The sequence below is a fragment of the Alligator mississippiensis genome, chromosome 1 (genome assembly GCF_030867095.1).
Source record: "Alligator mississippiensis isolate rAllMis1 chromosome 1, rAllMis1, whole genome shotgun sequence".
Classification (NCBI taxonomy): domain Eukaryota; kingdom Metazoa; phylum Chordata; order Crocodylia; family Alligatoridae; genus Alligator; species Alligator mississippiensis.
This window is the reverse complement of record NC_081824.1, coordinates 122843533-123131890: the sequence shown is the minus strand read 5'-3', so window position 1 is coordinate 123131890 and position 288358 is coordinate 122843533. Positions and strand designations below refer to the sequence as shown.

General features: G+C 43.3%; 1 protein-coding gene, 1 long non-coding RNA gene and 1 other non-coding gene across 7 annotated transcripts; 1 reads left to right on the top strand and 2 right to left on the bottom strand.

The window, feature by feature from the left end:
- Positions 1–54981: 54981 nt before the first annotated feature.
- Positions 54982–225638, bottom strand: ADGRG6 (adhesion G protein-coupled receptor G6). Of its 5 annotated transcripts, XM_014605564.3 has the most exons (26): positions 224579–225180; positions 218392–218489; positions 161499–161840; positions 147562–148188; positions 141107–141175; positions 133708–133791; positions 127661–127746; positions 121691–121743; positions 121519–121578; positions 109780–109922; positions 109189–109303; positions 106213–106274; positions 105652–105859; positions 104559–104724; positions 88445–88585; positions 85384–85500; positions 83655–83700; positions 80965–81068; positions 78546–78673; positions 77450–77718; positions 74484–74598; positions 73605–73888; positions 69170–69271; positions 66067–66219; positions 61112–61158; positions 58327–58415 (listed from the first exon to the last, which is right to left on the bottom strand). In XM_014605564.3, exons 2-25 carry the CDS (start codon positions 218486–218488, stop codon positions 61145–61147), a joined length of 3585 nt encoding a protein of 1194 aa, XP_014461050.1. In that variant the 5' UTR covers position 218489; positions 224579–225180; the 3' UTR covers positions 58327–58415; positions 61112–61144. The 5 variants fall into 5 exon arrangements, with proteins under 5 accessions (XP_019343935.1, XP_014461049.1, XP_019343934.1 ...); XM_019488390.2 differs by lacking the exons at positions 61112–61158; positions 224579–225180 and adding an exon at positions 225568–225638 and having other exon boundaries at positions 54982–58415; XM_014605563.3 differs by lacking the exons at positions 61112–61158; positions 224579–225180 and adding an exon at positions 225268–225561 and having other exon boundaries at positions 54982–58415.
- Positions 225639–264647: 39009 nt separating this feature from the next.
- LOC132247921 (U2 spliceosomal RNA) lies at positions 264648–264832 on the bottom strand. Its single transcript, XR_009459317.1, has one exon. It is a non-coding gene; the product is annotated as a U2 spliceosomal RNA (small nuclear RNA).
- A 255-nt stretch (positions 264833–265087) lies between these two features.
- On the top strand, positions 265088–268131 carry LOC109283409 (uncharacterized). The gene is made up of 3 exons (XR_002090571.2): positions 265088–265204; positions 267389–267477; positions 268021–268131. It is a non-coding gene; the product is annotated as an uncharacterized LOC109283409 (long non-coding RNA).
- Positions 268132–288358: the final 20227 nt, after the last annotated feature.

The window sequence follows — 288358 nt, the reverse complement described above, 5'->3', positions numbered from 1 at the left end:
TTCTCAGATCAGAACAGTTTTCAAGATCAGGAGTAGAAAGGCTCAGTGGAAGGAATAACCTTGGTTTCCTGTACGTGCAATGACACCAAGCATAAATATGAGACAGATGATCAATGTGGGCAGAACAATCTTGTCTACAAACAGCCTTTCATGCTAAGTGATTTGCCAACTGCTACCATCCACATCTTAAAAAGTGCTGCTATTCACCCAGATTGCTTAATTTTAATTATGGTTGAAATACATAAATATTTTAGCCTAGGGTGCATTCATTACCAGGCCTAGATCATTTTCCCCATGCCCATTAAGATCTGTACCTTCAGAAGATCTTTCACAATTGGACTTCCCTACTGAGGTGGTACAGGAGCCTCCCTGCACCTCCTACAGCTGTCTACAAGACACTATAGCACCATTCAGGTATGCAAAGGAAAGAGACGGAGTGTAGTGTTAATGCACATTGTCTGGACTTCTAGCCCTGAAAAACTTAGGCTGAAAATATCATACAAGCTGGGACTGAAGTCCCTCCTCTGCCCAGAGCTTCCTCTAAGGTCTTGGTGGAATAAGAAAATCTGTAAGATTTTTTGGATTTTTTGTCCTTAGAGTATCCTTCAGTAGGACAAAGATGTCATCTTTCTCAACCAGAGCCACAAGGCCAGATTCCAAATTCTCTCACCAACAGTTCACAGAAGTGATCACATAAGACTGTCTATCACATAATTCTATTTTATCTGTGAATTTTTGCTCTCCCTCTTTTGAGAAAAGGAGAAAAGGAACTTGGATACCAGATCAGCATCAATGGTATAGTTTTCACAATATCTAGAATCTTATGCACTTGGAATAATGTATAACCCAGTTCTTGAAATTATAAATTTAAAAAAAATCCACTTGAGAAATAAGCATTTTTTTCTAACCAAGATTTTTTTTTTACTTTAAAAAAATGTCTTGCAAATAATAATTATTTTGCAACTTCTGAGACCACAGATGAACCATGCATACTTAAGGGAAATGAATATGGACATAAATCTTCATTCAGATTTGTCGTGCCATTATTTTAGGGAAAATGCAGTCATTTGCCATTCGTTTTGCCAGCCCATTAATTTACCTTTAATTTACACATGTTCATTTTGATGATACCATCTACATAGGACTGAAAATCTAATGACATGCTATTTCAGCCCCTACGATGAATAACCTCTTTCATATACTGATTAAGCTCCACCCTAAAAGTAATTGCTTTTTGCCACCACTGCACTCATTTGAAGATTGTTTCAGATACAGTTTAGAAATATACTTCTAACACACATTTGTTCTTGTGTTGACATAGTCTTTTGCTTAAATACCATATTTTCTTGTATGCAGCACATCCCTGAATAAGACCTTGTTTTTCAAAGGCAGAATGAAGAAAAAAGATCCTTGCTTGAAAATATTGGTAAGTATAGTATTTTACCAGGAAAACACAGGTATTTGCAGAGGGGGAAGAGAAGCAAAGCATTGTGACTGCTCTGTTAACCCCTGCAGGTTGCAGGATGGTGCAGGTGCTACAGGCTGAGCCAAACTGCCTGACCCCTCTTCTCTTCTTGAGCAGAGCTAGGTGGGCTGCCAAGGTTAGTCAATGGCCTGATCCTAGCCAGCAGCAGCTGCTGAGTCAGTTGAGCATCTACCTGGATGATTCAGCCTGTTCCTTAGCACCCAGGCCTCAGCTCCACTTAAAAAAAACCCAGCTTATACAGCATGAGTCTTGGCCAGGGGAAGAAGAAAGTGTTCATAACCAGGAACTTAGGGCTAGGGACAGACATTCAAAAAGCCTGAGCCTGAATTGATTCAATCTTTGCAGGTTAGTCTAACTTGGCTAGGCTAAATCAGTTTTGTAACTGGACAGACATCCCAGAAATGCAGGCATATGCCTGCAGTGGCTCAGGCTAGAAGCCAGGGGTGCTAGAGTAGCCATCTCTTTCTTCCACAGCACTGAGCTGAGTGGGGGATGGCCAGATTCTGGCAGGGTCTCTGATTAGCCCAGCAGGGACTTGATAACAGCATTTATCACCCAATTAAGAAAACAAGAGAGGGACATTACTAGCTGCTGGTTGATGCTGCCTGTTGATTTTACCTGTTGATTCAGCATGGACTGTAGCCAGCATGTGGTCTGCTAGCTAATACATAGACACCTCCTCAGGAAGGCACAGGGGAGGGGGGAATTCCTGCTTGGCAGGGAGTGGTGAGGAGAGGAGGGAGCAGCCTGCAGTCTGTGCTGGAGCTCTGGCCAGGGAACAGAGGGGAGGGGCTAGCCCTGCTGTGGAGCAGAAAGCCCTGCCCAGCCCAGAGGGCATGCTGGGTTGCTGAGGGTGTCTGGTTTAGCTTAAACCAGCAAGGGGTCTGGGACAGACATTGCATAAACCTGTTTGAGCCAAATCAGTTAAGTCTGATACTACATTCAACCAGGTTTACCTCAAACCAGTTTCAGCCATTCTCAAACTGGTTTATGTACACTGAACATCTGTTCTGTTACAGGTTTTAGCCAGTTACAGGTACTCCTCACTTAACGACCTGCCTGTTTAACGACCTCATGGACTTACGTCCAGCTCTCCGAGCAGTCGGTACTCCGAGCAGGTAGGTCGTTAAGTGAGGAGTACAGTACCTGTATTGTGGAAATGGCACGCCGCAGGTTCAGCACGGCGGGGCGGACAGCTCCCGCGCTCGTGGCCCGGGCGGGGCGCACGGAGCGGGTTTTCCTCGCCGGGGCTAGGGCAGCTCCGCCGGCTCCCACCTGCCTGCAGGCGCGATGCCCCCGGCCCCACGCGACAACAGCCGGCAGGGCGCAGAGCGGGTCTGGAGGGTGGGTTTAAGGGCGGTGGTTAGTTCTGCCTGCCGGGGCCAAGCTTCCCTCCTGCTCCCTGGTGCCAGCTCCTTCCCTCTCTCAGCATCCTCTTCCCACCAGCCCTGGCTTCAGGGCCAAATGCTGCCGTGGTGCTGGCAAGAGGGGGGGAGGGAGCAGCTCGGTCCCCCACCCCAGGGACGCGGCTGCCAGCACACGGTCCTGCGGGGAGCACTTTGCTGCTCAGAGCGGCTCCTCGCTTATCGACCAATTCGCTTAATGACCGAGTCGCAGGAATGGAGCTCGGTCATTAAGTGAGGAGTACCTGTACTGATCACTTAAACCAGTTTATGTGTAATGTCTTTCCCTAGTCTAGGAGTCTGGCATGCTTATTCTGCTGCTCTCTGTGCACCACATGCAGCGTAACTTTCTTTCCCTCCCTGCCCCTTCCCCCCACAGAGGCACAAGATACAGAAGCTTCTATTACCATATTTCCTCACTTAAAGTGCATACTCACATTTCCAGCAGTTAATTTTTGTAAAAAGGGTGCATGTCTTATGTGAGAAAAAACAACAGTGCTTTTCTTCTGCTGGTGTCTAATTCCTTTATAAATTTATGCACAGGAGTTTTAACCAGGGGTGGATTCCCAGGGGCACCACAGCACAGGTGGACATCCTGGCTGCAGGCATCTTTGGGCAGGGGCACCATGTACCTCCTCCCCTCCAGCCAGGCCAGGGCCAGGGGTAGGGGCAGGTGTGGGGCTCCCTGCAGGTGGCGGCAGCTTCCTGGGGCCATCTGCTGCCAGGGGTACCCATGGGCAGCCCTGCTTCTGCTTCTGCTCCTGCTCCCTACTGTCTGCGGGCAACTGCTGGCACCACAGCACTGTCCCACACTGCCCAGTCCAGCAGAGGGGTGGGCAGCTAGAAGTGGGGCTCATGCCCCCCCTGGCCCGTGCTATCCTGCTGCGCTGGGGGACCGTAGCCCCAGCTGCAGGATAGCCACTGGGCAGTTAGGCCAGGGCCACCTTCACCTCAGCGGTGCTCACACCCCCTGGCTCACCCTGGACATGACAAGGAGGCTGCAAGGAGCTTGCCCTGACCTGGTAGGGGCCTCCAATTTTCTGTTTGACCAGAGCCCCAATAAATCTTAATCCATGACTGATTTAACCCCTCTCAGCCTTTGTTTTGCTAGGCTAAGCAAGCCAGTCTTCTCTTCTAGTCATCTCTCATATAATAAGTTTTCCATTCATTTGATATTCTAGTACAGATTTTCAACCTTTTTTAAGGAGTGTACCCCTTCTGGTGGGTACCCCTTCTGGAGTGCGTGCCCTTCCAGAGGGGGAAGGGTGCAGATGGCTGGCTGGACACAAAGCCAGCAGCGTGGGGAAGCAGTGCATGGTGGCGGCGTGGAGTGGTGAATGGCAGGGAGCAGGAAAGCAGCGTGCAGTGGTGGCACAGAGTGGTGCAAGGCGGCAGCAGGGGGTGAAGGGCAGGGGGCTCGCATGCAGCGACCACTGCTGCCATTCACCACTCCATGCCGTTGCTGCATGCTGCTTCCCTGTGCCACCACATGTACCCCCTGGGACCATCCCACGTATCCCCAGGGGTACACATACCACCAGTTGACAACCCCTGTTCTAGTAGTACTTCTTCGCACCAGTTCTAGTTTCAGTTAATCTTTCTTGAACATGGGTACCCAGAATTGTATGCTGTATTCCATATGAAATCTCACCAGCACCTCATACAATGGCATTACCACCTCTCTGTTTCTACTGGAAATACATCTCTGAATGCATCCTAAGATTGCATTTGCCTTTTTAACAGCTACCTTGCATTGTCAGTTGATCACATGCCTTTTTTTCTCCATGTGTAAGGTGCTCTTTTAATCAGAAGGTATTCAGTATTTTCATCTATCTCCACTGTTTAATGTGTACCCCCACTTTATTTACTGAATACTATTCATACCATGATGAGAATGCAGAATTGTTAACGGAAGCCTAACAGCCAGGGTCCGTACCCCGGGCAACAGCAGTAGCAGGAACAGCTGCAAAGACTGGATCAGCTGTAGCGACTGTGGTTGTTGAGTTGACAGCCATGGAGCTTGTTCATGGACCCCTTCTAAATAGGAACTGGAGGCTGGTGCCCTGGTCACCACTGTTTGTTGCATTACCTATTGTGGACTTCTCTAGGATGCTTAGCATTTTGGCATCTATAGAAAGTAATGGATCCTAAAAATGGTGACTGTGATGTGAACTGGTATAACTTTTCCCATAGGAGACTGGTAGGGAGCACACAGGGGTGCACATGCCCCCCGTCCTGACAGGGCTGGTGCCCCCCAATGGTGAACACTGATGCTGTCAGTAGAGCTGGTTCCTCCCTTTACATGGTCGATGGCTTCTGTGGGTGCCCCCACAGATTCAGGAGGCACCAGTCACTCATGACTTTTCCTCTCCTGTTTTTGAGGAAAAATCTTGCTCAGCCCTTGCATCTTTGGAATGAAATCTTTCCAGTGGCTCAGTGATGGTGCCTCACATGCAGACCAGTTGGCACACATGAGCTGAGATATTCAGAAGCTCAGAACTTGGCCAAATTTGCAAAAACTTGCACAGATTTCACAGGGCAAATCTCTGCTAAAATATGGAGGTTCTAGAACTATTCAGCAAAGCAATAAATGAGTTGTAGTTTCACGTGGTTCTGAAATACTGTTCATTTGCTTTTGCTTTAAGTGTCCCCCCAAAATTTCCTGCCAAACACCCATCCTAGAAAAATTCAGTCTGAATCTGTGAAGTTTGGCAAAGTTATAGGCAGCTGAAAGCAGGATTTTAAAATGGAAAGTTTTTGGGCCACCTGACTTGCTCCTTTTACTTAGAAAATAGCTTCAGCATCAGGATATCTGAGTACTGCAGTGAAGATGGTGGTAAAACAACAGTGTTGATGGAGGAAGGAAGTGTGTTATAGCAATAATAATATGCTTGGCAGCTCAGCCATCCAGACTGGTGGAGCAAACACTTTTCTTTAAAAAATGCAAGTAAAACAAACAAATGAATGCTTCGACTGGTATCCAAGCACTAAGCAACAGTTCCTAACAATGCCCTTGGGAGGTAAATAGCTAGGTATTATTATCCGCGTACAAAAATGGAGAAAAGCAGGCACCAAGGTGAACTAATATGACAAAAGCTACACACTGAATCAAGGCTGAGTGGGAATTAGTACTCAGAAATTCTCATCTCTGGCTCTGCACTCATTTTTCTTGACCATGCTGCTTCTCCATGTCAGCAGAAGGCACATTAAGCAGGATTTCTCCTCAGCACTCCTCAGCTTTGAAGAGCTGGAGAGGCACTTTGCAGTCACTTGAAGTCAGATAGTCACAAATAATTGTACAGTCTCTGACATCTCTTTGTTCTGTGCCATCAAATTCCAATGTTGTGACTTAAAGCTACCATATAGTGATGCAACAGTATGGCTAGCATTTCACAATGTAATATCAAAATGCTCTACCTGCAGTTCTGTTTGACAACACACATTTCTTACTAACAACCAAGAGATTCAGAAATTCGTTTGCAGAGGCTAAAGATCCAAACAGGCATCCAAGAGTGTTTTGCCTTTAATGCTATAGGAGGAATTAAGTGTTATAGATTTGCCCCAGACACCAAACAGTGGCATAAACAATAACTGATCAGTGGAAGTGTTAGTATCTGTGCAAGGGTAAAACTCTAACCACCTTGAAGTCGATGGCAAAGCTGACTTCAGTGGACCCTGGATTTCACTCGTAGTATCTACCATTATGTGATGAAAACAAATGATAGAATTTTTTTTTATCAATATTGTTTGGAGTCATAGAAAAATACTGGGCTGGAAGGATCCTCAGGTGGTCATTTAGTCCAATCCCCTGTTTAAAGCAAGATCATGCCTGTCTAAACTATCCCAGACAAATGTTTCTCTAACCATTGACAAACTTTCCACACCATGTCTCAGTCATTTTTTTTCAGTGCTTAACCACTATGGTTACCTTGACTGTGGGAAGGGAAACTGTATCCAGTTAACTAGAGAAATTGCCTGGGAATAGGTTATTATTCCAGAGGATACTGTCTGCACTGTTTTGCAGCTACCTACCTGGATTTGTCGTCATCTTATGCATTTGCTACCCAATGGCTCTTGTCTTATGATTTTCATTTTTCACTTGGAAACATAAACATCTTACATGTTCTTCTCAGAGAAAAACACCCTACTAATTGCTGATAAGTATTGGTGAATAATAATCCCATGAAATGACTCAGGAGATTAGACTAGTGAGTGATGTATTTCCCCTTGGGATAAGAAGCTTGAGAAAACATGGGAATGTTTCTCTGAGGGTACGGGTACAGTAACAAGTGCATCCATGAAGTAAATGAGGATGGGGCTTTGGAGTATAACAGGTACTCAATGGCATCTACTTGCTTGCATGCTCTTACTTTGCAGTGCCTAAAATCTAACCCAAGATACCCTAACCCTCTTTCATTTATTGTGCAGTAAGAGTCTGTACACAGGCAGTTACTCTAGGGTAGTTCATTTGCTTTAGATGCCCAGTCCTATTTACCATGCAGTAACTTATTTATATGCCCAGAAGTAATTCCAGTACAGTCACTGAAGTTATATGGGGGTCAGTGAAAGAAGAATGAGGCCTACTGAATGACATAGTAAGAAGCCACAGCAGCTGAGAGTTCAGTGCCAAGAATCAGGGTAAATTAGCACATTTTGAACTCTGTGCTGCCTGGGCTTGACTGCTTCCATCTGACACTGCCATGTCCAGTAGACATACCATCAGTTTAATACAAATTTTAATCATCCCACATCTAGATTCTTTGGAGAGGTCTGTCTGAAATCTCAACCTATTGAATCAGTTTACATGTGGGTGACAATCCTAATTTAATTTTCCTGTCATAAAGAAGCCTTTTTCTCTTCATCTTACTGTCAGTTGTGTAAAACATAATGGAAAGTAGGCAGAAGAGACAAAACAGCATTGGCCACCAAGTACGGTTTCATCCATTACATTTAGACTGATGTAAAATGCTGTATTGTATCTGATTACATGGGATTTTAGTAGCCAATGGCTTTTAAGTTCTATAAATGGAAAGAATATTTATACTATCAAAAATTATTTCCATTCAGCTATCTGTCATTAAAATTACATCAGAATTAAAATGTAAACCTAAAAGGATGCAAAATAGTCATACAATTTTAAGCTTTGGCATCTCGCATTCAGTGAATTTGGAAGTGAATATTTCTGTCATCAGAAACCTGGCCTGATAGGATTTCCAGGGATGCAAAGCATTCACACATAGTCTTGGTGACTGGCCTGATTTTGGCTCTTGATGGTCACTGATTTCTTTGGTGTCTCCTAATTTTTTCAGTGGATAATTCAGGACTGAATAAATAAGGTGCAGATCTTAACCAAAGTAATTACCCCTGCAGTGTCAGTCCTTTCCTAGTGCTTGGCTGAAGTTGGGTACTTAATGTTGTTGAACAAATTGAATCTGAATTCAGACAAGACAGAGGTGATTCAGACCTTTCCTCAACTTCATCTGCCAAGAAGGCTGAGGCACTTTCTTTCAGATGCAAATCTAGCCACCATCATCCAAGTCTTCATAACCTCCAGGCTAAACTACTTCAGTACACTCAATGTGTGCTGCCAATACAGGACACTGGGCACATCTACACCAGACACTTTACTGTGCAGTAGACTAATCTATTGCGCAGTAAAGCATCACAGTCTATATATATGCGCAGCATTTACTGTGCAGTAAATTAGTCTACTGTGCAGTTGACTACTACCTATAGATACAGGAGGTAGTAGACTAATCACACAGTAGCTACTGTGCAGTAGCACACGTGTAGATAGCTGACCAGGAGCAAATTGCTTCCAGTCATCCCAGGCAGCAGGGAGTGGGAGAACTGTCCCCTCCCCCAGCTGCTGTTTCCCAGGCGTGTACCTAATTGGAGTGCAGGGCTAGCAGGCAGCTGCCCTAGAGGCAGGACAGCTCCCCTACCCCCTGGAGCCCAGACCTGACCCTGGTGCCCCCTGCCAGCTTGGGGCTGGCACCTGGGGGAGCCTGGAGCTCCCCCTGGCTGCTGTAGAGGGGCAGAACAGGACAGGAGTAGCTCTGCAATGAATTGCTCCTGTTGGAAGCAGCATAAATAGCATGTGTAGATGTGCCCACCATGGCATGCCTTCTGACAGGAGAGGCTCACCAGAAGTATGTACTCCGGAGTCTGCACTGGCTTCCAGTAGCTCCCTTGGACAAATGCAAAGTGCTGGTTTTGATCTATATGGCTCTAAACAGTGTGGACCCTATATACCTATGGGACCATCTTCTCTCTTATGCCCTATGGTGATTCTTAAGGTCCACAAAGAGTAACTTTGAGCAAGAACCATAGATGCGTCAAGTTTACTTCATGTAAACATGTAAGAGCAGCTGCCACAGACAGGGGCAGTAGCAACTTCTGGTTGCTACTGCCGCAATCATGACTGTGCAGCTGCAACAAAAGCATTGTTTTTCCCAGCAGTTTGAACTGGGGCAGAACAGCCCTGGGCTAGCAATTTGAGCTGGGAGGCTCAGCTCTGGGCAGTGGGTGGCAGCCTACTATCCTTAGATTATCTATCTGGGCAGCATCAGGGTGGGCTGGGGCACAAGGGTGCTAAAGTACAGGGCTAGACAGCAGGTAGCTCCCACACTTTAGCACCCTCATGCCCCAGCCAGGCCCTGTCACCATCTAGATATGTGTTTCAGTGCACATAATTACTCTGCTATAGGATAGTATTGTTTCTGACAGTACTATCCTATGGCTGAATTAGTTAATTTACTGCACTCTAATACTGGTGCACATGTAGACAGTGATGCTTTATTGAGGAGCTAGTTAGTCAGTTCTGCAGTAAAGTGCACATGTAGATGCACCCAGTGTAACCACATTTATTTTTGTCTTGATGTTGAACTATAGTCCAATGGATTTCAGTCTTTTGATAACCCTGGGCAACATGAGTTATTCTAACATGACTATCCAATAATGATGTGAACTTTTTGCAAAATTTAATTCCCTTTAAAAATGTACATATAGTTTATGCACAAAAATTGTCATTGTGGTCTCATAAATGAACTGAAATGAACTGTGTGTGATACTGGGGGAGTTAATCACATTTTATAACCCAGGTAGCATATGTAAGTGCTGGTTAAACCTACGCTGTGAAAGCAGTGATGTAACATCAGTGTGAATGACAACATGTCATGGAAACGGAAACAAGAATAGAGAAAGTGATTTCTCTTCTTCTTTTGAAATTGCATCAAAAGTCCATTGGAAATTTGTCTTCATTTGTGTGTTTTTCAATGATGGCAACAGAAAAGAAGATGGTTTTAGTGTGGAGAAAACCAAGTCAAACCATGTTTTAAAAATACTATTTAAATTCAAAAGTTCTTTCCCATATTCTGTGAATTCTAGTGTTCAATATCCTTAGATTATCTTTTTCATGTTTGGGTTATTTTCTATGCCATGTAGTTTCCCTAACTCCTTCAGAGGTCAGTTCTTCTGTTCAAACGTTAGCAAATATTTCATCCCTATTATACAGTATAAAGTCAAAGGAACAGCCTCCATTCCAAGTTATACCTTTTTCCCTGTGTCTCTTATGTGGCATGTAATTCAGCACACCACACACACGCAAGTGTATATGCTCAATAACTATATTGTCAGTTATAAAAGATCTCAGAGGTTACTTGACAGAACCAAACAAGGGATTAACAAACACCTTCAAGAGAGTAACATAAAATGCTGTGGCACAGCTCCAAAAGTCTGTCTAACATGAGAACAGACACCATGAGCTCGAAGAAATGGGCATACAAACAATATGTTCTGTCAGGTTTTTGGATTATACCATTCCCAGAAACGATCATCATGCCAGCCTTTTAAATTTACACTAAGGACAAGAAGGAAGACTACAGAAGGAAGCTGTGCCATGCAAGATATCTCCGTGTTGACTCTTTCCTTATATGCAACTTTTGAATGTAGAAATATTTATCTGCTTAACCATCAGTTTTAACGTAGAAGCAAATGCATTATTAAAGTTGCCATCACCTTTTCAGAAGTTTTTGTGTCAGGTGTTTGGGTTTCATTGGCAGTTCATATGAATGATGTCAGAAAATCCCACATTAGGAGCACCTGTTTGGTGTCTTGGTTCCTTTTTTGTAAGATCTTTGATGAGTTTCCCTCTCTGTAGCTATTGCTCAGTTTCAAAATATTTTACATATGCAGATGTAAAATCCCATTCTCTCCCTGTCTTCTACAACTTACTAAACATCAGTGCAAAAGATGAGAGAGAAGCAAACATAAACAGAATTCAAACTACTTCTACCCCAACCTGGATGCAGTGCAAAAAGGCAGTATTTAGCCCTTCAAAAACCTCTCAACAGTCAGAATACAGAATCTTTCAAATCACATTAAATACTTAATCTTTCAAATCTGGTATCCTAACACCACTCCTGATAAGTACTTCATGCTTCAGAGGAAGGTGAAGAGCCCACAAAGTACCTACCTAGTTTTGTACATTTATATTGATATCAAAAGGTTTCAAATAACTATATGATAACATGAATAATGCCTTATAAATGTGTCTGATGATAAGCAGCTGAAACTTGCATCAACATCTACTTTTATAAAGCAGCTTGGTCTTAGCCTTGATGACTAGTTAAGTTTCATCTGGAGTGCCATGTGCAGTTTTGGGTTTCACATTTTAAAAAGGACACGGAGAAATTAGAGAGGGTCCAGAAGTGGGCAACAAAGATGATCAAGAGCTTGGAAGGCAAGTCATGGGGAGAGGCTGAAGGAACTAGGTATGTTCAGCTTGCAGAAAAGGTGCTTAAGAGGGGCCATGATAGCACTCATTAACTACTTGAAGGGCTGCCATAAAGAGAAGGGAAAGCCCCTTTTTTTTCTTGCTGCATAGAGGAGGATATGGATCAAAGGCTTGAAGTTGCAGCAAAGTAAGTCTAGACTGGATAATTGGAAAAAACTTCTTCGTTGTGAGGCAGTGGAAGAGATTGCTTAGAGAAGCTGAGGACTCTCTATCACTGGTGGTGTTCAAGAAGAGGCTGGGCAGCCACTGGTTGGGGTGATTTAAGTCTAGCTATTCCTACATTCATGGATATTTCTCATGCTTTTGGGCTTTGCTGGTTGCCCTCCCCCTACTTTCTGCTACTTGTCAGGGTGTTCTTAAGCCTTCCTCAAAAGCACTGGGGGCTACAGCCAAGGCTGCAGACTTTGACTGGGATGTATCAGTGCTCCTGCTGGAACCAAAGCTGGAGGTTCCTGACTATGTGTGTGTGCGGGGGGGGGAAGGGGTTGCCTTCCTCTGTAGCAGAGTGGGAGAGGGTGGCTCTCTACCCAGGATCTCTTGATCATATATTGACTACATTTCATAGGAACAGGAAGTTGGCTGCCATGGTTTCCCTGCTTTACTTGTGTCAGGTTAGGGTGTTAGGTCTGTGTTGTGGCAGGACTGATGGTAGGTTTATGTAGATTATAGTTTTTATGGGATAGTTTCTATAGGGATGATCTTGCCTCAGGTTAGAGGTTGGACTAGGTGACCTCTGGAGGCCATTCCAGCCCTACTTCTCTATGCTTGTCATGATGAGGATCCATCCACCTTTTATTAGTAGTGATTAGGGCATGCTCCCAGTAAGTAGGAGACCTGTGTTTGAGACTGAATGTAGACATCTGGGGATGTCTTGCCTACTCACGCCTCCACCACTCACACCTCCACCTCTAGCTTCCTCTTCTCTCACCTGTCACATCTTGATTTTTTGATAGTAAAAAAGAAAAAGGGAGGTGAGATGTTACTCAGGAATTAGCAGTGTAGCTGAATGGCAGGGTCTTTTCATAGGGCTCCTGCTTCCCTCTACCCTGCTCTGGACTACACCCATTTAGGCTTATGGTCTTATCACACAATCCTTAGTCTCTACAACCACGTGCACCTCTGGTTCTCAGTCAATTTCTGACAACCTTCTGCCTCTAATTTATGTGCAATGTTACCATGGGGGGGGGGGGGCTAGGGTTGGGGGGGGTCCCTTTTTATCCCGGTCACCAAGAGTGAATGGTTAATTACTAAGGCAACATTATAATATTGGTGTATTATCTCCCCATTCATCAACTCCATCAGTCATCATTGCAATTAATTCATTGATAATTCATTATTTGCTGGCTTCCCAACTCAACCAAGTACCTCCATGATTCATCAATTAATAATTCATTATCTGCTGGCTTATCAGCTCAATCAATTGTCTTCAAAATTCATCAATTAATAATCCATTATTTGCTGGCCTATCTACTTCATCAGTTATCCTCATAAAGATGGCTTATCATCTCCACCAATCACCTCCATAATTCATCGATCAGTAGACCATCATTCACTGGCCCATCAAGTCAATCACTTATCTTTATAATTCATCAATTAACCATCTACTATTCTTCAGCCTATCGACCTGATAAATTATCTTCATGGGGAGGATTACCCCCATCTTCTCATGGTTTGGTTCCCCTTTGAGTGCCCTGTTCCCTTCAGGATACTCAGATCGCCTCTGCTTCACTCACCAGCTCTATTTCCCACATGTCCGACCGATCCCTCTGTCTCTAACTAGGTGGCTGGACTCTCTGACTCTGGCTCTGACTGGCTTTGGCACAAGCTCCAGCTCTGTCTCTGTCTCTGTCTCTGTCTCTGGCTCCAGCTCCAGCTCCAGCTCCACATCTCCAGATGACTTGCACAACGTTCTACCTTGCCATGCTTTCCCCTCTCTGAGGGTAAGTAACTGTGTCAACAGCCCCTTTTAATGTCTGCTAAAATTCCCAGAGGTCAATGGGATCCAGCTCCCACAATATGTGATCCCATGCCAATTGGGTTGGCCCCTCCAGGCCCAGCCAGCAGTTGGATGTCTGCCAGCATTTGCCTATTCCCCAGGTAAGTTACTGAGTGGGTTCCAGTCTGTCTGGCACACACACGCATCATAACAGGGTTCAGGGCTGGTGCCCTTTTAAAGAGACCATATTCAGCCTGAGGTAGTTTGAATCCACGTCTCACTTCCTGGGAAATGCACGCCCCCTGGGTCTGCCCCTGGATGCTACCAATATGAACTCTGCCAGCAATGAGCTAGACAGGACTGGGGGCATTTTCCTTCCATTCTACTAAAGTAGGGCCACTGGACAGAAAGGAGGGCAAGAATAATGAAACATGACACTATAGCTCAGTGTGATGAGAAAGAAGGAATCCCCAGTTTTGTTCCCAATGTTATTTATGCATTTTGCATTAAGTACTCATTTGGATAACTTCTATAACTTCATCAGGGGAGGGCAGCAGGGAATAGAAGATGCTCTATTTACTAGGGCACCCCCTGGAGTAACCAGGAACAATGGCCACAAATTGACAGGGAGCAGATTTAGGTTGGACATTAGAAAGAAATTCACAGTAAGGGTTGCCAGAGTCTGGAACAGGTCTAAGGGAGGTGGGGCTCTCCCCTACCCTGGGGGTCTTCAAGAGGAGACTGGGCAAGCAACTATCTGGGGTCATCTGACCCCAGCCCTCTGCCCTGCCCAGGGCAAGGGTTTGGACTCAATGACTTACTGAAGTCCCTTCTGATCCTAACATCTATGAATCTATGAATCTACAAATAGCATCAGGCTCAGGAGCCTTATTCCCATCTAAAGCTTGACCATATACAGGATGATAGCCTACAACTGCTACATTCACTCTGTTACCTCAAATGGCAGAGGTCTGTGTTAAAAGTTCTAACCCTAGTGATGATCCATGTGGAGATCAGTACACAGCCACACAATGTAATTTCAATTTATACCATTTGTTAATTTTTAAGACCAGAAATTACCCACAAAAAAACTACCATAAAAGAATATTAGAGCTGCATTGTTAAATAACCAGACATTGGGGAATGTCAGAATTCTGATTGCTTTTGCAACCTTAGTTTGGTTCTCTAGCATCATATTATAATTTTTTCTGAATGGTTCCTTGTTCATCCAGGGAACCAGACTATTTTTCTTCTAATCTCACCAAAAACATTTAGAGGAAGGGTCTAGAGAATGGCAGAGACCATAGGGAAGAAAATAAGAAAATGGGAATGAAAGTGAAGGTTTCAAATTTAAAATGAGGATGCTATAAGGGCACATCAAGCAGAGCACCTTTCAATGTTTGATAGAGTCAAAAGGAATGAATCAATGATACCATGGGCAGATCTAGGATTTTAAAGAGGGGTTCAGATGGTGTGGTGCATCACTGCATACAACAAAGCATATATTTTTCTCCAGGTAAAAAAGCAATTAGGAGCTTTACTATTATGTAAGGGACCTGGTGCTATATTATTCAGTTAGAAGATGGAAGTAAAAGCAAATATCACTTTATTGGAATGTACATTCATTTTCTGTCATATTTTATGTATTAAAAAACACAACAGGTTAGGCAAAAATAATCAAAAGATGTTATTTCTTTAGTCTTGTAGTCATTAGAATTAAATATACATGTCTTTCAGATATGTAAAATAAAATTGATACTTCTTGAGCATCTTGGCAGTCCATCCAATTCACAGACAGTTAATTCCATACCTGAGCTAATGTTTTTTAGGTAGAGTTAAAAATACTGCAGGGCAGTGAAATAGGAAATGCATTACCTGGAGCTACTAGCAGACAGCAAAATTGCAGAAAAAGAATAGCATCATTAGTGGAATATTACGACAATTATAAAAGGAAAGAGGATCATTAACACCTGTGGAATGAAGAGTTTAGAAGGAATCAGGCAGATTATAATGATTCAAGAAACCAAATTACTCTCTCACTGCTGCTTGAATAGAGATGCTGCTGCCACTGCTAGGAAGTCAGTTTTAAACTTTGGGTGGACCAAAATTCAAAGGAAAGAGGGTTCAAAAGAGATGCAACTACACCACTGCAGCCCCCTCGATCTGCCTCTGGATAGGAATAGGAACTGCCCAGCACTTCCAATGAATGAGGTAGTGTAAGTGTCAGTGTAAGTGTAAGTGTAGAGCACAGTCATGTAGAACTGTTCTCATAAGACTGTTCAGGTGTGGACCAATTTGGTACACTGGGAGATCTCAAGGAAGGGTCCAATATCAAACTTTAGAGAGCCCATGGATACTAGCAGGTAAATCTACAGGAGGACCTGCTCAAGGTAAATAAAAAAGAGAAGAAAAGTAGGAGACAGATAGATGGTAGGAATACTCAAGGCAGACATTGTGCACTGCTATGGGGCTTATACAATCCTGCTGACCATAGTTAAGGAAATCTTCAGTTTTGGAGACATTAGATAAGATCAACTTCTGATATACAGGGTGAAGTTCCCTCAGTAAGTAGTAAGAAAAAGATCAAGTATTCCCTTGAAGGGACATTGGACAAATTCCATCCACTCCCACAAGTAGTTAGACTGCATGGCCTCCAAATAGGTCCAAGTGATGAGTGGAATAGCACACCCACACACCTTTGGATGGGATTTAGCATGGTTGATATAAGCATAATCTCACACATCTACAACCATCAGGCCGGAACTTTTGATGTTTTTGGCTCAGATGGAAAAGTCTACTCAACAGATGGCATAGCAGGCATACAGTCAAGCCAGGTCTGGAGCTCTGAGGAATGCAAACAACTCACTTAACACAAACCTCAGCATCCTCTTGGTAAAGGAGAGCTTGATAGCAATGACATAACTAGTTGGACAAGTGACTTGATGCATCAAGAGAAAAGTACTGGCTCCCCAGTACAAATTTCAGGTGCAGTGAGATGGCCATTGCTACAATTTAGTAGTTCATTTTCCTATGAAAGGGGAAGTGGCTGCCTCCGAGGTAGTAAGGCAGATGGAAAATCTGAATATGGATTTGCATTGGGTCTCCACTGGCCATGCCAATATGAAGGTGTACCACCACTTATGGAACTAGGAAAGGGGGGCCACCACAATGGATTCAGCTTCAGGTGGTGGTGGTATGGCTAGGTTAGGATTCCTGGGCTCCTGCAGAAATCACCACCCCCTGCAGACTGAAACCCAGCTACTTGAATGAGCAGCAAGTTGGAAAGGGGGAAGAGAAGGAGAAGTTGCCATGATGAGAACCCAGAGTGCAGCTCTTTGGAAGAAAGTTATCCTCCTAGGGTCTGACTCTCCTCAAAGACAATTGTGAAGGCTCCTGATGATGAGAAAGAATCCTCTCTGCTAGCAAGTGAAGTGGATTCAGACTCCACATCAGTGTTGGGAAAGGTACGAGACACCTGACATGACAGAGGGTATGACTGATTTGTTTGAACAGTTTCACAGCAGCATAGGCCTTATCTGTTTCAATTTGTTTTTCAGATATTGCTCCAAATTTCTGCCTGGGGAACTCAGTGATCTACAGCGGTCCTGATTTTCTGTTTAAAAATTCTAAATTATCTGATTTAAAAAAAATCCAAAATTCTCTGATTAAAAGCTCCCAAATCCACATTTTTCTGTGATTAAAATGAAACCCCACTATATATATAGGTATCAGTTGAACACAATGTTTCATTGATATTTTTACAATTTTAAAGCAATTTGGAAGCCTGCCAGTGCCTCAGTCATTATAATAAAATAAATTCTAAATACCTATAAGTTTTGGTGTTTGATTTTGGGGTTTTTTTATTGTGGAAAATCAGAGCTCCCCCTGTCCTCTTCACTTACTAGGAAGCAGGTTGAGCTGCAGCTGTGCCCCCCACTACTTTGTGGTGCTGAGCAGCGCTGATATGGCAGTGCCCTGCCCATGCCATGACCCCTCACTCCCCCCCCACAACCCTCTGGCCCTGCCGGTGCCTCTTACTCTTGACCCACAGCCTCCTGGCCCTGCTGGTGCCCCTCACTCCTCACCCATATGTGCCCTACCCCCAAGCCTGCTGGAGGGGGCCTCCAGCTGGCAGGTTTACAGGGCTAGGGATCTAGGTCCTCAGTCCCCTGTGCCCTCCCCCCCCCCCCCCACAGCAGCATCCAAGGCCCAGCTGCTGCCTGTGAAAGGCAGTGGGTGGTGCAACCAGCTTGGATCATGGAGCCCAGTTCCAGGTGGCATGGCTGGAGTGGAGCCTGGGGGAGTGGGGGTGGGGAGCAGATGCAGGCTGCCTGCTGTGGGCTCAGGGCTCCCTGCCCTGCTGCCCTCACCCCAGGGGCCTCTGCAGCTCAGCAGGTGGGACCCAGCACAACAAGGAGAAACAGGGTGAGGAGGTAGTGCCTTTTCACCACTTTTTTACATCTATACTGCATAACCCCCTGTGACAGGTCAGCCCCAGGAAGCAGAACAAATTTGCATGTGCAAAACATTCTTTAGCAAAGCTCAAAGTTCCTGGACAAGGTCAACTAGTACAGCTGGAGAAGGCTGTGCATTTAGGAGTATTCCCCTAAGTGCTGTAGTTGGGAGTGGTTAACAGGACCTGGGAGCACCTGCAGGCAGCGTGAGGGCTTAAAGAAGGTCCAGGTAGAAAAACGTACTGGGCCTTCTCAGGGACTGATTAGGGGGTTGTGAGAGGTATTTCCTATAAGGCAATCTACAAGAAGCCAACTTGCCAAAAATCAACTTGCAAAAGCTGCAGCCAGAGCAGCTGAGACTCCAGAGCAGCAACTTGCAAGACAAACAAACAGAGCAGCAATGGCTGCAGCCAGGAACCGGCCCTGGAGGGAAAAAGAAAACTCTGCATTCTTCTACAATCCAGCCTTGGATTATGGTTCTGATCTGTTAGTTGCAATTGGCTCAATGGCGACTTCTTGCAGCCACTGCCTTGCAATGAGATAGAAAGAAGAAGTTCCAGGGATATGCTGCAACAGTGGCAAGGTTCAACTGCCCCAAATGAATGAGCTCCTGAGCCCCCTCATACATTGTTGGCAGGCAACATTCCAGATGCATGCCATTTCCAAAGCAACATTAGAAGATACAACTCATGCTTCCAAATGACATCTTTTGGCACCACAAAAGACATCAGAGAATCTGGCTACATGCCCACATTTAAAGTGCAGGGCCAGGTTTATCATCGGATTGTCAGTCTGATGCCACTCCCAAATGAAGAGCCCAAATTCCTGCAGATCTACTTCATGGGTGACAGTACAAAACAGGCGGAACAGCATTGCAACAATATGATTCAAACCAACCTGCTGGTGGTGTTGCAGTTGCAAGACATGCTCCACAAGGAAAACTACTATGTTCACAGTTTCAAGCGTGCTATGGAGAAGATGACTCCAGGGTATAAAGTTGTCATTCATGCAGACAAAACTGCAGCTGGTGAGCATGAGCGGCACTTCAATGCACCCACAACATCAGAAGTGGCTGTCGTTCTGGCTGGTGAACAACAGGGCAATCAAGACATTGTGTTGCAACTCAGGAACAACTCCCTCCAGAGAATTGCTGACACACCGATCATATGATGTACTTCAGTATCCACTAATTTTCTGGCAGGGTGATGATGGCTACCATTTTGAACTGCGACAAACAAACCCAGCAACAGGTGATGCATCTGCTGGAGAGTTTGCTGCAAGCCTTCTCAAACTGGGAAATGGGGCCATGGTATCTGAGAATCAAGACGGAACTGTCTCAATGAACAACATTGGAAAAACAGTTACAACACTTCAAGAACTGAAAGAGGCAGTTTTTCCAAATGTTGCACATCACTTTCATGACCATAAGTGGCTATGCCAAAGAGCCATCCTGGCACCAAATAATGATGCGGTCAATACTATAATCAAAGACCTTCTTTCTCAATTGCCTGGCACTGTGCAAAAATACAAGTCAGTGGACACTGTCCCAGACACCAATGAGGCAGTCAACTACCCAACAGAATTTCTCAATTCTCTCAAACCACCAGGTGTGCCTTTATGCAATCTGGAGCTCAAGATTGGTGCACCCATCATTCTTCCCAGGAATCTGGACCCACCAGCACTCTGCAATGGAACACGATTGGCTGTCAAGAAGCTTATGCCACATGTCATTGAAACCACCATCATAACTGGCTATGCAGCAGGACAGGATGTCTTCATTCCACTCATTCCAATCATTCCCTCTGACCTGCCATTTCAATTTAAATGGCTCCGGTTCCCAATCCACCTCAATTTTGCCATGAGCATCAACAAGGCACAGAGACAATCACTCAAACTTGTTGGCCTCAACCTGAGAAGCCCATGCTTTTCTCATGGCCAACTCTATGTTGGTTGTTCCAGAGTTGGCAATGGCAAAAACCTTTTCATCTTGGCACCAGATGGCAAAACATGCAACATTGTCTATCCTGAAGCTATACACGGATAAAAAAGTGTCAAACACTATCATAAACTGGGATAGAAAAATGTGATGTGAAATCCTCAGTGCTATGCTAAAGTCTTACAAAGTAAATAAATAATTCTACCTCACAATTCAGTTGTTTAATACATTTAAGTGTTCAACTTTTATAGGTTTTTGGTATGACCAAAAGCTCACAGTGTCAAGCTGTATCACATGAGTAAAATAGGGTACAAAACTAAACACATACACACAGCTTATTAGTAGAGGGAAATCAGATAGAATGAAAATATTTTATTTATAAAACATTAAAATTTGATTACTGCAACCTGTGCGAAGCCAGGTACTTTGGCTAGTATTCAATAAGGGTTAGGGGTGATGCATATTACAACCTTTTCTCTTCAATGTTTCAGGGGGATGGGTGTGGGGGGAGCAGAATCCTTTGTGAATCCATGCAATGGTAGTACTGAGCTGCTAGGCACTACTAAGACTAAATGCTTCTGAGTATTCCCAGTGGCCTAAAATTTGAGTGCCTAGAGAAGGCAGAGGTCCCCAGAATTCACTGGCAATTTTGAGGATATAATGTTTGGATGTAGGTGCCTGAAGTGGAAGTCAGACACTTAAATCATTTCTTGTGATTTAGTTGTCAATGCTTCCTCCTCATTTCAAAGATATTATATCCTTTTTCACAGAAGAGGCAACTGAAAATAAACTCTCATTGTTCCATAGATTTCATAGATTTTTAGGGTTGGAAGGAACCTCAGTAGATCATCAAGTTTGACCCCCTGCCCTGGGCAGGAAAGAGTGCTGGGGTCAGATGACCCCAGGCAGGTGTTTCTTGAGTCTCCTCTTAAAGATCTCCAAGATAAGGGAGAGCACCTCCTCCCTTAGAAGCCCATTCCAGATTCTGGCACCCCTTACTGTAAGAAGTTCTTCCTAATGTCCAGTCTAAATTGGCTCTCTCTCGGTTTGTGGCCATTGTTTCTACTAAATCCATGGGGTGCCTTGGTAAACAGAGTATCTTTTATACCTTGCTGCCCTCCCCTCCCTGTGACAAATTTGTAGATGGCCACCAGATCCCTTTTCAGCCTTCTCTTACAGAGGCTGAAGAGATCCAGGTCCCGCAATCTCTCCTCATATGACCTTTCTTGCAGGCCCTTAACCATATGAGTGGCCCTCCTCTGGACCCTTTCAAGGTAATCCACATCCCTCTTGAAGTGCAGCGCCCAAAACTGGACACAGTACTGTTTGTTTAGTGTTTTGCCTAAGCAAAGGCAGGGATGAAGGGTTTAGGGCATCTCTCTGTCTACATAGTTTTGAAAATGTATTTTTACTTTTAACTGTTATAGCTAAACATACACAAATTCAGTTAGGTTAGTCCAGTATGTGATATATGAACACAAGACCAGTAGAAGTCTATAGGGATTGCACATCTAAGTCAAATAGTTGTAATTATCCCACAATATGTATGTAAGTATTCATTATACTTTTTATGAGAGCAGATGTATTTGTCCTCTTTATGTATTTTCTCTCCATCTGTTGGATGTTACCATATGCTGAGGCTCTGATCCTTCAGCAAACTGCACAGAGCCAGGGGTCCATATCTATTTGTTCTCCTTACAGTATTTTTTTGCAAGCCTCTTCAGGGACAGAACAGCCAGCACAATAATAGCCTCAGTTTAGATATTCAGGGACTACTGAAACTAGTAGTAATAAGAAGAGACCTAATAGTAAGAAGAGAGGTAAAATTAGATTAGTCCATAAATTGGACAGGGGAGTGGGAGGGGAAGGAAGGCAGGCTTTATGCAAACATTGACTAAGCTCTTGTTCTTTATGCTAGCAGAAATTTTGTATTTTTAAGGGGGAGGAGGAGGGGGGGAATCACTGGAAACCAGTATTTAAGCTGTCCCAATATGAACTAGATTAATTTGGAAATATGATTGGCTTTCATCAAATAATCTTTATTTTGCCAACCTCCTTTTTCTCAGGGGAAAAAAAGTCAACACAAACCACTCTGATTGATGAGATGTTTAGGGAGTATTTCCAATTCTAATTTGTTATGCCCTTGATGATGAAAGGGCTATGGAAAGCTTATTTAACTTACATAGTGGTTGGCCTCCTCAAGGCTAGGTCTTAGCCAAAAAAGCTTCTTTTATTACTGTTGACATATGGATATTTTTAAAATTTAATTTGATTTTTGAAAAGCAGAATTTGGATCTGCACAGAGCTCTGCCAGCCTGATGTTGTGAAGGTGATTATACTTTTGGTAGCTTGTCCATGATTTTAGTGTTTTTTGGGTGTTTTTTGGGTTAGTCTATGTAGCCCATAGCCCTTGTCTACAGAGTCTATAGTGAGGGAAAGAATCCAGTGGATATGGAAATCAAACTTTTTTTATATGTATTTTTTATAGAATTAAAAAATCTCTACTAACATTTACATTGTGCTTGGCAGGTTGCCTATACAGACCCCATTGATAGTGTAGTTGTTATGTTATAGAAGCATGAGAAATTCCAACTTTTTACACTGTTCTTTACCTACAGTTTCAGCTAACTGTAACGGGATTTGACTTTGATTTCTTTTAGAATAGAGTGTTTTGTACTTGAGCATGAGTTGTATTAACCTGAGTGTCACTTGGAAATCCACCTGATTCTCTGACTATATTCAGCACTACTGAGGCTTCTCCTGGAGTAGCTTTGGGCCCCACACTTTACGAAAGATGTGGATAGATTGAAAAAAGTCTAGCAGAGAGTGAAAAAATGGAGGCCTGGGAAGCAGGACTCACAAGGAAAAGCTGAAAGACCTAGGGTTATTTCATCTGGAGAAAAGAAGGCTGACTCCATAAGTCTACAAATACCTGGAAGGGGGTTATAGAGAGGATAGGCTTTTCTCTGTGGCTGTAGGGGACAGGACTAGGAGCAGTGGCCTTATCAGCAGAGGGAGAAAAAATTATTTGGGGGGGAGGGCATATGTGCACATGTGCATGCACTCAGCCCCCCCAAAAGGGGGATGGGAAGGAGCCACAAGTGACTTGCCCGGCATGGGGAGGATGTGGCGGCTTCCACCACTGCACGCACCCTGGGAGGCATGGGGTGTATGTGCCTCTGGATCTACGTGGGGGGATGTGGGCTGTCATTGGAGGCTGGGGCAAGGGCTGTGCCTGAGCTCCTCCTGGTGGGGGCTAGGGTGTGCTGCACTCGGGGCGGGTGGCAGTGGTGCTGGGAGTGGAAGTCATGGGGACTATGGTGAATTTTGGGGGTGGCTGCAGCCCCCCCCCCATAGCCCCCTTCCAGCTCCACCACCACCCACCCCAAGTGCAGCCCAGCTCAGCCCACACCAGGAAGAGCCTGGTGCAGTCCGGGCCCCAGCTCCCAGTGGCAGCCCGCCTTCCCCCATGCAAAATCCAGGGGTACATGCCACCCATGCCCTCCTGGGGTGCGCATAACAGCAGGAGCCATGCCCCGTACATGCCTCCTGGATAAGCTGCTCGTGGCTCCATCCTGTGCAGTGCCTGCCCCAGCCCTACACCCACTCCCACTCCCTCCCCACCTCTGTTGCAGCCACTGGAAGCCTGTGGCTGGGCTACATTGTGGCCCTAGCACTGCCCCACATTTCAGGGAGCTAAACACCGTTAGCCCCCCCCCCCCTTTCTGCTGCCTATGAATGGCCTCAAACTGCAGCAGAGGACTTTCATGGTGGAGATCAGAAAGAATTTTCTGACTATGAGAGTGGCTAAGTATTAGAACAGGCTACCTAGAGAAGTTTTGGAATCATCATTCCTGGAAAATGTCAAGAGCAGGTTAAACAAAGACTTGACAGGGATTATCCTGCCTGTAGCAGGGGGTTGTATTAGGTGACCTCCTGAGGTTCCTTCCAGCCCTACTTTCCTATAATCCTAATGCACCTTTTTCCTTACAAAGCGCTAACAAATTCTGTTTACAACTCATCTCATAGATGTTAGGGTCAGAAGGGACCTCAAGAGATCATCGAGTCCAACCCCCTGCATAGGCAGGAAAGAGTGCTGGGTTTAGATGACCCCAGCTAGATGCCTATCTAACCTCCTCTTGAAGACCCCCAGGCTAGGGGAGAGCACCACCTCCCTTGGGAGCCCGTTCCAGACCTTGGCCACTCTAACTGTGAAGAAGTTCTTCCTAATGTCTAGTCTAAATCTGCTCTCTGCTAGCTTGTGGCCATTATTTCTTGTAACTCCTGGGGGCACCTTGGTGAATAAAACCTCACCAATTCCCTTCTGTGCCCCTGTGATGAACTTATAGGCAGCCACAAGGTCGCTTCTTAACCTTCTCTTGCGGAGGCTGAAGAGGTCCAGGTGCCCCAATCTCTCCTTGTAGGGCTTGGCCTGCAAGCCCTTAACCATACGTGTGGCCCTTCTCTGGACCCTCTCCAGGTTATCCACATCCCTCTTGAAGTGCGGCGCCCAGAATTGCACGCAGTACTCCAACTGTGGTCTGACCAGCGCCCGATAGAGGGGAAGTATCACCTCCTTGGATCTGTTCCTCATGCATCTGCTGATGCACGATAAAGTGCCATTAGCTTTCCTGATGGCTTCATCACACTGACGACTCATGTTCATCTTGGAGTCCACTAGGACTCCAAGATCCCTTTCCGCTTCCGTTCCACCAAGCAGGTCATTTTCTAGGCAGTAGGTATGCTGGACATTTTTCCTCCCTAGGTGCAGCACTTTGCATTTCTCCTTGTTGAACTGCATCCTGTTGTTTTCTGCCCATTTGTCCAACCTGTCCAGGTCTGCTTGTATCTCAGCCACATGTAAGATAATTGAAGAGGGTTTTAGAGCTAGATTTGGTTGAGAATTTTCTGACAAAATGCTTTTTCGTCAGAAAATGGTGATTTTTAAAAATTGCAAGCATTCAACACTCTTGATGAAGTTTTCCCACTTCCAGCATGGAATTTCCAGTTAAAACCTGAGGAAGAAAGACAGTAGCCTGATTCAGTAAAAGGGACTTGAATCTAGTCATCCTACAGTACAGGTGCAGTTATTCCTGAGAGGGATTCTCTCAGTTTTTATTATGGAAGATATTCACTTTGTAAAGTTATAGTTAACTATTCATTGGAGTAGAGTAACCAATATTTCAGGTACAAGGCTCAGGCTGTTAACCAATCTGGGATGTGGTAGTGTAAGAATGTTTGTGAGTGTCCCCACTTTTCATAAAAAAAATTGGCAAGGGTCATAGCTTTATCCCAGAGCAGAAAAGATTTTTTTAAAACTTTGCAAGTGTTTGAAAGATGGTTAAACCATTCCTTTTCTCAGCTCTATTTAGTACTACATTGAAAGTCTTACAATGAGCAGTCACATACATATAAGGTGGCAAATAAAGCTTACCATGAGGACCATAACTGAACTTCTTCTCCTCTAAAGTTTAAGTTTTCAATTTAAAATTAATGTAATTTAATTATTCTACATTGTTATATATATTAGATGTACTTCTCTCTTGGTATCTGTCTGTCATTCCTTAATCCAGCTTTCCCTATTTTTAACTCATTTATTCCACACCCCACTTCATTTCAGGGTGCTGTTGCATAGACTCATAGAAACATAGAACTGGAAGAGACCTGTAAGATCATCAAGTCTGGTCCCCTGTTGTGGGCAGGAAGTTATTGGGCTCAGATGAACTCAACAAGTTGTCCAGCCACATCTTGAACACCTTCCTAGGAGGGTGACTGCACCACCTGTGCTGGGACTGTGTTCCATATTCTGGTGACCTTTACAGAGAAGTTTTTCCTTATATGCAACCCATTTGTCCTCACCCTCCCTTGAGGTGCCCTCCTGAATAGTTGCTCTCCTAGTTCTTGATGTTCCCTCCTGATATACTTGTAAGCAGCTATCGAGTCACCTCTCATCCTTCTTTTCCTCAGGCTGAACAGGCCCAGCTCCTGGAGTCTCTCCTCATAGGGCCTACCCTCTATGCCCTTAACCAAATGGGTGGCCCTTCTTTGTACCCTCTTGAGCTTATCCACATCCTTCTTGAAGTGTGGTGCCCAGAACTCCAGCTGAGGCCTTACCAATGCCGAATAGAGACAGAGGAGTACCTCCCTGGATCTACACATTGGCCACTCATTGGCTGATGCATGCCAGAGTTTTATTTTTTGCCCTTTTGGCAGCCTCACCACACTGTTGGATCATATTCATCTTCCAGTTGATTGCGACCCCCAACTCTCATTCAGATTCTGTGCCAACCAGTGGACCACGGCCCATTTTGTGGTAGGGGTTCTTCCTACCCAATAAAGGACCTTCACTTCTCCCTGTTAAACCTCATCTGATTTAATTCTGCCCATCAATCCAGTCTGTCAAAATCATCCTGGATCTTTGCCCCATCCTTTGGTGTGCCTGTGTTTCCCCACAACTTGGTATCACCCACGGACTTAATCACTGTGCTTTCCATCCCCTCATCCAAATCATTAATGAATATATTGAATAGCATGGGTCCAAGCACCGATCCCTGGGTGGACACCACTGGAGATGGCCCTCCAAGATGAGGCCATTCCATTGATCACCACTCTCTGGGAGCGGCCTCTAAGCCAGATGTCCACCCACCTCACTTTTAGACTGGTCCAGCCCAGTACTCTCCAGTTTGTTAGAGAGAATCTGGTGGAAGATAGAGTCAAAGGCTTTACTAAAGTCCAAGTAGATGACATCAACTGCGTGTCCCTTGTCCAGATGGTTAGTTACCTGATTGTAGAAGGACACAAGGTTTGTCAGGCATGATCTACCCTCAACAAAGCCATGCTGGTTGCTTTTACCATCCCATTCGTTACCGGCTTGTAGTGATGCCCTTATTAACCAACTTTTCAAAGATTTTACCCAGAACCAAGGTCCGACTGACTGGTTTGTAGTTTGTGGGGTCATCCCTCTTCCCTTTCTTAAAGATGGGCAGCACATTGGCCATATTCCAGTTGTTTGGGACCACTTCTGAATTCCTCAACTGTTCAAACAGCTTGCCCAGTGGTGCTGCTATAGGTTCGGCCAGTTCTTTCAGGAATCTAGGGTGCAGGTCATCAGGCCCAGCAGACTTGAAAATGCATGTTCAATTTAATACTTTCTAAGTGAGGTTAAAATGAGAGCAGATGCATGTTCAAATAACTTTCCTTAAGTGCCCTTATGGCATTGCCAAGTTGTTTCCTTTCAGGTGATGGTTATTTCTTAGTGCCATGATTTTCAAGCTTTTTTCATTTGCGGACCCCTAAAAAATTTCAAATGGAGATGTGGATCTCTTTGAATTATAAGTGTAGGTATTTTCATACTTTTGATTGATCAGAGTCATCTTTCCCAGACCCCTTAGACCAGGGTTGGGCAATTATTTTGGGTGGAGGGCTGCTGAATGAGTTTTGGTGAGCTGTCAAGGGCCGTGTGGGTAGCACCACTCCTTAGCAGTTGCCCTGCCCCCTTGTCGCTATCTTGGGACTGGAAGTCCCACCCATTAACCCTTGACCTTTGCCACCAGAAGCCTCTCCCCACCCTCCCTGAAATACCCCGGGGGGGGGGGAGGGGAGGACTGCCATCTTATAACCAGAAAAAAATCGAAGCATACACTAGAAGTCAAACACTTAGTAGAACATATTTTAATTTTATTACAAAAATATTTTTATTGTGATTTGTGTTTGTGTATTGTCTATAGAGGGGATTGCATAATAACTCAAAAATAAATTCTTAGTCTTGTTTATTGTGTGTGTGTGTGTGTGTGTGTGTATGGTAGGGTGTGGCAGGTGTGGGGGCAATTGTGAGGGGGGTGTGGCTGTGTTTGGTGGGGCATAAGGTATGTTAGGGGGTTGTGTATATGTGGGGGATTGTAGGGGCAGGATGTGGGTGTGTGGGTTTTGTGGGGTGTGTGGGAATGTGTGGGGTTTGGGGACCCCCACACTCCCCCCATGGTGCAGCAGGAGCAGGTAGGGGTGCTCAGAGCTCTGGTGCCCAGATGGGTGCAGCTCCAGCTAGTGCTACACATTGCAGTGAGAAGCACAGCCCCCTGCCAGACAATCTGTACTGCTGGTGCTCCCCGCACTTGCGCGGAATGGGAGAGAACCCCCTCATGGAGCAGCATGGGAAGGAAGTCCCAGGTGCTGGAGCTGGCTTCCTTCTCTGTCCCCCAGGGGAAGGTGCCTGGGGCTTTCCTCCCATGCCAGGCAGCCCTGGCAGGGAAGGCAGCCAGTTCCAGTGTGCAGGGTTTCTCTCATAGATGCTAGGTGCTAGGACTGGAGGGGACCACAACAGATCATCGAGTCCGACCCCCTGCCTAGGTAGGAAAGAGTGCTGGGGTCAGATGATGCCTACCCAGCCTTCTCTTAAAGACCTCCAAGGTAGGGCTTCTTGGAAGCCCATTCCAAATTTTGGCCACCGTTACCGTGAAGAAGTTTTTCCTGGTATCTAGCTTAAATCTGCTCTCTGTCAGTTTGTGACCATTGTTCCTTGTTACCCCAAGAGGCGCCCTGGTGAACAGAGCATCTCCGGTCCCTTGCTGTGTTCCCCTAATGAATTTGTAGGCGGCCGCAAGATCAACACTCAGCCTTCTCTTGTGAAGGCTGAAGAGGCCTAGGTCCCTCAGTCTGTCCTCATAGGGCTTGTCCTGTAAGCCCCTATCCATGTGAGTAGCCCTCCTCTGGACCCTCTCAATTCTATCAACATCGTTCTTGAAGTATGGTGCCCCAAACTGGGTGCAGTACTCCAACTGTGGTCTGAACAATGCCGCATAGAGGGGAATATCACCTCCTTGGATCTAATTGTCATGCATCTGCTGTTGCATGATAAAGTGCAGTTGGCTTTAATGATGATTTCATCACAGTGACAACTCATGTTCATCTTGGAGTCCACTATGACTCTGAGATCCCTTTCCACCTCTGTGCTGCTGAGAGGGTCACTTCCTAGCCAGTAGATGTGCTGGATATTTTTGCCCCCTAGGTGCAGCACTCTGCATTTGTCCTTGTTGTATTGCATCCTATTGTGTACTGCCCACTTTGCTAACCTGTCCAGGTCTGCTGCAATCATTCCCTACCCTCCGGAGTGTGCGCTTCACCCACAATTTAGTATCATCCACAGACTTGGACAGAGTACACTTCACACCCACATCCAAGTCACAGATGAAGATATTGAAGAGTACAGGTCCAAGGACCAAACTGTACGGGACCCTACTACCCACATCCTTCTAGGTCGATACCAACCCATCTACTACCACTCTCTGGGTGTGACTGCTAAGCCAATTTGCCACACACCGGACTGTGTAAACATCTATGTCACAGCTTCTTACTTTTGTCATAACCCAATGATTTTTAGTGCCTTGGCACATTGGAATTTTCCCGCCACATGGAGCTTTCTTTGCATGGTGGATTTCTCAGCTGCAGAGAGAAAACCCCAGTGCAAAAGAGTTCCCGCCACACGTATACAAATTTGTGTCCCACTATTGGTCAATTCTAAATGATTTCTACCTGGCGGCTAGCGATTGGTTTGCTAGCCGTATAAAAGGCTAGAGCAGCTTCCGCCCAAGTTGGAGGAGGACCCCTCAACCATCTTGTGGGGAACTCTAAGTGTGCTGTGGAGCCTAGCAAACTCCGCGTGTGTTTTGGAGGAGGACTTAGGGACCTGATCAGACTCTAACCACTCCCCATCATCGTGGAAATATTGACATACCCCCGTGTGAAGCGCTCGTGGAGTCGTACATCGACGACTCATCTCGGTTCGGTTTGAAGAGAGATCTCACCCCTGTGTGTTTGTGTGCAACTGCAATTCAAGCAAGTTTTCTTCCTGCACTGTGACCATTGGCAGTGTAAGTAAAGCTTTCTTTATACAACCAATACGCTTCTGTGCCTAACTCTATTCCATCATGGAAAAACCCCACCTGACGGTCCGGGCTACTGGCCATAGCCTTAGACCGCCCTCAGTCCCGACAACTTTATTTATGACACTAGGATGAGATACTGTATCAAATGCCTTGCTAAAATCCAAGAAAATGACATTTACCTCTACTCCTGCATACAAGCATTTTGTGACCCTGTCATAAAATGAAACCAGATTGGTCAGGCATGATCTGCCTGCTACGAATCCATGCTGGTTGCCCTGCTGCATTATTTTTCCCACTGGACTCCCACAGATATGATCCTTCATGATCTTTTCAAAGACCTTTCTAAGGATGGAGGTAAAACTGACTGGCCTATAATTACTCAGAATCTCCTTCCTCCTCTTCTTGAAAATAGGGACCACATTGGCCCTTTTCCACTCCTCCGAGACCTGACCTGAGTGCCATGAGCACTCAAGAAGCCGTGCCAGTGGTTTTGCTATGACACCAACCAATTCCTTCAGTACCCTAAGATGCAGCTCATCCGGGTCTGCTGACTTAAACACATCCAGTCCATCCAAGTGACTCTGCACCAAGTCAGCCCCTGTCTGTCACTTATTGCTCCTTCTTGTTCAGTAGGGGTCCTATGCTGCCCTGCACCTTCCTTTTACTCCCTACATACCTAGAAAAAGATTGTTTGTTGTCTTTATTTTGTGTTGGCAGCCTCAGCTCTGTAGTTGCTTTGGCCTTTCTAGCTGCCTCCCTGCAAGTGTGGGCCAAGTAAGTATACTTTTCCTTGGTAGCTTTTCCCTGCTTCCACTGCCTGTCTGCCTTCTTTTTTGCCCTTAGGCTCCCCTGAATTTCCCTGTTTAGCCAAGGAAGTTTTTTGGCTGCTTTCCTCCTTTTCATTTGTACTGGGATCGTCTCACTTTGTGCCCGAAGGATTGCTTCCTTTAGGAATGACCACCCTTCCTGGACTCCCATCTTGCCAATATTCTTTTCCTGCAGTGCATCATTGACTAGACTCCTGAGCACACTGAAGTTAGCCTTCCTAAAGTCAAGCACTTTCACCCTGCTAGTTATCTTACCCACCCTATGCCATATGTTGAGTTTAATTGATTGGTGGTCACTAACCTCAAGGAGCACCCGTGCTGCACCAGTGAGGGGAGCATTGGTTATGCAGACTGCCCAGTGGGGGGCTGTAGTCCTTGATGAGATGTGCAGTGCTGGCCAGAGCCATGCCCCGCTGGGCACCTGTGCTGGGCATGAGCACCCTGAGTGTCCCCACCTGCTGCTGCTGCTATTGCCTGCCACGGCTGCGCGCCATGTGGAGGAGTGTGGGGGTCCCTGCACTGCCCATCCTCCCTTGCACCCATATGCTGCCCACCTGAGGTCTGCACTACCACTGCCCCCTGGGCATGGGCTCCACACTACCACTAGTTCTAGCTCCACACTGTGCACTCCTGCCCAGCTGCAGCTCCACCCCCTCTGCTTCCCTACCTGCTGCCCAGAGCAAGCGGGAGGCCAGGGAAGCAGAACAGGTCCCTGGGATCTGCAGCAGCCCCACCTAGAAGCTGCCTGTTGGCTGGCTGGGCTCTTCTGCATGTGAGGGTGGGAGCAAGGCACAATAACCCTATTTGTTTGGGGGGGATGTACATGTGGGTGCCTCATTCCCACCTTCATAGGCAAAAAGGCAGGGTGGGGTGCAAGTATTTGTGGGGTGCTGCGGGCCAGAGGAAAGTGCTTGGTGGGCCGGGTGTGGCCCATGGGCTGTATTTTGCCCGTTCCTGCCTTAGGCATAGTTTGCAAACCCCCAGGGGTTCATGGATAAAAGGTTAAAAACCACTGTCTTAGTGTGCACTAACTTGAATACATCGAAACATCCCAAAGATTTGCAACTGTTACAAGTGAACCTGCAACAAGGCCACCAGTTGCTCTTTTACTTTCCCCACACCCTATTCAAATCTAATCATCAGTGAAGTTGCAGTGAGGTGTCCCCATTGCAACTGAGCTTCCTCTTGAGTCAAAAAGTAAGTAATTTCCTTAACTGTCATATATTTATTGCATTTTCAAGAAATTACATTTTTTGTTCTTGACACTGCAGTTTGGAGTTTGAAGGCATGTTTTTACTTTTCCTGTCTGCTACTAGACGGTATATCTTCTTGCTCATGGACAGAGGTGTTCAAGAAAATGCTCAAGTAAACTGAGAGTCAATAATCAGCATGCATGCCATTAGTCAGTCTCCTTGTTCAAGAATAACTCCCACTAGACACTTATCTAGCCAAACATTTAACTATTCAAATAAATATTTAATGAACCAACAGTTTTCTTCTGCATTGGTGTAAGTTTTACTTTACAAGCCAAAGGACCCGTTAAAGGAGCCAAGTAGCCTGAATCAGAATAACCACTTTGCCAGTAAATGGCACACTGTTTGTTTGGATTGGCAGAAGCACTAAGGAGCACACCAGCTGTGAGTCACTGCTTTGCTCTAAGCAGCGGGTTTGCAGGACAATTAAAGAAAAATAAAGGCAGATAACTTGGGTTGGGAGTAATAAGAAAAGGGGGGAAATACTGAAGAAATCTGAGAAAAGTCCAAATGAGCTCCCCTATGTAGTTTTAAACTATGTAAACTTGGCACCTCAATGTAAGCAAATAACAGACTGCTCCAGAGTCTACTCAACAGAAGGGGTATGTGAACCTGAATGAGGACAAAGACTCAAGACAACCTGTTACTGTCAGTCATCTCATGTTAGATTTTAATTCTACATTATCTACAGAAGGAAAAGCAACAGCTTGCCAGTCCAAGACTATTGGTAGCTTAGTGAAAAAATAAGGTTTAGATGGAAACTGCAATTACATTAGTACCCAGCTGCTGCTGGAAATGCAAGGAGTCAAGAAAATTGAGAAGTTGGAGATGGAAAGGTCTGTTGGCTCATCTAATCCATCCTGTGGCCAGGCCAAGCCAGATCATTCCTTGTTAAGCATTTTCTAGTGATGGATCTAGCCTAGGTTTAAATCCTTTCTTAGGGTGAAATCTTAGCTGCAAGCTGTCACCTATGAAGACTTATGCCTTTCTAAACAGTTAGTCTGAGGTGACACCCTGTCCTACCTTCTTTTTAGAAAGTGACAGTTGTGGAGGGACAACTTTTTAAAAACATTTTAATTAACTGCATTTGGGATTCCAGGGCCAGGTCTTACCTATTGAAAGCAACAGGAAGAAACAGGGATAGATCTGCAATCACAGCAACTGTAGGATGGACCTGTAAGACAGTCGTATCTCATAAGGCAACTACTCATTATGGAACAAGTGGTAGAGGCATGAGGTTGCTGAAAGCATGGAAGAGGTATGTCTCCTTCCTCTGCTCAAGCAATGGTTCACAGCGATGTAGCTGAGAAGTCACCTACAACGCATAAGATTATCCTTTGAAAGGTATATCACTATAATGGAAGCAGAAGCATAGTAGCAACGGCAGCAGGAAGAGGCAACTTTTCTCTAATTGCATCTCATTACTCCTAATTACTTACCTATGTATCACCTTAATTAATTATTGTGCTTAAACCATCTAAAAATAGTTGTCTGATCATTGCAAAATCAAAGTATTCAGAGTTGGCTCTTTTAATCTTTCCTCTTTGTGTAAATTGTTCCCTTAAGACCTCGTATATTTATTATAATTGCCTGAGCTTCCTTTAGTTTTGTTATACCCTTCTGGTGTGGAAGTACTTCAAAATGAATGCAATAATCCAAATGCACTTACAACAAACTGATGCCAGATCTGTGTTATAATTAATGTGCACCATCAGCTGATGGGTTGCAGACATTTATTTCATCTGGACTTCGAAGGGATCTAGGTGGTTTGAGGTGTAGCTTGTTGTATGGGTGTGTTAGTATTTGGATTTGTATCTATGTTTGGTGCCAAGGCTGAGCTGATTGCATTAGCTCTTGGTTTTTATAATTTTAAATAATTGGCTAAATGCTCAGAGCCTTCATGTAGGAGTTTTTAATTTATTTTGGACCAAAATAAGATAAATTAATGTGGGGGAATTTCCATGAAGAGATCTACAGAGATTTTTCCTCTCCTAGACTCCCTCCCCTGTATTTTCCTGAGGGATGATTCCATCTGTGGTATGTCTGTGTTTTATCCTGTTGCAAAGTATTAGCAAAAATAATTTTAAAAAATTAGACATTTTTCACCATTCCCTAAATGCCTTTGTACTGTAATTATCTTACTATTTAGCATTGGCCAAAAGACTTTGCTGAATAGCAATTTGCGTTATATTGCCCTTGTGCCCTCTTTATCAAGCTACCAGACATGAATTCACACATTATCCTGGCCATAGAGAGGGGAAATACATAAATAATAAAAAAAGATACACAGGATGTGGTCTAATATTTAGTTGAAACATTCCCCAGAAATGTATCATACAGTGTGGGTCGTCATTCTTTTTATTGTTTCTACCTACTTGAGCATGTTGCCATCTTCCTTTCTCCTTCCAACTTAGTTAAGCCCTGGGATCTTCTTGTATGCAGAAGGGTCTATTGATTAGGACTAAGTACAGGTGTTTAATTTAAAATGTTCAGCTGCCAAACTTTCCATGTGCATAATAAAGGAAATCTGTGGCATGTTGTCTGCTCTGAAACTTGGACCTAAGCCTAGGGGCTGCCTATCCTTGCAGTTCCCCTGCAGTGGGACCTGGACCTGAGGTGGCCTAACCTGGTGGGCTGGTGGACCATCTCTTCCCCACCCCCTCTGCCTTCTGAGTGCGCCTGTGCTCCTCTGGGACTGGCCTGGAACCTTTTTGGGGCCCTGCATCTATGCTGGTGACCACCAGTGGCTAGGCCAGCAAGTTGGCCCTGGAAGGTAGGAGTCAATGCTAGCCCTGGTAGCAGGTCTCGGGCAGCCTGGTTCCCCTCCCTTCCCATATTGCTGCTTTCCAGAGTGGGCCCCACTGGATATGTTCCTGGCTCTTGGACCATTGGTTAGCAGCTCCCATGTGCCAGATGTCCTGTTCAGGGCCCCCTCACCCTGCAGCATTTCCCCATCAATGCATGGTGTGGTGTTCCCCCACAGCTGCCACCCAGGACCTTCCCTGAGGGACTCCTAGGCATGTTGCCCCAGGGAGAAGTCCATAGAGCAGGGCTCTTCATGTTGTGGGAGGGTTGGTGGCAGCCTGCTCCACCACTCCTGCCTAGAAGGGCAATGGCATTCAGGGGTGTCTGGCTAGATCCCAAGAAGTCTTTAACACTGTGCAGCTCTGTAGCTCCATAGCAGCAAGGGGGGCCTCCCTCAAACAGCAGGTGTCTATCTGGGGACCCCATTCTTGGACCTTTGCAGTGCCTGAATGGCTCATTCAAGTGCCACATGGCATGGGTAAAAGCAGTTGTCAGCCATTCCATTCCAACTGTCCACACCGAGGTCCTCTTTGTTCCTCATTTCACCAGCGCCATCTACACACGTGCTTCTAGCTGACCATCTTGGATCCAGCATCTTGGGCTCCACAACCAGGCCTCCTGCACCCAGTAGTGGAGTCTGCATTCAAAGGAGACACCCAGGGACCTGTCACAACCCAAAGTTGTGATTTTTTGTTTGTGTGTGCTTCGGCACTGCTAAATTATTTTTCCTGCTAAATTGCAGCTTCCTTGCACTGTGGAGTTTTCTGCTGCAGAAGAGAACCCCGGTGCAACGGAGGATTTCCCGCCAATTTGAAGCTTTCTTTGCATGGTGCATTTCTTTTGCATCCAAGAAATGCATGGTGCAAGGAGTTCCCGCCATTTGTATGAAGATTCGTGCCACATTATTGGCCAATTCTAATACATGCACACGTGGCAGCTAGCAATTGGCTTGCTAGCCGTATAAAGGGCTTGGGTGGTTTCCGCCCAAGTCGGAGAGAGAGCAATTGGAGTTCGAGGGGGAGAGCGTGAAGATCTCTAAGCGCTACGGATCCTTTCGGACCCAACGCTTTTCTTAAAAGGCAATAGAGGTCTGATAACCGAACCCGTGGAGCTTCAACAACTCTGGGGAAAAGAACGAACAGCCTCTAGCCTCTCCCCATCGCCGATAAATTCCTAGATGTATCCCTTCCTGCATCTTAAAGATACGAACCCACGGAGCTTTAACAACTCCGTGGGAGAGAACCGAACCGAACCCACGGAGCTTCAGCAACTCCAGGGGAGAAAAACTACCGAACCCGCGGAGTTTCAACCACTCCGGGGCTAGAACGAATTTGTCGTAGTCCTCTAACGAGGATTTAAGTGCAGCTGAACCTGGAAACTGTCCAGCCTACACCACGACCATCTTTGGTGTAAGTAAATAATCTTTAAATCAACCACTACACGTCCGTGACTAATTCTAGCTCGCCCCTGGTCTTCTGTGGCCCCGCGTGCCCGGGCTGCTGGCCACAGCCTGCATGCGCAAAGATGGGCCCGGCTCGCCCCCGGCCCACTCAGGACCTATGGTGAATCCCCTGTTCAGATCCTCTCTCCTGCCCAAGGCTGGAAGCCTGCAGCAGCTCACAACCCGGCACTGACTGGCATAAAATGCCTGCATTCCACCTCCCAGCTGGGAAAACCCGGACACCTGGGTTCGATCTCCCTGGTGTGGGAACTGGGAGGGCTGGGAACTGAAGCATCTGAACCCGGAGGGATCAGCCTTTTCTGGTTCTCTTGGCGGAGGGGGAGGGAGGGATCAGGTAGGTGGAGGGCGGGTTGCTAGGGAGAATTCCTATTTTCTACTGCACCTTACCTGCAGTGCAGAGTTCATAAGTAGAAACTCTTCCACTCAGCGCTGGGAGATGCACCAGCAAAAATCCCCAGTTGTGCCTGTTGGTTATATCTTCACTGTGGGGCTCAACAAAAGCTTTCAGTGTCTTTCGGAGTCTGTTTGGGTGCCATTTTGCATAAAGTGGTTCCACATCAACATGCTGACTTCTCTCCAAAAAGCAATGCAACCTTGAGGGATAGGGGGGTCAGTTAAAAATTACCCAGATTTATGGCCCCACTCAATGTAACACAGATAAGCCCCCAACAACAGTAGGGGGAACCAGTCTTGGCTCCTCTCCTTCATTCCAGGCCAGTGGCACAAGGGATGAGCGTGGGTGTTTGAGAGCACAAAGTCAGTGGGGAGTATCAATAAATGAGAATCATCACGCGTGTACATAGGCAATTGTCAAGCGAAAACCATGCTGAATATCAGACTAGGCAATTATATCCTTCTGTATGAGTATACCCAAGCTACCAAGGAGTCACATTAGACCATTCCCTCACCTATAAACACCACATTCAGAAGGTCAGCAGTAAAGTCCTGCATGGGTGGCTGCCTTAAGATGTTTAGCCAGCACAACATGGTGTGCCAACTTCAAAGTGCTCAGAATCACTGTACATGCAATGATGTATGCCTCAGCAGCTTATTGTGCTCCTGTATGGTCCAGAAGTTGTTGCACTAAAAAGCTTGACAGCGCAGAGACTCATAACAGGCTGTACAACTTACACACAAAGAGATGTATTCCATGCATTCATTAGACCAGGAGACATAAGAAAACAGACCCTATCCATTCCCCTGCTGCCAGGTTTCTGGGCAAGTGGACAACCCAGCAAGCCAGGTACTGTGGCCTTGTGTGTTGTGCTAAATTTAGATGGGGGTGGGGCATGAATGGAAATGAAATGATCATTCATACTAAACCAGTCTGAAATCTGTTCTTACAGCATTTTATACCAACACCAAACGAGTCCCCCATTAGGTCGACCTTACAGAGAAGCATGGGTCAAGCTGAACAGACTAGGATCTGGATACAAATGGTTCAAAACAACACTGTACAAGATTAACATCGTAGACAGCTGGGTTGCACCAGTTTAAGTCCAATCTGTTTTACCAGCTTCCCAAGGGGCTTCCTACTAAGAACATTTTCAACTATGGTTTATTCGAGAGCATGAAATGAGTCTGCGTACTGGACATCTGCCACTTTACTGTTGTGACATTTTGTACATCATCTCCTTAGCTACCAACCTAGCCCCTAACCTGCCTGGAGGGAAAAGTGGGGGAGGGAGGGAAGCTCTAACCCACTTAGGCCATTCTGTTGGAAAGAAAATACTTCTTGCTACTGCCAAAGAACTGGTGATTAGCACAAGTGTTGTTTGGAAAATTATAACACCAAATTAGAGAACCATTGCTGATCACTGGAGAGTGAAGTCCTGACTGAAAGGAACAGGGTATAAATACTGCTCCCCCAAACTTGATGTCCATAGGTGAAGTGCTTCCTGTGCCACTTGCTAAACCATTCCCTTTCCCTTAACCATTAACTTGTAGCTAAACCATTCCATTTCCCTTATCCTTCTCTCTCCTTCTGCCTCCAGAACGTTTTAAAGTCTCCAAGAGAGATCTTGTTCATATAGTCCAACTTTCTGAATAACACTGTTATAGAATTTCATGCAATAATTCCTACATCAAGTCCATGACTTCTGGTGAGTTAGGGCATATATGTTCAATTTTGATTTAAAGACTTTAAGAGATGAAAAATTCACTGTGTATAGAATTTCACCTAGTTCCTATGCCAAGTCCATAATTCGTGGGTGAGATATAACATGCCTGTTAGGAATACATCCATTTTCAATTTAAAGACTTTAGTAGATCACACATTTTGCATTATTTCTAATCTGCATTTGTCTAGCACAGTAGTTCTCAGCCTCATTGGATGTGAGGCACCCCTCCATAACTTTTATGAATTGAGTTTCACCCAATTTCAAGAACGAAGTTATCTACTGTAGTGCTTACCTTTTTGCAGAGGAGTGGGGCAGTAGAGGTAAGGGATTGGCCAGTAGGGAAAAGCCTAAGCCTGCACTTACCTGTTAATCATGTCACACCTTGTAGCACCCTTCAAAGGATCTCCCCTCCCAGGGTCCTGTGGCACCCTTGTTGGGACTCACTGATCTAACATCAGCTCCAAGATATGTGATCTTGGATGTGTCTACATAGTGCCCTATGATGACGTTGTTACTGTGCCGTGCTTTAGTACTTCTAAAAGGAAGTACTAAAGCATGGTGCAGTAATCTCCCATACAACACCATGCTCATGGCACATGGTTAGTTTTAGCCACTACTTCACTGTAACGGTGCACTAAAATGGGAGAGTGCACTGCTATGGAGAAGTAGCTGCCAATCACATATAGACTTACGTGATCATTACATCACCGTAGTGTGTTGTATGGCGACATAGTGTGTCGCTATGGTGGCATAGGGTGACGTGTAGATGTACCCCTTGTTATGCTTTTAGAGAGTCTGTTGCTTTTTTTCTAATTATCAGGTAAATTCATATATTGCTTGTATTCCCTTCAGCCACTAATTTTGCATTGAGTATTGTTGACAATATTTGTAAAAAGAACTTGCTTCTTTTCTTCAGTTTTATCCAAGACTATCACACAAGTGTTCCACGCAGTTGCTAAATAACAGTGAACGCTGGTTCTGTTTCACTGGTGAGTTTTGCCATAATTTGCTTTAATAATTCCTTTGCCATAATTTGTAGAGGATTAATTGAGAAAAATACTAAATGCAAAGTCTTATCTTAATGATTTGTTCAGTATTTTTCAGTCACAGGCTGGCAAAATATTAAACAGAGAAATAATATGTATAATGGTATTTTCTGGTCTACTAATTCTAGCAATGCAGAAGAACTCTGGAATGGATTAACTAGACACATGAAGATTCCCCCTGTGTAATGGAAAACCTGAAGAGGCCTAACCATTGTTCCACCCCTTCCTTGCTAGATTGGAAAATAGTGTGTGGCTGAGGTGTGATTCCCAACTCCCACAATGGCTTCAGAACTGCCTCTTCTTCCCTAATCCAGCTCAGTTTGTTAAGAGACATAAGGGAACAGACATTGTTTACTGCAGCATGCTTTGTTAGCTGTTCAATACTATGGGGAGACATATTATTCTCTTCAATTTGCAGTTGTTATTTTTCCCCACATGCATTCTTAATCCCTGCTTTATACAAAGGTGCAATACACATGCTTTACAAAAGGTTATTTTGCATAAATTGCAAGTTCAAAAGCTGTGATCATTTTGCAATCCTCACATGGTAAAGAGTGGAATTAGCCCCAAGACTGAAACATAATCTTGGGAAAGAGAGGAATAATAGATGGGAATATTATTTTTTGTCTGGCAAGCAAAAGCAAAGATCTTATGGCAAAAAATCCTACTTATAAGCTATACATTGTTCTTAGAGTTTATTGATGCCAGAACAAAGATAGGATATCTACCTTCCTTGCTGTAATAGTTCATGAAAGAAAGAAAAAAAAGAAAGAAAGAAATAGAAAAGATCCAATAAGCCAGCAAATAAAGTAGTTATGGACTCCTCTGCACTATATTGGGAACTTTTAAACCTGCAGGAATGGTTGATGATTGAGCAAATTTGAAATAAAATACTTTAAACATAAAAGTAAAAGGAAAATAAATGCCAGAAATATGGGATAGGAAATTACAAATCAAATAATTCAGTTTAACAGGAATTAATGCTAACATGAAATGTGCCTTTTATTTAACACTGCCATGCTGCCTTGGCAACTAACTTGGAGAAATCATTGAACAGTTGCATTATTTGTGGCAGTAAAATGTTATGAGCAAATTCAACTTATAGCTTTCCATATGCTGAGAAAATTAGTTTAGCATTTCCATATGGAAGGGGCTCTTTCACTGCAGCATAAGGTTGTTCCCTGTATAGTCCTTTCCACAGATTGTTAGGAAGAGAGTGCAGGAGTAGGATTGATATGAAGTGTATTCATTTAACAAGACACAGGTTCAAAATGGTTACCTGAAGCTAATACATGATTGTTCCAGTGTCCAAACATCAACTACACTTCATCAAATGGTCATTTTTCTAAGAGAAATAGTCAACATGGTTTCTAGTAAGAAAGCAATGTACTATACAAATGTTTGGAAGTCCTGTTAGGACTAGAGGCCCATCAAATGGAGATACCACATGAAGTAGGTTTTACTAGTTAGCTGTATGTCAACATTGGATATAGTTCTCTTTGTCTTAGACTTATAGGAGGAACCTCAAGGGTTATTTAATCTAACTTCTGGCACAAATGTTTCTACACTATCTATCGTGGCTACCTATATAGTCTCTACTTGAAAACCTCCAAGGAAGGAAGTTTCACAACATCTTTCAAGAGCTTGTTCCATTGTCTTATTGCTTCTACAGTTAAAAGGTTTCTCCTGAGACTTCCTCTAGGTTTGCTTTTCTAAAATTTATATCCACGGCCACTTAATTGCCCTTGTCTTATTAATGAGACACAAGAGGAAACAGTAGGAGAAAAAGGAAAACAGTGATCAATGCAGACCTAAATTAGGCCAAAAATGGAATTCCATTTTAAATAATTTTGGGTGGGAACCAACTTTTTCCTCTTGTGGGCAAATTTTGGAATTTCATTTTCTTCTATTCTGAATGAGAGCAAAAGCAAGAAATTGGAATTTCCAAGTGGAGTTCTGAAAAAAAGTTGTTCTCAATAAAATTAATAAATGCATAAAAGCCAAACATGCTCTTTAAACTTAGACACGTTTAAAGTGTTATATTGCATAATATAAGATAAAAAATTGAAAGTAATCTTGAAGTGGAAATTTAAAACACTTCTGTTTGTGTGGATACCAGGGTGTTGATCTGCAGAATCTGAGCTTGTATTCTGAGGATAGAATTTTTGAAGCCTCCCATGGGAAGAAGGCACCCAAATCCCTGAGATAAATGTGCAAATGTCAATTCAAATGTCTTTTTAGACTGGTTTCATAAGGAAACATGAGAAGAAAATACACATCCCTGGCTCTTATTATGTCTAACAGAAAATAATGTGTTTTTAACAAGCTCTATTAAGCACCATCGACTTAGAAGTCACACCTCTGTGTGCAATATTTGCCATTAATATTACTGAATAGTAATGCCTAGGAGGAAACACCAGAAAAAATAATTTCCATGCTTTTCAGTTTAATTTATGCACTTAGCAGCTATAAAGTTAGTTTCCTTCTCAGCTCCTCAGTTTTTGCGGGTTCTTCATATAGAAAAAAAGGAGAAGAAAATAACATTTTCAGATAGGGAAATATTATTTTAAAACTGGACAGTAATTGTAAGATACTCATAAAAATAATTAAAGCTACTTTTAAGTCTTCCTAAATTAAATTTCAAATTGAAAGAATCTTTTAAATATTCTGTCCTTCATAAGGCAGTCTAGAAAATAATTTGGACTGGGATTCCTCTGGAATTTCCAAATATCATTCCTAGAGCTTTATGCAAAATAATCTAACCCTCTGTCTCCTCTGACTAAATAATTAGAGAGAATTGAGGTCAAATCAAGTCCCCACTGAAGTGAATTAAAATCTTTTCATTCACTTAATTGAAGAATCTTTCTCAAGTGAATTTAGTGCTTGTAACAATTGCCAACCTGAATGTATCAGAAACCAAATGGTCTCTCTATGGACTAAAAGCCATAGAGAAAACAAATAACCTGTTCCCCCACCCAATATGACTAAGCAGGTGTGAGTTGCAGCATGTTAATATGCAACTGATCATTCAGCTTCCTGATTGCATGTCTTTGTGGAGGTAGAGAGGGGCACTTATACTCCCAGCCATGTGGTTTGAAAACATTATCATCTTTCCACCCATTCATTCACTTGCCCCTGAATAGTGTCATGGGAAAAGTGTTACAACTTCACCAGAATTTTTGCTTTCCTTTTGTTTAACTGGTTTGAAGGTAAGATGGAAATTGAATTAGTGCATTTTCAGAAAGGGAGCTCCTGAAATGCCAGATAGTGACCATAAATCAAACAAACCATACAAATATTTTCCTGTCAAAGGGTGGATGCTGTATAGCTCTGTTATGCCAATTCCTGGGAGATGAAATGTTTCTTGTCCTATGATGTGTCTGAAAAAGTTCACCGGACAAAATGAATTTATTCCTTATTATTGCCATACAGCTCTACCTGTACTTGGACCCATTTATCACTAAGGCCTGGTTTAAAATGCTATTTTGTATTTTTCATGAAAATAATAAAATTAAGCAATTTTCATGAAAAATGTGATTTGCAATGAAATGCCATGATATGGCCGCTTGCTGGGGAACTCTTCCTGCTGGCTGCCTTAGGCAGAAAGCCCTGGTGCTCAGTAGAGGAGGGGCTGTCTGTTTCTCCTCGTGTATGTTGTGTTCTCTCCCCTCCACCCCTAACCCCTGGCACCCCAGTTTTCCTGCCCAGAGGAATAAACAGCCCTTCCCCCACGTGGTGCCATGTCCATCTTCCAAGGCAGCCCCCATTCACCCCCAAATCTCCATGCCCCAGTTTTCTCACCTAGAGAACCAAACAGCCCTTCTCCTACCCATCCCCAAGCTTTCTCCTCCGCCTGTCTCTTTTGCCACCCCTTCTCCCCTCCTCTGGGCTGCTAGGCTTTTGCCACTGAATGGGGAATCCTTTCCCCAGCTGGCAGTAGCCAACTAATTGCACTGAAATACCATGATATGACTGCTTGCTGGAGAACTCCCTAGCAAGTGGCCATATCATGGCATTTTGTAGGAAATCACTTTTTTTTTTTTGAAAATCACTTACTTTCATGATTTCCCCCCAAAATGCTCAATTGTGACATAAATGGGCTCCTGCTTATAGATAAGAACTCCTAAATGTTTTTGCTTTCTACATCCAAATGTTAACAGTACGATTGCCAAGTGACACAACTGAAAGCTAGTTTTAGCCAAGATCAGAGCTTAGCCAAGATCAGGGATTGGCAATTTATAGCCGGCGGACCAGATCTGGCCCACCAAGCAATTTCATCCAGCTCCAAAAGTCTGGATATCAGCAGTATTTCAGGGGTGGGATAATTCAGTTGCATTACTGTGGCAGGTCACATGTGGCAGCAGAGAGAGGTAGCAGCAGCCAGATCAGAAGTGTCGACCTGTCTCGGACTGCGCTGCATTATTTTGGTCTGCTGCTCAAAAAAGGTTGCCAAGCCCTGGCCTAGATGATAAGATTTAACGTTTAATATCCTTGGTCTTGGCATTAAACAGTAATGCTTAGGTTTTTTGAAAATGTAACAATTTCTTGAACAAACAGATATAAACCAATTCCTGCTTTAAGAAGTTCATTTGTGACTGATTATTTGTTAAATCAGTCATCACACTGCAAGATGTTTTGTTTGATTCACTGTCATACGGTAATTGCATATTTGTAATTGGCCAGCTGGGATTCAACTTTACTCAGGAATCAAACAAAGCTAGTGCAAAAAAACATGTACTGATGATGCACTTCAAAATCTGTTTTCACCTAAAGATGTAATGCCATGAAAACAGGAGCCAAGGTTTGCATTTCATTTTTCTATAAAATATGACAAATAAGATGGAGATTGTATTTCTCTATCTTTGTTTGCATATTACAGGGGCGGATTATTAAAAGAAAAGTTTTATGAAATTTAAGAAGAGCTACATATATGCATTAGTGAAATTTCCTTTTTTCCATGCAGTGAACTTATCCTTTCTTTTATACCCACATATTGCAGTTATGAGTTTCAAGTGTCAAAAGTTGGCTTATTTAATTGGTCCAAATTGTTTTGTTTGGAGGGCAAAAATCATTACAAAATTAAGGATAGGTGATAATTCTTCATTCTAATAACTTTTGTTCTAGTGTTGTTCTGAAATGGTAGGGAAGCCCTTCCAAAAATCAAAATATCAAATAAAATCACCAAGATGCAGGGATAGCAATCGTAGTTTGTAGAATTTTAATGATCTTGAAAAACTGCCTCTGCAGCAATTTTTTAATTTGTAGTAAAATAACAAGCCATTGATATTAGGTATGGGCAAGTCTCAATTCATGGCTTTTAGCTTTTGCTAACTACTGTGGGTAGGGGTGCACCAATAACAATTTTCTTGGCTGATACCGATAGCCGATTATTAACCAGCCATATCGGCTGATACCGATCGGATAATTGATATTTAGTAATATAGCTTGCTGAACGAACTTTAGTTTATGCACCCCCTCTGCCATGTCTAAGCATGGGGATGCAAATACAGGAGACACAGCAGCACTTCAATGAGAGCAGCTCACAGAACAGCTCCAATTAAAGTGCTGCCCCTCCCCCACTCCCAGAGCACATGCAAAAGTGGCCCATGCCACTTGCAGCCCCTGGCCTTCAACCCCAGCCTGGGGGCAGCTGCCTGAGCCTGAGGCTCCCCAGGGCTGGGTGGTCCCTGGGCACTTGAAGTAGAGTGGCTCTTGGAGTCACTCTTCTTAAAGTGCTACCTGCCACTCCCAGAGCCTTCCTTCCCACTGGGGGAAGGACCCTGCTGCATGAAGCAGGGGGGATTGGCTGCCCTGGCCCCTGCCAGGCTCTGCCCTCAGCCCCTGGGGCACAAACCCTGAAGTACTGCAGGTTGAGTCATGCTGGGCTGGGTCAGGCCGGGCAACTCAGCTCTGCCCACCGTTTCCCTCTCCCATCACATCTCCAGCATTCAGCGCCTTTTACAGTGCCCGCCCTGGCCTTAGCCCACAGTCTGCTGCACCACATCAGCACTCAGGACACCGCAACAACTGCTCCCCTTCAGCCCAGCCTAGCCCACCAGTGAGGGGAGGGGGATTAATCCAGGGTCACCCTGGCTCATAGGAGGGAACCCAGGTGTTCAGGGGCCCGGCCATAATTCAATTATTGGAAAACATAATGGGCCAAATAAGATTATAGCTGATAACATTAATTTTCCTTTTACTGTTGCTGATCCGATACACAACTAATATATTGGTGCACCACTAACTGTGGGTTTTCAGGACATAAGACTGTCTAAGTTAAATATCATCTCTGAGCAAAGTTGTTGGAGCTTTGGTGAAGTGGAAACTAAAAAATAACACAAGATGCCCAGACCCTTTCTAAGATCTTCACAAGACCCATTATGTTATGTTACTGAATTTATGTTGTAGATCTACCATTGTTTGCTCCAGCTCTTCATTCCAGCCACTGTAACCTTTCAGCTGTCTACCTTTACTCATTCAAGTGGCCTTGCTGAAGTCAAGTGAGCTAGGGGTAGAGAATGAGACCTAGAATATGATAATCCCCAAGGAAAATAAGGATGTGGCAAACACTTAAATTGCAATGTCCTAAAAGAGAAGAGGGTCATACTGCAGAGCAGCTGATACAAAATAAATGTCTATATATCTGCTCTTTCTTGCTGGCAACTGAAAGCTAAAACAGGCCATCTTACTCCTGAGTGAAACAGGGTTAAGTAGCTCTTGTTTAACTTTTACCAGTATTTACCACAAGTCAAGAGCTAGAGGGGAAACAGTTACTCCATCAGCTGCACTACACTAAGCATGCATTCTACATTCACTCTCTCCTTATGCATGACAGAAAGTGAAAGAGATGTGAGGTTATAAGAAAAGCCAAACATGAACTGAGCTTCCAATTTTGGGAAAGTTCATGGAACAGAAGAATGAGTGGGGAACATTTTACATGGGACCTGATTTAAAGCCCACTGAAGTCAATGAGAATTCTCCATTGATTTCAGCAAGCTTTGTTTCAGATCTACAAACAGTACTGCTTCATAAATTACAAATATATTACATTGGAAAGAACAGCAGGCCCCATCTTGCTGGTATTATGTATAAAAGAGAAAAGTTTGTGTTGGAATTGGAACCATCTCTTCTGCACTTTTATATAAGAGCAGGGGCCCCCATACTCAGCAAGTAGGAGATGAAATTACAGCCCCTAACTGTGCTAGTCCAGTTTTTGTTTTCTGAATCTTAGGATTCATCATCACTAACTACAAATACAGCAAGGAGCTGTGACACTTTGTAATGCAATGATGCTGTTTGTTCCTAAGCTACACATCTGCTGCTTTGTTTTGCACCTCCATTATTACTGAATTGTTCTTGCTAGTGATATACCAGCCATAGGTGAATCAGGCTTGCTGAAAATATCTATATACCACTCAGGAATCATAGAAAAGTAGGGTTGAAAGGGACATCTGGGGATCGTCTAGCCCTGCTCAAGATTGGATTTTCCCTGCCTAAATCATCCTAGACAAATATTTGGCTAATGCAGGGGTGTCATCTCTGTCCTGCAGAGCCCTATCATCCAGCCAATGGTGTCTGCTAATGGGTTTGCATGCTGTATGTGACATGCTCAGATCAGCCTGTATGCCACGTGCCGCATATACCAGCCCCACATCTGTGCCCTGCAAGCAGCGTGTGGGACCAGTCCAGGACATGTGCTATATATGGCACCTGCAGTGGCCTGGCCCCATGTGCACAGGGCCAGTGCGTGGGCCCAGTCAGGTCTATGGATTTGCTCCACACCACTCATCTGGCCCATGGAGGCTATTGAGTTTGATACCCCTGCTCAAACCCATTCTTAAAACCTTTAGAAACAGGCCCTCACACCAACTGCCATGCATAAAGCCCAGAAATACCCTTTAATTTGCCACACGTAAAGCAGAGGGATGAGGGCATTGTCCATGTCCTGCCATTGTAAAGAGTATGCAATCACACCAAAATGTCAGGGGTGTGCACAAGTCATTGAAAATCCTAGTAATAGACAAAAAACAGCTATAGATACTTGAATACCCAAAGATACTGTGAGAACAGCATATGTTCACCATGTTGTAAGCTGCATGCCCCCAAATGTTTATATAGGTCTTGCTGGCTTATAGTCCACTGGCAGATTTAAACAATTTGAGTCTAAAGCTCTTACTTCTAAAGTGACGGCATAGGAAATAGTGATGGTCTGTTGGTACACACGCTCATCTACAAATACACACTTTTTTCTTGCTTTAGCCCCATTTCATTGAAATACAAACACTTTTGCTTCCAATTCTTCAGTGATGGATGTAATTTAACTGGCAGTTTTAAAACAGGGCCAGTCTACCATGTGCAGGGAAGAAGTCAGCAGGAGCAGACTCTTTATGAAAGACAGCTGAAAGCAGTTAACATAAATTTATTATATAGACAAAAGAGTGAGACAAGTATAAGCATGGAGAATGAAGAGGTGAAGCCTCCTCCGTCTCATGAAAGGGACGGCCAGAAGCAGGGGTATGGTAGTACTATTGCACTCCTACTTTTCATGGGGTGTTTGGCTGGAGCCCCTGCTTTCATGTGACTTTGGAGCCCAGGAAGCGAGTGCTGCCATGGCTGCTCATCCCCTCCTCTTCTCTGCTGCTGAATTCAGAGGGAGAGGGTGAGGGTGGGGAAGGGGGAACTGCAGCAGTGTTTACTTCCTGGGCTCCTGATCCATGTGAAAGTAGAGCCTTTGGCCAGACTCTGTCCCAATCAACTAATGAACTTAGAGCTCAGTGCTCAGGCGGTGAGCTCAGAGCTCACTGTGCATGTGCTTTACAGACAAAATCAGGAGCTGGGTGGTGGTGGGACAGAGGGGGACGGGACTGCACATTCCTTGCCCCATTCTAGACCAGGGCAGAAGCAGGATTTGTAGTAAATAGCCTGATCCCTCAAAATGGAAACACTTTACAAATATTTCCATCTGAACAACAACAATAACAACCAAATAAATGCATTTCCTTTGCCTGTGTTCAGAAGCCAGTTCAAGGAATATTCTTATTTTCCATGGAAATCAAGATTGCTGAGTCCAGATGTTCAGAACATCAAACAGAGGAATCCCCTGTCCACCCCCACAGTAAATTTCACATCCAGGAAATGTTTCATCATCAGCAGAAGTTTCTTTCAAAACAAACATCATTCACAGACATTCAGGCAAACAGCAGTCATAATAACAAAGGGGAAGTGATTGCTCATTCACTGCCACTGGAGGTCACCTAAAAGTTCGGGAGAAAAGTAAACGTATTTCCTTTGCCCTTGTTCAGGAACCAGCATAAGGAACATTCCCATTATTTTGCATGGAAACCAAGATCTTCAATTAGTGTCCAGGCTGTTTAAATTCCAAATATCAAACAGAGGAATTCCTTGTCCTTAAATACAGTAAATGTTTCAGGACCATTGGAGATTTCTTTCAAAACAAACATCCTCACTGACATAAAGGCAAATGTTGGCCAGAAGAACAATGGGTGAGCGATCAATCCTTTGCAAGATTTTTGAGTGAAAAATCATAATCTGAACACAGAACTCACAATTTTAAAGAGGCTTTGAAAAACAAAACAAGTAATAAATTAAGCAACAAAACCTTATTCAACAATGACATTCAAACTGACTTCAATGAGTATTTGCCAGGGTAAGGACTGTAGTGTTCATCTTTATGCAGTAACAGACAAATAATAATAATTAAACATAATAATAACCTGGCTTCTTTACTCATGCTATTGTTTGCACTGCCTTTGGGAAATAAGTATTCTGTTTTCCCCGTCATAATTTTAATCTGGCTACAAGAAACAGCAGGACATGCATTTGTTCTACCACTTCTGTGTTTCTATAAGGATAAAACATGTTTCTCCAATATGAATTGTGTTGCTGTACTTCAGTTCCTCTGCCAAAAACAGTCTTGCCGAAGCAGATCAGGTGATCTAATCTTCCAATCAAGAAAAAAAAAATCTTTCCATTACAGGGTGAAGTCCAAACAAAACAGAACAGACTTTCTGTCATCGTTGAGTCATAGTTCTCTGCCTAATGTCTGTTCAATCATTAAGGACTAGATTGCCTGCAAAGAACCTGGGGACTCACAAGCCAGCATCAAAATCCCTCCAGGAAGATAATACAAACCCCAGAGTGAGATGTTTAGGCTTCTTATGCAGCACATGAAAACAATTAGGAGTCTCAGAAAGGTGTTAAAAACATGTACTTGCTGGGTTGGGGAGCTGCCTAGAGCCAGCCAATAGGAGAATACTAAGCAATGTGCCTGACATGCTGCTGCACTCCAGAATGTAGGGTCCTAAATCCTTGGGGTCACTCCTTTCTTTTAAACACAGCCAGAAAAGATGGTAGTACTGGTGCACACCTTGTGTGTAGTAGCCTAGTGGAGAAAGTGCTTTGCTCATTCCATCCAGGAAGAGCACACACCAACTGCAGATGCTTCCTCAGCCTGATGAAAGGTTTTTAAACCCAAAAGCTTGCTAAGAAAAAAATCGTCCAAATATTTACTTGGTCTAATAAAAGCTATCAGATTTACCCAAAGAACCTTGTCTGCCTATGTCCTTAGACCAGCAGTTTCCAACTCTGTGTCACGACCCTAATCCTGGGGGCGATGCCAGCGGTGCCGCACAGAAAAGACAAGCCGCGCCGCATGGTTGGAGCTCTCCCGCCCCTGGCTGCTGCCACCACTGCACTCTGCTCCCAGCAGCGGGGCGCAGAAAAAAAAGTTGGGAACCACTGCCTTAGACCAACACGGCTACAATCTACACCGTTGCTTGTGGACTGGAGACAACTGCATTGAAAGCTGTCCTCAGCCTTAGGGGATTCAAACCCACAAGTCCCACTCCATAGGACAGTGCTATGGGGTAGACCAAGGGTCAGGATACCTTTCTGCTGAAACTATGCTAATGTACACAAAGTTTCTGGGGCCCTGAGGAATGAGGGAAAGATTAAATATGGGTTTGCTACTTACTGCATTGAGTTCTCTTTTGGGAGATGGAATTTGATCCCTGCTTCCAATATGGTTTCTTGATTTTTATCCAGGGCCTTTAATATAAAATGCATAAGCAGACCTGATAGCAGGCAACAGAAGCCGAGACTTCCTTTTTGAGCAGAGTAAGTTCTCTCTCACTCTCCCTCCCTCACTTTGCTTCTGCTCCCCTCAAACCTTCCCTTCTTTTTGCACAGGGGCCCAGCTGCTACATGACTCACGGAGAGTTCCCTTCTCCCACCTTGTCTCACTTCTAGCCTGCTAGATAGGTTTTCCTCCTGGTAGGTGGGAAATATGGGTTTGAACCCCTTTTGGTCAGAAGAGATCTGACTTTGAGCCTCTCTGTTCCTAGGTTAGCTCTAATCACCAAACTATAATCTAAGGTACGTTGTGTTACCTCCAGTTGTGTTTTAAAGTGAAAGCTACCACAACTGACTTTTGTGAGGGGCCTGATTCTGTCAGTATGGCAGAGGCACACACTAGCCACATTTACCAGTTGCCACTTGCTTTTGAGACAGTTCACTGCTAAGGTCTATAGCTGCTCTGTTATGAAAACTGCAACTTTGGTCACAAAATGCCTGCAAAAATGCTTTAATTTGGACACAACAGCATTTTCCAATGGAAAACTGTTTCACTGGAAGTTTTCTGGCCCTGCCAAGGACAAAGCAGATATGGAGGATGGTTTCAGAGCTGGAGTGCATAAATGAACAGCAATGGACTGTGGCTACTGGCTCTCTCAATAGAGTATGGAAGGAAAAAAGCAGGAAAACCTGGTTAAATGAAGCCTTGTCCCTGATTTCTTCAAGAAAAATGGTAAAAATGGTAGTTATAATCCTGCATGACACTGTCAATACAAGGCTGTTGTGCTTTCTGCCTGAATAATGAGTAGTTAATTTCTGAATCACAGCATGCGCCCACTCCCCAGGTAATCATCTGGCCAATACTGGAACAAACTAATGAGCCAGCTGATGGGTGATCTGATTCTGTTTGCTTAGATGAAAGCAAAGTAACAGAGGCTAGTCAATAATCAAATGTTAAGCAGTTTCTTCCTATTGCATCTTATCCTTGCAAAGGAGAAAATGCAGCAACCAGTGAGAGAAAGTGCTCTGTGTTCCTCTGTTTCCAGACACACACACACAGCCTTGTGTCCTACTTATTCATTCATATAGCATTGTTTTATTTTGTAATACTGTATAAGGGTTTACCAAATAAAAAGAGAGGCCTTCACACCTGATTTGAACCCAGCTGATAGTTGCACCCGTGCAAATCAAATGTTTTTTTTTTCTTTTTCTGGGTTTACAAATAGCAATATGACACTGCCCTCTCCTGGAAAGTTTTATCATTAGACCTAGGCCAGTGGTTTTCAACCTTTTTTCATTTCTGGACCTCTTTGGAAATTTTGAATGGAGGTGTGGAACCTTTGGATTGTAAGTGTGGGTATTCACATACTTTTGATTGATCATAGTCATCTTTCATGAACCCCTTAGATGTAGTCTGCAGACCCCCAGGGGTCCACAGACCACAGGTAGAAAACGACTGACCTAGACAAATGAAAAAAAGAAACCACCCTGGATTTTTGTTGTTGTTTTTTAACATTATTCTTACAGTGCTTGAAAATGGAAGGCTGTAACACAAAATATCGTAGGGAGTGAAAGAGCTAGCTAAACAGCAGTAGAGAACCCCAGGGTCCTGTTTCCTTTTCTGCTTCTCTCCAGTCTAATACTGAATCAGAAAAGAGTTCCTGAGAGGTCCAAGGTAAAGTAAGAAGCCAAAACTGAAATCAATTTTGGGGGAGGGAAGGCGTAGACTGTTAGTGATGGGGTGCCTCCCTGTGGAGATGCAGAGCTATTATCAGAAGCACCAACAGTTTCAAGCTCCTGTGTGAAGCGTCTGGTTTAAGACTGGGCAAGAACTTTGAGACTGCAGGCACAGCTGGAAAGGAAATTTCTGACTCTGTTTGTCAACCATATTTACTCTAAGTTTGAAGTGCTCTTTGGCTACATTTCTGGTAAAATTCGCTCACACATTTGAGATACTGAGTGCCCAGTTTAGCAGTTAAGCCAGGTTCATGCCTGATTTGTGATGCTCAAATATCCTTATGGTCCACTGCTACTGTCCTTCCTATTTGCTTTGTGAAGTAAATGATCACAACTCTCATCATTAGTCCTACTGCCTGTGTGCCAGACAAATACTGCTTCATATCCATGGACAAATAGTAAATCTTACCATACAGTACAGAAAACACATTAGTGCAGTACCTTAAAGGTGTATTGGAATTCAGCTGCCAGAAGTGGATGTATGTGCATGTGGGTGTGTGACACTTACGTTTTTTCTGTTTATATAATCAGTTCTAATTTATCAGTTCTAGCTATTTTCCTGCCTTTATTATTGTGGTGTCTAAGCTTATTCAACTGATTTCTCATCACAGGAGATATTGTATCTCCTTGAACAACCAGGATATTTTAGACTACCATTGTGGAAGGTATGGAAGCTCCTTCTCAAACTAATAAATTTCAGCCTTGACTGAAATCCAAGACTGAATGAAAGTAATGGTAGTAGTTTACAAACCCATGCAAATATACATTTCACCATAAACCAGTCCTCCATGTAATTCATTATCTGGATTCTCAGGGAGGATGCTTGAGAAGAAGATTCAAGAAATCTAGGAGTTAAAAAAAAAATCCTAACTAAGGGAATACTGAGAAGGGAAGGCCTTAATCCTGCAAAATATTCCAAAATGATCAGCAGTTGCATTTGTGTAAGGCACACTGGCCATGTCTACACAAGCCGCTGACTGTGCAGTAGCTCATTACTACTGAAAAGTAGCATTACATGGCAGGAAGTGTGATGTGATGTTACTGCGCAATAGTAATGAGCTACTGCACAGTCAGGATCACCTAACTTGTTCAGCAATGCTACTGCGCAGTAACTTTGATTACTGCACATTCAGTGTCTCGTGTAGACACAGCCACTGAAAACAGATGCAGGATCTACCCATAGATCAGTGCAGAAAGCCTAAGGGAGGAGTTGACTAGGGGTGGGTGAAACAGGATATATTTGATTTGGATTCAGCCTGAACTGGGGACAGTGATTTGATTCATTGAATCGGATTGCTGCCCCTGACTCAGTTCAGCCGAATCCGAAGATTCGATGCTGATTTGGAGAATCAGCAATTGGGCCATAGACACAGCTTTAAATGTCTTTTCTACATACCTTGAGGTACCAGGCATGGCTTGTGAACACTGTGATGGTGGGGCAGATGGAGTGTCCCACAGTAGTGCAGGGGGCCCCCCATGTGCTTGGTGGTGAACCCAGAAGTGGACTGGAAGTACTTTCGTTCCAATTCTGGGTCCATTGCTGAGCACTCTGGGGGCCCCCTGCATTCCCAGCTCGGCAATCAGCCATGGGGGGGACCCTGGGTGCCCCCCCAGACCCAGGAGGCACCAGTCGCTGAGCTAGGGGGCTGTGGGGAGGCCCCTCTGTGCACTCTCCAGTGGACCTGAAAGTGGATTGAAAGTGCTTCTGGTCCACTTCCGGGTCTGCTGCCGAGTGCCCTGGAGACCCTCCCGCGCTCCTGTGGGATGCTCCATCCACCCCACTACTGCAGTGTTGATGAGCTGCCTGGTACCTTGAGGTATGTAGAAACAACATTTAAAGTTGTGTCTATGTCCGAATCTCCAAATCCGAATCGATTTAGGGTTCCAATTCGATTTGGACAGATTAAAGGGTCTCCTGATTCGATTCGGATTTGGAGATTTGGCCACCGAATTGGGCTGAATCTCTGCCAAATTGAATCAGGGACCAAAGCTTCGCACAGCCCTAGAGTTGACCAAATTCACATGCATACATATACATGCTTCTCTACCTCTTGGTGACAAATACATTTTCTCCCCTGCTTTCTATCTACTGCATACAACTTGTTTGATGGTTTCCTAAAATAAAACCCCACAAAAAATCCAACAATTGTTAGAGCGTCATCAGAAAGAGAAATGCAGATACATTATATTCAAAAGGAGAATCTTGAATATAATGTAGGGCCACCATGTGTGTATTTTCATAACATGCTTTAGTTAAGAGTTGGCAAAATATTTAGCAGCACTTAGAGTATGGTTCATTGTAATGTTCCATTGATACCCTGTTAAAATGTTGTTGTTACAGCTAATGGCATTTTCTGCCTGCTGAAACAAATGGGAATAACTACCTTTGTATAAATCAGTTTTAAATGATCTAATTGTATTCCTGTTAAAGCATTGTGCCAACAGACAGTATATGTCTTTGTTCCCCTTTCGATATGCTGAGATAACTGTTAACACTAAATGAATGAACTACATATCTTTTAGATCATTCATTGGATCTGGCATTGAATTAATGACAACAAGAAAAACTGAATCCTGCAAAATACATTCTCCTCATGGTCTGGATAGAGTCTTGCATGTTTATTCCCCGAGTTTTGGCTAGGCATATTCCTGTCTCACATACTTAATAAACACAAGATTATTTTCCAGCATTCCACCAAATAAGTTTTCCAATTGAATTTTAACAAAGAAAAACCACTATTACAAGATTTTAATTATTTGGAACTCTAACAAAATGAAGGTTTATTCAAAAAATATTTCTTTCCACTTCAGGCAAACTGTTACATTAACTTCCACTGACTAGTATTTCAAAGTATGCTGTCATTTCCCCTCATATTAGTAAAAGATACAATTGCAGTAAATTGTTTCACAAGGTGTTTGGAAAAAAATATATACAAAATTATTCTTTATCTCTCCTCTTATGATGAAGCAGAAGTACACATTTTTGGAGCTAAAATATATATTGACATACTTAACCTCACAAATAAATAAATATGTACAAGGGAGGTTATTCTGTCAACAACAAAGAAAAAGGTTTACATTGCAAAAGTGAGAGTATTCAAGAACCTCAGACTGACATAGACAGTTTAAGACTACTACATGGTAGTAAAAAAAAAATAAAAAAAAATCTTAATTTAGCAAAAATATAGGTAACTGTACATTAATCTGATGGTTAGGTTACAGCTAGGCTTCTGCCAGGATACTTCTTTTACACTTTTCTTAACATTTACTGTACTATTGTGTTTAATTCCTCAGCTTTTCAGGAGCATATGCTTTTCCTTCTTTTCACTAGTGAACACCTTAATCAGGTAAAAATCTCACAGTAAGCGGCTATCTGAACACTATTATCTACAGTAGTTAGGCAGGTGGAATAATAAAATATAAGTTCTGTAAATGTTCATACATAAGCTTTGCCTAAATTCTTTTCCTTAATAAATGTATTTGACAGAATTAATCCCTGATATAACTACATCTGAAATCAATAGGTCTGAATTTAGTTTATACCATTACATGAATTATAATTGAGGTTTGCTCAGGTTATTTGTAGGGATGTTACAAACAGTGTTGCTGGACCCAATGTAATTAAAACACACTTCTCCTCTGCGATGATCAAGGTATTTGTGGCTCAGGTCGATATTATATTCGTGCAGTCACAGCATAAAATAATCTTTCCAAACAGAAACAGATGCAAAGTACACACACTATTATGAATCAAAGCCCCCAGTTACTGAGTGCCCCGCTGCTTATCACCAGATGTATATCACAGCAGAGGTTTGTAGAAATGTTTTGGTAAATATAATTGAATGAAAAGTGGTCAATTTTTTTGAAACTGAAAATTCTCATTTTCTGTTAAAAGAATATATATATTTTATTTCCTTTGAATACATGGGAAATGTCCTCTATTTTCTGACCACAGAGGCAACGCATAGGGCACCCTCCCCCCACCCAGTCGGCCATGGGGGAACCCCCCTCCGCTCACTGACTGACATGCCCCCTCTGACCAAGGTGGCAGCAGTTGCCCATGTCTGACCAAATTAGTTATTGCCATTTTAAAAGAAGTGTACAGTGACAGGTGTCACAGACGCTATGCAATAACTATGCAATTTCAATAACAGATATGGTATATTGATAGACATAAATGGTAACATAGAGCCAGGTGATAGGTTTATATAGCTCAGAAAAGTAGAGCCTTTTATGATCTTTGTCTTCTGTACCCATTCAGAATTAAATGCAGTTTTGCAAACAGTGCAATGACGTTGAATTCAGGTTATGTTGATTGATCATTGCATCTCAGATGATCTGTATCCGTATAACATTTAACCAACTGCTGCCAGAAGGAAGTGTGATAATACAGACTACACAAGTGCAATTGTGGAGCTCAATTTTGTAGTGTAACATACTGTAGCCTTTAGATGCTTTATACATTGCAATGTCATGTAACAACAGGTCTCTATGCACAACATGACTAAAATATAGGAAACACACAAGCTAACGTGTGGTTGAACATTTTTTTGATGTATTTTAACTGATATCCTTATAGCATCACTCATTTCACTTAGATTGTCTTTGTACATGCTGTTGTGTCTTTTGTTATACCTACCATGTACAAATATCTGGATTAGACCCATTTTAATTGGTGAAAATGGGTGTTCAGTGTAAGATTACACCAGCACAGTGGTAGAAAGGGGGCACATCTACACAAGACGCTACTGCACAGTGGTTACTTTTATTAGTGAGTGCTAAATAAATGTGCAGTAACTGGAGTTACTGCACAGTAGTGCCAGTGAACATCTTTTAAGTGACACTACTTCACAGTAGCTTAATAGTACTGTGCAGTAGCATATTGGCACTATTAGTGCTGTGATGCGTTACTACACAGTATTATTCTGCTACTGCACAGTCAGTGTCTCATGGAGACATGCCCAGTGAGATGTTGCCTTTTCACATGGAATGATGCATGTATGAATATCAAGGCATTTGACATTGTGTAAGCATGGGAATACCTCATTTAACAATTTTTTATCATTTCAAACCTCATTTGCATGTAGGCGGACTTAAATGTGGGGAGTTATCACCAACTTGCATACCCATATCAACAAGAAAATACTGCTACCCATTAATGTGATTGGTGTTTTTCTATACAGAAGGATGCAATTTGGTCCAGAAGGTCCAGAGTTTTCAGATTAGTATTCATATGCAAATCTGAATAATGTTTCCTTTGTATTATTAGGCCTGGAGGTTTATTTGGTAAGAGTAACTCTTTGAGACTGGAGTTAGGGTTTTCTTCACCTGTGAAAAGACACTGCAGCAGTGGATAGCCAAGCAGCAAGAGTTTAAGAAATACAGCGAGGAAAAATCCATGCTATTCATAGAGAAGAGATCATCAATTAAGAAAGCTGCACAGAAGAGCCTGTATGTTTTCCAGATTACTTCTTCTCTTCCTTCCAAAGGACTCAAGTCTTGCTTCAATTCAGTCTAAATTACTTGGAGTTGGATTTGTAACTCTTCTTTAGTCTTCTATATTCAAGTGTGATCTATCTATCTATCTATCTATCTATCTATCTATCTATCTATCTATCTATCTATCTATGTGTGTATATACATACATACATACATACACACACATAGAAGAGGGTGTGGAGGGGGAAGGGGAAGAATTCTTACTTTGTATAGGATCACACTTAAAATCTGCTGTCCTGGTAAAAGCTGCTGTCACGTTGGCTGGTACAGACTGGAAAACAGTTTTTATTTCATGCTGGAAAATGGTCAATGCTGAAACCATATTAGCAAAGACAACTAAGTCTTAATGGGGGAAGTCTTCTTGTATGGAATTGCTTAACAGAATGGCAGTGTAAGTAAGAAAAATAACTACATCTTCTTGCTCAGTCTCTAATTCCTCCATTGTTATGAATCTCCAGTCTCCTTTTTTCCCTCTTTCTTTGGTTCAGAAGTTCAGAAACCAGTTAGAACTTTGTGCTGTGGCTGAAGGTATCTGACATGATAATGTTTTTATAGAAGTTGTCAGAGTGAGCATTGCAGTACCCCTTGACCTTGTCAATAACCTGATGGACAGGGATGATTGATGTCTGTTCTCCATCCATTGGGGAAAATTTTGATGAGGGCTTCTCAATGAAAATATTATCTAGGGAGGGAAAAGAAAGGAAATTAATGCTTTTCAAACAGGCTTGTTATTTAGCAGATTAGGCACCTGCTAGCAATTCCCATCTGTACATTGATGTAATTCACTTTTTAGGTCAGTCACCCTGATGGGTTTTTTTTTCATGAAAGCCATTCAATTGCTTGTTATTACCTGTCTATGTGCTTTTCAATTATATATGCTATACACCAAATTCACATGTTCTAACCCACAGAAATTTGGCCCATCTCTCCAATCCTTTTCCAAATCCTCCTGCCTCTCTCTCATCCTATATTCTTCCAAATTCAGACACTGAATCTTATTGTGCCATGCTATATCAGTTTAGCTACTCATGCTCTAGAATTGGCATCAGTATTACTGTATTATAATAGAAGGGATGATTTGAATATTATTTTACAATCATTTGGGAAATGAACGAGTCAAACTATAAAACAGTAGGAACATGCTAGTGAGGAGAATGTAATAGGGTGAATAATAGAAATTAAAAAGTTATTAAATAATAACAAAATTAATAATAGTATGTAGGAAAATATAATTTACAAGTAAAACTCAAAGAGCAGGGTTTAAAACTGCCCTTAAATTTGCACCCACGTGACTTCCCAACATGTGAAGAATACAAACTAAGGAAACATTGGACTAGTGTGCAGTACTAAAAGGAGGAGGAAAACATGTTCATATTTCATGTGCTTTAAGCCAAGTATGAAATATAGAGGGAAAAAAGGAAATAAAATATCTTTGTCTTAATTTCTTCTTCAGGTTTCTAAAGTTCAGAACTCCTGAAGTTCCTGATGATGTTGGTAAAAATCTGATGACCAGATTGCATGTTATCATCATGAGATCCTTACCTGGTTTACCAGGGCAGTCAAAGAAGAGACGGCATGAAGTTCTAGCTAGTCTTTTATCTCCATTTTACATGAGGGAGCCAGCTAAACTTACTACTTAGCTATAAGGAAAAAATATTTTGCTTTTGCTAGGTGGATTTTCTTTTTCTACTTTCACCCACTAAAACTGGCTGCAAGAGACTCCTGAATTTCTTCACAACAGTCATCTTTATCTCACTAAACTTTCCTCATATAGCCTTCAGCTGAAAACTCTTTTTCAGATAGAAAAAGGAAATACCCACTTTGAAGGCTAACAGAATCACTGTTCTGAGTTTGGCCAGTAGGGAGAGCTCATGTAGTGAGCAATCATCTTTTCCCTTTTTCTCCAAATACATTGTTTTGATGAATTCCCTTTTCTCTTCCATTCTCATGAATAAGACTGGAAGTCATTCTTTTAACACAAATTGGATAGGACCCAACAAGAAGTGAGATAGCAAGATGAATAGTTTCATGAAGGAAAGCACCCTGAGCCATCTGTTTGATACATCTTTAAGTGAAAATGTGTAACAACTTTCAAATATTTACTTTGCAAAATGTATTTATTATTCTTAAACCTAGTATATTTTATCATTTTAAATGATGTATTTGCTATAAAATTATTTCTAGGAGAAATATATTGATTACCAAAGAAAACAAAATGGAAATGCAATTTTCAAAAAAAAATGTTTCATGATACCAGGGCATAGTGCTCATAAAAATTTGCTATATGAAATTCTGCTGTCATTGCACATAAAGAGAAATGGATTATAGAGAGGAAAATCAACAGCTTCAGTCATGGAAAAAAGAGCCAGGCTCAGGCATATCAGAATAATATTTCTTGAAAAGCAGGTGAAAATGTCCAATGAATTACAGCAAATAATTCTGCACCCTTCTGCAAACTGCTGGATACTGCACAGTCTCTCAGTTGTTTTACTCGCTAGCCAATGGTTTTAGAATTTGGAATGTTTCTCTTTATTTTATTTAAAATTTTAAAATGGAGTCTTGTTTCTTAGGGAAGGTTGTTTCCACAGTCCTCAAATCATTACACTTAGATTAAATGAGGCTCCATTAACAAGTCACATTTCCCAAATAAATGATTTTCTACCATGTTCCCATGACAAATAGGACTCTTTTTCTTGAGTTCAGTGGACTTTGGACTACATCTCATGGATGAAATCTTGGTCCTATTGAAGTTAATGAGAATTTTGCAGTTGACCTTAGTGCAACCAGGATTTTACCCCTTGTTTGCAACACCAGTGTAAAAGGTATTTCAGCCCTGAAAGTGACCAGTTATGGCCAGTCCCATGTCACAGCTGTGCCAGAAGACTCTGAAAATTCACAAGAATGATTTGTTTTGTGCATGTTATCAAACATTTACCTTGTGAACCTTACAACAAGGTTTCCAGGGGTATCTGAAAAACATTGTCCATCATACGGATGTAATTTATCTTTAATTGAAAGATATTTAAAACTAATGGCTAGGAGATTGCATTCTGCCAGGGTCACAGACTGTACTGAGAAACAGTATCTTACAGCTCCCAAAAATGGGGTAAGCATTAAGGCTGTGGCATGGTGCATTTTTCTAGAAGAGTTATCTTTCAAACACCCCATGCCCCAGGCAGAGCACAGACAGTCAGAGTTTGAAGAACACTTGCCCTCTGAATCACAGCAAGGCAGCATTGATGACCAAGATGTGTATAGTGAAAAACAAGCAGCGTTTCTGATCAGCAATAATCCTTTGTGCCAAGTAGGACTTCATGCAAGTGATACCCCTCCACCCTGTGCAGATCATGCATCCAACAGAAGCAATGCACACTTTACCTGGAGTTCTCCACCTCTGATGAGGAAATGCTCTTAGAAGACATTATCTATACCATAAACACATGAATGTCTGGGTCAATTCCAGAAAGCAACAACTATATTAACAACAGCTACCAACACATACATCTATTACACACACACACACACACACACGGACATATAGGTCACCCAAGATATCAAACTGAGCAGGACAGCCATGGTGGACGTTGGACCTTGAATCAAATAGGTCAGGGGTTTTCAACCTTTTTTAACAAGTGTACCTCTTCTGTCCCAAAGTTTCAGCTCATGTACCCCTTTATATTAAAATGATTTGGTGGAGCTGAGCATGTGTGCACACCCCTCCCCCAGCAGGTAAGTCTGTAGGGGAAGGGAAAAGGCCATGGGGTGGGGGAAGATTGAGGCCCCCTGTGGTGAGGGAGGGTGTGGGACACAGACAGGGACTGGGATGGATGGGGCCCCAGCTGGGCCAGGGTGTGAGACAATCAGATGGCTTATCCAGGAGGCTGGGGGGCTCCTGCTGCTGTGTGCACCCTGACAGAGGCCTGGGAGGCACGTACCCCCATCTGTGTGTGGGTTGGAGGTGGCTGCTGCTGCGTGCTGGGCTTTGCATGCCTCTGTAGCTGCCCTGGGAACAGTGTAACGCCACGTGCGTCCTGCTGCAGGGAGGGCAGGGGGTGTGGCAAAGCCCAGTGGTGGCAGGCATGTGGCGTTGTACTGCTCCTGGGGCAGTTGCAGTGGTGTGCAAAGGCCAGCATGCAAAAGCAGCTGCTTCCACCCCACGCACGTATGGGAGGTATGTGTCCCCCGGGCCTCCACCGGGGTGTGCATAGTAACAGGAACCTCCCCACCACCGTAATCCCTATGACTTTAAGTACCCCTAGGTGTATGCGTACCCCTGGTTGACAACCACTGAAATAGATCAAAGCTAACTTGTAACTTGAAGGTACTCCAGTTATATACTGAAGTTATATACTTGTAACTTGCCAACTTAGTGCCATAAAAGTTGGCTTCAAGGAGAAAATAGATATTGAAAAACTGCATCTACCCATAATCACTTTTGATTGTTGCTACTGAAAAGAAAGCATAATAGAATGTATATTTTAAAAAGGCACATGCAATTCAAAGAAAACAAATGAACAATAGCACTGAAAAATAAAAAAAAGGCATAGAATACTTTGATGTCCCCTGATGGATTACATCACCAGCTAGGATCCATTTTAGGAAATACCTTAAGCCTGTGCTTCAACTAATCCCTGTTTAGGTAAGCACTTAGCTTTTATTATAGGCTTAAGTATTTTTCCTGAATGAAGGTGCAAACCTGTGTCCAAGCTGCAGCTATGCCTTTGAAGTGTTTCAGTCTGATGAATTTAAACTCACAGAACTTCTACTCTGCTCTAGGGGTGCCTGGACACGTGATTAAATGAGTCTGCTGAAGTGTTCAGATTAGAATGCTCCAGGGTGTTGCAGCGTCGTGTATTCAGCGTCCCAAGATTCAAAATGGTGGCAGGGCCCTTTAACTAAAACTTGTCAAACATTCTCTAGTTAAAACACAGCACCCCTGCATCCATTTTGAAATGAGGAATGCTGAATATATGTGACACTGAGGCATTTTAATTAGAGTGGCTGTCCAGGAGCTGCTCTAATTAAAATGCCTCTTCTTCCCACCCTGGAGCACCTGTATAGACATAGAGTTTCAATTAAGAGATGGGTGGTTTTAAGTTACAGCTCTCCCAATTTCCAGTGGAACTGCCCCAAAATATGCAGTGTTATCATCTCATCTCTTGGGTTTCTGGCCACACTTCTTTCACAGATGGTCCCTTTAAATGGTGACAGTGGCAAATTTGCAGTGCTGTGATTCCACTTTAGCTTGAATTTCTACTAACAAGTGTTACAGCTCTGATTCAACTGGCAAAGTATATTAGACCTTATTAATTTTTTCAGTAGTAGTTTATATACTAGTTTTAAATTGTGAGTTGGCACTTGGGAATAATAAACTTGTTTGAATAATAATATTTTTATTTTTTCCTTTCTCTGGGCAAGACCCTTATGTCAGAACTGTTCATTTTCCTAATTATAAAGAGCTCCAATTATTAATAATGAGAGTTAAGCAAACAGTAGAATCTTGAATCCTGATCTGCAGCTAAGGCTCTAAGAAGAGAATTAAGCTTTAAGGTGAAAAAATGTATTAACTTCCTGGTTTAACAAGAGGATAATCTTTGACATGGTTTAGAGATATGAAGTTTTTCTTTACTTGTTTTGGGCTTTTGTTTGTTTGTTTTTTTTTGTTTCACATTTTTCTTCTTATTTTTTCTACCTGAATTTGATTATTGGGAACACTTCCCCCTCTTTTTAGTACATTCTATTTATTTTATTTTTAAGATTGCACTGCAGACATATTCAGGGGAGTGAAAATGTTTGGTCTCGACTGTGGGCTCTACACAAAGAGCTTAATTCACTGAAACATTTAAAAGTGTTTAACTTTGAGCATGCTTTTATCTTTAGGCATAAGTAACAAAGCAAAAATACTGGTGTAAAATTGCTGTACTGGGCACTCACTGCTCAGCTTCCTTAGCCTGAGCAGGACTTGTGAAGCAACAGTATGGCATACTGAATTGAGACTATGTTGTGGATGAATCAGAGAGAGGTGTACATGAGTGTCTCACACCTAAAATTTGGCAACTTTATAACATGATCTTCAGAGACCATGTGACCAGTCTGCTGAATTAACACTACAATAACAGTAAACTTACTGAAATAAATCAGAAGCTATGAAGCTTGATGGTTATTCTGGAACCTCTGTTTCCATAATAAAGATACTTGGAAACAAAAGTCACCTCATGACATTGTCCCAGGCTCATGGCATTATCACAGCTAACTGAAGGCAAGATATCATAGCTAAATTTGAAGTGCTAGGAGTCTGGTTGCCCACATGAGGATGATAAGGACACTGAAGGCCTGGAGAAACAGTTATGAATTGGACCCTAAGAATAAGTTTGTGGCCACAGAACTTCTTGGAGTGGCGCACTGAAGAATTCCTGAGCAGTGAAATTGCCTATTGTTGCTTGTTTCCACTGTGTTTAAGGAGAGAGGATTTTATAGGGTCTTTGTAAATGAAGTTTACACCAAGGAAACACATGAGTCATATAACCAATTTTTCCTCCTAATGGAAACAGTTCTGGAAGGCCCTGAATGTTGCTTAATTGCTTAGATTTAATTAAATGGGGCAACACCTATTTGTAACACTGGGAATCAGCCACAAAATTATATTCCACTTGAGTGAACCAAGTGCTAAGGCAGTATAAAAATATGAAGGTAAATCCTAGAACTATGCCACATCAAAATAACCAGAATTGAAGATTGGAGTATCAGAAAAGAAACCTGTCTTGCAAAAATGGGACAGCATTTTGGGTAGAATCCTATTTCGTATTACACTCCCAAATGGCCATTACCCTGTTGTGTATTTCTGCCAGTTATCCACAGTTTATGACCCTACTTTATGGCGGTCTGAAGTATAACAGTTTTCAAACCACTTGTACCGTTAAAATGTTCTAGTATCATTAAAATATTCTTAAAATAAACATATTTTTATGTCAGATGAATGGAATATAGAATGTACTTGTCATTGCACAATTTATATCTGATTAGCTGTGGAATAAATGTATGATATCTGTAAAAGGGTAAATAATTGTGTATATTTTGGGAAATCAGTATTAATATGCACATAGCTTTCATTTGTCTCATTATAAGTAAATATGTTATAGCTTAGTAGGTGACAGGTTGACCTGGGGACAGGCTAGGAAGTCTTCGTTTCTATTACTAATTCTGCCATTAGCAACTTGTGGGTGTGTCTACATGAAACACTTTACTGAGCAGTAGACTAACTGACTGTTCAGTAAAGCATCACCATCTACATGCGCACACCACTTACTGTGCTGTAAATGAGTCTACTACTCAGTTAGCTAATACTGATAAATACAGATAGTAAACTAACAGCGCAGTAGATAATGCACAGTAGCACACGTGGAAAGACTGACCAGGAGCAAATTTGCTCCCAGTCAGCCCCAGTACCAGTGGGCCACAGGGGACAGGGAACTCCCCTGGTCCTAGTGCTACTCAGCTCCCGGTCCCCTCCAGGATCTGGAAGCCAGGCAACACTGGCACAGGATAGCTCTCTGTCCCCCCAGTGTCCTGGCACTGCTCAGCTCCTGGCTCCCCACTTGCATAACCAAGTACTAAATGACTGCACAGTAACTGGCATTACTAAGCAATAGTATTCCTGCATGGCTTCTGGGTGATGCTAACTACGCAGTAGCTCCTAACTACTGCACAGTAGTGTCGCTTCACAGTTCATGCAACATGACACTACTGCACAGTACTAACAAGCTACTGCACACTATTAACATGCTACTGTGAAGTAAGTAGCTCATACAGACATGGTCAGCAAGTCTTTATAGAATTAACAGCATGTGTAGACATACCCTGTGTCATCTGGGGAATCTCTCACTTCTTTGTGCTTTGGTTTACGCAAGCCAGGACCAGCCTGGCATCAGAGGCACCCCAACTTAGGCATCCCAACATCTAAAATCCAGGGGTTGAAGTTCAGGTCAGTGATCTGATCTGACCAGGTTAGGGAACCCTATACTCTTTATGGGAATGCTTATTGCTTCTGAAGAAGCAGGTTCAGTTGACTGGACACCCTATACGGAGAGATGCATGATTCAGTTTGACTGGACACTCTATACAGGGAATGGATAAAAAGTCCTTAGTAAATGAATGCAGTCATAGTAAACAATAACACAAATTTAAAATGCTCAGTTCACCTCAGATAAGTAACATCTTTATGTATTACTTTCATATGGAAGTCACTGGCTTACCTAGGATGCCAAAAATAAATGTTCATTATTTGAAGCACCACATCTAAATAGGAACTTTGTGACATATCAGAAATAACTCACCTGTATGGCTGTTTCTTTTGAAGTATGTGTTCGAGGTGGATTTAGATTTGGATGTCAAGTAAGTTGAGTTGGAGGCAATAGAACTAGAGGATAAGGATTTCCCCAAATTGTCCGAACTTTTCTTTATAATATTTGTTGCTGTCTTGCTCCAGTCTGAAAATGAATAGACAGTTTTAAAACAATTCATTTCAGTTGGAACCAAGCTCCTATTTTTATCGGCTATTTAAATTTCAAGCATCAGATGCACTTTTTATATTACTTAAAACAGTTGCCTGCTTTGTTTCTTCTCTCATGGATTTGCTTTAGAAATAAGAGAAATATTTATATTTAAGAATGCTATATCCATAGTTGCTTTCTCTATTTTATAAGTCAGAGAGGTGTAGAGAGAGGTGGTTAGCTGTCTTAGTAGATTTGCACCTTATAGATTAGCAAAACCAGAGATGTATAGCATGAGCTTTTGTGAGCTCAAGCTCACTTCATCACCATCTGTTGAAGTGAGCTTGAGCTAACAAGCTCATATTTTGCTCATGTTGAGTAGATTTGGGTAGACTCAGGGTAGGTCCAAATCTGTCCTGAGTTCTTTATAGGTAAAGTTAAAACTGGTTCCAAAGGGTAGTAAAAATAATATTTTATATATTTATATGGTGGTTACACCAATGGTCTATAATCAGGATTTGAGGTCACATTATTGTAAGCATTGACTGTACATGCAAAAAATGAGATGTATTCTACTGTACAGGACTTACAATTTGTGAGAGACATCAGGTGGGTACAACAAATACATGCAGGACTACTGAGTTACTCTAGTTTACCTGGTTGGTTCAAGGTCCTGATCTGCATTTCTTAGCTTACAAAACTCCACTTACAATCACACCCTTGTTTTTTATAACTACAACACAACAGTGCAACAGTGCACATATGTTTATAAACATATATGGTGATAGATCCTCATCCCTCAATAATTTTGTGTCTTCTACTGGGAGATCTATGCTATCAGGGCCAGGTTCTTCAATCATGGTAAAAATGGGGATGGAAAAGCAGAAAGGTGCTTTTAACTGCACCTGTACATAAGAAGTAATGATGCCACACAAAGTGACAGCAAGAATATCCTCAAAACCTTCAAACTTCTTTTCCATCATCAAAAGAAGCATAAGAACCTGGAAATAATGCCATCCATCTTCATTTTCCAGTTCATGAGTTAGAGCATGAACACTGCAAACTGAATGCATAAAATAATCTAGATGTCTGATCAGAATGAGTGCTTCTTTCCTAGTCTGTGGGTGCACATACACAAGATGATTTACTGTGCAGTAGTGTAGTTTACTGTGCAGTAGGCGTGTGTCTACATGTGCGCACACTTACTATGCAGTAAATAATGCTACTCGTGAGTAACTTTGCTACCTGCAAATGCAAGTAGCAAATTTAATTGAGAGTAGTTACTGTGCAGTAATGTACATGTAGATGCCAACCAGGAGCAAATTTGCTCCCCATCAGCCCTGCCACTAGGGGACCAGCCTGAGGCTAGCCCCAGGGCTCCAGGCTGGGAGCCTCTCCTGCACCCAGGGCTGGGCCAACTCTATGCCTGCCCTAGCCTCAGGACCTTAAAAGCCTGCAGGCATTTTGAGTCCTGGGGTACCTGCAGATAGCCTGAAGGTACTCCAGGCCCCTGTGTCCCTCAGGGCAGGCTAGCCATACCAGCCTGCCTGTACCCTGGTGCCACTGCCTGGCACCACAGTGCTGCATGGCTGCCAGGCCCATGCTGTCCAGACCTGCAGGGTGTTCCAGGCTCCTGCTAGGCCTGTCAGTACCCAGGCCCAACTGCAGGAAGCTCCTGGGCACTGGGTCCAGCTCCAGCTGCCTGCAGCCCAGCCCCAGAAGCCTGTCTGGAACCTGCAGGTGCTGTGGGGCATTGCCTTGCTGCGTGGCTGCCCTGGGCCCAGAGGCAGCAGGGCTGGATGCCCAGGAGGGTGAGGGCAGCCCTGCTGATGGCATCCAGCAGCCTGTCACTGGAGTCCCTGCTGGGGTCTGGCCAGCTGGATGGGATCCAGGGGGCAGCTGCATGGCAGCAGCTCTGGGACAACACACTGCAGCACTGTTGCTGTATGTGAGGGAGCAAGGAGGGCCCAAACAGCCATAGGCCAGCTGGTGGTCAGCACAGTGGGCCAGCAGGGCCAGCATGATGGCCAGCAGGAGCCTGGGTGCTGGTCATTTTTGCCAGGGGCAGGGGCTGGATCAGCCATGGTGTGTATAGGCAGAGGTAGTGAGGAGAGAGCTGTTGCCTGCTGCCCCTGTGCCGTGCATACTGCTTCTGGCCAGGGAAATGGCTGGCCAGGGAGCGCAGAGCAGGGCTGGCTTTTCAAAATGACTGATTGCACGGCCACAGAAAGTTGCACCAGTTTGCTTCTAAGAGCAGCAAATCTGAAGCCATGTCCCTGCACGTGTAGATGCCTTCCCAGGAGCATTTACTCTCAGATAATTTACTTGCAAATAAACTGTTTTCAGATCAAATGTATGTGTAGATGCACCCTGTGTTAACCTGTTCACGGTATGATTCGTTTTCTCATTATAAATTGACATGGTAAGGTGGATCACAATTTACAGTGGTAATTTCCTGCAGGCATTAAAGTCATTAGGAAAAAAATGTCAGAAGCTAAACTGCCTATGGCAGTCACTTAAAACCTAAGTGACCAAATACTCTCAAGTCAATGATGCTAAATCAAATATTCATATTATCTGGGGGTGAGATTAATACCCAGTATAAAACTGCCATAATCAATAAGGTGAAATCAGTTTACACTAGCTAAGTATTTTACCCATTTTAAAATACTGAAAGACTTGTAGGAAAACGAAAGGGATTTCAATAACCATGATTACAGAATTACAAAACTTACCAGCTGGCAAACTTAAAGCAAGGTCTCAAGACTTTTTTTATTAAGTTTTATCTAAAGACCCCCCAGCAACTGCTGTTATTGAAACAATACACTATTAATCATCATACTCCTTGCTCTTTCCACATCTGTGGCCTGAATTGTGTAGCTGTGTAAGCTGCCCATCGGCCTTTTCCAGCTTACTCCTGGGTCTAAGGAATGGAGCCTGTTTTTACCTGAGTTGTCTGCTAGCCGGAATCTGCCACAGCAGAGATGTCTCCTCCATTGTTTCTGCACATTTTCTTTCATAGCACAGTGGAATATAAATATAAATAAACCTGCAAGCAATGCAAAAAATGAGTGGCAGAGTATAAAAAGGTTAAAAAAATATTAAGAAGTATTGTTCTTTAAAGGGAGAAAAATGTATATTTTTTTCAGAAACATATTAAGAAAACCAGTATCCCCTGTTCCTAATGGAATCAGCCAGAACCACTGAGGTGTGTAATGTAAAATATGGTCAAGCCAATGAAAGCTTACTTGTCCTCTAATTCTTACAGCCTCAGAACTTGCTTTGAATTGAATGAACCATGGAAAAGTTCAAAATCAAGACCGGAAGCCAAGTACTGGGATATATTTTCCTATTAGGGAGTTTTTAGTCTGTTTAACTCTTCAGGTACCAGACTTACAGGGCCAGTATTATTACAACCTGGAGGCTGGAGGTCTTTGTACCAAAAAAGTACACAAAAAACAGCACCTGTATTTTCATGTGCATTTCCTGAAAATAAGCCTAAACCTGGAGAAAATATATTTGTAGACTACAACATGGGCACACGACTAGTATTTTCTAAAAGCAATTACCTGGTTTGCTCATATTGTTGTAGTAAAGGTGTCCACAAACGCATGTGTGTTCTGTAGCAACAATGATTTTTTTGCATTTTTTTTTATAGCCTTCACATTTAAGAATGCCCTGAGTTGCTAGGATTGCTAAACATTCATCAACTCAGGTTGGTGGCATAACTGCAATCATTCCCCAAAGATACTTCAGTGCTAATTTTGATACTAGAAGTAGTTTCTTGGCTCTTCATAGGCAGTCATTAGCTGTGGAATCTTCCATTTCTCTTTGCCTTGGCTGGTCCCTGCTTCATTCTCATTTACTGAGATACTGCCAACCCAATGCTGAACACCTGAGGCAATTGCTACTGCCAGATCCATATATGATAACATCTGCAAAGTGATTTAAGTGTGTCTTATTGCAGGCCAAAACACTTAACTGGGGAACCTTGAGATTCTTCCTTTATCCTCATCATGAGTAATACTATGGGCTAATGCCCACAGACTTTTGGATAGAAGAACAAAAGGACAATGTGTAATTTGGAAAGCATTTTTCCCATCCATAAAATAATCTGCTCTGTATCCACTGAAACCCTGGGTAATGAAGCCCCTTTGCACGCACACTGGTCATGAACCTGAGCTTCTATAACCTTAAACCAGTGCCCATACTGGAGGTAATGAGGTCAGAGTGGATGCAGCCTGGTTGCTTGTGGTAAAGATAGTTGAGTAATGAATAATGCTATTTTCAAATGAATTGATGGTTGATAAAAAGAATGAGAGGATATAATCTAGAAAGGGAAAAAGCCCATTAACCTCTTTTTCACACACATTAGTCCCTTGTCAGATATACTTTATATATTCAGAAAGACTGAATTTGTACTTGGGCCCTCATGCAGCGAAGCACTAATGTATGTGCTTTACGTATGTTAAAAGTTCACATTCTCACATGCTTAAGTATATGCTTTAAAGCCTCAGTCTAGTTCTTACTGTGCCCCTTCACTTTTTGCACTGTTGCAATCATAATTATAAAACTTAATGCAGAATTAAAATATTGTGAAAATTAGGAACAATATGCCAAGGTAAACAAGGAAAATACATAAATGTATGGTAAGAAAAATGGATGCAATCCCTTTGCCTTTGCCATGTTTGGGCTTAGTCCTTAAGATATACTTTTCAGTATTTTATCATTCATGAAGTTAACAGTGTGTGTCAATGACACAACTTGTCTCTGAGAGCCAAATTCAGACCCCAGGGGTGGCTCTAGCTTGGCTCTCACTTACAAAGTATTTGGCTTGTGCAGGCATATGTAAAATTAGTAGCCAAAAAAGAGATGTTTCTAGCGTTTTACTCTGAGTATCAAAGAAAGAAAACCATCCAGAAGATCATTTCCTATGCAGATGAAAAGATGAAAAACAGTAATACCAGTAGTTACTACCATCCACCAGATGCCAAGGCATAAATGAGTCTAGAGATATAACTTATGACCAATACAGTTTCATATAAGTCAGAGGTGAGAAAGACTTATTTATCAAGGGTCTGATCCAAAGGCCATTAGAGTTAAAGGATGTCCCTAATCCATCAGCCTGCCAAAGCAGGAAGTATTTCCAGTGAATACTACAGTATTGCTCACTGTTCTTACAAATTATTCCAACAACAGGGCTTAACCTTATTCCTGTGGGAGAACTAGAGTTTGCTGTTCTAAATATTTCCTGATACAACTCCCAAATTTTCCTTTAGTCGGTTTTACCTCATTACTTCCTGGTGGTCTCCAGCCTCCGTGATTTTGCTACTCTTCTATGAATTTTCTCAGCTTCAGCAAATCTTTCTGGCACTGAGATACTATATCTCATAGCAAGCTAATAATTGATTTTCAGTTTTTCCCCCGTGTTCACTCATTAGGTATTTGCAATGGTGATTGTGGGGTTTGGTTAATTTTTGACAATACGGTTGTTTTCATGTGTATTCAATGCAAGTGTATCACTTTCCCACTGAAAATAGTTATTTTCCCACTGAGACTCATTGTTTGAGCCTGTATATATAAAACGTCTAATGAAGGCAATAGAAGTTAGGCTAAGAGAACATTTGCTGAATTTTAGCTTGTTCTCTTTAGCTGTTGAAGGTAGGACAAGAAGGAAGGTTCATGTTAAACCCCAGAATAATGTTCCTCTATGTAGAGCAGCTAAGTATTGGAACAAGCTGCTTAGATAAACTGTAGAATTCCTTCTGTGGCATTAAGAGGCTGGATAGGGATGTATCAGGGATAATTTTGGTAGGATTAAAAGCTGTGTTCATGTGGGAGGTAGACTAGATGACTCCTGAATTCCCTTCCAGTCCTATGTTTCTATGAGTCTAGTCTGTAATTATTCTCAGGGGGGCACATCTACATGTGCAATTTGATTTACAGCTATAAAATCCAGCATATAACACACCAGAGTTTAGTGCTCCCAGGTGCCATGTTTACACATGCAACCAGGACCACTGCACACTCAGCCGGGGTGCAGCAGCCCCAGCTGGCAGGGGACCCAGGGGATAAGCCTGCCAGTCTGGGGCTGTTCCAGCCCAGCTCAATGTGCTGCAGAGGGGCTGGCTGGGGCACGCGGATGCTCCAGTGTGGGGTTAGCCAGCAGGTGGGCCTCACACTGAAGCATCCTCATGTCCCAGCCAGCCCCAGCAGTGTCTACACATGCATTTCCATGGAGTAAAATATTCTGCAGCAGGGTAGTACTTGTAAATACTGCTGTGGAGTTTATTAGTTTTCAGAGGCCTGATTGGGCTGCACGTGTAGATACCACCTTTTAGCCATTTTCTTTAGCATCTCAATTTGAAACCAAACCAAACCAAAAAAACCACCACATTATGCTCTTTCCATGAAAGCCCAATAAATTTTAGTGGTAAATTTGTCTCATCTATAGCAGATAGAAAGTAATCCACATAGTGCAAATATTAAGTGAGTTTTCTTTTTTCCGTGAAGGGAAGCTATTTTGCTGACCTCTGGCAAGCTGTAGTTTCATTTCTGCGTTTATTTGTTTGTGGGATAATAAGCTTTCCATAAATTACACTCTTATTGATTTTTTTGGGAGATGGAGGCTCTTGCTTTGTATGGCACATACACAAATCAGCTTTGAACTTAAATCATTTTAAATGTCAGTTGCATAGTTCTATAATGTACTAGGACTTGATTACAATTTACAGCATTTTCCACAACTGAAGGATGAACAAGGCTGGAAAAATAAAATACCCTAACCTTCAATAAAGAAACTGATATAAACGGATTGCTGTAGTCACTGGAGTTTCCTTAAACTGTTGGGAATTTAATAGAGCCAAAGCCATGCTGGTCTCATATATCATTCTACTGTCTATTCACCGTAAATCAATGCAGAACTGAGATTTGTTTTAATGATCTGGCAATAGTTTCTAACAAGTATTTATAAGCTTTGCAGTTTCCCTAAGGGAAAACACTGAGTAAAGGGATTTCCTACGTTTGTAATTCTGCACTAAAGGAAATCTCAATCTTTCTTGCCATGTATTCTGGATATTCTTGGTATATTTCAAACTGTATTGGAAAGGGGTAGTGGTAACCATGGAGTGCATGTTATTGGAAGGACTTGGAACTATACATGATCACGACTAAACTGAGCCTTATAGTGTGCACGGGTTTAACTGTTTTATAGACGGGAAAGTGAGAAACAGAGAGAATTAAAGCGACTCAGCACATTAGAGCAAGTATTTATCTTTAAAAAAACTTGGCTTTAAGTCACTTTCTCAAGATGCTGGGGCAGCTCTTCCCATAACATCAGCAGCTTTATTTTGCATTGCTTACTGAACTGGAATTCACCTTACCTTGCAAGGAATTGAAAATTGAGAAGAGGTACATGAAAGGGAGAGTTAAGGGGCCCCAAGCAAAAAAGGCAAAGCCCCACGTCATGCCCAACAGGAAAGTCAGGCTGATCACACTACGGAGATTCCTCAGGATCTCTTCCCGCAAGGTCCGATTTGTTCTCTTCCCATTCCTTCCACAGATCTGCACCATCACCACAATAAACATGGCAATGTTCATGAGAAACATGATTCCGAAGTAGCCAGCACAAGTCACATAAAAGACAGTGCCATCTTTGATCCAGCAGCTGTAAAAATAACAAAATGCCATCATCTTAGACATTGGAAACTATGCTCCTCTTTGGTTATTTTGATCAAGATAAGCAAGGTTATTCTATATCTATCTTCATTACTGCACAAAATGTCTCCTGTGTAACAACTCAAATTTTGTTTCTGTAACCAGAGTAATACTCTGGAGCCTCTAAATGTCACTATGGGATACACTGGTATCTTGCCAGGAGCATAAAGGTTACACCTACTTTTTTATAAGACTCATCAAAAAAATTACTGACTTTTAACATATAGATGCAGCCTGAGGGAAATGTGGTCCACTCTTGCAATGCTTTTTCTTTATTTGAAATATATGATATATATGAAATAGGAATGTTAAGATTTATTTGCTTTCAGCAGTATAAGTGATATTTTTTACACTGGTTTGGTTCACAGGGAAATTCTTTTCAACACTTTTAAAAAGATTCAATTATAAATAACTTAGGAGATAATGACCTGGTTTTCTGCGTGCTTTGATTTTGCACTTACGAGCTTTATGAAAGCAGTTTGGCTACTCCCAAATTATTTGCCAAATGCATACACCGACTTTTAATGCTTTTAAAAATTACTTACAAATCATCTCCTCCTTGCCCGTTAGCATCTCTGCCATATAATTCTTTCCCATAGATGCGACCTGCATTTGTATTTGTGCTGGCCAAAACAATTGCCACCACTAGAGCAGGCAAACCTGTAATACAAGACAACACTATGGTGATTTTCTTTTCAAAAACTCTACAAATGTGAGACCTCTATGCAAATCAGAATGACATCAAGAGCTGCAACCTATTGCATCAGAATAGAATATCTTGATGTAGCTATATAATTCCAGATCTCTCTGTGTCATCCCACAGAATAGAGAAAGGACACAAAATAAATAATTACTCAGCAAGCCCTTACAAGTCTCACTGCAGTCAATGGAAGCTGCAGGTACACAACACTGCGTACATGTCATACATTGTGTATCTGACTTAACCTTGGATTCACCAAGGGAGTCATGCCTGACCAACCTGATTGCCTTCTACGATGAGATGACTGGCTCTGTGGATGTGGGGAGAGCAGCAGACATGATATACCCCACCTTCAGCAAGGCTTTTAATACAATCTCCCACAATATTCTTGCAAGCAAGCTAGGGATGTAAATATAATTTAAAAATATTTGTTTAACCTCCTTTAATTATATTCGTCAAACAATTAACTGATAATACAGCAGCTTGGACACAGCTGCAGCTGGGAGCCACCCAGAGCCCTCTGACTGGGTAAGAACTGGAGAGAAGGCAAGCCCAGCAGGGCAACACAGCCCATGTGAAACTCTTGTGCTGGAAGGGAGAAAGCACCTGTGAACCAGCAGCTAATTGTTTAATTGATGAGTCATTAAGCTGCTCTCTGTTTTTCTTTTAGGCTAGGAGTACTACACCCCTTTCACCCCTCTCTCTCCCCCTCCTCTACTCCTCACTCTTCTCTCCTTCCTGCATGCCCTGCTAACTTCTGATTCCCACTAGGACACCACAGGGCTTCCCTTCCCTGCTTCTGTGACTGCATCTGGCCCAAGCTAAAGATAATCAGTAAGCTAACCCGTTATCACTACACTCATTGGTTAAACAGTTAATCATTTAACCTTTCACATCTCTAAAGCAAGATAAGGAAGTATCGGTTGGATGAATAAACTGTAATTACTCTTCAGTCATAGAGGGGCATTTGTGTGCAGGGCAGAGGTGGGCTTTCTGCTATGGGCTGGGGCTCCGTGCCCTCCCGCCTTTGCCCTGGGAGCTGTATGCTGGCTGCACCATGTGTCTCCTGCCTGCCTGGTGGTGAGAGGCACAACATAGGATCGCATGGCTCCTGGGGCAAAGGAAGCAGGAGGCAGAGCCCCAGCTGGCTGCAGGCAGCCCGCCTCCACCCTTGCACACAAATCTTGGGGGCATGTGCCCTCCAGGCCTCCCCTGGGGGTGTGCGCAGCAGTGGGGAGCTGTGACCCCCGCACTCCTGGACAAGCCTCCTGTGACTCCGTCCCATGATCTGCCCTGGCCCCAGGTCCCATTCATGCTTGCCCTAGGCCCTCCTTCACCATAGGGGCTTCAATCTGCCCACCCACCCCTTCCCTCTACAGACTTACCTTCAGGAAGCCGTGTGTGTGTGTGTGTGTGTGTGTGCGTGTGCGTGCACCTCACTCCCAAACCCTGCTGCTGCCCCTCACTCCTGACCTACAGTACCCCGCATCCTGCCAGGGAGTGTGGGGATCCCCCTGTCTTGGTTCTAAACTGCCCCCCCCCCATAGGCCCCACACCTTCACAAATTCCCCTCCACACCCCCACACCCTCCAACCATACAAAGTACCTGCCTAGTTTTTCATAATTTTGAGTTTTTCTGCGTATAATTTTGTGTTTTTAGTTGTGTGATTGTATGACTAATGTTTTTAATCGTGCAACTAATCACGATCAATTTTTTTTAATCGTTTGACAGCCCTAGACTAATTTTGATTAAATTGGACTGTGATTGCCACTTTAGTCAGGAGGCTAACTGTTCTGTGTGCTTTGCAGTATTTTAAACACAAAAGACAGAGCCAAATATATCCAATACAGAAAAAATAAAGAGCTGTCTTGCTTCATGAATCCTACAGTGATTTTTCCAGCAATACTTTTATATGTTAAAATATCTTAAGACTGGAAAGATTACTTGTGGTTAAACCACTGTACCAACACTGAGAAATTTTGGTTCAGTTCCTAATTCTGCCACAGAATGTATTCTTTGGCAAGAAACCTTGGATTTGATTCAAAGTCCACTGAAAGTCAATACAAAGGAGAGACTGGATTGGGTCTTTAACTTCTTTGTCTTTAATGCTCTACTGATGGAAAGGTAATACTTCACCTTCTGTCTCTCATCTCTTGAGGTTTTAGGCTCTTCATGACAATGGCTGCCACTTACATATTTACTCTGCACTTACCATATATGGCAGCATCCACATGAGCATGGACATTTGGTTCTCCAGGGACACCTAGCAGCAGGATACCTTGTGCTGCTGCTGCTAGTTGTCCTCGGGGAATGCCTATGCTATGTGACCTCTGGCATGCAGCAGGTTACCATGAGTGGTAGAAGAGGCTAAGGCCAGCACTGGGCTGGCCCTAGCAGCCTTACCTGGGGTTCTGGGGGCCTCCTGGGGCTGCAGGAGTGGTAATCCTGCTGCTTGGAGCATGGGCGGCAGCCAGAGCATGGCTCCAGCTGGCCAAGCTCCGGTTTTGAGCAGCGTGTGCTGCCCCCAAATGTGCCACTCTACTCTTTTTTCTTTTTTTGCATGGGTTTGTTTGACCTCTGGATATCCAAAGGTCAAAAAAAACCTCCCATGCTGCTATCTTGCAGCACACTAAACAGCTGAATGTGCAGTATGTGGCACTGCAGATGTGTCTACAGTGCTACATACCACACAACTATGCTCATCTGGATGCAGCCTATGAGTCTAATCACTGCAGTTCTGATGGCACAAATAATACACAATAATAATTTAGTACCTATATATTATACAAAATATATCCTTTTGAACTTACCCCAGCCAATGATGCAAAATTTCAGTATGTATCGCCGAATGTAGGTGTTGAATACTTTTACTAGAGCAATGTACATGTGAACAGCTTCCAGTCCCATCCATGTAAAGGTGGCCAGAAGGAAAAAATGCAGGAGGGCAGCGATGGCAATGCACAGACCATCTATGTTGAATGATGCAATCCAACCATCAAGCAAGAAGGACAGATTAAGAAAGAGCAGGGCTGTGCTCAAATTCATTAAGATTTTAGAGGGATAATCTCTTCGTAGCTTCCTAGAGAGACAAACACAGACATATCATTTGCAACAGATATGCTTAGTAATTTATAAAAGAAATAAGGATAAGGAACAAAGGTCTCTTATTGGCAACAAGCTGATATGGCAATACAGCATGGCGGCATGTACGTTAACAGACTATTGTTGAAGTCTTCTATTAATTTGTTAGGGGACAATCCACATCCATTCCTGAGTTGCAGCAGGCGGTCATTAACAAATAATCTTACTGCACTTATTCTAGGCATGTAATTAATTACTAAAACCTTTTTGAATAAATTTAAGAACAAGAGGTTAGCATTTCATTGAATATCGGATACAAATTAAAGGAAACAACGTAGTACCAAACAAGAACTTACTTCTGTTTATTTTTAAAAAAAATTTAATTAGTTTAGTAGGACATAGCATCATCCTCTGTTGTTTGAAAATGTCTGAGAAAGCTTCAAAATCAAATATATTTCCTTCCAACTAGTGCATAATACACTGTGTATATTGAGGACCTCGCCAGCAAATTATAGTCTCTTTTGACCATGATGTTATACTATAGACACCTTGCAGTAATTGGAGTACTTCTGTGTAAAATCTATTCTTTGGCGAGCCTTCCTGTCCTGTTACCATTACTGTGTGGCTGGCAGCTAAAACAACGTCATTGTAATTCCTCTTTTCACTTTCCTAAAAATTATACCAAAATCTCCTAAACATCCTGTCATTTCAGTGGGATTGTTCTTGAAACTGCTGCATAGTTCACAAATCTTCATTTCATTTCCCCTTCTATTTCTTTCAGAATAGTTCTAGCATGCACAAATTCTTGAAAGCATAAATACTTACTCAAAAGCAATGTATGTCAGAAGAGTTGCAGCTGAAAATATGGCAGATATTCCACAACCAATGTAGGTGATAAAGGTGAGGACTTTGGTATTTTGTGAATCTATTTTTGAAGCTGTTCCCTGGAGGTCCTACATGAGAGAAGAGGAAAAAACACAGATTTCATAAAACTCCATTTAATGAACTTGATACAGTTTCTTGGTAGTAAGTCAAGTAAAAACTCAAAAAAACCCCACTTTGGCAGTATCTATATATCCCTAACATTAAGGTCATGTTTACTGGGTATATTTAGTCTACAGTCACACCTTTGACTTCCTTCCCACAACCCTAGAAAACAGTGCACTGTGAGTATTGTAGTAGATGGGATAATCAGATGCACATAGATCTCTCTTACTCATATTGTTTCTATGCCCAGATTTCAAATAGCCTTTTTGTGAGAAAAATCTACTGTTTGCAATTCCTCATTTTCTTGACACCTTTATTTTCAGGAGGCTCCTCTTTCTTTTACAAATGTTCAAACTGAATGTACTACTGATAATTGCACTTAATATGTGATTGTGCTGGAGAATGGTTATGGTTCTTCTAGCAATAGCTCCATTCAACACCAATTGCTAAGGATGTGGTAGGATCTAAGGATCTATGAAACAAATATTTCACTCACACCTTTGCTACCCTGTTGACTTCTAACTGTGTTGTGTGGGTGAAACCAAGGGCAAAATGTTGCTCTGTGGCTTAGTAGTCTGTTTTGACCTATAAAATAAGAGTTATAAATAATGCTGGTAAGAAAATTGTGACAAAGACAACAATTCAACAGAAAAATTGGAAGTGAAATGGGAACATTTGGGGGATATTTTTCCTGTTTTTAGTCCAGCCCTAACTGCCACATAGTACTGTCTCAGAATAACTGCCAATGTCATTTCCTTTTCTAAGTACAAGAAAACACTGCAACTTTTCTGGATCTGTATTACTGTGCAATAAATGTTAGCAAAAAATACCATTTAATGGTGACTGTCACATGGTCACTGCTGTTATTTGATGGGTATTTTTGCAAAAATATCCAGCAAAAGGATACTATTTAAACTTTAAAAATACTGTATTCTTCATTGTCAAATGTAGGAATGTCTTATAGCCAATTTCCATATGTATATGTTATATACTTGTGAAGCACGTTGCTTAAATCAAGAGATTATTCTCCGAAGTTAGGCAAATATCTCTATGGAAATTCAAATAGGAATAGCAAAAATGAAAAATTAATTAGAAAGGTTAAAAGTATGTAAAAATGTCCCTTTGGCACATGGCCAAATTTCAGAAAACTTCCTTCTCACTTCCTAATGTCACAGAGGCATTCAGAGTAAGAGAAGGGGCTTATTGAGCATATCCCAAAGAAAGCTCCTTTTTTCCCTTTAAGCATGAGAAATGAAACTTGAATATAATTAGCTTAGAAAAGGACAAAAAAGGCTTATGACTTTTTTTTATATTTAAATTCAAGCATGATGTGAAGAAAGCAACTGTATAACAGGACTTATGGAAGCCGAAGTTGAAACTGTATGACTCCCTTGCACTATAAGTTATCCTGCAAGGAAAAGATTTTCCTGTTTCCCTCACTTCATCTCTTGGTATTTGAAATATTTATAGCTTTCTTTTATTATATTTTTAAAACCCATTTAAACTAGTTAAATCAAAACACATGTACCTGTCTTCATAGCAAACATTCTGCCTGGAAAAATGTTTCTGACGCCAAATAATATTAATGTTAAAGTGAAAGCCAGGGTACAGTGTATGCTGAAGGTTTGGGAACCCAGAAAAGGTTGTTGTTTTTGAAAAAAACACTAGTCTTCAAGAAAAGACTGCAATTTCATATTTTTCCTTTTCATATTTTTTTGTTCAGTAACATTTGGCTTGATTTACACAGCAGTACACAGTTACAATAGATTTATTCCAATCTCTCTTTTTTTTTTGCTGGAGCATTGGCAGGACTCTACTTGATATATGGTTTGCTTCCACCCAATGCTAGGCTTCTCCTGGCTTCACCCACAGCTGCCAATATTGTGCTCAGCAGTATTGCAGCCTTACATTTTACATTATTTATATTGTGGCAAACCAGGTCCAACCAGAATCAAGACTGCTATTGTACTACAAGTTTTTCAATATCTGGGTACCTTTGTGGACGGATTTTACTTATATACCTTTTGTCTGGAGAATACAATACAAAATTATCTTGCTTGCTTGATTTTATTCGATCACTTTGATTTATCATTTTATTTTACCCTTAGCCCTTCCTTACTACTAGACAATATTTAGGTACCAAAAGAATGATATATTAGTAAAAAAAAATCTCACTTGAATGGGAAGAAACTCAAATATATAGAAACCCTTCTCTTGCCCCCCAAGACCTATAACAGAATAGTGAAGGCTCACGTACCATGAGTACCCCAAAATGTGTAAGATGATTGCATAAGCAAACTGTCTCATTCTCATTTGATTCTTGTGCAATGCAGCCTGTAGCATTCCAACCGCCTTGACCATCTACAGGAATCAAACAATAGAAACCACAACTTCAGGCAAAATCAAAAAAGACATAGCACAATGTCTTTTCCAGATATCCAGGGTCCCTACATGTATTATAGTATTATTTCAAGTGGAAAAAGCCTTGAAATAAAGCAAATCCAATAATACAAAATATATCAACCTAGGATTGTGTTAATCAAGTGCTCTGCAGAGTGGATGGAGTAGAAGCTATTACATCAAATTCTGTGGTCTGTGTTATATGGCAGGCCAGGCTGGATGAACATAACAATTCTTTTAGCTTTAAAACTTAAGAACGTGTGAAAGAAATGGTGCCAACTCAGATCTAACCCAAATCCACTAAAATTTCTACTAGATTTCCCACTCCTGCCACATCAAAATTGAGAATCTTCAAAGGAACTGGAAGAAATCCTGGGTCTGCTTAGACTCTCTTCCTTTTGTCTCAGTCCATCCCCTGGAATAGACTGCACCTTCTTCATCTCTTTTTCTCAATTCTGCATCCCAGTTCTCCATATATTTTCCTCAAAGATGTTTCCATTTACTTCTTCAAGTTTCCCAAATATCAAAGGTCTCACGTGAGCGTAGAAAGTGGGTTAGTCTGGTTTCAGAAGGGTTTGATGTACAGTATACTGTACTATGTTCATTATAGCCAGAATTGAGGTGCTTTGAAGCAGTCCAAAACTTGTATTCTTATTATCATGAACCTCCCCAAGCTGAATATTTAGAGGATGAAGAGCTGGCTGAACAAGAGACAGAAGTAAGGTATGGAAATTACTGAAATGTAGCAGTGTAAGTATTTGCGGGGGGGGCGGGGCATGGCAACAGTCCTGAGTGCTGACTTGGAGGTGGCACCTACATAACATAACTCCCTCCCCTCCCAAATATTTTGCCAGAGCAGATGTTTGGTCATAGGAACTGAGCTGGAGAAGCCCCATATTACCTGGTCATAGGACCCAGGGTAGGAAGATGGCAGGAGTAGTCCTGCATCACTTGGGGCAGGATCAGCAGGGGTCTTTGAATCCCTAAATCTGGTAAGACAAGTTCCTTCACCCTCCTCTCTCTTTTCTGCTCTCTGGCACTCAATACCCCACCTCCCTGGGAAGAGTAGCTGAGTACCAGACATTATTGATAATGATGCCTCTGCTGAAGTGTCCCAGCAAGAAGATGAAGAATCAAATTTACTGAATTAACAGAATTCTTTAATTTTCAGGACAGTAAGGTAACAGCCTGCATGTTCAACTCTCAGCACACTCCAGTGACCATACTATGGATGGCCTGACCTGCTGCCATACTGCTGTGCATTCCATGATGGAAACTCATCACCCAGGTAGGGGTCACTTTTGAAATGGATGTCCAAATCCTTTGCATATTAAATTACCATGAATGGCTTCCTTTCCTGCTATATGACCAAAAGGAGCTCATGACTCATGATAGGAGGAATAAGTTTACAGGTAGCTAGCTTTCGCAACTCCAAAGTGAAGGGAGTGTGTGGGCAAATGTATACTTGGAGCAGTTTCAAAAGGAGAGAGGGAGCTGCTGCTGAGGAGTGTGCAGCTGCTGTGATGTTCCACTAGTTAAATGTGCACAGGCTGGGAGGGATAAAAATATAGCACAACTGCTTCTGCTCTAACCCTGGATGAAGCGGTGTTAAAATTGGAGCTGTTTTGCTATGTGGTATCACATCCTGTTTGTGCACAGATTATTGCAGCACTGTCCCACTTTTAAGTGGCCAGGGACTGAATGTCCTTTGGACCATACTAGTGGGGGGCTGCATACCTGCAGGCCACACCAGGGCAGGCTACAGGGTCCCGGGGCTGCATACTGTGCAGACACCCCACCACCACTGCACCACACACTTGCAATCCCACCCTCACTGCTGCACTGCATGCCAGCACCCCCCTGCAACCATTGTACCATGTATCTACATGGCCTGAGGCTCACCCTCAGCTCCCTTGCCATGCTGTGCCACACTGAACTGCCCTGCCCCTTGGGCAGGTAGCAAAAGGTGGAGGATAGCCACCAGCCAGACAGCCCTGTGTTAGACCATAGCAGTTACAGCATAGTCTAGAGCAACAGTGTCCCTTCCCCCTATGAAACTGCTCCAAATGTACACTTGCCTGAATGAATATACACCCTCTTTTCCAGAGAAGCTTGAGCAAAAACTTTTAACATGCTGTCCTTACTTCTGATGATATTTCTATTTGATATGAACATGAGGGAAAATAAGAAATAAAACTGTCATTGAGTACAGATGTGCCTGCAACCTTTAATGCCCAATATTGAAGCCTTTGGATGTGCATATGTATATAAAGTTTACTCATATTCCATACAGTGATAGCTATCTTTGGATGTCAAAGCAAGAACTGTTATCCAGACAAGCAAGCAGACTGGTGATTTCATCAGTCTCTATTCATTACTTTGGACCAATAAAGAAGAAAGAAAATTACAGAAGGACATCTACATTAATTAAAAATGGATTCTGAATAACTATCATGTTGTCCATTCTAATACACAGGTCATGAGCTATTTAAAACAGAGAATACTTTATTTGCTCCAAAAATGAAACTGCAATATGTTTCAACTTACTGTTTTTGTTCATATCCCAGAAGACACAGATAGGACTAGGATTCTCCTAAAAATAATGTACAAATAAACATTTTATATCTCACAAAATATAAAACCTGCTAGTGTATAAATGCAGCAGATATTCCATTGGTTATGGTTTTGCATTAAAATGAAGAGAATAATTATTATTAGTATTGTGAAACTATTTACAGGTCTCAGTCAACAGCCCTCTCTGTCAGAATGCCAATCCTACCCTAAAGACATTAAAATCTAATGTCCTGCAAAAAATCATACCTGTGTCTAAACCGCACATATAAGTACTAGTCTCGTTTAAATTCGGCACATATATGAAGTCTTTGTGGGATGTAAAGGAGAAGTACTTTTCCTTGTTCACTTTCATTGGGATTGTCAAGGTTTTCATCAGCAGATGTTTGGCAACACTTTGGAAAATCAATATGGATTTCACATGAATCCATTTAGGAGTCATCTAGGCTAACCAATAAAAAGTAAAGCCTAAACTAATTGAAATATGATTTTTTTTATTCTTTCCATTTGCAACAGGGCTCATTCTCCTCACTTAAAATGGTCTAGGGCCGATACAACTTTCTTGTCTCCTGTGGAGCTTTTCCTGATGTATACAACCATATCTGAGTCCTGGCCTACATTACACAGTTTTGCAAGCAAAATTCAGGTTCTGTCAGAAAAACTATAAATGTATTTACATGAAGAGCACCCTGTGCAGAGTGAGACCCTTCTTTCTGCTAGCAGGGTAACACTACTACTCTGATCAAAACATTTCTGCTGCCATCTGGAAGCCAGTAGAGGGTATAATTTGACAACCCTGCACCTTGTGCCAGCTGCTGTGGTCTCTTCAGCACTGGGTGCATTCTCAGGGTACATTCTGCACCTGCCAGCACAATAAGGCTTACCAGGACTGTTCAGAGGCTTCCCTGTGGCAGCTGCTGGCAGAAGTCCTGGTAGAAGCAGCAGCCTAGTTTCGACAACGTCTTAGAGCAGAAAAAGACTCATACATTAGACTATTTTTTTAAAAACAGATATAGAACATGGTGAAATATTTTTTTAGGCTTCCATTTCCCATCAATAAGAATCAACCACTTTTAAATGATGTGATCAATCCTTTTATATTTGTGGGAATTAAAAAAATAACAAAAATTTATATTCTTTACCCCAGAGGTGGGCAAAATGCATCCCAGGGGTCAGATGCGGCCTGCCAGGCCATTCTATGCAGCCCGAGGGGCCCCTAAAAAATTTAGAAAATTAATATTTATCTGCCCCTGGCTGCCTATCATGCGGCCCTCGATGGCTTGCCAAAACTCAGAAAGCGGCCCTCCAGTTGAAATAATTGCCCGCCCCTGCTCTACCCTGACTCATGTTTGATCAAAGAATTCAGATAAACCTGGCATTCCTTTCAACACTAAATAATGCACAAGTCATGAAGAGATCTAATGTTATTAAATACTATCAGCACAGAATCTGTAGTGGGACTGAAGAATTTAATTCCAGGTGAGTGCTAAGCCATACATTGTTTTTTTGTTTTTACAAACCTTATTTTTTCCTTATTCAGTAAGGATACTGAAGATTTCTATGAAAACCAACAAAATCAGAGTCTTCAAAAAGTCTTTCTTTTTGAGTCAGTCTTCAGACCCATTAAGAGTCTTTCTATTGCTGAGCTCTGTCTTCTAATACACATAATGTGAAATGTTATTCTGGATACCCAGTGTTTTCTTACCTGAATTTTGGTGTGTTTAATTGTAAGCCTGACTTTTTCCTGGAGGTCCCGGATGGTAATGTTCCCAATACTGCATGCCACCACAAAGCTTGTTAAGTTGGCATGGCTTTCTACATCCTTTGAAAGATATATATAAAATATCCAATAAATGCTATAGCAGAGCACAGGGTACATTTTATTTGCATAGTGTGCCAGAATAAATAAGCTGTCTGCATTTTTACACTTAAGATCACCCATTATGAGAACATCCTGTTTACAAGATCAAGTTGCAGGTTTTCCTCATGGAACCCTTTGCTATTTCCCTTATTGTCATAAACATATACAGGCTAAATTATAAGGACAGATTGTAAGGCAATTTCCATTAATTCCCCTTTTAATCACTTTGTTTTATGCCAACTAGAGTGATAACTCAAACAATGCTAACTGATAACAAACTGTGTTATAATTAGATCATTTCCCTAACTAAGAATGAACTAGCTTTCTTATCTTATTGACAAAATAGCCAGTTGGGGGAAAATTCTTCTTTTTGGCATCAAAAATAGTCTTGACATGACCTATTTGCTGCCCGTAATATTGCATATTATTTTACCTTGAGTAGTCAGGCACTATAACAAAAAATATAAGCAATATTACATAATAGGAGATAATATTTTGTACCATGTTCTAGTTCCTAGTAGTTTCATTGGAGACTAACTTTATTGCTGATGTAATGCCATGCCTAAGACACAGTGAAAAGGCAGTAGATTTGGTTGGGAATTTTCCAATGAAACAGATTTTTGTCCAAAAATGCCGATTCATCAATATTGAAATGATTCATAAAAACAATTCTGTTTCCAGTGAAACTGTGCCTAGTTTTCTCCTAGCAATCTTTGTAGGCTACAGAGGAGCCTGTGCTTCCATGTATTTACCATCAGAGCAGCACCAAATATGGCTTGCCCTCCTATGATAGGTACCTGAGGGCCACCAGTTTCTCTGAGCTGCGAGGCATCCCTTTTATGTAGACTGCTTCAGGGTTGAGGACCTCAGGACTTTAAATCTCTTAGCCAACTTCTTCCATTTATCTACCTCATTCTCACAGTATGGAGAATCAAGTACCCTGAAAGTCAGGCAGCTTGGGAAGCTAGATGGCTCAGATAAGAATGCTGACTGTGCAATAGCGCCCCGTAGGCAAGGAGGCAGGGAGGGGGATTATCCCCCCATCCCTCTGGCAGAGGGGGCTTATCTCACTGCTTGCCCCATGCATAGAGTGACTGGCAGTGGTTGGGGGGGGGCAGACCCTGGCTGTGGTCCCCTGGAGGCAGAGGGACGATGGAGGAAATAACCCCCATCCCTTCCCACCCTGCCTCAGGGGTCATACTGGCCAGCATTTGACCCTGCCCTGGCCCCGCCACTGCAGCAGCAAGGGGGGAGTGCCTGGGGGACCCCAGCCCAGGTCCATGCCGATGGGACAGGGAGGGGGGAGTTAAACCCCTCCCTAGCCAGTTCACTTGGAGCTACTGTTAGGGCTGTCCAAGTCCCCCCCCCACTGGAGCAGCTGGTGGAACCGTGCAGCTTTATAATAAAGCTTTCAAGAAAAAATAGCTGAAAAGGATTTTCCTAGATCTAAGTTTTCACTTTCTACCTATCAAGTGCCTTTTATTTTAAATTTAAAGGAGATTCTATTGTCATTCAGGGTCACCTGTTAAGAAGTCAGACAGATCAATTTTATGGTGATTTAGCATCTGTATGCCCAGCAGATATGTGTGTGGGTGTTATTAGCTGTAGATTGCAATCATTATGGTTGAACTTTATCCCTAAATCTAAAATACAGAGAAACTAAGGTTAATGATTGGACCTCATGAAGAACAAATTTAGTGTCCTTTAATAAGATAACATGTTTTGTCATTATATAGATCGTGGGCCATTATGACAAACCTACTGTTACATGTTTTTTTGTTTTCTTTATTCACTGTATCATCCTGTTTTCAAGAAAAAGAATTAAAAAGGAATACCATATAAAACAGCTGCAGACATTGCAGGGTGTATTTCAGAAGGCAATTGCGGGTCATGGGTATTTGCTAGCCTAGCTTATCTGGAGCATCTAGATACAGTGCCAATAAAAACGATAATATACACACAATACAATACTAGAGTTTTGCGGATGCACAAGAGCCAAAGGTCATTTGAAATACTAATGGGAAAACAAACTCAAGCCAAAAACATTGCTCATTATGAAAACAATGTTTCCTCTGAATGAACTCAGTATCATTGTGAAGTAGAGGATTTTTCCCCTTGATTGGGATCTTCCTAACTCAGTGGTGTAAGACAACCTGAAAATGGATACAATTATCATATGATAAAACTTAAAGAAAAAAAAAATGTGTGTCAATCATCTTAATTTTCAGATCTGAATATTTCTACCTCTGCTGTACAGAGAACAATATGTAGTATGAAAATGAAGTGTGTCTTGAGAATGCAAATATATAGTACTCTTCCTGAGTGAAATTTGTCCCTGGAGTACCAAACCAGACCAATGGTTTAAGTGGGACTTGAATGGATGTTTAGGTTTTATGCTGGCTTTCTCCACAGAGTGGAATTTTAAGTGTCATGATTATTTCTTTAAAGGAATAAAAATAAAGAAGGAAAATAAATAGTTTGAGCACTATTAAAGGCCAGATTCCAACTTGGGTAAAAAAGCATGCCTCAGCTGACTGCAGTGAAATGTGAATGTGAATAGATGCTCTTTTAAAGCCCTGTAAACTAATTCTGATTATACAACAAGTGGAGTCTCAATTCCTTCTAGATTATTATGAGCAAAAGTTTATGCCATATGTCACAGATAAGAAATTTTCCTTGAGGTGAGGTTTACAGTAGAGTCTCTGATTAATATGCACAACTTCAGTACCATGGCAATCTAGTCATCATATATATGCAAAGTTTATTCCCAGTACAGATTTGTATTTTTACCATGGCATTTCTGTAACTCGTAAGATATGAAAAAGTAATTATACTTCAGGATAATTTTGGCAGGTTCATTTGATTCAAGTTCAGGTGAAATGAATTCATACATATTCATACTTGCCTGAAAAAGTCCATTTTTATTGAAAAAAGTAAACTGAGCCCTGGAAACAGCTTCAAACTCATCTTGACTTAAATTCATCAGTAAACTTGATGGTAGAAAAATGGAAGCCAGGGCATTTGACTGATGCTTGTCAAAATCTATCTGTTATATAAAAACAAGAAAGACCAGTTTAGACTAAAAAAAAATCCTTGAACATCCTTTATAATTGATGCATCCATCTAATATAATCTGAGTACGGGTCTAGAATAGCCATTGACATACATAGGGCATAGAGGCAGACGAGGACTGCTATTATCCAAAATAGTGGTCTGGTAAATTTTCACAACTTCCTTGTATGAACACAGGCTTGTGTCATACAAAAGTGGTAAGCAAAACTGATCCTAAGTGGCTGAACTGATGCCTTGAGAAAAATGGCTTTCAGAATAATTTACAACATCCTTTAAACTATTCTAATATATATCCAACAAGAGAAGGCACAGAGCATTTGTACATCCTCTTTTCATGAGTGATGCTGCTTGTTCCTTGGCCATAATTGTAGAGCAGGGCCATTGCTTGACTGGTTTAGTTTATGCTTAATTCATGTTTTATTCATTCTAGTGCCTTTGCACTAGAAAAAGTTGCAGTTATTCTTGCAGAGGGTGGGAGAGGCAGAAATATTAGTAGCAATGTGAGCGCTGGCATGGGCACAGATCAGGCATTTTTGCCACTGAATCATGAATTATTCTGGCTCCTTTTTACATTAGTACTTGCAGTTTTGCAAGTGCCTGTATACTGTTGCTTTGTAGGAGCAAGAAGGTATGGGCTTTCTAGTGTATAAATGGATTTAGAAGATTTTCTTCACAACTGCAGGGATTAGAGAGTATAGTTCAACTGAGAGAAGTTGATTCTGTGACAAATTTCATGGATTCACAGAACAGATAGGGCTTTGGTTATATTTAAAGTGTCATAGTAGAGGCACAGAATGATCATATTTAGTCATTTCATATTCAGAAGCATGATCAAAATAAAATAGCTCTAATTTGTTTTAATCTTTATTTTGTTACAGGACAAAATTCAGATTGGTGCTCAGGCACCTCCAATTCAGGTTTTGGTATTCTAAAAATTGGACAGCTGGCCCAAAAGCGTGTTTCAAAGAAATTAGGTCAAGAAGCTTTGCTCCTATACTGTCAATGAAAGGACAGACAGTTCCACAGGGTGACTGAGGAAGTCTAAATACTAGGGGCCAACATCTATTGCTGTATGTGCCTATGTGGCACATATGCTGCCATATAACTAGAGTTTAGGGCAACTATGCACAGTTTAGGGTTCTATTTTCCCCTGTGGCAAAATAGACTCACCCTGAGCCTACAGAAGGGTGGAGGTGATGGTAGCAGTGGAGGAGCATCTTCCCACCTTTTAGCTCAGTAGTGGGTACAGGATCTACATGGAAAGCAAGCACAGGTTCTAGGCTCCACTCACTGTACCATACCTCCTTTCCCCTCATGGAGACGGACCTTGATAATACCTTTCTTGCCTATTGCTGGGTTTTATAGCACTTCTGCTGTACATGTAGCTTCATACTCCTTCTGGTTGATGTGCCTTCTATTCCCTGGGCAAGTGCCCTAACCACCAGGCTATCTCCTATGGCAATGTTTCCTATCATGTCTAATATGCATAGGAGGGGTGTGCAAAACAGGCCATATTCAATTCAGATTTGGCCCAAATCAGGGATAATGTTTTGATTAGTTGATTCAGATCACTATCCATGATTCGATTTGGCCAAATCCAAATCTGAAGATTCAATGCTGATTCGGAGAATCAGCGGTTCAGCCATAGACACAACTTTAAACATTTTTTCTACACACCTCGAGGAGAAAGATAGGAGATGTTCCTCTTCTAACATACAACGGTCAAAGGGTTTTCACGCAACTTAAATTTTGGGATTTACCCACTTTTTTATGTATGAAGGTGATTTTATTTTGCCAAGCAGCTGCCCAACCAGAGTGCAGGCCTACTAAGTGTGCTTAGTAGACTTGTGCAGCCTATGTGTAACTGTCAAAAACTAGTCATGAGCTATTTAAATACATAACACAAAATAGGATTTAGGCCTAAATGGTGAGCTGTCTTGACCTAGCCAACAGGAAGCCATAAGCCCAGGGGAGTGTGGAAACTCTGCCCTTCTCTGGATCTTAGCTGCTTGACTCAGGGCACACATCTGATACCTCTAGTCACTCAGGATCCAGAGCCTCGAGTCTCCTGGTGCCTAAATGATATCATGGTGATATCACTACTATTCACCTCTTACATATTAGCTTAGCAGTTTGATACTCATCAGAAGATCTAGATGGTGCTTTGTGATGTATCTGTGGATGTTCAATCTACTATATTTCAAGATGTTGCTTATGGGTTCAAAATTATGTTTCTATTTAGCATCATTCATATTTAAGAAGGGTAAGTGGCCATTACTTTTGGAATCCTGTTTATATTAACAAATGCATAGTAACAATTGTGTTTGATTAACATTGTTTCTCATCATTTACAAAGATTTAATTCTTTCCCTTTTGAACTCTGTCAGAGCTTATCAGATTTCCCAGTTTCCTTGTGAAACAATTTGGGGAAGGTGGGGAAAAACAAAGATTTTTTTTAAAATGACATTTAGGGCATAGGTGACGGAAGACCTGACTAATGCAGAGAAGACCCCCCAAATGCAGGGCAGTGGTGGCAGTGCAAAGGACCACAGGGCAGCCCACGTGTGGGCTCCAGGAAGCTGCAGCAGGGGATGCCCACAGGCACAGACATGTAGCCACAGCCTGCATGCAGCCAGGATCACAGCCCAGCAATTTGTGAAGCACTGCCCACCATAGCAAGCAAGTTTGTGAAGGGGAAGGGGGAAAGCAGATTGAGGCCCCCACAGTGTGGGAAAGAGTGAGGCAGAGACAGAGGCATGGGCTGGGGTGAATGGGGCCCCAGGGTGAGTTGTGGGATGGTCAGAGCCCAAGGAGCTTGTCCAGGGATGCAGGGGAGCTCCCAGATGCCCCCCAGATCTCTGTGTGGAGAAGAGGTTGCCTTCCACTATGGGCTGGAGCTCTACGCCCCACTGCCTCTGCCTTGGGAGCTGTGCAGTGCCATGTGCCTGCTGCCGCTGGGTGGGAAAGGGACACGGTGCAGAGTGGCAGAGGCAGGCACATGGAGTTGCGTGGCTGCTGAGTCAGTGGCAGCTGAGCACAGAGCCCCAGCAGGCAGAAGCGGAGGCAAGCAGGCCCTGCCTCCGCCCTGCACTCAGATCTGGAAGGCATGTGCCCCTTGTGCCTCCCCTAGGGTGCACACAGTGGAGGGAGTCCCTCTGCACCCTTGGGTGAGCTGCCCAGGCTCTGACTATCACACAACCCATCCTGAGGCACCATTCACCATGCGTCTACCCCACTTCCTCCCTCATTGTGGGGACCTTGATCTGCCCCCTACCCCTTCCCTCTCCCCCTGCCCTTTACCCCTCCGCAGACTTACCTGCTGAGTGTTGTGTGTGTGTATGTGTGTGCGTGTGTACTCAGGCCCCCCAAATAATATTTTCGTCCTCCACCTATGATTTGGGATCACCAGTTAGCCCTAGCAAAAAACAGGAACTTTCTGGAGTCAGAATAAGGATAGCCTCCACAGGATTTTGTCAAACAACCAGGAACCTGCTGTCTCTCTGACCATTCATCTATACAGTCAGGTTCTTATATGAACACTCCTCACTGTCAAACAAATGAGAGCTACTACTTCCCCATCCCACCATAGGTACAAGCAGAGAAGCAAGGTGATTCTCCCAACACTTGGAACAAGACATTGACACCAACAGACAAGCAAATGCTGGAATGTTAGTGCTGAAATTCTGTTGGAGCGTAAACACATCTTACACTTGTTTATGAGTGAAAGTCACTGAGAATGATGCCACTTGCATAGACTGAAATGGTCAAAAATACCATACATACTGTTTCATGTGCAACTCAATAGTTTTTAGTGAAGGAAATTTTACAAACAGAAGAATTGATAATATCAGTGGTTAAACCTCTAATCAGACTATTTCCTCATAGACTGTTCTTTTAACTGTTGTCTCTTAGGGCTGTGTTGCATGTTACATTTAGCATGTGTTAAATGCACTTAAAACACAAGCAACCTCATATTCAAGCAGAACCATGTGATAGGTATGCTCATACTACAGCAAATTTATGACTCGTTGTGTGAGGAGTATCTCTAGATCATCTTAAGTAACACGAGTTCAACTATTGTCAGTCTGCTTCATGGAGAAAATAGGAGCAATTTGCGGTCCTCACCAAGCTGTGACATCAGCCAGGGGCCTGTCTGCTGTACCAAGCTTCCAGGTGAGATGAGGAAAGCCACACATGTTAGGAGGAAGGATACTGAATCTTTCATTTGTTAGATTCCTCCAGGATGAAGTTGAAAACCAGGTGCCTGCAGTCCCAGAGGGTTCCAGGGCAGGTCCTAAGCCTAGCACTATACTAAGACTCCAGGCCAGTGCCCAGGCTGGGACTAGCTATCAGTGAGCTATGCATTAGGGCTATGCGACCCTTCAGTTGCTGATTTGATTCAGTGGAGATGTGGCTTGATTCAGTGGCTGAATCTCTGAACCTGAATCGAATCAGGAGACCCTTTAATCTCTCTGAATAGAATCAGAAAGATTCGACAATTTGGACATAGACATGGCTTTAAATGTTTTTTCTACATGCCTCAAGGTACCAGGCAGCTTGTGAATGCTGAGATGCTGGGGTGGATGAAGCGTCCCACAGGAGCATGGAGGAGTCTCCAGCATGCTTGGCAGCAGACTTGTAAGTGGACCAGAAGAACTTCCAGGTCTGCCGGGGAGTGTGCGGAAGGCCCCCCCAGCTCGGGGACTGGTGCCTCCTGGTTGTGGGGGGGAATCCAGGGTCCCCCTGTGCCTGATTGCTGAGCCGGGAGGGGGATGTGGGGGGACCTCCAGTGCACTCCCTGGTGGACCCAGAAGTGGACTGGAAGTACTTCTGATCCACTTCTGGGTTCGCTGCTGAGCACACGGCGCCCCCCCCCCCCCCCCCCCATGCTCCATCCATCCCACGAGCCATGCCTGGTACCTCGAGGTGTGTAGAAAAAACATTTAAAGTTGTGTCTATGGCTGAACCGCTGATTCTCTGAATCAGCACTGAATCTTCAGATTTGGATTTGGCCGAATCAAACCATGGATAGTGATCTGAATCGACTAATTGAATCACTATCCCTGATTTGGGCCGAATCCGAATTGAATATGGCCTGTTTCGCACACCCCTACTATGCATATTAGACATCATAGGAAACATTGCCATACTTAGAACACATTCTAACTTTAATACTGCACAGATTTAACACCTACTGGGTGCATTTACATGTTCATTAATGCGCCATACGTACAGCACATTACATTTAGTACCTGTAATGACAGGTACTAACTTAATGTGCAATAATTGGTGCTACTGCAGGTTAGCGGAGATGAACGCTTCTTATGTGACAATGCACAGCAGACTAAATCTACCATGCATTAGCATAGCTTTTGCCAGACACACTAATTCACAGTAGAATTAGAATTCTTTGCATTAAGCATCTCGTGTAGATGTGCCCACTAAGTATCCCTTGTGATAAGGCCCTTAGGTACCATGTAGTACTATAACACAGGAGATAATGGGACATAACATAATTCACTGTGTCTAATAGAATTTTTTATAGAATCCACCTCTAAACTTTTAACCAGCTAGTCTCTAACGTGCCACCCTGCCCTACATTCTACCTCGAAACTCAAAACTAGAGGTAGCTAAGTACAGAAAACCAAGTGCTCATAAAAGTTCTTGTAAATGAAATGATGGTATTTTCAATCTCTCCCATATACACACAGTAAATGCTTTGAAGAACAAGGGTGTATTTGCAAGAATGTTAATCTAACTTTTAAAAAGAATCACATATAATAAAACAAAGAAATATGTGTGATTTTTTTCACAGCTTGTGAAGCCATGTTGCAAACTACTTGTTGGCATTCCCACAATTAATCAACAGGCCTAGATAACAAATGAATTTAAAAGGAGACTCCTCTTTATCTGTTATGTCAAGCAACCATGAGACTGGTGATCAATTATAGTTGCAATCAGCAATAAAACTAGGGCAGGGGCTACAGGTTTAAATATCTGTTGACATAAACTATGCTGAGCAAGTGTGAATAACAAATCCATTTGTAAAAATCTGAACCTGTTCATAAATAATTCCTGACAGGCAGAACAGAACACTAAATCCATGTGAAAAAAGAGTCACAATATACAGTTTGAGCAGATCTAAGAAAAACCCTGCATGTGTAAAAACATCTATTTTGGTATTTTGTGTACTTCAGTGTAGGTTTCTTTTAAAGCATGGACACATTACAGGAACAATTCAATCAAATGAATTGCCAAATATTAACTTAGTCCAAGGTTTGGCAAGAACTGTAGAGACATCAGAATAAACAGAATCTTTTCAAACTGTTGTGGATACATTTGCTTGATATCCACCTTAAGAGAAAAAAAAATGAGAAACTGTCTGACATGTAACTTGAAATTTTAAGACTGTGAAGAGCCTGGGATATATCATCATGGTGCTGGCTGAAGTTTTTGGGCTTAAAAATGGGAATCTCCCCGACCGGGGACAGAAAATATCTTTCCTGATGGACATGGAAACTATGAACTGTGACCACAGCTGTTGTAGACATTTTTGATGGGGAGGATGCTAAGAATTCTGTCAGCTGTTGGAAATGTAAAAGGCTGAAAATCAATTTAAGCTCCAAAAAGAACATTATTAATAACTTGTCAGAGCTTGGACCTTATGATAGGTTAGATAGAGCAATAAAAAATTATTCCAGGGCAAGAAAATTTGAATATACTTGGATGTCCTCAGGCCACAGATGGTATTTCTTATTATAAATTCAGGTCATCCCAGGTCCAATTTCAGAGTTTTTTCCTTTCCTCTTTCCATGAATGGGGGATGAATATTGGATGATAAAAGTTCCTCCTCTTTGATAGAAATCATCTATAAAACTTCATTGATAAAAGAAACAATCAGGTGTCTTCACAATGCATCTTTCCCCTTTCAGCCCTTTCCACTGCATGATTTAGAGAAAACGTGGGCCAAATTCTCTGAGTGTAATATGAATGAAACTCCATTATAGTGAATGTAGCTATGCCTATTTACACTAGCAGAAAATCTGATTATTTAATTTTAGGTCCAGAAGATCGCAGAAAAAATGCTTAACAGGCTTATGGTCTTTTACATTACTATTATTAATTTATCTAGTGTCACACATTTGTCATGCTACTTTACCAAAGTGGTAAGTTATTTAGGACTGGACCTAGGCCAATTTATACTAGAAAACAATCTTCTATTATATTAGAGCAGTAACTGTTTAGATGTTTATGCTGTAGTGATTAGCATTGTTAACCATTTGCATAACTTTGGCTTCAAATCAAGGAATTAACTTCTCAGGTTTGATTATTTGTCAGCAGTAAGATTTCATATTGGATTCTTTTGCTTGCCCCTTTCTACATAAGCCTTCAAAGAAGATTTGCACACAAAAATGTAGGAAGTATAGTTAGAGCATTGAAGGACCCCGCTCTGCCACACACTTCTTGGGTGGCCATGGACATAGTCATCAGGGCCAGATTTTTAAATGTACTTAGGTGCTCTAAGATGCAAGTAGTTATTTAGAAGGTTTTTTCAGAAGGGCTGAGACATCTCTGTCTTGTTAATTTAAGTGAGAGTTAGGCACCTAATAAAAATACCACTATATACCTACCTGTACCAATAGGAGCCTAAATATCTTTCGAAATGTGGTTTCTAGGCTCTCTGTGCCTCAGTCTTCTACCTGTAGTAACATGAGGCTAACAGTGCTTTCATACCACACATGGTAGTTCAAGGGTGAATGCATAAATGACTGTGAGGTGTTCAATTACCACAGCAATGGAGCACTTTGTTCATTTTGATCACTCTCTGCTTTCTTTACTATTTTTCATAGATGAAATTTAAAACTAAAGAACTAACCTCTATGGGGGACACAGAATTCACAACACAGCTCATAATACACATCACTATTAAATCACTGTTGGAGGCTACTGTCACAACCCAATGATTTTAGTGCCTCGGCACGATGGAATTTTCCCGCCACATGAGAGTCTCTGTGCACAGCAAAAGTTTTCTGCTGCAACAGAAAACCCCAGTTCAAGAGAGTTCCCGCCATTTCGCATGCAAATTTGTGTCCCGTTATTGGCCAGTTCTAAATTATTCCTACATGGCGGCTAGTAATTGGCTTGCTGGCCGTATAAAATTTTGTGCGACTTCTGCCCAAGTCGGAGAACTTTGAGCACGCTGCAGAGTGCTAAAGATATCTGACTTGTGGCTGAGCTGATCGATAGACTGATCACCTATTGATTCTTCTCCCCGTTGCCGAGCGCAATCCTTCGACGTACCCTTTCCCTGCCGGCTTAATTTGTGGACGGATTAGCTGGCCTGAGCCTTGCCAGCTGGAGCAACTTGTGGAGTTGTTTAAGTGACCGGACCACCTGCATCGCAGCTATTAGCGGCGTAAGTAAAGTTTTTGCAACCAATACGCTTTGTCTGCCTCTCCATTCACCAGCCCGCCCAAATGACCGAGCAGTTTGTATATCACCTTGAGTTGGCTCCGGCCGTCTGAGACATGGCAACGAGGATGGGATACAAAGGCACAGTGATGGAGATGAGTCTAATTGGGTGCTGCCCTTGGCGCACCGGGATCTGCCGCGTAGAGAATGCAAATGATCTATGGGCGCATATCGCTTACCACCAGGCGGTAGAAGGGGATGAAAGAAATATTGATGGCTACTTCTCCGTAAAGAAAGAAGAAGCAGTCATAAAAGAGTGGAGAACTAAACTATCCCTTGGGGAGTTCGGATGCATAATGGGGAGCGACCGGGTCTATTATCGACCCCCAGAGGAAACATCAACCATATCCCTAGCCGGGGTGAAGGCGCAGAAGGCAGAAAAGCTGACCCCCGCTCAGGAGTTAGCTCAATGCACCCGATACTTAAGGGAAGGAGGGGAACCCACCCCCACGGACTGGTTCAACTGTCCGGATTTGATGCCTGGGTCACGGAGTCATGAGCTTCTCATTCAGCTCCGGGAGGACCTAGAAACCAAGGGCTGTCACGTGCCCAAATGGGGTTTAACTAAGTGGAAGAAGGGAAAAATGATGACCGTGTTGTTCTGTACAGTAGCAGGTCTACTAAGGGAATACGCAAATTTGGAGGCTCAGCTGCATACGGCGGGTAAAGAGTCACTGGAGCGGACAGCAAAGAGCTCCGGAGCGACGCTTATCAATAGCGCCGGCCGCACGATGCCGCTGACAGAAAATGGCGCCAAAAGAAATGCGAGCCATCCGGGGAACCCAGAAAAGAGAGGCGGAGCTTCGGAAGACCTGGCGGGGATCCGCCTAGCGACTCCGCCCCCTGAGGTGACGTCGTTCCCAACGGCCCCGCCTCCTTGCCATGGGGAGGGGGCAATGGGAGGAGTGATGTACCCAACGCTCCCGGATGAAGAATTTAACTCCCTCTCTGCCGCAGCTCACCCGATAGCTGTGATGAAGCGTGTTGCAGATGAAGAAGGTACTATGCGTACCACTGTTACCTCTCGCACACGCACCTGACCAGAAATTCAGGAACTTTGCAGAGAATCTAAAATAAAACCAGAAGAAACTCTGGCCATGTGGTTGGAATGATTAATAGTGGAGTTTGGATCTGACATTTTAGACAGGGAAGAAGCGAGTGCCCTGACCCGACAAGCGGTGTGGAGCAGAGGGCGCGCTACTGATTTGAACGTGGTCACGGACAGTGCACACTGGCCCATCCCACTCTCGGCGCTTGTAGCGGGACAGGTAATCCACAAATTCCACACCTGGCATGAGGGTCGCCCGCAGAAGGCCACTGCAGAGCAACTCCTCCTAGCCATAATCGGAGTATCATACCTTTCATGGAGCCCGAGAACGAATCCAATGGGGCTAACAGCAGCCCAACGCAAAGAGAGATGGGCTCATCGCCACCTATCGGACCCTGGGGCAATTCCAACGCCCCTGGAAGCTATAGATGCCTGTGGAGAGGTATACGGAGGAGCAAATGCTGTTATGCTCCGACTCTTTTTGAACCTGATGGCGGGTCAGCCAGTGGGAAATCTCTTAGGCCATCTCCCACGACTGCAGGCGCTCATGAAACAAAGTGAAGAAACTTCTGATGATATAAGAGACTGATCTTCAGCATACCCAGTTGAAACACCGAGACCAAGACGTCAAGAGTTTACCCGCTGGCGAGAGTCATGGTGGTCACCTCCAAGAACCTTGAAGGAAAAAAATATGTTCGGGTTTCTTCTCGCCCGCTCCGGACTTACAAAGTATCAGTTGCGCATTTTGGGAGAAAGGACCCAACGCCGTCTAGCCGACGCATTAGGATTCAAATTCAAAGACCCGCCAAAAAACGAATAATGGCCGTCGGCTCTGCCGGCGGCCTTCTCCAACTCAAACCTGACCCCACTGACCCTCGTCCTTATGCCGAACTCACTGTTTACAACCCTACTGATCCAGATGACCAACAACAAGTATTCTTCCTTCTCGATACTGGAGCTCAAGTCAATGTGATTACCTCAATGATACCTCACCAGAAGACCACCAAAATGATCAAGGTACAAGGGCCTAACGCTATTGCAGTCGCCACAAAGGTCACATTCTCAGTCCAAGGCCACCGATACCCCCTAGAGGCTGTCCTAGGGGGCATCAACATTCTAGGAATCCCCGAGATAAGAGCGCTTGACCTTAAAGAACAAGTGCTACAAGCCTTACCCATTATTATCCCAGAGCAGGATTGGCATCGACCAACGCTTCGTAACACCTCCACCTGGCGATATCGGCCAATTCCAACCAAGGGTCCCCTAAAAAAGTCCCTTACTGACCTCCTGCGGCGACTCGAGCAACGAGGCTGTATTAAAACCGTAACTGCTAGCACCTACTTGTCATCAGGATGGGGAGTCGCGAAACCTGGAAAGCCTAACGAAGCCCGGCTAGTCGTAGACTATAGAGAGGTCAACAAAAGATGTCAAGTACTTCAACAACCTAATCCTTCTACTCTGCCACAATGCATGTTCGAGATGGCACAATTCCAGCAAAGTAAGTGGGTCGGGGTCACACTGGATTTGAAAAACATGTTCTTTTCCATCCCGATAACTGACCCGGAAGGAATACTAAATATGTGCATTGATGGCACTATGTACAGGTGGACGGTTTGTCCACAGGGATATCGCAACGCTCCGTCGTTGGCTACTGGTGCCATGAATAATACTCTGAAGAATTTTCAAGCCTCACATTCTCTTCCTCCAGAGGAGGAATTAAGAATCTGGAGTTATGTCGATGATATTGCTATCATGGGTCGTGATAGTTCCGTAGTTACTAGTATAGTCAACCAACTGGTTGCTCACCTTCAAAGTGAGGGATGGACGATCAACGAGGAAAAGTCATGCCTACATCCTGTAGATGACATCACGTTCCTTGGCACCCGATACATCGGTTCCATCCGCCACGGAATCTCACACGATGGTCCTAACATCGATCCATTAAAAACATTCCTCCCTGTTACTAAGAGACACTTCCAACAGCTTTTGGGTCATTTAAACTGGTACCGGCATTATGTTGAACCCAGTCATTTGGCGCTCCTCACTAAGTTACAACGACAGATCCGTGACAAATCCCGAAAATCCATGCCCTGGACAAAAGATCAGCGGAACCTGCTTCGCCTTCTAGCCATGGTTAAAAACACACAGCTCCACGCCATCGATCTGGGTGAGTCATTAACTGTAACCCTTGGGTTCACCACAAACCACGTATGGGCTGTTGTGCACAACCCTCACGATGAGCTAGTATACACTGCCCATAAAACGCTTCAAGCGGCACAACATCAATATGGAGCTGTAGGAAAAATCCTCCTAGCTGAACAATTAGTGGAGCCATTAGCAAGGGGGCATGGAACATTACGCACTCCTGGTGTCACATTGTTACCCTTGCTAGATGCGGAAAAAGTTGACCCGCATTTTCAGGGAGAACCTAAAATGTGGAATACGCTGGTGCTTACCCACCATTACAACTGGCACTGCTGGAAGTTAGAAGATACGACGCCTAAACCCAGCCCAGAGGATGAGGAAAAGGTCCCTACACTGTATGGAACCTCTGCCCCAGCATGGATGGCGTCAGATGGAACCTCCCGACATGGCGGAGGCTATGGGTACTATTGCAAGGCTTGTCACGATAAGCAAATATTTCAAGCCTACCCAGATGACAATTCGGCCCAAAAATGTGAATTGTTAGGATTCCTCAAGATACTGGAACATTGTCTGACACATCATAACGACTCGCTCCCCGTTCCAATCATCGCAATCGATTCGCAGTACATTTATAAAATTCTTACGGGTACAGCCTTTCCCACCGAAAATTTGAATGATTGGCAAGATATCTGGAAAACATTAACCAAATTTGCACAACTCCCGTTGGTTAGGCGCACTAAGTCCCACTGTCCAGATACTGATCCAGTACATGAGGTCATCGATAAGCTTTTAGAAGACCCACTCCGGACCGACATAGTCTTGCCTATCACATCTACCTCTGGTCCTGAAGTAAATTCATTCCTTGCGTGGCTTCACGAAAATTGGGGTCACCCGGGACCACGAGCTTGCCATCAATGTTGGTGCCGAACCATTACAGAGCCAGCCTCATACGGGGTTCAGCGTGATTGGGAAAAGGTAGCTCAGGCCTGTGAGATATGTGCTAAGGAGAAGTGTCATAGAACCAAACATCAGCTCGGAGCTTTCGACTCTTCACAGTTCCAAGCAGAAAAAGTCTGGCAGGTAGATCTGCTAGGACCCCTCCCAGGGTCTAAGCCGCCAAATAAAGGATTAGTTGTTGTTACTTGGGAACAAGACAGTTACAAGTCATTCCTTTATGGAAAAGCAATGCCACTGCTGTTATTTCTGCCTTAACTTCTGTATTTGCCACCTGGCAACCTCCTCATGAGATTCAGTCTGATAGGGGACCCCCGTTTAACTCTAACGCTCTAGACAAATTTGCTTGTCTTCACAATGTAGCATGGTATCTCCATCTGCCGTACCACCCGCAGTCCAATGGTGTTGTAGAAAGACATATAGGCCTGTACAAAGAACAACTTTGTCTCAGAGGAGGAGGGACGTTTAAAAACTGGACTAAATTCAATCATGATGTTCTCATCTCACTGAACACCTCAAAACCGTTATGGGATGAAGCTAATGTCAAGAAACCTCTGCCTTGGGAACCTAAGTTCCAACCAGATGAATTACTGTGGATCTCAATACCGCACCCCCACCAGTCTCATCCGCAAGTTCACAAGGGAACAGTTCAACGGTCGGGACAGTATCCTAATACCTATTTTGTCCAATTAGAGGAAAAGCCTGATCGTCCCCCTATTATCATTCATCACAACTGGATGACTCGTCGTTCCGACGTTCACCTAGTATCCTTATAGTAAATTCAACTATGATTCTCTTTTGTTTTGTTTTGTTGTTGTTTCTTTCTTTACAGGTCCAACTTCAACAAAGCAGTAATCCACAGCCACTCGATTGTGAGATCCGTCGAGCACCCAACTGCGGTTCCCTTAAGTCAACGTAATAACGGCTATGGAGGGGGCACTGAGGCAGCGAATGTCCATCGGCCCAGAACTTGCTATGGCGCTGCTCCTCTCTCGTTTTGCTAAGTATTTTAACTGGTATTGTCTGTTATGGGAGAAGACGGACGTCCCGCGGTGACTAATAAACGAGAGGAGTCCCAAACAGATGTTCTCCAATCAGACGATAACTAATAGTTGTTGTTATATGTTTAAGTTATTGTATTTTATAGTTTGTTAAACAGACCGGTCTGTAAAATTGTTTGTTTATATATATGTTGGTTGCTTAAGCTCCGTCAGGCCAGTGAATCCTGAAACAAAAATTCTCTATAACGTGCTCATGTGTCTAAAATTCCAGTTGTGCCGTCGGCAAGGGGGCATGTCACAACCCAATGATTTTAGTGCCTCGGCACGATGGAATTTTCCCGCCACATGAGCGTCTCTTGCATAGCAAAAGTTTTCTGCTGCAACAGAAAACCCCAGTGCAAGAGAGTTCCCGCCATTTCGCATGCAAATTTGTGTCCCGCTATTGGCCAGTTCTAAATTATTCCTACATGGCGGCTAGTAATTGGCTTGCTGGCCGTATAAAATTTTGTGTGACTTCCGCCCAAGTCGGAGAACTTTGAGCATGCTGCAGAGTGCTAAAGATATCTGACTTGTGGCTAAGCTGATCGATAGACTGATCACCTATCGATTCTTCTCCCTGTCGCCGAGCGCAATCCTTCGAAGTACCCTTTCCCTGCCGGCTTAATTTGTGGACGGATTAGCTGGCCTGAGCCTTGCCAGCTGGAGCAACTTGTGGAGTTGTTTAAGTGACCGGACCACCTGCGTCGCGGCTATTAGCGGCGTAAGTAAAGTTTTTGCAACCAATACGCTTTGTCTGCCTCTCCATTCACCAGCCCGCCCAAATGACCGAGCAGTTTGTATATCACCTTGAGTCGGCTCCGGCCATCCGAGACAGTTACTAAAGTGCATATCACAACAACTGTGAAGTCCTGAACTTCATATGCATGCAAGCATGACTTATTCTGCAATACAACTGACTGCAAACATTTAGGGTTAGGTCTTAGACCACTGTTATGCACTTAAGTGGCACGTCCTGCAATTTTTGGCACTTATGCAGAGTTTGGAATCTATCTCCATGGATATTTCCGTGATCATGCTGCACTTGCCTTATTAACATGCTCAGAAGGCAGCACTCCAGTTGTGTTAGGCTCCATTGCAGAGCAGGATCAGTGAGAAACATGCAAAGAGCTAGATAAATCCTAAAACTTTAGATGCAGAAAAACCATGAATAGTGAGTTTGGAGGAAAGGGTCTACCCATTTTTAGCCCAATATCAGGAGACCCAAGTTCCAGGCCCCTCACTTGGAGGTAAATCTACATTCCCCATTCCCCCACAAATTTCATTAGCCATCAGGTATGGCCCTGGCATTTCCTAAAGCACCCACTAGCCTTTTTCTTGAACATGGCCCACTGTGCACCTATAAGAGGAAGTTATATGAGATCAGGAGGAGGAAAACAAGGGTGACTTGGTAAGTGGACACTGCCTTGGAAAGGAGTAAGTGCCCTGAGTCTCAGTCCCTGATCCTAATTGCCTTTCTTCACTTCGTATTTATTATTCATTGGATAAAATGAATAAAGAGCAGTGGGATAGTTTCTGCCCCATTCCAGGCAGGAACCAAGGTTAAGATTGAGCATATGTACATGTAAAGGTTAAATTACACAATTTATCTGTGTGTCTGATACCATCCATAGTTCATTGTTTTCTATAGGTGACCTAGGAATACATTCAATCAACTTCTCTCAGCCATCTATAGGTAGAATTTTAGTTACAAAAGTGACATACAATCTGAAGTCTGAAATTCACTGCCTTTGTCTCATTCATGTTATAAAGAAATGGGGATATTTGCAGATTAGTGAATATACCTTAGCCCTTATTCTTGCTAAATATTTTTCAAGAACTTCTGATTCTCAGCAATAGGATATATGTTGCCAGTATCATCAGCCGTTCTTTTATATCTATAAGCACATTTAACCCAAGAAGCAGCACCAGCACACTATGAAACTAATAGGCAGTTTATAGTGAAGTTATGCAGGACTGTTAAATTAAATATTTTGGTTAGTATAATATAATCCTAGAGTCCAATTCAGGAAACTGTTAGAGGCTGAAAAATTTTTCAACTGGAACACATTTGAAATATTCCAACAAAACATTTTTAATGTGTAAGAATCATAAAGAAAACTGAGCCTGCGTTTCCCGTCATCTAGGGAAATATTAAATTAATTCATTTGGAATAATAGGGGAGTAAAAGAAATATATAATTCTGATTGTGACATGTATGCCCGTCTAGGACATACATATCTAATAATAATTCTGGACACCAGAAGGACTTAATGCTGCTGGTTTTGTACCTGAAAATCTGAAGCATTGTTCAGAGAACCAACACTGAAGGAAGAACCTCTGAATGAAGTTGAGTTCATGGAAGAAACTCCAAGAGCTAGATTCCGAGTAGAAATACTCATAGATGGTCCAGTGAACTGAATCTTTAAGGCTAAGGCATCAATTGTTTTTAGAGCTCTAAAAACATAAAGAAAATTATTACAAAAAAGTCAACAAAGTTGACAAGAAGAAAACCAAACCAAACAAAAAATGACACCTGTATTACAGCAGCAGAAAAGTGAATGTGTTCATTTTAGACAATTTCTCTGAGTGTTGACTGCACTTCTGTCACTATTTTTATAAACTCAACAGGAGCTGGATAACTGAATTCCCCAGGCCAGATTTTCAACAGGTATAAATTGCTGTAGATATGCTGAAAGCATAACCATAGTCATGCTGATTTACATCAGGCAGAGATCTGCACATCTGACTTCACTTTCTTTAGCCTAGAATAATATTACAATAATATTAAGAGTTACACTGTATGATATCACTTAATTTTGGAATTGTCTTGAAGCTGCACCAGAGCAACCTTTTATCAAGCCAATTAATTTCAGTATTGCAATATCTTGGACACGTCTACATGTGCCCCTATGGTGCTGTTGTTACTGCACCATCACTCAGTATTCCTTTTGGAAGTATGCGCTCCCTCGGTATAGTGTATTCCTTTTGGAAGTACTAAATGATGGAGCAGTAACACTGTCTGCGCGGCGTACTGTTATTTTTAGCTGCTACATTGGCATAGCAATGTGCTATACTGAGGGAGCATGTCACTATGGCAATGTAGCTGTGCCATCACCGTTTTTGCCTGCCAATGCTACATCACCATAGCGCATCGTTACGGTGATGTAGCGTCATGTATAGACATGCCCCTTAAAAATAAATCTTTTACTAATCTCACTTATTTGAAAAACTTCTTTCAGGAAACTTAAGCAAAATATTTGAGCTGAATTGTTTATAGCTTATCTATCCTGATATCAAACGCTTGAGGTCTTTATGACTTCATATCCAGACAGGTAGTGAAATCCTCTCTCAGTCTTCTTCCTGAAATTCATATATACTTACTCAGAAGATGATGCAGCCAAAACACTGTCTGAACTGGTGAGAATATTGGAAAAAATGGTCACCACAGTGGAACCCAAAGATTCATCAATGTCTTCATCATTCACAATTTTTTTGAGCTTCTGAACTACATCATTTACTTTGTCTGAGGTCAGCTGCTGTCCTTCACCAGTGAGATTCAGAAGCTGATTGGCTATATCAGCTGCATTTTCTGCAGTGGCATAGATAAAAGGAACGGTAAGAAGACAGAGATATAGGCGAATTCTCAAGCACCTCCTACTTGAATTAGAATGTATTCAATGTTATTTGTATCAATACAGTAATCAACTAACATAACATATATAGGAATGGATGACCCCTATATAATGCCCTTCTGTTTCTTTTGGGTTTTTTGCCTAATTTGACCATGTTTTATACTACTTTATAGGAGGAGAAATTACAGGATGTGAAATAAAAGGGATATGCATATTTTCCCTTCTTTTCTTTCCTTAATCTTTTCTGCTCATTGATTTTGCAACCAAAGGCTGCAGGAATGCTCTTGGATATAAAAGACAATCTACTTACCTGTGCAGTTCCTAAGATTAGGTGGATTCCAATATGATGTATAATTGTATGGATCTAAATCGCTAAAGAGAAAAACATTTCAGAACATACATTCGTTTTCCACATGTTACATTATTCAGCATAACAAGGCAAAATAATGCTGGGTGTTCATTTGTCACATTTGTTCATTCTGTTGCATTGAACTTACAATTCAGATAGCAACACAAGCCCAATTAAAATTAATGACATGTGACTGATATTGGGCATGAACTACCATGCATGTAAGATGTGTGTACACAGTAATTCAAGAACAAACATATTCTGCCAACTTTGATTCTGTGCAAATAATCAGAGTACACTGTGTAAGAAAGCTAAAAAAACATGACAAATCCAAGAAATATGCTCAAGTGAAGGAATACTATAGCAAATGAGATATTTCCAAGTGAAGAGAATAAATATTTTAAGTGATTTTATAAAACTGTACAGTAGTTGAGGATTTCTATAAATTTGTTTGCCAATAAAAAGAAGAAACAATAGCATGCAAACAAATCATTCAAGTTTGTATCATGATGGATCCATGAAAGGCAAGCTCAACTCTGATACTTGTTAACTTTTGACTGCTTAATAGAATAATCTTATATTTTTAATGCACTGTTTTTGAATGTGTGTAGCTTTATTTGTAATTTATATATCTTTATACACTATAGTAGATACTGTCTCTCCAACATTTTTTCTACCACTGGGTGTGTATTTTTTTATGCATTATCAACAACATCTACTATTAGTCACCTCAGCCTTGATGAAACTGTAAACCATACTACCAACATTTTCAAACCTAATGACATGGGGTTTGAGAAGGACCTAATAGCGCAGAATATTATTATATTGAATAATTTCCTCCATGCATGGGACAGGTTTAAAATTCATAGGCAATATGACTGTGCTTTTGGATGAGGTGGGATAAAAATATCAATTGATTTTGACTTCCTTTGTCGTTTTCCCCTTAATCATGCCCCATCATTTTTATACCAGATCGCAGGATTCTTAATATGAATTCCTGCTGTGCAAGTCCTATGCATACAAATCTTAGGCATATCTTTCTTTCTTCTCCCATGTAGAAGTCTTGATACAGTACAGCAGTTAAGCATGTAATTTCCTCTTTTATGAATGTAGGAAAGCGTCATTTTATATATACCACATCCTTAGCATGTCTAAAGAGGGACACTTCCTGGCATGAGTATGCCTAGTCCACCCACTTCCAGTAGCACATACAAACCTGGAAATGCACTGGTGAAACCACTCCTAAGGAAGTTCCTGGTAGCTATTGTCAAGTATGCCAAAAACCAAGGCTATGAAGACTGGGTGGACAAAGCGAGCTTGTGCCATACAAGGGGTATGATATAGATATAATCAGAGAGGCTTCTGGGTCACTGACTCCAGTTCCTAGCTAATCATGAGCAACCACATCATTCTTGTTTTGTTTTGGTTTTTTTATTGGCAAGAGTTAATGGAGGCAGTAGCAAGAATAGTTTAACTCAAGGCAGAATAAAATAATTTTGGCTATGAACTACTTTATTTTGACAATCAAAGGTATTTGTGTAGAGCATGAATGAGCAATTAAGATAAGCAATCCTGGGGCAGTAAAGGCCAGAAGTCTCAACTCTAATGACTTTGTGGCTTACACGTTGACACAGTTTGACCCCTGCACTAGCTAATTTGAAACAAATATTGTTCAGTCACAATGTAATGGTATTCATACAAAATTAACAGGCTGAGGAAGTAAGTTAGTTAAATACAACTCTGGTTGTTTTCCTGTCTGGCATAAAACCTTGAGGTTGACCCTTGTGTTACCATGTTGCTTTCAGAAAGCAAAAGATCTGGTCTGACCTTTTCAGACCATATACTGGATGCAGTGTAGGCAGGTAAGCCTATTGTTTGTATTGCTTATGGCTAGCATATTAAAGATTATGCTTATTATTATTTGCATATCTAAGATACCCAAACAAGATCAAAGCCTCGTTGCATTCAGTAATGTACAAATAGATATTAAGAACCAGTCCCACTCCAAAAAATTTATAGGCTGAAATGACAAAAAAGACAAAGGGTGGAGGAATGGCAGGAATAATCCCCATTTTACAGACAGATGGGAAAATGAGTTTAAATGACTTACTGGTCATGTCTACACAAGATGCTGACTGCATAGTAGCTCGTTACTACTACGCAGTAGTAATGAGCTACTGTACTGTCAGTGTCACCTAAAAGCCATTTGGTGGTGCTACTGTGCAGTAATGCCAGTTACCCCAGTAACGACTGCACAGTCAGCTTCTCATGCAGATGCGGCCACTCATGGACACCCATGAATCACCTGTACCATAGCTGAAACCTTAAAAACCCAAGTCTAAAATCATCATAAGCTACACAAGAACATCCTCATTCCCTGTGACACATTACTGCCAAACTGTTAATGTCAGAGTTTCCTTACACTACGTGAGGTGTCTCAACATCAGTCAAAAGTAAAATTCCTTGATGAGAATTTAGCTGGGAATAGTTTGGTGATGTACAAACCAAATTAAAATACAACTCACCACGCTGTGCCGGCACCGATTTTATAAACATTGTTTCTGATGGTTAATAATTGTCATGAGTTGAGGATATTTAGGAAGCTGATCTGTTTAGTGAGAAGCGTTTTAGTCACTTTGAACAAATAACAACTCTAGGCCTCATTACACCTTGATGTAGCAATGGCTCTTTGTGCCATCTCCAGGTCATTACTAATAATGTATTTCTACTGCAACCACATAGGCCTCTCCATTCTCTTTGTTTCTGCTTGCCTCACAATATGAAAAAAGCTTATTTAAAATAATACTGATCAATACATAGCCTAAGGTAGACACAGGCTTAAAGTGGTTCAAGGTACATAACCAATAAACTGTGAATGAGTTCTACCTTAGACAACTCAAAGCTTCTGAATGGTTTTCCAAGTATTTGAACCCTTACCACATTCTTGATGCAATCTGAGTGGAGCTCCCTTGGCATAATGTGAAGTTGGTCACCATGGGCCTGGTATCTGGCCAGAAATAATTTGGAGGGTTTTCTTCAGCTAAACATTTTTCTACAAAACAACAATACACAAGTATGAGAATGGATCTTAACTCTGTTTTATCACGTATATTATCATTTATTTTATAAGCCTACCTTATACCACATGATTAACCATTCTGTAATTGACAACCACATAATCAGTGAGTGTATATAATGGATACACAATGATTGGATACTGCAGACTGCACTCTTTGTCCAGAAGGTATCAGCTTGGTTATCAGCTGCTATACACTGGCATAGCTCTGTGAACAGTATGGACCTCTCACTGATTTAACCGTCTAGACAGATAAGTATGTATTAAAAGAGACACTTATGATAGACTTTAAGTATATTTTTATCCAAATGTAGCCAAATTCCCACCTGCAGTACAAATTGGAAATGGATTATTGGATTTTGCAGGGATTATTTAATCAAACAGGAAAGGACTTATTTTGGAGAAAACAAATAAAGCTCATAGAACACCAAGGCTGAAGACCCATTACATACCTACTGGATTAACATCTACTGTCTGAAGCCTTAATCCATCCCCTATGGTGTTATTATTGCTTATGAGTTTCTCCCGGATGGCTTCCTCTTCTAAGTCGATGTTGTTGGTAGAGTTGTAAACAAGAAGAGCCCTAACCACAAAGCTACAAGAGAAATTACACAAGAATTTGAGTCAGAATGTGAGAGAACAAATATGTGGATATTAAAATATCTTAAATAAAGTGTCCCAAATTTAATTATTGATAGTAATTAAAAAACTGATAAAAAATACTTTTCCTGTATAAAGGGCGTAAGTAGGGCAATATTGAGCCTTACCTGTAAATTATTCTTCTCATAACCACATAGCTCTCCAAACTAGGGAGTATTGGGAATCCCACTCTGAGTTACCATCAGGCAGGTAGCTATAGAGGACTGAATGTAAACTTTTTAAAGGAAACCTAAAGGCCAGGTTTTTAAGATACTTAGGTGGCTAATGATACAGCTGTGTTTTTACCAAGATTTTCTAAAGTGTCTAGATGCCTAACTCTCAACAGGTCCTAAAAGCCTATATAAAATAGCTGTTAGTGATATGAAAGCCAAAATGACACTGATTTTCAATGGGATTCTGGGATTTTAACTCATTTAGTCGATTTTGAAAATTTACCATTAATTAAGAAGGTTTGTTTGCTCAGTTGAGTAGAAAAAATTAGACTTAGAATAATATTAATTTGTCTGATGGAAACCCACTGATTTTTTTGGTGGGGGGGGAGGGCTAAAGTGGCTTGAACTCCTTTCTAAGACAGATTTGAACCTCAAATGGTATAACTCCCCTGTACTCAGCAACCTCCCTAGCATATGCAAAGCCCCTAAGACGAAAAATACCTGTGAGAGGAGAACGTAAAAGTATACCTAAGGCTGTGCTAGGTTGGCAGTAGGGGAGCTACATCATTAATGCAGGAGCCCTCTCAGAAGGGCTCCATGGGTGCTGAAAGGTGCAGTGCCTGGCAAGAGAAGCAAGCCTCCTAGATGCTGTCTTTGTCTTCACTTCGCTCTCATATATCCCAGAAATCTGAGCTAACACAGGCTTTCCTGGCTTTAAAGTGACTGTGGGCAGCCTGAGAAGTAGGAACACAGCCAGCATACATATAGTGAGGGAATGGATTTAACAAAGCTGCTTTCACCAGAAATCCCTGATGGGAGAAAGGGGAGGTTAGTTGAAGGGTCTTGCTACCACTTAAGGAAGGAGAGCACAAGGGAGGAACTGTGTAGGCAGTGTACTGGAGGGTACTTTTTGGTATGCCTGCCTACACAAGCTAGGATTACATTTGCAAGAATTGTCCAGAAAGCTACCTCTATGATGACAGCTAACAGCAGGACTTTCCAATGTTACCTGAATTAGGTAAAGTGAAAGAACTGCAGATCATTATACAGATGTTGCTGTTGGCTACCAGAATTAACTCTCTTTATATTTGACATCTTTTAAAAGTAGGATAGATGTGACAGACATTTTCAAAGTAGGTTCATTAGTGAAGTGGCATGAGAACAATTGACATAAGAAGAATGTCTAAGCATGGATGACTGTTTAGCCTTTAAAAAAACATCAGATAGGACATATTTCCTTTCTGTATTCAGATACAAAAACCTGAAATAATAAATCCTGCTGTTTTAGAAACTATTTGTGAATAGACAAAATGAATATTTTTCACATGTACGTATCGATGCACACAACCACACACAAAAAATCAATTTTTTTCTCACCTACAGAATACACTTTACCCCCCACCCCTGCTAACCAGCTGCTAGAAATTGTGATGTGTAATATATTTAAAAAATACAGTAAGAACAGTTTCTGGTTATGGGCAAAAGTAAAAGTAAAATCTGTAGGTGACTCAAAGTGCATTTCTACATGAGATGCTTACTGCGCAGTAGCCTAATAACACTGTGCAGTAGTGTGCCAGGCAAAACCCATGCTAATATGCTACTGCACAATCACAAGAAAACCTCCATGTGCTGGTGCTACTGTGCAGTAGCACAAGTTACTGCACATTGTATTAGTACTTAGTTAACCAAGTACTAAACTTAATGTACAGTAACTAGGGCACATTAATGAACATGTAGACGTGTCCACAGAGAGCAAAACTTGGGCAGGATTTGGTCCCTACCTGCTGCTCAGTTACTTTCTACAGAATAATGTTTATTTTATTCATTTTGCCTTTCAAAAACAAGGCACACTTTATATTCTGGAGTATATGTATGCATACATACATATACACATACATATATATGTACACTTATTTAGGGGTTTTTTTTAAAGAACAAAATCTAATTGCTCTTGTACTAATATGCACATTTTCTAATTGCATTTCTGATAAAATATTAAAACCAGTAACCTATCTGCTGTAATGTTGATGGCCACAACATATTTAGTGTTGCAGAAGAATTTCAAATCTTCCTGGATATATCAAGCTTGCTGTGCACTCAGACATACCAGCTTCATCCTGCATTCTATTGCTTTCAACTGAATGTTAATGCATAACAATGACCTCTATATGGTGCTGCTTGTGGAGGATTTTGATGAATGGCTAGTATATTTTGTAAAGCACAGGGCCAAAAGTGGAAAAGAGGTTAATATGGTATTTATTTTTAGAGGACCAATGAAAGTTACTACACACTGGGTACTACATGGGATGCTAAATATGCAGCAGACTAATTTACTGTGCATTAGCATCACTAAAAAGATGTGTGTCGGCTACTGCACAGTAGCACCAGTTACTGTGCACTGAATTAGCTTAATGTGCAGTAACTATGGTGCATTGATGCATGTGTAGATGCACCCATTGATTCAAATCAGGGGGATCCCAGTACTTAACCATTCCCTCCTCAAAAAAACTTGGCCTTTCTCATCTACTTGTACCTTAAAAACTATATATTGCTGTCACTCCCAAGGTGTCTACAAAGAGGAAATTAGAGATAAAAGGTTACTGGATCCTGTCAAATTATGTCAACTTCTACTAGCTAACCAGAATAGACACTCAGCATCCACATAATGGCCAAGGGCAATGAAACATCAGGAGTAATGATAGATCAGGTCTAATTGTATATTCCAGGCTACCTCCTTACCAAGGCATATGCCAAGGGAGTTGGCTGATGTGATTGCAGAGCTGCTGGCCATTATCTTTGAAAACTTGTGGCGATCAGGGGAGGTTCTGGACGATTGGAAAAGGGCAAATACAGTGCCCACTCATCTTTAAGAAAGGAAAAAAGGAGGATCCAGGGAGCTACAGGCCAGTCAACCTCACCTTTTTCCCCGGAAAAATCATGGACAAGTCCTCAATGAATCCATTTCTAAGCACTTGGAGGATAAGAAAGTGATCAGGAACAGTCAGCATAGATTCAGCAAGGGCAAGTCATGCCTGATCAATCTGATTGACTTCCATGATTAGATGATTGGCTTTGTGTAATTGGCTTTTTGGGCTGCCCCTGGGGGGTGGGGGTGTCCTGTTTTGGGTCCCCCTAGTACAGAAAGGATGTGGACAAGTTAGAGAAGTCCAGTGGAGGGCAATGAAAATTGTTAGGGGGCTGGGGCAAATGACTTATGAGGAAAGGCTGAGGAAACTGGGCTTATTTAGTCGGGAGAAGAGAAGGCTGAGGGGGGGATTTGATAGCAACCTATAACTACCTAAAGGACGGTTCCAAAGAGGATGCACCTAGACTGTTGTTAATGGTGGCAGATGACAGAACAAGGAGCAGTGTTCTCAAGTTGCAGCAAAGCAAGTTTAGGTTGGATATTAGGAAAAACTTTCTTACTAGGAGGGTGGTAAATCACTGGAACTGGTTACCTAGAAAGGCTGTGCAATATCCATTCTTGAAGGTTTTTAAAGCTTTGGTTAGGATGATCTAGTTGGGGATGGTCCTGCTTTGTGCGGGGGGTTGGACTAGATGACTCCTGAAGTCCCTTCCAACCCTCATTTTCTATGATTCTATATACTACAAATATTGTGTATAATACTGTGTATGTACATATCATGTAACATGAAATTCCTACATATTATTACCTAAATTGCAAGCACTGTAAGCTGTCCCAAATGACTCATGTAATGTCCTGAAACAAATCATAACATAATGTAACTTGATAACTGACATAATTCTTATTTGAGCACTGACCTCCCTATTTGTAGCAAACAGATCCCAGAATGGGAACATTTTGATAATATAACAATAACCTTTATTTTAAATTTTTGAAATAGTAGGGTCAATTTTCATGTAATGATGCCAATGATGAAACCATGGGTTAGTGCTGGAAGTATGAGAATCTCCAACTTTAAAACACATAATCATCCTTTATCCTATACTATGTAAGGAACAAGTAGAATACTACAGCAAATGGGATACTATAGCATAACTCTATTAGAAAGTATTATGAAATTTTATCACACGGAGGGCATTATTATCACTCCTATCAATGTTAAATAATTGATATCAATGTTATCAAATTACCAATGGGACTCCTCTGGCACAGGCACATTAGATAGGGGAAAGATAAAACATTTTCTTTACTGTGTGCAGCTGTCCACATCCTTGTGCTCCCTGATTTACTAGATTCAGAAGTGCCTGGTATGGGCAAAGAGGGAGGTAGGATTATGACCCTGCTCCCTTCTTCACCAGCCAGACGAACTGAGCTGGCAGGGAAGGAGGAGGGTAGCACATGCTACACTCTGATGTGTTTATAAAACAGAGGGCATAAACATGGGCATATCTAGGATTTCGAAAAGGAAGGTGCAGATGGTGTGGCACATCATAATATAACACATATTTTTCTCCAGTTAAAGATAATTTAGAAGCTTTACTAATATGGTAAGAAGCTAGCACTAAATTATTCAGGTTAAGATCCAAACAAAAACAAATACCTGGGGGGGCAACAACAAACTAATTTGCGTGTGTGTGTGTGTGTGTGTGCATCTACACATGCACATTTATTACGCACAGTACAGGTGCACGTCTACACATGCATACCTGTACTGTGCAATAAATGTGGTGAGTTCTGCCAACTTGAGAGTAAATTTGATACCTGCATTAGGCAGGTATCAAATTTACACCCGATTAGTTACTGCTCAGTAACACTGTGTATCTGGACAGAGTTGGGACTAACTGTAGTTGCAAGTCAGTCCACACACAGTATTAATGCTGGGAGATCTCAGTGTCAAAAATCCAAAGGCAGAAAAAAGGGTGGCAGTGCAAATGGCAGCAGTATGCACCACCCAAAATAGGAGCCTGGCTGCCTGGAGTCACACTCCGGCTGCTGGCCATACTCCATGGACCCAGATTGTTGCTGCTGGAGCCCCGGGAGGCCCCCAGGTAAAGGTGTTGGGGCCAGCCCAGTTGCTGGTCCCAGCCTCCCCTATCCCACTCAGGGTAACTTACTGTGTGCCAGAGTGCACACGCACAAGTGTTCTCCAGGAACAAGGAGCAGTGGCACAACTAAGCATGCTGTTATTTGTCTCTGGGGAAATGCATGTGTGTACTCATCTGGATGTGCTCTGTGTGTCTTCAAGTCACATTTCTCTACATAGATCTAGTATGGAAATGCAAATAATTGAGCAAAATGGCTAGGTACAGATGATACACTTAATGTGCTTTAAGTGCGCAGAAAGCTCTTTACAGTCATAACAGAACAGATGTTCATGGCACATAAAGCGCTTTAAAAATGGCAGGTCCTCCTTTAAGTGAACCCTGGATGGATGTGTACTAACCTAAAGCAATTTCTTAGAGCGCTTTATCGAACAACTATGCCAGATCCCATCAAGGGTTAACTTAGAGCGCAATCACTGCCATCCCAATTCACAACAAATTTAGGGCCAGACCCTATTCAACTATTAGGCACCTGTGTGGTCCTAGCGTAATCATATTTCAGGGAGTTGAGCCCCTGAAAATCCATGAATGCATCTGGCCAAAACACAATTTGAGATATAACTGGCAACAGACATAAAAGCCAATAAAAGGGATTCTACAAGTTTGTCCAAGAGAAAGAAGAAGACCAAAGACACAATCAGTTCATTGCAAAATGCAGAAGGCAAACTAGTTATGGATGATGCAGAGAAGTCTGAAGTATATAATGCCTTTTTGACTTCAGTCTTCACAAATTGGGGCAGCTACCAGATGATGACTGCAGTTGACATCAAAGATAGGGAAGGAGCAAATAGCCTGGAGTAGAAGATAAGGTTAGGGATTACTTACTGACACTAGATGCTTTCAAGCTGGCAGGACTGGATGGGATGTACCTTCGGTTACTGAAGGAATTAGCTGAGGAAATGTCAGAGCTGTTAGCTATCCTCTTTGAGAACTCACGAAAGTCAGCTGAGGTCACAAATGGTTGGAAAAGTGTAAATATAGTGCCCATATTTAAAGGGAAGAAGAATAATCTGGATTGTTAAAGACCATTTTAGCCTGACCATGGTATCTGGAAGGATCATGGAGCAGGTCCTCAATCTATTATGAAGCACTTAGAGAAGAACAAGGTGATCAGGAACAGCCAGCATGGATTCACCATGAGCAAGTCATGCCTGATCTACCTGATTTCCTTCTATGATCACTATCCTTACCCAGTAGTCATCAATGGCTCAAAATTATATATTTTCATTAATGTATTAGAAAAAAAACCAGTAAAATGAAAAATCCCAAAACACACACATATGCACTTACATGCATGCGCGCGCGCACGCACACACACACACACACACACACACACACACACACACACAGCTATAATTGTTAGCCTGATAACCTCAGGCCCAACCCAGCTCCCACTGAAGTCAATGGAAAGTTTCAATAGAAGACTTTGGGAGATTAATCTAAGGTTCTTAATGGCCCAAGCTGATTGGTTTGCAGTTTGTCACCCTCTTACCTACAAACCAGGATTAAAGCATGCTGGAGCATACTGGTTTAGAATAATCTTGCATCACCAAGAGGACTTCAGTCCTCAGAACTTTCAACATAATAATTTTCACAAGCAAAAAAATTACACATAAATACAACAATTTAAAAAAAAGCAAATGTGGAATTTTTCAAAATCTTCATCATTGTTCCATTTCTGCCCTTATTGAATTCAATAGTAAAATTTCCAGTGGCTTCAAGGAGAGCAGATTTGGACCTATACTGGGTGACTGAAAATCCCAGCTATAGGACTCAAGATGTTTTAAAATATGAACTCACATTGCAACTACATTACTTTACAGAAATGATGGTATTTATATTTGATAATATATTTGAAAGCAGTTAGGAGGAATAGGATTTTCTAAAACTATGTCCGTTTCCTCTATAATCTTTTGTTTAAGTTCCAACATTGTGTTTTCTCACACATTTCCTTGATGCCTGAGACTGCAGCACATTGAGCTGGAGTGGCAAACTCCTGGCTAGCAGGAGCCTGGAGGTCAGCCTTGCAGCCTAGAGCTGCTCTGACCTGGTTCAATGTGCTGTGGAGGGGCTGGCTGGGGCATGAGGGTGCTACAGTGCGGGGCTAGCCAGCAGGCAGCCCCACACTGTAGCACTCTCATGCCCCAGCCATCCCTGGTTGGCATCTACATGTGTATTGCAGTGGAGTAACCAACTCTGCTGTATGATAGTACTTGTGTTGGGCAGTGCTATCCTATAGTGGAGTTAATTAGTTTACTCTGGCCTAACAGCACCACCCATGTAGATGCTGATGCCTTATCACAGAGCTAATTAGTCAGCTCACAGTAAATATCTTATGTCTAAATCTTTCTAATCTCAAGGATCCTTCCCATCCCACATTCCACTAAACAACTAGCACCAAGAATTCATCAGAAGTTTGAGTGTTGCCATTGAAACTGACAGTAAAACTCCCACTAACTTCTGTAGGCAGGACTGGGCCTGGGCCTCTTTGCTGTCTTTCTCAGTTCTTTTCTTTTCTAAGAAGAGGTTTCTACTTAGGTTTAGCAACCTGTCTTCAAAACCAATGGTTAACAGTATTTTTATTTGGAGGAGTTGTTAAACAGTAGTGGCATTACTGCTATTTTCCATGGTAGGAGTGATTAACTACAGAGAATGGGCCAACATTATGACAATCAGGTAGTGAAGGTTGCGACAAGCATCATCTGATTTGGGTGTTAAGAGGAGAAAAGCTTGTAAATTATATCAAAGCTTAAGGTCTGCAAAGGTGTTACTGAAAAAGCTCAAGGAAAGCAGGGGTGCTGAATGGGTCTGCAGAAGCCATTTTTCTTACCCAAGTGACCCAACCTTGGTCATATGGCTACACCTAGGATCTGAAGGACCTTTCTGGGAAAAGCAGCAGCAGCAGTAGCAGAAATGTGTAGCATTACTGTAGTGTCAAAAAGGGCAAGGAATCAATGAAAGAAACAAACATACATGCAATTTTTTTGTGTAGAAAGAACACGCCAAATTTATTTTATTTTTAACTTTAAAATTGATGGAGCTGAAGTCCACCATGATCACAAACTATTATATTTATATCCCATTTCAAGTTCAACTCTGCTTTGAAGAGGTACCTTCTGATTATTGCTAATAGGATAAGAAAATTAAACATGCATAAACATTGAAGTAGAGTTATGATAAAAAATCATTTTTTCATAGAATTAATAATCTACTAAAGCAGTATATTACATTGCTGGTATCCAGAGTTCTTTACATAGGTCAAGGTGCTGATAATGATATGCACTTCTGGACTTGGCACTTCACGCATTCCTCATCATCATGTACAATGAATATGTCATAAGCATAGTGTACTTTGGATTGTGTCAGCTCATAGAGCTCAGTAATATAAGAATAACAAGTCATTTCCATATTTTCATTTCCTTTTGCTCTTCCCCAGAATGTAATATAGTTTTAAAACATCTTTTTAGAAAATGGCTATTTTTAACATGCCAAAAATGACAGCTTCCTGTCTTTCACTGCCAGGTCCCACTTGTCAGGCTGAATTATTCTGTTTCTATTGATTCTTCCTCCTTCACTTGTAGGTAGGGTGGATGGGGAACTGCACAATGCTGAGGCTATTTTAAAAGTTACAGCTGGCAATCTACCAAATAAAGTTGAAAGAAGATTCAGTAAAAGAAGTGAAAATGAAAAAGATGAACAGTTTGTGAGCAATTATTTTCAAAATGTTGCATGAAAGAGCGATACAGAGGCTGGGGGAAGAGAGAGAGTGAGAATGTTAAAAAATTGCTTGAGAATGCAAGAGAAAGCGCATATATGAAGAAAGGTAATTTAAGGAACCAAGGCAATGATCTGTTAGAAATATGAAGACAAAGTTACAGAAAACCAAATGAATGGAAGATTCAATAAGATAAAAGCAAATAAGTTAATTTATATGGAAGATAAGGGCAAAGGCCATATCTGCTTATGGGCTAGTACTGAAGTTTTAGTTTTAAAACAATCTGAGGGAGAATCAAATGAAAAATATTTAAAAGCAAAATGAAATAGTAGTAGGCAGATTAAGTATAGAGCTTCCTGAAACTAAGGGATAAGGTTTATTAAAGGCAGTGGTTTTCAACCTTTTTAAGATTCGAGGCACACCTCAATAGACTCAAGGCACCCCTCAAAGAATACCAGCTTAGTTTGCACTTGTTTTTATTGATTACAGAAAAATAATACATCAGTTCTTCTATTGCAAATACCTCAAAAAGGCCACAGTGGGTTGGAATGGTTTTAACACTATGGATTCCTATTTGAAATCTCTGGGTTTATGTTGTGAATCATGTTTGCTGTGGCAACCTAGTTAAGAATCACAGATTTACAACCATCCATAGCAGTGAAAATAAACCTAAATCTTTGAAAACTCAATTACCAAAAAACACATGAAAAACCTTCAGGAGCAAGAAAAGTAGAAGAAATTAGCTCTAGCTTTCTACCAGATCATCCTCAAAGTATAAAAACCCAACTCCCCCACTCCCCAACAAAAAAAAAAGTTGACTGCTTTTGGGATAATGATTTATACTCATAACTTTTTAAACTTTTTATAGCCAGAAATTACACTCCAAGGGCCTCATGGCTTCTTTAGAGTCTTATCCAAGACAAACCTGAAACTTGAAAATTTTAACAAACATTTTAAAGTCAACAATCAGGAAAAAGTAACAAGAAAGGTAGTTTTCTGGGCCTTCATCTGAGATCTAAATGATTGCCTTTTTGTAAATATTGCAAATGACTATATTTAAACATATGTGAACCTCAAGGATTTGAAAGACTGGTTGTTAGACATAGGATTAGTGAAAATGAATGGTAAGCTAAACCTCCTTTTTTGGCAATAAGGGGGCAGTGAATTATGGTAAATGTATATGTACTTAGTCCACAGAACTGGAAGAGCACAGATTTTCCCTACATATTTCACAGTATGTGGCAATGAAAATGAAACAGCATGCTAGTATAGTATACTGTATAGTATATTTTTTTTAAGTATACTAAAAAAAACCCCAAGCAACTCTACAAAGATAGGCAGTATGATTTCTATTTTTTCCACAGAATACCCATTGGGTTAAATGTCATCCTTTATTAAACCATGCAATACCAGTGACTTTGATCAGGTTATCCAACGTATTCAAAGGTAGAATTTAACGTGAGTTTTACTACTGGTCTTATGTGGTATGTATAATATAATAACACAAGAGTCTATAAAGTATGCTTTCATCATGTATGACATAAGAAGCATTTAAAATAAAAAAATTCATAATGAAGATAGTATTTTGGTCCTCATCCATAGGCCACTGTAGTTAAAAAGAACATTTTCATTGACTTCATTTGTTTTTGCTACCAGGCTTTTTATATTGTACTGTTCTGAAAAACTGTTCGATATGAAACTTATATACAGTCACATTGCCTTGGAAATCACATGTGAGGAGTAAAGTGTCAAGAAGAGACTTGTTTATTTGCTGTGCACACATTCAGCAATCCATTATTAAATGTTAAGAACATTTGTAATAGCTAGATTAATTTTACAGCAGCTGTACTACTTACAATATGAAAGTAAATACAGTGGGATGAAGTGGAGATTGAAACAGCAACAAACTCCATGAGCTAAGAGAAATGTTTTTAAAAATATGATGAAATCCTGCTACTGAATGTGTTTATCTTTAACAAATAGTGATTTTGATGTGGTTTTACTTCTCAGGAAAACTTTTTAAATATCACAACACAGTTTGGATTGCAGTTGAAGGCTTTTTGGGGTTGGATGTTTAATTTTTTTACTTATTATTTTTATTTAGAATACCAAATGATTGTTAGAATGGATTGTGGGGGTGGGGAGAGGCTGGCTACAGGATGGTGGATTATGAACAAGATAAAGTGAGCTTTGGGAGTGGGGTGAAGTTGACTGTGAGTTGACAGGCTGTGGAAGATAGGGCTGTAGAGGGGGACGGAGGTGTACTAGGGATTCTAAAAGATTGAGATCTGCCATTTCAGAAAGTAGATTATGCTGCAACAGAAGAATTCACTTGGCTTACCATAGATGTGAACTTGGTCAGCAACATTCTGTGACAGGTAAAAATTAAGTTGGAAACATGATTAGCTAAGTTTTATAAGACTTGGTGACCTATGCTACCTTCAGTACAGTAGGTAGTTAAGACCAAAGTAATTTAAATGAAATAACCATCATGATATTGATGCAAGGTACATCTGTGCCTCACAAGTCAAATATTTATGAAATGGCAGGGTGTGGCCCATAGTGTGTAATCATGAACTAATTTGATTTCAGTAGTGGATTTACTTTTATCAATAAATAATCTCCAAGAAAGTTACCTTTGACCACCAATGCTTCTTTTCTCCTTCATCCCTTCTGTCGCAGTGCTTGACTGAATACTTTAAAGAAGAGAAACATAAGAATCAATTAGAGCAGAGTCCTATTTTATTTGTCCCAATTCCCAGAAGGGGCATAAATTGATATTTAACCCTAGTCAGCACTGACATTTACCTGATATTGACCACAAATACAGTGTAATTCCACTTCTGGAAGGTTTGATTTAGCTGAAAAATACAAAGAGAATAATCATAAGGATGGAGTAGTGCTACATTATACATGAAAAGAAGAATAAAAACACAAACCCACTTCAGAACCCTGTCCATCCTCTCTACCACCACACAAAGTTCTCTCTTGCCCTTGCTTATCACCTTTATGTAGAAAAACAGAGAGCATCTTCCCATTCCTGTGAAATTATTCCTTTATAAAGTTTGATTTTATTTTCCTATTGGGGAGGGGCACTTCAGTGGGGAGAACTTCACTAAATGTACTTTGTAAGAATAGACAAGTACAAGAGACACTTAAACCCCCATGCTACTATTTATAGAGAGGATGTGGTTGGAAAAGATTTTCGGATGCTGAATATTGTGGAAAATATAATGCTATGGTTTCATCAAAAGCTGCTGCTGAGCCTCTGTTTTAATCTTGTATTAGAAATATTTTTAAACTTGCAGTAGGTGTTCAGACTTGCCGTTTTGAAGACAACAGGAATTTTACCATTGACTTTATAGGATACAGAGTCAAAGATTTTAGTGCTTGAAGACATTAATTACTTATTTGTCTCTCTCCTCACCTAAACAGTTCACAAATAGAGGTAAGAGATCCATGAAGCCTACTATTTGCAAATACCATGCATGGTTTGGTTTGGTTTGGTTGCCTGTGGGAACTGGATTGAGTGGAGTGCCATTGCCATCATGTGTGACAGAGACAGATTCTCAAGACTGAGAAGAATTAGCAAGGGGAACCTTGTGTGGTGAGGGGAAGAGGGTGAAGCAGATACTGATAACATTTTATTCCCCACCCAGACTGTGGTCTTAAGGAAAGACTGAGAATTAAGAGGAGTGCTACTACTGGGGAGGTAGACTTTGTTGCCTGCCATGAACATTCATTCTAAGTATGTTCACCTATATTATGTCAAAGAGCACTTTATACTGGTTGGGAAAATAACATGTTCTTGGCCCCATTCTACAGAATGAAAGCTCCATATTCAGTGATTCCTAAAGCACGTCGGTGAGAGATTTAATCAAACTTTTCAGTATAACAGGTAATCCACACACCATGACTGATTCCATTCCAACCTCATTGTGGGATTAGCATGCAAAGTAGACAGTATTTGATGCAACTTGAAGATGCAAGGTCTCCCATTCTTCAGGCAGAACTGCAAGCAATTTAATCACACACTTCTACTATTGATCCCCTTTATGTCCATGCTGTATGAACCATCTGAATGAACCAAACTGCTTCGAAGACTAGCTTTGCACCGTGCAGTTCTTCCATAATGCAGGGTGAGAGAGTGCAGTTATTCACATGCAGTAGGTCAGTAAGAAGCAAACAGTACAGGTTTCCCTCGATTTATGCGGGTTCTGTATATGTGAATTCACTCTTATGCAATGAGCACTTATGAGCTCTTACACAATGAGCATTTTTAGACCCATAAGTCATTATATAGGTGCCCCCCACCCAATCAGGTAAGTCTGTGGGGGGAGGGGAAAGGGTCATGGGGCTGGGGCCCCACTCACCCCAGCCCCTGCTGCAGCAGCCCCAGGAGCAGCCGGCACCAGCTGCCTGCAGCTGTTGGGCTGCACTGTGTTTCGCCTGTCCCCCCCATGCCTGGGCTCCGCCTGTACCCACTCCCCTCAGCTCCTGGGATGTGCTATACCCTGGTGTAGGCGGCTGGTGTCAGCTGCTCCCAGGGCCGTTGCAGCAGGTGCTGGGGTGAGTAGGAATAAGCAGAGCACTGGGCGGCACAGGGCGCAGTGCAGCTTGTCCGCACTCACCTTAGCCCCTGCTGCAGCAGCTCTGGGAGCAGCTGGTGCCAGTTGTGGAGAGAACCGTCAATGGGTGTGGGTGGGATGTGCCTCTTGCTGCTCTGCACTCCCTGGGAGGGCCACACTGAGTGCCAGGAACAGTCCAGTGCTGCTGCTGGCCCCAGCCTGCAGCACCAGCCTGCTGTTGTCCTGCACACAGATCTGGGGGAACGCGCCCCCCAGGAAGAACCTGGCACAGCTCCCCAACCTCCAGCCCTCCTGGGGACATAGCTTATGAGGAAAAACTGAGGAAGCTGGGTTTATTTAGTCTAGAGAAGAGGATTTCATAGACATTAGGGAGGAGACTGAGAGGAGATTTAATAGCAGCCTTCAACTACCTGAAACGGTGGGGGGGTCAGATCAATCACCATATTGAACCAAGGTCAGGAAGGAAGTTTACCTCACAGTTAGGTTGGTAAAGACTGTGGGGTTTTTTCCTTCATCTGTAGTGACGGGGCGGGAATGGGGAGAGGGGGTTCTTCCTTGAATCTCTCAAAAATATTTTAATACTCCTGCAGCAGCAGGCAATTGGCCATTGTTGTCTCCCTGCTTTACCTGTTAAAGCAGGTTAAGGTGTTGTGTTTTGAGGTTATGTGACAGGGTTGCCTGTGTAGTTTTAGTAATCGGTTAGACAACGAATTGTATCAAATGAGCTGGATAGTAGGCCAGTGCGAATACAGAAGTATTCGATTCAGATTTGGATTCAGCCAATTCAGAGGACAGTGATTCAATTCAGAGATTTAGATCACTGTCCTGAATTGATTCGGCCGAATTAGCTTTGGAAGATTCGGCGCTAATTCGGAGAGATTTGGTGATTCAGCTATAGACTATAATGGGGAATCACAGAATTACCTATAACTTTGTCATTTTTTGGCAGATTTGGATGAAAACAGCAGGGATGGTAGCCCCTTCGCATGAAACCTGCCAAGTTTCAAGGAGATAGATGCAGGGGTTTCTGGGAAGCTGTACCTCAAACTGCTGAAAGCAAAACTTATGTCACTTGTGTGTGTTTTTCGGCAGATTTAAGCAGGGATGGTAGCCTGTAACAGGGGACCTTCCTTGTGCCAGTCAGATCTCTGCCCACTCACCCGTTTCTGGGCCAGCTGCCTTCCCCTCTTTTGCTCAGGCAGAAACCGTTCACAAAAGGGACAGAAAGCCTGCAGATAGAGGCTTATATGCTGTTTCTATGTCCCTGCCCCCACAGCACTGTGATTGGAAGGGGACTCAGGGAAAGATCACAATCACTGGCCAGCTAGAGATATCAGACTTTCCCCCCTGTTCCCCCTCCCTCTTCTCAGTTTCTGTTTCCCTGAAAGACTGCCTTCTGAATATCTGAATCTCTGAATCTTTTTCTGAATCTTTTCCGAACTGATTCAGAGGTATTTTTGGTCTCCCAATTTGATTTGGATTTGGTGATTTGGCCTCTGAATCAGGCCAAATCTTCTCCAAATCAAATTGGCGACTGAAGCTTTACACACCCCTGCTGGATATGGGTGATCTGGCCTCAGGCAGGGGGTTGGACTACATGACCTCCAGAGGTCCTTTTCATCCCTACTATTCTATGATCCTATAAGTCTAAGACTACAGTGAACATTTGACCCACCAGATCCATCAAATCCCTAGACTTTATTTTAATCATACAATCTGTCACAGATTCAAAGCCCTCTACTACCATGTAAATCCTATACCCATAAATCTTTTGTCAGAAGATCATTATGCTCCAAAAAGTTGCAACTTAATTTACATCTCTCAAACATGCTGCCCCCTTCATAGCATACTAAAGCAAACATTTATTATATAAAATGACAGAGAAAAGCTACAATACAAACTGGTTTTCTACATAGATAAAAACACCCACCTCAAACCATCAAAAAAAGATAATGAGCCTAAGTTATTTTTTCTTCTATTCCTTGAATTAAGTTAAAATTTTATACATTGGGTAAGGCTATTAATTTATAGAGCTTTGACTTTAAAACATGGTTTAGGTCAGTAAATTATCTTTAAATATGGCCCAAGTATCACCTCAGATATTGTGTTATCAAAGCCTTCCACAGACAGGCAGAAATAGTTTATTTAAATTTAGGATGCATTTAATTATCTTTAGACTTTTGCAAAAGTAAGAAGAAAAACTTATCATGGCCATCCACCTCTTCCATCCCTAAGTAAAAGAAAGAAAGAAAGAAAGAAAGAAAGAAAGAAAGAAAGAAAGAAAGAATTTGCGTGTCATCCTTGCGCAGGGGCCATGCTAATCAAAGAAAGAAAGAAAGCATAATTTTATTTCTACACAGATCTAATAATAATAGCCTTCCTAATATGATAAAAGGGAGGAAGGAGGTATGTCCTGGCTCAAAGTCCAAAATGCCCCATAAACAAAAAATGCCCCATTTTCCTTCTTTTATAAATATGAAAATTATTATTTTATTTTACTTTATATTTCAAAGCAATCTCATCCTTGCTGTACACTTTAGCTTTAAAGCTGTTAATTACATATGAAATGCTAAGATCAAACATCAACATTAGATGAAACAACATCAGGTTTCCCTTGGTCTAAGAAATATTGCAACTGAAGACCTTTTTATGCCAACAGCAGCTTGATGAGGATATTTTTTCATGCCTGATGACTATTATTTCCTGACTTTCTCCTCATAACTTTAAAGTTCTCTGTTTACAGATCATCCAGTTCTGCATGGCCAGCTACATTTGGAAGGTTTCATATTTCCAGATTCCTTTTCTTAACATAAACCCAGCCTTGCATAGGAAATGCCTGCTGCAATTAAAAAATGTACCTTCTAGGTTTTATGACAAATGTAGAAATCGTGCATGGTTCCACATATATATCAAATTCTGGTCTATAGATTGCTGGTGGTACTGCTTTCTCTAAATTCTAAAATCTAATGCTATTACCAGGCAAAAATTAAGTGTAATACTTTTAGAATATTATTTTTCCATGTAAGTGCCTGCCATGAGGAACTGCAAATGAGATAAGTACTCCTTGCCCTTGTGAATGAAAGAGCGAGGAAGCTTCTGTATTAAAACCTGGCATGTAATGAAGAAGTTCACAAGTTCCTTATCCAGAGGGCCCATGAATTCATTTAAAAACAAACAAACAAATTAATCGCATTGCCTCAAAGACTGATACAACTGCAGGGAATCCTAGTTGCTAACCTTAGAGCTAAAGACTGGAGAAGTACATAATGATGGAATAGGGTACAAAAACCTTGATTTTAAAGTGTTTATTTTAAATGAGCACTACTTGCTGTTATTTTTATTTCTGTTCAAGAGGAACATATCCAAAAGTGCCTATATAACTTAGGCAAAATTTCATCAGTGACTTGAAAGCCCAATCACCCATTTAATTTAATGGGTGATTTAGGTGCTTGAGTGCTTTCAAAATCCCACTATTTAAGGGAGGGTTGCCCAAATTCTCAACGCCTTGGAGCTGCATCCCTGCAGGCCATGCACCCCTGGGCCACACACCATGCAGGCTCTCTTGCTGTGTGCCTCCCTCCCCCCAACACACAGGCTCCCCTGCCTCTGTGGTCTCCCGTTGCATGAGCTGCCTCAGGATTCCACCACGGCTCAGGCCACCTTGATCCCAGAAACCAAGGGACTTCGGGACATGCCACCTCACATACATGGGTGGGGACAGGAAGCACAAGCCAGAAGAGGGAGGGGGCATCCAGAGGCTCCAGGAAGCAACAGCAAGAACAATGGCAGGAGCACCCAAGAGGGAGCCTGGGAGCTGCAAGTTAACTCCTTGTGGGCTGCAAGCAGTTCACAGCCTGCTAGATGGACAGGCCAGATCTAAAAAAACTTTCGAAATATCTGGCTCTGAGTGCCCAAGTCATTTAAGAAAACAGAATTTACAGTTCTCTCTTAGAAAAAATTTACTCATAAAGCTTTATAGTTCAAACAAGGATCAAGGCCCTTCCATCTTTCCCCTCCTGTAATAGGCACTGTGCAAAGAAGTAGCATAAAGAAAAATACTATTCTATAGAGCTCACACTAGCCTAGCAGGATTGTTTGATGTACCTCTTTCTTCCAATTCTTTCAGACTGATGAAATCTGTTGGACAAATTCATTCAGGTACTACTGCATTAATAGAAACTCAACTTACCCATTTGGCCACCACATTCTGTACTTCTGACTTTGAGTCAATGTTGGAACTGTAGACAGTAATAGAAATCCTGTAGAACAGCCCACCTGTCCATTAAACATGGTATTACAAAAGTTAGAAATACTGAATATTGTTTATGACCTATTGTCAATTCTTTATTATCAATTTTTCTCAATTTCTCTATTTTTTACTGTCTTGAAAGATATTGGAACCCACATTCTGGGGCACATAAAACTCTTGAGTTTGTAGTCTCATTGTGTGTGTGTATCATGTATATACACATTAGAGTATACATAACACTTCATATACCATGTGTTTTATATCAGCATATACAAACATATACGTATATAGTGCTGCATTATGTATACTTCATATATTACATATATTAATATATACTCATATAGTCTATATATAGGATAGCATGCTTATAGAAGCATATATGAGTGTCATATGTGAATGAAATCATCTCAATGTAGGATATATATACAAAAAATAAACATTTATACATACATTTTATAAACTAGTGCTAAATAGTTTCACACTAACCACCAGATGGTGACCCAAAGCAAGATGCAGACAGACTAGCAAAGCGTTACTCTACGTTTGTCATCACTCTCAGGAAACTAGAGAACAACAGCAGGCAAAAATGAAAAGTGCTTCGCTTTCCCCCGGTTACAGGAAAGGTATTTGTTACTATCTTCAGAATATTGATTACAGAAAATTCTTCTTATAAAAAGATAACTGATGTAAAACCACCAAAAACCACTGAGAAAATCTGGGGGCAGGGAGTGAAAATTCCAAATATATAAGTTTAAGTTTAATCAGGACTGGATTTTTTCCTATGCTATTCAGATTTTCCAAAGTTTTCCCAGTTAAATTTGAGCTTGATCTTTGGTTTTTCAAAATTTAAATCCTCCCACATCATAAAAATATAAGTACTATAAATGAAAAAGAAAATCTAAACTAAATTAAAAATAAAATAAAAAATACTGGATATTGGGGCTGTAGGTGGTGGGGGAGGGGATAGTAAATAGATGATCATCAGTTATCCCTGTAGTCTCCTGAGAGCTTTACTGGTTAGTAGCTAGGAAGACAGCAATGGAAGACCCTATATTATTAATGGAATATGCTATGTTTAAAGTTGTATCTGAAGGATGTTACAAATTCCCTACTACTGTTAAATTACTATTCTATAGTCTTATACTACATGAAGCTATGTATAAGCACTAAACCCAGGTATTTCTATATCAAATTCTATATCTACAAACTGCATATCTAGCAGATGAGATGATTTTTTCTACATCTAGCTTAATGCCTTGACATACTGTATTTGGCCTCAGGTCCACATGGGCAGTTCAAGTCAGCAAAGGAGTTACATAAACAAGATAAAATTGATTTGGGAGAGCTGGTAAGTAGGTTCAGTGGTGTATAAGGGGTGGAGTTTTGGCTTGCTGAAGCAGATAAATTGGCTAAGGAATTTGCATGCGCTGAAATGGATGACTGATGGTACTTTACTGGAGAAGCTGAAATTTGGGACTGCAAAACAGAATGACGGATGCTTGCTGCTCCATTAATCATTAGAGTGTAGTTTAAGATGTTCTCACTGTCATGAATAATAGTCCCAAGGTGTGGAGATGACAGAAATATTGTACTAGTTAAGTCTGAAATTCTTGTTGGTTCCAAAACAGAAGAAAGATTGGCTAATTTTCCATAACCAGCATAGTCTTCAAAAGTCTGAGGTATTGTTTGTAGTTGCAAATCAGAGACATGAATACTACTAGTGGTCAAAGAAGACATTCCTTTTTGAATAAACTGTTCAGTGTGCTTGTTAAAAGAACTGTATACCTCCCACTTTGATTCTCCTCTTGAGAACCCCAGTTCAGTATTTGATGTAGCACTTCTGGAGTTCACATCATCATAGATTATTCCCATTTGTGCTGTTTGAGAAGATGTCAGAATGCTGTCTCCATCTTCAACAGATTTTTGTCCTAGAATAGTCAGGTGACTTTTAATTCCTACATTCTGTAGATAACTCAAGCTTGGAGACACTTGGTCAAAGTAATTTGGAAGGTCTTGTGACAGTGGAGGTGTAGAAAAGACAAATGCTGTGGAGTAACTGTTAGGAGATATTCTAGACCTGATTTTTTGTTCTGAATGAAGATGATGTGTTGTTTCTAAAGACAATGGCATTATGAAGGAGTTAGAACTTGGTGAACTGTAAGTGTCTGAAAAATCAAGTTCCAAATTTGTCTGAGCATTGTTTTTTTCATGTTCTATAACTGTTGTCCCTGAAGTGCTTTCCATGATGGTTTGTAATACTGATGGCACTTTGGCTTCATCACTAACTGAACTCAGAGCTGATTTGTTGGCCATGCAGGAAGTATGGTTGTTCCTTGTACATGAAGGTTGGACTGTTGTGTGTGCGCGAAGGATTGAAGCAAATGTCTGTCTGTGTTGCTGGAAGGCCATATTAACTTGATTGTCATGTACACTTTCATCCCAAGTTTTCATAGTTAAACTAGTTAAAATGTTTGTGAAAATTGTTTGTGCAATATCAGTGGTAGTGGTCTGTAAGTGTATGAAAGGTTTGCTTGAAGATGTTTCCAGTGAAGGGAAAGGAGAATCAAATGAAAATGTATCACTTGCAAACACATTAATGTTAGAAGAAACAGCCATTATTGATTTTAACTCTGATGCTGTCCTTTCAGCCTTTTTTGAAATCTTTAGTGAAGGAATCACAACCACTGAACTTGAGCTTTCCATAGTCAAAGATGGCACAGAGCTAGCAAAGTTCACTTCTTTTATTACATAACCTGATAGGTTAATGGTGGTAGTTTGTATAGGAATACTATCAAGTTCAGTTGGGGAACTGACAAATGGCAGTCTCTCTGTTGGGGAAAGAAGTGGTTTATTAAATAAGAATGACCCCCTTTCTGCAGGTTCCCCAGAAAACCGAGGAGTCTCTTGTTTGAAATGGTAATACATGGTCCAGTAATTTCCTAATAAAGAAGGAGCAATATCTACATATTGTGCTGGAATAACCATGTGTCCTTGTTTCAAGGAGTTTCTCCTGTTGTCTGACTCTTGTGTGGAAATAACAGAATCGTCCTGTAGGTTATCATTATGAATTGCATTTAAATTATCCTCCAATATTTCAATTCCAGGAATCTCATTTGGTTTCCTTTGCAAATTTGTCAAGGGTTTTAAAGAATGAGGCATATCATTGATATTGTAAATACCTGTGTTGAGTTCAAATTCTTGTTCTGGAGATGACTTGTCATTTTGCTCTTTTGGCAACTTGGTCAAAGGTCTAACTGGAAACAAGTCACTTTTCAAATATTCATTATTAAAGGATTCTTGATAAACAGATACAGTAGTAACAGCATGTTGAGATTCTGAACTTGTCTTGCTTGTTCCTAGTAAGAGTAATGGCCACTTCACTAATTCTGTGCTGTGTTCACGTGTTAGAAGAATGTGTGACTGGATATCAGGCATGACTTCAGTATGTACTTCTTGCATATTTTGGAAGAAATGAGATGGGGTTGATGGTTGTGACTGTTTGGGGGTTAAGTTTGTATGGTCCACTGAATGTTGTTCCTTAGAATATTTAGCTCTTGTAGACTGCAATTCATCATTTAATGCTGGAATATATGGGCCATTCCTAAACGGATCTTCTATAATTCTCTTAGTGGGTAGTAGGTGAGTATTTGAAAGAGTAAATTTTGGTAAGTCCAGCCTACTTTTCTGATACATCAACTCCTGAGTAGAAGAAACAAATAAATTAGACTGGGAATGATAGTTTTCTTTTGGAATGTCAGGAGTGACACGATGATATGAAGTGGCTTTGCTCCACCAAATTGAGGATTCCAAAACTCCATGTGTGCTTTCATGTGTGGAAGAGGAAAAGATCCACAGGGATTCTTTTGTATGTCCATTAAGGGCATTTTTACTAACTGGAGACTGGAATGCTGACTCAGAGTTAGGATACAGATACTCCAGCGCATTAGGCAAAGTCCATGTCAGTTCTGCACCAAAACTTCCAGTCTGCAACGGAGGAACTACTACATTCTTGGAATAATCTGTACTTATAGGAGTTGTCAGAATTTGTTCTATATCATGAGTCTCACTTAGGAAACTGCTAGGATTATTTGAAATACTCTTACTGATTGACAGATTCATGGCAATATTATGTTCTATGCCTATATTTTCTTTAAAAGGAACCAAGCTACCAACTTCAGGCTCCCCAGAAGCAGGCGATGTGGCCTCAAAAGTATAGAGAGGGAACAAGTTGTACATATTTTTTCTCTCTGGGTTTTGTTCCTCAGCTGATGGACTTTTACTGGGATGGAGAGGCCTTTGTCTCACTGGCCAAATAATTGGTGTTGAGATAATTCCTATGTTTTTGACCCCTTTTATTTTAGAATCTTGCTGCCCTTGTAGTAGTGGATGGGAGCTGTCTGCTGAATTTCTCTTCATTCTGAAGATAACTGCAGCAGGAACTCTGAATTCCTGCAGGTCTATGTGTAGTCAGCCACAGAGTTAATGAATAGAAAGAGAAAACATTATTTGTGTAATCTTCCTGACTCTTCTTAAGTCAGGCATCAAGCTTAGTGTATTTGCTTATAATAAGTCTAAATTTTGGCTCATTGTCTCTTAGTCTTCCCGCTTTTCATTGAGAGTTTCAAAGCCACCCAGAAAACTGGAACATTCAGTTCATATTAATGGTAGCTGAGCATTCAGTTTCCTCAGAAGTCTCTGAAACATCTCTGTTTTATTCTAATTAGGGTAACTGTTTGGTATGAACATCTAGAGATTAGCTTCATAAATAGTAACTAAGCACCCATTGACATAACTGACTCAATACTTTTGGGATTTGGCTTCTTGCTTTTAAATTATGGTCAAGTACTAAACAAAAGGAATAGAGCAGTATAAATGGATGCATTTGTTAAAAGCACATAAACATTGATTTAATCCTCTGGAGTCTGCTGAAAGTGAAATCCTCACAGAAATGGAATTTTGAGTTATTTTGTAAGCTTTTACAGAAAATCAGCAATGCCACTGGATTATAGCTTCTTGACAAAATGTTAAAAGAAATTTCTACTTTCCAGTATGCTGCTAATAGCTTCATTAGTTATCATTCATTCCCACTCCCTTCTCTCCCCGATCTTTCTGAATTAAGTGCATCATACTGGTGCTGTTAGTATTTCCCTTAATACAACCAGATTCATCCCACCTTTAAGTAAATGGAAAAATTCCTATTGGAAGTGGAAGCTATTGTCATTTCCTCCTGAAAGTTACTAGTGGGGAATAGGCCATTCCAAAGTTCTACCAGCTTATTTGAAAAAGTGGTAGCTACATGGCACCTGAACAGTAGGGGTGTTAATATGTTCAAATCATGCGACTATTCTTCTCCCGTTCTTTTAAAATATTTTTCTGGGCTCTTTGTTCTTTGAAGATTAGTAAATGAACCATATAATCAATGTGTGAACTGAAATGTAGCAATATGACCCTTTTTGCAAGAAATATGCAAACTTGCTAAAAATGCAGTAAGCAACATACAGCTTGGGGGTTGGATCTGGCCTGTGAAGAGGTTGGATTTGGCCAGTAAAGGTCCCAGTAAAACAGGGTGTCAAATCTTTCCACAGAGCACCCCCTCTGCAGCAATCCTTGATGCTCTCTTGCACCTGTACTTACCCTCACTACAGAATTTGCCCCTTTCCATTGCTGCTGAGGTAAGGATTGGAGGGGAGTGTAAGTCCAAGTGGGTGGGTATGCTGGGGAGGAGAGACTTACAGGCCACAGCAGCAAAAGGCTACCAACCCCTGTGCTAAAGCAATACTCTACTCTAGTTTATATCACTTTTATATAGATGGCTTCAGTGGTGTTATTCCTGATTTATGCTCACATAGGTATAATCAGAATCAAGGCCAGTATGTCAACCTTGACTTTTATATTACTGGAAAAAGGAAACATAACAACAAACCTTAAAATACAAGAAACTTTCTCTAGATATAGTACAAGGAAAAACGTAATTCAGGATTTCTTACCATTGTTTGGCTTATCGGTTCTATTAGTATCGGGCATGTTAGTGGTGACAGTGGGTGGTGTAGGAGTAGTAGCATTTACAGTAGCTGGTAATAAAGATGAGAAAGAGGTAAACTTGGATGAAACATGAATGTTAATGAGGTAAGGCAAACTGGGAATAATGCATGATAACATATATATACACACAGTGAATGAATCCATGTACTTAAACTGCTGTACATACTGTATACACACACACTAATTTCCATATAAAGTGATGGACATAAATGAACTGACATGAGTTCTGATCCTGAAATCTTTTACTTTCATTAACTTCAGTGGGAATTTTACCAGTGCAAGGGTTGCAAGATCACAAACTTCACAATCCTTAGATCCAACAGCTGTGCAAAGGCCAGGAAATAAATCATACAACTTCTAAGACAAATAAACTAAGAACATGAGCTTGTGAAAAAATAACTGTCTCTACTCAGGGACTAAGGATGAAGAACAAATGTGAAAAGAACACACCCATGAAAGGATTCAATTAAGTACACTGAGGGCTGTATAATGAACAGAATTAAAATCAGACTTTAAATACTTGTAAGGAATATATTTTCAAAGCTTCACATAGGATCTTAACTGACATTAATATGCGTCCACCACCCCGCACAGTGCTTAAAAAATTTACTACAAGTACTAGCTCAAATGCGTTTTCTGTGAAGTGGAGGCAAGATATATAGCTGAAAATTTTTCCTGGAATGAACAGGATTATACACATGAAAGATAAGGAAAAAATAGGAAAAAAAAAAAAAAAGACCCAAAAAACCACATGCTACTAAATTTAAATAAGAGTAGTTTTGGGGGAAAAAGGAACTTTATTAAGTAGTTCCCATGGAACATCTACCCAAGATGAACTGATGAACACCTTTTTACTGGAAGACTGTTTCTACAATGTGAGGACTTACACATCATGGGGCACATCTACATGTCACCCTTTGGTGGCGTAGCACTGTGCTATGTCACCATACGGTGCACTATGGCAATGTAGCGATCACATGGGTCTATATGTGATCGGTAGCTACATCGCTGTAGCAGCCTGCTCCCCTCTTTTAGTGCATGGCTTTGGTGGCATAGTGGTGAAATCTAACTGTGCGTTGTGTGCATGGCACAGCATGGACAGTTACTACTGTACTAAAGCTCAGCACAATAGCAATGCTGCTGTACATCAATGTGAAGACACGCCCACTGTCTTGCATGCTCTTGTTTGAAAAAAATATTTTGCCAACAATCATATTTTAAAGGTTAAAAACTGTATTTCAAAGATGGTTTTGTTTGTTTTTAGTTGCATTATGATACTGTTTTTGCTATAAACTTTAATTTTGGGGGGGTGGGAGAGTAAATCTTTTAATTTATTTGTTTTTATTTTGTTTAAACAAAATACAGGAAACAACTTAAAATTCGAATGTAAAGATGATATATTTTCAACCATTTGTATGACCAATAGATAGTTTATTTAGCCAAGTCAACAAAAGTAGTACTGCTGGAAAAATGGGGAAAAAATATCCTAGAGTATCTGGTCCTTTTATCATGGTAAATGTTCCTATAGGAATCTAACATCTTTAATCCATATAAAAGGAATCAGTTATGTGTGTTCAAAATTTTGCCTTCTAAGATTCTTTTGAAATAATTTCCTTAAAAAAAAAGCCTGTTTCAGATCTGAAAAGGGCCAAACTATTCAAAGTATAGTACTCCATGATAATTAAAAACAGATGACCAGTCTTACATGGGTGGGAACAGGAGACAGTGATAGTGTTTAATGGACCATTCTGGCGTCAATTATTCCCTATCAAACTTAAATCACTTGCAGCCCATGGTGATGGTTTTTTATAAGTTAAAAGATTGCATTCTGTGAGGCTATTTCTGTACTAAGTTTCAGGGTTTACTTATTGGAGGTGAGCAGCACTCAGAGTGAAATGTGTATGACCCTAGAAGTAGAAGTTTAATAAACCTTGACACAGAAAGAAGTGCCAAGGCCTCAAAAGCCCAGATGAAGATGGCAAATGCTGTAGGAGTCAGAAACTGCTGGAAATCAGGCTTAGTGTATGTTATACAGTGAGAAGGAACACTGTTTCCTTTTGAGTTAATGAGTAACCTACTATAATGATTACTACCATAATGATATATAATTTTCATTGTCATCTTAATGTTGCCTATAATGCTGTCCCATGAAGTCTTACAGGTGAGCTGTATTCTAGAACAAATTGGTTTGATCCATTTTCTCTTCTGCCCTTAGTTTGGGGACAACAACCATCACAGTATTTAGTATCCAATCATACTAGAATGGCTTGCAATAACTGGTCTTTATGAATAATAGCTTCATTCTAGGAGCATGATTAGAAGAAGGAAAAGTTGAGCAAAAAGGCAGCACAAAAAGAACAAAATTTTACTAACCTATACCCAGATGCCTTAGGCACATGATACCCAATATTTATAGACCTACCTAATTCACAGATGCTTCCTTTGTATTTTGTGATCCCGGCATGGTGTTGGGGGCCAATTTTGTAGTGGAGCATGGTGGCCACCCCATGCCTCTGACTGGATGAGGAGCAGGACTTCTTGAGCCCTTTGCCTCAAACAGAGGCAAGGGAGGGGCCCTTCCGCCTCTCCCTGGAGATTGACAAATGGCCATCTGTCAACCTCTGGAGAGGGGTGGGACTTCCAGGGCCCCTTGGCCAATAAGAAGCATGGGAGGCCCCTCTGGCCGTCTCTGGAGATGGCCATCTGTCAACCACTGGGGAGAGTTTCCAGGACCCCTCAGCTAATCTCCCACATCACCCTCCGCTCTCCTTCCCACCCATGCTCCAGAAAGCCAGGGCTTCCCACACTTTTCTGTTTAGAGCTGCCTTCCTCCCCCCTCCCCCACAGCTGACTCACTGCTGTTTTACTGTTTTTTCATGGTCCCCATGCTTTTTCAAAGGGACTGGGATTTTTCACTGGGGGACCTACCAAATTTGCAGAATTCCCTACTAATACTAAAGTGAAAGTATAGCCTTAGCTCACTGAAGTGATAACATTAATGTTATCAGACTAGTTTAATATGGAGGACTCTAACCTCTAAGAAAAAAAAAAATCTTAGCCATGAGGCTCATCCCACTGTTTTCATTTTAATACATAGTCCAAGGGCCTGGGAAGTAGCAACACAGAGCAATTTTAAACTGAAAAGTAACTACAAAATAATGGGGCTGTCTTATGCAAAATATCTGTTTTCCAGGTATATGCTGAGATGCATGCTTAAAGTTTCCTAATTCCTAATCTCACATGGCACACCTTTTGCCTGAATGATATTCAATGTGCAGAACCCATTGATTCTTTCAAACAATGGTGGTGGTAGTGGTGCCCTTCATATTTTGCACCATAGCTTCAAATCCCTATCTTCCATTTCCTAACAGAGTGTCTTAATCTCCTGGCTTAATCTCCACTCTGAATAAGGTGATGGGAAAGTGATCCTTTACCCTCTTTTTGAGCTAGACAAGTAGGCAGAAAAGAGTTCAAGAGTTAGGAGGATAGAAGAAGAAAACGGAAATGGAAGACTGATTCTGTAGCCCAGTGAAGAAGGCACTCCTCGGGGGGGGGGGGGGGGGGTCCTGTTATCTGCTACCAGCTATTTTTATTTTTTAATTTTTAACAGGCGCTTGTCTAATGGGAAATGCCAGGGGTGGATCTAGGTGGCTACAATAGTGCAGTTGCACTGTACTTTAATTCTTGCTCTACTCAAACTTGAAAACTGCCTGAAGAGGCAGTGGCATTTCTATTCAGGGAATACTGAGTGAGGCAATGGACTTCATGGCTTTTTATAATCTACCTGATTTCTGCTAATCTCTATAAAGACTGCACAGGTCCCTCTCTCCTTTCTAATCGCCTTGATGTTCCACCATGCAAACTATCCTATCTTTTGCAATTTTGCTGTCTTTCAGCAATTCTTCATAATGTCTCTCTTCTATTTCACAGTCCTGCAGACTGTTTTTAGCTCTATGTAAAAAGTTTAACTCTGATGTAGTGATATTAGATAGGTTTAGAAATGACTGACAGGGAAGTATTGGAGGTACTATCAAGACTCTCAAGGAGCACTCTCTACATGAGATGCACACTGCACAGTTGACTAAGTAGCTGCACAGTAAATGTCATCTATTCATGCACCTCTATTAGGCTGGAGTAAACTAATTTACTCTGCAGCAGGACAGTACTTGCAAATACAACTACCATCTTTCTGCAGAGTAAAAATCTCCATAGCAGTGCATACGTAGACACTTCTGAGACTCACAAGGGCATGAGGGTGCTTTAGGGCAGGGGGTGCCTGCCAGCTAGTCCTACGCTGAAGCTCCCTTGTACTCCAGCCAGACCATCTGCAGAAAATTGATTGGGGGAGCAGCCTCAGGCTGGCAGGCTGACCCTCTGGACTCCCTGCCAGCTAGGGCTGCTTTAACCTGGCTCAAAGTGCTGCGCTCCTGGGCACATGTTCAAATGTCAATACACTCCAGAGATTACTGCTCCTGGGCACACATTCAAACATTCACTTTAATTGCATGTGTAGATGCCCAACAAGACAAGATTTTGTTTACAAATTTGAGTAAGAAAGGTACATTTAATTATAATGACTATAGGAATAATGACACCATCATTAGGCTATACTGATCCTTTTTTTCTTGCTTAGTTTATTGTGTTATTTAAATTTAATATATAATCAATCACATTAGTGCATATTCTAATAAATTTATATTTGTTTTTGCTTTGCTCTTAAATGGAATAATATAGCTGTTGGCCCCTACCATCTTAGTAAAGCTTCTAGTTTTAACTGGAGATAAATGTATGTCATTACTTGTGATGATGCACCACATTGTGCGCACCCCCCTTTTCAAAATCTTAGATCTGTCTATAGTAAATGCATAAACACTCTTTAGAACTGGCTGTTTGTCCCCTTAGCCTGAGAAGTACCTAGAACCCATAGCTCCCACTCCCTAGGTAAATAAGCTAACCGCCAAAGATCCTGTGCTAAAGCTGAGCAGAATCACTATTTTTCAAGAATGAAAGTTGATGCGAACCTTGTGTTTTGTGCTTGCATTGTGAATGCTGCTTGTAAGGTGAGCTGGTTGCTCTGAATGCTGAGATGACAGATGTGTCTGAAGAACAGCCCTCAGTCGGACACATTGAACAAACTTTAGTTTAAGTGCCCCCGCTGCCATTTTTTTCAGTGTAGGGATGCTGATAAACAAGACACTGGAGACTGCTGGAACACGGCAATTATCACGCTCCAGCAGACTTGATTAATTGTAAAAGTAATTACAGCATGTTGGAGAAGCCTTGCTGCTTACATATAGGCACCCTTAAGCTCTGAGAAGGAGTGGGCATTCTAGCTCTGTGTCTAGCATTGTCAATTGGCAGTTCTAAACCACCTCCTTGCACATTGCCTGCATGTTATTTTCTCCATGAACTATATGACAGTCTTAGATGCCTAACCCTATTGATTCAGATTGCATGTGTAGGGCAAAGGTTCCTTGTTTTTATGTGTCTCAATGTCTAAAGTCTCTTATAGGCACTGCTTCAAACAGGCCCTAAGGTTTTTTTACTCCTTTGAGTAAGGCAGGGACAAAATAAATAAACGATGCTATAGCTTCACGGCTACAGATCTATTAACTAGGTCCCAAGCAGTTACATTGGACTGAACATAATGAAGAAAAGAGAGCTCTCCTTGTGAATGTGATTTGACTGTTCAGAACCTTAATTAACTGGTGATGATGGACAAAAAGAAAAAATGGAAATCCAAACCCATCCTCAGAACCCAAAGTAAATTTTCAGTGCTGGCAGGCAGATGCATACACAATTCTGATTCACAGTAAACTGAACAGAGTTCTGGCAACACTGGGCAATAAACACAGAAAGCCACAAGGTTATTTTAAGAGTCACTTTTCAGAGTAAGACTGCACATCAAGAATCAACGTTCTGGGACTGAGAATAAATTGCCATGCTGACTGTGAACAAATCTCTTGGCATGTTTCTGAAAGAGTAGAGCAGCACCCTTGTATTCAGATTTTCATAATCCTTTTATTACAGTTGTGTGAGAGATTCTTTCGAGTTCACAATGGTTACTTAAGCTGTTGCTCTAGTATCTAACTGATAATTTCAAAGTACCTTTGCTATAATAAGTAATGAAGATGCTATTTTAAATAAAATTCTGAACATAATTGGCATTTTCCCATAAATAGAGACCTTAGGATCTAGACTTCAGTTTATACTTAGTCTGAAATACATTAAGTATAATATGCTTCAGAAACTTGACTCAAATGAACTAGAAATTCTGAGTCAAGCACTGAAATTCCATTGTAGCCTTTGAACTGGTTTTCCACCAGCAATAAATTTTCCCTTTTGTTGTTAAGCTAAACCTTTTATTTTCAAACTTGTTTTAGAAAGAGTTCCTTGGATCTTCATTTGGTTTGTCTAATTTAGTTTTCTTTCCCTCCTGCTTCTGCCCCTCATCCCTTATCTTTTTGGTTTTATCATTTGAAATGATTAAATAGAATTGCTGCAGTTCCCACTTGTATGAAAATTTTGCAAACAAGCATTAGCTTAGTAGAAGGGTCTGGGTTTACAAATGCATTGACCCTGCTAACATAAAGGATTTGAGTAGAATTCAAACCATTGACCAAAGCTGCATGACTGACCCGGTGTGAATCTCGGCATATAATCTTACAGGTGTTATTCATATGACATACATGAGCATAAGTCTGCAGAGGTCACCCATTTCTACTGAAAACTTTGTATTCAGTTCATTTAGCATTTCAAGAGATCTAATACCATGGTTCCTAGTATGAATGGTAAATCATGTGGATTACTAGTGACTGTGACTAGTGACTACGGTGCACAAGAAAATGGAGACCAAATGTCTCACCATCAATTATTGCACTGTTTTATTTTATTAATTATTATTAATGGACTTTGCATTTTGATGGCATCTTTCACATCAGTCTGCTGAAAACACACAAATTGTGGAATTGCATCTGCTTGTTTTTTATTTAAAGCCTACTCCCATTCTGTTCTGTTTATTATTTTACCCTTAAAATGTGCAGGAGGGAAAAAGAAGAGAAAAGAAATGAAACCAGTCCATCCATCCAAGAGCATGTGACTGTTAGGTTTTGACATAATGAAGACTTTTTGGAAATGTATTATCAAGCGTGTGATCACATTCTTTCCACACACTGTGTGTACAGTACACCCACAAATCCGGTGAGGCTAAAAAATTCTTTTCTTTGCTCATTTTTTTTCTAGGCTTCTGCCTGAAAAAAATAGTAAAAGTACAATGAAATGAAAATGAGAGAACAAGAGAGATCAGTTAAAGCTGAAGCTGTAGGGATATCTTTCATGTCTTACCTTGGCAAAGGCTTCCCAGGTTTGCACAACTGGTTGGTTCAGTTGTAGGTGTGGGAACTAAGTACGAGCCTTCAGAATAAGAAAAGAGAAATCATTACAAAAGCTTTGCACGTGATACCTAAGACCATCATGTCTCAAAATACATTAAGGCATGCAGTGACATCTCTGTTCTGATCTATTCCTGTGGGAAACCTGATATGCCATTTTGCTCGTAGGCCTAATGCACTGCCATTCAGCTTTGATGCTAAGGAATCCAGGAAAGCCCCTTTGGCTTGCAAATTACAGTCATATCTAATGTCTAAATCTCCTCCCATGTCTTTTAAAATTTCCATTGGCCTTAGCTACACAACACCCCTGAAAACTGAAATGCACTGTGTGCGCCAAAAACTTTAGGGGCTAGTCTGGCTTTAGTGCCCATGAAGGGTTAGAAAATTGTAACATATTGGAGATCCAATCTCATCTGGAGTCATACAGTCTACAAAATCATCTTGTGAGATACCAAGGAGATCAGCTCTTATACACCAGGTGTAAACATGAGTAATGTTTTGGTATGTGCATATGATGAACGGGGAAATCTTTTAAATACATGTATTAACTGAATTATTCATAATGATGCATACATATATTGTTGCTTAGAAATTCAACTGAGGAAGCACCGAGAAGGCTGCCTTAATTAGTCTTTGCTTATCCCTGTGCATCAGATGCATATGCAGATGCTTTTGCACATTATTTTGAAAATAATAAAGCCATACAGAATGGCTTTTTCTGGCTCTGCTGGGATAGTTGCATTCTTGGCACTAACTCCACCACTTCAAAATCATATTGCTTCAAAGAGCATGAAGCATTACATCTGTCAATGAAAATTAAAGAGACCCATCAGCCTACTTTTACAGTGCAGGATATATTAACTGAGACACAAGGTCAGGATGGAGCCAAAGGCCCTAAGTCAGCAGCCCTGAATTAAACAACAATGCAGCAGGATGAGTATTGATGCATGGGGATCTGAGGGAAGAAATGGCCAGAATTAAAAATGCCTTACCATGTGCTGACATTAAAGCTCAGGTTTTTTTTTCCAAGAAATAGATTGAATCTTATGGAATACTGCAAATATATTTGCTAATACTAAAAGACTAATAAAAAATGTTGCTGAAAGCAGATTTACTATTGGCTCTGTATGTGACATTTATTGCTCATTAAAAGGAGGTATAATGATCGGGAGGTACCTACATTTTGGATTCCTGCACTATGTGCAACTTACTTTGACATACCTGTACTAGTTTTAAACTACCTAGCTCAGGCACTGATACAAGTATATGGTACACCTAAAATTCAACTAGTGCTATGGTGCAGTAGTAAAATGGCAAGCTTGGTTAGATTTCTTTGGGATAAAGGTGTACACACACACACACACACACACACACAGGGCATGTCTACACAAGAAGTTTACTGCGGAATTGCCTAATTAGCTTTGCAGTAAATGTCTCAGTGTCTATACATACAGGGCTATTGGGTTGGAGTAAAGTAATAAACGCCACTGAAAGTTAGTACTTGTAAATACAAGCACTATGCTATGGTGGAGTTTTTTACTCCATAGCAACGCACATGTAGATGCTGACAGGGCTGTTTGGGGCCTGCCAGCTAGACCCACACTGTAACACCCTTGTGTCCCAGCCAGTCCCTCCATAGCACTTTGAACTGAGTTGGAGCAGCCCCGGGCTGGCAGCTGATCCCCTGGGTTCTCTGCCAGTCAGGGCTATTATACAGTTGGTCCAATAAAAAATCCCACATAAAATCCGTGCCCCTCATAAATTTCTTGGACCATCATGGCTGCAACAACACTCTGACCCTGCTAAAAACCTGGAGTCAGTCAGTTACCTTGCTACTTTGTGAGAAGTTATATTTATTTTATAGAATAACTTTATGTTACAAAAAACACAAAAGAACAAACCTGACACTTCTCACAGGTAGATGTGTTTAAAAATGTGAAACTAGGGTGTTAGTTCTATGAAAACAGCATTACGTTACTTACTGGGTGCATCTACACATGCACTTTACTGTGGAGTTGACTCATTAGCTCCGCAGTAAAACATCACCATCTACACATGCGGTGCTATTAAGATGGAGTACATTAATTAACTCTACTGTAGAATAGTACTGTTCAAGACAAATATTATCCTACAGCAGAGTTATTTAGTGCACTGAAATGAAAGTGGAGATGGTGACAGGGGCTGGCTGGGGCACAAGGGTGCTACCGTGTAGAGGCTGTCTGCCAGCTAGCCCATACTGAAGTGCCCTTGTGCCCCAGCCAGCCCCTCTGCAACACTGAATTGGGGTGGAGCAGCTGACCCCCAGGCCCTCCTGCCAGCCAGGGCTACTCCACCCTGGCTCAGTGTGCTATGATCCCAGGCGCACGTGTAATTGCTGCACCCGGGAGCAATAAATTCTGGGATGAAGTATGATAGAGTTTATTCAGGCACATTAATAGTATGTGTAGACATGCCCACTGGTAGTTAGTGCCATATATTTGTATACTGCTCTCATATCAATAAAAATAAGGTCCACACTCCAAGCCCAATTAGACTAAAATAAATTTTTTTTAAGCTAATTTGGTTGTTAAATCGTATCTCTTATAACCTTGCTGTTCTCCTAGAAGCACTCAGCACTTGAAATTGCATGCATGTGGTGTGGAGTTAGTAAAAGATCAATATTTTAAAAGTATATTAAAGTCGTAAGGGAGCATAAAGGCTGTGAAGGAAAAGGCAATATTAGATATATAGAAAATATTATTGTCATGGAGAGGCAATTGTGTTATATAGTGGTGGCTGTTTGTTAAATTATATAACTGTCAGCCTGTGGCCTCAGCATGACCAATGTGGCTGCCCATCTAAGCCTGCCACCCCTTCAGGCTGGTCACCCAGCTGGTCACCCAGGCTGTCAAATCTGGCCTGAAGCCTCCAGCAGGGCCTAACCCTCTGCCAACTCCCTGGCACCAGAGTGGTGAGCTGGGGTCAGCTGACTGCACTTTCCTCATATCTCTCTCTGACCCAGAACAGGAAGTGTCTGGGAACAGGGCTTTACCTGACTCTCGAATGCATTGCTGTTCCCTTTGGCTTGTTCTCTGACTCCACCTATACTGCTTGATCTCCCACCTTCTCGACCCAGCTTGCTCTCTTAATTTGATCTCTGCCTGATCTCCCAGCTTTTTGACTCAGGTTTCTAGTCTCTGCTCTCAGACTGACCTCCTGGCTTTCTGAACCTGCCTATACTTGAATTGTGTATACCTTTTGCCCCTGGTCAGCACCAAGTGGCCCCAAATCTGGGCACCCATGACTTAGTGTGACAATAATTGTGTGTGTGTGTTTCATAGCTGTGTGATTTCAATATTATCAACATAATAATTATTTTGACCTTTTGAATTTTTTTCCACATAAAAAATCTTGTTAGAATCAATGTTTCCACTGAATGATTTGACTCTAATGAAGTTTCATTTTCCAATGGAGAGATATTCTTCCAGAAAATTCAACCAGCTCATATGCATATACAACTAGCCCTAGTACATATACAGGTTGTTCAGGTGGCCTTTAGGAGGACCAACCCATGTCCAGACCATAGACCTTTTGATTCCTTTTTGCCCTGGATCTGAAGAAACAAACCCTAGTATTCTAAAATATGACAATATTTTCACTGAATGATTTTATTCAGGCTAATGGGATCTGTGTGACGGTCCATGAAGCATAGACATGGACACACACAAGATTTAGCATGAGTTACCTGAAGTATAAATCTCAAGTGGAGAGTATACAAGGCTGTTAAACTGGTTTCTATCTTTCTGGAACAGTTCAAAAGTATACCTGGAAAATCTAGTACTATTTTGAACCAGTTCAGTTTATGAGTAGAAACCATTGGGATTCCTTAAGATGGGTCTTGGTAGTATACCAGGCATCCCACACTACATCATTTCTTACTCTTTCCTCTCTACTGCTGCAACTGGCTGCTCTGGTACATAGGCAGAACTCTACTGCTCCCTCTTTTCCCTCTAGTTGGTACGTCTTATCTGTGAACTTCCTCATGGTGTTTGTTCAATAAAAGCTATTTTTCAAACAATCACCCGTGTCCTCATTTCATATTCAACCACAGCCCATTATCATGCTGAACCCACGGGAATCAAAAAGCATGGGTCCATGCCCTCCCCCAAATCAGGCAAGCACATTGCAGACTTTGGTCATCTGCAGACTACTGAAGTTTAGTAGTTAGTTACTGATGTTTACTGAACTCATGTTTCGGAAAGGAAGGAAAGCAGAAATGAAAGTGCCCCAGCTCCAGGTTAACCACCTCCTCACATCTCCGAGCATGGGTAAAGTATTTCCTTCCTGTTCACCATTGTGAATGGTGCTGAGCTGGGTGCTTACTCCCACAGTACTTCACACAATTATGAATTGGTTCCTAGTCCACAACATTTGTTATGTATGTCCATACCCTTTTAGAATCATACAGCAAAAGGGTAAGTAGAGATGGAAACACGAAGCAACAGCAGTTCTCAGAATAAAAGGGCTGGACATCTTTATAGTCGTTCTATTTCTGCAACACCATTAAATGGTTATAGGGATGTGGTACACAGGACTGATGAACTGGACCCGAGCAAGCTTTGCTTTAATCAACCTAGCCATTATGCTTTCCCTCAGAAGACAAGGGCCCTCCTCCAGGTTCTTTTTTCTCCTTCCCTTTAATTACATTAATTTCATTGGCTCTCCTCCTAATCCCCAAGGCCTTCTAAGCATGAAGGTTTTTTGTAATATCTTGGACCACTGCTGGCATGCCAGAACAGCTTCACCAGAACTTGCAGAAGAGTACAACATCTTTACCACCATATTCTCTAAACATCCTCTGAACAGGATTAGCTGAAATGGCAATGAAAATGTCTGAGAGTTCTGTATGCATTACAGTTTTGACTGTTGTACCAGTTCCCCAGTCTAGGAGCTGATCCTCTAAACACTTAGGTATGTATTTAAGCCAGATTCTCTGATGTACTACAGCATCTTTGCAGCTGCTCTAAGTTAAGTTGCAGTGGGGGAAGGTCCTAAGAACTGGAAAGGCAAACCCAGCTCTTCAATGGTTCTCATACATCTCAGCACTGAACAGAACTCTGACACAGGAAAAAACAGAGGCTGTATACCTTTAGCACATTAGTAGTCCATTATCTACTCAAGGACTTAAATTTAAGCACATTCCTAAGTACTTGCAGGATCAGGGCCTATCCTGAATCCCTTCAGGTCAAGAACTCTGTCATTACAGAAACATGTTAACTATGCATAACTCTAGCTATAGGCCGCATGTAGATGAAACAAGAGGCGTGTCTGCACACTTTAAAGCGGGCTAAATGCTTTTGCACCACTTTAGTGGTGTCAGTGTTTGCACGCATCAGTGGTGTATTGTGCATTAATTCCAACCGCTGTAGGAAATGCGGTGGCATAATGCACCTTAGATGACTCGGGGTGCAGCAAACTAAAAGTCCTTTGAGGAGTTTTAGTTTGCTGCCCTACAATTGCAGAGTGAAGCACCCGGCTCCGTGCAGCTCAGGGGCTCTGCAGGAAGCCCTGCAGGCAGCCTGACAGCAGCCCAGGAAAGCAGGTTCTGCCCAAGAAAAGCAGCGAGCCTGATCTTTTTTTTCCCCCCTGGTGCCTGCTTGCCTGCCTGAGCTGCTCAGGGGGTGCTTCCCTCCACTGCAGTGCTCCCTGTGACCGCCGGAGCCAGGTGCCTGCAGGTGGGTGCTGCCTGTGGGGGGTCGCAGAGGGAAGCACCAGCCTCTCTCACAGCCCAGGAACTGCTTCGCCCACTGGCAGTTCACCCTCCCCTCCCTGCCAGAGAGGCAGGTAAGTCAGCTGGGTGTGTGCACAACACAGGGGTTTAATCAGGCCTAAATTGAAGCGGTGTTGTTTAAAACCCACCACTTCAATTTAGGGCCCCCATTTCATCTACACAAGCCCATAAACTACTGCTATCTATTACACAGTTTCAGCAAAAGCTTACTTTATCTTCCTTCACCTCCCTACATATAAGTTAACTAATTTGTCTTAATATAATTTTAAGTGATGAGTTTATTGAAAGAAATATCAGAGAATTATTATTCATATATTTTTATTACTTTTGGTTATTGATTGCTTCTATTCTGAATGTTATAATTAATATATATGAAATGTAATTAAAATATCTAGCTATATCTAGATATATCCATATATATATATATATATATATATTTTTTTTTTTTAAATATATATATATATTTAAAACTAATTTTTTTTCTTTTTAATAAACTCATATAGCGTTTAAAAAAAACTCAAAGACAGCCTGGATATGGGTGTAATTAAACAAAAGGTATAAACATACCCAGGAGCAAAATTCATATTTGGGGCAAGGGAACAATTCAGAGGCACAAAAATGAGGAAAAAAATACTTACCACAACTTAAATTGTTTTCTGCTTTCAGTGCTGATGTTGGGATACTCCAGAATTCATTTTCCCAGTCTATAATGTTCCCTGGCACATCACAGCTGAGATTGGACAGTGTTTGGGAATTCATGGTGAAATTCCAAAGACGAAAATTGTAAATGTCTCCATTTAGAGAGCTTATTTCATCTCTGTCAGAGCCCAACAGTAGGTTCCCATTCCTAGGGATAATCTTTTGAAAGGTACCTGGGCAGTAAATTGTATGATAGGTATTCTTTGCATTTATACCTAGAGTGCCAGAAAAGCCATCCCATACAATGCAGAGTTGTTCAAATGTTCCTGTAAAAAAGTCTCCAGCTGGATTTTTGTCCAGTGCATCTTCTAACATGCATTCTACGCCTGAGATAAGTAGTAAATGGCCTTTTGTTGTCTTCCCAAAACTGAGGCACTCTTTTGACAAAGAATCACTGTAGGAGAAAGCTTTCCAGTCATCATTGTCATCATTGATGGCTTTGGTTGCTTCAAAGCAGAGCGTGAACTGTCTAAGATCCGGTATTGAGACAGTTTTTGCCACAGACACGGTTTCAGCACCTGAGGTCTGGGGGATGACGATTTTTTGATTTCTCAGAGACACAGCAACTAGAAGATAAAATAACATAAATTATATAAATGAGCCAAAAGGAGGTACTCATTCGATTAACGACAATGACTGAAGTACAGTTCGTTAAACAAAACATTTATGAGGAAGCTTTCATCACTGTATTACATTAGTGGTACATATAAAGAGCTATTTAGCTTGATAACATATTCAAATAAAATGTGCAAAGATCATTTTAGTGCTGCATTATCTATAGGTGCAAACTGTTGAGGCTTGCATAAGAAATTTATTAGCCTCTAAGTCTGCAGTCAACAAGATATTTGTAAAATTACTTTTCATTTATCAGGTAACTTGCAGGGATGCATTAGACGATACAGTATTTGAAAATCATTTCAAAACCACATTTTATTTGATTTGATGGTTTTTACTAATATTTTTAATGACTTATTTTGCATGAGTGCATTTCTCCACTGAATTCAGTGCCACACTTCTTGGAAGACTGACTCAACTATAATCCTTGGCAAATTAAAATCTTTTGTTCCTGAACTCAACTAATGGACTTCTGTTGGATTATGAGTCTGTTTCTCAAAAGTCAACTAGTTTAATATTGCAAGTATTTATTCATGTGTACTCATGCCTTTGCCATTCACTACTTGTGAGTATTTGTAGGAATGAGTGGGGATTTTACAAACATATCTAAGATAGCTGAACTTTTTTACAGAAATGGCTATGAACAAGGGGATTTATACACGAAAGAGAACATTTACTGTTCCTGTTCATCATTTGATATTTCTTATTTGTTATTGTCTTGCCTGAGAAGTATCAATTATCCCATAAGGCAGCAAAGAACAGCAGCATACTATTTAGGCTGTGTTAACATGAGAAACTAAAGGCAGAAATAAACTGAGCTAATTAAATTCCTATAGTCATATAGGTATAATTTCCTGTGTGCATATTCTTCTTTGAGAATGATAGTGACAACATTACTGATATAACCATAGTGGTATAATTCTGCTGGTAAATTTTCCAATGTAGACAAGTCCCAGGTTGCCCATTGAGCACAATTATTGAAAGGCAGTGTGATCTAGTAGTAAGGGTGTGCAAAATGGGCCACATTTGATTTGGATTTGGATTCGGGCAGAATCAGGGACAGTGATTCGATTAATTGATTCGTATCACTGTCCTGAATCGATTCAGCCGAATCTAAATCTAAAGATTCGATGCTGATTCAGAAATCAGCAATTCAGACATAGACACAGCTTTAAATGTTTTTTCTACATACCTCGAGATACCAGGCACGGCTTGTGAACACTTCAATGGTGGAAGTGCGTGGAGTGTCCCACAGGAGTGCAGGGGGGCTCCCTGCATGCTCGGTGGCAAACCTGGAAGTAGACCAGAACTATTTCCAGTTCACTTCTGGGTCCGCTGCCAAGTGCACGGGGTGTCCCCCCCGCACCTCCCTGGCTTGGCAATTGGCTGCAGGGGGACCCCAGGTGCTCCCCCAGACCCAGGAGGCACCAGTTGCCAAGCCAGGGGCAGTGCGGGGGGCCCCCCTGTGTGCTCCCTGGTGGCCCGAGCATTATGGAGACCCCCCCCACACCTCCCCCCGCTCCTGTGGGATACTCCATCTGCTCCAGCATCACAGCATTTGCAAGCTGACTGGTACCTTGAAGTATGTAGAAAAAAACATTTAAAGCTGTGTCTATGTCCGAATCATGGAATCTTTCTGAATCTCTCCGAATTGATTTGGAGGGTTTCAGTTTGATTCAGAGAGATTAAAGGGTCTCCTGATTTGATTCAGATTCATAGATTTGGCCACCAATTGTGCCAAAACTCCGCCAAATTGAATCAGCGACTGAAGCTTCACACAGCCCTATCTAGTAGGATGGTCACTGGACTAGTTATCAGGGGACTTAGATTCTAATTTTGGCTTTGCTACAGATCTGTTGTGTGTTATGTAGGCAAATCACACCATCCCACTGTGGCTCTTGTTTCCCCTGTCATATGGTTGATTTAAACAGTAAACTCTTTTGAACAGGAACTAGTTTTCATGATTTCAAGGGCCTTGATCTTCACTGGGATAGCAAAGTGTGACTGCATTACCCAGGATAACAATCCAGGAGCACCTGCTCCTTTTTAACAATAGATTAAAATCTAGTGTATACGAGAGTAAGTATATAGAAAGTATAGGTAGAAAGAGTCTATATGCTAAAGCAATATCATGTGAGCAATTCTATCACTTCTTCCTTTTTGTTTGCAAGAACAAATTGAACTCTTCAGTTCAAACTGTACCTCCAGGTAGACTAGAGTAAATTCCTTTGATAGGAGTTGGGGGTAGGCATTCAAGGACAGAATTTAGCTAAAATAATTTTGTTTAGTACTATATAATGATTTGTATTGTTTTGATGATGGAGCTGATGGAGGAAAAGAATTAGAAAATATTGCTCTTTCATGATTTTCATATTCACCACATTATGGTAATCTTAGAATGATGCTGTAGGAATCACTCTAAGAGTCATGACAGTCCAGGAATTTTGAGAGCAGTAAGAACTTCTTGGGGTGATACTTTTATTGGACTACCTAAATAGTTGGGATAGAGTTAGACAAGCTTTCAAATGCAAGACTTCTTCAAAAGCTTGTCTAACTCTATCTTAATTATACAGTTGTTTTAATAAAAGATATAACCCCAAGAAATCCTTGCCCCTATCATATTCAACTTGTGGATTCTGTCCTTTCTGCAAAGACAGCTTTAATAATTTGTAAACGGAAACTGGGTTATGCTTTCCCTTAATTAACAAGAGCAATTCCATAGTTTCATCATCATCATCATCATTATTAGAAAGATGATATGCCAAATATTCCAAAATGAGGAAGTCAGAAATGGGAGAGGGAGGTTTATTATACAAATCCTATTCATTGTGCATTTAGGAAGGTCACGAATACTCAGAGCACTGGTTGTATGAAAACAGTATAAGAACAATGTTAACATGCTCAGTAAATTTGCTGTGATACTGAATGATTCTAATCTGTTTTGTAACTGAGGTCATGCTGTTGCTGGTGGTAGTGGGTTTTAATAGCAGGTGCTTACACCCACAGGCTAAGTACAGATAGTCAAAAAGCTTGAGGCTGAATCGATTAAATCTTCCCAGGTTAATCTAAGATGCATAGATTGAATGAATAAATAAACAGCCACTCACTTCTAATTCTGGAAATGCTGCCACGTCTGCAGAGGCCCAGGCCTGAAGCCAGGGGCGCTAGAGCATGCTTCCCTGCTCAGCTAGAGCAGACAGCTTGGGCCAAGGCTAGCCCACCCACCCTATGGGGGGGACGGCTTGTGGGAGAGGTACAAAGCATTCTGGGATGCTGGGGGACTGTGAGATAACTTGAATCTGGGGATCTGGGACAGAAGTTCAATAAACTGATTTAACCTAAATCATTTAAGTCTGATACTACATCCATCTAGGTTTATCTTAAACCCGTTTTGGCCATTTTGAAATCAGTTTATGCCCAACAAACTTCTGTTGTGTTACAGATTTGAACCAGTTTCTGACCACTTATTTTGGTTTATATTTAATTTCTGTCCCCATCCACAACAAAAGGGCAAAATTAACATCAGTGAATGTTTTGGGCATACATAGAGCGTAGAACATTATAATCAATATGTCGCAGGGCACCTTAGTGCCTGCTCCTAGAGAGGAGAAACTGCCAGGGAGAGAGCCCTGGCAGAGCTAATTGAGCACAGCTGTGGGTTGCCGGAGCAACTAAGGGGAGCCAGCTGCCTGTAGGGGGCAGGGCCTGGCCCTTATAAAGCCCAGGGCCGAAACCAGGCTGGCAGTTCTCTGCCAGCAGCCAGAGAGGCAGGAGCTCCCTCAGCCGAGATATGGGAAGGAGCCTGAGTTGCAAGTACAGCTCATGATAGCTCTGGAGGCTCGAGCTATGATACTGAGTTATGGCCATGCGGCTTGTGGTTATGTTACAGCCTAGGGGCTTGTGGTTTTGCGTTGTGTTTGTGTTATTACACCCGGAGGCTTGGGTGAGGCTGTAGGGGTTGGAGGAGGCCTCAATTATAGGGACCCCAGAGAGTGTGGGGTGCCCTGGCGCCAAGAGGGCGCATTATTTTCATAGCGCCAGGGAAGGTGCAGCTCACACGCCAGGGCGTGAGCAACTGGCGGCGAGGAGCGCGGCCAGTGGGTCGCGGGCGCAACCCGTAGGTTGCGGACGGGGACCTAGACCCTGGATTGCGTGTGGGGGAACATAGACCCCGGCCCCAGGAAAGGGGCGGTATTATTGAGTAGCCCAGAGTGGGCACGGCGAGCCCCAGAGAAGGGGGAGCGCCATTGTACGTTATTGAGTAGCCCAGTGGGCACGGTGAACCCCAAAGAGGGAGGGAGCACCATTGTACATTATTGAGTAGCCCAGTGTGGGCACGGCGAGCCCCAGAGAAGGGGGAGCGCCATACTGAGCAGCCCTAGAGAGCGGGGCCATACTGAGAAGCCCGAGACGGGCATAGCGAGTCCGGCCGCAGGCTAGTGCGGCAACACCCCTCAGACTGAGGCAGGGCGCTGCGGTTGCCCCGAGAAGACAGGGAGTAGCAGCGCGGTGAGCCAGGGTCAGAGAGGGTGCTCGTGCGGTTGGCCCATAGGACTGGAGGCCCGCTAGAGAGTTGTATATGATTGAGAAGCCCCGTGGGGGCACAGCGAGCCCCAAAGAGGGGGAGCGCCATACTGAGGAGCCCTAGAGAGGGGCCATTACTGAGGAGCCCTAGAGGGGCCATATCGAGGAACCCGAGACGGGCATAGCGAGCCTGGCCGCAGGCTAGTGCGGTAACACCCCTCAGACTGAGGCAGGGCGCTGCGGTTGCACCTGGGAAGACAGGGAGTAGCAGCGCAGTGAGCCGGGGTCAGAGAGGGTACCCGTGCGGTTGGCCGGAAGGGCCGGGGCCCACTAGGGAGTCCCTGAGTGGGACCGCACCATCAGGAGAGTCCCAGCGAGAGACTGGGTATGAGAGAGAGAGCCCAGAGTGGGCTACACTATAGAGGAGGCCCGGGAAGCGGGCGTACAGACCGGACAACGTCTATTACATCTGCGAGGCTTGGGGCGTGGTATCAGGGGAGGTAGGAGCCACGCATAGCCCATAAGGCTAGGGTGTCCGAGGAACACCCACCGTATCGGGAGACCCCCAGGGGGTCCGGAAGAACCGCGGGGACAGAGGTCCCGAGTAGCCGTGCCCAGGGAAGACACAAGGCAGCCTCCCAACATTATATTGACCAACAAGACGTGGCGGGCGAGAATTAGAGGGTGTCTTGGGCCGGCCTGACACGGAGCGAGGGACCTCAAGGAGATCACGGCCCTCCGCGAGGACCCCGCCGTGACACAATATAACAGCAGATTTCTCTCTCAGTTACTGAATGCACAAGCCATTCATCATTTTGATGAGTCTCAGATGTCTGTACTTAAGGAGCTGTTCACTATATGACTTGCCCTTTTGGTCAAGTGGTTAGATTAGTAGTTCTCAACCTTTTTAGACTCAAGGCACCCCTCCAAAACTTTCCAAGAATTTAGTGGAACCCTATTTAAAAAACTATTATAAATATACTTATGTATATTAGCATATAAGTATTATAATTATATTATTAAATAATATGTTATTAATATTGATACTTGGGGCAGTAAGGGGCAGAGTCTGGTGATGTCTGTCTGGCAGGGACAAGGTGCTGGGCTGCACATGCAGCATGCAAGGAGTGCTGAGAGGGTGGGAGGGGCAAGGGTGGGCAAAAAGACACATGAGGTCTGGGAGTGGGGAGGGAGAAGGCCAAGAGGGTGCCACTGTGCAGTCTCTGCCACTGATGCCATGGTCAGGTAGAACTGTGCTGTGTGCCTCCTGCAGACCTGGAATGTGAAGTGGCTATGACAGGACTGTGTGCTCCTGCTGCATCTCTTCCTCATTCGGCTCCAGACCAGAGGTGCTTAAGGTGATTCTTCCTGGTGGCAGCAGTATCTGTCTCCAGACTGTGAAGTGAAACTGCTCTGTGCACTTCCTTTTATCAGAGATACCATGCAGGATCAGACCTGTCTGCTCCAGCCGTTTGTCAGTTTGTCTCCAATGTGACACCTGAAAAGCCAGGCATGTAGCACAGTTTTACCCCATGGGGGCAGTGGTGGTGGTGCCAGCATCGCAGCACCCCTGGCAGGTTCCCATGACACCTCTGAGTGCCGCCACACCCTGGTGAAGAACTATTCGGTAGACACTATATAAAACCCAGCAGGATTGTTTGTTAGGCAGAAAAACTGAAGATGTCAATCAGCTTTGATGTAATCCTGTTTATTTATAAAGAAAGGCCTGCTCCCCTGGATACAGTAGAAACAAATGACAGTGGACAGTAAACTATGTGATCACAAATAGCTCTAGCTTCCAGCTTCTTTTCAGGGCCGTGTCCAATATCTCAGCTCTCCTTTTTTCATACCCACTGAGGCATACACAGATTCTAACAATTTATTCCCAAACCCCTGCATTTTGCTGTTACCCAAGGGAAACTCCTTGAATCTCCCACCTCCATGATGTAGCTTCTAATTGGCCTAGCCATGAGGACCACTGCTTTGCACAATGGTTTCCTATTGTTTTTAGCTTTTACCACATATAGCTGCCAGTCAGCCTAAAGGGATAGGCCCTCAAAAGACAGCTTTAACAGGGTCTATTTCTTTCTACATATCAAACACCTGCCTGACAAGTGACAGTACTTGTATATAATAACTATGTTGTATCAAATCCATGACAAATATAACACCTTTTGCCGTTACTGCCTGCATTTAAATTTCACCTATGTTAGGATTTGAAATATTTATACATGAGAGATTGTATTGCAGTTCTCACCTCCTTTTCCAACTGTTGACTGAATAACTTCCCTGTACCAAACCGAGAATTATTTCCACAGATAATTAATACTGGGGAAATGGTTAAGGGGCCAAGTTACCTGTTGATAGATGCTTGCATAGTTCCATTGAACTCAGCAGAGCTATCTGTTTACTCCATTTGAGGATTTAGTACTTTAATTCATGTAACATTTCAAAACCCCACAAAAACTGTATCTTTTCACCTAAACCCTTCCCTAACCTCATTTTCTTGTTCTATCTGCATGTAGCTTGGCTCATGTACTTATTATATACTAACTGGTATATTTACCTGCTAACAAGTATATAGCAGCATATCTAGGATAGCAAATTGTCCAGTTTTTTCAAAACCCCTTATATTACCAAACTTTTATTACTCTGTCGAAATCTAACTAAAGTCAAACTGAACTAATCATTTCTGTCATTATCATACAATTATTGCAGGGATGGTCCATGAAAATATGCTTAATAAAACAGGTATAATAAAAAATGCTCAAATTATCCCTAACATCTGGGGGAAATCCATAACTCTTCTGTATTTTATACTGGTGGTAGTAATAACGTTCAAATTTGACTAAAGGGCTCTAAGATCTTAAGAACAGATCTTGGCTATAATATCATGCCCCTTTGTACTATATTTGTGACATGCTTTCAGTGATAGCAATAAAAGTTCTTTGTACTTATGGAGGGCAGAACAATGAAGTTAATACTAGCCATACAAGTGTGAAATTCACTGTTTTCCTTTTATTTGTCTTCTGCCTGACTTCAGACTAACATGGCTAACTACTTCTATTTTTCCTGTAATATCCAGGTGGTTTGTCACTAAATTATTTTGGGATGGTCAGGATTTTTATGGATGATACCTTTTTATTGGACCAATTGTATAGTTGGAAAGAATATAAACATGGTTTTTGGTACCACTGGACCATTCCTCAGGTCTCTCCATGGAATGGTTCTCTTTAATATGAATGTTAAAAGGGTAACATTTTCGACTGAACTGCAGTTTTACAGCCTGTCAGGGCTAAACTTTGCCATGAGTTGTACTTTTGTAACTCTGCTGAAATCAGGGGAATTGCACAACTAGTTGATAGGGGAATTTATCCAGCTGTTTCAATGATTACAGTTCAATTATATTCTTGGATGAAGACAATGCTTCCTGACACTCAAGGTCAAAAAATGGCTCTTAGATAAGCTGGTTGCAGGTGTACAGCAATACAATTTGCTGTGGTGTAAAGTATCACAGTCTACACGTGTGCCACTATTAGACTACAAGGGTTTAGGTTGTAGCCGTGTTGGTCTAAGGATATAGGCAAACAAGGTTCCTTGGGTGAATTTGATATCTTTTATTAGACCAACCCCAATGGTTGGAGAATAGTTATTAAGCAAGCTTTTGGGTTCAAAAACCCTTCGTCAGGCTAAGGAAGCTGCAGCAGTTGGTGTGTGCTCTTCCTGGATGGAATGAAAAGTAAAGAAGCCAGGGGCTGGGCTGGGGAGTCAGTTGCCAGGCAGACTGTAATGTATCAAAAATCCAATGTCTGTGTTTAGTCCCTGATCTCTAGTATCCAGCAGGTTGATGAAATGGAGCTCATAGGCTCTTCTCTGGGAAGTGTTGTGTAAGTTTCCCTTGAGGATCAGGACTGAGAGATTGGAGAGAGAGTGGCCCTTCTGTGAGAAATGTGCCCCCACCGGTAATTGGGTGTTTCTGTCTTTGATGGATTTCCGGTGTGCGTTCATTCTGGTGCGCAGTTGTTGTCTGGTCTCTCCTACATATCTTCCATCAGGCCATTTGGTGCATTGGATGAGGTATACTACATTCCTGGAGGTGCAGCTGTAAGATCCTGGGATGCTGATGGCTTTGTTGTGGGGTGTAGTAATAGTGGAGGTGGTGGAGATGTGGGGGCAGGTTTTGCATTTCTTGTCATGGCACGGTCTGGATCCTTTTGGTAGCAGATAAAGGAGGAGCCATAGTCATCCTAAACCATGAGGATTACATAAAGGAAGCCAACAGACAGCTCTCTGACACCACCTACTACAAAGAACTACAAGAAGATCCTACTCCCCTTTTCACCAAAAAACTCAACAATACCATCAAATCACTTCCACCAAGATTACAAGAAAAACTACAGACCTTGATCCCCCCGCTACCTAACCCAGGGACTTTTTACATGCTCCCTAAAATCCACAAACAAGAGAACCCTGGCAGACCTATCATATCCAACCATGGGACCCTAACTGAGGAAATATCAGGTTTTGTTGAATCCATCCTAAAACCGCTTGTCACCCACAGAGCAAGTTTTGTCCAAGACACCACAGACTTGCTACGGAAACTTAAAAACATAGACCACCTTCCCAGCAACACACTCCTAGCCACCATGAACGTTACCAGCCTATACACCAACATCCCACACCAGGATGGCATCCATGCCTGCCTTACATATCTACAGGAACAAGATTACAACCCAGAATACAGACCCAAAGATATCACTGAGCTTATACACTTCATCCTCACACACAACAATTTCACTTTTAATAATCAACACTTCCTCCAGATGATGGGAACAGCTATGGGCACTAAAATGGCCCCACGGTATGCCAACCTTTTTATGAGCCACCTGGAAAAAGACTTCCTCAAGAACTGCACCATCAAACCCTTGCTGTACTTACGATATATCGATGACATCTTCATCATTTGGACTGAGAACCTGGAATCTCTAATTGAGTTCCACCAGAAATTCAACAGTCACCATCCCTCCATCCGACTTTCTTTAGAATACTCCAGCACCAACATCCCCTTTTTAGACACAACGATCAGTATCCAGAAGGGTAAAATACAGACCACAGTATACAAGAAACCCACAGACCAACACACATATCTGCACAAAACCAGCAATCACCCGAAACACACCAAAAAAGCTGTGATATACAGCCAAGCCCTCAGATACCACCGCATCTGTACTGAAGAGAACACCCGTGATCGCCACCTCACCAATCTTAAAAAGGCTTTCACCCAGCAAGGACACTCCTCCAGAGAGGTAGATCGCACGTTTGAAAGAGCCACCTGGATACCACGTGAAGAACTGCTGCAGTACAGAAGAAAAACACCCACAAATCGCACACCACTGGTTATGACCTATCACCCCTCCCTTGAACCTGTACGGAAAATCCTCAAAAAATTGCAACCCATATTAGAAAAAGACCCTATTCTTAAAAAGATCTTCCCAGAGCCACCCATCCTAGCCTTCAGACAAGCACCGAACCTCGCCAACCTCATCACCAGAAGCAAACTTCCTCAGCCCCAGAACACACCAAAAGGATCCAGACCGTGCCATGACAAGAAATGCAAAACCTGCCCCCACATCTCCACTATTACTACACCCCACAACAAAGCCATCAGCATCCCAGGATCTTACAGCTGCACCTCCAGGAATGTAGTATACCTCATCCAATGCACCAAATGGCCTGATGGAAGATATGTAGGAGAGACCAGACAACAACTGCGCACCAGAATGAACGCACACCGGAAATCCATCAAAGACAGAAACACCCAATTACCGGTGGGGGCACATTTCTCACAGAAGGGCCACTCTCTCTCCAATCTCTCAGTCCCGATGCTCAAGGGAAACTTACACAACACTTCCCAGAGATGAGCCTACAAGCTCCATTTCATCAACCTGCTGGATACTAGAGATCAGGGACTAAACATAGACATTGGATTTTTGATACATTACAATCTGCCTGGCAACTGACTCCCCAGCCCAGCCCCTGGCTTCTTTACTTTTCATTCCATCCAGGAAGAGCACACACCAACTGCTGCAGCTTCCTTAGCCTGATGAAGGGTTTTTGAACCCGAAAGCTTGCTTAATAACTATTCTCCAACCATTGGGGTTGGTCTAATAAAAGATATCAAATTCACCCAAGGAACCTTGTCTGCCTATTAGACTACAACAAACTAATTTTTGCCACAGCAAGATAGTACTGTCGGGGACAGTACTGTCTTACTGCAGCAAAAATTACTGCACCTAAATACACATGTAAATGCTGAACCTGGGTGTACATTGCACTCAGTGAGCCCAGGCAGTAGAGAGCCAGATCCCTGCCTGCCATCTAGCCACAGGGCTCTGCACGTTGGGGCACACTTGTGCCCCAGCCAGCCTCTCCGATGACCAACACTGCCTTCCATAGACTCAGGCTGACCCTCCAGGGCCCTGCCAGCCCAGGGCTGCTCCACTCCAGCTCAGACTACTGCAGTCCTGGGTGCAGCATCTGCATGTGTGCCCTGGTCCACAGCAGTTTGAGCATCTACACATGCCATTAAATCACCATAAAATCTCTGACACAAACTGCCAGAGTTTATCACGTTGTCTTAATGGTATGTGTAGATGCACCTGCTGAGTAATATTTTACTCCACAAGTAATCTCATTTACACCAGAATATTCTACAGAAATTTTTGTGGGAGAGAATGTTTAGAATAAAGTATCTATTAGTGGAGTAAGGATGGGAGGATCCCTAGCAAACTTGAAAAACAGTAGTGTAAATGCATCACTTTGCACATCTGCTTACACTACTTTTTCTTTTATTATCCAGATTATATTCTGATTGCTCTGAGCACAGCAGAAACTGCTTTTGTCACCCAGAGTAACTTCTTAGATGCTTCTAATGAACCTTAGTAACATTTCTAACTTCCTGTCTATAGTGTTACATTTTTTCATTTCAGGATTGTAAACAGATTTAGCTTGTGTAACAGGCTTTAATTCTTCTGCCCTCTGATTTTAAGAATTCACTTATTTATTTTGTAAAGTCAAGGTGTAGTTGAGTGTGAAAGAGGCTGTAAGTCTGACAAGGTGAAGATCATCTTACTCTTCTGGGTCTGTACAGTACTTAGCACAATGAATCCCTTGCTTATTACCAGGGCTCCAAAGTACTACCTTAATCCAAATAAATATTAATATCAATACTCAGGATGTTTCACAGGAAATGACTGTGGTATAACTTAAAGAACATCTTCCCCATTTGCTCCCTCTTCATAAATGCTAAACCCAGAAATGAAGTAGTGAAACTGTCTTGGAGATCAGGCCCTGCTGCCACTCTCATGCTACCTCTAGCATGCTCGCGGGGGAAGAAAGCGAGGCACCTTCAGGGTAGTTTCACTACCTCACTTCTGGGTTGGTACAGGGCTGGGTGGGAGAAGTTTGACAGGGCATACTTCTCAGCAGTGCTCTCAGAAGCACTGTAGAATCAATGCAGACATCCCCTGTTCCTTCAAAAAAAAAAAAAAAAAAGGCTTTCTGGGAATAAGCAAGATGAGGAAATAGTTCATTTGTATAAAATTTAATCTAGGGAAGCTATTGTAGCATTCAGAGAAAACAAGGTCGGGGACTGCTACTCATTCTATTCTATTCTATTCTATTCTATTCTATTCTATTTCAAATAAATACTTATACTGCACTCATCACTGCAGTAGCTGAGTGTTTCCAGTAGTGCATTAAGCAATGTGTCTAACATCTGTCATGTGCTGCTTGTTCTCTAGCCCTCTCCCTCGAGGGAGAAGTGTGTACAGCAGAATGTCTTGTTTTGGTGATTATTTTTTTGAATGATCTATGTTGCCACGTATGTATGTTAGAGGAAACAAGGTCAAACAAACACACATTGCAGTTGGAGCTGGAGGTGCTGATGTTTGTGATGTCCCTTAGTTAGCTGGGGTGGGAGGCAGGAGAGCATCATTCGGCAGTCTTGAACCAGCCAATGAGAAAGTTCTGTCTCCTGCACAGAGCTGCTTTACCCTTGCTGTGGAGAGCTCCAATGTGCCAGAGGCTAGACCTTATCCCTGGATGTGTTGAATTCCCTCTGCTGCTGACCTCAGAACTGGGAATCAGATTATAACGTCCTGCCCTTTATGCAGGTTTCTAGTGTTAAAGATGAGTGTCACTTTCATACCCCGTAGCATGTAGGGGGTGCACATGCACCCCCTGAGAGCTCTAGTGCACCTCCTGACAGGTCGTGCTCCCCTCTTAGGCAATGGGCTGGGGGGGCAGGCAGGAGCACTGTGGCCACTTCTGGGAACGCTGTGGCCGCTTCCTGGTCAGCGAGATTGGCCATGGGGGGACCCCCCTTTTCCCCCCCGTCGCCGACTGTGACTGATTGCTAGGTGGGGCACGTGTCCCCCCTAAGGTGGCACCACTTGCCCATGTCCTGTAGTACGCATGTGAGCCTAAACCATGTTAAATTGTTTTCCAGTGTCCTTAGTAAGCTATATGCAGGGAGAAAACCACATCCTATATCTTCATTCACACAAAAATTACATGATTAAAAAGCATGAAGAGTACAATCTTATTGATATAGTCTGACCTGTGAATATGTTTGAAGTCAGGAGCTTCAGATTCACACATGGAAGATTCACCATTGCACATTCAACAAGCTTGCTTGCTAGATAATACAAGAATGAAGTGCTTTAAGTTTACCTACCTCGGGTATAGCTTGCGTTGAAGCCTCTCTTTTGGATACTAAAGTCACTTGTAAAAGACACAATCATTTCATTTCCAGTGGAGTTAAAGGACAATCCTTTGGCAGTGACACCACAAAATTTAACCTCGTGTCCTCCAGTGTCTAATGTCAATGAATCATAAATGCAGTTTGGAGCTTCTTCAATGTCAAAGTCAATAAATGTTATCTGAATGATGTATCCCCGAGGAGCTTGGATGGTCCATTTGCATGTTTGGCTGTTGGGGTAATCACTGGGAAAGCACGGAGAGCTGAACATTCCAGTGGGATTGGTCAGTGCTACCCTACAGTCGTAACATCCAAGAACTAGGAGGTCAGAGGGAAAAAAAAGAGGGTTGGGGAGAGGGAAGAAAAATGTTATTCCATTAAATGAAACATTACTTTGATCAAAAAGACAATTAAAATATATATAGAAAAGAGGAGGATGAAGGAAAAGGTGGGAAGAAAATACAGTATGTCTTTTAAAGGACACGTGTGTCCATTGGAGGAAATGGCCACATCCATAGCAAATATACAGTACAGTATTTTTGTTATGATGACCTGATATATTAACACTGATGAAGTAGGAACAACTTTCTCACTCTCAAACAAGCATGCATTCTTTAACTGGAACTTTGAAAAAGTTGAGAGTAGCTTTTTTTATTATTGTTATTACTTGACTGCTACTGAATATACAAGCTACTGCATGCTTCTTACCATGGTATTGTCTTCAATGGTATGTCACTGGAATGCTACAGTACAACAGAGGGACTAAAAGGCCATCACAGAAGTAGCAAAAATTCTGTAGGTCTCTTAAAGGCCAGTCATAAAATGATCAACAAATTAATCTACAGTTCTCTCCCTGTCCCCATATCGAAGAGCCAATAATGTGTTTGCTGACTTATATCAGTAGCAAATTACTGCACCCTTCTCATGCTTACTCGATTCTACTGACTGACATTATAAATATACTTATGTATATTAGGAAGGAGTTGAGAGTGGGAACCACGCATGGCTCATCCCATTCCCCACCACTTGCTTCCATACACTCAGACCTTAGATCTATTTATAATCTATGTCCCTGTGTGGACCTGCAGACCCAGGAATGATCTAGCCTAGGGGTAGGCAATCCCTGGCATGGGTGCCAGAGTATGGCACTCAGAGGCATTTTGCTTGGCATGCATGCCTGTGAGTGGATGGTGGGGAGGGGGTCAGGGCTACAGGGCAACAACATGGATTGGGTCCCTTGTGGCTCCCCTGCCATCTGCCCCTGGCATGCTAACATCTTAGAAGTTGAAATTGCAGGTGTTTTTGGCACTTTGCCCAAAAATGTTGCTGACCCCTGATCTAGCCCTTGGTGCTTCTTATAAAACACCTGGGTACACCTAGATAAAAGGTATGCATTATGACTATTTCTCTTGCCAGTGAAATCTATAATATATTGCAACTATCTGTTACCACAACGTCACTGAGCAAGTCAGGCAAGAATTTAAAAGGGGCCACATTTTGCCACCCAGACTCATGCTGTGCTCCTTACTCTGCAAACACCTCCCCCAGTTTCACTTAAATGTTCTCCAGGAGAACTACACATTGTTAGAAAGGATGAAAGAATTTGAACATATATTATAGCACAGAAACACAGGCTTGGAAGGCTGAGGCTCACCTGGTCCAACCCTCTGCATGAATGCAAGAATACTATTCCTAAATTATCCCTGTCTGATGCTTATCCAACCTCCTCTTGAAAATATTTAATGAATGAGATGCCACAACATCTTTGGGAAGTTCATTCCATTCCATTACTTTGATCAAAAAGACCTTTGGCGACCCTGCAGGAGATGGAAGGGGAGGAGGAAACCCTTGGGCAGGAAGAAACACCACATTCTTCACACTCCGAACAGGTCAAGAGATCCAAGAGGACCCAGAAGAGGAGGTGACGAGTGCTCGTCATAGGCGACTCCATCCTGAGAGGTATGGAAGGGCCCATCTGTCGCCACGACCCTTCAGCACGAGAGGTATACTGCCTGCCTGGAGCAAAGATTCGGGATGTGACGGAGGTAATCCAGGCCAGGATCAAGCCCACCGATTACTACCCCATGGTCCTAGTCCATGTGGGTACTAATGATGCGGCCAGGAGAACCCCTGATCACCTGATGGCGGACTACAGTGCTCTGGGTGGAGTGCTGAAGGAGTTTGGTGCACAGGTGGTTTTCTCTTCCATCCTACCAGTGAACGGACGCGGAAGACGGCATGAGAACTGCATCCAAGAGACCAACTTGTGGCTTCGGCAGAGGTGTTTCGAGGCAGGCTTCGGCTTCCTGGACAACGACCCACACATTACGATGAGGGACATGCTCAGCTGGGATGGGCTTCACCTGTTCCCCAAAGGTAAGCGTGTGTTTTCTTCTAGGTTGGCGGATCTCCTCCGGCAGGCTTTAAACTAGGCTCGTCGGGGGGAGGGGAAGATGAGGGCAGGGGAAGCTGTGGACCACCAAACCATGTGGCATCCACAAGGACAGCCCAGCCTGAAGAAAGAGAGCATTGGGAACCTGAAAGCCATGGGGAGGCCAGCACTACGGCACAGGTAAGAAACGAGAAGGTAAGAAACAAAGGGCCCCTTGGGACTCGGAGCGGGGGGGCAGCAAAGGCACCAGTCACAGGGCTCAAGTGCCTATATACTAATGCTAGGAGCATGGGGAACAAGCAGGATGAACTAGCGCTCCTGCTTGCACTAAACACCTATGACTTAGTGGGGCTAACAGAAACCTGGTGGGATTCATCCCACGACTGGGCAGTACATATTGAGGGCTATAGATTGTACAGAAAGGACAGGGTGGGGAAAAAATGGGGGAGGGGTTGCGCTCTATGTCAATGAGCAATATACATCAACCCTCATCAAGACGGAATCCAAGGATGAGGAAGTAGAAGGATTGTGGGTTAGGCTACATGGGGGGCAAAGAGAAAGGGATTTGGCAGTAGGGGTCTGCTACAGACCCCCACACCAAGGGGAAGAAATAGATGCGGGGCTCCTGAGGCAACTCTTGGAGACCATAAAAGCTAAAGAGGCGGTAGTCATGGGGGACCTAAACTACCCAGACATCTGCTGGGAGTCACAGACAGCAAAGTCCCACCGCTCACACAGGTTTCTAACCTGTGTACAGGACCTCCACCTGACACAGGAGGTACACGGTCCCACTAGGGGGAATGCCATACTGGATCTGGTATTGGCAACGGGGGATGACATGGTAGGGGACCTACAGATCGGTAGCCATCTGGGGGACAGTGATCACCTAATAATAGAATTCACCATAAGACGTCGAGTGGGTAAGGTAACTAGTAGGGTGAAAGTGCTAGACTTTAGGAAAGCTGATCTCAATGAACTCAGGCGATTAGTCAAGGACGCACTGCAGAGTAGGAGTTTTGAAGTGATGGGAGCCCAGGAAGGGTGGCTGTGCCTTAAGGAAACGATCCTTCGGGCACAATGCAAGACGATCCCCGTGCGAGGTAAGAGAGGGAAAGGGGCCAGGAGGCTTCCCTGGCTGACCAGAGAAATCCAGGGCAGCCTAAGGGCCAAAAGGGGAGCACATAAAAAGTGGAAACAGGGAGAGATCACCAAAGATGAATATACCTCCTCTGCTCGTGCTTGCAGGGAGGCAGTTAGACGGGCCAAAGCTACCATGGAGCTGAGGATGGCACCCCAAGTAAAAGACAACAAGAAATTAGTTTTTAGATATATAGGGAGTAAAAGGAAGGCCCAGGGAGGAATAGGACCCCTACTAAATGGGCAGAAACAATTGGTGACGGACAGAGGGGACAAGGCTGAACTCCTCAACGAGTTCTTTGCCTCAGTGTTCCTAAGTGAGGGACATGACAAGTCTCTCACTGGGGTTGTAGAGAGGCAGCAGCAAGGCACCAGACTACCATGCGTAGACCCTGAGATGGTGCAGAGTCACTTGGAAGAACTGGATGCCTTTAGGTCGGCAGGCCCAGATAAGCTCCATCCAAGGGTGCTGAAGGCACTGGCTGACATCATTGCAGAGCCACTGTTGGGAATATTTGAACGCTCGTGGCGCATGGGCCAAGTCCCGGAGGACTGGAAAAGGGCCAATGTGGTCCCCATTTTCAAGAAGGGGAGGAAGGAGGACCCGGGCAACTATAGGCCAGTCAGTCTCACCTCCATCCTTGGCAAAGTCTTTGAAAAAATTATCAAGGCTCACATTTGTGAGAGCCCAGCAGGACAAATTATGCTGAGGGGAAACCAGCACGGGTTCGTGGCAGGCAGATCGTGCCTGACCAATCTAGTCTCTTTTTATGACCAGGTTACGAAACGCCTGGACACAGGAGGAGGGGTGGATGTCGTATACTTGGACTTCAGGAAGGCCTTCGATACGGTATCCCACCCCATACTGGTGAACAAGTTAAGAGGCTGTGACTTGGATGACTACACAGTCCGGTGGGTGGCGAATTGGCTGGAGGGTCGCACCCAGAGAGTCGTGGTAGATGGGTCGGTTTCGACCTGGAAGGGTGTGGGCAGTGGGGTCCCGCAGGGCTCGGTCCTTGGACCGATACTCTTTCATGTCTTCATCAGTGACTTGGTCGAGGGAGTGAAATGTACTCTATCCAAGTTTGCAAATGACACAAAGCTATGGGGAGAAGTGGACACGCCGGAGGGCAGGGAACAGCTACAAGCAGACCTGGACAGGTTGGACAAGTGGGCAGAAAACAACAGAATGCAGTTCAACAAGGAGAAATGCAAAGTGCTGCACCTAGGGAGGAAAAATGTCCAGCACACCTACAGCCTAGGAAATGACCTGCTGGGTGGCACAGAGGTGGAAAGGCATCTTGGAGTCCTAGTGGACTCCAAGATGAACATGAGTCAGCAGTGTGACGAAACCATCAGAAAAGCCAATGGCACTTTATCGTGCATCAGCAGGTGCATGATGAACAGATCCAAGGAGGTGATACTTCCCCTCTATCGGGCACTGGTCAGACCGCAGTTGGAGTACTGCATGCAATTCTGGGCGCCGCACTTCAAGAAGGATGCGGATAACCTGGAGAGGGTCCAGAGAAGGGCCACTCGTATGGTTAAGGGCCTGAAGACCAAGCCCTACGAGGAGAGACTAGAGAAACTGGACCTTTTCAGCCTCCGCAAGAGAAGGTTGAGAGGCGACCTTGTGGTTGCCTATAAGTTCATCACGGGGGCACAGAAGGGAATAGGTGAGTATTTATTCACCAAGGCGCCCCTGGGGGTTACAAGAAATAATGGCCACAAGCTAGCAGAGAGCAGATTTAGACTGGACATGAGGAAGAACTTCTTCACAGTTCGAGTGGCCAAGGTCTAGAACGGGCTCCCAAGGGAGGTGGTGCTCTCCCCTACCCTGGGGGTCTTCAAGAGGAGGTTAGATGAGTATCTAGCTGGGGTCATCTAGACCCAGCACTCTTTCCTGCTTATGCAGGGGGTCGGACTCGATGATCTATTCAGGTCCCTTCCAACCCTAGCATCTATGAATCTATGAATTACTGTTCTAGCACTAAAAAATCTACCTTGCTGGTACAGCCATCATTTTGTATCCTGCCCTCTGTGGTAAAGGAGAACAATTGTTATTCCTCTTCTTTATGGCAGCCTTTAAAATATTTGAAAACTATTATCATGCCCCACTTAGTCTCCTTTTCTCCAGGCTTTTCTCTCAACATTTCCTTGCACAGCTCCCCTTCCAGGCCCTTATCATTTTCGTTACCTGCCTCTGGACCCTCTTTAACTTCTCCACATACTTCTTAAAATGTGGAGCCTAGAACTGCACACAATACTCTAAATTAGGCCTAACCAGCACTGAGTAAAGTGGTACTATCATCTTCTATGTCCAACAACTAAGACTTGCATTAATGAAGCCCCAAATTATGTTTCTCTTTTTGCAACTGCATCTGAGTTGCAAAAAACAACTGTAACTGTATTGTGGCTGAGTTAAGCAACACAAATTGAAAAATTACCACTAAAAAGGTCAGACTATCCTATATGTTATGCAACCTGAAATGTAAATAAAGCAATAACTGAGCATCTACATGAGACACTACACGAGACACTACTGTGTAGTAGTTACTGGACATTTATTTAGGACTTGTATTAGCAAGTCCTAAATAAATGTGCAGTAACTGCAGTTATTGAGCAGTAGTGCCGGCAAGTGTTTTTTAGGTGATGCTACCATGCAGTAGTGTATTAGCGCTGTCTGTGCTATGATGCACTACTTGCGCAGTATTTTTCAGCTACTGCAACATCTGCAATCTCTACTAGATTTAACACAAATATTTCAATGCAATAATAATAATAATAATAAAAAAATAACATCACTTTGAATTTCAGTGGTTTATTAGGAGAAGCAGAAAGGTAACTTCCTTTGCTTTCATAGGAAGAAGTGCCCTCTTTTGATAGTGCTACATGACTTGCAGGCATTGCTCCAGTTTTTACTGACTAGAAAGACTCAAGAGTAAACTGGGATCCAATAGGGAAGCTTAGGAATAAAAAAATTAAAAAAAGCACTAAAAAACTGAGTCCTACCATTATAATACAAGCTATAGGTACTACAGGATGGACATCGGTAATGTATATGGACATTTTAGACAACTGTAACAATAGTATTTTTATTATTAATTATATCAAAGGGGACCTAGAAGCTTCTGCCATGGACCAGGATGACATTTTGCTAAATACTATTTAAACACAGAACAAAAGAATGATCTTTATCTCCAAGAGTGTTTAGAATATTTCTAAGCAAACAATATCTAGATATGTTACAGGAAATCAAGATTCTTGATTGCCTAGTAAGTATCTTTGTCATTTAAAAAAATGGAATCTGTATTTGCTCTCTGCTCTTGTAATTGTCAGAAGTGGAATAAAAGTTGTCTTGACACATTGAATTCCTCAGTGTTTCCAGTCCTCTTCAGGACCTCAAAGTGACAATGGAACTGTCTCAGATTTTGACTGAAGTACAATCAAGTAAGGTCTTTACAAGTGAGCTCTGTCTTTAGTAAGAAGGAATAAGTGAGGAAAACTCAATTTGGTGACATTCTAAGATTGTGCTAACTTCTTTCTACACAGTGCTAATCAAGAGGGAAAATATTAACAGCTGCAGGTGTGTCCAATGTTTTCTAACTCAGGAAGGGGATTAGGAAGAATTACCAGAAAATGATTAGAAAAATAGGAGTAAAGAATAAGAGTCCTAATTTTAGATACCTGAGGTCACCAAGATCTTTGGGTTAGTTTTTATTTTTTCACATATAAGAAAAAACTAAAATCTAAAAATCCAAACTGGAAAGGAGACTAACAAAGCTATGTACCCATTCTCCAAACTAGCTAGCAGAGCTGGCCATACCGGAAAACTATTCACCTTGAAAAGCCAAGGAGGCATTCTGTACAATGCTCCCTGAAGCTCCCACTGCCACAGTGGGACTCATAGTGCCTCAGTGTATGGCTGTGCCTTCAGGAGCTAAATATTTATTATTATAATAGACAATTCCTGCATGGGGTGAAGGGGTTGTTGGTCTTGAGGTGGGGAGTGTCATGCTGAAAATAACCCAGTCAGGGTAGTGGAGGAGGTAGAAAGAGGGCAGCCAAGGGGCTGGAGCAAATAGCTGGACTTTCCCAGCCCCTGTGCTGAGCTCCAGATGTGAACTGAATTAGATCAGGCAGGACTTTTTGCTCTGTCTAACCTCCCTGAATGTCTGTACTGATTGGCACTTAGATTGACCTAACCCTAATGGCTACATGTACCCTGAGTCATTAACTGAGTCTGACAGTAGCACTATAAACATAACATTGCTGGCTTCTAGATACAATTTGTTCTGCATACTAGGAAGCAGGAAAAAAAAAAGGAAAAAGAAAATGATCTTTTTTGTTGGGTAGAAAACTCAATCTATGATCTAAAAGTCAAATTAATGTATAACAAAGTAAAAAAATCAGCAGTGAAAATGGTGTGGATGATGTATCTGTTAGCATAGAATTCAGCTTGTGCTATCTGTCTAACTGTGTGTGTGAGGTAAGGAACTTTTTGTGGTCTCTAGGCACCATAGAAAAATAAATGTCAGAGTAAATTAAGTATTTCTGTTTACTCTGTTTCCCCACAAGTAGGAGAGTGTGAATTCTAATGTTTATTTTTTACCATAATTACTGTTTCACTGGGATTAAGATTTTCCCAAAACTGCATTGGTTAGCAAGAACGAATACAGAAAAAAAATTGTGATAGGAAAATAAGGAATCTAAATGCATACAACACTCTGATCCATTGAGTGGGAGAGTTTACTTTTTTGAAGTAGGAAGATTCCATTATGACATTAATACTTTTCTTACTTTAACTGCATTTTAAGAGACAAATATCCTGTTTTCATGCATATATCTACAGTAGTAAGTGCAGAGGAAAACAAAACCAACAAACAAATACTATAAATAAACAGCACTGGTTTTGAATGGAACTTTTTACAAAGCTTCCCAGGAGACATTTATTGGTTTATAAATACCACCTAGTTCACTCATTAAAGAGCAAAATTATTATGGCAACTTTAGGCTGTCAGCCAGATCTAAGAGAGAATTTGTAATCGTACTGGCCCAGAGCAGCTTTGACCCGTGATACCAAATACTTGCTACAATGCACAGAGCAAGCATTTTGTAAGTCAATCTAAAATATTTAATAACTGAATGGAACAACAAACAAAGCCATGATATTCATGGGCAGAAATGCTAAGAGCACAGAGTTCAAATTTTAAAAGTACCTTGTTTTCTCTCTGAACCTCTTGATAATCTAGGCTGATTATGTTATATCAAATATACATTACATAAAAAGGTACCCTGTAAATCAAACTGTTAAAAAAGGAGGTGCCAAAGGTAGCTTATGTAATTTTAATTTTTCACCTGTATGACTACAAAAAGTGGCTAAATTATAAGTACATGATCACTCCCCCCCCCCCCCCCCCACAGGACCCTAGTCTCATTCAGTGAATGGTAGTTAGCAAAAAGACTCAAATCCATGTTTTAGGCAAGCACACAGTATGGAAAAGAATTACCTCAAATAGCTAAAGTCTGGCAAGGTTATAAGTAACAGAAAATAGGCTTTTATACTGAGAAAAAAGGCTTTTATTCAGACTACTATCTGGTACTTAAACAACAGGTGTTACTGCCATAATTATCTATAGTTCATATTTTACGGGTGTGTCTACACATCGCCGTATGGCAACGTTGCTACGGTGCTGTGCTTTAGTACTTCCTTGTAGAAGTACTAAAGCACGGAGCAGTATGAGCAGTTACTACACCATGCATACGGAGCACAGTTAGATTTCACTGCTATGTTGCCATAGCAGTGAGCTATACCAGGGGAGCATGCTGCTGATCACATGTAGATCCACACAGTTGCTATGTTGTCGTAGCATGCCACATGGCGATGTAGTGCGTCACTACATCATTGTAGGGTGACATGTAGACGTGACCTATTAGGCTTATTTTAAGCTAACTTGCATGTTTATACAAGGATTTACACCTGTGTGTATTGGTTGTAAAATACTATTGTTCTGATAGGACGTATCTACACAAGATGCTTAATGGCAAATTACCATAGTTTACTATGAAGTAAGCACGTGGATCTACATGTGCACATGCTTACTTCACTGTAAACCTCCCTAATCCTGAGTAAATTTGCTACCTACAAATGCAAGTAGCAAATTTACTTGGCATTACTAATGGCACTGTAGTACTTGTGTAGATGCCTACGCGAGAGCCAGATCTGCTCCCATGCAGCTGGCTACAAGGGGGTGGGAGATAGCTCCCTGCCCCTAGGAGCTGCCTGCTGCCAGGGCAGGCTTCATCGCAGGAGCCCAGGTGGGGACTATGTGCCCTGCCCCAGGAGCAGGGAGCTTCAAGCCCCCTGCTCCCAGGTCGTAATCATGGAGCAGGGAGCGGTGACTGGAAGACTCTTACCCCCCAACAGTGGCTCTGCAACTGTAGGGCCATTGCTGGGAAATACTTATCTCCCAGCCCGAGCCCCACACCCATGGGGCTCAGGCTGGGAGATAAGGGTCTATCAGCCTGAGCTCTGCAACCCCCAGAGAGCTGTCACTGGGAGCTCCCTGCAGGCAGGGGCTGGGGAGTTTGTTCCCCACCCAGCTCCATGAGCCTAAATCTGGGGGGCAACAGACTGGGGACCTTGTTCCCAACCCAGCTCTACCATCATGGAGCTGGGAGGAACAGACTGAGGAGCTTGTTTCCCCTCCAGCTCTGTGCTCATGAAGCTCCCCAACCTGTTCCCCGCCCCAGCTCTGCACTCATGGAGCTGGGTGGGGCACAAGCTCCCCAGCCCCCACTCCATGATTGCAATTGCAATTGCAGAGCAGGGGCTGGGAACTTTTTTCATGGGGACAGTTTTCCACCCAGGCCAGAGCTGGCTGGAACCTGCCCCTGACCAAGACAGCTCCCAGCCAGCCCCAGGCTTCACAGGGAAGCATGTGCAACCTGGAGGTGGCTAGGGACCGTCCTGTTTCAGGCAGTCCCCAGTCAGCTCTGGGCTGCACATGTAGACTTCACCCCACTACCCAGGGCTGGCTGGGAACTGTCGTGGTCAAGGGCAGGTCCCAGCCTCATGTCCCGATCACGTGATTGAGGCACAGGGCTTAGAAAGAGCTTCAGGGATGGGGCAGGTCCCAATTGGGGGTGGGAGGGCAGCTAACAATGATCTACCTGCTAGCAAACTTTTATAAAAATACTTATTGCCCAGAGTATCTCGGTCAATTTAATATAGAAGGAAAATAAATTTTCTCTGTTATAAAATGCCTCTCTCTATCACTTTCACCTTTTAGAAACCGAAGCCATGAGATAACAGATCTAAAGAGGTAGTGTAAAGCAATAGGTCAAATGTATTTATGATTCCAGAGTGGTGGGTGAATAAGGACAGTGATTGACACACCTGCAGACAAGCAGGAGAAAGAGCCAAACGACCATGATGCGGGTGGTCTGGAAATTCTATAGAACCAACAAAACACTTTTTGGTTTTTTTTAATATGAGCTATAAACCCTAAACACAGAACCATCATAGTATGTCAGAGGTTTGCACAGTGAAAAATTCCACCCGTATTTGGACTTTTTCTTTCTCAAAAATCATTTCAGAGGTGAAGGGAGTGAGTATGAGAGAGATTGGCTGTAATGGGCCTTTACACTCTGCCCCTTCTGCATACAAATGAATGCTGTGTTTACTTTCTGTCAGTGGTAAGACTTTCTCCCACTCATTAATAAACATTTCACAAGGCACTTCTTGAGGTCTTAGTACTCTTTATTTAAAAACATATTTTCAAGTGCATCCAGCCCACTTTTCCTGAGAGTTTAGTGGAGCTACGAGTGAGTGGATACAGCAAGGGGTTTTTTAACTTGTTTGTAGAGACTATTTGTTTTCCTCTGAAAAATCACTAAAGTGGCACTCTGTGCAGGCACTCACCAGGGACATTACATATAATTGATACATTTAATTCTAGTGGAAGGTTTTTGGTCCTTCCCCCACCCCAATTAAAGATATACTGATAACCTTACAGAATCATAGAAAATTAGGGTTGGAAGGGACCTTAGTAGGTCATCTAGTCCAACCCTCTGCTCAAAGCAGAACCAGCCCTAACTAGATCATCCCAGCCAAGGCTTTGTCAGGCCAGGTCTTAAAAAAACTCAAAGGATACAGATTCCACAGCTTCTCTATCTAGGTACCCTGTTCCAGTGTCTACTACCCTCCTTATGAGAAAGTATTTCCTTATATCCAAACTAAACTTCCCTTGCTGCAACTTGAGACCATTGGTCCTTGTTCTGTCATTTGCCACCACTGAGAATGGTCTAGCTCCATCCTCTCTGGAACCTCCCTTTAGGTAGTTGAAGGCTGCTATTAAGTCCCCTCTCAGTCTCCTCTTCTCTAGACTAAATAAACCCAGTTCCCTCGGTTTTTACTCATAAGTCATGTCCCCCAGCCCCATCACCATCTTTGTTGTCCTCCACCGGACCCTCTCCAATTTGTCCACATCCTTTCTGTAGTGAGGGGCCCAAAACTGAACACAGTACTCCAGATGTGGCCTCACCAGTACTGAATAGAGGGGAATATTCACTTCCCCTAATCAGCTGGTAACTCTCCTACCAATGCAGCCCAGTATGCTGTTAGCCTTCTTGGCAACAAGAGCACACTGTTGGCTCATATTCAGCTTATGGTCCACTATAAACCCCAAGTCCTTTTCTGCAGAGCTGCTGCCCAACGAGTCAGTCCCCAGCCTGTACTGGAACATGGGATTGTTCTGTCCTAAGTGCAGGATTTTGCACTTGTTCTTGTTGAACCTCATGGCATTTCTTTTGGCCCAATCATCCAATTTGTCTAGGTCACTCTGAATCCTAGCCCTACCCTTCAGCATATTTACTACTCCCCCTGGCTTGGTGTCATCTGCAAACTTGCTGAGGGTCCACTCTACGCCACCTTCCAGGTCACTGATGAAGACATTGAATAAAATCGGTCCCAGGACCAACCCCTGGAGCACTCTACTTGAAACCAGCTGCCAACTAGACCTCGAGCCATTGACTACTACACTCTGAGCCCGATGCTCCAGCCAGTTTTCTATTCACCTGACAGTCCATTCATCGAACCCATACTTCCTTAGCTTGCCTGCGAAAATGATGTGGGAGACCGTATCAAAAGCTTGTTAAAATCAAGGTATATTATGTACTTAGGCTCCCATATTTATCTTTCCTAATCCCGAGGAAGGTTTTCTGCATACAGTAGGGGAGAAAAATAATAATTTCTAAAATAGGAAAAAAGACATGGGAACACGAGGTGGTGGGATTTACAGTGGGCTCCATGGTTACTGCCTATAAGCATAGTTACCAAATATGATTATGCTTATGTATACCCATACACAAGTAATGTAACAAGATCTTTGTGCCTGAATGCAAACAACAAAGCTGAGCTATGAAAAAATTAGTAGTAATACATCTAGTAGCATATACATAGCACATATGGCTTTAATATGATGATTGAGATCATCATCACGATTGGGATGATGCCACTTTCAGGCTCATCTCTTTTATATGTAATAATTTTGTCTGACCATCAAGGAAATAAATGGCAACTTTAAAATTGTGTACATGAATGTAGACATAGATACACACTCCATATATAAATAGGCATCCATACATTACATATGAGAGGTCAGTAACCACAGACAAACTACATAGCCACAGAATAAAACTATTTAATGTGAACCTTTGTACACTTGGCCTACTCTCTTGAACAGTTGTTGATTCCCTTCTTTCCTGTTCTTCTCACACTAGAGGGCATGTTCAAGCACTCCCACTCTGCTGATTGAATTCATATGTTTTTCTAAAATCAAGCTGCCACAGAAATATTTCCCCCAGCTGTGATTTTTTTACCCAAATTACCTCTGCCCAATGGCCAGGAAAGACAAGGGTCATTTCTAATCGAGCAATTAATTTTATAAAAATGGAATAAAGCTAAAATCTATTATCCCATATTCTTCCAAGCTAGAAATAGTTTATTCCTCTAAAGAAGGCTCCGTGGTCCCCAGATTGTCCCTTTCCAGTGGTCTTCTAGCCTTCACTTCCAAGTCTGTAAGGCCATAGATAGCAGATTTTAAAATTGAAGCCTTTCTGGGTAAAGAAAGGTATTTTGTGTTATTTTTAGAGGTTTTATAGCTCCTGAGACTTTAACAGCTGGACTGATAATTACAAAAGCACCTGGCTTTGAAGCACAGTGAATAAAAATATAATCCAAATATAATTTTTAAAATATTCTGAAACATTCCAATTTTCTCCCCTCAAACGTAAGTGGCATCTACTTACCCCATTGTGGTATGCATGTAGGACTTTAAGGTGGCAAAGGGGGCTAATGAGAGACTCACTTGATCAGAAGAGGGCTCAGGCTGGAACTACGTAAGCCCAGAGCCTGCACTGGTCAGGGAGCTCCTGGCTGCAGGGCAGCAGGGCTCATGAAGGGACAATGATTTAACTAAACAGCTCTGCAGGCCTGGGAACAGAGGTAAGTTCCCTGGGCAGAGAAAGACTGGCTTTTACATGCAAGTGGCCTTTGTTTTATGTTAAATTCCTAAAAGATTTGAGGTCCCTGCCAGAGGGCTGCAATGCTTCTTGTTTATTTAGGTTGTATTTGTAGTTTAGCCTTGAGCCCTGCAGTGATAGGCTCAAGGCCTACTTAAAGACCCAGTAACCCAAGAGCCTGCAGACTGAGAGTGGGGCACAGTAAGGAGTTCAGGAGTCTAGGAAAAGGCTGAGACCTGGACCAGAGGATCCATGTGCCCAGGGAAAGGATAAGCCAGGCCAGAGGGTCCATGAGCCCAGAGCTGGCTAAGCTGGACAAGAGGGTCCAAGAGCCCATAGGAGGGGCTGTATGCAGGACCAGGAGTCTGAGAGCCCAGAGGAGAGGCTGCGTGCAGGACCAGAGGTCCGAGGGCCCAAAGGTTCAAATAATTAGCATCCAAGAGGGAGATCACCCATGAGGCTTGGGGCATGGTGTAGGGGAGGAAACAGAGCCACGCATTGAGCCCTTAGGGCTACGAGTGCCCTGAAGGAGCACAGATACACATGTAGCTCTCGAAGCTACAAGGGCCCTTCAGGGGTACAGGCCATCTCAGAGTGCCCACTGAGCTCAAGGGTTGAATCAAGGTTGTTTGACATCTAGGAGAGACCCAGTGGTACTGTAAAATGGATTAAGTCTCACTCTAAGGCCCATGGGCAGCCTCCCTTATTCAATCTCTAGTAAGAACAAGGCGTGATGGGTAAGCAATTAAGGGAGGGCTGCAATAGGGACTGAGCTGGGCAGGAGTCACACGGCCATCAGTGGGCATCATGGCTGCCCCTGGGGCACAAACAATGCAGTGGAATAAAAGTATTACTAGCAGTCATTTGGGATAATGTGCATAAATGCTTGAGTGTCATGACAACTGTAAACCGCACTTATTCCAACAAAAATATTATATTAGCCTACTTCATCATTTATTGAACACACAAGCACATACACAGCCTAATGCATCTTCCATTACATATGTACAGTAAGGCTGTAAGTGACAAGTGACATACCTCTTTAGACTATTCTTGACCAAAATGTTAGCAAATGTGCATTTTTTGGTTGAGTTACAAAAGAGCACTATTTTAAGCATTAAAACCTAAGGCTCGGCTAAGACTCCCTTTCTGGCTCATTCTCATCACATCATCTGTATAGCCATACTACTTGTACACAGCAAAAAATTAAAGCATCCATATTCTTCACTGGAAATAGTACATAACCCTGATGGAGTCTTTTATACTTCAGTGAAAGACAAGATTGTGCTCTCTCACAAATTATTCAACAATTGCATTTTGGCAACTGAAGTTAGGAGACAAAGAAAGTATTATGCACTGGCCAGTCATATTAGCTTGCCTCACATCTTCATTTGCTGATACAGTATGCCTTGCAGCAAGCTCTTTATTTGGTTGAACCGGTTGGTGCACCTAACAATGAAGTAGAAGACAAAACCTTCTCACAGACTAGCATTTCTAGTGATGTATATTAGTTTGTAGTAGAAAAACTGACTTCTTACACAATATTTCTGCTCCCTGTTGCCGTGATCATTAGTGCTTACTTTATGTTGGAACATCAAGTTTCTACTAATGAGGGAGACAGATTAGACACTTCCATTCTCTTTGTGACTTCACAGCATAAGAACAGGACAATAATATTAAAAGGGAGCAAATTAAAAGGAAAGACATTTTTATATAGCTACTTTTCTGATTACAACTACACTATGATTTGGGATAATTTTGTATGAGGCAGTATCTAAACTAAAATTTTCAGGGCCACTAGATGTGGGCTCACCATATTCTATCTCCTGACAACAAAAGGCTAATCACAATTGTAACTCTGATCTGGGGAACTGAGGGAGCTAGCTACAACAGAAGAAAATACGTTCAAAGCCAGGGTGGGGGCCATTGCACTGCCTGTTTCCCCTTGGTGGTTTGGTTTTGTGCCAATGAAAATGGAAGTGGAAACAAACACATTGACCGGGTAAATCTGCAGTGACCCATTTGAACAGAGTTCACACTGTAGACAAAGTTATGGATTTCCCCCACAGGGAGGGGGTAATGTGAAAATCCTGTGTCCCACCCATTGTAACTTAAGCTTATTTTCATTGGCATCCCTGTGACAATCTTACATAAATAACAAAATTGACTAACGAGCTTTGGCTTTAGTTAGGTTTCTACAGAGTAAAAAAAAGTTTGGATTATTAGTGGGGTTCTGAAAATCTTGACAGTTTGCTATCTTAGAAATCCTATTGTAAAAGTTGTTACCAGTTAAGTATGTGGTATAACATACGGTAAACACATGGGTCAATCTATATGTGCCCTGACAAAGTAAATGATTGTAGGGATGGGGCGGGTTGAATGGGAAAGAGGACATTTTTGTGGGGTTTTGATATGTTATATAAAACTGGTTTCAAATATGATGCTCACATACATTTTTGCCAATAGTATATGAAGAATTGGTTGATCACATGGGTGCTGACTCTCCTGTTGTAGCGTCTGTGTATCAAAACTGCTCCATGAAACAGAGTTCACCTGGTATAAAACAATGTAGCTCCATCGACTTTAATGAAACTCCCTGACTGAAGGTCTGGCTAATTAAACATTTACTAATATTACATATCATACACAAGGAATTGCTGTGCTTGTCACAGGAAAATTATTCAGTCCCAAGAGCCAGAGATGGGGAGTCCACAATACAATCTGCCTGCTAAGGTGTGGTTCATAGATTTCATAGACATTTGGGCTGGAAGGGACCCTGAAGGATCATCGAGTCCAGCCCCCGACTCGAGAGCTTTCAGTACTTGCAACTTAGCACACAGACAGCTGGTGCATAGACTTTCTAGCTAATAAGAAAACATGATTTTGTGGAAGAATGGCTATATAAATGTATATATGCAGTTATATTTGCTTTATGACTGCAAGGGGTTCAAGCGGAAATCAAATAATTGTTGAAACTAGGAATGGGGATGACTGAAAAAAAAACGCATTTGGAGTAAAAGTATACAAATTACATCTTGAAAGCACTCTGGATTCATTACAGTGTTGCTTTAGGTCAGAGCCATTACTTTTTGTCTTTGTTTCCTGTACTTTGTAGCAGAGCATTTAATTAAAAGCTCAACATGAAGCCTCTACAGCACAATAGGCCCAGAGCTGTCTTAGGACTGTTTAATTTGACCTGTGATGCATTTAATATCTTTATTGCTCATAAGGTCAAAACTCTATTGTAGGGTTTTCTTTACAGAGCTGTAATATGGGAATGTACTTACTAGCAGCTATTGTCAGGCTTCTGAATAAGCATCATTATTTGATCTGTATGCAGTCCTTCAGAATAAAATAGACTAGGGTCCTACCAAACCACATGTTAATGATAGGGTCCTATCAAACCACATAGTAGAATTCTTTGGAAATAAAGGTCCCCCTGAACAATCAATTCATTCATGATTTATTGCTGTCTATCCTTTCATATGGAAATTACAGCACAGGAACACTGAGATTTAAAAAACAAACAAAACTTGTGCTTTTGTAGGCAAGTGTTTGGCCCTATAAGCAGTCCCAGAATACATATGAGAGCCAAGTCAACTTACCTGGAACCTCTACAGCAGAGATTAGGGGTGTCTCAATTCAATTTGTTGACTATCAGGGTCTAAAACCAAGCTGTAATCACATTATGCTGGAATTTGCTATTATACCAGTGACATAACCGAGTAAGAGTTTGGACTGAAATCTGCACAAAAGCCACTCTCCCTGTAATCCCAGGTTGTTGTTTTGTTTTGTTTCAAATCTGCCCTTCTATAATGCAATTTATCTTTTATATTTACTCAAATCCAAGATGACCCTGAATTTAAGACAATTCACCAATAATTAGGTTCTATACATGGAAAATGTATAAAGTTGTTATACTTTTCCATGTATAGAATCTAATTATTGGAGGGTCATCTTAAATTTGTCCCCCCAGTTGTGAAGCAGGTGACCCAGGTGAGCAGCTGGTAGGGATCAGGCAGTGGTACAGGCAGTGGGGAAGGCAGGTGGAGGGGACAGGTTGGGGGAGGCAGCAGGAGGGCAGCTGGTGGGCAAACAGTAGAGAGTTCAAGCAGCTTGACTCCTGCCCTTTGCCCCCCACCTTACCCTCTGCCACCTGTCCCCCCACCACTCAGACCCCACTGCCTCAAGCTCCCATCTCTTCCCCATCACAGCCTCTGCTCCCCTGTCTGCCCTAATCCCCCCTTTCCCCACCACTGCTCACCTTTGCTCTGCTCCAGGACATGGAACAGGCCTGGTACGGGGTGCAGAGGGTGAGGCAGCAGGGGCAGAGGTGGGGGAGGGAGGAGGAAGCAGCTACAGCTCTGGCCCTGATTGCAGGTTAGGGCCAGAGCCACAGCAGCTGCCTACCCCACCATTGCCTTGTACTCAATTGCAAGATGACAGGCCTTCCCCCATGTCAAATGGAAGAAAAAAAACTCATCTTGGAATCAAGTAAATACGGTATTTATTTGTTCAGAATTTCATAGAGCCAAGAAAGTAGTCCTTTTATTACCCACTTGGTCATTCTAGTATGGCATCATAAATTGAGGCTGATGGTAATATGTTTGCCTAATCAGATCTGCAAGCGGCAAATCTAATATTTGGGATTTGCTTAAAAAACAATCTTAACATTTACATGATAGGTGCACCTCCTTTTACCAAACTGAGGTTCCAATTCTTCATTTATTTCTTCATTTATACCCATGTGTAAATGAGGGCTGTAACTGGTTCTCTCCTGTTTATAGCATAGTAATATTATAAAGTATAGACTAATAGTTGCCAAGTATTTCACAGATCAGTTAGTGCTTCCTTCTGCTTGTGCAGTACCTTTTTCACTATACACACATGTAAAGTGTGCTATTCAAAATAATTTTAAATAACCCCACTGATAGACATGGAGCATCAAAAACTATCTTTTAACAGCTGAGTTTCAATTGCACCTAAAATGAAACTTGAGAGGTATTAAATAACTTACCTAAAATCACTGATCCCATCACTGTGGTATCACTCATTTTTGGACTGCTTCTGCAGTTCTTCCCGTGTCAGCAAAAATGGAAATATTGTTCATACAGATTTCAAAGAACATGTATTAAATATGCATCTCCTTAACTAGGCACACTCCTTCCATGAAACCTTGAATCTTTGTTCATCCATGTGTAAGACTTTTATTTTTCCTGTTCTGGGTTGTGTGATTTATTCTTCTTTCTTTAATTCAATCCTGCAGTAGTTCTGCTCCCAGAACTCCCACTGTGGTTATAGCAGTTACAATCCTGTATTCTGTCTGCATTTGGGATCTTAAACTTTTCCATTTCCAAATCCCCCTTGGCAATGTCTCCAACAAAATATACATACCACATTTGTTCTTTTACGTGATAATTCTCTTTCTCTCAACATTCCCTTACATTTGCTGCTTTTCATTTGCCTACTTCTTCTAGTTATTTATTATTTTTAGCCTTTCTTAATTATTATTTCCTTTGTTTCCATTTAATTAATTTCCGGTGTCTATATATTAGTGTTCTGTCACTCTTTTGCTTCAATGAGGTTTGGATTTGGGCCTTGGTCTCTTTCATACATACATAGCAGTAAAGGGTAAAGATGGAAGAAATTATTAATGCTAACACCAGTTCAGGAATTTTCAATAATAATCAAATGCTTTTTCCATTTCAGTTTTGAATGACTCAAGAAATAGGGCTTTCTCTACTTCCCTAAGGAGGATGATTCTATGTAACTCCAACAAGTTAGGAATGTATTTCTGATTTTCAACTTCAAATATTATTTGGATTTCCTCCAACTTGTTAAAGTCCTTCAGGAATTATGGTTATATAACGGACTTCCATAACTTATTTTCTTTCAATTTTTTTCTACTATCTCCCTACGCCTATTTCTTTAGAAACAGAGGTCCTCCTGATCAATCCATTTATTAATGCTTTACTGAGGTCCTGTTATCTGGAAATTACAGTACAAAGATAAAAGTAGAAAAAAATACCTCTTTCTCAATTGCACAAACTGTTAGCTGTTTTCATACTGAAAGTAATAGTTATCTGGAACTCTAAAATATCAGTTTGGGTTCTTTTTTAGTATGTCTAACTTCCGCTTTAAAGCAAAAGGAGAAGTGTAAAAAGAATACTGCAGGGGTTTTCCTAAACATTTCTAAATACCTATATTAGAAGAGGATGGAAAATCAAGTGGTTAAATTTCTCACTGGAACTCATGAAACACTGGACTTCAGTCCAGTGGGAACATCAGCACTGCAGCAGAAAAGATCTAAACCTTATATACATGAGTTCTTGCTTTGTTCTCTGCTTCTTCATATGCTTATTTTTATTCTTGTCCCAATCTGTCTTCCTTCTGTTTCCTTTTCCTCTCCAATCTCTCAGCTTTTCAACTTATTCTGAGGGCAACTACACTGCATGACACTAGCACAGCAGGTGAAATAATCCATCCAGCTCTGCTGAGCCTAAAAATAATTGGTGAAGAAGGCTTTGGTTATCCGAGCCAGCTGATGTTCCAGACTGATGAAGCAACCAAGGGTCCAGAACAATAGCTGTCATGGATGACCAGCCAGCCAAGAGCTTCTGTTCTTGAGTGACCAACCATTTTGTACCCAGAGGGGGCATTTGCACATACACTTTACTGAGGAGTTGATTAATTAGCACTGCAGTAAAGCATCACCATCTACATGTGTGACACTATTATGTCAGAGTAAACTAATTAACTCCATCATAGGACAGTACTGCACAACACAGGTACTATCCTATGGCAGTTGGTTACTCCACCATGGTGCACGTGTAGACTGTCTCCAGTGTGGCTGAGGCACAAGAGTGTTACAGTGTAGGGGCTTGCCCTCCACCGTAGCACCCTCATGCCCCAGCCAGCTCCTCTGGAACCGGGGTGGCGCAGCTCCAGGCTGGCAGGCTAACCCCCTGGACTTTCTGCTAGCCAGGACAGCACCACCCTGGATCAACATGCTGCAGTCCTGAGTGAACGTGTGAATGCAGCGCCCAGGAGTAATATAAACAAACTTTGCCAAGATTTATTGCATCACAATAATAGCACACATAGATGCACCCAGAGAGTATCAACAAAACCTGCATGTCCCATGCCTTGTGCTTTATTGTTACTTGCCACTTTTTCTCACTTTGAGAGAATTATGAAAGTAACTGCCCTTTTCAGATCCAGCAGTTCAAATACTCAAAATTCATCAAAAGAACTATTTCTTACTTCCCTACTCAGGCCAGCCCAATAGAATAGAAGACACGTATCTTTTTTCTAGAAAAAGGACAGACTTTTTGTTAATTTTTTCTTGTAAAACCACCACATTCCAATTTCAAAATGTATTATGTTTTGTTTTCTGTTCTCTTCCTCTTGTGTATCTAACCTATACATTTCCTAACTTTGGCATGAATTTTCTAATGTGCCTGGCATGGAATTTAGGAGTACCAAGTCAGTGTACTTGCAACCTTCAAGCCCTCTTGTTAAACATTCTGCACTGACAGAATCATGTTAACAACTTTGACTCCTTTGACTTGTTTGTTCTACCAAAATTAAAACAATAACCCCTCAAGTACTATGGCAATATGAGTCATATAAATAAATAAAGAATGTGACAGTATTTTTGCAAGCTTCCTATTTCAGTTCTGCATACTTGATATATTCAGATAGTTTTGATGAGCTTCTGAAACACATAGATCCTGGCCCAAAATACATACAGACTCCAAACTTCTTGTAGTTCATTCCTGAAGCAGGAATCCCCATTTCCAAAAGTGAAAAACAGCAAGCTGTGCAAGATCTAGACCAGCAGTCCCCAACCAGTCGACTACAATCAACTGATTGTTCAGAGAGTCTCTTTTAGTCAATCCTGGGCTGGGGGAGCTTGGCATGCGTGCACATGCACGTGCACCCCTCCCCCCAGCCCATCAGGTTATTCTGGCAGAGGGAAGAGGTGGGGGCCAAATCAAGGTTCCTGTGGTGAGGGAGGGATGGTATGACCCAGCCAGGAGCAGGGGAGGGTAAGTGGGGCCCCAGCCCAGCTGGGTGGTGGTAGGATTGGAGCCCGAGGGGTCATCCAGGTGGGGGGGCCTCCCACCACTGGGTGCACCCCAGCAGAGGCCCTAGGGTACATGCCCCCCCCATCTCCGTGCAGAGTGGAGGCAGCTGCCGCTGCACCTTCAGCCCCGCTGCAGCTGGCCACATGCAGGCATGGCTTAGCCCAGCAGCAGGACAAAAGTAGCATCTGGCTGCTCCCAAGCCAGCTGCAGTGGGGTATGGGGCACTAAGCCCAGACTGCAACAGCAGCTACCTCTGCTATATACTGATCAGGGGACACATGCCCCCCACAAATGCAGGGCAGCACAGGCAGTTGCAGCAGCGGTGAGGGAGGGAGTGGGGCTGGAGCAGGGGCAGGCCCTGCAGCTGAGGCGGGGTGGGACAGAGCTGAAAGCAGCTCATCTGGGGGGCATGGGGAGGAGGCATGCACCTTGGCAGGGCGTGGGGGGTGCATGTCCTTTGATCCGCACATGGGGTGGCACGGGCTGCAGCTGTTGGCTGGGGCCAGAATCTTCCCGGTGGGGGGGCTGGCCCATGCTGCACTTGGGCCGGGCAGTGGTGGTGCTGGGAGCAGGGCTATGGGGGAGCTGCAGCCACCCCAAAATTCACTGTAGCCCCCCCTGAACCCCACTCCCAGCACTGCTTCCGCCCACCCCAAGTGCAGTGCAGCCCAGACTCCATCAGGAACAGCCAGGTCCAGCCTCCCAGCCACAGCCTGCAGTGGCAGCTGCTCCACCCCATGCAAATCCCAGGCACATGGCCTCCATGCCCTTGCGGGGGTGGGGAAGGGGCAGGGGGAGGAGAAGGCTGTGCCAGGCTGTTCCCGGGGGGGCTAGTCCACGCTGTGCTCGGGGCAGGCGGTGGTGGTGCTGGGAGCAGGGGTTGAGGGGGCTACAGTGAATTGTTCTGAAACCAGACAGAGCAAATTAGCCAAAGGAAATCTCTCTCATGATAGGTTATTTAACAGTAATGCAGACAGGAAAAGGGTATTAGTTAATTCTGGAGAGACAGTTTAAGGAAGATTTAAAAGATTTAGGAAATATAATGATAGGTGTACAGTGTTCCTTGATATGAGACAGGAAGTGAGCCTGGGGCAGAACTTTATGGCATCATATTTCTATAAAACTAAATGGACAAACTGTTCTTCCTTAACAATGACCATACCTCAGCACTTAACTCAATCTTTTAATGTGCTATACTGGATTACACTGCATTGGTTCTTAATTAATAAAAGCTTGGACTCAAGTTTGCTTCCATGTTTCTTTGGCCTGAGGGTATGGAGCTGTCAACTTACATTACATTAACAGTATTTTCACAGAATAGTAAAATTTGTGCTTAGTTGTTTTCCATTTGACAGAGCTTTGAACTTCAAGTAAGCCCACATGTGCCATCATCTCAGAAATGTAATTTCATCACTCTGTAGCTTTGAAGAAAATGGTTCCAATAAAATCCACCCACAGGGAACACCCAATCACAGTAGTGCTCTTTACATGTCCTTCCAACACTATTAATTACAATAGTTAAAATGACCCAAGGAAGGTTATTTTCAAACCCACAATTATGAAAAATTCTAATTTGTTAGAATTTTTTCTCTATTTCTGCAACTGAAATAAACTCAATGATACTAAATTATCTACATGGTATTTCCAGTCAACTCATCATTACTTGATTTTTAATTAGAAATCTACCCTGAAAACATGACAACAAATCTAACTGCAGGTTTTCTACTTTGGAAATGTTCAGAAACGAAGGGATTGGATTCTTCAAGGTTATGAGGTGTCCTGGAAGTGGGTGATATATTTTAACATAGGATTTTTGTTTGTGTTTTTGCAATACTAGCAATAAAAACTGTTGAGGAGGAAAGAAGAGACATTTTCTAGCACTTTCTACATCACCCTATTGTATGCCATCGATACTGGCATATTTCCATTGCACTGGACATATGCACTAACTGTTGTTTAAATTAAGTTTTACTTACCATATTTTCTGATTGGAATTTTAAACCTATTTTTATAGCTATAATTTCTCCCTTTTATCACTGATCTATATGATGTAGCCTGAACTAAATTAATCTACTAATTACTTTTGTCTTTGTCCTTTTAGGACTAATCTCTGCAATTATTTCCCTGCATTGAAATTTCAGTTCAGATGCCAATTAAATATATCAGCATATGAAAGTAGAGTGAGGAGACTAGTCTGAATGAAAGGTTTGTACTAGACATTTCTTTCTCAGCCTCCACACCCGTATCCCTATCATACTGTCAAACAAAAATTTAGTGTGAACTTTGCTAGCTGTTGTTCAGCCCAGATATGGCTCAGATATTTTATCAGGAGTCTGGATAATCTTTAGAAACAGGAAATCAGGGTCATAAATTTCAAGTATTGGAAAGAAGGCATGTTTAACAAAATAACAGACTATTTCTAGTCTTTTGTTTTAGTTTGAGAATATATTTACAGTACTGGACCTAGATTTCCTAAAATCAAAAAATAATATAAAATCAAAAAACATCAACCTTTGGATTGACTAAACCTTTGGAACAGTTTAATTCTTGTGTATTCAATATTTGGACTTGATTTTCTGAGGTCAAAATTACAATAAACTTGATCACAAACAAACAAACCAGTTTTTAGTTATCAGGTCCTATATGAGATTTTTTTTAGAATAAACCAACTTTCGGTCAATGACATATTTCTCATCCCCAGCTACATCTGAAAAGGGCAAAAAATATCCTAAAATTGCTGCCTGGAGAAATTCTAAATTTCCAATTTAAACAGTTTAATAAATAATTTTAACTTCTTTTGACAAAAGGTATTTTTTAGACCTTACAGTCTTAGTATATGATCCAAAGTCCTTTGAAATCAATTCAAGTCTTGCGTGAGATGCTTAAAACTTAAAAATGAAAAGATATATTTGAAAAAAATAATATTGAACAGCAGATCTGATAGTTGGTTGTGTACAGCTGTTGAAACAGGAACAACATAGTGACTGCAAGAGTAGCATGTGAAGGGATTTAAAGTTTACTTACAATGAACACTCGCAGGTACTGAAAATATATGATTTAGTTGAAATTTTAAAATAAGCAGGGCAAAGAGCAGCAGATAATCAAGCTTTGGGAACCCCCAAACTGTGTTATATTATGACGATGTGGTATCAGTTATGAATAATTAGAGCAAAGGTTCAAGGTGGTCAATAAGGGATATACAGAAGGAAGCAAGAGTCTGCATGAATAAAACATAAAAATGGTCTTGGGATTTCACTCTGCTTTAATTCCCTGTAACCTCCACCTGGTCTTGGAAACCAATTCAGAGACAGAACGAACACAAAACACTTCATGGTAGAGAGATGGTTAGGAAAACAAACAATATAGCTTAACCTCTTAGGCTGAGTCTAAACAGTCAAAAAGCCCACAGTGGAATCTCTTCACAGATTTCTCTTTTCAGTTGGGAAAGACAGCCCAGGCCAGAAGCCAAGGGCGCTTGCAGTGGCCCAGGACAGAAGCCAAGGGGACTAGAGAATGCCTCCCAGACTGCTGGCCATTGTTGAGCTAAGCTGAGCAGGGACCATTCCCAACTGGCTGCTCCAGCATATACTCCCAACCCTCTGTTGTCCTCCTGCAGGGGGTTGAAGAGCTCCCTCTCCAGGACCGGCCCATGTTGGGGGAGCCCCTGCCACAAGGGGTTTCCCTCCGCCTGGCCCAGGGCCTCCAAGCCCTGGTCTTTCCTGCCAGAGAGGAGCAGAGGAGGTTCCCTCCCCTCTTCCTTGCACAGCTGAACTGGGCCACAGCTCAGGCCCAGTCCCACAGATGGGAGGTGGGGACTAGACCCCAAACCTGGTGATTGCCCATGCAGCCAGGCATGGGGACACAGGGTACCCCTAACTCAGGGGTCTACCTGCGTAGGGTTGGCCTGCCCCATGACAGAAGAGAGGGTTTTCCCCACCTCCCTTGCACAACCAGCTGGCTGGTCTGCTCAGCTGCTGTCACAGATGGAAGAGGGGAGGAATCTGGGGGACTGCTCCCCTCTCCCACCTGAGGCAGCAGCTGAGCCAAGCAGCGATGTGGCTGCACAGGAGAGGGGGAGGGTGGGTTCCTCACAGCAGGGCAGATCAGGGCTTGGTGGCTGGTCCCAGGGTGGGGAGGGGGCTAACCAACCCTTGATGCCACGCAGTGAGAGGCTTTGCTGCCTCAGCCCTGTGACAGCCCAGGGCCAGGGCTAGGTAGGCACTGGGCTAAAGCAGCAGAGTGTAATCTGTGTCCCAGCCGGCTGCCCTGCAAGGTGAGGGTTTGCAGAGGAGGTGCAAAGCATCCTGGGATGCTGGGGAGCTGTACGGTAATTTGAGTCAGGAGGGGATCTGGGACAGAAGTTCGATAGTCTGATTTAACCTAAATTAGTTAAGTCTGATACTACATCCATCCACGTCTATCTTATAGTGGTTTCTACCACTTTGAAATCTGTCTACATGCACTGACCTTCTGTTACAGGTTTAAACTGGTTCCCAATCACTTATACCAGTTTCTGTGTAATTTCTGTCCCTAGCCTTAGAGGCTTAGCAGGTCCCAAAAGGTCCATTAGACCTTCAGTTTAGACTAATGATTCTCAATCCGGGTGCTGCAGCACCCTGGGATACTTTGAGATTTTTCAAGGCTGTCATGCAATGTTAAGTGTGTAAATATGTTTTATGCAGCACCGTGAGCCAGGCAGCGGAGCACTGATGCTTGGCACAGGGTTGGTGGGGGGGGGGGGGGGTGCTGTACAGAGGGGTCCAGGGTCTTTCTCACTACAGCTGCCCTTGCTGGGCCATGCCTTGGCCCAGGTGGGAAGGGCCACAGGGACAGGGTCCAGGATCTCTCTCTCCACCAACTGCTGCTGACAGTTGCTAGCAGGGAAGGGTAGTGCTAGGGGAAGGACCACTCAGGCAGCCTCCTGGAAGGTGTGTGGGAGCACCCCAGTGGCCAGTGTAGGCAGGCTCTGAGAACAACCCCCCCCCCCCCCCCCCCACCGAACAGCTAACATCTGTTTGGTTTGCATGCATTCTAACTTATTGCGCTTTAAGTAAAGTGTGATAGTTAGACTGCTTCCACCAGGGGCTTTTTAAATGTCTGTACTTAGCCTTTGTTATAACTGAAATGAGAAAGAGTGGTTTCTATAGCTGAAACAGCTCTTTGTAGCACCTATTCCTTAATGGAGAAGAAAATAAATCAGCATTCTGAGATTGATTCATTAAACTTTTAATGAATGGCCTAATATTAAAAGGGGATATCCTTTATAAGACAAATTAAATAAAGATATATCTGCCCAGCAGTTACTCTGTCTTGAAAGAGCAGACAGCTGCAAAGCAGGGGTCATTGCCCTTTTTATGCTAAAGACAATGCTATTATAATACTTCAGTAGAGGGTACTTTGATGGACCCAAGGGAGGAAGCAGTGTGCTATAACACCTATAATGGTCTTAAAATAATTGTTTAATTTTTCTTATCTGTAGAGATTAGAGATTTGGGACACTGGGTTGGGTGAATGCAATAATTATTTTATTTCCTGTTTATACAGGCTCAGCACACAGCCCTTAGTGGCCGCCCTAGTGTTTTTTGGAGTCTGTACTATAGCTGGCTGTTCTTCAGCGCTGCAACAAGTCTATCTCTGATAACTACCACTATAACCACAGTGCTGAAATAAAAATGTGCAGGACTATTATGAAATCATTCACTGACTCACTCTTTTGCTTGCATAAGTGAAATTATGCCTACTAAAAAAATCACATTGTGGCATGCAACAAAATACTTAACCCCTTCCTCTTTAACTGTGTTGAAATGTGAGGCTTCTGGAAAGTATAAATTCTTATTTTATATAACAGGATATTAACTTATTTGTCCTCTGATTAAAATCTAAAGCAGGGATTTGAATCTTTGTAGATGCAAGACATCCCTTGGAAAATGCCAGATCCTAGTTTTCACTCATTTTTTGACTAAAAAAATGCAGCAAAATACAGAAAAGTAGAGCAATTCCTTTTTTGCAAAGAACTCAGACTACAAGAAGTCAGAATGTTTTTGACATTAGAGATTCCTGTTTGATATCTTTGGCTTTATCATAGACTCATAGAAAAGTAGGCTCAAAGCAGGACCAGCCTCAACCAGATCATTCCAGCCAGGGCATGGTCGAGCCCAGCCTTAAAAACCTCCAAGGATGGAGATTCCACCACCACTCTAGGTAACCTCTTTCAATGCTTCCCCACCTCCCTAGTGAGAATTTGTTTCCTAATATACGACTGGGTAACTTTAGACCAGTCAGTCTTACCTCTATTCCTGGGAAAATACTAGAGAAAATAATCAAAAAATACATTTGTGCAGGCCCAGCAGGGGAAACAATGCTGAGGAGAAACCAGCATAAGTTTGTCACAGGTAGATCCTGCCTGACAAACCTTGTAGCCTTCTATGACCAGGTCACACACTGCCTGGACGTGGGAGCTGAAGCTGATGTCATCTTCCTGGACTTTAGGAAGGCCTTCAACACAGTTTCGCACCCTATCCTCATTGGGAAGCTAGCCGACTATGGAGTGGATGCCTACACAGTCAGGTGGGTGGCCAACTGGCTTAGGGACCACACCAAGAGAGTGGTGTTGGATGGTTCTTTCTTGGACTGGAGGGAGATGGGCAGTGGGGTCCCGCAGGGTTTCATCCTCGGACAGATACTGTTTAAAATATTCATCAGCGATTTGGACGAGGGCATCGAGAGCACCCTCTCCAAGTTCGCTGATGATACCAAGTTATGAGGCAAAGTTAGTACACCGGAGGGCAGGGAGCAGATTCAGGCTGACCTGGACAGGTTAAATCAATGGGCAGAGAGAAATAGGATGCAATTTAATAAAGATAAATGTAAGGTACACCACCTGGGAAGGAGGAACCCCCAGCACACCTATAGGTTGGGGAGTGTCCTTCTCAGCAGCTCGGAGGCAGAGAGGGATCTTGGAGTCATAACTGACTCCAAGATGAACATGAGCCGGCAGTGTAACAAGGCCATCAACAAGGTCAATCGCACCTTGTTGTGCATTAGCAGGTGCATGACTAATAGAACAAAGGAGGTGATCCTCCCCCTCTATGCGGCACTGGTCAGGCTGCAGTTGGAGTATTGTGTCCAGTTTTGGGCGCCACACTTCAAGAGGGATGCGGGGAATTTCGAGAGGGTCCGGAAGAGGGCCACTCGCATGATCAGTGGCTTTCATGATAGACCCTACTGGGGGAAGTTGAGAGAGCTGAATCTCTTCAGCCTTCACAAGAGACGGCTGAGGGGGGATCTTGTGGCTGCCTATAAATTTATTAGGGGAGGTCAACAGGGAATAGGGGAAGCACTGTTTACTAAGGCGCCCCAGGGAGTGACTAGGAATAACAGGTGTAAGCTAGTTGAGAGTGGATTTAGGTTAGATAGTAGGAAGAAATTTTTCACAGTAAGGGTGGCCAGGATCTGGAATGGGCTTCCAAGAGAGGTGGTGCTATCACCTAGCTTGGAGGTCTTCAAGAGTAGGTTAGATAGTCACCTGGCTGGGGTCATCTGACCTCAGTCCTCTTTCCTGCCAGGGACAGGGGGTTGGACACGATGATTCATTGTGGTCCCTTCTGACTCTACAATCTATGAATCTATGTAAAACCTCCCTTGCTGCAACTTGAGAGCATCACTACCCTTCAGGTGGTTGAAGGCTGCTATTAAATCCTCCCTCAGTCGTTTCTTCTGCAGCCTAAATGAGCCCAGCTCCCTCAGCCTCCCCTCAGAGTCATGTGCCTCAGCCCCCAAACCATTTTCATTGTCCTCCACTGGACTCTCTTCAACTTGTCTACATCCTTTCTATAATGGGGGGCCCGAAACTGGACACAATACTCCAGATGTGGCATCACCAGTGCTGAATAGAGGGGAATAATTACTTCCCTCGATCTGCTGGCAACACTCCTACTAAGCTGCTGCTTAGCCAGTTGGTGCCAAGCCTGTAGTGGTGCATTGGATTCTTCTATCCTAAATGCAGGACTTTGCACTTGTCCCTATTGAACCTCATGAGATTTCTTTTGGCCCAATCCTCCAATTCGTCTAGGTTACTCTGAATCCTACAGCCCTACCCTCCAGCGTATCTACTACACCCCACAGCTTGGTGTCATCCGTGAACTTGCTGAGGGTGCACTCCATCCTATCTTCCACAATGTTAATGAAGATATTAAACAAAACTGGCCTGAGGACCAACCCCTGGGCACTCCACTTGATACTGGCTGCCAGCTAGGCATTGAGCCCTTGATTACTACCCATTGAGCCTAGTGATCCAGCCAGCTTTCTATCCACTTTCCAGTCCATTCATCCAACCCATGCTTCCTCACCTTCCTTGCAAGTATGCTATGGGAGACAGTATTAAAAGCCTTGCTGAAGTCTAGGTATATTACATCCACTGCTTTCCATAGATCCACAGAGCCAGTTATCTCATAGAAGGCAATCAAGTTGGTCAGGCGTGACTTGCCCTTTGTGAATCCATGCTGAGTGTTCCTGATTATGTTCTTCTCCTCTGAGTGCTTAGAAATGGATTCTGTGAGCCCTGGCTGGGCTGTGACCCAGCTGGCCTATGGTGTGCCATGGGGCCAAGAGAACTGCAGGAACAGAACCCCCCTCCCTCCTGGACCTCCCCTTCCTGCTGGCAAGCCTGCACACCAGGCTGAAATCAGAGGCTGTCGCTGATTAGGGTGTCACTGACTAGCACAGCCCTGTACAACACTTCCTAGGATGGCAGCTATTGCACTCTAAGTTAATCTTTGATGGGATCTGGCACAGATGTTTGATAAAGTGCTCTAACAAAGTGCTTTGGGTTAGTACACATCTATCCAGGGTTAACTAAGAACACAGTCCACCATTTTTAAAGGACTCTAAGAGCCATGAACATTTGTTCTTTTATGGCTTTAGAGTACTTTGTGCCTTCTTAATGTGCAATACGTGTAACGTCTGTACCTTGCCAAAATGCTCAAACCCTAATGCCAAGATCTGCAGAATGGCTTCCACCCCAGAGGTAAAGAAATATCTTATCTAATGGCCTTTTACCCATGCTATTTTAGATTATCCCCAATTCTCAGGTTCTATTGATATAAAACCTATTTCAGTAGTGTAGGCCTGACACTAGATGAGCAAAATGCATGTTTGTTTTTTTCTTAACAGAGATTACTGGGAATGCTAGGCAACTCCAATATAGCTACAATCCACCTGGGCATTGCCAGTATAGCTCCCACACATGATAAAGACAGGAGCCCATGATTTTCAGAAGCAACTAATGAATTGGGGTGATATGTTTGAAACATGTTAAAGGGGCCTAACTTTCAAATAGTGCTCAGAATACCTCTGAAAATAAGGCTCCTGGAAGACAGCCAACCAAAAACTAAGCACTACTTACAATTTTTAAAGTCTTGACCTGGGGATATTAATAAAATCTTAAAGAGAAATGTAGTTAGAACTAAGGATTGCACATTATAATATAGTGTTGGTTTGCAACAGACAAAGATATATTCACCAGTATAGAGAGGATGAGAACATAGCTGAAAAGCTCTGTTTTAGCAATGTTACATTAGTAAGATAAAATGGTGAAAGTTTGAAAATCCAAAATTAATGCAGACAGGCCATCTTTCTCTTACTTCATTTCCCATCCTCCTTGTTTTGAGGCAACTGAAATACTTACATAGACAGAGAAAATTTAAAGACAACGGGGCCAAGCCCAAGCCTAAAGTAAAACTTCTAGTGATTGACTGTGTATGTCAGTGCCACATTCGATCCTGAGTACACATTACCTCACTGTAGAAGGGGAGCAAGTTAAAAGTTGAAAGGCCTCAAATAGCTAGTGAGGATCGTACACTAATAAATATAGCTTAGCAGGAACCACATTTTCCATTGGTAGGAAATTCTGTAATATCAAATGTGCACATTTGTAAATGGAACAATAACCAACATTTTTAGGCATCCTATAAAACAAAGGACAGACGAGTCAAAATATTCATTTGGTAATATCAATACGTCCCTTTTTTATTTTGACCTTTCAAACTTCTACAGTTTTTTTAATAAAACATAATTTTGTTTAAAATAGCTATTTGGAAGGGGAAAAAAACCCAAGAAAAAACCTTACCTTTATACTTCTGGGACAAGACTTATGCACACGATCAAAGACTTTCATTTGGGAAAGTTTTTCCTAAACTAACGTTTTCTCAAAACTGGCCTAAATGTTTTGTTTTCAACAAGAACAATATTTATTGTAAAAACCCCCAACCCTTTTAAAGAGCTATTTCCAATTGGCTCTACTAATATCTTCCTTGCTAACTCTTGAAACTATCAAAGAATGCTAATTTAGCTTTTTGCTTGCCCAAGGTGTAAACTCTGTTGTGAATTGTCTGTGGGGCAGTCAGCTAGAAATAAAGTAGAAGCCACTTTTTGCAATAAAAATGGCTTTGAGATGGCATTGGCTGGTTTCTTGTGCCTCTAATTCCCTCCAGATGGTTCCCGTTGAGACTGAGTACAAGAATAGCCAAAACAGGTTTTGACAGAAGCTGATATTTATAGCACTTATATTATTTTATAATATGTGATGATTGAGAGATCACAGTCAAGTTGCAACAATTACAAGAGGGAAGATTTGGTTTTTATAATTACTTAAATTAGAACTGTTGGCATGATTTTTTCTTTTGTCTACAGGACTTCTGATCCAGTTTCAGACCTGGATGGGGCATAAAAATGACACTCCTAGCACTGATGGATGATCTGCTTACGACAAAGGACAGAGGCCAAATGTCCCTATTGATATTAGTGAAGCTGTCTGTCACTCAACCCTACTGACTAAGGTATGTTAGTACTCAGCTTCAGGACACCCCTCCTTCCACCACCATGTCCCCCTACTGTCCCTGGCTGACCTGAGTGCAGGGGGAGCTCCAAAACCACTCCTGCCCCACTCTAGCCATGGACTGCAGGGAGCAGCTACACTGGGTACTGGACTCCACTGGGAACAGTGGCAGTAGTGAGTGTGTTTCCTCTTCTTGCTACTCCCCTACCATAATCCTTACTGGTTGGGAGCAAGCCCTGGAAGGAGGAACCAGCCTGGCCTCCCAGGTGCTGATGCAGATGTGGGGGAGCCCCACAGCTGGTCCTGGTCTACTCCAGCTGCATGTTCTATGGAGCTGCATGTTCTATGTTCTTTGATGAGTTTTTGTAGGTAAAAATACAATATGTTAATTTCAATGATGATAATCAAATGACCATGTATGACTAAGAAATATTGTAGTGAGAAATGCAGGCCAACATTCAAGGCAGACATGTCAGTGAGTGACCATTAAGATGGGTACTGGGTGTCTCATTACTACTTGAGCTGTCTTATTCGTGAGTATACATGGTATTGTATAAATCAATGCAGTACCATTCCCTGCAAATGGAAACAGCACTATTTAATATAAAAATTACAAACTTTCCTTTTCTGAGTAAACAATCTCTTTCCAGGAAGTAATAGTATCAAAAGTTTCTTGTCATATGGGTGCACTAAAAAAACATCAATAGCATAACAGTGTTATCTGCCATTTAGTACACATTGCAGCATAATTCTTTCTATTAGGGAAATAATAAGACTTTCTAAAATGGCTGGATGTTTACATTTCCTATGGAGGAGAAATAGCCTACTTTATTTTATTATTTTATTACTTTAGCCTACTTTATTTTTATTATTTTATTACTTTATTTTCCCCAACTGCATACATGTTGATACAAGAAGGGCTTCATGTTTTCAGAGCATATAGACTATCCTCCTGACCATCTCAGTACCTCCCCATGTAGAGTTCAGTTCAGATAGGCTTTATCAGTGAGGGACTTAACAAAAAGGGCAAAAAGTATAGTAAATGGACCAAACTGCAGATTATGTCTTTCCTTTCTGCTTGAACATAAGAAAGTGAAAACATGAAATGTCTATAATCACAAATGGATGAGGAAAGATCTAGCTACACCAACTAAGATGGCTTGATACATTCATTACAGGCAAAAAGATCCTTAAACTCAGGGTGATTACAGTGGTGACTCTAGGACAAATCTTTAATCTTTGTTAAGATCCTCATTTACTAATTTTAAGTACAGTTTTGGAAGCACTCCTATGACCTCTCCATTGATTATTAGGCTCTTCGGTTCAGATCTATTGTTTTGGAAGCCACTGTTGGAGTGTATAGTTTGGTCTGAGTCAATAGAATAACACCCCTCTTGTAGAATATTTTAGAATAACTAGTCAGTGAAACTAAAAGATATGAATGGTATCTATAGCTGGGAAGTCTTTTGTCAGTGTTTAGCAAGGACCCAGCTATTACAAGGAAAGAACAGGCACAGAAGTAAGCTGATCATGTGTAATCCACCAAATTGAACCAGATTTTGACTCTAAATTAATTTGAGTCAATCCCCATATGACTCTTCTGTGACTAACTAATTTCCTGGAAAGAATTCTAAGACTAAAAGATAATCCATTTCCAAATCTGATGTGTTCAGGTTTTTGCGGCTACTCTTTTTTTTTTTTTTTTTGTGAAGGTGTTGGCACTTAAGGTGTTAGGAAGTTGAAGAGCTTGGTACCACATACCAAGCTTTGAAACGGGACTCTTTCATCTTGCAAGAAATAATAAACATCAAAGATAAGCACGTTCTGTGAAGAATAGGGTATTTATTTGTTTTTATATTTTTGATTTATATTTTAAGAAGGAGGTGCCTTTCCACAAGCTCTGGGCACTTTGCCATTACTCAGATACATAGAACTATTGTACAGATTCCAAACTGTTTTATCCCCTAACAAAATACAGCATTTATCCAATCAAATTGCACCCCAAAACCAACTTCAGAACCCACTTCTCTACATTCCCATGCTCCCCAGTAACTCCTAAAAAGTTGGCTTTGTGGAAGTGCACGATGTCTAGGCTTCACATTTTAAGGATTAATTCTTACATGCCTTGGTTCATCCAGGTACTTAAACATATGTCTAAATTTAAACACCACTGAAGTCCATGACACTACTCACATACATAAATTTACATGCTTAAGTATTTCGCTAAATTAAGGTGTTAAAACTTTCTTCTTAAGACAATATCCTTTTCTTCCTCTTTTTCTATGGATACAACTGAACTATGTACCCCAAATGCTAGACATGATTTTTCCATCTGGTCTCCACAAATCTATATAAATACATTTAAAAAAATACACTTAGAATATCCATATGTGATTCTTCACCTGGAAAAAGAGTGGGCTGAATTGCCATGTGATAAATGCTAGTCACGTCACTTCATGTTTACTTAGCATACTCAAGCATAGTTATCAATGGGTGCATCTACATGAGACACTGACTCCTCCGTATCTGAATAATACGGTACAGTAGCATGTCACAGCACCAACAGTATTAATATGCTAGTGTGCAGTATTATTAGGTTACTGCACAGTAGTGTCACTTAAAAGACATTTCTGGCACTGCTGTGCAGTAACTCCAGTTACTGAGCATTTATTTAGCACTTGCTAATACTTGCTAGTACTTGTATTAGCAGGTACTAAATAAACGTGCAATAATGACTGCGCAGTATTGTCTCGTTCCCAATGACTCCTACAAATCAGGCCCTAGAGTATCAAGGTGGGAACAGAAAATGAGGAACGCAAAATTAGTGAGCCTCTTTGGAAAGTCTGGTTAAGAATGCTGCTTATCATCATGCAGTAACTGCAGCAAAGTCAGGGATGGAATCCAGTTTTCTAGAATAGCACTCAACTGATTTAGCCATGAGACCGCAGCTAATGCAGTTCCCTTATATGATATATGATTCAGACACAGGGATATTTGGGAATGGTTACATTATGAAGAATTATATATGGTTACAATGAATATTATCAGAATATAACATTTATATTATGATAACTCCAAGGAGCCAGCTAGATCAGGACATTACTGTACTAGACATTCTATAAGCATATAGGGTAAAATCCTAGCCCTGCTGAATTGCGAATCTGTGTACATATACCCAGCCCAAGAACAAATATTCATATGGAAGCTTATTTAATTATGGGACTTGTCACATGGGGCACTTGGAACATGTTTTATTTAGACTGCAATAAGCATTACTATATTAAAAGTGAGAACATGTTATGAGCAGTTATACTAATGTTTACTAAGATTTCCAGCTTGCTGATGGTCGCCCCAGCCCTGAAACTGCACTAGAGTCTTGAATCAACCCAGGTTTCTTGGTGCCGGCCCCAGTGTGCACTGAGACCAATTCAAGACCCCAGTTCATCATGCTGGCAGCCAGAGCCACCCTTAGGGAAAATGGTGCCCTGGGCGAACTTGTATTTTGGGACAACCCCTCCCCTAGCATTTCCCCTGCTATCCCCACCACCCAACCCGCCTCCCCACTAGGTCAGCAGTGCTGGAGACAGGGGCACAGGATGTAGTCCAGCAGGGAGGCAGAGCACCATGGTCTTGTCACCCAAAATGCCCAGCTTGGCTCCTCCTAAGCAGCACCTGGAGGCAGGAGGGATGGGCTGGGCTGGGCTGGGCACCACACCTCCTGCCTGGAGTCATGGAAGAGCAGTGCTGTGAGTGTGGGCTGCTCACACACATGTGTGTGGTGGATGTGTGTATGTGGTGCCCCCCGGACCACAGTGCCCTGGGTGATCGCCCACACTGCCCACCCCTAAGTCCCACTCTGCTTGCAGCTCCTATAAACCATGTTTGCACCACATCAAAGTGGTTCAAGACCCTACTACAGTGCACTGATGGGGACCGACAGTCAGCTGATGTTGGTCCTAGCCCTTGCACCAGGGTCTTGAACTCACATTATCTCCATGAAGCAGTTCCATGAGAGCTGAAATTGTTTCCTAATGCAATCTGGAGATACTCCTCCTGTGAATAGTCCCACATAATTTTGCTATTATACGATTGCACTTAGAATGCATTTTACCACTTGACCACATAGACGCTTGCATTTTAAGTTCAGCCTGCATGTCGTAAGTGTAACATGTGACATGGCCTTACATGCATTTGTTCTATGCAAAACTGTTCTTTTGTGCTTTCTCTTGATTGCTGATAGATTTGTATTTGCAAAGCAATAGCACAGTCTCTCTATTCACAGCCTGGTACAGTCTTTGTCTGGTACTTTCAAATATGGACCATGCTGGTCATGGAAAAGCATATTACATAGTACTATTAAAATACAAATACAAATATTTTTCATTGTGTGCCTACACACACACTTACAAGGTATAACTTCTAAAAGATACCACTAAGATTTATTAAGAGTATCACTTAAATATGATGTGTATTTAATCAGAAAAATGCATTAAATAAAGAAAAAAAAATATGGGGCAAACTTTTAGCTTCACAAAAGAATAACCTCCTTTAATGTGCATTTTAGTTAAATTTCCATCAACTGTTAGAAAGTAAGTTATGTTTCCTTTGCCTTATAGAGACCAGATTAAAATATTGAATCAAGGAAAACTATGAACAAAAATCTACAAACTGTGTTGGCTTGATACAGATTTCAAGCTCTTTTTGCTTTTAAACTGTGGCAAGTTTCTTTCCTACTTTAGTAATATTTTATACTATTCCTTATCCTGAATTCATGAATGGGACACTAAACAAATCTAATGAGTAAAAGTAAATATTCCTAAAAGATAAGATTTGTATTTTCTTTGGTCGTATGTTTTGGTCACTATTGATGCAAGATGTTTGTGTAGTACTTTAGGTATCTTAAGTGAACAAAAACAGTAGCTGATTATTTAAGATAAGATGTTTTGCGACACGATATATCGGTAATTACAATCTGGCTCACACCACACAGTCCTCTGAGCCCATACATTATAGTAAGATTGTCATAAAACCATAACAGATTTTTCATCCCAGTGTGAACAAAACTAATCTGTTTGTGAGGAAGAAGAAAGCTTTTGGGGAAGAAGAAAGCTTTTCTCTGTTAGGATTAAAACAACCAGATTATAAATGGATGACTAGGTAGAAACACGGTTGGATGCTCAGATTTAACTGACTACTTTACTGGCCCTGCCAATTACTGAACAGAGTTCAAAAAGGTGCTTTAAAGCTCATTCAAAGGAGGATGATTGGAAGTGGAACACACATAATAAGCATAACACCAGATATAATTAGATAAGAATGTTATATGCCTATGAAAACAGTTATGGCCCAGTTTTCAGAGATGCAGATTACCTGCAGCTCCCACTGAAGTCTTTGGGAGCTCTACCAGCTCCAAATCTGAGCTCCAGGGGCTCAGCACCACTGAAAATCAGAGCAATAGTGTGCCAGAGTTTTATAGGGCAGCCCACATTAGGTCTGACTGAAGGTGAATGAAATCTATTTAATATCAATTCCTTCACCAATTGGGCTTGTGCATCTGGGTATTTGGCCAGGGGTCATGTTACTCTTTATGCACCATGACATGATGATTATACTGGTGAAAAGCAGAATATAAAAACTCCTTCCATTTCAGACATTACCGGGTGAGATCACAGTAGGCTCTATACAAAAACCACAAGTTACAACATATAATCACTGCCAAGTATACACAGCAATTCCTTTCTCATTCTCTAAGCCTTTTCCATTCGGAACAGTGAATAGCAATACTGTAGTACCATACAAGCTAAACCATTCAAAGGGGTAGAAGAAAGCTTTGGTTTCCTCTGACATAGTAACATTGTTTGGCTAAGATGTAAACTAGACATGCTTTCTAATGGCATCTTTAGGGAGGGATTTTCAAAAGCACTCAACTTTGGTCTAACTCTGCTTTTACTGAAGTCAAAGGTAAAACTTCCATCGACTTCAGCACAAACAGAGGAAGAGCAATGCTAAGTGCTTCAGAAATTCCCAAATGGTTTCTATGGGGTTTATTGTTTCATTCATAGCCTAATCCTGAGAACTATTCAACACCTAAACTCTCCATGAAGCTAGTGTGTTCAGCACCTTGCAGGGTCAAGATATTAAATTTGCCTTCTATTATCATCATCATCATCATCTTAATTCTGAACCACAAGTAAATATTTTGGTTGTCCATTTGAAAAAAAAAAATGGACCTAAACTTATAAACACGCACAAGAAGTCTGATGAATTCAACAAAACTGGTAAAGCTAGGTGGAATAACGAGATCTGATCCTAAATTATCAGCAAGGCATGTAACTGTCATTGGATACCAGATTTTTAATAGTTTCAAAAAATGCAAGTTAGAGAAGAAACCAAGAAACCAAGGTATAGGACATTTCTGTCATATAATAACTAAACGCTTAATAGATCCTTCTGAATGTATATATTGATAAGAACTTATCATGCTGCTTCTTACATATTAAAGATGTCAAAGATATGGCCTGTGGGGTCTGGTCTGCCACCAGCAGGTCCTGCACCTTGACCTCCCACCATTGCCATTTCATCCCATGACAACAGGACCCCCCATCATATCTGCTGTGGATTTGGCCCCGGAGGAGCCCCACTGTCCAAATCTGGCCCAGGGCCTGGAGTGAGTTTGACACCCTGCCACAAGTTCTGTGCAAACCAGGTGAAATGCGAGAAACAAGCCCATCAGAATGGAGTTTCCAAGCATACTACACAACGAAAAACAATTTTGCTATTATCATCTTCCTATTAACTCACCTGTTTGCTCTGTTATAAAATCCTCTCTTCTATGTCCTCTGTTAGCCCTCCTAGGATGTGCCTAAATTAACTTGATTTGGGAATATTTTAAATGTTATCTAGCTCTAGCTGAAAACAAATTAAATTTGATATTTTTCAACCTCTTCCATACCTAATTATGAAAGGGAAGATGTCAACTTTTGAACATTAACATAAAATATTTCCTAATTAATATTCAGAGTCTTTACTATACAGGAAGAATATTAAATGATTGTGAGGACAGATAAATGTTTTGAAAACAATAGCAATGGAAGTTATTTACTGGAGAGACTCTCCTCTGCTACATTTCCATCATGATATATTCCATTGTTGTGACGTGTTAATCTAAGATTTATACATCCTAGCATAACAGAATAAGAAGTATTTTCTTAGCATCTGGAGCCCAGATAATAGTTACTTTAACCCAGTTACCAAGCAATTACTTAATATTTTGACATTTTGTAGATGGTAGGTAACAATTTCAAATATTTCAGAGATAGACAGAGTCAAAGAAGGAAGCAAAACCAGTAGGGCTGCCTCAAGAAAGAACATGTATCTTATGTATCTTATGTAGTCAACATGTGGGAAGGGGAGAAGCATGTAATATTTTTAAGTAACCTACTCTACCATGCTTTCTACCTGACTTTAACATTGCTAACTATATCTCTCTCTGTCCCATGCCATTGGCAAATAAGTCTGGGATGTGCTCACTTGACATTATCCTCATATGAAACAATTATTTTCTTGTTCAGTGTTTGTGTGTATGTGGCATACATATCAATTTACATGTAGGCACACTTACTTCCACCTCACTGTCCTCTTCCGGTAATAATCTTTATGAAATGCTATCAGTGAGATGAGCACAGTGCTAAACAAAACAGCATTTGCTACTGCTATTTTTATCCTTTGCTGTTTTTCAATTCTAGATGAGAACTCCCAGAATCCAAAAGTGAGTGAATATAATAGAATGGAATTTGCTTTTATGGGTTATAATTATAAACACGCCCCCTTTTATCTATAACTTTTTGGTCTACTTTTATGCTATGGCTGCTTTGCAAGGGATTTACCACTTTAAGCAAAAGGTGGATGTGTAGTGCAATCCCCTCTGTGTCATCAATGGTCCATGCAGGGAGAAGTGTGTGTGGCCAGGGAAGACTGTACTAACGACCCCATCATCTGTGACTACTGAAATAGATGCTGGAGGCCACAGACAGATGGGCTTAAATGAAAGCCGGGGTATCAAAAAATCTGGCTTCTGAGCTAGATGAAGGGCACAGGACCAGTCTGTGGGCTAAACTGGGCCCACAGATGACCCGCTTCTGCCACATTCTGTGTGTATGGTTCTGTACACTGCATGCAGCACATGGACTAGCTTGAGTCCTGTGCACTGTGTGCAGAGCACACCAGGCTAGCTCTTCATGCCATATGCAACACCTGGAACCACAGGCAGGGCACGTGCAGTGTAGCACAAAGGGTCAGACTGGGACTCACAGGCAGTACTGTGGGCCAGGTGATAGGGCTGTGTGGGCCAGATATCTGATGCTCCTGAATCAGAGCAATGTTGTTGAGGTTGCTATAGTATAAGCCTGACACCCCCAGGATTCAGTTGTTGAAAAGATAGTTTCAAGCCATGTTTACTTTCCTTTGCTCCTTTGAGCTGTGCTACATATGTAATATAGGCCAGGGTCAGAACCACAAAATATTACACACCAGGTAATTAATTACTAATGTGACAGACAACAATTGAGATCTGTCCATGAGACAAAGCTTAAACCAGAGCATGTGATCCAAAATAAGGTGAATAGATATGTCCTCTAAGTGGACAAACTTTGAAAGCTCAAAGAAATACAAAAATCTAGATTTTAGAATACAGGAAACATTATTTGCAAAACTAGATCATCTAGTTCCATTAATTTCAAACCCTTTAGAAAAAGTTGTCACCCTGGTAATTCTATTTCCTCCAAGTATTCCCATCAGATGCATACACAAAATGAAAACCCACAACTTCTCATATATCTTTGGAACCCATTCTGCTTTCACTGCTGATGACAATTATTTCAATGTTATTTTTAAATCTGTATTAAAGGGATGATTTCCTAAAGTATCCTACAAAGTTAAAAAACACAGAAACAGTCAAATGAATCTTTTGGGTCCAATTGTTCACCCAACATGGGAACTGTTGGCTCTTTAGACTTAGTTCATAAAACTGGCTGACAGTGTGATTTGGATTAATGTTAGTTATCGTGGTATTTGTGTAATGAGATTATTGTATGATTCCTTGCCTGGCGTCAATTTCTGTAACAAGGACAGTATGAAACACCATGCTGATGAATTAGAAAAAGTAAATGCTGAAGGAAAGAAATATTGAAAGGATTTCATATTTAATGCAGTTATAACCATTTCCTGTAAATCTTCCCCACCTCCTCCTTCACCCTCTAAAAAAAAGGAATTGTAGATAACTGTCACTTGCCACAAATGCCTCAGTGATAACGAGCCATGAGGTCTTTTTCTCCACCTAATAACTGAGTTCTGATAAAAGATGACCTCAGCCTGATAGTATGGGTTCGTCACTGCACCATGAATTAGGAGAATAGTGAGTAGCCGGAGCATGTATCTGAACAAAACAAAGTCTGTTCAAGATGGGGAGCAGCACTATTCCATTTAACACCCATTCATCAGGGGGAAAAAAGCTAAAGCTTGGATAATTAGGCAAGTTATGTTAAGATCTTTCTATAGTTCTGTTCTGCTAACTGCATAAGGGTCCCATCCTGCATTGGGTGCAGCACTTATTCACTACTACTACTGAAGGCAACTGCACTATATCTTCACAGACAGAAGAAAGTATTTTCAGGAATGGACTCTAAATTTAGGCAAAACTTTAAATATCTGGTATAGAGATACACAAGCAAACTAAGTAGTTTTTTTAAAGAATATCAAATTGATTTATAAAACATTAACCTCAGCAGCCACTGAGGATTCAGCAGTTTACATTTTTTAACTGCAAAATGCCATAGCAGTAGCTTTGGAATTTAGACAAATTAAGTTAGCACTATGCGGATCTCTACTGCCCAAACTTACTTGTAAAGATTAAATTATGCACTACAGTTTGCACTGAACAAAGCAACATGTAATTGAGGAGCTATGGGGAGATGTATAAAAATTACCTAAAGGGAAATTTATGCATAGGAATTAATGGGGGCAGCCTAGGAACAGTTAGGAACAAGTAAAGCAAACTTGTTCCCAAACAACCAACTGAAAATAGCAATGAACATACTGCTTAAATTGCCAAGTCCCACATACAATAGGCAGTGGGACAAAACCTTAAAATAAAACACAAGAATAATAGTAGAAGAAGGAGCAAATTAGGTCTGGTTATTTCCTTTACTAGAACTGATACTGTCTAGTTCTAGAGTTGTCAGACGTGTGAATGGAGATTTTTTTCTTCTTTTTTTTGTAGGAGAGGGTTTGATTCATTGGGGTCACCTAATCTACTCAAAAAATGCTGAAGAAAGGGAAACATCCAAAATCCCTCCTCTCTCCAAAGCTGAAAACACTCATCTGTACCTCAAGTGTATTTTTTGGGAATATAGGTACCTAAATTATATCTTTGGGTACCTAAACTGTATTTTTTGGGAATCGAGAACTAACTCAATCTTTTCTTAAATAATGACCACTGGAGGTGTGTTGGGGGCTATGTCCCCTTTTATATAATAGTCCAGTAGACTGAACACCCATACAAGAAGTGAACGATCAGGTTCAAAGTCTTTCTCAGTCTAAGGGGGATCAAGCCTACAACTCCAACAAGAGTATCCCATCCAACAGGATAGAGGCTAGGCTTAAGGATGAGGCATACTCCACCTCTCCTGTTCAAACTGAGCCACTGTGTACCAAGAGGTTCAAGATTCCTGAAGCAAGAGACTGCAAGCAAGAGGAAGCATGACTCATTTATCAGTGACGAGGGTACTCCTCGGAGACAGGGAAGATCTAGGATCCAGTCACAGCTTCCAGGGGTATTTTTGTGTAATGACTTTTTAAAGAAATAAAGAAACAAGCAGGGGTTTTGCAGCTCCCAATATTGGGACTCAGGTATGTCAATTCTGCTCCTTTCCCATTTTAGACATCTGATTCCTTTTATGGATATGGGTCTCAATTTCTAGCTTTCACCAAATACCAACAACAAATTGGAGTATGTCATAAGGTGTCCATAAGATATACAAGGATTCTTCTCATAATGAAGTACACGAAGTAAAAGGAGGAAGAGGCCATAGTAAACTCCAAACTCATCTCTTAGGTTGCAGTGTGTGGGTCAGTCAAGACAAAATGTTCTAATAGACAGGGAGAATGGGTTGTGTGAAGAAGATAGATGACGAAAACATTACTCTGGGATCTCATTATAGATGCCTAACAAACCTCTGAGATTTTGAACAAGTGTAATCATTCATTATAAAGTTTCTGTGTTGTCATTGCTTAGCAGTTAGCTGTTTCCCTTGGCTGATTTTGTTTCCTTTGGAGACTCAGAGCCTGTGTGCAAGAATCCACCAGCTCTGCCTGCCCTTAGTGGACCAAAGCCATTTAGCCGCCCTTTCTTATTAAATCCTCTACATATGTACTAGGCTGCAATGAGCAGTGGATCATTCACAGATGGTAAGGGTAAGTTTTGGGCTATGGTTTCCCATATCATAGTGTGTTTTTCCTTCGTAAGCTGTCTTTGTATTCCTCAGATTCTTTTTGTTTATTACATGGAAAATTTTTAGTCTCCACCTAACCAAATTTTACTTTTATTTCAGATCTGAGGAGCAGAGGAAAAACTGATAGAATAGCAAAACAAGAAACAGTAAGCATGAATATTTATTTATTCAGGTGATTTGGTTATTTTTTTAAATCTGAAAAAAAAAATAAATCATGGACTAAATGTAGACATTGGATTTATGGCACATGTGACAGGGGGCTGTCTTGAGGCTGGTCCAAACATTGGGCCGCCCACATGTCCAGGGCAGTCCACCCACCTAACTCTTCTGCTACGCCTTTGATGTAACTGAAAAGTTAAATAGTTGTTCCTAGGCAGGAGGCTGCCCATGTAATGCCAAGGGCGTATTACATGACTCCGTACCATGCCTACACCATGTCCTATGCCTCACAGATGGCATTGCTATATGTTTCCAGCTCCACACTGCATCCCACTATATTCTTATCTGACATTCAGACCCCAACCTGGATCTATTTTATTCAGGTGGCCTAACCTCCACCATCATCCTGGGCTGCAAAACTCCCTAGACCCCTTTGTCTCTCAGCACCCCTCCAGGACCTGTGGCTTCACAGGCCCTGGCCTCACCTGTAGGCCAGTCAGGACTCCGGGCCTCTAGCTTCTGGCCATCCCTCGTGGTGGGCATCCTTGCCCTTTGGCCACCATGGTCCTGGCCCCAGCACGGGCCAGTCGAGGTTCTCTGGCTAGGTTTTCAAGCAGCTAGTCCTCTCTCCCATATGGGTCTGCCTTCTTGGGCCCCTCCAAATACTGTCTCCGCACTCTGAGCTTGTGGGCCACATAGTTACTATGCACCCCTCCTTGGCCCACTGTTCTGCCCTCACTGGGCTCACTTGCTCTCTGCACCTCATTGGGCCACTACTTCGCCCCCTCACTGGGCTCCTAGGCCTTACGCCCCTTGGGCTTCAGGTTTCTAATGACATGCCTGGACCCCTAGCATGTTCACTCTCTGGGGTAACCCACCAGGCTGTGGGGACTGAGGTTATAAGGCACTCCATCCTCACCTTTCACTAGGAAGGCACAGGAGTGGCATTTCCTGGAGACTGCCTTGCCACAGGCAGCTCTACCACAACATCTGAGCCCAGCAGGGTGTAGTTTCAGGTCATGCCCCAGGACCAGGAACCTTTTCCATCCCCACAGTTCCTACCCTTGACCTCTAGGTGTTCTGGGAACAGCAATACTTCAGCTGGGCAACGTTTACCCTTTGGCTCCCCAGTTGCAACTGGCAGCCCTGCTCCTTGAGTCTGGTCTTATACCCTGGCTGCCTAGCCCTACACCAATCAGTAGCTTCCTGACTACCTGTGACCACCTGATTGAGTCTGCAGCCTGCTCAAGCCCTTAGAGTGGCAGGCACAACCTGTGCTCTTCCACACACCTGCCTGCCTACCATCTGATAATCCCAGTTAACCTGTCTGCATTTTACCAGCTACATTTTATCACCAGGTCAACATTCCCCCTTTCTGCTCCCCACTCCCACCTGTCTTACACCTATTGTCTCCCATTCCCTCTGACCCTCACTGCCACACATTTGCATCTTCACAGTGCATTTTGCATATTGGCTTCTATTCTACCCAGCAGAACACAAAACACCAGGAAACTCTCCCTGTGCCTGAAGGAGGGTGTTTGTGCCCAAAAGCTTGCAAAAAACAATTTCCCCAAGTATTTAGTTGGTCCAATAAAAGATATCACATCTACCCAAAGAATCTTGTCTAAAAGCATAATTAGACATATTTTTCTGTTGCTTGTTTCTTAATGAGCACTAACAAAAATCCTTTACTCTCCTTTAATCTCTTGCTTTAATCTATTTTCTGTATAGTATATATTTGCCTCTATATGAGCTATCTCAGCTACCTCTGTGTGGTGATTCTGAGTAAACGCTAAAACATGCAGTTACCAGACAGTGATATCTGAGGTCTTTATCCAGTGAACATGCAACTGTGTAACTTTACTCACTTCAGCTATCCCATTTAATAACCAGATTCAGAATCCAATGGAGATGCTCATGTGACTAATGATATTCAAGTGAAAAAGTGCCTGGAGGCCTGAGGCCTGATAATCATTGATAAATGCTGACTTTCTAAGAATAATCAGCCTTATTAAAGTGGCCACAGTCACACAACATCAGCCATTTTAATTGTCAATCAATTATTTACACAGCTTTAAGAAATTTGCACTAACATTAATTTAGTAGAGTTACTAGAGATGCTACCCTTATCTAAAATTTCTGGTTTGTGACAAAGTTCTATCTAAAAGGAGAGCTGTTGAAGAATTTGCGAACTTGTGAGAAACTGTGAACTGCCTTCTTTCTCTGCCCTTGGTCTCAGAGGCCCCAAGGGCTTGTAACAGTTTTAACTACAGCCTTCCATCTCTACCTATCTTGCACGATCACCTTCCACCACGTCACATCTTCACCTATCTCTTCCAAATCAATTTTTATGCTTTTGTCTACCTCAGGGTCTAATACACTTCACCTCAGTTTCCAAAACCAGCCTTGCATGCCTTTTTTCATCAGTTCTTGTGATATGCTCTGCCCATGTCATTCCCTATGCTCTTATCTTGTTCAAGACATCAGGGCTAGGGCCAGACGTTCAGAAAGCCTGAGACTGAATTGATTCAACCTTTGCAGGTTAGTCTAACCTAGCTAGGCTGAACCACTTTCCAACCATACAGACAATCCCTCTGGACTGAGGAAACTCAGGCACATGCCTTCAGTGGCTTTGGTTGGAACCCAGGGGGGGCTACAGCAGCCCTCCCTGCCCTTCCACAGAGTTAAACTGAGGGGAGCATGGCCAGGCCTCAGCAGAGCTCTGATTAGGGAGGGGTATGAACCTCCACCCTGCCTGCAGTCCCAGGCTTTTCTTCACTCACTACTCAAGGGGCAGGAGTGTTGCCAGCCTGCAGCCTTGGGCTAGCACTCTGAACCAAGGTTGGGGGGGAAGGGGTGCAGTGTATGCATCTGTTGATGATAGGAGCTTTTCACTTTCTCTCCCTGCTTTGGTATACTGTCTGCAGCAAGCTGAGAGGCAAGCAAGCCGGGGGTGAGGGGGAAGGGGGAGCTGATAACAGTGTTTATTACTCTTATCTCAGTGTGTATTACCCCATTAAGAAAACAGAGAGACATTACCAGCTATCTGTTGATTCGGCACAGACCCAGCATGTGGTCTGCTGGCTAATACACAGACACCTCTCAGCAAAGCAGAGGGGAGGGGGGAATTTATGCTTAGCAGAGAGTGGTGAGGGGGAGGGAAGGGAGCAAATAGCTCTTCTCAAACAGTGTTTCCAAGGAAGGACATTAAGCTACCTGTTGATTAGCTCCAAAAAAAGCCTGTCTGCCTTTGTCTCTCCCACAGCATGGACTGTAGCCAGCATGTGGTCTGCTAGCTAATGCCAAGGTGTCTGCGTAAAGCAGAGGGGTGATGGGGAATAATCCCTGCTTAGCACAGACAAGCGGGGCAAATGCAGAGGTGTGGGGCCAACCCTGCTGTGGAGCAGAGAGCCCTGCCCAGCCCAAGAGCATGCTGGGATGCTGGGGGACTCTGGTTTATCTTAAACCAGCAAGGTGTCTGGGAGAGACATTGCATAAAACATTTGAGCCAAATCAGTTAAGTCTGGTACTACATTCAACCAGGTTTATCTCAAACCGGTTTCAGCCATTTTCAAACTGGTTTATGTGCACTGAACATCTGTTCTGTTACAGGTTTAAACTAGTTTCTGATCACTTAAACTGGTTTATGTGTAATGTCTGTCCCTAGCTCAGGTCTTTTGTGAAGGTCCACAAGCTCTCGATTATGTCTTCTCCTCCATACTCCATTTTCTTGTATTTTACCAAATATTTTCCATAGCATTTTGTTTTCAAACACTTGCAGTCTTTTTCCAGTTGCCTTTGTTAGTGTCCAGGATCTACATCTGTATAAAAATCCAGGTTGAATAATTTTACTATAAAGTTGGATTTAAAGGTTTCTTAAAATTTCCTTGATGCCATTTTTTAAAATTCAGGCTCAGACATATTTTATCATTGTAAATCCTTGCCCTGACTTCTTTGGTTATCTGATTGTCCTCAGTGATTATTAGAACTACAGAATAATAGAAAATTAGGGTTGGAAGGGACCTCAGGAGGTCATCTAGTCCAACCCCCTGCTCAAAACAGGACCATCCCCAACTATCTGATTCCATCCAAGGCTTGTCTAGCCAGGTCTTAAAAACCTCCAAGAATGGAGATTCCACAACCTCTCTGGGTAACCTGTTCCAGTGTTTTACTACCCTCCTAGGGAGAAAGTTCTTCCTAATATCTAATGTAAATTTCTCTTGCTGCAACTTGAGACCATTGGTTCTCGTTCTGTCATCTGCCACCATTGAGAACAATCTAGCTCTATCCCCTTTGGAACCACCCTTCAGGTTGTTGAAGGCTGCTATTAAATCTCCCTTTAGTTTTCTCTTCTCCAGACTAAATAAATCCAGTTTCCTCAGCCTCTCCTCATAAGTCATGTGCCCCAGATCCCTAATAATTTTCTTTGTCTTCTGCCGGACATATTTATTATTCCTAAATATTTAATTTTTTCTAACTTTTCCAAGCTCTCATTCCATATCCTTATCTTCCTATGACCTTGAGATTTATATCTGGATGGGATCGTGTACTTAGTATTGCTGACATTGATAGTAAGATCAACCTCTTGGATTTTTTACTCTATGAGTTCTGTATTCTTTTGTGCAATTTCCATTTCCTCTTTTACTAGGCAGATCTTGCCGTGCACATCGTAGTAAGGTTCACCATTTTGGGGGGAATTCCAAACCGCACCATGATTGACAATAGTGACATTTTTCTAATACTAGCATAAGCTTTGATGGAGTCTGTGTAAACTATATGCACATCTTTCACAACTTCCAATTTATTTTCCAGCAATAATCTCATTGAAAAGATCTTATCACAAGTCAGTCTATCTTTATTGAACACACACTGGTTCAAGAATTTCCCACAATTTCTTGCACCTGTAGGAGGAAGTAGTTTAGCAGCAGTTGTGCACAGTAGGGAGATACCCTGATAGTTATTACATTCTCTTTTATTACTATTCATTTAAATTGGGCAAATTATTTTATAGGTGGTAGTAGGCCACTGAACCAGGAGATTTAGGTTCTATTATTGGCTCTGCCACTGATATATTGTGTAACCCTGGACAAGTTACTTTATCTGTCTCCCTGCCCAGTGTTTGTCTCACTGTGTAGTTTAGAAAATTTTCAGGTCAGGGACAGTGTTTGACTATGTATCAGAAGGAAAAAGGGAACAAACACAACTTTTATCTTTGTCTCTCTCTCTCCCTTATACACACACACGAAGGTTCCTTGAACCATATTTCATAGAATAAACAGATGACCTTTATTCAAGAGTACAATTTTCAGCAGGTGCTTCAAAAATATTACTATCCTTCCTGACTGATGCTTTCATCTCTTTGTTTATTTATAGAAAAGCCTTATTTCTGCAAGTACCAAGAAACAAAAGAATTAGAAGGCACCACAGACCAGGTGCTGCCAATTTCTAGTCAATTCATAATTTTCAGTGGTGTTTAACTACATCCTACTATCTGGTGACAGCTACACATCAAACATGGGTGAGGGGAAGGGGAAGGGACACCAGCTTTTATGATAATATTGTTAATGGTTAATGACTCAAAACACTTCAAGGCAGATAATAATCAGCACAGCCAAAAAATTTTGAGTTGAAAAAAATAAAGAGAAGTAATGACTGGCAGGTTCCTGCACAACTCAATTCAGCAGTTGTTTCCTTCCATATTGTGAAGCTAGTTGTGAAGTCAGATTAGGGATGTAGCTAGTTGTGAAGTCAGAATCATGCAAAAGAGGCAACTTGGCATACAAAAAACTAGAACTCTTGGTTCCAAAAAATCCAAAAGATTGGTTTCAAATGATCCAAGTTGCAAAAGAGGCAACTTGGATCTTTCCTCTAAAACAATGATTATTATAAAAGTTCTCTGGGCTTGACTCAAACCAGCAGAAATCTGGATGTTAAACAAATACAGCATTCACTCTTTATTTTGAAATTGCTTTTGATTACATTAAATTAATGTAAAGGAAACTGATGGGGAAAAGGAGAGAATGAAAGGGTTTTAGGATTATTAGATTAGAATTCAGTTTCTTTTGTTCTTATCTCTCAATTTCCTTCACACACACACATACACACACACACACACACACACACACACTCACACACACGGTAGGTAAAGGAGTTGAAAGACTAGATACCCTTTCTTTAGTCAGGAGGAAAACAGACACCTCTTTAAAACTTCTTAGGTTTCACAACTTTTTGAAGTACTCAGAAATGTGTGTGACTCATGAGCATGCAGGCCATTTTCAGATACACATAATATCCATAACAATGCTTACACACCCATCCCCACCCCAGTGATGCCATGAGAGAATTTCACAAAGTATCAGTAATAATGTTATAAAAATGTTTCCTGCCTTTCAGCCTTATACCTAGGATTACACTGAGTGATTTGAATAATGCCTTGGCACTTCAATCCCTAGCATACACACTGCAGGCAGAAGAAAGATAAGAAAATCTGCTTGCAGTTATTTCACCTCTCAATTGGTGATAGGATCTTTGGCCCTTGTTTGGGCCAGGCAGTGGCAAATACACGCTTCCTGAGTTGTGTAAGCACGAAAGGCATGCTGTAGATAAAACTGAATCAGTTTTCACAGTAGTGGCATGAGACTGCTTCTCCCTGTTAGTACACACAGTCCTGCTTGCCTCCTGTCTTGTTCTCTCACCTCCAAATGACTCCCACTTGGCTCTTAGACATTGGAGGACATTCACTCCTTGACCTGCTCACATCCATGAATAAGGGGGCATCCAAATCCAACCTTTCTCTACTCATCCTGATATCCCAAACACGACAGATCTGGCTCCTAGTTTCCTTAACTGAGCTGAGCACTCGGCCAGTTTACACGTTGGTGGCTCCTCTATTTCCCTGACCTGTCTCCTAGCTCCTGTAGACCCATTTCCCGACTCTTCCCTTGCCACATTCTGCATTCATGTAATGGGAAAGAAGGACCTTCTAGATTCCCCCTGCTCCTCTTTTCTTCCCTTGAGGAAAAAAAAGCAGTAACATAAATCTTTTTAAATATTCGCTTTGAAGAGAAAAAAGTAACCTTCAAGGCAGGATTCCACTATTTGGAATACTGACAACTGCTTGTAATACCATATGACATCTTGCTTCAAAAACCACTTGGGGATTACTCAAAATGCCAGATGAAGTCAACAGAAGGACGGCTGGTGACACCAGTTAGATTCAGTACAGGCCATACAACAGAATGGCTGCGATTTCAGCTTCATGCTCAGCAGTTTTCCTGACATCAGTAGTAGTGGATATAGTATAAAACAATTGTAACACTAATTGACTTCTGTGGACATTTATCTTTGGTTTAATGTTGGAAGTGCTTTTCTACATACTGTGTAAAATTAATCTTAAACCATATTCAAGGTCATGAATATTTACCAGGGTAAAAATTTTAAGATAATGTTCTGATTGTTTTGATGTGATACTGAAAAAAATATATAATGCAAATTAAGAAGATACATCACAGGTTATGGGCACACATACTTTTGAAGCCATTTCAAAAGGTCAGCAGCTGTTACACTCTAATTGTTATGGGTATATAAATTAAGAATGATACAAATATACTTTAATGATGTTTCACCCAAAATTAAAGTTGGAGTGATTTTGCTACATTTGTATAGTCCAGGGCTTCTTCACAGGTAGCAATTAAATGTAACAGCTGCTGTGCTTTTGAAATGGCTCCAAATGCAAGTATGTCTAAGGCCCAAAGGGCACCTAAACAATCCACAAAGCTGCTAAAATCAGGATACAAACCAATATTTAAAAAAAATACATCTTCCCATTCATCTGCAAGTAGAAACACTGAGAGAGGGTATAACTGGATTTAGGTTGAAAGATTACTGATAATAAAGATAATTAATTATCTGAGGCAAAATAATCTGTTTTAACTTTACTATAGCAACCTACGTGCTTAAAATGATGAGATTATAATAACAACTCTTCACCAAAAATACCCTTAATTAAGACAATCAGTCAGTACAGTTGCCCAAATGCATGTAGGTTTACTAGTGCAAAATTTGTCACACTGTGAGATGGGTCATAGTCACATTCCCCACTAATGTAAACTGTCATAGTTACTAAGAAGTAGAACTAAGGCAGTTTATACTAGGTGAGAATCTGGCTCATATTCTTAAAGGGCCTGAATCAAAGAACTCTGAAATCAATGGGAGTCTTTCCACTGCCTTCTGTAAGCTTTTGACCAAGCCTACATGTGGGTAATACATTAAGTCAGTGATTCTCAACCTGAGTATCACAACACTCTGGGGTGCCTTGAGATCCTTTCAAGGATGTCATGGGGTGCTGCATAATGATATTGATAACACTGTTAACACTATATGCGCAACCATGATTCACAAGATAAACTCAGAGATTTCAAATAGAAGTTCATAGTGTTAAAAAACATTCTGACTTGTGGTCTTTCTGAGTTCCTTGCAACAGAAAAAAATTGCTCTATTAGTTTGCTCTAGTCAAAAAATAACTGAAAAGAGCTAGCATTTTCTGAAGGGGTGCCTTAAGTCGAACAAGGGGCATCTTGAGTCTAAAATATTTGAGAACTGCTAGATTATTTTACTTGCTTTTCTGTCTTTTTATATTTAACTGGCTAATTCACCAAAGGAAGCTGTTCACCTTAAATGGCAGTTGACACATCACAGAAAATTCTGAATAAACACTCTACTTGGAGACAATTCTGTTGCTCTCCTAGGTTTGCTGATGTGTAATTCCTCCCTTGAGATGTTCTTAAGAAAGCAGGCTTGATGCTGTACTCTTTATGTTGGTTAAACTCCCACTGTAAAATTATGCTTGCAACTTCTCCATGTCAGAGGATAAATTATTATTTTTTGTCTTGATGAATGGTCCTATAGATATTTTATAAGTGCATCTAATGGTTTTCAACTTTCTCATCCCTATAACCTCTGCTAGGCAAAGTTCAAAAAACCCCACTAGCTTTCTGAGGTTATAACACACTAGTGAAGCTGCCTGAATGTCAGATTTTATCATATTTATATTGTATCTTTAGTAATATTTAAGCTGCCAACAAAATTACGGATGCCCTAAGAATCCAAATTCTTTGACTTCCTTTCTAAGAAAAATGTGACACAAAGATAACATTTACCACACTAGAAGAACTTGTGATTCCTGCTTAGTCTGCCTTGCTCTTTTAAAAAGTACAAAGGCAGTATGTTTTGCAGCTGTAGTTCATAATTTATGTTTTAATGTTCATGAAAAAGACACATGAGTGTGGGTTGCCAGGCCATCTTACAAAATGAAAACCCAAGGGTTTACAGATAGATATGCTGAAACAATGCATCACTCGAAGTATAAATATCTCATTTTCATTTCAATGGAGTGTTAACAACAAAGCCTACTTGTGATGTATTCACAGCTCAGCAAACATAGTTGTCTATTTCATCTACCTGCCTATGTGGTAACTCATCACTAGACCTATTTTTGCTCAAGGCTGTGAAGAATCAGGCCCAGACAATTCTAAAACCTCCTAACCTCTCCTAGTGTTATAGATTCAACAAGTATCAGATCATGTCTTTTATTAAACACCTAATATTATCTGGTAAATTTTGGCTACTTTTGCCAGTCTACATGCACAGAGCATCCCTACTGTTAGTAGCTGGTTACTAACATACAGCAACTTGCAAAGAATGAAATTTGAAGTTACACAGAACCACTGTTTTGGCTTTGATATAGCTCCCTTCAACCAGCAGGGACATCTTGTGTCACCACATCCTAGAATAGCCACCATAAGGACCTCTAGCAGTGTGCAGATTAAAACAGCCTCAGTTGACATATTTTACGTGAAGAACCAGTGGCTGAGGATGGTTGAGGATGATGCAAAGATCTCAGCATTAGTCAACCACAGCTGAGACACTGGCTCAAAATGTAGATTCTATTTTTCATTAAGAAAACAGAATATCTGTCTATATACTCCACCCCTATTCTGAAGATTTTGTTTGCTCTTTCCAATGAGAAGTCAGTAACAAGGAAAATGGTTCATTTGATATAAAATTACCTAGACACTACCATCTACTTCAACATTTTCTTATTCTCAAGAACTGTAAGGTAAACTCCAGAGATTTTTCCAGCAAGGCAGCTGGAACTCCTAAAATACTTTGTACTCTAGTGGATAGGAAAAGACAATTTAGTAAATCAAATCTCTAGTTCATTTTCTTACCGAAAACAATCTCAACATACTACAACATTCTATGCTCAAGTGTTAATACACACCAAAAAATGCTAAGTTTTTAATTACATTCCCTAGACAGTATCAGATAATTCTACATACAAGTGGATTTCTGAAGATTTTTTTATCATTTAAATTGTCCACATAACATTTAACATTCTGTTAACTAGAGGTGCACCAATATATCAGTCCGATATCAGATTGGCACCGATATAAAGAAAATTGATTGTACTGGAAATCGGCCTGATGTGGCCGATCATGAACAACAACCTGTGCCCCCAGCGGGGGGTGGCAAGCGCTGACCAGGGGTCAGTGACCACCCACAGGCACCACTGGCAGTGTCATCAGTGGCCAGCAGGGATCACTGACTGCCTGCAGATGCTGTTGGCGGTGTCAGCAGCAGGATGGTAAGTGGCGACTGCCTGCAGGCGCCTTATTGGTGGCGCTTTTTTGTAGGGGGTGCACTGCCACGCTCAGGAGGTGCACGTGCTGATAATTTGGCTGATAAATGTCCGTGCTTGTGCACAGCCACAGTGCAGCACATAGGTAGCAAGGAGCACAGCCTGGCAGCCTGGGAGAGCTGAATGCAGATGATGAGTCTGTTGTGGTGGAAGGGGAAGGGGGAGGGAAGGGGCATGGGGGGATCAAGGTCCCTGTGATGAGGGATGGAGCGGGGCTGGAACTAGGGCAGGTGCTGCCGAGCTGGAGTGGGGCACGGGATGGAGGCACAGCTTGTCCAGGGGTCACAAGAGGGAAAGCTCCCATCACTGCATGTGCCCCAGGATGGCATGGGGGCGGGGTGTGCCTCCAGATCTGTGTGGGGTGTGGGTGGGGTGGGGTGCCACTGTGGGTTGAAACTGGGGCTGCACTGGACTCTTCCCGGTGTGTGTGTGTGGGGGGTGGGGAGTTGAGCCTTGGCTGTGCTTGGGGTAGGCAACAGTGGCACTGGGATGGGGAACTGTGGAGGGGTTACACTGAACTTTGGGGTGGCTGTAACCCGCCCCCCCTCCCCCAGCACTGCTGCCACCTGCCCCAAGCACAGCCTGGCCCAGTCCTCATTGGGAAGAGCCCAATGCAGCCTCATTATGCAGCTGCAGCCTACCCCACACAGATCTGAAGGCATGTCATCCCATGCCATCTCAGGGCGCACACATCAGCAGGAGTCAGCCACCCCACACACCCCGCAGACAAGCCGCAGCTCTGTCCCGTGCCCCGCTCCACCCCGGCTGGGCAGCACCTGCCCCAGCCCCACTCCTCCCTCACTGCAGGGACCTTGATCTGCCCCTCACACCCCTTCCCTCCTCCCTCTCCTTCCATCACAATAGACTTACCAGCTGGACACAGCTCTTAAAGCTGCAGGGCTGCGTAACAGAAATCAGATCACTATTGGCCAATATGCCTCCTTAAAAAAGCATCTATCAGTATCGGCCCCCAAAATCTCTATTGGTGCACCCCTACTGTTAACTGTTTAACATTCTTAATAATATTTCATTTAATTTTCAGTTTTAATAATATATTTTCATGATGTGAAAGTTATTAAACATTTTGTGCACATGTGTAATCATAAGCACACCCACACACACACACACACACACACACACACACACACAGAGGCTTGGAAAACTGATTGTAAAATATTAAAAGCATTAATGTTATTTCCATAGAGATCATAAAATTAAATGAAAAAAAAATTCAGAAGACATACAAGCACTTAGAAAGCAAAAAGAAATGAGACAAGCAAATAACTCAGAAATAATGTTTGCAATAGGTAGAAGAAATGACTGAAATGCTATTTCAAAAGCAGTTAAGGGGAAACTTAACAGTAATACAAAGCAAAACATAATGTAAAAAAATTCAGCTAATAATTACAGTGGATCATTGTAATCTAAATATTAAAGTGAATGTAATATAGTCATACATAAGTATATCCCTTACTCATTGGGAATGTACATATTTTATTTGAAAGAGAGGGCAATTTGCTACCTTACCTGACTGCTGCATCCATATAATGTATATAGTAAACAAGTACAGAAAGTTCTGAAGCTTCCATTTCCAATAACACCACATTTCATTCACATGGGACATCCTGTGAATAAAGAAGGCAATAATTTAGGGAAATTTTAAACAGCCAAAACATTAAGATATTTCTATTAGTAAATGAGTAGCTGAAAAATATGGAATTGCCTAGTCTTGCTTTTAAAGAGAAATATCACTGTTCTTTATGTGGAGTTTAAGACAACGAGCTGGGGGTGTCTGCCCCATGAGAGGCAGACAGGCTACAAGTCCGACCGTGATTGACTCCATGGGGCATGGCTGGGGCGGTTGATGAGATTTTGTAGCCCTTATTTTAAATGTGGGCTACAGTGTTGAGTTTAAAAGGTACGTGGTCAGGACTGTGGCTGTAACATCCTGGGCAGGAACACGGGACAGAGTTAAGGTTCTTTTTGGATTCTTCAGTGTGATATTTTGCCATGTGTACATGTGTTCTAGATGCTGTGAATGGGTGTAATATTTGATTACTTATCTTCCTTTAACTGGTTTTTTTCCCCATGTATTTATGCTAATGTATAAATAGCTGCATCCTTGGTACATTTATTGCATCCTTAGTATACTAATTGAATGGCAACTGACAGCTCTACTTGAAAAGTAACTTTTTCTGTGCATCAAAATCAGGAGCCCAATCCTTCTATAATTAAAGTCAATTAGATTCTTGCTATTTAATAGAATAAAAAAATTAATCAATACTTTGGCCATTTTTATTCACATTTTGCAGATAAAATCTCCTTTGCTTTCAAAATGTTTATGATAATTATCAGGTTAATCTAAACTATTTCTAGCTTTAAGTATAGTGGAAGAAAATAGAGAAAAAAATAGGGTTGAAAAGTAACATACTCACAACTTTAACTATGATTCATAATCATGGAACTAAAATGAACAGTGACCTACTACATTGCTTTCTGTGTTTGTGCAACAACTTATTAACAACCAGCAGCAAAGAACAAATAGTGAAATACAGCTCAAATATTATATTGACCAATTCTTTCCTATCCTATTCTCTGGCATTAGCCTGTGTCCAGTGACAAATTGTCTACTTGCATTGGAAACAAAAGGAAGATAGAACTGCAAGAACAAGGAACTAAGAGTCATGAAAAAATGTCATTACACAGAAATGTCTATCAGAGTAGGAACCTGATTTGCTTTCATAACAAATTTTAAAACTCAAATAGAGATTATCTTCATGCAACAGAGAGACAGAAAGGAATAGCAGAGTCAAGCAGAGTCAACCTTCAGTGACATTTCTTAGGATGCAAATACAAGGAAGATAAGTGAAAGTAAACAATAAAACAGTTCATCCACACGTCATAAAAACGTCACTTGTTTACGCTGAGAAATTTGTTCACTCTACTATTCCAATGAAACTCCTAGAGAAAGATGGGGATAAATTTGAAACTTTACATACTACTAGATCCTACTACTTCCTAAAGTACTACATTTAAACACAGTGGGCACATCTATAAATGTGTTTTAATGCACATTAGCCTACTTTAATGCACATTAAAGTGTCACAAAAAACTGTATGCTTTCACTAATGCACATTAAAATAGGCTAATGCACCTTTTTCTCATTCCTCACAATGGAAGGCACTTTTACACATGCTCTGTGAGGGAGCAGCGCTTTAATTAGAACAGCTCTGAGAGTCGCTTTAAAGCACCACCACATCTTGTGCATCAGCATGCCCACACTTATAAACGGTGGTGGGGGCACTTGAACTAATGTTCATTTGAAAAGCTTTAGTTCAAGCACCCCCACCACCATTTTTAACCACAGGGACTCTGATACACAGGACGCAGGAGGATGCTGGAGCGCAGCAACTGCCACGATCCAACAGGCTTGATTAAATGAGTCTGTTCCAACGCGCTGGAATTCCAGTACATTGAAGCAGCCTCCATGCTAGTATATAGGTGCCCAGAGGTATGAAATTTAATGTGCATTAGCAAAAGTGCATTAATGAACACGTAGATGTGCCCACTCAAGCCTAAAAGAATGCAGCAAAACAAAATACTGTGTAAAACCCACAACTAATACTAAAATTTAGAAAGTAATAGTTCTTTAAACCAAGCCCCTGGACCAGATATCACAAACCCAAGTAAATGGCATTTCATGCAGATCAGCTGTTATGACTGGGAAGACTTTTCTAAGAAATATTCTCAACATAAGTATCAGACTACAAAAAGGTCTAGTTCAGTGGCTCTCAACCTCTTTAGATTCAAGACACACCTTGGAAAATGCTGGCTCTTAGTTTTCTCTCATTCTTTGACTATGTAAAAAAATTCTACTGCAAACTCAGAAGCACCACAAGAAGTCAAAATGTTTTTAACAGGGTGGATTCTTGTTTGAAATCTCTGGTTTCATCCGGTGAATCACGTTTGCACAAATAACAGGGCTAGCATTGCCTGGTACCCTGCGGCACTCTTGAAAGGATTTCAAGGCACCTCAGGGTGCCATGTCACTCTGATTGTGAATCACTAATCTAGTTCTTTAAAGACAGCAAGTGTTAAAGACAAGAGCAGCATATTCAGGGCTCTGAAATACAAGAATCTCTTTGAGGAAGCCAGACACAGCAAAATAACTAGATTATCAAACAACAGTGTTATTGTCTTTCAACTCAGTAAATCCCTGTCAACATCTCAGGAAGCAGAAGGCTGAGACTTTAGGAGCTGTAAGTATTCAATAAATAATTTTCTTAAATCTGCAAATACCTTCAAAGCTGTCTTGGGTGAAAAGCTGTCCTCCTGAAGCAATAGAAACACATACACATAGTGGCACAACTTAAAACTCAACCTTTATCAGACTATACTATAAGCAATAGTACCATGATATATCCTATTCCAAATCCAGAAAGATATTGCTATTATAGATAAATTAGATACTGATTTTTTAACAGCAGCCACTCATTAGGTAAAATTGGCGTTAACCTGATGTCCAGATTCCCATTCATACCATGGGAGTTGCTGAGTTCTTGGGCTGTATTTGATAATAAACTTTTTAAAGAGTTATCAAGCTGTTGAACAATCAGTCCAATTTTGCTCAACTGAAAAGAAATCTGTAATTGCCTGCATCCCACATCTGCAATGTGCCATTACAACCATTAATACTCTTGAAGATTTCATGGACTAAATTACATTTTATTCCAATTTTACAGATGGAGAAACTGCAACATATAGAATGCCATTGGTACAATGCCACACCGTAAAAACAATAACATTCTAGTGTCTAATTATGCACTAAATGCAAGATTCCATTTCTTCTAAAGATTACCTACTTCTAAAAAGGCAGACAAGGTTCTCGGGGTAAATCTGATATCTTGTATTAGACCAAAAGATAACGGATTTACCCAAAGAACCTTGTCTGCCTATGTCCTTAGATCAAGACGGCTACACTCTACACCCCTACTTCTAAAAGGCACGTGATTCTCCTTCCTTTGAAACTGACCAAATTACACTCTAAAAATTATTTTTTTATTGTTGTTGTGGTTGTTGTACTAATGACTACAACCTGGAGCCCAACTGTGCTAATTTATAATTCGACTGCTAATCCTTAGCCATGTTAAAACTTTATGTAAAGAAAGATGCCAAGAACCCAGGTAAGTAACAACAGAAGTTTGGCTGAAATGCATAATCTGAACCAAGAGCAAGACAAAATGGAATGAACATAGAACCTTTCTTCCCAAAGAAATGGTCAGACAATTATATCCTTGAGATATAAATGCATGTTTCTCTTCCTTGAAAGAAAAATTAACATACTTATCTTCTCACTTACATTCCCTATTGTTTAAGGGCAATAGAGAATATACACCTTGTATACTGAGAATTCCTAAACACTTCCTCGTATCAGGTGAAAGAAAGAAGAGCTCATTGAAACAAAATAAAAGACTGACCAAAGAAGTGGACTGCAAGAACTACGTTCCTGGAGTTTGCCACCTTAATACCTCCATTCATGGATACAAACACATGAATCAGAACTGTTTCCTGTGGGAGACAGTTAACAATTCATGTTACCAAGCATAAAATCTGGCAGACTGCTAAACACAATGAGTAAGAAGATGCCTTGTTTGCATGTATTGGTGACCTTATATGAGGACCTGCCAAAACTGGAATTTGATTCTATGAAACTTGACTGCTGACAGATCTTCCAAGATGTAGCTACATCATTGTTTGAAGAACAAGTCTTTAGGGACGTTACACCACAGCTGACTTCAGCATAGAAGAACTACTTATTTCAGCTATTTCTTCTGACTTGCCTAATTACAAAGCAGTTGTGAAATGCAGTAAGAATTGAAGGCGAATTATAGGCCCATAAATGTTTATAAAGAGCTTTAAAGATTAAAAGTTCTAAGTAACTGCTAAATTTGAATGTTAACATAATATCAATGCATGTATTGAAATGTTTATTTTACTTATTATTAATATTTATTAAAATCCAGAATTGCCCAAAATGGCCCAAGAAACTGTGTGCGCAACAGTGATTGCATCTGAATGAATAACTCAATATGCAAATTAAGACACATCTTACGTCATTCATTTTTTATAGCTTATGAAAGGGGTCATACGAATGGTTGCAAGTTGTCTTGCGTGCTGAGAATACCCCTTCTAAATTTATATCCATAGTTTAAAGAACAAAAAGCACTGTATTTTGTCATTTAATATTCATCATTGTTAGAATAGCACCATAGCAAAACTCCCAAGGAGCTAAATAAATATAAAAATTGCAAAAAACCTAAAAATACCCATATGACAACTCTGTTTCAAAGAGGAGGAGTTGCAGACCAGTTCAGTCTATAACACTGCAGTTGTGAACATGAGCTCAGTGGGGTCTGCCTTGTAAACTGAAAAAAACTTCTGAACAGTGAACACAATTCTACCTTCATCTAATCACATGAATTCAACCCCAAGCAAATCAATGTGGGATTTCAGCAAACCTGGAGCTGAAAGAGTGTGTTATCTGGTGGGTTTGACTAACAGTAATCTTCTTGTAGATGTACTCCCATTATAGTTGGGTCTAACTTCGTTAAGTTACACATTACATATATTCTTAACAACTCTGTTAACAACTGCATCCCCTGGCAGATGTAAATGCTTTGTGAAATAACAAATGATGCCTTGCAAAAGTTAATAAGAACATTAACAAATTTTGTGTGAAATGGCAGTAAGGCATTAATATTAGGCACTCTGCAGTATGGTCAGTTAAACCATCTAGCTACAAATTCTCTCCAGCCCATAGCTAGTTCCATTTCCTATGATGCAGGAGACAATGGTCTTATTCACAATTCAGTCTGAAAGAGCAAAATAGTCATGTAATTTATCTAAACCATAAATGGAATGGTGACTTAACCATGGTTCAAGACCAATTTAGTGCTAGTCGTGCTAAATCTAACTACCAAATCCCTCACTGTATGTACAACACCCAGCTAAAGCAACATTGGCATATTTTTGGAAGCACAAAACTCAGTCGGAAAATACATATTACTCCTAAATAATCCAGTAACCTATGGTTTAGGTATGAATGACCAGTAAAACATGTGAGATCTCTTTGCATACTCCTTGTTTAAAACCTTGGCACAGTTCCCTCGAGTGGATTTTGCCCTAGGCATATTGCCATGATATTCTTTGATCATTGGCATGTCTGTAACTATTAAGGGGAGGGGGGGGATGTTGCTGACGGTTTAATTTTTAAACAGGAGATAACATCAATTTCATATTAGATCTCATGTAAATTACAAAATTAAAGTTTTTCATCCTTAATTACTCCAGCATTATAAGGCAACGAGTGCAAGACGACTATTTTAAGGTACACTAACAAAATGGTACTTTTTAAGCAATCCTACACTGCTAACTTCTTGAATCGCTAATTAGACACTGCCACTTGACCACTTGCTTTGTAGGATGCCTCTCCGTATAACATCCCTCTTAAAGCAGGGCCAGCCAAAGATCCAATTTGAAAATGCCTTCATATTGCCTGAGTACAGGTTCTGACCAAGAGCATTTTAATTGAAAATGCTTCACCTTGGTTTTCTCTTTAAAATCCTTTTTTTCTGGGTGTGGCATGCTGGACACAACAACCCCTGTAGCACTGTATAGTAGCCCAGCATTTGTTCCTTAGGCCATATTACTTTACCTTGAGGTGTAAAAGAAATCTATTTTTTCCCCTTCTCTTGGTGCTTTCCTTCGCTTCCAATCCTAGGCTCTGTATTCCACCATGTGCTGCAGCCGCTCCAGTTCCAGTGGATTTTGAGTATGAACGTGTCAGCAAAGGAAAAGCCCACTTGGAAACGTGCCCATGAATGAGTTGGTTACAATACCAAAGGGCAAGTCCCTGGCCCTGCCAGATGATCAAAGATAGTGGAAAGCTGGACCTGCTCACTCTCTCTCTTTAAGTCTCTCACTGTCTCTGTCTCTCTTTCTCTCTGTCTCACTATGTCTCTTTGTATGTCTCAATCTGTCTCTCTGCCTGCCTCTCACTCACTCTTTCTCTCTGTCTCACCCTCTGTCTTCCTCTATCTCTTTGTCTCTCTCTCACACCTCCTCTCTGTCTGTCTGTCCGTCTCTCTCAAGAGCCCAGCTCTCCGGAGCAGAGGACCGGGGGTACAAAAGAGGCGTGGTGGGACTCGAAACTCTTGCGTCGCCGCCTGCCTGTCCTCCCCCTGCTCCCGGCACCTCGCGGGCCGGGCCCGGCTCCTGCGGCGGACCCGCTCCTCGCAGCGGATCTCCCCGGCGCAGCCAGACCCCGCCGCGAGGTCCGTGCCCGCCCAGGAGGAGAGGACCCTGCGGGCGGCGACAGAGGAGGGGAAAGGAACGAGATCCTACCTCCGGAGGGACGTGCTAGGAAGGCAGCCGCGACAGCACGAGCGATCTTCTCTCGGGGTCCCGAGCAAGAGGCAGCTCAAGGGAGCGGGCTGGGGGGTGGGAGCTTTGCCTGGAAAGCGCGCTGCTGCCCGCTCTGCACAGGGCAGGCTTGGAGAGCGTGCATGACTTCTCACCGGCGGGGGGTCCTGTGCATCTGGCCGGAGGACGAGCGGCGCCGTTTGGCTCCCCACCAGCTGAAGGGGGGCTCAGGAAAAGACCTGACCCTTCAGAGGAATGTGAGCGCGGGGAGCGGGCACTTACACGCTGGCACTAGTGGGCTGCTGGGCTCATCCTCCCTCCGGGCTCGGCCGCCGCCGCCGCCCCCGCCCAGCCGGGCCCCGGCGCACAGGAATGCCGGGTGGCGCGGGGCGGGGGCCGCCGCCTGCTCCCCTCCCGCCCCGACACGTGCCCCGGACACCTCCCGGGACACGCGCGCACACGCCGGTGCCACCACCACCACACGCTGCCCCAGGGGGGCACCTGCTCCAGAAACACACACACACACACACTTGTGCCACCAGCGCACGCTGCCCCAGGGAGATGCATCCCCCCTGGACACACACCAACACTACGCACTGCCCCAGGGCCACACACACCAGCGTCACACACGGCCCCGGGGGGGGGGGGGGGACATCTCCCGGGAGACACGCTGCATGCGGCCCCCGTTGTCATACACTGCCCCAGGGGGTCATATCCCCCAGGACACACGCACCAGTGCCACCACTGCACGCGGCCCCACGGACACACCTGCTCCAGCTCCCTGCATGCACACGTCACCACCACACAGCCCTAGGAACACTCCTGCTCCACACACACACACGTGTGCCACCATCACACACTGCGCCAGAGAGATGCATTCCCCCCCCCCCCCCCCCGCATGCACACGAACACTAAACACTGCCCCAGCGGGACACATCTCCCGGGACACACACACACACCAGTGCCACCACTGCACATGACTCCCACATCATCACACACTGGCCCAGGGGGACACATCCCTCAGGACGTTGACACACACACCAGTGCCACCACCTCACACAACCCCAGGACACACCTGCTCCAGATATGTGCATGCACACATGACCACCACACAGCCCTAGAGACACACTTGCTCCAGGTACACACACATACACACATTAGTGCCAGCACCACACACTGTGCCAGGGAGACACATCCCTCTGGGACACACACCAACACTACACACTGCCCCAGGGATATACATGTTCCAGACACACCATCATCACACCATGCTGCTTCAGAAACACACACACTACCACCACCATACGCTGCCCCAGAGGCACACCTGCTCCAGACACACACACACACACACACACACACCGCTGCCACCATTACATAGTGCCCAGGGACATACACTCCCACCCTGGACATACACACACATACATATACCACTACTACAAACTCTCCCAGGGATACACGAGCTCCAGGCACACCATCATCACACACTGTCTCAAGGACACACTTCTCCAGGGATACATACACACATATATCCCACCACCACACACAGCCCCAGGAACACACCTGCTCCAGATACACCCATGCACCACTGTCACCACCACACACTGCCACTACCACACATACGTGTGTTCCAGACACACCATCATCACACACTGTCCCAGAGACACACACACCACCACCATTACCACCACACTGTCCCAGTCACACACTTGCACATCATCATCATCACACTGCCCCAGGGACACACATCCCCCAGACACAGACACCACCACATACTGCCTGAGAAACAGATGTGCTCCACACACACACCATCACCACTGCATACTGCTCCAAGCACACACACACACACACACACACACACACACACATCATCCACAGCCCCAAGGACACATGTCCTCTGAGGACAGACACCACTGCCACCATCACACGCTGCCCCAGGGACACACACATACTACCACCACAACACACTGCCCCTGGGACATAACACCCTGGAACAAATGCTGTATTGGAGAGACTCCCACTGCCCCAGAGCCCTACACACGCCCCTAGGACAAACATCACCACACACAACTCCATGAGCGCACATCACAGTGGACAGACAGGCACACCAAGGACAACCACTACTCACACAGCACACAGCTGCTGAACATACCCTACAATACTACCCAGGGGAGCATGTAGCCTTGGGAAATGCACCGCAGCACTCTTCTGCGATTATACCCTATGATGTGGGAACACAACCCCAAGAAATACTTCCCACCTCAGAGAAAAAACAAATATCAGGCACTGCCCCAGAGACATCCTTTTACTGCACCAATGCTCCAGGGGCACATACTAGTGATCTGTAGGACAGTAGTTTGCAATGTTTTGGTGATGACACTAAGTTGTTTTGAGTAATTAAAAACTAGGCGTGATTGTAAGACTGCAGTTGGTTGTGAAAACACTGAGTGCTGATGGTATGCGGAACCCAGAGAAATGCAAGGTCACAAAAGTAGTCTGAAATTTTCACATCTGCCAACTGACTTTTGACATGCAGAAGTATCAGTGGGGAAAAAAGATATGACATAATGTTTGGCCTAAAAAGCTATATGCATGCAACAGCCATTATAAAAGTAAGCAGATTTTTTTGGTGCGTTAAAAACAAAAGATCCCTTTAATTATATATTTAACCATATAGTGCAGAAACAAAGACAAGAATACCCAGTTACCTGTGGGGGCACATTTCTCACAAGACAATCACTTCTTCTCCAATCTCTCAGTTGTAATCCTCAAAGGGAACTTACAAAACACTTTTCGTAGACAAGCCTACAAACTCCACTTCATAAATCTACTGGATACTAAAAATCATTGACTCAATATAGACATTGGATTTATGACACATTACAACCTGCCTCGCATCTGATTCACCAGGTACCTGCCTGACCTGACCTCTTACATTCTTCTTGTCCCACACCTTTTCTCCCCTCCCCTCCCCTCCCCTCCCCTCCCTTATTTTTCTGCCCTTTGTCTTCCTGATTTCCAACCATTTCCTTTTTTATTGAGAGCCTCTTTTTTACCTTGTATTAGTAGTGTTTCCCTTCAGCCTTTTTTCCCTGCCCTCCCCCCTCCCTTCCCTGCTTTACCTTTTGTTTTTCTAATTTTTACCTATTTATATTTTCACTGACATCCTGTCACACTTTTAGCTTCTCTCATTCCTGTTTTCCTGATCCCCAGCTATTTCCTTTTCCACAGACAGACTCTTTTTAACCTTGTATTCTATTACTGTAATGTTTCCCTTTGGTCTTCCCTGCACCTGCTTTCTTCCCCCTCCTTTCCTTGCTTTACCCTTTTGTCTTTCAAATTTCTACCAATTTACATTCTCGCTGGCATCCTGCCACACTTTTAGCTTCTCTCATTCCTTGGCTTCTCAGACCAGCAGAGACTCCCTATGCCTGAAGAAGGGTGATTGTGCCTGAAAGCTTGCCAAGAACTTTTCCCCAACTACTCAGTTGGTCTAATAAAAGATATCACATCTACTCAAAGAACCTTGCCTGCCTATGTCCTAATACCAACATGGCTGCAACTAAAAACCCATGACCAATGTCAAACACCTCATGTTAAAACATAAAAGCTTGCTTCCATGTGGTGCTGAAGAGGGGCACAGTAACAAGTGAAAATTAGGTAGTTCAGAATAGCCCTTGTCCACATGACCAGCTATAGTCATACTGTAGTCCAAAATCAATTTTCCCTATTAAAAGAATTCAACGCTTTGAGAGGATCTCATGGTGCTTTGTCTCACTGCTGAGTAGGGTGGCCATCATAGAGGACAGTACGGTCATTATCTGTCCTCTATTGATACAAAACCCGACACCTTTATGCCCTCTAGTTTTCTCTTGAAAAGAAAAATAGAGGGCATAAAGGCGTTGAGTTTCGTGTCAATAGAGAACAGAGGACAGAGTAGCAGAAAACCAGAATGCCATCTATGATGGCCACCCCACTGCTGGGCCATCGTCAGGATAAAGTTTTTCTCACAGCACATTGTGGAGGGGACTGAAATGCTGGGACTTGAGGTCAAATTCACAAATTTCCATGATTTGTCTCCCATTATAAGCACAAACCATCTCTTTTTGGCTAGATAACATTGAGTAGCACAACTACACAGAGGCTTATGGAGATATATTTGTCAATTTGCCACTGGGTGGCATCACCTTTGCAAGTCTGCCACTGAATAAGCAAGCAGCTTTTCAGCCAGCAGTTTTGGAATTAGCTGCTGTACCAGGAAGAGGGGGCAAAGACAACATCAACTTATAGGGAAACTTTCTTGGGTCAATTTCAATCAGTACAGAACCATTTCTGGGCTTGGCGGGGGGTGGGGAGGGGAAGCACTAGTTGGTGACTAGTACTTTTGCTGCAGGTCTTGGATGATCAAAGGTGGCTACAGAATTTCAGGATGGCAAGTCAGTTTTTAGGAGATCTGTATAGAGCTGCTGCAGCAACAAATCAAGAGATTTCCCTTGTGCATGCAGAAATATTGGCTATTGTTTCATAGTTTCATAGTTGGTCGGGTCAGAAGGGACCCGAGCAGATAATCAAGTCCAACCCCCTGCCACGGCAGGAAAAAGTACTGGGGTCAAACAACCCCAGCAAGGTGTTCATCTAACCTCCTCTTAAAGACCCCCGGGGTAGGAGCCAGCGCCACTTTGCTTGGAAGTTGGTTCCAGATCCTAGCCGCCCTGACTGTGAAGTAGCGCCTCCTGATGTCTAGTCTGAATCTACCCTCTGCCAGCTTGTGACCATTATTTCTAGTCACTCCTGGGAGTGCTCGGGGGAACAGGGACTCCCCCAGTGCCTGCTGGTCCCCTCTGACTAGTTTGTAACAGGCCACTAGATCCCCCCTCAGCTTTTTCTTGTGGAGGCTGAACAGGTTCAGGTCCCTCAGCCTTTCCTCGTAGGGCCTGCCCTGCTGCCCCCCGATCATGCAGGTGGCCCCCCTCTCGACCCTCTCAATGCTGTCCACATCTCTCCTGAAGTGCAGCGCCCAGAACTGGATGCAGTACTCCAACTGCAGCCTGACCAGTGCTGCATAGAGTGGGAGGATCACCTCCTTGGACCTGCTCGAGATGCATCTGTGGATGCATGACAAGGTGTGGTCGACCCATGTTCATTTTGGCATCAATAATGATTCCAAGATCCTTTTCTGCCTCTACACTGACAAGAAGGGAGTTCCCCAGCCTGTAGGTATGCTGCTGGTTCTTCCTCCCCAGGTGCAGCACCTTGCACTTGTCAGTGTTGAAACCCATCCTGTTCTCATCTGCCCACCCCTGTAACCTGTATAGGTCTGATTGTAGCCTATTCCTCCCTTCTAGCGTGCCCACGTCCCCCCACATCTTATTGTCATTGGCAAATTTGAATAGGGTGCTTTTTACCCCCTCGTCCAAGTCACTGATGAAGGTGTTGAACAGTGCGGGTCTGAGGACCGAGCCCTGGGGGACCCCACTTTCGACCTGGAGGGATGCGGGCAATGACCCATCCACCACCACTGGATGCAGCCCTCCAGCCAGTTAGCGACCCATTTGACTGTGTAGGTGTCAATGCCACAGTCCCTTAGTTTTTTTAATGAGAATGGGGTGAGAGACAGTGTCAAAGGCCTTCCTGAAGTCCAGAAATACTACGTCCACTGCTACCCCTGCATCTAAGGCTTTTGTGACCTGGTCATAGAAGGTCACCAGGTTGGTCTGACAGGACCTGCCTCTAATGAACCCATGTTGGGTGCCCCTAAGCATAACCTCCCCTGCTGGCCCCTCGTGGACATGCGCCAGGATAATTCTCTCAAAAAGCTTACCCAGGATCGAGGTAAGACTAACTGGCCTATAGTTCCCCAGGTCCTCCTTCCTCCCTTTTTTGAAAATGGGAACCACATTGGCCCTTTTCCATGACCTCTGCTAATTCCCTCAGCACTCGGGTGGAGATCGTCAGGACCAGCTGATTTAAATACATCCAGTCCCTCCAGAAGTTCCCTGACTAGATCCTCACTGACCCTAGGCCTGGGCGTGCCTCCCCCAGGGCCTGATGGGGTCCTGGTGGATGGGCTGATCTGGTCCCTGCTCACGAAAATGAAGGCAAAGAAATTGTTAAATAGGTTAGCCTTGTCATCTGGTGTCATTTGGTAACTCATCATTCCTGCTTGCTATTGGCCACTAACCAAATTGGGGTGAGCAGATCAATTGATAGAGCTCTTGTGTTATAGGTATGTGCTGCCATTAAGATGATACCTCCAGTGAAGGTTATAAGGCAGGGGTGGGCAATTGTTTCCAGCTTTTGTGGAGACAGTAAATGGAACGTGCACCTCACTTCTTGTCAGGTATCTGTAGTCATTAATAGAAAGGGGTATTTTCCCAGTGTGTCCCATGTCTTGTTTGATCACTATGGCAGGTTGGTGTTGGGTATCTTGGAAACTTGCATGATGCTAGAATCTTTATAAAATTAAAATCATTTAACAAAAAAAAGATATTACTTCCCAGTGCAAATGTGGTGTTGACATTCCCCTGGTAATTCTGGGAGACCCAATTTATACTCTATTTTCCTGGCTGATGAAGCCTTTTTCTGGAAACTTGGATCCTAGAAAAGGAAAAATTTAACCTTTCCCTAAGCAGCTGCAGGATGACAGTAGTGTTTTGCAAAGTATTTGTGAGAACAAGGGAGAGAGCCTCATCAAGGTTTGGCAGGTCTGCCAAAGGACTGGGCCCAGTGCTATGATCAACACGACAGTATTTTACAAGCACATGGTTTGGGATGCCTTCTGTATATTGGTGATAAGGGATGATTATTGTATTAGTTTAGCTGTTTTATTAAACTTGTGGTTACAGTGTGGTCTTTATGCTATGTATAACATTTCATAAATATTGCTACAAAATTTCCAGTACTGCAAACTATAAGAAATGCTGTTGGACATGGGGACAGAATGTTTCATGAAATAAAGCATGAATCCTTCAAGCAGTCTCATGAAATATTTCATAAAACAGTGCATGAGTATTTTTAAAGTCAGATTTTTGAATGTTTTCCTTGCTTTGTATATTATTGTATGGATGTGTCAATAAATATTTTATGGGAATGTCAGGGAATATTTCATGAAGTATTCTATGAATATTCATGGCAAATTTAATGAATTTTTTAGGCTGGCAACTTCATTTTTATGTTTGGAAAGTGTTTTGTGGCACTTTTGTTTCAAAACATCCATAAAATGTTATAAACCACATTTTAACAGACCCAAAATGTATTTAAAAAAAAAAATGTCTAATGCCAAAATTGTGTATACAGCTTTGTAAAAAAAGTACAAATAACTGAACCAACAACAACACAACAAATTCCAGAAGCTTAAATAAATAAGCAAGCTTATCCACAAAATTCAAAAGCATACATTTGCAAATGTGTTACACATGGTTGGCCTTTACAACTTAGAAACATTTGTAGCTTTGGACTTTTTGCATGGTCACTATCCTGGTAACTGCACATTGAAACACTGTGCTAGAAAGCTACTAGTTAGGATTCAAAGTACAAAAATTGGCTCCGAGAAGCTGCTGTTTACCCTGCCTTGAACTAGAGCTGGACTCTGTGCCCATGGTGTGAACTGCCATTTCAGTATGCAGCATTCTCCAGGGGCTGTAATTCAGGAATTGCTTCAGAGTTTTGTGTTTCTGAAAAGAAAGACCCCTCCCATTGGATCTTTCAAGAAAAGCATTTTCCTCATCTCTAGGAGCTGTCATTGCACTTTTCCTATAGTCCCCCAAGTTATGGCAAAGTTATGCTTGGTTGACACCCAATGTTTCTCTTTTCATTCCAGACCTGCCTGGCTTCACTTCTTGGAGGCTCTGGGGGGTTGACCAAATATCTACTTTGTCTTCCTCTTCTGCTCCTGCAGATGTGCCAGGATTTGGGTGTTTGGGAAGGGACCTTTCCTTAAGGGTCTTCTCAGTTCAGGGACTGTAAAAGGTGGGGGAAAGTAACCAGCAGTTATTTGCTCCATTTCTGCAAAAGCAAAGAGAAAATAATTTTCCCTTCAGGTTTGAGATGCTGCTCCCTATGGCCCCTTTCTGTAATAGGTGACCATAGAGATGGTATGCATTTTTCCACTTAACACCTCCTATGCCTTGAAACCCTAATGCAATAAGCTCCTTGCATACTTTCCTGGGATATCTGAATACTAAGCGAGTAGAGCTTTGTTGCTGATCCTGAATATGAGGCCTCTGAAAGACTTGATGGGTTGCATTGCAGGAAATAGAAGATGTTTTAGGGGACAGCTTAATAACTGTACGTGCCCCTTCTGCAGGTAGATCAGCAACACACCTTGCAGTGTTAGGATTGTCTGGCCAGGAAGCAGAGAAGGTGCAAAGAAAACCAGCAAGAGATTCAAGGATATTATTGCCCAGAATTGTTCTCCAATGAAATGCTGTAGGATTAAAGATCATAGCTATCCATGCTGGAAAATATGACAGGTTCACTTGTGTGCACTACCTCTGCCTTAAATTCTATTTTGTTCCCCTAGCATTGATGCATGAAGTACAGTGTAAAATAAATAGTTTTGAAGTGACTGTTTGAATAGTAGAGGTTTACTAGTCTCAGCCTCATGCTTCAGAGGGGTCTCACTATCTCTGTACATTTTCACATATATCAAAGTGCAGGCTACAAAATGTTCCGCCAAGAGAGTTTGCCTGCTGTTGATGCTATGCTTTGTAGTAGATTAAATGCTTCATAAAAATGCTATTAAGTGTACCTGCTAGGTTGTTCTGATAAAATTATGTGGAATACACCTTATGCTGGGGCTTGAGACAAGCATACTTCACAAAAGGCTATGGAGCCCATAACTTCAAGTAAAATGTTGACCAACCAAACTGTGAGACAAACTAATTTGGAGGATGTCCAGGTTCCAATCCTCCAACTAATTTGGAGAATGTCCAATATGTTCAATAAACACATTTTATGTTGTAAGATTTTATTATTTGCATGGGTGTTGCTAGATATGGGAAGAGAAGGATGGTGTATCCTTGTGAACCAGTGCATTGTTGCATGCCATCTTAGATATGTGCAGAGAAACTTGTGGTAGTTGGTGGGGAAAAGGGCATATGGAAAAACTAGAAAGAAAAAGGGACTGGTGGTGCCAGCCTAGCCAAAAACAGGGACTTTGTAAACAAGCATATCAACACTCTGTATGAACTGGTCCCTCCTCCTTGTTGTCAGACTTGGCTATTTTCAAGCTGCAGAAATGTGGCTAAAGCAGAAGGCCCCAAAGCCTATTTCTGAGTGGCCACAGGATGATCCTCTGAAACTATCCTAATCAGCAAAGTAACTAAAGATGGAAAAACTAGTTTGGAAAGGATAAAAACCAGTAAATCTCCATCCATTTTTAGAACCAAACTTTTCAGTAACATTAGGAGCATCTACACATGCACTTGACTTGCAGAGTTGACTAATTGGCTCCACAGTAAAGTGTCACCATCTACACATGTGCTGGTGTTAGCGTGTAGGAAACTAATTAACTTAGCTGTAAGATAGTACTATCAGGGACAGTACTATTTTATGGCAAAGTCATTAAGCGTGATCAAACACATGTTTAGACTGTGACTGCCAGGCACAAATTGTGCTTGTTTACCCAGCCAGTCCCTCTGCTGTCCGACACTGCCACCCAGACCCCAGGGCTGACCCTCCCTGACCCCTGCCAGCCCAGGGCTTCTCTGCCCCAGCTCAAATTGCTGGAGTCCCAGGCACATATGCTGTACCGAGAAGCAGTTAACTCCAGTTTGAACTGCTCTGGAGTTTATTTTTGCTGCACATTAATAGCATAAGTAGATGCACCCACTGAAATTGTCATATAACGCTACTTCTGCACACGTTTTCCAGTTTGTCAGAAGAAAGATTTGAAATAGTGCAAGAAAAGTTGAATTCAAGGTATTTCCAGCAATGTTCTACTAAGAGAAACACTGGAAACCACATGAGGTTGCCCTTCTAAGGCAATTTTTAATCTAATTTTGTGGACTGGAGATGTTAGGAAAGTTTAGCAAAGCTTTGAAGCACTATCTAAATATTCTGATGCTTATCTGACCCAGAACCAAACTGAACATTATAAAGTTAATTCATGACCTTTAAAACCCTCCCAAAAGGATCACAAAGAAGAGGTAATAATTGCATATTACTTGCATTTGGTTAGTTTTTACCCCGTCATAAAAATAAATTATCATTCTGCTGTAAAATGCAAATTAAATGCCAAACACTGGCACAGTAAACATTTAAAAAAAATGGTCAAGGAGCAATAAAACGTTGTAACTTGCAGTGCTGTAGGCTGAAGGCAAAAGAAGCAGACATGCCTGCATCATGTCCAGCCAAATAAATCTCTCAGAAAAATTTAGATGACTATGAAAACATTTTTTTGGTCTATGCTACCATATTTCTGATTTTATATATAAAAAATTTATTAAAGCTCTTCTGATGTTAGGGGCAAGAACACTAAAGCATGTAAGAATGATACTGCACTGTTCTGGATAACTACACTAAAAGTGTGTAGTTTTTCATAACATGTGAGAAAAGAAGTTCTGTGGTCAACAACCCTTTTCATAGATTATAACCAAATGCTTATGTTAAAATAATATTCAATTGCAAAATCAAGCACTCTAAAGCTGGGAAATAAGATTTTTCTAGTAATAAGATTTAGCTTGTGCAAAATTAAACTACTACTTGTTATGCATATGAATTATGAAACAGACTTTAATTATGCGATCAAACAGTATTTCCCCTCTTAATACTTTTACTCAGTCAGTGAATGTGCATGTATTTACCTTTTTTTTCTTCCCCTTGACTGTGTGGTCACACATCTGTGCAGCCAATTAATTTTCTCCAAAATAATCTTTTGCTAATTCTGAGTGCTAATCAAAATTTATTCTCAAAGGGAAGTTGTGAAAATAAATGTTGTCATCCTCATTTTACAGAGGAAGTGAGGCACAGAGACTGAGGCCCAAACTGTAAAAGTGTGTATTAATTTTGGATGCCTGATCTAAGATTTCTAAGGACTTGATTTTCAATTATACTTAGCATTTTTGGACGTTTATACATGTGCTCCAGGAGTGTGTGGGGGAGGAGTAGGGGGGTGGGAGACACTTTAATTAGAGAGGCTCTGAGTCCTGCTCTAATTAAAGTAACTGGATTGTTGTATATGTCAGCATTCCCGTGGTTAAAAATGGTGGCGGGGCTAAAGCGCTCCTGCCACCATTTTTAAGCACAGGGATGCTGGAGTTGATTCATCGATTAATTGAGTCTTCTGGGTGAGTCTGCCGGGTGCTTTAATTACAGCGGCTCTCAGAGAACCTCCCACCCACTCCTGCATTAATCAAGTCTGCTGGAGCGTGGTATTTACTGCACTCATGAGCGACTGGTGCCTCCTGAATCTGAGGGGACACCCACAGAAGCTGCTGACTGCAGCAACCCTGTCAGAGGGGGCACCAGCCCTGCCGATACCATCAGTGTTGGCTGATGGAGGGGGCACATGCACCCCCATGCACCCCCTACCAGTCATCTATGACTGTGCTCCAGCAGACTCCAGTGTCTTAGGTATCAGTGTCCCCCCACTTAAAAATGGCTTCAAGGGTGCTAATCAAATCCTAATTACAGTGCATCCCAGCAGCCTTGCTGCTCATGTATAGGAGCACTTTAAGTTTGCATGGATAAGTTTAATTTTCATGTGTGCTAACTTGCAAGTTCTGAAATTACCAGCCACAATGTTTTTTAATATAATTTTAAAATACAGCTTCCTCAACTGGGAAGTCAGCAATCCTGTTGTGTCTAGTATGTTGTCTTGAGTCATCAGCAGGAGTTGAATCTTGAGGTGTGTGCAGCAGCTGTCTACCACTGAGTTAAACAAGTAATTGGTAACTATAGGTTGTTATGGTTCAGCACTAGATAGGTGGGGGCACGGGTTGAGTTAGACACATTTTGTCAGTATGCTTCACAACTGTTTGTCTGCAGAAGAAGAAGAATGTGGAGACTCAGGACTCTTAGGTTTAATTTTAGGTTCTAGAAGCAAATGTGCATTCATGATTTCAGACCCTTCCACCAAAAGCTCTCAAGCCTGACTCTCCCTAAGTCATCTCCTGTCCCCCACCACTCACTTTCTGTTCCCATCCTTCTCCCTTCACCTACTCTCTTCTCTCATATTAGCTCCTAAATCCAACTGCTGTTCTCCTATCTAATTCCTCTGTGCTCTGATTTTGCCCTCATCCCAATCTATACAAAATTTTTATACAAACATTTTTAAAATGCTAAAATTAGAGGTGTCACTGAATGTTTTTTAAAAAGGTATTTTCATACTGAGTCGTGTAAAGTAGACACAGAACATATTTCAAAGTCTTGGAAAGGCTCAACTGATTTCCAGATTTCAGACACAGATTAGCATGAAATTTCATCCAGATTTTAATTATTAAAAAAGTTTTGATAAATAAGAAAAGTTATATTGGTTTCTACAAAAATAATCCATCATAGTGAATGGATTAAATATCTACTATGCTGAACCACAGCCTTGCATATTGCATTTTTATACTACTGCAATAAAATAATAAATAATAAAGATGATACTAATTAGCACACTCCTACAGATATACTATCTTAATGTACTAAAGCATATTTTTTAAAGAGGCCCAGATGTTTATAATTTGATATGTATTGTATTGAAGGGATAATATATTAATAATAAACAACAGATGGATATGCCAAGGGGAGATAAAGAGAAAATAAAAGGTAGTAATTATTTAAACAAGTTTTACAGTTGACATCTGTTTATGGGTACATGTAAATACTTTGATTAAAAAATCTTATCAGAATGCACATTTTTGAGCAATAGGATAATAATTAATATTTAATGTATTCTAATATTAACAGGGTGTATCTACACATGTGCTTTATTGTGGAGTAAACTTAACTAGCTCTGCAGTAAAGTGTTACCATCTACATGTGAGCAGGTAAACTAAGTCTGCCAAAATGCACATGTGGATGGTGACCGTGGGTATAAATTGCACCCAGTCAACCCAGCCAGCCAGGGACCTTCTCTGCCCCAGCTTAAATTGTTGCTGTCCTGGGTGTAGGTGCTGTGCCCGGGAGCATTTGACCCTGGCTTGAACTGCTCCAGAATTTATTGTCACATTAATTGTATGTGTAGATGCACATACAGCTGCTTAACTTAAGAAAAGGTATTGTTTTCACATTTGTTGGGTCCTACAGCTTTTTGACAATGCACTTTAATATGACTCTGAACTCTCTGGAGCATGGACTGTGCTATATGCAGGACCCCCCAGTACATGCGAACTCCCATTTGCATTGGATCTACTGGGCATTACCAGGTTGTAATGATGACTATTGGCTCTTTAAGCAAGAGCCTTCAGGGAAGGGACGAGCATGAGGCCATAGAGCTTCATGTATTTCCCAACCAAATGCAGCAAGACAGAAAAGAGGACACAGGAAAATGGTCTTCAGGAAGCCATGTGGTCTTAGGGGAAAGAAATGACTGTTTCTTCAAAGGCCTATAGTGAAGAGACAAGTAGGGCAGAGTGGGGCAAAGCATCCTTCTATCTCAGTTCAACAAATCAAGACAAAATCCTGCAAGGTTCACAGAGAAGATCAGAACAAAAGGCTCCCATCTCTATTTTCATTGTAGAGAGGAAAAGAAATGGAAATGTCAGTGGAACTGCAAACCCTGCAGCAAACCCTGCAACAGGGTTCTGCATGAATCATGCACCTTTTAGGCATATGCAAACAAACACACAAAATCTGCCACCTACACATAAGACCAGTAAGTGAACATATCATTTTATCACCACATGCACACATTAGGGCTGTGTGAAATTTCAGCAGCCATTTCATTTTGGAGGTGTTTCAGCCCGTTTCAGTGCCGGAAACACTGCATCCAAAATGAAATGGAAGGCTCTAAAACATCTCCGAAATGAAATGAAACCATCCAAAACGTTCGTAAAAATTCAGTTTCAGAGCTAGGCTTGCAGGGAAACAGAAACTCAGAAGAGGAAGGGGGAAGGGTGAGGGGGTGGATTGCTCCAAAATTGACATCTGTAGCTGACCAGTGTCTGCCACCTGTCCCTGAGGTCCCTTCCAATCCCAGTGCTCTGGGCGAGGGGCAGAGAAACAGCATATAAGGCTCTGTGTGAAGCCTTTCTGTCCCTTTTGTGAGCTGTCTCTTTTGGAAGCAACAGTGTGTGAAAGGTACTGTGGCTGGTTGCAGTGACTGGCTTCCTAGTTAGTCTCCTGCTAGTCTCTCTTTTTGGAAGGGATTGGATACACCTTTTGAATATATTACAGATACAAGATAAATTAAGCACATAGAGGAAGATATAGTAAAGACATAAATATAGTAAAATAAACAGATAGAAGATATAGTAAACACATAGAAGATATAATACACACAAATGCATGCACTCACATGCGCACACACACACACACATTTTCCAGCACAGCAAACATTATGAATCATTCTGGGAAGGAGGGGGCCAGGTATTCTGGCAGGGGAGTGAGAGGGGGCAGAGGGAGAGCTGTAAGTTCCACCCCCTCCAAACTTAGATGCACCCTCTTCCCTAGCAGGCATGAGGCTTTTGCTACTAGTGGCAGTAAGAAGATGGGAGCAGTGTCTGCATCTGCCCCATCTCCACTGACACCAGCAATAATAATAATCCCCAGCACCACCAGCATGACAAGCACCAGCATGACAGCCTCCTCCACCCCAATTTCAGTTCCCAGAGTACCTCCCAGTACCAGAGGAGGAGCTGGATCTGGAACCATGGGAGCTCAGTGCCATAGCCAGGGAAATTTTGGGGAAGGAGGGGGAATCTGAGTTTGTGCTCAGCACCTCTAAAAGTTCCCCTTGAGCCAGGTCTCTTTCCCTGGAAGGCACTGCAGAGGAGGTTGTGGGGGCAGGTGGCTCAGCTTCCCCTGTTGTTGTGCCTCTGCCTGCTGAGGAGGGGGATAAGTCAGGATCCCCACCTGCACCCCAGAAGTGAGGGGGTAATGTGGGGTCATTCTGAGGTGGCAGATGATCCCAACTATGCTATCTGCCTGCAGTGCCAATGCAAGACCAGCTGGGCAAGGATGAGAAACACTTCAGCACCATGAAGATGCTGATGCATATCAGGAGGCAGCACCCCCTTGCTGCTCCCCAGCCTGGCACCAGTAGGAGCATGCCCAAAAGGAAATCCCCCTCTCTACAAAACCGCCATCAGCAGAGGCAGGTCACCCTGGAACAGTGGGGGAAAGGCAGAGGGAAAGGGGGATGCATCCCCAAGGTGAGTGAGGTCACCCAGAGCATTGGGGAGATGCTTGCTCTGGATGGCAGCCCTTCTTCTTTGGTGAGTGACCAGGGTTCAGGCAGCTTATGGTGCTCATGGCCCCATCGTACCAAGTGCCCACACGCACCACCTTCAGCAGGATGGTGGTGCCCTTCCTGTATGAGGCATGCAGGGAGTACTTGAGGGAGGAGCTGCACAAAGCAGGTCCATAGGTGGCCTTACACTTCACTTTGGACATCTGGAGCAGCCGGGGTGGACATCATGCCTACCTCTCCCTCACAGGGCACTGGTGTGATCAGTCAGGCCGTTGGTGTGCTCTCCTTTAAGCAGAGGTGATGGATGAGTCCCACACAGCAACAGAGATCATGGGAGCCATGAACTGCATGGTGTAGGCACGGCTCATTGGGTAGTGCAAGCTCACTCGTGGGTTCATGGTCACTGCCAATGGGGCCAATATGGTCAAGGCAGTCCATGATGCCAACTTTGTTGACATCCGTTGTGTGGCACACAAGTTCCACCTCATAGTCAGGGATACTTTGGAGGGGGACAGGGCTGCTGGTGAGGGCGCCATCACAACCAGCCAGCTCATTTCAAAATGCAGGAAGGTGGCAGGCTACTTCCACTGGAGCATCAAGGGGGGCAAGATGCTATGGGACAAACAGGCAGAGCTGAGCATCCTGCAGCACAAAATCATGCAGGATATGGAAACTCAGTGGAACTCCACCTCCCTGATGCTCAAAAGGCTGGTCAAGCAACAGAAGGTCATCCATGAGATGGCCTTACTCAGGGAGATTGGAATCAGACATGCAGGTACTGGTGAGGCGACTGAAGGAGGGCTTCAAGAAATGGCTGAATGCATTGTGGTCCAGTACGGTGCACATGCTGGTGGCCATGTGCCACCCAAGGGTGAACGGGAGTGTGTGCAGCAGCAAAACCCTGGATCACTGGACAGAGGTGCTGGTGAACAGGGTCAGGGAGGCAGAAGGGCAGAGGCAGGGGGACATGGAAGAGGAAGATCCACTGTCCCATGCCAGTACTCCACTCACCAACTAATCTCTTCCACCACAGATGCTGTCAATGTGGGCCAAGGGCATAGCTTCCATGTTGGGGTCCAGAGGCACCAGGACCCAGCATCAGGCAGGTAGCACTGAGGCCTTGGTGCCTATCTATCTCACTGAAGATGTGGAACCACTACTCTGTGGCCCCTTGGCCTACTGTGCAGCCGCAGCCAGATGTGGCCTGGCCACAGTTGCCTAGGAACACCGGTCCTGTCCACCAACCAGTGTTCTGAGCGAGAGGGTGTTCAGCATTGCTGGGTACGTTGTGACACCCCACTGCACCTCCTTAGATCTTGGTTTGGTAGAGCAACTGGTGTTCCTCAAGGTGATCCTCCCAATGCTGGAGTTCCCCAAGCTCATAGTTTCATAGTGCTTTGGTTGGAAGGGACCTAAATAGATCATCAAGTCTGACCCCGTGCCCCAGGCAGGAACGAGTGCTGGGGTCATAACACCCCAGCCAAATATCTATTCAGCCTCCTCTTGAAGACCCCCAAGGTAGGAGAGAGCACTACCTCCCTTGGGAGTCCATTCCAGAGCCTGGCAGCCCTAACCATAAAGTAATGCCTCCTGATGTCCAGCCTGAACCTTCTCTCTAACAATTTGTGACTGTTATTTCTAGTAACCCCTGGTGGTGCTTGGGGGAACAGAGCCTCACCCAATTTCTGCTGGTTCCCCCTGGTGAGTTGTAAATGGCCTGTCTTGTGGAGGCTGAATAGATTCAGGCCCTTTAGCCTCTCTTCGTAGGGCCTGACCTGCTGTCCCTTGACCATAGAAGTGGCCCTCCTCTGGACTCTCTCAATGTTAGCCACATCCCTCTTGCAGTACCGTGCCCAAAACTGGATGCAGTACTCCAACTGTGGCCTGACCAATGCTGCATAGAGGGGAAGGATCACCTTCCTGGACCTGCTTGTGATGCATCTGTAGATGCACAACAAGGTGTGGTTAGCCTTACTGACTGCTTCCTCACATTGGCGGCTCATGTTCATTCTAGAGACAACAATGACTCCAAGATCCCTTCTGCCACTGTGTTGATAAGAAGGGTGTTCCCCAGCCTATAGGTGTGTTGCTGGTTCCTTCTCCCTAGATGCAGTACCCTGCACTTGTCTGAGTTGCATGTACAGACAAGGGTGAGTGAGAGCCACCCTCCTCACTCCATCTGCACCTATTTCCTTTTTAATTTTTTTTTTTAACCGTTTAATGCCCCACTCTCAGAGCTGGAGACGGCACTCTCTGTATCACCAGCCAGCAAAGGAAGAGCATCTCCTTGCTGAGCTCCCATGTGCAGGATGAACTTGGAGGTATGAGCTGGGGCTGTGGGGAAGAAGGAGAACCCAGGTCCTGGGCATGACCTAAAACTGCACCCTTTCAGGGTTAGAAGGCCTGGTGGGGACTTCCAGTGGTGCAGTAATGCCCAAGAAGTGCCAGGACCGCAAAGCTCCCTGGTGAAAGATGGGTAGGAGGTGCCTTATAACTTCCAGCCACCACATGCATGCACAGTCCTGGCTATGGAAAGCCCAGACCTGTAAGATTCATAGACATTAGGGATGGAAGGGACCTCAGAAAATCATCGAGTCCAGCCCCCTGCCCCAGGGGCAGGAAGTCAGCTGGGGTCACAGGATTCCAGCAAGATAAATGTCCAATTGACTCTTAAAGGAGTCCAGAGTAGGTGCTTGTACCACCTCTGGCAGCAGTCTGTTCCAGGCCTTGGGGGCTTGGGCTGTAAAGTTCTTCCTTATGTCCAGCCTGAAACAGTATTGAAGAAACTTGTGACCATTTGACCTTGTCATGCCATGGGGCACTCTGGTGAACAGGCATTCCCCCAGATCCTGATGTACACCCCTTATATACTTATTGGCAGCCACCAGGTCCCCCCTGAGCTTGTGCTTTTCCAGGCTGAAGTCCCATGTCCCTCAGCATCTCAGCAGCTCTCAGCCTCTCATCATAAGGTCTGTTTTCCTGCCCTCTTATCATGCACGTGGCTCTAGACACTCTCAAGCTTCTCCACATCCTTTTTGAATTGCGGAGCCCAGAACTGGATACAGTACTCGAGCTGTGGCCTCACCAAGGCCGAGTACAGCAGGAGGATGACATCCTGGGATTTGCTAGAGAAGCATCTATGGATGCAAGCCAGAGTTTTGATTGCTTTGCTGGCTGCAACATCACATTGGTGGCTCATATTCATCTTGTGGTCAATCATGTCCCTTTTGGCCATGGTGCTAGCAAGCATAGCACTACGAAGACTATAAGCATGCTGCAGGTTTTTCTTCCCAAGGTGGAGTACCTTGCATTTTTTGACGTTGAAGGCATTCCCTTCCCAAGGTGGAATACCTTGCATTTTTTTTACGTTGAAGGCCATCAAGTTTTCATCCGCCCATTTTCCAAGCCTGTCAAAGTCAGCCTGGATTACCATCCTGTCCTCGGGTGTGGACACTTTACGCCAAAAGTCTGGTGTCATCAGGGAACTTGGTCAGTCTGCTTCTGACACCAATGTCCACATCGTTAATGAAGATGTTGAAAAGAATAGACCCAAGGACAGAGCCTTGGGGACCCCATTGGTCACGGTGCACCATGATGATTGACTTCTGTCAACTACCACTCTCTGAGTCTGACCTCAAAGCCAGTTCCCCAGCCAGTGGACTGTGATGTAGCTGAGGCCATGGTTGGCCAGTTTTTCTATAAGACGATCATGGGATACCAGATAGAAAGCTTTTTTAAAGTCAAGATATATGATGTCAATCACTTCTCCCTTGTCCAGGTGATATGTCACCTGGTCATAGAAGGAGATGAGATTGGTTAGGCAAGACCTACCTGTAACAAACCTGTGCTGGTTATCCTTTGAGATTCATAGATTCATAGAAGTAGGGTCAGAAGGGACCTTGTAGATCATCAAGTCTGACACCCTGCCCTGGGCAGGAGAGAAAACTGGGCTCAAATGACCCCATCCAGGTAGACATCAAGCCTCCTCTTAGAGACCCCCAGGGTAGGGAGCCATCAGCACTTTCCTTGGAAGTTGGTTCCAGATCCTAGCCACCCTGACTGTGAAGTAGTGCTTTCGGATGTCTAGTCTAAGTGCCTTTGGATGTCTGGTCTAAAGTGCCTTCGGATGTCTGATCTAAGAGATCTTTGAGAAGTCTAAGGCTTGCTGGTTGCAGTGGAGTTATGAGGCTCCAGGTGAGCTTAGGTTCCCGGGATGCCATCTGCAAGGCATGGACCACTGTGTTAGGGGAGGTATGGAGCTGCAGAATGGATGGATGTCACCCCTAGACATCGGGGCCTAAATGGGCAGCCTTCTGCTTGGGAAACATCTGAATTGGTTTTCCACCAAGGCATTGCAGGTGAAAGAGGGGTGAGTGGTTGGTCCAGAAAAAGGTAGGTGGGCCAAGATCTCACCCACTCTGTGAAGTTTCCCTTGCTCTTCCTGGATGGAATGAATAGTAAGGAAGCCAGAGGCTGGCATGCAATGCAGGCAATAAAGCCAGTCAGTGAAAATGGAAATTGAAGTGTCAGGGGGTGAGGGACAGGCTGGGGTGGGGAGAGAAGGATGTAGCAGGTAAAAGTGCAGAGGTACCTGGGGAGTCAGATGTCAGGCAGGTTATAGTGTGTCATAAATCCAATGTCTATATTGAGTCCATGAGTTTCTGTATCTAGGATGTTGATGAAGTGAAGTTCATAGGCTCATCTGTGAAAAGTGGTTTGTAAATTCCCTTTGAGAATCAGGCCTGAGCAATTGGAGACAGAGTGGCTTTCTTGTGAGAAATATGACCCCCACAGGTATTGGGTATTCTTGTCTGTAATAGATTGGATTAGTATGTTGGCAGGTTTTGCATTTCTTGTCATGGCATGGCCTGGATCCATTTGGTGTGTTTTGGGCTATAAGAAGTTGGCTTCTGGTGATGAGTTTAGTGAGGTTTGGTGCTTGTTTAAATTTACAAACCACTTTTCAGGGAGGCAGCAGTGCAGGAGGGGAGCTATGGGAGGGCTATGGTGAAATTGGGGGTGGCTGCAGCACACCCCAATAGTCCCCTCCCAGCACCGCCGCTGCCCACCCGAAGCCCAGCCCCTGCTGAGAAAAGCCTGGCACAGCCCCAACTCCAGCCTGCAGCTACAGCCCGCCCGCCCTGCCCCATGCAGATCTGGGGACACTTGCCCCTCCCCCATGCTCTCCCAGGGTGCACGCAGTGGTGGCAGCTTCCCCCCTCCCACGCACCTCCCAGACGAGCCGCTGCTCCATCCTGTGCCCGGCTGGGCAGTGTCTGCCCCTGCCACTGCCCCACTCCTCCCTCACCATGGAGGGCATTGAGCTTCCCTCCCAACTCCTTTTCTCTCCCCCCTCCCCTTCTACCTCACCAGACTTACCAACTGCATCAGGGTCACAATTAATTGACTGCATAACTGAAACCATGCAAAAAAATACATGGCATTGTTTTGCAGTTTTAGTTATACATGGTCAATTAATTGTGACCCTTTCTTTTTTTACATGGTATGGATTCACTTTTATAGGTTGCAGTGCAGTTGGGTAGCGAGGAACAGAGCCCAGCAGCTTGGAAAGCTGCATGCAGCTGGTAAATCTGGTGTGGTGGGGATCCTGGGGACATCCTAGGAATGCAGCCATGTCCGGTAGTCAGTGTGTAATTGGCTGGCCAGGCTTAGGTTTTGGGTGGCACATGTTACTGTCATGTGCACCACCCCAATTGTTTTTGGTGTAGGTTTTTTTGTAGCATATTTTATGCAGCAGCCTTATATTCTGTCTAATAGCTCATTTACTATTATTTAGGTAGTTATTTAGGTGGTTATTTATATAACCATCAAATGTATTCAATTACTTGCATAAAATCTCCAGATTTCCAGTCTCAGCAGGAGAGCTCACAATGCGCATATTTTGAATAACCCAAAAAAGAATTTGCAGAAAAATGAGGGAAGATCAAGTTTGAGAATCCTGATATTTTTAAGGTACAATCAAAAACAACAAAGCAACAATGATGGTACAGGTATCAATATATCATTTAAAAAGCTCTGTCCTTTAATACCCCTTTTACCTTGCCGTAAATAACCAGAGTAAAGCTGGATCAGGATTTAGATTTTGAAGAGTACAAAGTTATTTTCTTGACTAATTTATAAAAGCTGCATAGAAATCTATACAGAAGAAAATCCTAAAGGGCTGCCACACGAATTAAACCCCAAGCCTCACTCCACAAACCACTGGCTTGTATGAAGACTACAGGTGACAGTGTAAACTAGACCCTTTTCCTGCAAACACTATCACTATAGGTGAGGAGCTCATGTCAGCCATCATGGAAGAATACAGGAAATCCTGGCAGATCCTGATTAAGTCAATTGATATGATGCATGTAGAAGTCCTTGCTCTTACCAAGCAGTAAGTTGCAGGTAGTCTACCAGGACTTTTTGGATCTCTCCTGCCACGCCTTTAATGTAAAAAAACAAAAACAAACAAAGTTTGGGAGGTAGAACAGCTGATCCTTTTGCAACTTCACTGATCACCTAACCTCTTCACAGCGCTCCTCCATCCCATGACACCTGGAGTAGTTAGGGCACGATATGATGTCATTCTGATTACAGGCCTCATTCTTCCTGGATCCAGCCCTCTACAGTCCAGACTCACATACTTTGCTGTGTCAAATTTCCTCAATAATTAGTCATGCCCAAAGAGTTGTCACAGTCTCTTTGGCCTCAGTCTTATTCAATCTGCAGAACCCTGAGACACTTTCCTCTTGAGTTTACCTCAGGTCCTCAAGTCCCTCAGTCTAGGTTGAACTCAGTGGCCCAACAGGCTATGAATATATTAGCCAGCACAGTTTTTCAAGTAACATAGTCCTTAACACATTTTCCTAGACATTAATTCCCTCTTCCCAGGGAAGCTGTTTCCTACATGACCGACTGTTTGTTTACTTCTCCCTCTTACTTCCTTCCTCCAGATTGCTGGACTGAGAAGTTTGCTTACCGATGGGATCCTTACTGGACTTTTCTAGGATGCTCCACCACAGCAAGCCTCACCTTTGGTAAGTCAGCTTTGCTCAAGCACCTGTCAGTATCTCAGGTAGCTTGGGCAAGCTTTATACTTCCATGCAGCCAGACAGGCTCTCACCTCTGCTGGTCTCCCCTTCCAAGGAAAGAGACCTGCCTGAGCCAGTGTTTAAATTCACCCTGGCTGTCAGTCTGCACCTATCAGAATTTCTGGTCCGCCGCAGCTCCCCGCCACAATGGATACCCATAATTACGGTCCCGGGCTTCAGGCCCTTTAATGCTCATTGATTAATTGTGCAGACACTTTTCCCCTCTGATTTGTTTGTTTCTCATTTCTTCATGGAAGGGTTTATCTGCTGCCCTGTCACAATGCATAATAGTACAAAGGCATGGGCAATATCACATAAGCTAAGCAATGACCCATGGAAGGTAGACCAACATCATAATGTCATGACTAACCAAATTGCTCAGTACATGTTTCTCAATGGAAAAAGCCCCCAAACCAAAACCAAACAAAGAAACCCTCAGACTAGAAAGGTATCAGTACATTAAAGACCTGAGTTTCACAAGCTTCTCAGTGACTGAGTTGAATGCCAGTGACTGAAGTGAATACACTAAAGACCAGGAAAGCAGCCAGCCTTGATGACATGCTTATTGAACAAAATCAAGCAATTTGGACCCCAGACTCAAGAATCGCTCCTCTGCCTATACAATTTATGCACAGTCAGTCAAAAAAATCCCAAAGATATGGCAACATGATCCGGTAAAGCCAGAGAAAGAGCCATCTGACCCAAAGAGCTTTAGATCTATCTCTGCTATGCCACACATGCAAACTGTATGAACAACTGATACTGAACCAGCTTGCCCCATATGTGGATAAAGACTTAATGTCCAAATAGGGCAGCTTTTGTCCTAGAAAATCAACAATGAGCCAGCTGTTCAGTCTAACTTAACCTATTGAAGATAGTTTCAAAGGTGGTCAAAGCACTAGAGCTGTGTTCATTGACCTAACAGAGCTTACAATACAGTTAAGTGCCAATGACTCCTCCACAAGACCCTGGAAGTGAAAAAAGATCTACACCTTACAGAGCTGATATGAAAACAGACTTTTTTGTCAAACTGGATGGGAAGTGAAGCAGATAAAGATGATAGATTAATGGCCTCCACCAAGGAAGTGTGCTTTCATCATTGTAATATAACATATATACAAATGACCAATCAATGGTTCTGGAAACAAACTGTTTAATCTATGCAGATATCCTATACATAACATACCAAAAAAATGCCTTTTACCATGTTGAAAAATCCATAAGTGAGGCACTAACTAGCCTAATCTCATACTACATTGAAGACCAATTAGGAATCAATCCAGAGAAAACACAAGTACATGCCTTTCATCTGAAACAGCATGAGGACAACCATCAGCTCAACTTTACATGGCCTGGGACCCCACTATCTCACTGTTTAAACCCAGTTTACCTTGGAGTCACACTCAATTGAATCCTCTAATACCAATAACACATCATGAAAAGAAAAGCAAAGGTAAGCACTCATAACAACATCTTACATAAGTTCACCAACTTGAAACGGGGAGCTAGCCCCTCAACCATCTGAACTACTGTTCTGGCTCTAAGTTTCTCTTCTGTTTACTATACATGCCCTCAGTGAGAGAGATCCATACGTACTAAGTGCCTTGACCCCATTCTGAATGATGGCTGCTGATGCATTACAGGATACCTGAAGCCTACCAGCTTTGACAGTGTGTACCTTCTGGCTGACATCACTATGCCTGACATCGAAAGAGCAGTGATGATAGCAGGATAGAACTATTGAGACTAACTGAAGATGTGAGACACTGTATGACCATCCCATAGCACACAAATGACTGAAGTTATGCAGGAGCTTCCTCATAGCAATTGGCCTCTTGATACCACACACAAGGAGACATGACTACATACGTGGAATGAGAGGCTGAAAAAAAATACCTGACAGCAAAAAAATGCACATTCCAGTGGCCCGGTCTTTACCAGGGACTGACATACCATGGCAAAGATGGTGATGTACCAGTCACCTATACACCAAAATGGGATGCTCCAAGGAACTAATGAAGAAGTGGGGTTATACCATTGGTTTCAACCACCTGTGAATGCAGCACAGAGCCTCAGACTATGCAAAACCTGCTGTAATGCCTGCTGCTTGGAGGTGCATGCACAATAAAAGATTTCACAAAATAGAGTACATTAGCTCAAGCATGCATAACAAAATGGTCAACTGTGGTGTAGAGACATGAGAGGAACAAGAAGCCCAGTCCCCTTCTTGTTGGGTCACCTTCTAATTGTCCCTGGCCACACCTGCAGGCTGCTTCTCAGGCAGCCTGCCTTCACTTAAAGTAGCTGGAGCATGAAACCTCCTGCTACAAGGGGCGATTTAGGAAGTCAGTATACCCAAATGAAGTTCTCTTCTGACTCTCTTGAGCCGAAGCCTCTTGTAATGTTATTTTATTCTTCTGAATCATTTTAATTAGAAGCTGTTAATCATGAAAGAGAAGACAGTTGAAGGAAAGATATTTTAAATAAATTCCTTAAAGAAATTCATCTGCAATTAATTTATTGTCCTTTTGATGATCCACAAAGATTCCTTTGAATCACTCTTTTGAAGTATTACCACTTTCATTATGATGTGGAAATGTTTTTCTGGTTATTATTTGTCTAATTATATGCTGAACACTTTTTCTTCAAATATAAAAATAAAATCCTATTGTGGAAATGTTCATGCTTCTTACTAGCTAGGCTTTATTAGTAGTTAAGCAATTTATCAAGCTGGAGGCATTTGGAGAACTAGATGGTTAGCAATTCAAGTCTAGCCCCCAAAGCAATGAAATACAGGATCTACTGGGCACAGCTACACAAGATGCTTAATGTGCAGTAGGCTAATTCTACTGCTCATTAGTGCATCATGACAAAAACCTTGCTAATGTGCCAATGCACAGTAGAATTAGTTTACTGTGCACTAAATGTCACAAAAAGACCATGTGCCATTGCTACTGCACATTTATGTAGAACTTCATATTAGAAGTGTTAAACTGAATGCACAGTAGCAATGGTGCATTAATGCATGTGCAGATGTGCCCACTGTGTCTTATATGGGCACATCTACATAAGCTGTTTATTGTGCAGTAGACTAATTAGCTGTGCAGTAAATGTCTTGGTGTCTATGCGTGTAGCCCTATTAAGCTGGAGTAAACTAATTTACTTTGCAGCAGGATAGTATTTGTAATTCAAGTGCATTACAAGTACTATCCTGCTGTGGAGTAAAAAATTCCACAGCAGTGCAAGTGTAGATGCTGGACGGGCTGGCTAGGACACAAGGGTGCTTCAGTGTGGGGGCTGCCTGCTAGCTATCCCTGCACTTAAGTACCTATGTGCCCCAGCCACACACAGAAAAAAGAAAAAAGCAGCCTTCTGAGGGACCCAGGGTATGGCACAGCCTGGGAGTCGCAGTCCAACACTGAGCCTGCACAGACACCCAGACCGGTCATGTCATCAGAGCGCACATTGAAGATGGCCATCCTCTACATGGCACAGTGCTTTCTCAAAGGCCCAGTGTGCTTCAAAGGCAGGCACTGCCTGCTGGAGCACAGCGTGCTCGAACTCCAGCGAGAGGTGCACCCACACCAGGAAGCCGAAAAGCCACAGGGCATTGTCTGAGCCAGTTCTGGCAAGCTGGTTGCAGCGGCTCTTGAGGATGGCCTTCTTGGCCTGACCCAGTAGAAAGTTGGACAGGCAGACCACGCTGCACTTGGCCGCCTAGTATGGGTAGGAGCACATGTTGGTGGTTTCCGAGAGGCTCATGGCCAGCACCCGCAGCAGCGACTCAAGGGTGGCAGAGCGGCCACAGGTGGGGACAGTTGAGGAAGGCATGAAAGAGGTTCTCCTTAATGCCCCCAGGACAGAAGGGGCAGGCCATCGAGGTGGCTGGGTCAAAGTGGAACACAAACGTGCCAGTGGCTAGGATGCTGTACAGCAACCGCCCCTGCAGGTCGCCAGTCTTCTTGGCAGTTGGAGGCTTATTCAATGTGCACCAAGCCAGCACCTGGGCATGGCAGATGTGAACCACCCAGGCATACAGGCTTCTATGTGACAGAGAACCAAAGGGGCCACCCATGTCACTGTCAGGAGGCACAGGGAGCGTTAGCAGGGTGCCAGGCCTGCCGGCCAGCTCGCCAGCCATGGCCAGGGTTGCAGGTAGCACTGGAAAAGCCTCACTTGAGAGATCTGCGGCGCAGGGGAGCGGGCATGCCTGGAGATGGTCATCCAGGGTGACTGCTGCCTCCGATGGGAGGGCAGCCTGGATGTCATGCAGGAGACAGCCCACGCTGTGGATGGAGTGCATACCTAGCTGGATGGTCAGGGCCTCAGGCGAGATCCAGGATGACAGAGCAGGGTCAAGGAGATGGCTCAGGTGGAGGACACGCACCTGGATGAGAGCAGCCGTGAGGCTGGTGGAGGCCAGGCTCAGCATGGGGCGCCTCATAGCTGAGTTGTGCACCAGGGGTTCCCTCAGCAGCTGTGGGAACCGCAGGTGCCAGGCCTGGGGCTGAAGGCAGAAGGTGGCCTGTCAGGCTCGTACCACGCCACGGTAGAAAGCTGGAAGCACCGCTCAGTTCAGGAGCATAAGGTCCAGCAGAAAGAGCTCCCAGTTGAAGCCGAGATTCCCCACCCTCTGCAGGAACCAGCATACCAGTTGTTGCCAAGGTAGGCTCTCCTCACTGTAGAGGAATTGCTGAAGGGCTTACAGGTGGAAGGCAATCACCTTGCTCACCAGGTCGACCAGGCTCTGGCCCCACTCAGCAACAGGTAGGTAGAGGACAGCTCATAGGAGCCAGTGGTGCCCATCCCAGAAAAAATCTACCAGGAGGCACTGGAGCCTCTCGAGTAGGTCCTGTGGTAGGTTGAGTACAGTGCACCAGTGCCACAAGGTCACCGCCACCAGGTTGTTTGTGATGAGGACACGTCCATGGTAGGAGAGGTTAGGTAGGCAGGCTTCCACCCTTTCCTCATGGCCGTCCCAGTTGCATGCCATGAAGGTCGGTTTCCTCAGGAACATGCCCAGGACCTTGAGACCCTTGTGGTGCCAGCTGAGGCCCCCTGGCAAATCCAGGGGTTTGTGCTGATCCACGTGCCAAGCAGCAGGGCATCACTCTTGGCCCAGTTGATACGGGCTGAGCAGGTGCATTCATAGGCACGCTGGCAATCCATCAGAGCCCACACATCTTCCTGGGTGTTAAGGAAGATGGTCACATCATCCGCATATGTGGAGAGCTAGAGTGGAGGGCCAATGGATGGGCCCATGTCTGATGGCAAGGCCACATGACTCAGGCGACACCACAGCGTGTGCAGCAGCAGTTTGATAGCCAGGGCACAGAGCATGCCCAACAGGGAGCAGCTCTGAAAGATGTCCCTGCATGCATGGAATGGGGCGCAGAGCATGCTGTTCACCTTGAGCAGGCTGGAGGTGTCTTGGTACAAGACTCAGAGGGCCCCAGTGAAGAGAGGCCCAAAGCCAAAGGCCTCCAGAGTCTGGAAGAGGTAGGCTTGGCCTACCCGGTCGAACGCCTTCTCCTGGTCCAGAGAGATGAGGCCAATGTCTAGGCCAAAGAGTTCGCTGGCTGTAAGTAGGTCACGCAGCAGGAACAGGTTGTCTTGGATGGTCCTGCCCGGCACACAGTAGCTCTGCTCAGGCCCAGTAATGGAGGCTGTGATGATGTGGAGTTGGGTTGCCAGCATTTTGTCCAGTATCTTGTAGTCCACACACAGCAGGGAGACCGGCCGCCAATTCTTAATGCAGCCAAGGTCTCCCTTGGGCAGCAGCGTGAGCAACGCTCAGTGGCAGCTGATCGGCAGGACCTTGTTGGCAAGACTATCCTGGAAAATGCGCAGGAGGCAGGGGCTGAGGAGAGGCCAGGTCTTGTAGAACTCGGCAGGTAACTCGTCTGCTGGAGGCGAGGCCAGCCACAGTGGCTGCCAGCTCCTCCAGAGACAATTCCTGCTCAAGCTCACTGACCTCCAGGGCACAGAGATGTGGCAGGCCCTTGTGGAGTTCCCATGTGCTCTTGGGGCAGGATGGCTCAGCCACAAACAGGTCATGATAGAAGGCGACAGCATGCTCACATACTTCACCTGGGTCCATGATTACCCAGCCCTCAGGGGTCTTGAGGTGATCTAAGACTTTGCTTGCTGCCTGCCACCGCTCCAGGTTGAAGAAGAAGCAGGTTGGGGCATTGGTTTCTGCCAACTCTTGGCAGCGGGCACAGACATCAAGTCACGCAGGCATTTCCTGAAGAACCAGAGGCTCTTGTGCAGTACCATATCAGTGCTGGCAGCCAGCAGGGCAGCCTCGAGCTCTCGGATATGGTGGCGCAGTTCATTTGTAGCCAGCTGGGTGTCCTGCTGGCAAAAAGCCCAGATCTGTACCTTGCCCACATCTCACTATAGCTTCCAGGAGGAGTAGCTCAGTCTTGCGGCCTCCTAGCCTCACCAAAAGTGGGCAAAGCAGTCTTGGAAGTAGGAGTCCTGAAGCAGGCTGACATTAAAGCACCAATAGGGTGCCTGTGTGCAGGATCTCCCCAGCAGGCTCAGTTCAGAGCAGGCCAGGCCATGATCTGACAGGCCAGAGGGAATGATGCAGCCGCTGTGCAGGAGTGGCAGATGGTGCCTGGTGACATAAAGGCTGTCAAGGCAGGCCATGGTGAGACCACTGGCACTCATCCAGGCCCAGGTGTACTGGTGCACATCAGGATGCAGGGCTTGCCATATGTCAACGAGGCTTGCAGTCTCCAGGGCAGACTGCAGCTTGTGGGCTGAGGGCAGGTGAGGCTCAGGCCCTGTGCAGTCAAGCAAGGTATCAATGGTGCAGTTAAAGTCCCCGCCTATGAGGAGCAGGTCATCATTCTCACTAACGTCATGCAGGAGGGTGGCCAAGGTCTCGAAGAAAGCAACCCTCTCCTGGCCATCTGTGGGTGCATAGACGTTGACGAGTAGCAGGTGGTGCTGTGCTAGGGTGACGCGGACAGTCAGAAGGCAGGCAGGGATGACATCCTACACCACTGCCACATCATGCTGTAGTTGTGGCGATAGGAGAGTCATGACCCCAGCACTAAGGTTGGTGTCATGGCTCAGGAACAAGTGACCTCACCAGAGCGTGTGCCAAGCCACCTGGTTTAGCCCGTTGGAATGTGTCTCCTGGACAAAGGCGATGGCCAGCTGCTTCTGGTGCAGGAGCTCCAGGACAGCCTCCCGTTTTACCAGATCTCGACAGCCATTGATGTTAAAAGTGCCAATGGGTGTGGGTATGGGAGAGAAAGAGTGAGGTAAGGTACAGGTGGAAGAGTGAGCACCCAAGAGTAGAGAAAAATAGCAGAGACAGGTCGGGGAAGGCCTATCATGCCCTACTCTACTCCAGGGACCCCTCTAGACCCAACTCTTCTCTCACCTGCTGTGCGAGCTTCTCCAGATGGTATCTGTCAAGTACCTAGATCTTGTTGCATAGGTTTGGCTGCAACTCTGGCAGCCTTGACAAAGAGTTTAGGATCCATGCACCACTGGGTGATGTGTCCCACTACATTCTTTTGTCCTTTGGTCTGCTTCTAAAAGGCCAGGAGACCCCCATAATCAGAGCCGACCCAAGAGGGGTCTGCCAACATGGGCTGGGCATTTCCAACAGAAGCATGGTGAGGCTGCATCCCAGGTGGGAGCTCACCCACAAACGCAGTGTCTACACCCTCAGTATCTACATACGTCAGCCTCCTCTCATCATCCAGGTCAAGGACTGGCTCTGGGAGAGCGATCCCTGCCTTCTTGGGAGGAGAGAGGTCATCCTTCTCTTGAGGTCGCTTGTGACAGACAGAAAGCTGGATCTCCATCTCACTAGCTTCCTCATCCAATTCAGTAAGCTGGGACATGACCAAGAGGTCAGCAGACTCCTCTGCTGCCCCCTGGGTTGGGCCTCCAGAAGAGAGGCATTCTGAATCACTTTTACTGCCACCCAACTCTGGCAGTAAAAGTGAAGCTGGGAGACAGGTGAGGGGTTGGTGACCCCCACCATTACCTCCCCTACCTCCAAGCGTTCTCTGTCCATGGTCAAGTGCAACAGGGTCACTGGCATGACAGCCAGAGCCAGGCTCTCCAGCAGAGGCCCCCCCGGTGCTGGCCGAGGAGGGTCCCAGTGGGGATGGCATGTCCTGAGAGGCCCCTTTCACCTTCCTCTCTTTGTTCTTCTTCTTCTTAGTGGCAGGCAGCCCACCCTTCATAGGGGACAGGATATACCACTCCTGGTCCACCTCCTTGGGGCCAGCCACCACAGACAAATCCATGGTGGAGGGCGGCCAGGAGGAGGCCCAAGCCCCATCGTCCGACAGGTCCTTGGCACCACTGTTACTGGACACCCCAGCTGCTGTCAAAAAGACAGAACATGCTTCAGCTTTGGGTCCTTGCTTCCAATCATCAGTTGGCGAAAGGGACTCATAGGAACCTCATAACACTCAAGTCACTTGGCCAGCTCCCAGGCAGACACATGTGGGGGCATGTTGGAAATTACCACGCTCACAGCCTGGATATCTAGGGGCATGACAAGATAGTGTACACTCATGATCTCCAGGTCCCCCACGCACACCCTGTTGACCAGAGTGGAAGTGCTTAGGTAAATCACTGGGACTGTGGTAACATAACCCATGTATGTATGTATGTTACACTGTCCCAGGAGACCAGCTATGGCACCTACGCAGACCTTGACCCCGACATAGGGAGGGGTATGAACCCTCAAACCATGGTTAAGGGGGAGGTCTTGAGAGGCATCTCCATGCCAGCTGCTGGGTGTACGAGCAGCCATTCCTGCTAGGACAGGGTTAATCGTAAAAGCTAAAGCTAAGGGAAAAACAACAAAAAAAAAGGTGTGTATATTAATGACAAAGATAAGTGTCTGGGAATGTGGCCATAAAAGCAAGAAGTGTGTCTGTGGTGGTGGGGGGTGCCCAAAGTGGGGAGGGAGGGCTGAGGGAGGGGAGGCCTGTGGGAGTTAAGACAAACTCTCAATAAATTAAACAACTGTGGCATTGATGCCTACACAGTTGGATGGGTAAAAAATTGGCTGATGGGATGCACCCAGAGAGTAGTGGTGGACGGGTTGTACTTAACCTGGCAAGATGTAAGCAGTGGGGTACCCCAGGGCTTGGTCCTTGGGCCCGCACTGTTTAACATCTTAATCGGCGACTTGGATGAGGGGATGGAAAGCACACTGTCCAAGTTTGCTGATGACACTAAGATGTGGGGTGAGGTGGACACACTTGAAGGGAGAGAGGCTGCAACTAGATTTAGACAGACTACAAAAGTGGGCAGATGAGAATAGGATGGGGTTCAAGGTAGACAAATGCAGGGTGCTGCACCTTGGGAGAAGAAATCCATAGCATACATACAGGCTGGGGAATTCCCCTCTTGAAAGCACAGAGGCAGAAAGGGATCTTGGAGTCATTATTGACTCCAAGATGAACATGAGCTGCCAATGCCAGACTGCAGCCAGCAAGGCCAGCCATACCTTGTCATGCATCCAAAGATGTATCTCGAGCCAATCCAGAGAGGTGATACTCCCCCTCTATGCGACTTTGGTCAGGCCACAGTTGGAGTACTGCATCCAGTACTGGGCACTGCACTTCAAAAGGGATGTGGCCAGCCTGGAGAGGGTTCAGAGGAGGGCCACCAACTTGGTGAGAGGGCAGCAGGACAGACCCTACAAGGAGAGACTGAAGGACCTGAACCTGTTCAGCCTCAGCAAGAGGAGGCTGAGGGGGGACCTGGTGGCTGCCTACAAGTTCATCAGGGGAGATCAACAGCAAATAGGTAGAGCCCTTTTCTCCCCAGCACCACCTGGGGTGATGAGGAACAATGGTCATAAGCTGATGGAGAATAGGTTTAGGTGAGAGATCAGAAGGCAATATTTTACAGTTAGGGTGGCCAAAATCTGGAACCAACTTCCCAGGGAAGTGGTCCTTGCCCCTACACCTTGGGCAAATTCAAGAGGAGGTTGGATGATCACCTGTCTGGGGTCTTGTGAAACCAGCATTCATTCCTGCCTGTGGCAGGGGTCAGGCTAGATGATCTGTTCAGGTCCCTCCTGATCCTAGCTACTATGAAACTATGAAAAAAAGATGAAAAAGAGAAAAGGAAAAGGGGATAATTTGCACCCCTCAAAAGACAAAGAGATAAATAAGAAAACTCCCCGCAGCAGACAGATAAAAAGGGAAGGGAAGGGAAGGGAAGGGAAGGGAAGGGAAGGGAAGGGAAGGGAGAAAGAAAGAAAGAAAGAAAGAAAGAAAGAAAGAAAGAAAGAAAGAAAGAAAGAAAGAAAGAAAGAAAGACTTTGACTTTTGACTTTTAAGAGACCTTTATTCCCCGGAGGGTGATGACTCGGAGCCAGTCAAAAGCATGTACAAGAACGCCCGAAGCTCTGGGCCTCGTGGACAAGGCCTGGGCTCATGGCCTGCAAGGCCTGCCCGTACACGCTAGACAAAAAAACACCAACCAACACAACGAACATAAGGACTATTTACAGTATTTACAGTTCTGCCAGCAGGGACACCCATGGAGGCCTCCGGGGTCGACCCGCACGAGCAAAAGTCCAGGGCCTCGGCCCGCTTGACGCGTCTCTGCGGCTTGAGCAGCCGGTGGCATCACAGAACGAGGATCAGGCGTCCCGCCTCGACCCGGCACAGCACCCCCTCGAGGGCCCAGCGCTCCTCAAAGGCGGGCACCGTCCGCCGGAGGACAGCGTGCTCAAACTCGAGCGAGAGGCGGGCCCGCACCAGCAGGCGGAAGAGCTGCAGGGCGTCGACCATCCCGGTGCCGCTGAGCTGGTTTCGCCGGCTCTTCAGGGTGGCCATCTTGGCCTGGCCCAGCAGGAAGTTGGCCAGGCTGACCGTGGCCCGCTCGGCCGCCCGGTACGGAAAGGAGTGGACGTAAGCGTCTTCGGAGAGGTCTCGGCCCAGTACCCGAAGCAGTGCGCCCAGGGCGGCAAAGAGAGGCTGCAGCCGGGGGCAGTCGAGGAAGGCGTGGAAAATGTCCTCGTCCAGCACCCCCGGGCAGAAGGGGCAGGCCGCCGAGGCCGCTGGGTCCAAGTGACGCACAAAGGTGCCGGTGGCCAGGATGCCGTGCACGAGCCGCCACTGCAGGTCGCCGGTCTTCTTGGCGATGGGCGCCTTATACAGCGTGCGCCACGCCGGGGTCCCGGGCCGCGCCAGGCGCCGCCGCCACGCGGTGTCAGGGCGGCCGGCGAGCACCTGGGCGTGCCGGGTGCGCACCACCCACATGTAGAGGCCCTTGCGGGGCAGGGTGCCAAAAGGGCAGCCCGTATTGCTGCTGGGGGGCACCGGGAGCCTGAGCAGCGTGTTGGGCCGCTCGGCCAGCTCGCCGGGTACCGCTGGGATGACGGGTAGCGGTGGGAAGGCGTCTTCTGCGGCGTCTGCGGCGGGGAGGGGCCGGCGAGTCTGGAGATGGGCTTCCAGGGCGGTCGCTGCCTCCGTCGGGAGGGCGGCCCTAACGGCCCGCAGAAGCCGCCCCGCGGTGCGGACGGAGCGCATCGCCAGCCGGGCAGCCAGGGCCTCGGGTGACAGCCAGTCCGACCGAGCGGGGTCCAGGAGGTGCTCCAGGCGGGTGGAGCGCGCCTCGACGAGAGCTGCCGTGAGGCTGGCGGAGGCCAGGCTCGGCACGACACGGTGCAGGGCCGGGTTGTGGACCAAGGGCTCTCGAAGGAGCTGCGGGAACCGCAGGTGCCTGGCCTGGGGACAGAGATGGAAGGCCGCCCGCCAGGCCCGCACCACGCTGCGGTAGAACGGGGGAAGGACTGCCCCGTTCAGGAAGGTGAGGTCCAGTTGAAACAGCTCCCGGTCAAAGCCGAGGCCCCCCACTCGCCGCAGGAATCGGCACGCCAGCTGTCGCCACGGGAGGTGGCCTTCGGTGTACAGGAGCCGCTGGAGGGCCTGCAGCCGATAGGCGGCCACCCTGCTGGCCAGATCGATCAGGCCCTGGCCCCCCTCGCCGGTGGGCAGGTAGAGGGCAGCTCGTGGGAGCCAGTGGCGTCCGTCCCACAGGAAATCGACCAGGAGCCGCTGCAGTCGCTCCAGTAGCTCCGGCGGAGGGTCCAGCACCGCGCAGCGGTGCCACAGGGTGGCCGCCGCCAGGTTATTGATGACGAGGACGCGCCCCCGGTAGGAAAGGCTGGGCAGGCGCCAGCGCCACCGCTGCAGGCGGGCCTCCACTCCCTCCTCGAGCCCGTCCCAGTTGCGCGCCATGAAGGTCGTCGGCCCCAGGAACACGCCCAAGACCTTGAGGCCCTCGCGGCGCCAGGCGAGGCCCCCCGGCAAGTCCGGCGGAGGCCTGCCAGTCCATGCGCCAAGCAGCAGAGTGTCACTCTTGCCCCAGTTGATGCGGGCGGAGGAGGCGCGCTCGTAGGCCCGCTGGCAATCTGCCAGAGCCCGCACGTCTTCCCGGGTGGCGAGGAAGACGGTGACGTCGTCCGCATAGGCCGACAGCCGGAGACGAGGGCCAGCGGACGGGCCCGTGGCCGATGGCAGGGCCACCCCACTCAGGCGGCGGCGCAGCGCGTGTAACAGCGGCTCGATGGCCAGGGCGTAGAGCATGCCCGACAGCGGACAGCCCTGGCGAATGCCCCTGCGCGCGGGGAACGGAGCGCAAAGCACCCCGTTCACCTTGAGCAGGCTGGAAATGTCCCGGTACAAGACCCGGAGGGCCCCGGTGAAGAGGGGCCCAAAGCCAAAGGCCTCCAGCGTGCGGAAGAGGTAGGCGTGGCCCACGCGGTCAAAGGCCTTCTCCTGGTCGAGAGAGAGGAGGCCGACGTCGAGGCCAAAGAGCTCGCTGGCCGTGAGCAGGTCCCGCAGCAGGAACAGGTTGTCTTGTATGGTCCTGCCCGGCACGCAGTAGCTCTGCTCGGGCCCGGTGAGAGAGGCCATGACCGCGCGGAGGCGGGTGGCCAGCGCTTTGGCCAGAATCTTGTAGTCCGCGCACAGCAGGGAGACTTAGGTCTCCCTTCTTGGGCAGCAGGGTCAGCACCGCTCGGCGGCAGCTGATCGGCAAGACCTTGTCGGCGAGGCTCTCCTGGAAAACGCGCAGGAGGCTGGGGCCGAGGAGAGGCCAGAAGGTCTTGTAGAACTCGGCAGGCAGCCCGTCGAGGCCCGGGGCTTTGCCGGAGGCGAGGCCGGCCGTGGCGGCCGCCAGCTCTTCCAGGGACAAGTCCCGCTCCAGCTCGCCGGCCTCCAGGGCATCGAGACGCGGTAGGCCCTCGTGGAGTTCCCGCGTGGCCTCGGGGCACGACGGCTCGGCCGCGAACAGGTCGCGATAGAAGGCGACGGCACGTTCGCGGACTTCGCCCGGCTCTGTAATGACCCGGCCCTCAGGAGTCTTGACATGGTCCAAGACTTTGCTCGCTGCCCACCGCCGCTCCAGGTCGAAAAAGAAGCGGGTCGGGGCGTCGGTTTCCACCAGCTCCTGGCAGCGGGCGCGGATCCTCGCGCCGCGGGCCGCGCTCTCCGCCAAGTCACGCAGGCACTTCCTGCGGAGCCGGAGGCTCTCGCTCAGTGCCGCGTCGCTGCCACCGGCCAGCAGAGCAGCCTCGAGCTCCGCCACGTCCTCCTCCAACTCCCGGATACGGCGGCGCGTCTCGTTTGTGGCCAGCTGGGTGTACTGCTGGCAGAAGGCTCGGGTCTGGACCTTGCCCACGTCCCACCACAGCTTCCAGGAGGAGTGGCTCGGTCTCGCAGCCTCCCACCTCCGCCAAAAGTGGGCAAAGCAGTCCCGGAAATAAGAGTCCTGGAGCAGACTAATGTTCAAACACCAATACGGTGCCCGTGCACAGGCTCTCCCCGGCAGGCTCAGTTCGCTGAAGGCCAGGCCATGATCTGATAGACCCGAGGGAGCGATGCGGCTGCTGCGCAGGAGTGGCAGGTGGTGCCTGGTGATATAAAGGCGGTCGAGGCGAGCCATGGTGAGACCGCCGGCACTCGTCTTGGCCCAGGTGTACTGGCGCGCATCGGGATGCAGGGCTCGCCAGACGTCCACGAGGTCTGCCCCCTCCAGGGCAGCTTGCAGCTTGCGAGCGGAGGGCAGGTGGGGCTCAGGCCCTGTGCGGTCGAGGCGCGGGGCAGTGGTGCAATTGAAATCGCCCCCGAGGAGGAGCAGGTCATCATCCTCGCTAGCGTCGCGCAGGAGGGCAGCCAAGCTCTCGAAGAAAGCGACCCTCTCCTGGCCATCGGAGGGCGCGTAGATGTTGACGAGCAGCAGACGGTGTTGCGCGAGGGTGACGCGGACGGTCAGCAGGCGGCCGGGGACGACCTCCCGCGGCACCGCCGCGTCAAGCTGCAGCTGCGGCGATAAGAGTGTCGCGACCCCCGCGCGGAGGCTGGTGCCGTGGCTCAGGAACACCTGTCCTCGCCAGGCAGCCCGCCAGGCCGCCTGGTTGAACCTGTCAGAGTGGGTCTCTTGTAGGAAGGCGAAGGCCAGCCTCTTCTGTCACAGGAGCTCCAGGACGGCCTCGCGCTTCACCGCGTCTCGACAGCCGTTGACGTTGAAGGTGCCAATGGTTGTGGCTGCCATGGGGGTGGGTGTGGGAGAGGAGGAGCAAAGCAGAGTGCGGGTGGAAGAGCGAGCACCCAAGAGCAGAGCAAGGCAATACAGACAGGTCAGGGAAGGCCTACCGTGCCCTACTCTAGTCGAGGGACCCGCCCAGGCCCCACTCCACTCTCACCCTCTGGGCAAGCTTGTCCAGATGGTAGGCCATCTGACGTGTGCCCCGATCTTGCTTCATGAGCTTGACTGCCGCCCTGGCAGCCTTGACAAACACTTTGGGGTCCGCACACCACTGGGTGATGTGCCCCGCTACATTTTTCTGCCCCTTGGTTAGCTTCAGCAAGGACAGGAGTCCCCCATAGTCAGGAGAGACCCAGGGGGGCTCCGCCAGCTTGGGGTGGATGTTGCCTACGGAAGAGCGGCGAGGCCGCACCCCCGGCGGGAGCTCGCCCGCAACTGCAGCGTCGACCCCCTCGATGTCCAGGCACATCAGCCGCCTCTCGTCGTCCGAGTCGAGGACCGGCTCCGCGAGGACATTCCCTGTCTTCTTGGGGGGGGAGGGGCCATCCCGCTCACGACGTCTCTTGCGAGACTCCGAGAGCTGGATCTCCATCTCGCTAACGTCCCCATCTGCTCCGGTAGGCTGGGGTGTGGCCAAAGGGGCAGCGGGCTCTCCCGCCACCCCCGGGGCCAGGCCACCGGAAGAGAGACATTCGCCACTATCCCTGCTGCCGCCTGACTCCGGAGGCTGGGGGACAGGCGAGGGGAGGGGGACCCCTGAAGGCCCCTCCCCCCCACCCGCTAAGTCTGCCTCGTCGGTGGCTACATCCGACGGGGCGGGTGGTGTGGCAGCCGGAACGGGGTCCGGCTCTGTAGTGGGGGGGTCCTCGGCACTGGCCGAGGAGGGGGCTGTCAGGGATGGGGTGTCCTGAGAGGCCCCCCTCATCTCCCTCTCTTTTTCGGGTGGTAGGGAGGATGCCCGAGCCCCATCATCCGATGAGGCTCCAGCACCGCAGTCCCCGGCCACCCCAGCCACTTCGGCCAGGGCAGGCAGGGGGCAAGGGGAGGCGTCTGCCTCTCCACCCGGTGGGGCTGCCGCACCGAGGGCAGGGGGCGCCACAGATGGGGGAGGGGGCGGCGGGGCCACGGTAGTAGCACCAGCCCCTCGGCTGGACGATGGCTTCCCGCTGGAGACCCCGGTCCCCTGAGATGGAACGGAGGGGGAAGGAGGTCGGGAGGAAGAGCTCCCAGCCTCCCTGGGCCTGTCGCGTGCCCCAGAGGTCGACGCGCCGTCTTTCGGCGCTGCCGCAGGCGGCGATGGTCCGGCCGCCTTGCCCCGAGGGCACTGCGCGGCCAGGTGGGAGGAGCCCCCGCACTTGAAGCACGTGGTCTCTCCCACAGACAGATAGATAATAAACCGCCGCCCCTCGAGCGTGAGGCTCAGGGAGCGAGGCAGCGACTGGGGGCCCTCCTTGAGGAGCATGAAGACCTGCCTCCGAAAAGACAGGACGTGCTTGCCCTGAGGGTTCTTGTTTCCCATCGGCAGGCGGCGAAAAGGACTCGCAGGAACCCCATAGGCCTCGAGTCCCCTGGCCAGCTCCCGATCGGAAACGTGCGGTGGGACGTTGGAAATCACCACCCTCACTGCCTGAGTCTCTAGGGGCGTGACAGGGTAGTGGATGCCCGCAATGTCCAGGCCCTCCGCACACACCCTGTCAACCAAGGCGGGCTTGCTCAAATAGATCATCGGGACCGTGTTCACGCGCCCCGCGTAGCGGATGGTACGCCATCCCAGGAGGGCGGCCAGAGCCTCCACGCAAGCCTCGAGCCCCACATGGAGAGGGGCATGAACCCTTAGGCCATGAGACAGTGGGAGGTCCTGAGAGACATCCTCATGCCAGCTGCCAGGCGTAGGAGCCGCCATTCCTCGCCAGGACAGGGTTAAACTGCGAAGCGCAGCAAAAAAAAAAAAAAAAAAAAAAAAAAGCCTCAGGCTGACCCGGGGACTGGGACTGGGAGGGGGCTGGAAACGCCCCAAAATCGGCCTGAGGGGGGGCAGAGCAACCCCGTAGGGGCTCAGGGCAAGCCCCAAGGCAGGGGGAGATGGCAGGGACCAAGGTAAGGGGCCCTGGGGGAGGGAGGCAGCAGGAATCACAGGGAGAACTCAGGCGGGGGTGGGGGAGGGGCAGAGGCAAACGAGGCTGCCAGAGCCCAGGGGAAAAAGGCTCAGAAAGTGGGGGGAAGGGGCAGGGGGGGTCCCCAGGGACAGGGTGGGGAGAGACAAGGGTTGTTTTGGGGGGGGGACAGGAAAAGGGGGGCAGGGAGTGCGAGGCAACGAGCTGAAAGCACCTGAGCTGGAGGAGCTTAGAAGGGCTTCAGCTGTCGGCGGCCATCTTGAAAGAAAGAAAGAAAGAAGCACTGCAATACCAGGCTGATGCATGGAAGGGATGGAGCAAGCTCCGGTTCCACCTCCCAGGACCAAAAATGTGCTCAATACACAGCCTCCAATGGAGGACATATCAGATATTACAGCTGATAAGAACAGGAACTACACTTAAGATAAAAGCTGTGAAGTAGTAACTCGCAGACAAAAAACCTGGAAGTAAAAGGGGAGGGGACAGAAAAAGAAGAAAAAACACTGAAAATGCAAGAAAAGAATCAGAAAGGTAAATAAACAGAAACAAGAGACTTTCAGACAGGTGGGAGTCAGAAAAGAAAATAGATAGGAAGCCGGGGAGTCTTATGTTCAGGATCACCCCACACATCTCCAAGTGAACCTGAACTGAATTGTCCAAAGCGGAATGAAGGAAGGAAGGAGGGGGGTGGTCAGTGTCCTGGATTTCATATTCTCCCATATGGTCACCCTATGCAGGAGGCTAAAGGAAGCACTGAAGAGAAAATGGATGGAGAAGAGTAAGGCTAAGAAGACAGACAGGAAACACCGGACATAGTAAGTAGAGTCAAAGCTGTAACTTGTATGCAGTGTCCCTTTTCTTTGCCCTGCTAACCTGACCTTGAACTGTTTCTCTGAAACACCAAAGCTGCCTGCTGCTGTCTCCCAGCCCTTCGTCTAATGCAGTGGTCACCTCTTATCCTCCCTACTGATTCCTGTTACTACCAAATACTGCAAACAGGAAATTCAAAGGCAAGAGAAGCAATGGTTGCAGTAGCGGGGTGAGAGTGAGAGAGCAAAGGGGGCTTGTGTGACAGTAGATGAGTTGCACACTTATCCCCACCAATTCCTGTTACCACAGACTGCTACAGGCTCTGAATTTGGTGACAAGAAAAGTAGCATGGGAGAGCACAGAGCAGGAGAATGCATTAAGGAGGGCTGTGCTGCAACAAGTGGAGGGAACCTGAGGGCACTCCTCTAGGTTAGCACCTGGGGCTTGTGCCCATCCCAATTTATGCTACTGGCTGGAACAGATAATAAGAGTGAGAGGAAAGAGAGCTGGAAAGAATGTTACAGAATAAAAGATTAAGTGGCAATAATGCCACTGAATGATCACTCCCTTCTTCCCTTAAAGAAGAAGGGAGTGATCTTTAGAGAGGAAAAAGGGAACATAGTGAAGGAGGTAGGGAGGAAAAATATTAAGCTGAAAAATAAATGGAACATTTCAAAATGCAGAAAAATAATAATTATGAATGGGTAAGCTAAACAGAAACAAACTGTGGAAAGAGGCTGAAAATTTGTGCAGTTGAGATAGATATTTATTTCTAATTTTTTATGGGTACCTATTTTCAAATTATGTGTCAATAAAATTTACTTAGAAGTACAGGCAAATATTCCTAGAAAAGGAGAAGTTATGTTTAAAAATGAGCACTAGTTAGAAAAGGGAAAACAACTTTGAAATATTTAAACAAAAGATGTAGCTATTAAAAAGCCAGAAAGTTCAAAATAAAGGGTAATCTAGGTCATGTATTTATTACTCATCCTTTCCATGAGCCTGAATGCATCTACCTAATGAGAGGGAATGGAGCTGAAAGCAGACCCTTTCCCCTAGCATTTCTGGATTGGATTAAATCAGTTTGTAATTAAAATGGCTATACTCCTGCTTAGTTTAATAGCTGGCCAGGCTTAAGTTCAATGTGCTGTAGAATAGGCATCATCTTGGCCCAGATCCTGAGCATCCACAGTTCTCAAGCTAATGATTGTGGGTATTCAGCTTCATTCAGGATTTGTTCTCTTCCTTTAATAGCAAAATTAGTTCCTGTATAATTTTTAAATAAATACCTTCAAATGAGAGCCAATTTATCTCTGTAATATAATGAATAAAATACCTTGTACCGTACTATTAACATGAAATTTTGAGAAGACAAGACGGACAAGGAAGATCATTAGGATGTCTCCAGAGATGGTCATAAAACCCTCTTTTGAAGTTATACTACGTTGTTTTCTAATTTCTGTAGTCTCAAGACAGAGGAAAAATCCATACCCTGCTGTCTCCTAGACAGCTGTTAGCTGTTAAATTTATTAAAACACATCTTAACAGAGAATAACAGTAACTTCATGACATCATAAACACAGTTATAGTTCTGCATCACAGGACAGCTTACTCATTTAGGGCTTATCTTACTCTGAGACTAGCTCCATAGAAGTCAGTAATGGAAATCATTTGAAATTGATATGACTATCCATGCAGAGCCTGACCCAAGGCCCATTGCAGTAAATGGAAGGACACCCATTGACTTCAAGGAGCTTTTGCTTGCGGGAGAGTCAGTTTCGGCAAGGGTAAAAGAAGGTAGCCTTTAGCTAATGGAATAGGAAAAAAAAAAGAAAGTTTCACTTTAGTCTTTTCTTTTAATTTATAGCCACATGCATATCACTATTATAACCCCCCCAAAATAAAATTTTTTTGGTAAAAAAAATGCCTCATGCCTATTATTAATAAGACAATATAGATTCCTACCTATTTATATCACACTGCTGGTTAATTTTTCTTATGTCTACATGCCAAACCAAAAAAGTATGTACTTTTATAAAGTTTTGCTGGAATACTCCTGAGGTTTTTTTCCCTTTTAATCAATTTAGCTAAGTATTTAAGAGTAATGCTTTTTTGAATAAAAATAAATAGTTCTCGCCTTTAAGATGATTTAAACTGACATTTTTTACAACTGCCCCTATAAAAACCAGGGTCATACAGCATCAAGAATGGAGAGGATTATGGTACTAGACATTTTCTGAGCTGCAAAATACATTTCAACTATCTGGATGTCAGTGGTGTAAGTATCTGCAATTTAAACATCCTCCATGTGTAGATTTTTTGGCTTCTCCAATTTGAAGAAATTTGGAGTAAGGAACATTTAGTTTCATAAACATATGGCATGTTTATAGACTTGAGTTTCTTATTAACTTTTCCTTTGGCATCATGTAAAGTCAGCTTGGTATGAAAATTACAACAAAACGCTTCTCAGGGAAAGACAATACAATGTTTGTGTTTATTTTGTTCATAAAATGACTAGGAATGACTGAGGCTTTTATAACTTAAAATGTATCTTGGAGTCTTCTGGGCACCATCTGTCCAAGGCCAATATGACCTTAGTTAATTGGACAAAGGTAATTTGTTATGGGCAAGCTGGAAGCAGTAATTCTTGCTTTTTATAAGAAGTGTCCTATTCTTATTAAATGTTCAGACCTGGTTTGTTAGTAATTTACACTTTGGTGAAGTGCCAGGTCCTTTGACTGTTTCTTTCTGTGAACTTGAAATATTTTTGTGTTTTAAAAACCCTATCTCTAGAAGCCTGAGATTTTGCTAATTTTCCTAGGTAGGAGTTCCTTCAGCAGAACTGGCAATGCTCCATGACTTTTCTACTTACTTTGCATAAAGAACAACAGGACTGGGTGGGTGGTCAGCACAAAAGGCTCCTCACCATGGGAACTATAGTAAGTGTAAAACATGTTTGCAGAAAATGTCATTTGCCATGATGAAGGACATATATAAACTTCTGACCAACAGCTAATCTTTAACTCTATTTGCACTAGAACTAAAAGGAATTGAGAGCCTGTAGATGCGTGCTGGGGAGAAAAAGAAGGACTAAATTAAGAAGATAACCTCATTTTACTGGTGGTATGTAAGCAGCTCAAAGTGAAAATCATATTAATAAAGTCACCAAGAATCATAGAAACATCCTGGGTTGTTAGAGATATAAATTTTGGAGTTTAATATTCTAGCTCAGGTTACACTTGTTTAGATACTTGCCACAAAATCTGTCCTGCCTCAGGCAGGAAGTTGAACTAGATGACCTCTGGAGGTCCCTTCCAACCCTACTTCTCTATGATTCATTTTACAAACTTAATGATTAGAGTACAATAGGGAAAATTCACTGGAACACTAAATTGGACTGTAACTTTCAGCGGAGGGTAACATAACAATCATCAAATGAATATGTTGAGTAATTAATGCTTTATCTTATTCTTCTAGCAATTCCTCTCTTTGTATTCCAGCTGCTTACATCATGTCTATTAAAGCTATTTCATGCTTGCTTTGAAAACATGGTGCCCTCAATCTGACAGCATGGTGCACAAATATTTTTTCAAAATCACATTGCGCTTGGCGCGTACTGAGTTGGCTTCCGTTGCGCTGCTGCATCAAAACCAGATAGCAGCCCAACAGGGAGTATTAGTCCATAGAGTACAGCTCCCCTCCGTTTCTGTGTGCTGCCCACACGACCCCTACATCTCAAATTTCTCCTTTGCCCTATCTTATACTTCCTGCCCTGCTGCTTTTTGTACTGTGATATTGCCAGGCTTGAATATTGCCAGGCTTGCCAAGATATTGCCAGGCGTGAATGTTCCCTCTTAATGTTCCTCCATTGTACCAAATACTGTTGGGAACCTATTCTGTCTGCACTAGATCAATGCCCTGTGTAAATCTGGCTCTGGCCCATCTCACTACATATGCAGCCCACTGTCCTCCTACATTCCCTCAGTGCTGAAATCTCTTCCTTCTTCCCCATCTTCTTTCTTCTCTTTTTCTTTTCAGTCGACCACCTTGGATCTCCCAGGTCCTCATGTAGATATGTAAGTCCAGGCGAGACAGTGGCTGTGTTGGATAACACAGACCTTATTGGTGGAATTTGACAATTTTCTGAGCTATTCTCTGAGGTCATCAACTACTTTTGAAATCAATTATATTTTTATATTTGAAATTGGTGGTGGTGGTGGGGGTTGGGAGGGAGTGTTGTATTTTACAGCTGTTACGAAGATGGCCATGTATGCGAAGTTTAGAGTATGATGAGCTAAGAGTCTAAAAATGTTGCTGAGGAAAATTTTAAAGAAAGCCTTTTTCTCTTTGAAAATAATTTCCTCTCAAAATGATATTTACTTTAGAAAGTATTGAGGACAATTTGATTGATGAAGACTTAATGTGTTCAGTTAGCATATTGATTAAACTATTTTGGTAATTGAATACTGGTTTCTTGCTTAATGGCACAGCTGAAATGATTTTTGGTTAGATACCCAGCGGAAATTCAAATGAACCTGCCATTATACAGATTTCCCTTCCACAAATTTTCAACCTCACTTTCCCGTTTCTCTAAAAATTCACCATATTTTCCTTCCCCTTTTTTCCACTCTCCTCATACATCCTTAAATTCAAATCTTCCAACCCTTCTCCCTCTTAATCCCACCAGTCCACCAATCACTGTTTTCCTTCTTTGTAATGGTTCTTGAAAACTGTTCTGGGTACGCTGAGATACTTCCTACATACTTCATTTGGCTTCCCCCTCACTCTGATGGTGCCTCAGGTTGCTTTCATGACTGCTTCATGTAAGGTAGCAACTACTACTAAATTTTTTTTGAAGAAAGACCCTTATACTTATGAGTAATTGTACTTCTTTTTTCTCCCTTACTACAGGATATACATAATCTTAAGACTATCAGGCTGACTAGGTTTATAATCAAACTCAGCATTAATATTAGCTATGGCTATTGAAGGATAACTGCTATGTGAAGACAAACTTGCAGGTGATTTGAAAGCTGGGTGGATGTTAACTACTAATACTTAGATAAAATGAGAAAACTTTGTGAAATATCTCTTCCTCTTCAACTAATTTTGTTTTTATGGTAATTTATTTAATGCATACTTTTCTTATATTTTTGTACTATTCAGAAAATAATATACTTCCATTGGGTATTTCGCCAAATATCCTTATATAACATATATCACTGATTGATGTTCACTACCATATTAAAAAGTAAAGTAACAATGAATTTCATTAATCACTATTAACATTTCCTGTTATAAACATAAGTTGTGCATCTACACGTGCTATTATTTTGCTATTATTGCAAACTTGGGCACTTATCATGCTGGAGTTTATTGCTCCCAGGCACCATGTTTACACTTGTGCCTGGGACTGCAGTATGTTGAGCCAGGTTGGAGCAGTACCAGCTGGCAGGGAGCCTGGGGTGGGGTGTGGGCATTCAGCCTACCAGCCTGGGGCTGCTCTGAACTAGCTCAACACACTGCAGAGGGGATGGCTAAGGCATGAGGGTGCTCCAGCATGGGGCTTGCTGGCAGGCAGCCCCTGCACTAAAGCACCTTCATGCCCCAGCCACCCATGTCAGTGTCTATATATGCAATGCTACAGAGTAAAAAACTCTGCAGCTGGATTGTACTTGTATTTACAAGTACTACCCTGCTTTGGAGTTAGTTAGTTTCCTGTAGCTTAATAGGGCCACATGTGTAGATGCGAGATGTTTACCGTGAATCTAATTAGCCTACTCCACAGTAAACATCTCACCCAAAACCAACAAGATAGAATTTCTAGTGCAAACATTTCCTTTCAGTTTATCGTAACTAGGACCATACATGTACATATGCCCAAACAAATGATAACATGGAAAAAAAAATGTGGGTATAAAGTTGCACACTTACAAATTAAAGTTATTTCCACTTTGGCCACAAAGTCACAAGCCACGGAGTTCCTTCAATTCCAAAGACAAGTGTTTAAAACTGACTAGTGGCTTCGGACACCCAGTGCTTTCTGACAATTGCATCACAAGAAGGACAGTGCCGGTTAGTGGCATTCAAAAGGTCACTGGTCATTCTACACTCTTGCTTCTTACACCAGCCATTTTCACTAGCTGACTGTAACACACTACTGCCCTTCCTCTTTTCCTTTCCCCTTTGTATAATTTAAATTAAGGCCTTTATTTTCCCCTTCCTTTTCTTTACAGAGACTGGTGTATTTTCAATAACTTCCTACCCCTCTGCCTCCTCTCTCCAACACAATGATTCACAGCTTGAATGGGCAGATCATTTTAAGAGACAGAACATTATCTCCAACCTACGAAGAAAGAAATGTCTTTTAGCCCCAGGAAATAGCTCACATGTTGGAAAAAGAAAATAAACGCAAGCTTTGTTTGTCAGGTTTGGTAGAGTTTAGCTTTTAAATTTGAACCCACAAAACTTGAGGGCATTTGAAATTAGACAAGTTGCATTCATTTAAATCTCGTATAAACAACAGAAGGGTTTGAATTGTAAATTTCAGGTCTAAATCAGATCCAGACATTAGAGTTTGGGACTATTTAAGGCTTTCATGTTGTGTTCATATATAGCAGAAAGCAAAACCTTAATCCTTTGTTTTTTAATATGTATTTCTGCTATACATACAGATATCTAAGCCATAAACATCAGTGATTAACAAATCAGATGACTGGGGTTCAAGTAAAGATTGCTAACCTGACAATGCAATATTACTTGATAGTGAACAGAATGCAAAATCTCTCTTAAAAATTTACTAAACAGTCTGGGTCATTGTATGCAGTGCACAATTATATAAAAGAATAGAACTTCTTCAAGTGTCAGAATGACAGTAATCAGGAGAAAACACATTTTAACAGTTGTTATGAGCTTTTTAAAATAGTTTATTGTTTGTAATTAACTTTGGTCTGGATGGTGGGACAATCGGAACCCAGGCTGCTCGTCCAGGGGCGCCGGGGGGGGGGGGGGGGGATGGGGCTCCTGCCAGTGTGTGCACCCCAACGGAGGCCTAGGGACCACGTGCTCCCCAATCTGTGTGCCAAGAAGAGACAGCTGCTACTGCACACTGGGCTTTGCTCCCTGCTGCAGATGCCCCAAGAGTGGCATGATGCCACATGCATCCAGCCACCAGGCAGGCAGGGGGTGTAGCGCAGCCCAGCGGCAGCAGTTCCCAGAGCAGCTGCAGCAGGGAGCAAAATCCAGTGTGCAGTGGTAGCTGCTTCCACCCAGCGCATAGATCGGGGGGGGGGTATGTGGCCCCCAGACCTCCGCCAGGGTGCGTGTATTGGCGGGAGCCCCCATTCTGCTGGACAAGCAGCCTGGGCTCTGATTGCCCCACCACCCAGCCCAGCCAGGGCCCCACTCACTCCAGCCCAGCCAGGGCCCCACTTACTCTAGCCCCTACTCCTGCTTGTGCCCCACTCCCTTCCTCACTGCGGGGGCCTTGATCTGGCCCCTCCAGCCCCTTCCCCTTCATGGAATCAACCAGTACTTGCCTGCTGTGCTGGGCAGCCAGTGATCCACACACCAGGCTGCAATCCTGGCTGTGTGCGCGCCCCACCACACTCCTGCTGCAGCCACCCAGAGCCCATGGCTGGGCTGCCCTGTGGCTCTACCCATAGCTCAGGATTTGGGTATCACCTCTCCCCACTCCCTGCAGACTGGGCTGCATTCCCAGCTGGGCTTCCTCCCCCTTCCCACCCCGCCCCACCTTGTCAGCCAGTCCTCACTGCTCCAACTAGGGAGCAAAGGGGGATTCTGATTTAACTTGAACCAGAAAGGGGTCTGGGACAGAAGTTTCATAAACTGGTTTGACCCAGATCAGTTAAGTCTGATACTACATTTAGCCAGGTTTATCTTAAACCAGTTTCAGCCATTTTGAAATTGGTTTATGTACACTGAGCTTCTGTTCTGTTACAGGTTTAAACCAGTTTCTGATCACTTAAACTGGTTTGTGTGCAACTTCTGTCCCTAGTCTGAGAGAGCACTCCATCTCTGCTAGTAGCCTCCTGAACTGAAGTATCAAGAACAAAGACATGGAAGGCAAGAAAGGAGGTGCAGCAGGGACCAGGGATTTGTGAACAGGTGACTCCTTGTCATAAAGGACAGCAAGATCAGAAATGAGACTGTTTTTTTGGCCTGGTCAAAATCCTGGGAGAGGCTGCCACAAAAAATAGGGAAAGTACCTTTTATCTCTTGCAGCAGAGAGGAGGACACAGTCCAATGGTTTGAAGTTGGAGCAAAGTAAATTTAGATTGGATAGCTAGAAAAACTTCTTCATTGTTTAAATAGTGAAGCAGTGGAATAAACTGCCTTTGGAAGTTGTGGACACACCATCGCTGAAGGTGTTCAAGATGAGGATGGACAACCACTGGTCAGGGATGATCTAGGCCTATGTTCTACTATGGGTATTTCCCATGTTTCTGGGCTTTGCTGGTTGCCCCTGCCTCCCCTCTTTCTGCTACATGTGTCAGAGTATTTTTAAGCCTTCCTCAGAAGCATCGGGTGTTGGCTACAGCCAAGGCTGGGGGCTTTGACTGAGGTGTGCCAATGTTCCTGCTGGGACCAAAGCAGGAGGTTCCTGGCTAGGGGGTCTTTTTTCTCTCCTCAGGGTCAGACCAATCACCATATTTGGGGGCAGGAAGGAATTTTACCGTACGGATTTTACCCCACGGTCAGATTGATATGGACTGTGGGGTTTTTGCCTTTCTCTATAGTGAAGAGCATGGTCCTCTACCCAGGATCTCTTGAGCATATATTGACAACATTTTATAGAACCAGGACATTGGCTGCTATGGTTGCCCTGCTTTACCTGTGGTAGGTTAGGGTGTTAGATCTGTGCTGTGTCAGGGTTGACAGTAGTCTTCTGTAGATTAGACTATACTAGATTATGGTTTTTATGGGATAGTTCTGATAGGGATGATCCTGCCTCAGGTTGGGGGTTGGACTAGATGACCTCTGGAGGTTCCTTCCAGCCCTGCTTCTCTACGATTCTAGCCAATGCGGGGATCTAATGATAAAATATTCCTTTTGCCTCATGTATTTCCTTTTAGTTCTTCATTACCTTCCCAGTGTGGTTTCTTCCTGTTAGTAGTTACTTAAGTTCCAGTGGCACCCCACAGTTTTTACCAGATTCCTCAAAAGCAACCAAAGACCTTAATTTAACCTTTTCACCAGCATGGCAGTTCTGTCATGCCTATTGAAAATGGGTGATACAGGTGGGAGTTGAAGGTCTCTAATATATCCACACAATTTTCTTCATCTGGTCATACTCCTGAAAGTTCTAGAGAACTTGACTTCTTTCCCTTATACATGTCTATGCCAACCAGCAATTTAGGTGTGTAATCAGAGTCCCCTCATTCCTCAAGAAGATCTGAAAATGTTGGTTTATTTGACCGGTCTCATTGCTCTCACTCCAACACCCTAAATCAACATAAGACAGCAGAGCTAGGATCCCACTAGGTTCTTCTGAATACCCTAATGCTATAATCTTATCTCTGTTCTAGCATCTACCATGGTAGCGCATTCAGATTATTTTTTCTGACCATCCCTGTATTAGAGTGATGATTGCTCTCTTGGGGCCTTCTGAAAAACTGGGATAATGACTTTTTTCCAGAATCCTTTGGTTACTCAAATCCTGAATCATAGCCTGTCTGTCAAGAAATAGCAACTCATTCCTTTACAGGTAATAGATTTCTGTGTATCACCTTTATTTCACATGGCCAGCCTTGGGTTTAATCTTGTAGATCAGTGTTCTTCGTCTTCTCGTGAATGGGTCAGGTACTACCTTTCATCTGTCTTGTATTTGCCAGCAATATCCAAACTTTACAACAGGACACTGTTCCCTGGCAGAGCTACTATGAACACAGCTGAGCATCATACTGGTGCTTGCTTCTAAGATCTTACAGGATACAGTCAATTAAGCTTCCCTCAATTGGATAGCATGCTGAGATAAGGAATCTCATATCTATCTTTAACCTCTCCTACAAACCAAGCTTAACTCTATGAGCAATTGGAGTTCTCATACAAACTTTAGAAGACATGGTGTGACTCCTGTTATGCAATTCCCTATGGCATTATATGCACACAGCTGTCAATTTCTGTTTGAGGAGGAGGCCCCAGCCTATGAAGAAAGAGTCTGATTAAACAGCCGAGGATCATCTTGTTGATCATAAAAAGGGGCTCTGAACTATTCAGTTCCCACTCAAATGGTGAATTTCAAGATCCCATCCCTGGTCAGTGTATATCTGAGCTTTTCCATAGATGGAAAAGTACTTCACCTAAAATATGAGCAATTACAGTAGTCTGGTATTTGATATGCCTGTGTAAACAGGGTAAAATGGTCAGTCATTACTGGAATGTTTCCCTTATTTTTCAGCTCACCTTTGTTCTGCTTTCAATCACAGGTTACATACATTTGAACAGACTCTGAATATTTCACATTTAATACAAACATCTTCAGCCATCATAAGTTAAGAGAACCTATCTTGACCAAGTCTCATTTCTCCATTTCCAAAATGTCTGACATTATTGTGCAGGACCCTCAGGGAAAAGGGTTTTGTAGGATCTTAGTAACACGTTTTATGTGTCTGATTTTGTAAAATGTCTGTTATTATATTGTAACATGCTCCACTAGTCAATTTTAAGTTGCTCCACTTCCTGAATAGTAGCATATTCTCTGTAGTAGATGGAATCATGGCTGGTTAACAACCTTGCTAGTCCATGCCAAGGTCTGTTCTGGAAATCAGAGTACTGAGAGACCCTGGATACATGCCTAGTAAATTTGCAGATGATACAAAGTTGGGTGGAGTGGCAGACACTCTGGAAAGCAGCACTAGGATCCAGAATGGCCTAGACAGACTGGAGAAATGGTCTGCAATCAATCGGATAAATTCAGCAAGGACAAGTGCAAAGTCCTGCATAGGGCCCCAGTAAATCTTAATCCATCTCTCCTTGGGCTGGAAGAACTGCATGCATAAATATAGACTGGAGAATGACTGGCTAGGTCGTAGTACTGCAGAGAAGGACCTGGAGATTACAATAGACCATAAACTGAATGTGAGCCAGTAGTGTGCTCCTGTTGCAAAAAAGCCAACATCATACTGGATTGTGTTGCCCCTTTCGTTCTATGCCACATCCAGGCCTTCAGGCTCCTAGGTTGGTGAGAGCAAGCACAGAAGGGCTGAGAAACTTTTTACATCAGAGATTGCATTCACCAAAAAACACTGTTCTGGGTGACCTGGAAGTATTCATGAATTCAGGTCAAGTTCAGAAAATAGTGTCAGGCAAGGAAAGAATGGATTATTGAAACATTTCATTTTATCATTTCCAGAATGAAGCATTTTGACACTTGGGGATAGGTTTACAAGAGACTTAGTCACCATTCACAATAGAAGAGGAAGAAAAGTACTTTTTCCTCTTTACACCCAAGAGTTCAGTATTTAGGAGACTATCCTGTGGTGTGGTAATCCCTGATCTTGATAACTTTTTGTCTAATTTGGAGCAGGGATTTAAACCAAGGATCTGTTGCCCATGTCCAGGTTGATATAAGGTTATGCCTATATGACCCCATTACTCAGGAAATCTCTAATCCAGTTTATTTTTGCTCATTTCTCCCATAATGAGGATAACAACATTTCATTATTTCTATATTTGAAATTGCAATGAGTTTTAACCAAAACCAATAAAACAATTGTACCTGTGTAATATGTATAACCCATGTAAATAATGTCTACTAATCCTGTTTTTTTCTCATTTCATTAATAGATGATAGAATGAAGTTTCTATAACCACAGGACTATAAATAAATGCTGGTTCTTTTTGATTTGTTGGACTGTTTAGGCATTTTTTTCTGATGTCACAAGGGCTGGAAACTTCTTTTTATTTAAAAAAGTAAGGTTAGAAACTCAGACAAAAACCTGATTCCAGCAGCTCAAAGTAATACAGTAAATACCACAAGACCTGTAAGAAAATTTTGAGTTGGCAACAATGCACTGTGGGTATGGATCAGCATCAGGAGAGACAAGATCAGCATGAGCAATGAGCATCATAAGCTAAATAAGTTATTTAGAGTTGTATGAATTTTTGCTGCAATATTTTATACAGATTTTCTCTTTTTAAGTCAATGTTCAACACAGGATTGGAGTCAAGTTGTTAAATACTTTTCTTTCCAGTGCTTTTCCAAAAGACAAGACATTGCTCATTACCAAGCAATATTAATGAGTTTGTAGCCAGGAGAAAAGCTGGTTTTGGCAACTCATAGTATTTACCAGCTCATTAAATGAAGGGTTTGGGGCATTAAAAAGCAGACATTTTGGAACCAATTTTTAGGACAGATGTCATAAATCCAGTAACACATACTTAATCTGCATTTAAATTCTGCATTAAAATACTTGATAGATTCTTAGGCCATATATAATTTCTTCACTACAGGCACCTGTCCATCTTTGAAGGTTTCCCCTAGACTGTCACTTCAGTGGTAGAATGAAAACATCTTGTCATCTATATTTATCTCTTTGAAACACATGAAAGATTTCATGAGGTTTTCCCTACATGAGATTTTACTCACAAATCTTCAGAAACCACATTAGGCCATTAGGACTGTCCTACTTGAGAAAGCACTTCATTGGAGATGTCCACATTTTGAGAATTATGGAGAACATGGAAGAAGAGGAAGAAGAGACAAAGGGCACAGCAATACTTTTCATTTATGCGTCTTGACACGTACAATCGTCCTTTGCTGGAACTCTTTTTAACAACTGGATTGTCCTTTGGAAAATGTAGCTTTATTTTAGGTGGTTGTACCAGTTTAGTCTACTATTTTTAGAACTAGTTCTTTCACTCTAACGTCTTGCCAGTTTGCAAGAGAGACTTGCAGTTTTTTTCCACTATCAAGAATGCCTGGTTGTAGTTTATTTTAAATGGATTCACATTGCCTTACCCACACTGGAAAATCTGTTATGATGGAACTTGTAGCTTCTTAATTATTCTGTTGATTCCATAAAACACCTTTGAAAACACAGAAATGCTATGCACATTTTGCTTTATAATTGTGAAGGGTTTCCTTGATAGATATATATTTAAGAAATAGTTAACCTTCTGCACCTGTTCATTGACTTTACTGCATCAAAGCCAGGAAAATAAGCAATGTTTATGTAGTTTTGGCTGGCTAATGCTGAGGAAAACTACAAGGATGGTTAAAAGGTTTGAGAAAATTACTGGATATTTTGATACTATCTGATGAGGAAAAAAATCCTCATCAACATGTAGTTTCATATACTCTTACTTCAAGTGGGGATTTTTATTTTTTATTTCTAATAGTTACTCTTAGGGAATGTATGCATGCAACAAAGTGAGTCAGGGAGGATGTAAACTGAAGAGTCAGTGGTGATAGACAGGTTGGGGGGAGGGAGGGGAAGCGGGGAAGGGGAATGAATGTAGCTGGTAAATAGTGGAGAAGTACTTGGGAAGTCAGATGTTAGGCAGGTTATAATGTGTCATAAATCCAATGTCTATATTAGTAGACATTATATAGACATGGGATTTATGACACATTATAATCTGCCTAACATCTGACTCCCCAGGTACCTCTCCACTATTTACCACTTACATTCATTCCCCTTCCATCTCCCTCCCCACAACCCGTCAGTCACCCACTGACTCCTCAATTTACATCTTCAGTGACTGGCTTTCTTGCATGTATACCAGCCTCTGGCTTCTTTACTATTCACTCCATCCAGGAAGAGCACACACCAATTGCAGATGCTTCCTCAGCCTGACAAAGGCATTTATACCTGAAGGCTTGCAAAGAAGAATTTTCCCAACTATCTGAGTTGGTCTAATAAAAGATATCGGGTTTACCCAAAGAACCTTAGCATTGAAATTACACTGTTACCATGATGATCCCGGAAATATGAGACACAAAAATTCTTGTGAGTGATATATTTTATTGGACCAGCTGCACAGTTGAGATAGCCATAGACAAGCTTTCAGCTATAACTGGAAGCTTATCTATGGCTATCCCAATTATGCTGTTGGTCTAAAAAAGATATCACCCACAAGAATTCTTGCCTCTTGCAGAAGACTTTATGACTGATGCTAGTGCTAAAGTGCCAATCTTGCAAATTCGAGTGCATATTCTCTTTCTGACAAAGTAGGCTATCACCTATGAAAACTTATGCCTCCCTGAATAAGTTAGTTTTTATGGTGGCACTCTACCTTGTCTTCTGCCTGACTCCGGACTAACACAACTACATACTTTGCTCTACATTTGGGGGTTAACTGAGTCCTTATAAGAAACAAATTAGTGATTAGATCTGGGATAGAAGGGGGAAAGATTTCTGGAAGACTGAATTAACACATTTACAAAGGAATTTGATAAGCAAAGGAAATCAGAGTCTATACCAAAGACACTCTGAAACTACAGACATGAAAAAGAATCCAAAATACAACAACGAAAAGCACCTGAAGCAGAAAGGTCCATGAAAGTTAAAGCTGGTGTCCTCAAAAAACATTCCATAAGAGTACATGTGCTGTGGCAAAAATTGCAAGAATTAGATGGATTATATCACTTTGCAAGTCTCAGCAAAATGTACACAGCATGGACAAATAACAACACCATTAACTTAGTGAAATTCTTCAGAGAAGCATAGCTATTATTATTAAAAAAACCCCAAATGAGCAACTGAAGAAGAAAGCATTGCATTTGAAAGCTTGTCTAAGTCTATTTCAATCATGTAGTTGATCCAATAAAAGATATCATCCACAAAAAAATCTTGTTTCTTGCATTTCTTGCGCCATCATAGCTGAAACATCACTCAAAACTACCACTTCAGACAAGAGGCTGAGGAAATGTCTGCAGATGGTCTGTGCTCTTCCTGGATGGAGTGGTAAAGCAGCCAGAGGCCAGTACATGTACAAGAAAGCCAGTCAGTTAAAATGTAAATTCAGGTGGTCAGTAAGTGAGAGAGAGGTGGGGGCGGGAGCAGGGTGGGGAATAAAAGTGGTAGTCAAAGGATGAGAGACAGGATGGTAGATGAGAGAAAGAATGGTACAGTACAGACCCCCATATACACAAAACACACAGAACAACATACATATCTGCACAGAACTAGCAATCACCCTAAACACAACCAAGATAGCTAAGCCCTGCAATAGCACCAAATTTGCACTGAGGGGAACACCCATGATCATCACCTCACAAATGTCAAAAGGGCTTTCACTCAACAAGGACACTTCTCCAGAGAGATAGATCACACTTTTGAAAGAGCCACCCGGATACCACGTGAAGAATTGCTGCAGTACAGAAGAAAACCTCCCATAAATCATACACTACTGGTTATGACATTTAATTCCTCCCTGGAACCTATACAGAAAATCCTCAAACAATTGCAAACCATACTAGAGAGGGACCCTATTCTTAAAGAGATCTTCCCAGAGCCACCCATCCTAGCCTTTAAACAAGCACTGAACCTCGCTAACCTCATCACCAGAAGCAAACTTCCTCAGGCCCAGAACACACCAAATGGATCCAGACCATGCTATGACAAGAAATGACCACCCCCACAAATACTATACCCCACAACAGAACCCCATCAACATTCCTGGATCTTACACCTGTATCTCCACAAATGCAATATATCTCATCCAGTGCACCAAACTCCCTGATGGAAAATATATAGGAGAAACCAAACAACTGTGCACCAGAACAAGATACTGTCTATCTATGGTAGAGTGGCACCATAGAAACTAACCCAATTACCTGTGGGGGCACATTTCTCACAAGAAAACCACTCTCTCTCCAATCTCTCAGTTCTTATCCTCAAAGGGACTTTACAAAATACCTTCCACAGATGAGCCTATGAGTTTCACTTCATTGATCTACTGGATACAAAAAATCATGGACTAAATATAGACATTGGATTTATGGCACATCATAACCTGCCTGACATCTGACTCCCCAGGTAAATCCTCCACTTTTTACCAGCTATTCTCATTCCCTTCTCCCCTCCTCCCCACTCCTGTCTCTCATTCTTTGACTACAGCCACTTTCATTCCTTCTCTCCTCCCCGCCCCCCCCCCCCCCCCCATCTCTCACCTACTGACCACCTCAATTTACATTTTAACTGCCTGGCTTTCTTGCATATGTACTGGCCACTGGCTGCTTTACCACTCCATCCAGGAAGAGCACAAACCGTTTGCAAATGCTTCCTCAGCCTGATGAAGGGTGTTTGTGCCTAAAAGTTTGCTAAGAAGAATTTTTCCAACTATGTGAGTTAGTCTAATAAAAGATATCGGATTTACCCAAAGAACTTTGTCTGCCTGTGTCCTTAGACCAACATGGCTACAACCTACATCCCTGAAACTTTAGACAAGATATATTTTCAATAATACAGAAAGAAAAGAAGGTATCAATTATTGACTTAAAATTCATAGATTCATAGGTTGTTATGGGCTGGAAGGGATCTTGCAGATCATTGGTCCAGCCCTGCTGCTCTAGGCAGGAAGACAACTGGGGTTAGGTGACCCCAGTGAGGTGAATGTCTTGTCTCCTCTTGAAAACCTCCAGGGTAGGTGACTGCACCACCTCTGGTGGGAGTTTATTCCACAGGCTGGACACCCTGACTATGAAGGAGTTTTTTCTGGTATTAAGCCTGAAGCAGCCTTCCAGAAGTTTGTATCCATTGGTCCTGGTCTTCCCCAGAGTTGCCCTAGTGAACAGTTGTTCACCAAGCTCCTGATGCCCTCCTCTGATATAGCGGTAGGCTACTATGAAGTCCCCTCTCAGCCTTCTCTTCTTTAGGCTAATGAGGCCCAGGTCCCTCAGCCTTTCCTCGTATGACTTGCCTTGCAAGTCCCTGATCATATGGGTGGCTCTTCTCTAGACCCTGTCAAGCTTTTCCATGCCTTATTGAAGTGCGGTGCCCAGAACTGGACGCAGTACTCCAACTGCGGTCTCACCAGTGCTGAGTACAGTGGGAGTATCACTTCCTTAGTTTGACACAAGATACATTGGGGTTGAAACATGCCAGCGTGTTGTTTGCCCTGCTGACCACTGCCTTGTACTGACAGCTCATATTCATGAGATGGTCAATCATTACCCCTAGGTCCCTTTTGGCCGTGGTACAAGTCAAGCTGTCACCACCGAGCCTGTATGTATGTTGAGGGTTGTTTGCCCCCAGATAGAGCACCTTACACTTGGAAGTGTTAAACTTCATCTGGTTCTGGTCTGCCCAACTCTCGAGCCTGTCCAGGTCCACCTGTATCTGCAGCCTACCTTCTGGGATGACCACACTGCCCCATAACTTGGTGTTGTCCATGAACTTGGCCAGCGAGCTTCTCACTCCTTCATCCAAATAATTGCTAAAGATGTTGAAAAGCACCAGTCCAAGCATGGACCCCTGAGGGACATCACTGGCCACTTCATGCCAGGATGACACAGATTCATTCATGAGAACTCTCTGTGTCCTACCCTGTAGCCAGTTTCCTACCCACTGAACCGTCAAGCAGCTGAGTCCACAATCTTCCAGTTTTCCCACAAGGATATCGTGGGATACTAGATCAAAAGCCTTTTGGAAGTCTAGACATATAAAGTCTACCACGTCTCCTGTGTCCAGGTGGCAAGAGACCTGGTCATAGGAGATGAGACTGGTAAGACAAGACCTACCCGCGACCAAGTCATGCTGGCTGTCATTCAGAATCTTACCTTCTGTGAGCGTATCACACAGATTCCTTAGTGAGCTTTTGCAGGATTTTCCCTGGGATGAAGGTTAGGCTGATTGGCCTATAGTTGCCCAGGTCCTCCCTCTTCCCCTTCTTGAACATGGGCACAATGTTGGCCCTCTTCCAATCCACAGGGATTTCCCCCGTGTACCATGAATTCTGAAAGAACTTTGCCAGGGGTTCCATGATGACCTCAGCCAGCTCCTTCAGCACTCTTGGATGGAGTCCATCCGGTCCTGCTGACATAAATATCTAGCTTTTCTAATTGGTGTTACACCTGTAACACCTCAGCATCCACAGTGAGGAGGCTTTCAGTCTTGGCATGTCCCCTATGAGCCTTATCTTGCTTGACTTTCCCCATGGTCCATTGAAATACCAAAGCAAAGTGGGCATTCAGGAATTCAGTTTTTTCCTGAAAGTCAGTTACCAGCTGTCCCGAGATGTTAAGCAGGGGTCCCACACTTCCATTTGTTTTCCTTCTACTGGCTACTTACCTAAAGAAGGACTTCTTATTGTCCTTGACTTCTGTAGCTAACCTAAACTCCATTGCTGCCTTGGCTTTCCTGATCATTTCCCTACAAGTACTGGCCACTGTTGTATAGTCCTTGTTGAGGACCATCCCTATCTTCCACTGTGTGTACATCTCTTTTTTCTTTTTTAAGAGGACCGCAATGTCCCTATTAAGCTAGGAGGGTTTGCTAGCTCTTCTGCTGCCTTTCCTCTTTACAGGAATGATTTTCTTTTGTGCTTTGAGGATCGTATCCTTGAGCAACGACTACTCTCCATGTACCCCATTTGCCTTGCCTTCCTGGTCCCGCATCACCTCCCCTACTAATGCTCTGAGCCTGTTGAAGTCAGCATTTTTGAAGGCCAGGACGTCAATCCTGTTGGTTGATTTATCAACCTTGCGGCGGATGGTGAACCTGATAATTTCATGGTCGCTGTTGTAGCAGAAAGCCCCCTTTTCCTCTTACTTGCATTTGCTCTCCCCTCCTTGGATATGTTTTTCCTCTTCTACCTTTTCTTCCTTCCTCTTTCTTTCACTTTAAGATAAGGAATTGTGTTTTAAAGTTTGTATGTGTGCATTTTGCATCTCCCCTTGTATTTTGGTATTTTTATCTATTTGTGTGCCATGGCATTACTCTTGTAGCTTATATTTTATACTCCTCACCTTTTAACTAAATGTGTTTAGTTTCGAAGTTATACATTGTAACAATGTTAACAAGGGCAGGAATCAAACTGCCACTTCTCTGTATCAGGCCGGCCCCTGAAAGAGCGAGTGAATCAGTGATTGAATGCGTAACACAGTAGCAGGCAGCACTTAACACCTAGGGAAACCTCAGATCAACCAACAGAAGAAATCAATAGGAGACAATGTAGCAACCGGGAATTCTCTAAACGTCACTGTTCAAGGGCTAGAAGCCCTGGTCTGAGTTAATCAACGCCGGGGACCAACTTTTGGGCTGAATATCTCCAGATCGACCGCTCCCAGAGCCCTATTCAAAATTCATCAACGGACTCCCAAACCTGCACGTACATGCGGACAACCCCTGGGGCTGACAGATGCCATCCAGTAGCCACCGAGGGGGAAGTCCCACAAGGGTCGACGACCCCTGGATTGGGCAAACCTGAAAACTGGGCAGTCACCAAAGTCTGCCAAGGACAGATAAAAAGCAGTGAAAAGTGACCCTCAGGGGTGTCCTCTTGATCTCCAACTTGACCAGCACCCGACCTGTCCAGCCAGAAGGACCAGCTGACAACCCCCTTCTGGAGGATAACACCATGCTGAAAGAAGCCTTGACTGGCCATCGACGGCAGACTCCAGCACCTGTGGGATAGGTATACCCAACTCCTGTAGCTCGCTACTCTGTGTGTGTGTGTGTGTGGACCAGCCCCAAGGTTTACGATTTGACTTCATTACAGTGTTTCAATCCACCTAATAAGCCAGAATTTTAAGGATCCCAAGTTGGACATTTGTAGCCAACACTGTCACCCAGGTTACCCTCAATGTTCAAGCCACACACCAGATCATCTCCCTTGGATAAGACAAAGTCTAGGAGAGCGTTACCTCTGGTTTGCCCTTGCACTTCCTGGGTCAGGAAGAGCTCCTTGATCACAGTCAAGAAACTGTGTGAATGATCTGACCTAGCCAAGTGTTCCTCCCAATCTATGTCTGGGTAATTGAAGTCACACATGACAACCAAGTCCCTCGTACATGCGGCCTCTGTCAGTTCTCAAGAGAACTCCAGATCCAGCTCCTCCCCTTGGTTTGGTGGCCTGTAGTAAACGCCTACAGTTAGGTTTCTCTCACCTCGCCCTCCCCCCTGTAGCTTCACCCAGAGGGTTTCAAGCTGCCTATCTTTGGAGCCGATGTCAGCCTCCAGAGAGGGGTACTGCTCTCTCACATAGAGAGTTAACCTTCTGCCTTTTCTCCCTACTCTGTTCCATCTGTGCAGGGTGTGGCCCTCTACGGCTGCACTCCAATCATGCGAGGAGTCCCGCCAGGTCTCTGTGATCCCTACTGGGTCATATTGCCCACTAGAGAGGAGGAGGGCTAGCTCCTTCTGCTGGTTTCCCATGCTCCTGACATTGGTGTACAGGCAGCTGAGGCCTTCAACTGACACCCACAATTTCCTGAGATGCTGTGGGAGAACTGTTTGATTAGCATTTCACAAACAGTTGTGCTAGTGTCCTCCACAAGGGAACTTTCCTGTGTGCCAGTCCCCGGGCATACTCCACTTGGAATTTTCCTGTCCCCCAGCAAAGTCATTTTAAAGCCATGTCTAGTAGATCAGCCATCCTGACTGAGAACAGGACTTTACTTCTCCGTGTGAGGTGAATTCCATTTTCTCCTAGGAGTCCTCTCTCTCTGAAGTGTGTGCTGCGGTCGAACAGACCAAAACCCCTCATGGTTACACCACCGTCTGAGGTATCTGTTAACCTCTTCCATGTAGCCTTCCCTCCTGGGTCCATGACCTGCAACAGGGAACATAGAAGAGATTGAATTTTATTAGTAGATGTTTAGGATTGTGAATCCAAAAACATGACAAAGCTAGTAGGGAAATACAAACCACCCGAGCGAGGGACTAACATTAGAGGGATGGGGCTGAGGAGGGGAACACAACTAGGTTACAGAAAATATAATGTTAGCCAAGCCTGGGGGTGGGGGAAGAGAAGGGAGGGGGTTTGCAATGCTGAGAGAAAGAAGATAGATACACACAAACCTGTACAATGGTCTGCAATGGTGGAGGAAGTAGTTTGAAGAAAGTGTCTCAGTCCATATAGAGTCTCTTCGCGGGGAGTCCTCTTTGGGTGGAGCGGGGTTGTCCATTGCTGAAGAATCCTCTCGCAGTGAAGTCCACCTGGTGCAGAGCCTCTAGTCCCTTGAGCCCAGACCCCAGAGCCCTGTAGGCACTCATGATCTGATCAGGGTTACCCCTGGCCATGTCGTTCGTGCCCACATGGATGAGGAGCATGAGGTAATGGTTGGAGGGATGGATGAGCCTGGGGATCCTCTCTGCAATGCCTTGGATGTGGGCCCCAAGGAGAAAGCAGATCTCTCAAGCTAAGGGGTCCAGATGGCAGATAGTCTCCTGAGGGGTAAGGAGGGACCTGTCTCCCACCACCACCACCCAGTGTCTCTTCCTAGGGGTGGGAATACTTACTCCTCTGATGTCCCTGTCGGAGTCTCCTCATGGGTAGTGAGGGGAGCGTACCTTTTACAGTGCCAGGGGAGGAGTGTCCCTGGCTCTGCATGCTCTGGACCTGGAGATAACTGTTTTCCAGGTAGCTCCGGATGCTTTGACGTCAGCTCCAGAAAGACACAAAGGCCTGTGATAGAACACTTAAACCTCCTGGGACACTCCATTGCTGACCTCAGGCAGCAAACCTTTGAAAACCAATTGGAATGGCAAACTGCAGAACAAGAAATCATCCAGACTGGTTTGTATTAAGTATGATTTAAACAAAGCCTAAGGATTCTTATCCCATTACCTGGATTATCTTTTGTGAGCCCTTTGTTCCTATGGATTTTTTGTTTGTTTGCCTCTCCCAGTACCAGCTCCTTCCCCGCTCCCTCCCTATATTTTGTATTCACATGACAGACCAAGGATCAATGGTCTTAGGTTCCAGCAAGGGAAGTTTAGGTTAGATATTAGAAAGAATTTTCTCACTAGGAGGGTAGTAAAACACTGGAACAGGTTACCCAGACAGGTGGTGGATTCTCCCTCCTTGGAGGTTTTCAAAACCCAGCTAGACAAAACTTTGGCTGAGATAATCTAGATAGGGATGGTCCTGTTTTGAGCAGGGGGTTGGACTAGATGACTTCATGAGGTCCCTTCCAATCCTAACTTTCTATGACTCTATGATTCTATGACTCTTTCCATTTACACTGCTCTGTACATGTACTTCCACAGCATCAAATGAAATGAGCTCCAGCTCATAAAGCTCCAGATAGATTTATTTAGTCTATACAGTGCAAATCTATCCTGCCTTCTGCTTATGTTTGGTACCTAAGGTATTTCATAGGAAAGCATAGCAATGTGTTAATAGATGATGGTTTGGTCAGGGGATAAACAGTAGATCATGACCAGAGGCTCAGAACAGTTTTGTAAAGAGCAGAATTGATGAACTAAAGCTTTACAAACAAAAATAGAAATTAACACAGGAGACATTAACCCAGTAGGATTGGTGAAGCCAGTCCAATATGGCTGTCCTGAAGAGAAAGAAGGAAGTACATAGCTTCCTTAGAATAGTGGATTAGGTAGAAAAATCTACTACCAAACCCAGAAACCTGGGAGTGCTACTGTGCAAAAATGGGCATGAGATATACAAGATTTATTGCTATTAACAAAAGGTCCCTCCCACAATTATGTTTGATGCAACCATATCACTCCCAATTGCCTGGAGGACAAAAAACAGAAGCAAGCTTTAACTTCTAGGTAACTAACAAACAATATTCACACGACAAGTGCTTAAGAAGTATTTTTACAGATGTGGTAACAGCACTGCAGAGCTGAACAAGAAAGAATAATGTATATATGAAGGTAATAAGATTATTGATAAGCTTAAAGTCTTAAAAGTGCATAAATGCTTGGAAGGTTGGGATCTAGATTTCTGTATGGATTATCTGAAACCCTTGCAAGGTTGGGGTTGATAAAGCTATGGCCAAATAAATAGCGCTGGAGACATTGCAATGAGCAAGGGATATTAGAATATGTAATTTGATGTTGTATAAATATAAAAAAAATGAAAGTAATATCAAAATATCCACTTTAGAAAGAGACATTGCTGAATTAGCAAATATAAGAACTAGTAAAGATCCAAGGGTTGTAAACATTATTTCATGGGAATCTAGAGTTTATCCCCCCTCCCCCCCACCCCATTAAAATAGAGGC

Bases quoted from the DNA above. Each gene is read 5' to 3' on its own strand.
- ADGRG6 (XM_019488390.2), bottom strand. From the start codon at position 218,488: ATGTCCCATGTGAATGAAATGTGGTGTTATTGGAAATGGAAGCTTCAG. The intron at 121,744-127,660 runs GTAAGTTGAGTT...TGTATTTTTCAG, and splicing joins AGAATGTGGTGGCCAAATGG to CTAAATCAAACCTTCCAGAA. The intron at 83,701-85,383 runs GTAAGAAAACAC...CATTATTTTTAG, and splicing joins TTAAACACACCAAAATTCAG to GAGAATCCTAGTCCTATCTG.